Raw genomic sequence first — 247,288 nt, 5'->3', positions numbered from 1 at the left:
GTTCTACTCAGTCTAACTGCATGAACATGGTTCTAAAATGAGCTTAAGTGTGATCCTACAACTGCAATGAGGTTTATATTTTAGTTTTGCTATGATGATACAAGCACTTTTATTTCAATAATAAATGAAATTCTTGATAGTTCATGTGAACCCGTGACTCGGGCTTTAGATAAACCAACGTTCGGCCTCAAAAGAAGTGAATGAATCATCGTATTATCATCCCGTAGAAATATTTTAATCCATGTATAACCTTGGGAGCAGACGGAGAAGCATGCAGCGAATGGTAGAATAGAATGAATTACATCTGAAGTAATAGTGGACGTATTGATGTCTCACTCTGACTCATATCAGCACATCTGGTTCTAATGAAAAGTAATGAACCAGTCGGAGATCTTGAACCTGCACAGTGGCTTAATTACACAGAGATCAGCTGAAAACGTCTTCACCAAATTTCTCATTACAGGGACGTTGTTATTGTATAAAAGACAGACAGAAAAAGAAGAAAAATAGGAAGTAATTGAAACGGAAGGGAAATGAGGCTGCTGATGATCAGAGTCTATTATCTGCATCTTCTGACAGAATCAGTCCTCTCTGGCCTTGTGGAAATCATTTCCACTTTTGGTTTGTTCTCAGGTCTCATTTTGTTCAGACTATCCCACAGGTCCAACAACATGGACACTGATGGTGTTGTGGTCATTTTGAACAATATTTTTCAACAGTATTTTGTCATTTTGGTTCAATTTTAAGACATTTTGGAAGATTTTTTTGTCATTTTGGAGAGATCATTTTTATGTTTGACATTATTTTGTCATTATGGACAAACATAGAGCAATTTTGGACGACTTTTTTGTCATTTTCAATAAAACGTAAGTCATTTTGGGTGATATTTTGTCATTTTGGAAAAATTATTTTCATTTTGGATACATTTTGAGTCCTTTTGGATGTATTTTTTGTTGTTCTGGGCAGATTTAGACAGATTTTGAATCTTTTTGGACAAGTTTGAGCCATTCTGGATATTTTACAAAATTTTTTGACAATTTGAAAATTAATTTAGGTCATTTTGGAGTATTTTTGGAGACACATTTAGTCATTTTGGAAAAGTCTGAGTCAGTTTTGGACAAATATTGATATATTTTGGTCAATATTTGTCTCTTTGGACACATCTGAGTCATTCTGGGCAAATTTTGAGTCATTCTGGAAGGTTTGTTTCAGTTTTGACAAATATTAAGCTATTTTAGACCTTTTTTGTCATTTTGGATAATCCTTGAGTAATTTTGGTAAATTTTGAGTCTTTTTTTGATCATTTTGTACAGATTAGTTTCATTTTGGACAAATAACTGTCATTTTGAATGGTCTTTACATGATTATGGACAGATTTTTGGAAAACTTTTCAACTATTGTGGTTATTTATTTCATTTTTGACAATAGTAATATTGGACATTTTTGAGTAATTTGGGGCAAATATTGTGTGACTGTTTGTGTGAATCGTGGATGAATGTTTAGGTTTTTGGACATTTCTGAGTAGTTTTGTGAACTTCTGAGCCATTGTGGAAATTTTATGTTGGACATTTTTGAATAATCTTGGACAAATATTTGGTAATTTTGGGTGACATTAAGTCAATTTTGGACAAATACTGAGTCAATTTGAACACATTTTGAGACATTTTATTAGATTTTTTTTGTCATTTTAGAGAAATATTTAGTCATTTCTGACAGCTTTTTTTATTTTGGGCAAACTAAGTAATTTTTAATGATTTCTTTTTTATTTTGGACAACTTTTTAGTAATTTAGGTCATTTTAAACAAACTTTGAGACATTTAGGGACATTTTTTTGCAAATTTGGTCAGATTATTATCTGCTCTGTGGGAACACTGGCTGCAGTTAAGCTGAAAAGACGCCTATTATTTACCACAACATGTTGAGTCTCATGCTGAGTCTACGTTTTACAGAATTTTGAAGGTTTAGTGCAAATTATTTATTATGTGACATGTAGAATAAAGTAGATTTGATGAAATATCCCAAATTCAAGCCCAGATTTGACCTTTCTTCTCCTGTTTTTACAGTTTCTGGCTATGGAATGTGGTGAGATTTTGGTGATTTTTTTAGAGGTTAAAAAAATGATTTAGATTTAAGATGATTCAAGCACTTTTTATCAGTGAGTTTCATGTAGACTGTGGCTCTGTTTAAAGAACGACAAAGAATTAGCCATTAAATACGATTCAATATAGCCCAATCTCCATTTATACCTGCATCATGTCACTGTCATGTCGCATCAACAGACTCATTTGGTGCTTAAAACGCTGAAATCTGTCATTTATTGAACTTTATTCTTGCAGATTAGCTGGATTTTGTTAACCTTGTCCATGATTACTTTAAATTATTCCATTTGTCTTCGTGATTTTCAGCCAGTCAGTCAATGTTTCCTCCTCTCACGACCTCCAAATGCTTTCTGTCCATCTTCGTTCTCCCAGACTCCGTCGTCTTCACTTCTCCCATGCAGCCTCTTCCCGTTTTTCCTTTCAATTCCCGCTGAAGGTTATTTCTGCCTGCAGGCCTGTGGAAATGTCAGAAAGGCCCACTCCATTTTCGGCTTCGTAAATAACCATTTCCCGCCAGAGCAAACCCACTTTTTCCCGCTTCTGACCTGCCACCATCCCACCTGCTTCCTGAACACCTGAAAAATGAACCATAGCAGGATTTATTCAAACAACTGAGACACACGAGGGAAAAGCTCGGCTACGAGGCTTCAAATTAAACTTCACTGTTAATGTGGGAAGTTTATTTGAGCTGTAATTGAAGTAAAGTGTAGTTTTGTGGATTTTGTTGAGCTGAACTCACATTTTGTTCCTTAAAAATGCTGAAATTTTATCATATGTGCAAAAATTATGTGTAGAATTGTGCGTCTGATGTTTAAAGCAGGGTTTTCTTTGAGTAGGACGGAAGATTATAGACAAGAAAAGAGCATTATGTCTGAGCATTTGTTGACAAATCTTTAGTCAGTTTGGGCAAATATTGAATCATTTTGGTCCTTTTGTAAATCATTTTTGGACAAATATTTAGTCATTTTGGACACTTTTTGTCATTTTCAACAATCTGAGCAATTTCTCAAGGTTTTATTGTCATTTTTGGACAATTTTTAGTCTTTTTGAACACATTTTGAGTCATATCATACCCATTTAGATCAATTTTGTGCCCTTTTGGATGATTTTAGAGTCATTGTGAAAATTTTACATCATTTTGGACAATTTTGAATCTTCTTTTAAATTTCATTTTATTTTTGGGTGCATTTTAAACAAACTTCAAGCAGTTTTTTTAAAACGTTCTTTTGTCATTTTGGACAAATTTTGTGCCATACTGGACAACATTTGAGCCACTGTGAATCAGACTGGGTGATTTTGAGTCAATTTTTGACAAATCCTGAGTTGTTTTGGACAAATATTGAATAATTTTGGGCCAAATCTTAGGAAATTTGGAAAATTTTGAGTCAATTTTGGACAACCTTTGAGCAATTTTGGAAAATTTTAAGTCATTATGAACAAATTTTGAGTGTTAACAGGCAAATTTAAAATGCTTTTGGACAATGTTTGAGCCATTTTGAATATTTTCCATCATTTTAGACAATTTTGAGTCAGTTTTTGACAAATCTTGAATTATTTTTGGTAAATACTGAATCATTTCAGTCCTTATGTGTCATTTTAGACATTTTTTTAATCAATGTGGACAAATCTGTCATTTTGAACCAATTTTCTGTCAATTCTGGACAGATTTTGTGTTATATTGGACAATGTTTGAACCATTGTGAATATTTTCCATCAGATTGGGTAATTTTGAGTTAATTTTTGACAAATCCTGAGTTGTTTTGGACAAATATTGAGTAATTTTGGGCAACATTTAGGAAATTTGGATATTTCTGAGTCAATTTTGGACAAATACAGGGTCATTTTGGAAACTCTGAGTTATTTTGGACAATTTTGAGTCATTACAAAACAAATTTTGAGTGACGTCGGACAAATTTAGAGTCGTTTTGGGCAACGTTTGAGCAATTCTGAATATTTTCCATCATTTTGGGCAATTTTGAATCGGTTTTTGACAAATCTTGAGTTATTTTTGGTAAATAATGAATCATTTCAGTCATTATTTGTCATTCTGGACCATTTTTTAAAATCAATCTGGACAAATGTGTCATTTTGAACCATTTTCAGTCAATTCTGGATAAATTTTAGTCATTTGTGGATATAGTTTTCTTCATCTTCAGTTCAGGATTTCAAGTCTTCTCCACCTTAAAATAACTGAACAATTAAACACAGTTAATTAAAATATAGCTTTGATTGTAGAAAAAGTTGATTTCTTTAACTTATTATAGTTTGTTGGTTGACCATGATTTCATTAGAAGTTGTCATAACTTAAAGCCATTTGATGCAAACTGTTGCATTGAGCTATAACCTTGTTTCTTTGGAGTTTAGTTGATATTGGTGCAGTTTGCTTCATGCTACACTTGAGTTTATTACATTTAGTTGCAGAAGCAGATGAAACCTCCTGCATAAGATTTCCATTCTTCCACCAGAAGCTGCCGTCTGAACGTCTTTCTAAAACTGTCGCAGTGAACTGAAAGATGATGACTTGTCCAAATGCTGCTCAGTGAAAACGTCTTTTTTTTCTTTCTTTGTGCTGACGTGAGCGACGGAGGCCCTCCGTCAGGCTTTGATGTCTCTGCATTGTCTCTGGGAGCTGCAGGAAATTGAAAGTGAAGATCAGGAGAATGTTGGTGACGGCGAGGGGAGGTGGACGGCGTCACGGAAATGAAGCGACCCGGCGTGACCTGCGGCAGGACGTTCAGCGTTTGTTTTAGCTGCACAAAAGATCAAATAAGTCATTTTACGTCCGTGTAAGAAGATTCAGGGCACAAATCCGGGTCTAATATTCCTGCATCTCCCTCTCACATCCTCTGTTAATTCACAGACAAACACTGAAACCTTCAGAGAATCAAAAAAACCACACTAGTTCAGCTTTAAAACAGGTCCGTCCCCCGAGTGTTTCAGAGTGAAATTCTAATGGAAGCAGAGTTTGATGTGACTGGAAGCAGCTTGAACACTCTAAGTGCTTCTCTCATATGTGTCCTCGCGCTGATAAATTAGAATGCTCAAGTCGCAGAGCACAAAGTGGTTTTGGGCAAGGCTAAAAAGTCCATTTCTGCTCTTTTGTCAGCCCTGCTAAGTGGAATTAGCATTTTATTTCAACACCGCCGCTGCACAGTCTCTGAATGCATTAGAATATTTTAACCCAGTTGAAAGACTTGATTAATACAGTTTATTTGACCATTAAAAGCTGCAAATGCCAAAATTAAAAAAGTCACATATTTGTCCTCTCATTGTTACAGGTAATACATTTCTACATACTGTAAATCAAAAAAGGATGATTTGGCTGAATAAAAACATAGAAATAGACATGAAATTCTGAAGCCAAGGTGAAGAAAAAAGAAGTTATCAAGACAAAATTTATGAAGTTACTTCAACTTGAATTTAGTCTTTAAAAACGAACACAGAAGAAGAAAAAAATAGAGAATATTACGTAGATGCAATATTATTATGTCAACATTAAAATATTGCTTGTAACCTACATAGTTCTTCTAATTCAGTAAATTAGTTTTTTTTTTTTAAATCTTGAAACCAGGAGTTGCGGGGATAATAAAATGTTTTAAAATATTATTACAATGTTGGAAATTATTATTAAATAGTCAGTCAAATATAAACGTAAAGGACTATGTGTTAAAGTATTAATAAGATTTCAGAAAATCATCTTAAAAATGTCCCAAAACATGAATAAATGGAAATAGAACATCAGAAAGTACTAATAAATCTTTTTAAAAACATGAATAAGATGTCAGAAAATATTAGTAAATCTCAGAATATTAATTTGGTCAAGAAATATATGTAATATTTTGTAATGATAATATTATAATGGTGTTAAATGTTAGTTAAATGTCTGAAAATAATATTAAAATGTTGGAAAATATTAATAGAATTTCTAAAAAAAAATCAACAAAATGATCAAAAATATGATTGCCATGTTGTAAATTATAATAATTACATACAAAAACAATACTGCACAAAAAGCTATAACTATGTCTGACAGTATTGATAAAATAAAACACAAATATTAATATAATTTTAGAAAATATCAAAATGACAGAAAAATGTCAAAAAAATATTAATTTAAAAATGTGACTGTCTAAAAGTATTCATAAATCTTTTTAAAAATATTAATGAAATGTCTGAAAATATTTGTAAATATGTCAGAATTTTATTAATTTGTCCAAAAATATGAATAACATGTTGTAAAATAAATGTCAGTAAATATTAGTAAAATGTTTAAAAATATTAATAAAATGTTCAAAAATAATAATACAATGTCTTAAAAAATATTAATATTAAAAATAGTATTGAAGTCTAAGAAAAAAAATAAATATCAGGAATATATTAATAAAATGTCCACAAATATTATCTAAATGTCAGAAAATGATTTCTCTGTCCATAAATATTAGACATTTTTTTTGAATTAAAAATAATAATAATTTCAAATGTGTGTAAAAATAATATTAAAATGTTAGAAAATAATGATAGAATTTCTGAAAATATTTCAGCAAAAAAAAAATATCCCAAAAAGTTATGGCTATGTCTAAAATCATTAATTACATTTACAAAATATTAATTAAACTTTTACTTTTACTGTAAAACAGCAATAAAATGTCAATTACAAATTGTGAAAATGTTAAGAAATAATGCTAAAAAACATTGTTAAAACTCAGAAAATTCTGAATCTTTAATGAAATGTTTTTTTTTAAAAAAATGTGTTTGTCCAAAAATATTGACAACATTTTGTAAAACCGTTATCAAATGTCAGTAAATATTAGCAAAATGCTTCAAAATTAATTACAAAAAAATGCGGAAAATAATTAAAATGTCCAAAAATACAAAAATAATGTCTGAAAATGCGACATATCATGCAGCCCTAATATCTTTCTCATGTTCTCCTCTGTTTCCTTCTATAATATTCACACAGTTTCAGGCCACAGACGATGTTGTGCAGCAAACGTGGCTGATTTCGTCCACACATGTTAGGACGGAGTAGAAACAACAGGGAAATGATGCACACAAAAACATAATTGAACAGTCCAGATGTAAAATTACTCCTGGATCCATTCGGGCTAATTTACCTCGCTTTACTCTCCTCTTAACAATAGATATATTGAGTCAGCGCTGTCAGTCTGGCGCTGGCCTCCCGCTGCCTCTGAAAATGACTTTCAACAGCTTGATCGAATTAATTGGCTTGACTGTTGGGCGGAGGAGGACGGATGGACCATTAGCTATTGAAAGGGGAAGATTGGCAGGTGCGTTGTTTCTCTGCAGCCACACTGAAGGCTGCACAAAGACAGCAGGACAAAAGAATAGAGTTGGTTTTCTTTTTTTTTTTGCAGAATTGAGCCTGCTTTGTTTCCCCTGTCGCTGGCAGGAGTCAGATGTTTTGCTCCATCTTGTGAAGCATGACTCCCTTCTCTCCGGCAACACAAAACCTATCATTTGGACATTTGCGGGGAGACGGCAGAGCAGCAGCCTCACCAGAGACAGGAATAGACGTTTTGGAGGGAAGCGGTGGCAGCATGAAAAGTGTTCAGCGTCAGAAACATGCATTTTCTAGTAATACTTTGATTATTGCGATGAGAACGCCAAGAAAAGCCAAACAAGCGACAATAAGTGCAAAGATAATCACTGTTTCTTCTGTTTACGCAGGTTCCCGTGATAATAAAAGAGAACATCTAAGAGAATGTGGTCCTGCTGCTGTTTGGAGGGCAGGGCGGTGGCAGAGGTATGGAGCTTATTCTAATTGGATCTGTCAAAACTTAATATAGTGCCTCTATTAGGCAGAGCTGCAGTGCATGACCTGCAGCTCTCACAGCGTGATCAATGGCTCTATTTGTTAGGTCGCTGCTGCTGCTGCTCTTGTTTTTGTTGCCGGCAATGTTGACGGTGCTGATGATGACGGAACGCCTGTAAATACTTTTAACATCTAGACATAACAACGTCATCACTTCAAAGTTGAACACCAGCATGCTTGCTCATATGTAAAAATAAAAAGAAAATGCTTTAAATTCAAAATGTAAGGCCCAAAATAGCAACAAAAGTCAAACCTTTTATGTCTGGAAATGGTTATGTTGCTCTACGTTCCTCATTAAAACACTGTGCTTCACTGTCAGGACTATGCATTACCAGTATTTGGTATATTCACAGACATTCATGATGCATCTATCAGTATCATCTCCAACACCTTTTGCACTCATGCAGCCCCATATCATCACACTCCCACCTCCATGCTTCACTATCAGGACTATGCATTCACTGCGGTAGTCCTGGTCAGGTTCACATCAAACACGTTGGACTCCATCTGAGCCAAACAAATTTATCTTAATCTGACAAAGGAATATCAAATTATTCATCTGGATTCAAATCAAATGTTGTAGTTTTTTACTTGGTTCTTCTGTAGAAACTCTTGTGTGATTTTGTTCTTGGATGGTTCTCATGCTGGAATATTCCTCTTCTTCCAGCTTCTTCAGACTGGGAGTCATCTAGTCAGCCAGTATTTTGGTTTATCCAGACATTCATCTATAAATGGCATCTTGCAAACACCTTTTGCACTCATGCAGCCCCATATCATCACACTCCCACCTCTGTGCTTCACTGTCAGGACGATGTCCAAGTTCTGACCACACCAAACATGCTGGACTCCATCTGAGCTGAACTAATTTATCTTCATCTGACCAAAGAATGTTCTCCCAACATTCATCAGGGTTCTTTTCAAGTTTTTTTTCCCCCGCAAACTTTTATCTTACAGTTTTGTCCTGAAGACGAAGCAAGGGTTATTCTCAGATGACGTCTATCAAAGTTGATGTTCTGAAATGTCCTAACCTTCACAGAAACTCTAATTTCTATTACTAACCTCTGTACCTGAAGCAGCTGCCAGTCTGTTTTTCACAGTTAGATGGTGAAAGTAGTTCACTGTCTGTGGAGTCACTTTAGGAGGACGACCACTGAAGCCCTGATTAGTGGCACTATGGCTCCTTCTATATCTCCTGATTACTGCTGCAACTGTGTTTCAGGCTAATTTTTAGTTGATCTTGTATTGTTTCCCATCTTTGTTAAATCAAACTTTTCAGTTCCTCTGGCAATTCTTTTCAAAGTGGAGCCATGATGTAGACATGCAGACAGACAGTTTATAGGTTCAAAACTGAAAGAGTTTTGATGTTTAGAGCTCATTGTGTCACTGAAACTCTGATTTCCACTGATAATGCCTGTGCCAAATCTGAGCACTTGTTTCTTCCTACAGCTAGATTGTGGAAGTAGTTGAACGTCTGCAGCGTTCTTTTAAGAGAGTGAACATTGCAGCCATGATTAGTTTTACTGTGCCTCCTGTGTTTAACCCTCGTGTCGTCCTGCCGGTCAAAACTGACCCGTTTTAAAGTTTGAAAATGTGGGAAAAAATATATATTTTCACAGTGAAACTTCTGATGTCCACATTTTCAACATTTTTGGGAAATCTTTGAACATTTTTTGGTGGAAAAAAAGGAAATGTTAAAAATGTTTCTTAAGAACATTCACATAAAAATTCTACCAAAATCCAGCGAAATTCGCTGGATTTTGGTTGATTTTTTTGTGAATGTTTTTAATATTAGAAGTTTATATGTGTACTCACTGTAGATATTTTTAGGATTTTTTTTGGAAGATCTTTACTCATTTTTTGAAAATATTTACAAGAATTTTCTTGCCAAATTTGGGAATTTTTTTTTTTTTAAATAAAACTTTTAAGGGACACTTTTAAGAAATTATTGGGATTTTCTTCCTGAAGGTTTTGCAAATTTTCAGAAATTTTTTGCTGAATTTTTAGATTTTTTTTTCAGACAAGGAAACTATACTTTTTGGTGCTCGTAAATGAGGACAACAGGAGGGTTAAATGTATTTTTAGTTGATCTTCCTGTATCATTTTCAATCCTTGTTAAAGCAGATATTTCAGTTCCTCTGGCAATTATTTTCCACGTGGAGCCATGATGCAGACATAGACAGAAACAGCCAGTAGGTTCAAACTGAGAAAGTTCAACAGATCAATTCAAATACATCCATTATTAAAGACAATCTACAAACGTTCCTGTGGACATTTTCTCTTTTTCTGATATTTTCAGTTTTTAAACTACTCTCCAGTTACATTAAGTCACTCTGGAGATAAGAGGAAGCTCCAAAAGCATAAAAAGTATGATAAGTAAACCGGTTGGAGGTTTGCAGCAGCATATCCTCTCCTCCAACTGTCTCAAATGGAGAAAGGGATCAATACCTTGCTGTGCCAGAGTCTCATAACTCTGCAGAAATCTTTTTATGCTACATGAGCCTTCTATTTATCTGCGGCTCCACGGCTACAGAGGAACAAGGCCTCTTTTTCTCGCTCTGACTGGGCTTCGTGGGGATTTGGAGACGGTGTTTATCAAGCGGCGCTGCGATATTGTGGCTGCTGCTGCTGCTGTTGTCTCATTCTGTTCACATCAGATTTGTCCGAGTCGCCGCTGTGTCCTGGCAAGGTTAGGGATGATGAACGACTCCGCTTTGGCAGTTTTCCTCCTCCAGGACTTGCGCTGCTGCCGTTCCTCCTCTCACTTTCCTGCCTTCAACACAAACACGCTTCTTTACGCACACTTTCCTCTCCGACTGCATGTTTTTATTTCACATTTCCCTCTTTTTTTTTGTAAACCACGTGTGATTTCCTAAACACACTTGGCTGCTGCAGTTGTTTTGTCTCATTCTTTTGATTTTATTTGGACCACCAGAGCTGCGTATATGAGCTAAAGAGGGTTTCATGATCGATACCCAGAGCTCCGACCTCAGGGTTTGACTGTTTCAGGCAAATTTATTTGTGTGCGACTGTTTCAGAAAACACCATCGGCTTTGCTTCAAGGAAAACAAGCCATTCAGCTGTCTCACACACAACACTGTCGGGTTTATGCATCAAGCACGCAGCTATAATTAACAGTTACAGCGAGCAACTACAACAAACTGGAAAACAGTGTCTTGTCTGCAAAAAACATAAGTAAATTTGGCAGAAATTCACCATAACTTTTAAAAAATAGCAGAAGTTTCTACATCCAAAGTGAAGTCAGATGGCTTCCAAAAACATACCAGTTTACAGGCATGTTAGGTTTAGAAAAAAAAACAACTAAAAATCGCCAAAATGACACCATTTATCATAGCCAGAAACTGTAAAGACAGAAAAAAACACAGGATTTTCAGATGTCCTGCAGTCTTTAAACTATTCACGTGTGATCCATGGTTCATTGAGGAAAATTAATCAAATCTTAGCTTAATAATTGGTATATTTTGCCTAAATCCCTCTGTTCTACATTAAAAATGTGGCAAATATGAAATGATCAAATGCAATAATGAACCATTTCTTGCTTACTTACTTATTTTTAAGTAAAATTTGGAGTCATTCTGGAATAGTTTCAAGATATTTTGGACAAGTTTTGAGAAATTTTGAGGGAGATTTTTGTTATTTTGGTCAACATAAGTCATTTTGGAGTCAAATTGGACAAATATTGAGGCTTTTTTGAAGGAGTTTTTGTAATTTTGTGTATTTTTAAATTTATTTTGGACAATTTGAATCATTTTGAAATGTTTAAAGACATTTTATAACAAAGATTGAATGATTTTGGACACATTTTTAGACATTTAGAAGGAGTTTTGGGGCATGTTAAAAATCATTTTTGGACAATTAGGATAAAATTTTTTTTTTTTTAAATGCTACAAGCCATTTTGGTCTTTTTGAATGGATTTTGAAACCTTGTGAATTAGTTTGGGACATTTGGGGCCATTTTTAGCTCATTTTTGACATTTCAAATGATTTTGAAGAAGTTTTAGAAATTTTCAACAAATTCGGAGTCATTGTGGGAAATTTGAATAATTTTAGAGAAGTTTGAGAACATTTTGGACAAATTTTGAGTCATTTCAAAAAGATTTTGAGACATTTTGAATGTGATTTTATCATTTGGGGCAAAGTTTAAATCAATTTGGACCACTGGAATAATTTTGAGAAGTTTAAAGAGAATTTGAACAAATTTTGAGACATTTTGTGGAAATTTTGAAACAATTTGAAAGACTTCTGTGTCATTTTGGGAAATTTTTGAGTCACTTTGGACAATTTTTAATCATTTCGGAGAAGTGCTGAGACATTTTGGATGATGTTTAAAAATTTTGAACAAGTCGTTTAGGTATAAAAATATGAAAAATTGTGTTCTCATGTCAGATGTACCTGAATCCAGGTGATTTTATCTACATGGGATATTTTCTATCTCAGGCAATCATGTTTATTTTATTGTGAGAAGCCACAATTGTGATTGTGCAGCCCTACAACTGATGCTGCGTTCAAGTTTTGCAATAGAAACATCTCTCTCGTTCTTCATTCATTTTGCTATGCACATGTGGAGTTTGCATCTCAACAATGTATTTCTATATAAACCTCAGTGCATCTAAAAACCCATAAATCAAAGTAAATTATGTTTTATAAGACTTCTCTTGCAGATTATTAATGGTAAATGAGAACCATGTCAGTTCTATTTTAGTATCCAGCAGCAAATTAAGTTGTAGCAGGAAGTGTTTCAGTTAATTAGCCTCATGCAGCTTTAAATTCTACATCTACTTACACTGGAACTGGATCCTCCTCCAGTGATCAGCATAGAGGAGTAAATAAAAACAGTGTGCTGCCGTAAAAGTCCACAATAATCCTCAGCAGCCTGAATGAGTCGACTGAACGTGGATTAATAACAGGGATTACTGTGGCAGTCAATGACAGAACAATAGATTTATTTTAGTCCTAATGTACCAGCAGACCTACACATGTATATGTACAGTTACATAAATACTTCAGAAGCCTGTCGATAAGCTCTGCGCCTCCCAGACATTTTAATATGAGCTCTGACATTTACACTGCAGCTCTGACATGTTATATGGACTGAAACTGGTGGAACAGCTCAGCTGATTTATTATTTGGCCTTTGGTGGCCCGATATTTTGGACCAATTTTGAGACATTTAGAAGGACTTTTTGGGTTAACTTTTGCCAATTTCTGTGGAATTTTCATCAATTTCTGTGGAATTTTCGTCAAATGTTGAGTCATTTAGACAAAGTTTTGGGACAGTTCTTGAGAATTTCAGATAAATTATCAGAATTTTGAAGGAATTTCAATAATTTTCCATTTTTTAGTCATTTTGGAGATCTTTTGGTTGATTTTTGTTTAATTTCTAGACAAATGTTTGTCATTTTAGACACATTTTGCAAGATTTTGAAAGAATTTTGGGAAAATGCTTTAACTTAAATTGCAATCATTGAGATGTTTCAAGACATTTTGGAATGGTTTAGCATAATTTTGGATCAATTTCTAGCTAGTTAGGACAAATTGTGAGACATTTTAAAGGAGTTATCTGACAATTTTTGAGTCAGTTTGAAAAATTCGAATGATTTTTCAGAAGTTTCTAGACATTTTGGACCAATTATGAAGTACCTTTTTTGCCAATCTCTGTAATTTTGGCCTAATGTTGAATCATTTAGAGGCAGTTTGGGGGCATTTTGGAGAAATTTCAGATAAATTACAATAATTTAGAGGGAATTGTAATTATTTTTGACAATTTGAGTCATTTTGGGAGCTTTTTGAGTAATTTGGATTTGAAATGGTGCTTTATTGTCAGACTCACTTACATGTTGGAATAGTCTGCAGTCAATGCAGAGGACAGATTTATTTTAGTCCTAATGTACCAGCAGACCTACACATGTATATGTACAGTTATATAAATACTTCAGAAGCCTGTCGATAAGCTCTACGCCTCGCAAACATTTTAATATGAGCTCTGATATTTACTCTGCAGCTCTGACAGGATGTTTTATGGACTGAACTACCTGCAGGACTGAACTCATTAGGAGCTCATCCTCGAGTTTCTAACAATCGAGCAGCCAGGTCTGACACAAGGAAAGCAGAAGAGAAAGGAAGCAGACGGCGAGCAGCTTCTCTTTTATCTGCTCTGTGATAAAGCATGAAATAGGCTGTTTAACTGTGAGAGCTGCAGCAGAGATGCAGCCTTCAGTAATCACTTTCAAGTCCACAATTCCGGGCATCTGGGCGTCAGCAGGAACGAAGCAAGCATGTTAGGGAGGATTGTAAAATGTGAAGTATTTGTTTGATGCCCCAGACGAGGTCAAACAGGCAGACAGAGATGTCAAATCCAAACCTCACGAGTCCAAACATAGCCGAGGACTTGACATTCACTTTGAACTACAAATACTACAGACAATATACAGAACAACATACAGAGTCAGTGGAGGAAACATGATCCTCTGCTGTTGCTATGTGGATGGAGGATGGTTTCAGACCAGCAGAGAAGGGAAATGATAAGAAATCAGAATAAAAACTACAATTTTTAACCTTGTTTTGTTGATTGGAGTTTCATGTAACCTTTAAGCGACTAAATGAGTTCATTTATGTGCCACCGTGATATATTCAATCAGAAATGTGTAGCCTACCATGAAATTTTCAGACAACTTTTACTACTTTTCCAGTTTTTTTTTCTACAGGAATTTGGTGCATTGGTCTGTAAGAATAATTGAAACTTGTAGAGTCAACATATGTATATTTTTGAATTTTACAGGCTTTGCTTTTATTGTAACTTTCCATTTTTAATCATTAAATTTTGTTATTTTGCAGCGAAACAAATAAAAAAATCTATAGTTAACAGTCAAAAATAAATGTTTTTTTAAACAGCTTTTCATTTTGTTCTTTAAACAATTTAATGCTATTTTATACATTTTCCCCGTTTTGTGAAATTATAGGTAATAACTAGTAAAATCAGAGAAAAATATAAACATTACATAGAACATGTTCATTTCTTTTAAATTAAGAAAAAGCCAAAACTGTAAATAATGTGCACATCAAAAATCTGTATTTTTATAAACGGTAAGTCATTGCTTCTACATTATCTGACCAAAAGATTTCACTGTTTTGCTGTCTTAACATTAGCAACATACATTTGTGTTTTATAGATATGCTGTTGAAAATTTGAAAAACAAATTGTGTATAATTTACAAAATATTATTTTGTGTAATTTTATAGTCAAATACTGTAAAAAAACAAACTTACAGTACGTAACACTAAACATGAAGTTAATTTTTTTCTGCGATTCTACTAGATATGATCAGTAATTTAGCAAAAAAAGAGGGGGGGCAAGGAATCTGTAGAATAACTGAAAAAGTATCAACAATTCTTCAGTCTTTAATATTTTTAGTATCTGTAAAAAAATCTTCTGAGTTAAAAACTATTTTGTCTATATTACTGTTATCACATAAATTAATCATTTTTAATTGCTCATTTTTTAATATCAGCAAAAAAACCCCCATTTTTGTAACTTTATGATCAAATGTTGGAAACTAACAATTTATTTATTTGTAAAAACATAAAGATTTTTGATGTGGCGGTTACATTTTTTGCCCCTATTATTTGCTACTATTTATTAACATAAAACATGGGAAAGCTGCAGTAAGTTACATTTAAAAACTGATTAAACGTATTTTAACAGTGTGCGTGGACTTCTATCTAACAAGGAAAGCTGTAGTAAAGTACGACTGGGACTGATCCTGCTGAGAGTCTAAAGGCTTCATTCTGAGCTACAGAACCCAGATTCCACCAGCAGCCGACAGAACCAGACCTCAGAACAGTTTCCAGCTGACAGGATTTCCCAGAGGACGAGTTCGTCCTGGTGACCGACTCGCTGCTGCAGGAGATGTTCGAGTTTCCTGAACTGAATGCGTGACAACCACAGACACATAAAACACACAACACCATGGTGTGTTACAAACCGTTGACAGTGAGAGTCTATCGCTTTGTGTTTGACAATAACCCGACAGGTTCTACTTCTATCTGCAGCCTGGAAACTCACTCACACGGTCACAAATAAAGGTTGTCTAACATGTTTTTCTAAAGAGTAATTTACTTTTCTTTTATTGATTTTCCCTGGTATTTTAAATTATGGAAAATATCTAGTAAAATCACAGGAAAAACAAGTTTTATACACTTTAACTGTTGCAGTTTTACAAATTAGAATTTGGTCTTTTACAGTGTTTCTCATATATTTAAAAACAGCAAAAAATATTTTACAGATAATCGAGATATTTGAAAGGTGAATTGGGTATCAAAAAGACTAAGAAAAGGTAAATATTTCAGTTAAAAACCAGATCTAAAACCAGTTTAAAACACTTTTAAACTAGTTCAAGGCCCAAAACCAGTCCAAAACTCATGCAAAACTGATTACAAAACCAAGTTGAAAACTAAGTCCCAAACCAGTTTGAAATACTAGATGATTCTAAAACCAAGTCCGAACCAAGTCTTAAACAGTTCAGAACTAAGTCTAAAATCAAGTGCAAAACTAATCCAAAACCAGTTCAAAATTAAGTCTAAAATCAGTCTATAACCAATATAAAACCAATACATAATTAAGTACAAAATCCAGCGTAATACCAGTCTAAAACCAGTCCAAAACCAGTGTAAAATCAGTCTAAAATCAGTCTAAAACAAAATACAAAATCCAACCTAGCACAAAACTAGTCTAAAACCAGTCCAAAATCCAGCACAAAACTGGCCCCAAACCAGTCTAAAATCAGTCCAAAACAAAGAGCAAAACAAAGTTAAAAACCAGTCCAAAACCAGCCTAAAACCAGTCCAAAACTAGTCCAATACCTGTCCTAAACCAGCCCAAAACTGAGTCCAAAATCAAGTGCAAAACCAACATTTCAAAACAAAGTCAAAATCACTCTATAGTCGAGGTTTTTTGGGGGTTGAAACTACAAGCACAAAAAACACAACTAAACTAAGGATTCACACAAACATAAACTCACAGGGTTGAACCATTACAATGTGATTATGAAACACAGATAACAGAGAAATGAAGCTTTATGTTTTAAAAGGATGGACATTATGAAGCAGCAGCAGGAAGCTTGTTCTCTTGCATTGAGGCTAAAACCAGCTCAGAGCTTCTCCTTTTGCTTAAATGTGTGTTCGATGAAGGAAAGGGGAGAGAACAAGTTAATTTATCAACATTAGTAAGAGTTAAAGCAACACTCACCAAGTGTGAAGCAACAACGTGCCTGTTTCATCTTCTACTGAGCAAAATCCTGAAAACAGACTCGTTTCTTGATTTTTCATGGTCAATCAGCTGCAAAAGTTTGTCCTGTATTAGTCCCTCCTCAGAGGATCACCTGCCTCCTAATACCAGCAGCTGATTGGACAAATGAGCTGTCAATCACTCTTTAAAGGTGTCAACCATGATGGCAGCATTAAAGACTGGGGCTCTTAGTCTGAAAGACTAAATAGGGTTTACACTTGGTTTTGGACTGATTTTGAACTGCTTTTAGACCGTTTTTTGACCGTTTTTTGACTTGATTTTGCTCTTTGCCTTGGACTGATCTGAGACTGGTTTTGGACTTGAATTTGGATGGTTTTTAACTAGCTTTTCCCTCTGTTTTGGACTGGTTTATACTGGTTCTAAACTTGGCTTTGGTCTTGATTTTTAACTTGGTTTGGGTCCTTGTTCTGGACTGGGTTTTAGACTGGTTCTGGACTGGATTTGCACTTTGTTTTGAGCTGGTTTTAGACTGATTCTGGACTTAGTTTTGGGACTGCTCTGCTCCCACTCTGCTCCCAAACTCTGGAAGTCACTCCCACCGGACATTCGAAATATTGCCTCAGACAGAAAACAGAAAAACATCTTTCAGTAACACTGACAAGTTCTTACAAAAATTCCAACATTATTGCAAACATTGAATGCAACACATACCGTAACCTAGCAACTAACCCACAATGCCTTGCGTTGAGGAGACGCATTTGAAAAGTTAACATTAGCAGTTCTATACAGGCGAAAATAGCAGCATGTCTTTTTCTATCCTGAAACGACAAATCGGTGAGGAAAACCGTCGGTTTAATCCTGCGTGGACTGACAAGTATTTATTTATTTACCACCAAGTCCGAACGCCAAACCAATGCGTTTACTCTGCAACGAGTGCTTTGCAGCGCTGAAAGATTATAATGTCCGAAGACACCACGTTGGAAAAACATGCTGCGTTTCGGACAAACTTTCCCGAGGGATGTCATGAGAGAGCGGCTATAATTCAAAGTTTGACTGCATCTTACAACCGGAGCTGTACTACAATGAAGCGGACCTGCACAGCTCAGGAAAGGGCCACGAAAAAGAGGCCGTTCACAGACTCAGAAACTGTGAAGGACTGCATGTTGGCTGTCGTGGATGAAGTTTTAACGGACGGTAAAGTTAAGACGAGTGTGACATCTGCTAACAAACAGGTCTGACACGTCAAACATTCTCGCCACAGATGTCTTCCAGACATGGTAAGTGCAACAAAGCAGCGTGCTGTAGCAGACACTAAAGGTAGTTTTATGTATTTATGTGACTATTTTCTGGTCACTTATTAGAAGTTTAATATTTAAGAAAGACATTTTGTTTTGACAGTTATTTCACTTAGTTGCACTTTATTATGCACTTTGATGTCAGCTTTACTTCGTTTCAAAGGGATAGTAACTATCACTGTGCCTACTGTTTATTTTTTTGATTATATGCACTGAAGATGCGACTGTCTCAGATGAGACCAAATATGGACAGGGACAAACTCTGTTTTTTGTTATTTCAAAAGAAGAAAAATGTCTCAAGTTCTGAAAAGTTACTGTTAAGCAAGTTACTTTTTAATGCACGTTGAGGTGTGACCAAAACAAAAGATGGTGTTTCTAATCGGCACTTAGTTTTTATGTTCATATGCACCTTAACGTGCTTATATTTACCTATCAAAATGTGTTGAAGTTGTGTGTTTGAAATGTAAAATTTAAAGAAGCAGTATTTCAGCACAGGTTTAGTTTAAGTACTGCTCTTCTATTGTGTTTATGTCCTTTTGGACGTGGCAATACGTTAATAAACATCCAGTGTGTTTGTTATCTGTTTGTGTTTATTTTAAATGGTTAACTTTGCTCAGTGTCTGCTAAAAATGTCCGGCCCAGCTCATGTTCTTAGTCTGAAAATCCGGCCCTAGTCAATTTTTAATTGAATAGCCCTGCCATAGACTGTATATAATGGTATTTACGCAGCTAATCAACGTCATTAACAGGCGTCCTTATGTGCAGCCATCGTTGTTGTCATAGATATGAATGAGTAGATAGGACACGCCCCTTTGAGCTGCGTGCTACAGCGAGGCTAAGCTAGTGGGGGCGTTGATGTAGACAGCGTGAAAACGGAAACAAGAAGTATGCCAGCTCACTGTGCTGCATACAGTTATACACTACGTCGTACGATTGAGACAAGGAAACTTGGAATGACTTTTCATAGGTAAGAATAGTTTTTGGTTCTTTTTTCATTATGAAATCTTGTTGAGAGCTTCCAGTCTATGAGAGCTAACTAGTTAGCCACTAGCAAAACACTAAGGCGAGCTAGCAGCTTGACAAGCAAATACCAGACGATTAATAGTAGCTGTAGTATAGTTGTACAAGCAGTAGTAGTAATACTAAAAGTACAAGGAGTAGTGGTATAAAATAGCTGTTAGAGTCATAGAAGTAGTATCAGCATTTTTAAGAATATTACAAGTTGTAGTAGCAGTGCCAGTATCAGCAGCAGCAGTTCGTAAACCACCACTGCTACTAGTAGTAGTCACATTGCTATTACTACCACCAATACTACCAATAGTAGTTATAAAGCCTAACTCATATATATCCAGATTACCATCTATGTTCTTCCTCCAAACCCATTTTATGATTGGGATTACAGGCAATTCTTTAGGACTGCTCTCAAATAACTGAAATGTTACTAAACAAGGTTATACTTATCAAATTAAATAGCTCTGGTCTCCAGTATATTGGCGAATTCGGTTCTTTGTACTTAATTTATTAGCATGATTTCTTTTTTAATATGTTGTGTACAGACTTAATTACTTCTCTGTCTACTTTTCTTACTCCATGTAGGTTTCCCAGAGACTATGGGTTGAGGAGGAATTGGAAGTTTGTCGGCTTAGACCTGGTGTCATTCCATCAGTGTTAAACTTCCCGGCTCATCTTGGAAGAGTATGTGCCAGAAAGACCACAACCAAGCAGCCTTGAGATCTTAGACAGCGTCTCCCTCAGGTGGGTGTCAACGGTGTTCACAGTCAGGTCTGTGGTAATCCCGTCAAAAAACAAAACAGAAAAAAATCTAGATTATAAATCAACATGTAACCAAAGCACTCTGTGTATAACGCCATAGTATAGGATGTAGTTCAGAAAATGTCAAAGTATAGTATACTTTACTCAAGAATAACATAGTATGGCCTGTAGTTCATAGTATAGCATGTCGGCAAAAAACCCCATAGATTATTATGTGGTTCAAAAAGCGTAAAATGATAGGATGTTGCCTAAAATTGTCATGTATGGTATGTGGTTCAAAAAATGTCATAGTGCAGTATATTGTCAAAATAGTATGTTATTCAAGAAAACATCAGAGTATAATATGTCGTCTAAAAAATGTCATAGAATAATATTTATTTATTTATTTATTTTTTTTGTCTGCATTTGTTCTCATTGTTTAACTCCACAAAAGAGGTGTCAACATTGTATGAGATTGATGCATATTTTAGTCTTGCAGCCAAATATTTTAATATTTAGTGCATGTGTGTGACCATCACCGGCCCTCCCTGAAAGCTAAGCAGATATTCTTTATTAGAATTCCCTATGATGAGCCAGGGAGGGCAGTGCTACACCTCAGTGATGTGTGGGGGAAACAAAGACTGGACAGGACGAACAGGACGAACAGGATGAACAGGGATAGAAATTAACAGGCGGTGCTATTGCAATTAAAGGTTGTAAGGTGGTGTGTTATTCCCAACTACTAACTGCCCATCAATAAAACAGAAAGAAAAAAAAATAAATTAAAAAAAGAAAACCAACACAAAAGAAAAAGAGATTCAATAAATAAATAAACAAACAGTACTGAGCACCATAATTGTGGATGTCTTGACAGTATAGAATAGGATAGAATAGAATAGGCCAGAAGATGATACCAGTGAAGGAGAGAATGAGTTTAGGGTAGAGACTGTTGAGAGATTCTCAGCACATTCTGGTGGGTCCCATCATTCGCTGACAATGGGACTCGGCAGTAGCTGGCGAGACCTGATCAAACATGCAAGTGTGAAGGACCCCGAAGCCCAGAACAGCAATCACGGCAAGGCAGGGCCAAGCCAACAGGGCACCCCTCCCCCTGGGCCGTAGGAGCCACAGGGTGGCACCCCCAGAGAGCCACCGGGGCCACCGTGAACGACGCAGAATATTTCATTGCACAAGTAAAAGTATAGTAAGTTTTAAAACTGTTCAAATTCTTATAATATGTTGCTAAAAAATAACAAAAAAAACTTTAAAAAAAAAAAAAAAGGTCAGTACTATGTCAATTAAAAAAGCCTATAGTATAGTGTCGCCCAACAAACATCATAGTATAGCATGTTGCTCTAAAAATGTCAGAGTATAGCCTTTAGTCCACAGCTGTCAGTAGGTGAGGAGCAACACAAAAACAGTCCAAACGCTGGTTTCCAGAGGGTTAGACGTTTATTTATTTGAAAGAAGAAGTTTACAACAACACAACATGTGAGGGGGTTAAAAACAAATGGGTGTTAGTAAAATAAAAATAAATAAACAGAACTAAAAGTGAACTTCATGTTGACATTGATGGGCATTCCAACCAGGAACAAAGTAAAAGATAATCAATACGAAAAAAAACTCTTCCTGTTCACCTCTTAAAACCCAAAAACACACCGCAGTAGCATCCTAAACTACAACTACCAATGGGTTTCCTGTTTTCCTTTCTGAACAATTCAAAGGTCCCTCTCTATCTCCCCACACATCCACCAACCACTGGAACACATCTCCAAAGTTCTGCTGGGCCAGCTCAGCTTCCCCTCAGAAGAAGTTCCACCAGATGAAGGAGCCTTTTGAGAGGCAGCTGGCATCGTGATTGGACTGTACTTTGGTCTGTTCCAATCCAGCTTCAGCTCCAGAGACGGCAGGCGGGACAAGTCAACGGAGGCCGGGTGGACGAAGGCATGAAGCTGAGTACAATACAGAAAACAACAGAGGAGGAGTGCAGCAGCCCAGGGCCAGAACAAACAGAGTAGCATCATATGTCTCTTAGAAAACATCATAGTATAGCCTTTGGTATGAAAAAACGCCATAATATACATCATATATTGTACAAATAACAAGTCAAAGGAAAGAGACATCAACTGTAGAATTGTAGTAATTGTGGGCTGACTGATTTACTGATTATCAGTATTTTAATTTGTACTGATTTACGGTAATAAATACATTTAAAAATGGTGCTACTTTGGCTCTGAACCTTTATCTACCTGTGGTCACTCTGCCTTCTGGAGTGATTTGATTGGTTATATGTCACGAATAAAACTCTAACATCTGTAAACAAAAAAAAAATCATATGAACTAAGTTTTCTGTTAGTTTGTGTTCTTCTAAGTTTAACTCCAAGATTTTAAATACTTTCATTTACTGCAAATGAATATCTACTCCAAATGTCTCACTAATAATCATTATCAGCCTTAAAAACCCACAAAACATCCCTCTATACTCAACCACACTTAGTACAGTCCGGTTCCCCCTCTATAAATCTGCTTGGAATCTTCCACTTCCTGTTTGTCAAAGTGGCCTTCTACCTGGACAGGTTTTGTTGGAGCTCATGCAACAAACATTTTGGGTAACTGCACTTTAATATGGATGGATGACACTGAATTAGAGTCTGTATTAATGAGACTGAGTTAAGATGTGTAGCTCTGTCATTAAATAGGAAATTATTTCTCAAAGTCTGAAATGTTTGCTAGGTTAGTGTCCCACATGTTCTTTGGCTCAGCTAAAGCTAACTCTCTCCATATTCTGGATCTCTTGAGTTACTTGTTGTTAAAATATCTTGCTAGAGGTGCTGAAGCTCAGAAAGTCTGAGATGTTTGTTCAAAATAAGCTCATTCTCAAGTCTTACCTGAACTGTCCTCTTTTGTTTGAACTTTCCCTAAACTTAGGAGTTAATGACAGAGCAGCACATCCAGACTCAGTCTCATTTATGTAGAGATTAAACTTCAGTGTCATTCACTGATGTTAAAGTGCAGTTTTTCAAATGTTTGTTGCACATGCTCCCGACCAAACCAGTTCAGGTGGAAGACGATGTGAAGAGAAAGCTCCAGAGGATGAATATCACACATTTACGTTGGAAATAAATGTCCTTTAATTAGACATTGTCATGGAAAAGTTGGATTTCCCTTTAATGATGTTCAAATCTTTGTTGAGTGTTTTGTTGATGTTTGTTTCTAAATGTTTTTTGACACTTGGCCCCAAAGATTAAAACCTTTTACGGCTCACAAGCTGCAACAATTCACACATCATCAACTATCTTTCTGACTAAACTGAGATAAAAAGTGAAAAACTCTCTGATTCCTGCATCATGAATGTAAATCTTTTTGGTTTTTATGACAGTAAACTGAATATATTTGGGCTTGACATTTTATAAACCAAAGCAAGAAATGAATTACTGGAGAAAACGACAGATTAATGGACAAAGAAAATGTGTTTTCTAACATATATGGCTGAATTACTCCAACATTACAAGATACATACAATTTTAATTTAATTTTATTTATATAACGCCAGTTACAGGTCAAATTATCTCAAGATGCTTTATTTTTATATTTTTTTGTCATATTTAAAATATGACAAAATAAGAAATTCAAACCTCTTGACTAATCCAATTTATTATTTAGTTTTTAAGAGACTAAATAACAATTAAAACTTTCTCCACGAAAACTAATAAACGTGAGGTCAAATAGAAGGAACAGTTTTAAATACTGCAGTCCCACGATGACAAGAATAAAGTTTGTTAACAAGAACAAAATCTGCTGGTGGATTCTATTAAAATCCTAATAAATGATAAAAAAATGTGATACTAAAGGTTTGTGGTGCTAAAAATGTCAAAGTAAAGATATCAAGTTGAACATCTGGATGGAGGTTGATAAAAGTTGACCTCCCTTCATTTCTCTGGAGCCGACTCCATGGATTTTATGGATGGTGGTTAAAGACCTGCTCTTCTAGTGGTCTTCCTTCTAGTTGCTGTAAAAAGTCACACCATCCTGGCCGACTTCAACACCTCTTCATGACAACTTGTTCTGCCTCCGACCTCGTGGAAACTCCAGAAACTCGGGAAAACCCATGGAGACTCGAAGAACTCGTGGAGACTCGAAGAACTTGTCAGGCGGGGGAAGGTGTGGTGGGTGGTGGGGGGAGGTGGGGGCGTAGAGGGGGGAAGGACGCCACCCACCTCCCCGCCTACTCTCCGCCCTGACCCCACCCAGACTCCGCCTTGGCTCCGCCCGTGTGGTCACTTCAGGAACTACGATGTCAAAGGGACGACGAATTTATTTCTTTTTATCTGATCTGTAGCTCAGTGAGTTAAGGATTTGCCTATGGAGCTGCAGGTCGCTGGTTCAAGACCAGACCCTTCTTAAGTTTTATCAAAATACTGACAAAGACAAAGAAAGAAAGGTGCCAGTGGCGGGTCTTGAACCTGCGACCCTCCGCTCTGTAGTCTCTCCTCTTATCCCCCTGAGCTACTCGCTCAGATACTAATTCTTCTTTTTTTTGCGCATTTATCATCTATTTTTTGTCGTTTTCGAGTTTTTTTTTTAACTCGAGTCTTGACTCGACCGTTTTTCTCAGGAGGCTGGACTTCAGCCTTTGTGCTGGAGGGTTGAACCCTCAGTTCCAAGACTTTCCAAAGCCTCCACACCTCCCGAGTCCTCAGGACCTGAGCTTTCACACAGTCTGAGGGCTGAAATTTTCTAAGTTCCTGAGTAGTTCTCTGTTAGTTTGAACCTTCAGACAGTCCAAGGACTGATATCTTCTAAGTTCCTGAGTAGTTCTCTGTGAGTTTGAAGCTTCAGACAGTCTGAGGACTGAAAACCTAAAAGTTCTTGAGTAGTTCTCAGTTAGTTTGAACCTTTAGACAGTCTGAGGACTGAAGTTTTAAAAGTTTCTCAGTACGTCTCTGTTAGTTTGAACTTTCTAGTTAACAGAAGCCTTAAAACTTGTGACCATGAGTCTTGATTTCACATTTAGACCATCCATCTGAGTTCTTCTCAGACCTTGGTTTTTTTAGAAATCCTGAACAAACTTTGATTCTCTTCACTGAACAGTAAAGTTTGTGGAGATCAGAAGGTAACATTAGTTTGATCGATGCCTTCAACCTCCAGTAGACTTTATCTGGAAAGCAGTTTTCTGAAATGAGTTCTTAGTAAATCTGTCCACAATCAAACCAAGAACATAGAAAGAGGAAATGTTTGAAGAAACAACTTGATGTTTCCATTTCAGACTAGAAAACACTTTAACACCTTTATCTGTTTTTGCTCTTTTTGATCCTTTTTTTTGTCTCTTCTGTTTATTTTGATCTTCTAAAGTCTAACTGGTGCCCTTTCAAAGGTTTTATCTTTAGTCAGATTCTTGTTAAATGTTTAGTTTTGCTCTTTTCTCACCTTTTATTCTGTTCTAATGTCTGATCTGATTTTGAAATGTTTTGTCTTTTTAATGTTTAATTGTTGTTTTTTCAAATGTTTTATCGGCTTGTTTGAAAAATTTCCTTTTCTTTCCCAATCTTTAATTTTTTGATTAAATCTTTAAGGTTTTTCTTTTTAAATGTTTTACCACCTTCTAATGTTTAATTTTCTTTTTTAATACTTCATTGTATTTTCTGTTTAATTCCTATTTCAAGTTTTATTGTCTTTAAGATTTAATTTTCTAGTTAAACATTTAATATTTTAATTAAATGTTTTGACTTTTAAAGGTTTAATAATCTAATTAAATGTTTTGTATTTTTCTAAATGTGTAATATTCTTGTTTAATTGTATTTTTTAAATGTTTAATTATCTAAAATATTTCATCTTTAATGTTTAATATTTTTGTTTAAAAATTTTTGTTTAATTTCATAATTACAGGCTTTGTATCTTCTGTTTAATTATCTAATTAAATATTTTGTCTAATATAATTTAATTGTATTTAGTGTTTAATTTTCTTTTTAAAAGTTTTATTATATTAAGTGTTTTTTTCCTTTGATTTAATTGCTTTTTTACTGTAGTTTATTTCTTTAATCTTTTTTCTTTCAAGATTTTAACCCCAACATTAAAAATGAAACACACCCTTAAATCACAATGAAAATACTTCTGTTGTCACAATCATGAGTTAGTCAATTATTCAGTTTATCAATTCAACTTTATTTGTTTAGCACCTTTCACACAGATTACAAAACTAAACAAGCAAAGAGAAAAAAACTATGCTAAAACTATGATTAAAACTCAACAACAGACAAAAAAAGATTTAACATCGTAATAAAATATGTTGTGTCCAGGGGATGGAGGAAGTTTATTTAAGTCTTCTTGGGCTCACATGGTAAATCGTTGAAAATATAAACTTGATATTCAGTCTAAGGAAACTGCAGAGCGACAGAAGAACCAACAATATCTCCTGTTTTCTCCTTTAATGAGTCGACTCTTCTTGTGCTTTCAGACCAAAGAACTACAGACTCTTCACAACCTGCTCAAACTCTTGGTACAGGACCTCACCACACGGGTCAAGAAGGTTTCCATCTCATTTCTACTCTGAAGCTCACCTTCTCCTGCTCAAACTGCTGACAAATGTTTCTGCTGCTCTAAAGTCTGGTCTCCAGAACTTCCTAAAAACTCTCAAAGTCTCTTCTGCTGCAGGTTGCTTTGTAGAACTGTTCCAGAAAACCTCACTAAACCACATGGAGGGGCCTCAAGATAGTCGTCCAAATGAAACCGTACAAAAACCAAACTAACACAACCCAAACGCTAAAGTCTCCTGCAGCCTACCAGAGAACCTCTGAGAACAGAGAATCAGGACAGGAACTCTTACCTTCTGGACAACCAACGCTGGTTCTCAAACAAGAATACAGAATGTATCTGACCAAAAACCTCTGAAGACTCACTACAGCCAAGATAAAGACACAACTCAGGTGCATCAAATCCACTAATCACTGCACACATTAGCACCATGTGCCAACTGTGGCTAAAGAACCACATTTACCAAGACAACTATCCAGTACAAAGCCCTAAAACACACCAAGAAACACATTAAAGATGATTTTACTGCTGGAAGCTTCAAGCCAACGCCTAAAGAACAAACAAAAGCAATGGAGCCAAACCCGGTTCAGTGGTGAAGAGAAACAGAGGAAATGTTTGCCTGCAGCCACATAAACGAGGAAGACACTGAGGTGCTCAGGTGTTCCTGATAACACCAAGCAGCCACCTGGACAGCCAATAGGAACACAGCTTACTGGAAGTCCAGAGGGCTGGGTTAGTGAAGGAAATTTAGTTTAAAGTTGAAGCAGAAAGTTAACAAAGAAAGTTGAAAACCACCTTCTGATACCTGAAATCTCTGTGTTTTCACACAAAGAACACCTGAACATGTTAAACTGGTTCCATAGTAGAACCATCATTGTAAAAACGTCATAGTATGGTGTGTTGCTCAAAAAACATTAGGACCCGGCTGTCAGGGGACAAACATGTAAGAACCATGAGAACAGAGAGAACCCAACCAGTAGGTCACAGTTTATCATCCCCCAGTCATCTCCTGAAGTCCATATGGTGAGAGACATCAGTATCTGGTTGTTAATTTACCAGAGGATGCTTATAATCATGCTGATGTGGTCTGTACTCTACAGTATTTTAGTGACTCAATAAATGCCTAAGTTGTTTTTTTAAAATGCTTTTTAGTTTTTAATAAACATTTAACAGCCTATATGTAATCAATAAATGGCCTTTGCCTATCTTAAGAAAAACTCACTCAGAACTCTGATATGTTAACTGTACTAAATAAATCAATAAATACATGCATACACACATAAATAAGTTAATATATTAACTGTTAAGATAAGATTGAGATTTTTTTAAAAAAAGTTGTTTATGTTTTTGCAGAATCCAGTATTGCTCACTGGTTGGTCATTACATTTTGTTAGTTTGATTTCACTGTTTAAAATGATGCCACCTCTTTTCAGACAGAACCTGTGATAATAAAACAATACAAAATTTTTAGTTCCGTGTTAATAAAGCACTTAAAGCTTTAAGTATGGCTAAATGCTTTTTTCAAAATTAAATATATCACTCCTTAGGTGGTAGTGGCCCCAAGTTCAGTAAAGTTGGAAAGATATTCACAGATTCGGACTTCCAGCATCAATAACATTAGATATAGGTTGTCAAAACATAAACGGTGCCTCTTTCCCATTGTTGCAAGGCAGACAATGTGCTACAAGCCCAGTTTTATCAAAAGTAGCTGTCTTTCAAGCTACAGGAATAACATTGGTGTCTATGGAGTGAACAGGGTCCGTCTGCAATTTGCAAAACCGCTGCAACAGTAAAGAGAGACAAATATTCAATAACTTCACTCTTATACATTGTAGTGTCACTAAAATCACTGCAGCCTTCAACTGGCTCCTGTTGACAAAGTGTTTTAACAGAACTGTAAATGCTGTAATTTGATTCTTTTAATGAACCATGTAACTTGAATGGATGTGATGCTGGTGTGACCACAGTGCACACGTCTGATGTTGCTCACAGTGGTCCAAGGGACGCTCAGGGAGTTTGTGTGTTTGCTCAGACTCATGAAAAATTAGAGGGAATATTGGTCAGGACTACTTACTCTCTGTAGCTGCCTTGTTCTTTATGTATGGTTTTTATCTTTTTGTATGGTTTTTATCTTTTTGTATGGTTTTTATCTGTTTTGTTGCATGTGTTTTTACTGTAAAGTGACTTTGGGTGTCAAGAAAGGCGCTTACAAAAAAAATGTATTATCATTATTATTATTACTGGTTTTAGGCTGGGTTGGACTGGTCTTTGACTGGTTTGGACTTGTCTTAGATTGATTTTATGCTGGTTCTGAACTGAGTTTTGAACAAATTTTAGACTGGTTTTGGACTGGTTCTGAACTGGTTTTGTTTTAGATTTGGTTTTAGACTTGGTTTTGGGCCTCATTTTGTACTGATTTTAGACTGGTTTTGTGCTTTCTAGACTTGCTTTGTGATTTATTTTGAACTGGTTTTGCTTTTTGTTATGTACAGATTTTAGTCTTGGGTTTCATTTTGATAAAATGCTACATGCAGCTTTAGATTTTTGCTCTTTGTTTCTTAAATAAACATCTTACTAAAAGAAAGGGGATGCTAATGTTTCTGCCAGAACCTGCTGTAGCCTCCATACGCACCTCATGTAAATGTACCATCAATACCAATAGCAGCACTCTAGTGTGTGAGCAGCATCTTGTAAATCCACATACACTCACACATATACACAAACAGAGCGGCGTGTTGCATTATCATCCATCTGTCAGCCACTCCAAGCCGCTTTTATTCCAGGAGACACCTAATTGCAATTAAGATGCACGAAGTGTTGAGCTGCAAAGTGAAAGGAAGCAATCAGTGCTGATTATAGAGCCTGAGCTGATCACAGTCAACCACACTGTCAGGACTGTTTCCACTGATTCCCTCAATGGCTGCAGCTCTGTGCCAGATTTGAAAGGATTGTGTGACACCGTGAGGTTGACCTAATCGTATCTTTGCCCGTAGAAACACACAGAGATGTTTTATGGTTCAACAAGGAATCTGCCCAAACCGTCTGCCAGCCTGGAAATGAACAGTTTCCTCGCCAGTCGCCTTTTCTTTCATAATCTGGGTTTGTTTTGGAAATCGCTTATTACGGCTGCAGCAGAACGTCGGCATATTAAAGCTCGATTCATGTATGTAAACACAGCAGCTAAATGGAAGAACGGACGTCCAAATGTGTCCTTTGGGAATCTTTGGGTTGTGGAGAACAGCGGGGTCATTATGCAATAAAATGTATCTTTGAAGCCAGCGTGTTAAATGATCATTTGCAAGTCTAATAAATCATGTCCTCAGTGTGGAGTGTTTATGTGGAGTTAAATGAAGCTGAAATACTGAACTTCCACACTGACCCAGTGATGCAGAAGCAGCTCAGAGCAGCAGCAGAAACTCACTGAACAGTTCACTCATTTTACAGCCACAAACAGACCAGATCTGTTTGTTCATGTAATGATTCTACTAAAACATACGTCATCTGCCCCATGAATGCAAAGTGTATGTCACCACCAAAACCATTCCAAAACCAGTCCACAACCCATCTAAAATCAGTCCAAACCCAAGTCCATAATCAACACATAGCCAGTCCAAAATCAATCTGAAACCAGTCTAAAACCCAATTCCACAACCTTTCTAAAACCAAGTCCAAACCGTTCCCATCTCAACATGAAAACCAGTTCAAAACCAACCAAGTCCAATCCAACTAAGTACAAACTGGTCCAAAACTAAGTCCAAAATCAGCCTAAAACTTCTCTAAATTCAGTCCAAACCCAAGTCAAAACTAAGCTAAAACCAGAGCTAAAAAAATCAGTCCAAAACAAAAGGGAAAGCTAATTTTAAACCACATCCAAAACCAGTCCAAAAATTGTCTAACACCAATCCTCAACCAGTCCAAAACATGTCTAAAATCACTCCAAACCCCGAGTCCACAACCAGTGCAAAATCAGTTTTACCCCAAGTTTACAACCAGTCAATATCAAGTCAAAATTAGTCTAAAACCAGGTCAAACCCATTTCCAAAACCACTCAAAAACCTATGCCAAAACCTTTCTAAAACTAAGCCCCAGCCAGTTCAAAACAAGCCTTAAACCAGTGTTTCTCAAATAGTGGGGCGCGCCCCCCTAGGGGGGCGCAGAGGCATGCGGGGGGGGGGGGCGCGGGCGACTGGGAGGAAAAGGTCCTTCAACACGGAACTAATTAGCTGAACTATTGTTTTAACATCGGCCTGTTTTTCGCGACGTACAACAATACTGAAATTGTGCTGACCCATAGACTGTACATGCCATAGATATAAATAATAATAATAATAATAATGATCTTCTATATATATCTATGGTATATGCACTGACCGTTCAGACTCTGAAGTACAGACTCCTGAGAACGGCAGAACGCATCGTTAATGTGCAGTCAGAACACCAGCGTACTTGATCACGTCACATACTCGGCTCATCTCCGATTGTTTTTACCAGCAATGTCAAACATACGGCCTGTGGGCCCACCAGACGGTCCATTTCGGCCCGCGGGACGACTTTACAAATGATAAAAATTACAACATGAACTGTAAATTGTAAATCTGTAAAACTGTAAATTTAAAATAATTTCTAGAACTTGACAAGTTGTTCTGATCATGAAGTAAAATACTAGATTGTTCAGTTCCAGAAACCTGTGACTGAATGTTTTGTATTTTTGTAGATAAACTGTTATCTGGCAGTTACAATGCATGTGTGAATGATGAACTGAGGCATAACAGGCTACTGTTGAAACTGAACTTGTTTTCCTTAAGAAATTTCAGGTTCATAATATTTTGTAAAAAGATAGTTCATTAAATGTGAACATTTTCAGAATGTACTTTTTTTGAACTAAAACAAAGGGGAAAGTTGGAGTTGTGGTTATTTATAGGTTATTATGCTGTGATTTTACTGGTGGGGCCCACTGGAGATCAGATTGGATTTATGTGGTCCCTGGACTAAAATGAGTTTGACACCCCTGATCTTTACTGTGAAAAACAACAAAATGGAATCAGATAAAATAGCACAGCCCTGCATATTCATGTTTTCACAGATTTTTTATATTTTTATTTTTATTTATTTATATATATATATATATATATATATATATATATATATATATATATATACACGCACAAAGTTATTGGGGGGGCACGAAAGTTTTTTGTCCTCCGAAGGGGGGCCCGACAGAAAAAATTTGAGAACCACTGCCTTAAACCAAGTTCAAAACAATGCAAAACCAAGATTAAAACCAGTTGAAAACCAAGTCTACAACTGTCCTAATACCAATCCACAGCCTGTTTAAAACCAGTCCAAAACTAAGTGCAAAACCAGACTAAATCCAATCCAAAACCAAGATCAAGATCGGTCTAAAACCAATCTAGATCTAGCCCAAAATTGGTCCATATCCAATTCAAAACAAGTACAAAAAAAAGTCAAACACTAGCCCTAAACCAACCTACAACCAGTCCAAAAACATGGCCAATAACAGTCCAATCCAGTTCAAAATGAGGGCCAAACTAATCCAAAATCAGTCCAACACAAAGGACAAACCCAATTTAAAACCAGGCCCAAAGCTATTTCAAACCCTACAACCAGTTGAAGATCAGTCCAAAACCTGTCCATAACCAATTCAAAACCAGTCCAAAGTTATAAACTGTTCAGTCTAAAAGTATAAAATCATAGAAATACTGTGGAATCCTTCATTTTTTCTTTCTTTCTCTCTGCACGTATCTTTGCTTTAGAGCCTAAAAAAACACTTCACTGATATTTAGTGCTTCGCTTTAGGGTCCATCAGCAAATCTATCAACTGTGAGCAGGAAGTCAGAATCAGAATCAGAATCAGAATCAGAATGAGTTTTATTGCCATTGTTCATGAGGTTCACAAACGAGGAATTTGACTCGGTGCAATGCTGCTACATTAAACATTTAACAAATAGTAGAGATAAAAATAAAGATAAAAATAAAGATAAAGATAAAGTAAATACTATAATAAAAGCTAACAGCTACTATAATAAAAACTAACAACTAAGTACATTTGTCCTTCTTCATCCTCATTTTTACTTCATGTCTGTGGGTTAAGACTCACTTCTGTTACCTCAGAGTCACTGTACATCAGCAGCACTTTGCTTTCAGTTCAATCCTTGATTTATTCACGTTTATTGGAGGCAACAAAGGCAGAAGAAGATCCAGCAGCTGATGCATTGAGAACATCTGCTAACCAACACTGACACCTAGTGGATCAGAAAGGAAGAACAACCACAGAAGAGCTGCTAATCATTTCAGGAGTGTTTATTTCATTTCATATGTAGTTTAAAAATCTCATACATCAACATCAAACTTACACTCAAACATCAATAAAACTAAATATAATAAAGAGGAGGATGTAAAACTTCAATTAAAATCAGGCTTCTGTAAGCATGTGAATAATTACACACAATATCATCATAGTACATGTGCTCTTAGTACTGCATATTCTCTAAAAATGGCGTGTCAAAAATTCATAATTGTTAAAGTGCAATGCTGTAGCAGAGTTCATTTTCTGCCTCCTGCTTCTGTGCTTGACGTGAGATGCAGCCGACGCAGAAAAACATGCAAAGAGGCTCAGACCTTGGGCATAAACAAAGCTGTCATGCTAATTTCAAGCATGATCGATGCCTAATGGGTTTCAGCACGCTGCTCCCAGCGCAAACGTGGCCGAGCATGTGTGAAAAGGGATGGGGTTTTTTTGTGCTGAAAAGCTTGTATTTAAGCACCTCCAATAATAAAGTGATCCCCCACAGAGCTCTCCTCAGTCGAACAAGTCGGGGAAGTTTTCTTCGCAGTATTCTGTGAAGCTGAAGTCGTCGACAGTGAAAGGAATGTCCTTCCACTGCTTCACCGTCATCCTGCCGTCAGGCGTCTCCAGGGCAAAGTTCTTAATGGCTATGTTTGGTAGCAAGGCGCTCTTCTTGTACTTAATCTCATATCCCCAGTCCTGTGGAATGACATACGGGTCACAAAATGAAAAATCAATCAGTGCCTTCATTTAAAATAGTCACAATAAGACTTGCAAGTATAACTTCTGGGGGTGAAATGGAGAAACAATATTGGTGAACAGATCTCATGCATCAACCCAGTTTGCAGCATTTAGTGCTTGTTTGACGGTCTGTCAAATGCATTTTGGGTAAACTTTCAAAGGTCACGTCACTATGTGTGTTAGATGGTTGGTCAGAACAAGTTATAGACAATCAGAGGTGTTCTTCTCGACTAACATTTTGATACCAGAATCATCTTCTAGCCATGACTCCTTCTGTGGAAAAACTCATACAGATATTCTAACGCTCGCGAGTATACTTTCTGGTGAGAAAATGGACTATCAACATTGGTGTTTGTGTGTTTTTAAAATAGTTTGGACCAAATCACATTGGTCAAACCAGTTTGCAGAATTTGGTGCCTGTTTGAAAGCCTTTTAGATGCATTTTGGTTACATTTTCAAAGGTCACATCAGCTAGTAAACAAGTTATAGCAAACAAAGGTCTCATTTTCACCAACATTCACCAGGATCATCTTCTAGACACAATTCCTTCTGGGGCAAAATCATTTCTTATACAGATATTTAAACCCTCGTGAGTATATTTTCTGGTGCTAAAATGGACAAACAACATGGTGCTTGCATGTTTCATATCATTATTTGGATAATTCACATTTGTCAAACCACTTTGCAGCATATAGCGCTTTTTTTGAGTCTTTCAACTGCATTTGAGTAAACTTTTATGGGTCATATCAGAATGTGTGATAGGTGGCGGATCAAAACAAGTTATAGACAATATAGACCTTTGGTCTTATTCCCTACCAACATATTGATACTAGGATCATCTTTAAGACAAGATAATTCATGTACCATGTTGCAGTTGCCATTGTTGCAGATGATCCTGTGTCCAGGCTCCCAGTCTTCAAAATTCCTCTTCAGTACCACCTGAGCACCAAGTTTGTAGTGATTCCTGAGAATAAAGACAAGCAGTAAGTAGAGGTTTATTTTACCCTGGAGATACTTTTCAATGAGTTCTTTTAGCAGAAAGAGTTCGGCTCACTTAAACTCCGAATTGACGTTGACGTAGTGAGCGTTGTCGACAAGTTTCATGTCGTTGCCTGATGCCACTGGAGCAAAACAGTTTCGACACAATAGCTGGACCCTGGAAGCCGAGTAGCGACTCCTCTTTTCTGTTTTGCATCTTTCTGCAAATTTACTGCGAAGGGCTGCTTCTGTTTGAAGTTCTCCTATCTAGAGATAAAGAAGGAGAAAAGATGATGTCAGAGTATTTATAAAATTAGTCTCCCATCACCAGAAATATCTCCACAGTGTAGAATGGTCTGCTGCACCTCGTTATCAGTCTGTTACACTACCATTCAAAAGTTTGGGTTCACTTAGAAATGTCTTATTTTTGAAAGAAAAGCAGTTTTTCAATGGAGGTAACATTAAATTAATTGGAAATCCAGTCTAGACATTGTTAATGTGGTAAATGACTATTCTAGCTGGAAACAGCTGATTTTTAATGGAATATCTACATAGGGGTACAGAGGAACATTTCCAGCAACCATCACTCCTGTGTTCTAATGGTACTTTGTGTTAGCTAATGGTGTTGAAAGGCTAATTGATGATTAGAAAACCCTTGTGCAATTATGTTAGCATGTTATCATGGAAAACATGAAATTGTCTGGGTGACCCCAAACTTTTGAACGGTAGTGTACATTTGGAAAAAAAAACATGCACTGGCTTGTTTGTATTTCTTTAAACCAATCAGAACGTTCTTGTGTGGCACAAAGTAACAGTGTTCTTGCAAAATTGCAATGTGAGATTGCTTTAGTGGGACTTTTGGAGGCAGGGAAGCAAATATTGTCATTAAAAAGACTAATTCACCAGAAAAAAAAAAACAAGCAGGACTGTCAAATCTACAGACAAAAGTTTTAGCATGTTGTTGCCAGATGCTGCTGTTTCCTGCACTGAAAGGAATTTTGGAAATGGTAACAGTATGTAGCAAAGTCCCACCAAATCTAATATCAAGTCCAAATCAGCATATAAAAAATCAGTACAAAGCCAGTCCAAAACCAATGCTAAAACTAGTCCAAAACTAGCCCAAAACTAGTCCAAAACCAGTCTAAAACCAAGGGTAAAATTAGTCCAAAACTAGCCCAAAATTAGTCCAAAACCAGTCTAAAACCAAGTCTAAAATCAGTCTAGAATCTGTCCAAAACTACTCTAAAATTAGTCAGAATCTGACTAATAAAAGATTAACATAGCCATCGACGAAACCTATTAGTTTGTGGACTACTGTTGTGGAAAAATAGGACTAGTGGCATTTCCACACATTTCAGCGTTTATTTTAAATAGAATTTATCTTTTCTATGTGTGTAGCTTGTTGAAAATGTTGACAGAGATGAGACCAAGCCATGAGATACGGTGCAATATCACAACCCAAATAAATAAAGACAAGTTATTTTCATCAATAATTCTGAAAAATATAAATTGAGATCAAGATTCAAGGGAATGAGTAGATGATTTCAGACACAGGATTTCATAGACTTCTATACAATTTGATTTCTTTTGCAGCTACATCTGTCGCCCTCTGCTAGTTGTTAGATAGAATGCAGGTTTAAGTCACTATACGTTGGTGTTACTGTTCAGATCCGTCTTTTATGTATTTGTGTCTGGTTTCATCATGCGTTTGTGCATCAAATAGCCTCAGCAGTGAGACCAATGAATAAGGATGGTAAAGTATTTTTCCCTCACCTTTGTGCGGAACTCCTGGGGGCCCATTTTTTGGACTACATCGATGGCTTTTCCGGTCAGCTCCTCCAGATATTCGTTGATGCGCTCCCTGCGGACTTCTTTTCCTCCTTCCTGGGCAACAACCGAGTACTGGCTGTCTCTGGCTCGGGCTCGTCCACTGGCCTGCTGCTGGGCGATCTCATTGGTCAGCAGTCCGTAGCGAACCACCAGGTTGCATTCTGGGATGTCGAGGCCTTCTTCAGCCACGCTGGTGGATATCAGGAGGTTCAGAGAACCCTTCCGGAAATTTCGGATTGTGTCTGCTTGCTCGTTCTACAATAAAGGTTTGCAAAAAAAATAAATGTCAAGAGTAAAAGCAAATATTCATTGAGAAGTTGTTGTTGAATGGGAATGACTTAACCCTCCCATCCCCAAGTAATTTCTGTACATTTAATAATCCTGATGTTTTTTTTACTCATTGTTTGCTCATTTTTCACTGCAAGTCCTGCACCTCTGTAGAAACAGCACAAAAACTGATTTTATGCAGCTGATATAGTTGTAGTGCTGCAATTTTTTTTAAAAAGCAAAAACTAAAACTGCATTTCCTTCACTATTTATTTTACAAATATAAAAGAAAAATCTTGAATCAACAAGACATCCAATATTTTCCCAAATGTCAACCAGTCCAATAACAAAACCAAATCCAGCCTAATATCAACTCTAGACCTGCTGAAAAAAAAAGTCCAGTCCAGTTCAAAACAAAGTCTCAAATTGGTCTAAAACCAGTCCAAAATTAAGTCCAAAACCAGTTTCAAACCAGTCCACAACTACAAAATACCAAATAAAGTCTAAAGCCAGTATAAAACCACATCCAAATTAGTCTAAAACTAAGTGCCAAACCAGTCTCAAACCAGTACAAAAACCAAGTCTAAAATCAAGTCCAAAACCAATTTTAAAACCAAATCTAAGCCAAAGGCTAAACCAGTCCAAAATCAGGTCCATACCTGTCTAAAACCAGTCCAAAACTAAGTCTATTTAAAAACAATTTCAAACCAGTCCACAACCAAATCCCAATCAAGTCTAAAGCTAGTCTAAAACCAATATATAAACAAATCCAAAACCAGTACTAAACCACATCCACATTAGTCCAAAACTACATTCCAAATCAGTCTAAAACCAATGCAAAACCAAGTCTAAAACTAGTCTAAAACCATTCTAAACCAGCCAAAAATCTGGTCCAAATCTGTCTAAAACCAGTCCAAAACTAAGTCTAAAACCCAGTCTAAAGCCAGTCTAAAACCAGTATACAAACAAGTCCAAAACCAGTGTAAAACCACGTCCAAATTAATCTAAAACTACGTTTTAAATCAGTCTAAAACCAAATTTATTCAAAACCAGTTAAAAACAGTCTAAAGTCAAGTTCAAAACCAATATCAGTTTCAGAATCTGGTGCAAACTGTTATTTTTTGTCAAATTTTCAAAAGAAACCTGCAGATTAAAGAGATTTTGACAAGCTTTGAAGAAGCTTAAATTTGGGTGATTCTATCGATGGAACGATACCTCACGGATTACTAGTTCAAGAACCGTCAGAAAGTTGAACTACCTGTCAAACCTGTCTGTGGGTTTTGGAGCTCAGAGGGTTAAAGGTAACAGGTGAAGGTTGTATATCAACACACCTGAGTCATGTAGGTGATGCCGCTGCCAGCCCCAGTGAGGATCGCTGCCTTGATGCCAGCTTCCTGTAAGGCCCTGTTTTTGAGGACCCAGTCATTGAGGCAGTGGGTGCTTTTACGGGTTTTAGAGAAGAGGATTCCCCTGGACTGGACGTCCGGACCGAACTGCTTCAGCAGAGTGCTCTCAAGTTTGGCCATCTTTGGGTTCTCAAACCGAGCATCCATAGCGAGTTTCCTCAGCTCCACCTGGTTCTCTGCACAGCAAAGACAGCAAAGGTGAAAAAGCTGCATCGGAAATTGAACTCATGCAGCTAATAAACGTAAGAAATATCAGGATTCGCACCTTCGAAGAGCCCCACCAGGAAGAAGTCGGTTCCATCGATGGCGGCGCTGGATTTTGTGGTGTAGAAATCCTCCAGGGATCGATAAGCATCCATCATTCTCAGGGTGTCGTTGATCAGCAGGGCGTCGTTGTACTGTCGGAGGTGGATCGCACACTGAGCTAGCATCCTGTTGCTCTCTCTGACTCCTGATTGACGAAATATTGCACGCTAGCATTAGCATCGATTTCTTTAAACATTTGACCACCTTAATCCTCACAGAATCACAAAATCAAATGTGGTCATCACAGGATGAAAAGTGAGACCATGTTTTTACCTCGCTGCTCCAGAATCACCACATCTGCCTCGTATTCCTGAGTGCCACATTCTCTGAGCCTGACATCTGGAGGAAGGTTCATGAAGCCATGAATCATCTCCATCATCGACTTCACGTGCTCCCCGAACGGATCCTAAAGGAGAAAAGAATACAGTATTAGTCCTCATTAAATCTGAAAATTCTAGCCATGATAAAATACTTGTCCATCTGTGATTTCCATTGAGCCTAGCTGCGTGAACATGGGTATAAAAATATCCAGTGAATGTATAGTCCTGACAGTGAAGCAAGAATTATCACAGGAGCTGAAAAACCAGAAGGAATCAGAACAAACAACACTTTTTCCAAGTGTCTACAGGTGTTACTAACACTAGAAAATCATGGAGGCTCTACATATTATAGATATTTTATTATTTACATTTTTGATTTGTTTCCATACCTACTATTCACTGTGTAAACACAGCCTGCAGTTCAGCCAAAAAGTCCCTGAATATTTGTCATTTGACTGTTGGTTGCAGCTGATTTACTGTGTTTCTCAGTTGCGCCTACAAGTGCAAAATTTTTTTGTTTTTTACAGAATGTGATTACAGCAAATGGTTTATTTTTTGCAATTTTTACAAGAAACATGAGGAAAAAAAGCCTTTTTTTGTTGAAATATCACAAATTTCGGCATGACACAGAGGAATAATTTAAGTCACATGACTGTTTGTTGTAGCTGAGTCACTGTATTCATATTATTTATTTTACAAAAATTTAATTTAAAAAGTTTAATCAACATTAACAACATTTTTCCAAATACCCACAGGTGTTACCAATGCAGGAAAACTGTGTTTTTCACTCTACTCTGTTCTCTAGGAAGATGTTTCACCATGCTGAATGTATCTTCTAACAACTCGTGTTATTTTTGTCATTTTGTGTTTCGTTTTGGTAATTTTTGTCTCATTTTTCCTATTTTGTGTCTCCTTTTTGCAATATTGTGTCAACTTATTGTCATGTTGTCTCCACGTACTACACATATTTAACTATTTCCGTGTTTCCAGACTCTCCAGACTTTTTCTGTTTTACTCGGTTCATCAGCTGTAGAAAGATGCTTCACAATGCTGGATGTATCTTCCAACAACTTGCTCTTCTGTTGACTGTTTTTAAGCCATGTTGATTTTTGCTTTCATTCTCGACTTGGTCTAAACGCTGCCTGCAGTTCAGCTGAAAAGTCCCTGAATTTTTGCCAAGTCACTGTTTGTTGCAGCTGACACACAAAAGGTGTCATGGATTAGGAGAGGATTGAAGAATTTTTTGTTTTTTAGAGCAAACAGTTTTTTTTTTTGGCAAATTAATAAATGAGACATGCAGAATAAGCAGAAATACCATGAATTTCAGATTAGCTTTAGTTAAGTTTTCCAACAATCCAAGCTACATCTCAGATGAGTCGTTCAACGGTCATACAAATTGTTGTTTATTACAGAATCTGGAAAGCTTAAGAGGTTTATTTTTTGCAGAATTTTAAAATAAAGTCATTTTTGATCAGGTACTGTGAATCTGAAGATTCAAGTTTCTTTAGTCGAGTTTACTGACAGATGAGCATTTCAAGAACCCTCAGAAACTTGGCAATCTGGTGATTTTCTTCTGATAAATGAGGTAAACTGGAGGATTTCAAAACTGATTTTCAAACCTGGGTTCAGAGGGTTAAATTTTTTTTTTACCAGAATTCTTTTCTCCACAATGTCAAAGGTCTTGATGGGTCTGGGGACCTTCTGCTCCAGTTCAGGCGCAAAGTTTTTTGCTGAAACTATGGCCGAGTCCAAGTTGGCGCAAATCTGAAAGTCACAGATAAAAATGATGATGAAGATTAAGAGGCAGAACTATGGGAAGACATCTACAAAACTGAAAAACCGACCTGCAGGACGTGCTCCACAGCTTTATCCAGGATCTTCTCGCCTCCCGTCCCCGGAGACGCCGTCAATCCAAGGATCTGAGGCAGCGGTCGCTCGCCTTTCAGCTTCTTCTCCACGTAGCATCTCATCACTTTGTTGTAGACCGACTCCTTTTGGGTGTGGTGGCACTCGTCGATGATCAGCAGAGTGATATCTGGAGGGAAACATTCAGGCTCAGTTCTCTTTAACGTCATTGAGAAACAGACAAGTTGTACTTTTACTGACCTGAGAGCTCCACATGTTTTGCCTCCTCCGCGTGGATCAGAGCGTTGTATAAGATCTGAGCTGTGCAGATGACCACGTCTTTTTCCTGCATCACTATCCCGAAGAAATCCTTCTCCTCGCTCTCACCGCTAACCGGCATCACAGAGTATTTATTACCCAGGTGAGGCTGGAACTCTTTGCTGTAATGTTGGTCCACAAGGTGAACCTACACCAGAAAAGACATGAAAAACTCAACGCCAAAAAAATCTGTCTCTACTTTGTTTTTGATGTCTGTTTGGTGCTTTTTGATGATGCACCTTTTGCTACTAGTGTCACCCCTTCATTCCACTTCTCACGGTTATCCACAAATCTTTCATCTTTGTTATTTGTTACCGTCTGTCAGACCCCAATCCCCCACTCTTAACTTTTGGTGTCACAGCTTTTCCATTTGCAACTGTTTTCCAGATCTTTGGTTGAATTATTACACTTTGTTCTTTTTGTCTTACCCTCTATTGACCCTTGTGTTTACATACAGCCCCCTCTCTACCCTCAGACCCACTCTCTGATCATCTCTATAAAATGAGCACTCTCAAAATGCCGAGTCGGCTTACCTTCACAGACTCATGCTCTGTGTTGGTAAACCCACAGTATGCCGGAATGCCAATAAACACCCCGCTACAGCAAACTTCAAAGAACCAAGAGTGAAATTTCTTCAACATTTTTCACGTACCTTGTTCACCAGAACCACCACTTTGGCATTTTTCGTGGTCTCCAGGTGTTTTTTGGCCACGTACACTGCAGCACGAGTCTTTCCACCTCCAGTTGGCAGCCAAATAATAATATTTTCTCCCTTGACAGCCCTTTCAACCACTTCTTCCTGGTATGCAAACAGCTGAAACTCCGCCATCCTGCTCAGTAACACAGCAGAGTTGCACAGATACCTGTTTTAAATACAAGAAACAGACACCAGATTACACATTAAAATTTATTCATCAGTAAGACGAAAAAAACTGGTTGGATCAGCACAGAGCTGCATGCAGGAAACATGTAAATAAGCCACTTTGTAGGAAATGAGCCTTTAAACTCACCTCTCGGCAGTGAAAACAGATCAGTGTTGCGTTTCCAGCTTCTCCTCGTCCACTAACACCACACAGAGCAGAGGAGGGGTTTTAAACGCTGTTGTGATCAGCTGAGTGACGTGGAAACTGGAAAACGAAAGTAAAACTCAGCTGAACACAGAAAGAGGGACCAGTGAGGGGGGCTCTGGATGAACAGCAGCTAGAGGCCACTATCAGTGACAGGTTATTGGAAGTAAAGACTCTTTAATAACCACTTTTTCACAAAAAAAAACTAAAAACAAAACATGTCCAGACCCATATTTTCCTTTGTTCACCATTATAATTTCAATCCCATCTACAGTATGTCTGGAATCACTGTGTTTTTGAATGCTGAATTGTTTCCTGGGGGTCTGCATGCCCCCTGACTGGCCCCATCTGTTCTCCATTACATCAGGAAAGCAAAACCAACGAGTGCATTTCCTGTGGTTCTGTCACATTAACCTGTCAAACTGGATGCTTTGTGCCACCAGGTTAGTCTGCAACTTTACACTTTTAGTTGCAAGTCCTTGTTTTGCAGGACATTAATACAGTAAATCTCTGAGTGAAGGTATTCTAACAGAAAGTAATGAAAAGAAACATTTGAAATCTCTGCAGCAGCCAGGTACAGATAGAATCAGAAATAGTGTAAATATCAAGAAAATCAAAACACTAAAACCACTATGGACGCTGGTTCCGGTTGGGTTCCAGGGAGTTTGGAACACTTTGGGCCTACTAAAATGGAGTACCAATGGAGTACCCGAAGTCTTTTAAGTGATTAGGTTACAAGTAGGAGTTATGTCGAATAGTTTCTTGATTAATCGGCTACTTGTTTGGGTTATCAGATGTAAGAAATGGTAAGAAACATTGATTGGTGTTTCTCAAAACCTGTTATCGTCTCTTCATGGACACAGAGTCTTTATCATCTCTACATGGACAGTTGGGAGTCTTTATTATCTCATCGTAGATACCCGAGAGTCTATATTGTTTCTACTTGGACATTTTGGAGTCTACATCGACTCTATGATGACACCTTGGAGTCTCTATTGTCTATTTGTGGACACTTTGGGGTCTTTATTATCACTACATATACACACAAGTGTCTTTATTGTCTCTATATGGACACTTTGGAGTCTTTACCGTCTCTACATGGACACTAAGGTGTCTATATCATCAATATGGACACTTTGGAGTCTTTGTTATGTTTACATGGACACCTGGGACACTTGATTATGTTAACATGGGTATCGTAGAGTCTTTAAGTGGACACTTTGGAATCTTTAACATTCCTATCGGTGTCTTTATCGCCTATGTGGACACTCTGGAGTCTTTACTGTCTCTATGTGGACACCAGGAAGTATTTATTGTCTGCATGGACATCGTAGAGAGTTGATACCTTCTGTGCATCAACACTTTAGAGTCTTTATTGTCTCCACATGGACACTATGGGGTCTTTATCATCTCTACATGGACACTTTGGGGTCCTTATTGACTACATGGAAAGTCTCAATGTCTCAATGTAGATCCGCAAGAGTCCTCTATTTGTGGACACCAGAGAGTCTTTGTCGTCTACTTTAACACTATGGAGTCTTTATTATCTCTATGCAGACACACAAGGGTCTTTATTGTCTCTACTTGGACACTTTGGAGTCTTTACTGTCTTTAAGTGGACATAATGCACCTCTTGACAAGATGTTAGAAGCATCACTCAGCATTGATTCTGTGGTTTTTAGGTGGAGTTTTAAGACCGGTTAGGTTTTGCTGAGTGATTCTGAGAAACAAAACCAAAAGGGGGACCCTACTGAGGGAGGCTCTGGAGGTACAACAGCAAGTTTTTTCACTGATGCAGTGACAGACGAAGCCTGAAGTGAAACTTTTCCAAACAACATTATATTTATCCGATTCACAGTCGAGGCTGTGACTGAAAAGGAAATATCCACTACAAACTTTGCCAGGTTTTGCATCCACTGAGCCCTAAATGGGCCCCGCCTGTTTTCATTTTTGTTACTTGGGAAAGCAAAACCTAAAATCTGAGTTACAGGCAAGGATATTTTGGTAATAAGGGATGAATTTGGCTTCAAGCACCTTCTAATCTCCAGTCAAGGACAAGACACAAGTCTGCCTTTACCAATTTAACATCTTTTGAAAGTGTAAACAGACATTTTTCTCAGATTAAGGTTGTTTATAGTTCAAAATTATGTCTAGAATCAGATTTGTTTTTACTTTAAAGCTGGGTAGGAAGTTTTTTTTTTTGCCATTTTGGGGCAAAAGTCGAAGTCTTTCATAGCCTTTTATGATTCAAGTGTATATATGTAGATGAAGCTAAATCAAGGCAAGAAACCCACCTGAAGAACAATGTCTGTTTTCTTTTAAACTGTACCTATATTAAATATCAATGTACACAAGAAGTAAGCTTACTAAAACTGTACAATAAAATTAAATGTGAAATCTTGAAAAAGGACTCATTTTGATCAATACAATCAACACTTTGGGGTAAAATACATTTTGACAAATTTTGATTTCAAATGTCGATGCTGCTCATTTTAACTGCAACATACATGTCAGATAACGTACATAAATTGCCTTTCAAAATTATTTTAAAGTTTAGTTTTATCAGCCACAATTATTTGAACCCTGCTCAAATCTGACAGATCAAAATCCAACTTTTTTTTTTATCCTCGTTAACATGTCAACATGGTGTTTTTTTTATGTTCTGGAAGAAACATCATGAGTGAAATAAGCAGTTAGTCCCATAAGTGAATATTTCCACTTTTAAACTGCAGCATCTAAAACACATTCAGACTTCCAGTGTTTCATACATAACAAACCAAAAGAACAAAACCCGCAGGGTGGAGCTTTCTGTAATACTACATGATACACAAACATCCATTTTAAGGAGTTGAATCAACAACCAAAGGGGGAATTTACTGCGGAAAATCCTAGAAATCACTTAAATGATTCAAGTTCAGGCCTGTCTTGTTTTTGATCCAGTGCCACCAAGAATTTAAGTTTCTGGAAACCACCTGCACATCACAGAAGTGTTTATAAAAAAAAAACAACTTTATTGTCATGAACAGTATTACAGTAAATGGTATTTATACCGTAACTCAACAGTAGCCATCCTCAAACAGCTGGAAGGTTCACTCAGACTGACCTTCAGAGAGAATCTGAAATGCAGCATTAGGTAGATTGAGGGTGAACTACGCAAACTGACAAACCCTGAATAATGCGACACTGACATCACTTCAACAGTTCAAAGCTAGTCATGATTCAAGTACAAAATAAACAGACATCCACTCACAATCACACCCACACAAACCAACAAAACATTCAACAAGCAGGCTCAACCAGCACTGGACAGTAACTTCCAGGAACAAGTGGATGCATCTCAGGAAGCACTTTGACACTGACCGCTCAACAACAACAACATGTCCAATGAATGAACAAAAAAAGAAACATAATTACTATGTTTGTAAAAAAAATAATAATAATAATTATACCGACATAACGCCTGCTAAAAATTGGATGTTTTATTAATGCAAATTGTAAACTGTGTGCCATGCATCAACACCCACTACAGCTAGTGTGCGGTGAGATAAATAAAGTCTTTCCAAAAGCCAGAATCGGTCTGAGGACTGCTGGTTGGCTTCTAACCACCATGTTTGGGTCTTTGTCTGGTAAACATGGAAACACCACTAAAATGTGGCTGCACACAAAAAAAAACACTTAACTACATAGCATATGTGTGGAAGTGACAGTACGACAGAAGAAATCAGTGCCAACGCCTACAGTGTACAACAGACGTGAGTACATGCTTGTGCAATACCGCTAAAAATGTCAAATGATTTTAAAATCGATCACCTCGCAATCATTTTTAGTAATTTTCCATTATATTACCAGAATATTCCACAGACATTCATTGTGCTTCTATAAATGTCATCAGCACCTTTTGTACTCATGCAGCCCCCTATAATCACACTCCCAACTTTGTTCTTCCCTGTCAGGACTATGCATTCACTGTGGTAGTCCTGGTCAGGTTCACACCAAACATGCTGGACTCCATCTCAGTCAAACAAACTTATCTTGTTCATCTTGCAGGTTTGTACCCAACAAAAAGCAGGACTTTTCTTTTTCAGACGTTGTCCAAAGACTTTCAAGTTTTGGATGTCCTTTACACAATCTAGATTTCCACTGATAACTCCTGTGCCATCGCTTTTCCAGAGCTAGATTGTGAAAGTAGTCTGGGAATCATTTCAGGAGCAGGCTCTGATTAGTGGTACTATGGCTCCTTCTATGCCTCCTGATTACTGCTTCAGCTATGACTTTTAGTATCATTTTCCATCTCGGAAATCTTGTCTTGCAATCAGATTTTTCAATTCCACAGCTAATTCTTTTCTACGTGGAGCCATGATGCAGACATACAGATGACTAACAGGTCCAAAAACGTACAAAGTTCTGCTGTTCACAAACTAAGTGCCAAGTCTGAAGTAACGTTGCCAAAGTGTGCAATGTTGACACCCCCAAAGATCAAATGGACAAGGAGTGGGAAGAGTTTCAATAGGAGATACGGCAGGTGAACACAAAATCAGAGGCCATCGTGGCAGAGGAAGACGAGGAAGGGCGCCTTGAATGTCAGATTGAGGAGACTGATGAACAGAGTAAGTGTTACATGAGAGCAGAACTGCTGAGAGATGAGCGGTATGTGGTGAAAAGCAAGCCTCAAATGTCCCAGCTCATTTTGAACCATCTTCATGCAGTTAGGCCATTTGGAAATCACAGGTGTACTCACATATGTTCACATTTTTTACATTGATTTCTACTTTAAAGCCTGAATTTTCAACATGCTCTTTGAAAAGTATCCGTTTTTGTTTGTTCATCTGAGGAAATACTCTTTAGTTCAGCTTAGAAATAATGCAGTTATCGATGAAGTGATTCACTTTCAAATAATTTGTCATTCAAGTGATTTTGCACAGACGTGTACTCACTTCTGCTGTATACTATACAAGCTTGGTAGGAGTTATACCAAGTGTGACCTCATAGCAAAAGGTTTGTAATAAAACCCTGCCAGTGGAATGGTGCATAAACAGTATGTTACATTTTTATGCATAAATAACCATTACGTTGTCAACAAGAAAGCAACATTTGTGGAAATTATGGGAAAACTTTGACGTTCAGTCCATTACTAGCAGCTCCAACCAACGATTATCTGTGATGCTGTTTTCATAATCAGTCATTTGTTTGGAGTAAAGAAAAAGATAGCAGAAACCAATTTTTTTTCTTCTTGACCAACAATCAAAAGAACATCAAATAAATGATCACCAGAAAGCAAAATAGCAAGAGATGAAAACCTGCACTTCATAAACAAGTAACTGTTTTTGATTCTTTTCACACCGAATGACTGATTAAATAGCTTCTGCTCAGCAAACCTTTCACCGTCACGACATCACGCCTTCAGAACATTTATCTTCATACACATGAAAATGGCTGGATGTTCAAGTGTCCGTCAGTAATGGAAGGCAACGTGGCTTTAGGTCCCGAGGTCTGTTTAAATATACGTCGGCTTTAAGCTTGACAAAACTGGAATGAGCAACTGTCATTAAAAGCGACAAAACCGGACCAGTCATACTATAAATAAATGGAGGAAGGAGTAGTATTTGTTAAAACTTGGACCTGTAACTTTGGTACACTCCATGAAACGTGTATATGCGCATTATTCCCCCTCGGTGAGTAGTGGAAAAATGTCAGAGGACGCCATTTTGACATTTGTATCGCTCCACTGGTTCTGATGTTTTATTTTGAAGTCCAACATTTCCTATGATTTGTCTTTCATTTCCCCGTGATTTACTTCGTCATGGTGTTTGGCAGCTGTGAGAGTCATTTCTCGATCAGGCCTCCGTCTTTTAATTTGAAGTAGAAGAACTTCTCCAGGGTGTTGGCGGACTTGCAGTACTCGCTGTCTGGGGGGTTGTACTCACGACAGTTGGTGATGATCCGCTGCAGGTCGGCGATGAAAAGCTTCTTGGTCACGTAGTATCGGTTCTTCAGTCGCTCCGTCATGGTCTTCAGGTCTGTGGGGGAAATGAAAGGCATGTGATCTTTAAAAAATAAAAAAATATGCAAAAACACGCCGTTTATCTGAGCCAGAAACTGTGAAAACAGAAAGAATCATCTAATTTTCAACTGTCCAACAGTTCTTGAACTAATCGCGTGTAATCTGGAGGGTTGTCGTAAAAATAAGCAAATCCAAGTTTGCCATATTTAATTAAAATCACATTATTCTGCATGTTGCATTCAAAAATTTGCCTAAATGACACAGTTTAAGCTAAACAGATTATAATAAAAACACGTATTTTGTGTTCCTTGTTGCATTTTTATAATAACAAAGGGGATAGTGCAAACCTTTAAAGAATTAGTAAGAAAGTAAAAAATAGACCCAAATATACACAAGAAAAGCACTCAGAGAGCGCAGTACTCCACCAAGGCTGTTCACTCTCCCATATGGCATTGTCAGAAATGCAGAAAATGCAAAACACCCCTTCAATTTAATCAATTGTTCCTTGTATCATCTCTGACAGATAAGTCAGTAATTTCTGGGTGCCGGATATTTGGCCACAATTAATGACGAATATCCGAATATTTAGATCGTCCGAATTAACAATGGATAAGTCCCGGTAAGTCTGCAGTGGTCGATTCTTGCAATAATACAGAAATCTTTAACAAATCCGTGGATCCAAACTATAAACTGCATCACTGCCAAAATCTAATCACTTGGTCCTTGTGTCATTTCTGACCATACCTGAAAATTTCATCCAAATCTGTTCATATGTTTTTGAGTAATGTTGCGGACGGACAGACAGACAGACAGACAAACCAACGCCGATCTTCACATAACTCCGCCGCGTTCCTTGGTGGAGTTATGTGATGATTAGTACTAATAAGTACCAGTTCTATAAGTCACAGTACTGCACGTATCAGTGGTGATACAGATTCTTTCATGAACAGAAATACTGACTGATGTAATAATATATCACACAGATTTTCATCTATATTGCACAGATTTGTCCCCAAGTAGAAAAATAACAACACTGCACATATTCTAGTACATGTAGATTCAATATTACGAAGGGTTGTTAAATGTACAAAATAGTCATAATTCACAGATTGGAATTTGCTCATATCTATATGTTATACTCTGTGACGCAAAAATGAAGCCATTGCTGATTGAGCTGCAACGAACAACAGTGTGACTTTTCCGTTTAACTGCAGGCTGTGTGTTTATTGTTATTTATGTATCAAGTCAGTCTTTACATCAGCAAAACGAGGGTATTCAATTTAACAACTTTCCTATCTGGTAGTACCAGCCAAAAAGTCAATCTGCAGCCTGAAGTTAATCCACAACTGTGAGTTTTCAAAGTGTTATCAGAGAGATGTTTTTGCTCACCGATGGGGAAGCGAATGATCTCATAATAATCTGGAGCTTCTGATTTCTTCACCGGTTCCATAAAGGGCCAAGCGTCAGGATGAGTCTGATAAAGAAACACAACAAAGTCCTGTTTGGTCTCAGGTGTTTTTAGTTTTGTGATGTCTGTTTGTTTGCCACAGGTGAGCCTCACCTTTATCTGAGCCAGCAGGTTCTTCAGCATGTTGTAGAGAACATCAGGATCCTTCACCTCTTTGCTACAAAACACAAATAAAACAAATAAGTCAGACACTGACAACACTTAGATGCACTCCATACTAAAAACATACATTTTTTCATTGTAATCAGGTATTAGAATGTGCAGTGCTTCTGAATTACTTGGATTAGGTTAGGCTTTGTGTTTGATTCACAAAAATGTTTGTCTTTTATTGGTACAAAAGTCTGGGAAAACAAAGAAAGTGACATAAACTTTCTGATAATCCCGGAAGCTACTATCAAAGGTGAATGGATGTCAATTTTAGCATTACAGAGTAAGAGAACTCCACTAAAGGTTAAACATTCATTCCTCGTCTTTGTGGTGGCATTTAAGAATCTTGTTGGTTTACTTTGAAGTTTCGCTGTCAGAGTTATGAACCACAAGCAGTTTGTTTTTCTGCTCCTGTCACATTTTTCCTCACTGTGGCTCATTTTCCACTGCAGTAGAAAATCCTGCTCCTCTACAGAAACAGAACATGAATAGAAGTAGACAGAACTCGAATGTCTTTAGTACTGTATGACCCAGTAAGAATGACAGGAAAAAATCTAAGTTTTCTCGTAGATTTGTTTATTTTTAAAAAACTTGGAATAAACATGTATGACATTTTTCCACAATTGCAACCAACGCCGCAAACAACAGATGGTGACTCTACAAACTATAAAAAATTATTTAGAGGTATTTTCATTTTTAATTTGTTTCCACACGTCTCTTCTCTGTTCTGTGAAACACTGCCTGCCATTCAGCTGAAAAGTGCCCCAATTTTTGTCATATATGTGTCAAAATATATGAAGGGACTCACCCTTTGTCCTTGTTACTGGGTTTCCAGCCCGTCTCACCTGGACAGAATAAAAGACTTGTAAATGACATATACCTTTACCAATAATAATAATAATAATAACAACAACAACAACTATTTTTATATGTCCCCCTTTTTTAAAAAAAACGAGTTTATAAAGTGTCAAAAAGAAAAACTGAATTTTCAAGATAAATAAAATAAACACCACCACCAACTGATACAAATAACAATATATGTGTAAAAATGCCATAGTACGTTAAATGGAAAGCAAAAAGAAAAAAAATAGAATAAAAAAAAAAATAGACTAAATCTGTACAAACAATGATAACATTTAAAAAAGTGGGTTTTTTTTGGTTTTTTTTAAAAAGAAAGAAAGAAAAAAGTAAAATAAGTAATTTAAACGTCAGATTTTCCACACCTGACATTTTAAGTCATTTTTGGAGCGGTTTCAAGACATTTTAGATGAATTTCGAGTCATTTTGGACTACTATTTGGACTATTGCATTTTAAAAAAAGCCACATTAACACAAAGCATACTAAACGGAAAGCAAAAAGGAAAAAATTAAATAATAGAAACTAAAACTGTAAAACTTATGGAAAAATAGAAACAAGTCATTTGTCAGATTTACCTCATGTGACTTTGACATTTTGTACAATTTGTGAGTCATTTTTTTGACAAATTTTTGGCTTTTGTTTCACTTTGGACACATTTTAAGACATCTGGATGGAGATTTTGTCATTTTGGAGACATTTTAAGGCTTGCTGGATGAATTTTGAGTAAAAATAAAAAGCAGAAATGTCTGAAAACGCCATAGCACATTGAAAAGAGAGCAAAGAGATTTAAAAAAAAAAATATAGTGACTAAAACTGTAAAGATGAGGATGAAGTGAGAAAAATTGTAAAAAAAAAAAAAAAAAAACGCCAAAAAAAATAAAATAAAATAAAAGATGCAACACAGATGTTTTAATAAACAGTTGGATTTAAACTCACGTATTCCTGGAATACTCTCCACTGGGATCTGTCGGACTCCCTCCTTGAAGCAGGTGAGTCCTGGATAAACCTTCCTGATCTGACTCTGCTTCCTCTCAATCAGCTTCTTAATAATCTGCCGGGACGTTTCCAGATTTACACAGAATTAAAAATACATGAAACTCACAGGAATAAAAGAGTTCAATGAGAAGCCGCGGAGCTCGTCGTACCTCCTTCTGCCTCTTGATGATGTGCGACAGCTCGGTGTAGGGGATCCTCGGGTTCAGCTCGCACTCCATCAGCGTCGCTCCCTCGTAGTCTTTGATGTAGCCCAGGTAGCGACTCTTCGGCACTTTGATGTCTTTGGAAAAGCCCTGGGAAAAAAAAACTGAATTACCGAGAGGACGTGGGGGAGGTGGAGGACGGAGGAGAAGCCAACGCGAAGGTCTCACCTGCTTTTTGAAGTAGCCGATGGCGTATTCGTCGGCGTACGTCAAGAAATAGAGGATGTTGTGTTTGATGTGGTACTCCTTCAGGTGGTTCATCAGGTGGGTACCGTAGCCCTGAAAGAAGAAAACCAGAAAATATGAGAAATATGTTCGCTTTTTTGAATAACAGAAATCTAATTACTAGTCTGGTGTTTACGAATATTATTTATTTATATGTTAAAATGGGATGAATCAACATTTTAAGACTTAAAAAGAAGAAAATCCAAATTACAGGCTGCCCAGTATTTTGATAAGAATGCAGGAACTTTTATCTCATGACTTGAATTTCTGGATCAGTAACGAATTAATCTTTTACAGGGTAGAGTATTTACATGGAAAATACAAAATATCTTTTCAAAAAAGCAGAAAAATTACTTTTCTGGAGTGCAAAGCGAAGTAAAATATTAGATAATTGTTTAATTCAGAGGGCTTTTTTTTCCATCAACCATAGTTAAAATATGCACGTCATGTATTTACATTAACCTTAAATTGAAATTTTGTACAATGTTTGAGTCATTTTTAGAGAACATGTTGTCATTCTGGAGAAGTTTCAGAATGTTTTGGGCAACTGTCGAGTCGTTTTGGATAGTTTTGAGTAATTTTGGACAAACATGGGAGACGTACTAGAGAGGTTTATTGACATTTTGGGCATATTTTCATCATTTAATCCTCTGTGCACAGAGAAGCTTCTAGTCTCCATCAGTTACTGCACCCCAGACGGCTGAGAGACCAAAAATTACTTCATTAATTTCTACAAATACGGCATTTTAATATCATATTTATTTAATTTGACTTTATCTGTCACTTTGTACAGTTTTTGAGTCATTTATGGACAAATTTTTGTCAAGTTTCAGGACATTTTGGACAATTTTGAGCCACTTTGGGCAAATGTTAAATTGTTTGGTAGATTTCAAGACGTTCTGGACAAGTTTTGAGTCATTTTGGACTTCTACGAGTCAAATTTGGAGACATATTAGAGAGGTTTATTGAAATTTTGGGCAGGTTTTTGTGACGTAATCATCTGTGCACAGAGAAGCTTCTAGTCTCCATCAGCTACTGCACCTAAGACAGCAGAGAGCTCAAAAATTACTTTGAAAACAGCAAGATAAGGCATTGCAAAGTTACTTAATTTGACTTCGCTGTTTGTTGAAGTAAGAAATGGCGTACCTTAACTTGCTCGTTGGATGTGACGGCGCAGAAGACGATCTCCGTGAAGCCCTGAGTGGGAAACATCCTAAAACAGATGCCTCCAATGACGCGTCCATCTTTGATGAGGGCGAGGGTTTTGTGCTTGCTGCAAAAGAACCAAACGTGTCAGGAAGAGCTGGCAGGATGGGAATCGAACGTTGCGACATTAAAACATCCACTCACGGGTCAAACACCAGTCGTGTGATGTATTCTTTGGGCATTCGAGGTAACTGGTGGGAGAAGACGTTCTGCAGGCCGACCAGCCACATCAGGATCTTCTTGTTGGACTTCTGGGAAAGAGAGTTTCCGATGACGTGGAACTCGATGATGCCTCGTCTCTCCTCCAGCCTGGCCGTCTCATCGCGGGCAGCGTTTGGTGTCAGCAGATTTGTCTGGTAATAGAAATAAACTAAACTTTAACCTGAGATTAAAGCCATTTTCACACATAGAATATGAAAAATTACTGGTCCACGACATTCAGACATGAGCGATTTTTATGTTTCGCTACATTCTTTATGGCTTCATCCAGAAAAGATAAGTTTATTGCAGAAAGGGCCACAGAAAACATGAGATACCTGCAATCAAACACCAATAACTAAACAGTAAAATAAATCAGATCGGCCATGTTTTTTGTAGTCCAACCTGCCCACACAGCTTGACTGACCTCAGGTCCCAGCATGGCAGCAGGGTCGGTGATGGTCATCATGACCTCGTTAACCAGCTCCATCGGGATGTCGCCCATCACTCGGATCCGCTTGGCGTCCTCCAGCGTCAACACCTCGGGAAGTTTACGCTTTTCCCCTGAACACAGAGCGTCGTTTTGAGAACGAAGCAATAAAAAGACGTAACTCAGAGGGATCTTAGAACCAGTGTTGTCTGATTTAAGGTGCGTTCACACTTGGAGTTTGTTTCTCTTGGTCTGAGCCACTGCAGAAATTACACATTACGGTCCTGAGCGTCCACACTGGCAGCTTTAACACTGAACCAAAAGATACAAAACAAAAAGTACATGAAACAGGTTCCAAAAGTTACATTTTGGTGACCAAAACAAAGCTGTGTGTTGGGCTAAATGTGCTGTTTGGATTTATGCATAAATATGTTGGTATTTTTACCCACTGCAAACTCAAAAACAGCTTCTAAAATGTATGAAGGAGTTAAAACTACGACAGGAATTCCTGCTGAAATGGGCAACACAGCTTGTATGATGAGAATAACGAGGCATGCTTCAGTATTCTCTCCTGTTGTAATTCCATTGACTGTATGTATGTTCATGCTGGGTTCATATTTCACCTCAGCAGCATATAAAGGTGATGAAGGCTGATACCTGTGATGGGCTCCACACCTCCAGCGTCGATGCTGCCCAGAGACGAGCTGCTGCTCAGACATTTAGACAGAGCAGGAGAACCAGAAACGGAAGGAGGACTGATCACTGCGATAAACATAAAGGTTCACCTCATCAGAAATTATACAAAAGGACACTGACAAGAGAAAAAATGGCAATTATATTAACGACACAACCCTGATTCTGTACGACTGTCATATATGTGTGTATGTATGCATGTATATATGTATGTGTGTGTATATATATATATTTTTTTTTTTTTTGTCTTCTTCTTTACTGTTTCTGTCAATAATCTGTTTTCTACCCATTCAATCAGTTCCTTTGCATTCCAAAAACTCCTATGGGTATCAGTGAAATCTTGCATTTCTTTATACCTAAAATCTCATATAATTTGTAAGGTAATTATTTCACGTTCATTAAACTCTAGTTGCCTGTTACTTAATTGAAGTTTATAACATGTCTGGTCTGTAAAAACACAGAAATACTACTTGAGAATAGCCTGCTCATTTACAGTCACATATTCAAGTGACCTCAATGATTGGAGAGCAAAATGTAATGTTTAGAGCTCTATTAGCATCAGACTAGTATTTTCTTGAGGCCTTTTGCTATTTGTAATATTTGCAGAGGTTGTCTGTATTTTTAATAATTTAACAATCTGTGATGAGTGATTTGTCAAGTAAAAATTCCACCATAAATTGCCAAAAATATTTCATGAAGCACAAAAGTCCAAATTTAATATTGGTCCTCTTCTGGCTGGCTGTGAATTTGGGTCTTTTTTTTTTCTTTTTTTAAAAGTAAGTTGTTGGTTTTTTTTGTTTTCTTCTGCTTCTTTACTGGGTGTGAATTACGAAGGCTGTGCTAATGATTATAAATTAAAGTTAAGACAGAATTTTTGTCTCACCTGTCTGATGTCCCAGCTGGGTGCCATCGGAGGCTGGCATGGTGAAGTCGGCCTCCCATATCGGTGAATTCTCTCCATAGATTTCCTCCTCTAGCATTGACAAGAACCTGAAGACACAAAAGTAGAAATATAACCAACGCAGACAGATCTCCAAAAAGAGACTTATGCTACGCTAGCCCCACGTGATGCCGACATGTGCAATAACACTGTATAAATGTAGAATGATAAGCTTTTGTCACTTTTCAACTGTTTCAGGCATCTGTCCTTACTTGGGGAAATGTGTGAGGATCAGAGTTCGTTTTTCTGGCAGCAGTTTATCCTTTTCCACTCTGAACTTCTCCAGCAGCTGCCGTCGGGTCACCGTGAAGATGGACTTTAGCAGGTTGCGGCCGAACACATGAGTGGTTTCATATCGCGGCAGGCTGTCGTTGCTTTGAGGGACATGGCAATAACACAACCACCTAGTAGAAACAAGAAAAAACACTGATTACACAGAATGAATGCAGCATTTAGCACAGAAATCCAACAACCACTGACTGTATCTTTAAAAAGTGACTCAATTAATTCCATTCAAGTGTAACCAACTAGTTCTAGAAGTCACATAATTAGTAAAACAGTGACCATCTGAGGTTAGTGCATGCAGTTTAAAGACTAGAGTTCATCAGAAGACATGTGGAAACTTTGAAGTTAACTGGAAGAAGGTTCTTTGAATGGATGCTTCCACTTTGGTAGTGGAAGCATCATGACATGAAGCATGGTGGCATCATCATCATCATGAAGTGAAGCATGGTGGCAGCATCATCATCATCATCATGAAGTGAAGCATGGTGGCGGTATCATGATGTCGGGCTGATTCTCTGTAGCAATTAATTAATTGAAATTACAACAAATGCACACACCTGGTGTAGTCCACCTTGTATGCCGTTCCGTCGTCTTTCTGGGTGCGCTGCCGATACTGCGTTGGCGTCTCGAGCTTCCAGTAATTTAGGCACAACAGGAACATCTTTGACAGTTCGAACATGGTCTGCCTCTCCTTAGGTGCAAGGTGACTGAACTTGTACTGGACAAAATTCAAAACCCCCTTTGGAATAAAAAGATGGACAAGATCAGTAGAGAGTTTATGCTCATGACTTGTTTGCCAGAAGTGGTGGACAAAGATCAAGACAAGTAGAAAAGAAGTTTCAGGTTCACCTGCTCGATGTTGGGCTTTTCAAACGGTGGACTTCCCAGGGATCCCTCCACGACTGGCTGGCTCATCTGCAGGATGCATTTCCTCAGGAGCTGAGGGAAAGAAGGGGAAAAAAAGGATTGTCTTTGTTTTTTTACAGTGATTGTGGAACTAGGACAAAAACTTCATCAACATTGACTCTTGGTTGCTAGTTTATTATTATTATTATTATGTCTGTTATAAGCCCTATTTAGACCTGCACTTCCTTCCTTTAATCTGACAACATCTGAGCCTCCTGACCACTTTTTGTAGACTACAATCTTACCAAGTCAGACCAAGTAACATTTCACTTTCACTACTAATTGCATTCAGTCATAGTAAGAAATAAGGCATGCTTGATGTTGCGTGAAGTGATTTCAGGAGAGAATTTTCCACATTTCAGCACTACAATTGTCCTGTTGATCTACAATTTAACATCCATAGCAAGAAAACTTCACGGCAATGAAGCTGTTAATGAGACGTCCCAGTTATTAACATCATCTGGTTTCGACGAGGACTGAATGATTTCGGGAAAATACCTAATAGCGATTTTTCTGACAGATTTTGTGATCTAATTTTTTGAAGTGAAACTTTAGTTCTGTTGTCATTGTATAACAGAATTTAAACATTTGAAGGTTGCATTTGTACAGCGATCGACACAATCCTGCACTGCAACCTGTGCGATTTGCTAACTGAATTGTTCCAAACTGTCTTTTGAAATCAATTACGATAAGGCTATATTAATCATTTGGGGAAATTTGCTGCCAGTATAGTACAAACACGTGGGGAACATCAGCAGAAAATACAAAATAAACAAGAAATATATATAAGTAGTGTTAATATTGTACAGATTTTTCCATTTGTAGATGAACTGTTCAGACTTAGATTTGACAAAACATTAAGAGTTTATGCTGAGGTCGCCGCTTCTGGCTATTTGTAGGAGTTTTTCCTGAGTTAATTAATTACTGATAATTATAAATGATCCTGAGCAATGTATTCGGGTCATTCTGTGTCAGCTCAGTGAGATTAGGGGAGGTCAATTGCTTCTGAATGATATTAGGCATCTGAAACTGACCCCCCCCCCCTTTTTTTTTTTTTGTTGTAGCTGAAATTTCAATGTTTTCATAATTCTCCAAATATATTTGTCTTTTTGGTACATGGTGGGACACGTTCCATGCAATTCAATTCCCCTCTGTGACAATAAAGTTCACTTTAACAACATCAAAGTTATCAAAAACCCAGCTGTGTGTTTAGTTTCTTATTTAAGGATATGAGCTGATGGAATATTTCCATCACAACCTCCATGTTTATTCTACAGCTGGACTGAATTTACACTGTTTAGGAAATCATCAATAAATTAGGCTGTTATTTTAGGTTTAATCTTTGGTTTATTATTGCATTAATGTCTGTTTACTCTTGGAGGGATTATAAATATTGTGGTGTTTTTGTCTGAATAAAGTGACGGGTTCCCACCTTGAACAGGTAGAAGTACACCTGCTTGGTGTCGGTGTCCTCTTCTTTGTGCACAGACATGAACAGGTTCTCCACGTCCACCACCATCCCGAGCAGCCGGTTAATCTCCTCCTCAGACACGTTCTCCAGGTGGGACACATGATCAGCTGCACACAGGGGGATAAAAAACAAAACAAAACACAGGAATAGGGTCACACAGGTGAACTAAACAGCAGGTAGATGCTGAGGTCTGAGCTGCAGCAGGTTTGGAGCTAGTTGGTACCCAGAGCATGTCCACAGCTGCGGCAGGGCTCGCTCAGACTGGCCGCCTGCTGCTGCAGATCCATCCGAGTGGCCGATGGAGGGTTCGGGTTCTTCCATCCGTTACACTTGCAGGTGTCACTGGCCTGAAAATGAGCAAAATAAACCCCTTAAAGCTACTGTTTGGTAATAAATCAGTTAGCTACCTCACATTAAAGCACATCCGCTGTTATAATGTGGCTAACAGCAGTATTAGTGATGCGAACTAGCAAGCCAGTTGTAAAAGTTAACATCCAGCGTTACTTGTTTCTGATGCTAATGCTAACGCTAGCCGCTAACCGCTTTGTTGTGCTGAACTTTGGCTAGCCGTGCTAATGCTAAGCTACCTTGCATGCGGAGAAGACGCCAAGTTTCTCCAGCTTCTTCGCCCGCGGAAAAGCCCGGACTTGGGCTTTCTTCTGGCTCGCCCGCTGCTGCTGGCTCAGTCCGGGTCTGGACGGGTCGCTGTTGCCCGACCCGGAGCCCGTCGTGGCGGTGCTGGAGCCCGCCGACTGGGCTTGGAGTAGCCGGGGTTGTAAGGCCTGAGCCGCCGGGTCCGACATGTCCACGCTGCTGCTACTGCTGCTGCTGCTGCTGGAGCTCCGGTGCTGCCTTCACGGACAGTCGGTGGAATTAGATTTAAAGGGAATAGGAGTGGCTGTTTTGTTAAATTACAGATAAAATCTAGGAAACTTACAGGAGAAATAATTCTCAACTTATGCGTTCACCCCAAAAAACAAGTCAAAACAAATATTTAAAAATATATTTTAACATCAGAAATCTGGAATTTTCTGAAATAGTAATTCTGTTTTACACATAAAAAAAACAAACTCTATTTAGATCAACAAAAATTATCAATATTTTCCAGATATTTATTTGCCGGTATTTAAAAGTTATGTATATTGAGAACTGAAACATAGTAAAAATAAATAAATAAATGAAAAAGTCATTTGACCATTTTGTTAAATTACAGATATCTATAAAAAAAAAAAAAAAAAACACTGAAAAAACCTATTTAATCTTAACCCCAAAAAATCCGGTCAAAACTTGAAATAATGTCCAAGTCAAAAATTTTATTTTTACAAAGTAGTAATTGAATCTTTTACACATTAATTATTAATTAATGTAGTTAAATCACAAATATTATCAATATTTTACAGGTATTGATTTTTTTTAAAGTTATGTATATTGAGAACTGTAGAACAATAAATACTTTTACATATTTATTTTCCTGTTTTGTTAAATTACTGATAATACCTAGTAAAATCACTGGAAAGGTATTTTTTTTACATGTTGCACTTAAAAATCTGATCAAAATTTTAAATCACATCAAAAATGTACACTTTTACAAAGTAGTAATTTTCTCTTTTACACATGATTTTTTAGTAATGTATTGAAATCAGCAAATATCATTGTTTCTCAGATATTTTCTGGTATTTGAAAGAAAAAATATGTATATTAAGAACTGAAATTTGGTAAATATATTTTGAAACTGCTATTTTACAGATTTATTTTTGTTATATTACAAATCATCATTTCACTACATCATTTCTGAGCCTCAGAACTTCATCTGTCCAGCAGGTAGACTCAGGACATTTTAGGCTGAAAAACCCATCCGAGTTCTGATAAAAACTGACACCAGATCAGTTTTACATCCATCCAAGTGTCACAGCCTAAACACAAAATTCTTATTTAGCGTCATTTTTTTCTAGCCAGATTTGAGCATCAATATTAAGGGATGTATCCTAGTTTGAACAGTAAAAGTGCAGCAGTTTAACGTCTATGAGTGTCCTAGAAACAATCACTGGAACTCTGGATGCATTTCTGTTTTCAGATAATTCACCAGAGTAAACATTAAAGCTTGAAGATGAGCCTGGTACCATGATGTGAAGCACGGTGGTGGCAGCATCATGATGAAGAGAATAAGTCGAAGCAAACAGCCAAAGCTCCACAGAAATGGTTTAAAGACAACAAGGTGAAAGTTCTGGAGGCCCATTCAGACCTCAATTTAATTAGTGTCTGGACTTGAAAAGTTCTGTTCACTCGTGATCCCTGTGGAACCGGACAGAGTTTGATCAGTTTTATAAAGAAGAATGAGGTAAAATCTCAACAGGACCAATGCCGGAACTGCAGTCATCTAATAAATACTGACTGCAAGGGGGTAAATAATTACATGCTTTATATTTTTAATTATTTGACTTTACTGTGTTGAAACCTGCTTTCATTTTTATGTTTGTTGTAAATTCTTATCAAAAAAGCCAAATTGAATACCAAGATTCAAACAGGTGAAAACTTTTAGCGTCTTTTTTTCTCTGAATAGTGTTTGTAATGTTTCAGGATCCATTTGAACATGGCACTCTACATCTTTAAGCACCGTTCTCTTAATAAATTTCACTTTAACATACCAAGATAAGGTGAAATGATTAAACAGGCGTACAAAATGAGATACCTTCCCCTTGTTTATTCGTAAAATTACATTTTTCCTCCTCTACCCGCATCCCTACCCTCCCCGTTATCCTCCCACCAAACAGCAAAGACGGCTGTGCAGGTTCTGTTGTGCTAGTTGTTGACGCCAAAAGAAAATCCCTCCCTGATATGACGAGTAAAAATAAAGAGAGGACAGAAAAGGAAAAAAAAAGAAGCCGAGGAGAACATCTCAAATTCACAAAGATAATGAGACAGAACCAGTGCATTTAATACCATAGATCTCCAGAGAAAAAAAAATTAAGACATAAAAAAAAAAAGAAGAAAAAAAATAATAACATCACAACATAATTAAGGTTGACAGAAAAATCGTGTGGAGATTTGGGAAGTTTTAACAAGAACTACTGATCGATTATAAACTTGAAAAGTCTGTTACAAATACAGCGACATGTTTTCGATACATGATTTTGGTCGAGAAAACAGATCTTTGCCTTTTTTTTACACTGATGACTCATTACATTAATGCTAAAAATTACATATGGGTGACGATGTTAAAGTACTATTTACTGGATATGGTTTTGATAACATACTGTAAGATGGATGATCGTAAAACCTCAGAGTTTAGGCTTTAAAATCACACTGACCAGCCCGTGCCGAAAGAAATAACAATAGTGATAACAATAATAATGTAATAATTCAATCTACACAGCTCTACCAAGAAGGAAACATCTGTCCTGGTGGAAACCTTCATTCTTCTTCTTCTTTCCCACACAGAAAAGTGAAACGTGCACCTGGATTTAACAGTGCATTTGAAAGAGCGAGCTGGTTCTTTTTTAAATTCCTTCTTGTTGCATTAATCTTATTTTTTTTCCTCTACACAAATACAGACACAAAAGGTGAGCAAGTCAGCGCTATTTATTAAGTGCCATTGCTAATGACTGATCTTTTATTTTTTCCTTCTTCCCCCTAAAGGTGACGTCAAATGTCCATCATCAATAGGTCAGCGAGTCCCGGGGTTAAAATATGATTCTGCGAATGTGTTGAATTCTGGGTTTCCGATCCGTCCAGGCGTCGACTCGTTTGCCAAACAGTTAATTGGTGCTCGTATGGGTGGGGTTGTTGGTCCGGCCGGTCGGTTTGACGGCTGGCTGATATCTGGTCTGGTTGATCGGAGCAGCTGATTGGTGGTCGCCTTGTTAGTTCCCGCCCCCGCAGCACGGGCTGCTCCTGCTCTGCGGCGCCGCTTCCTGCAGGTCCACGCCGCCTCGGGCCCGGCCGCCGGTGCCGGCTGCACCCTGAGGCTCGTTCTTAGGAAGCTTCTTGGCTGTTATAGGGGGAAAAATGCAAAAAAAAGATTAATTTCTACCTGACAAATGAGCTGTAAACACCATTAAAACAAAATGAAGAAAATGTTTGTTTTCAAAACGTCAACAACTCAAAAGATATTAAATTCTGAATCTGGAACCAAGAATGCAAACTTTAAATGACACGTTTACAATTAGAAATTAAAAGTTATCTTAAAAATAAATATAAAAATAAAGTTTAACTGTCATTCCCGACTTTGGTTTGAAATAGCTGCATTTGTATATAATGTCGATAATCAATAATAATTGGAAACTTTTTTCATTTGTTTTTTTAATAGCAAAAATGGCAAACATTCTCTGGTTCTAGCTTCAAAAATGTGAGGATCTGCGGTATTTCTTCGTATTTTGGACCATTAATTGGATAAAATAAGGATTTTAATCATCAATATAGTTGGAAATTTAAGCAGTGGAAATAACATAAGATAAGCAATAGTAGAAAAACACGTCCAAAAAATGTATCTGGAAGAAAAGCATAAGTATGAAGTAGGAACTGTACTCAAAAAATAAACCTAACATGTAAGTATACAGTGTAATAAACAATAACAGAGGTAATTATTGCAGCTCTACATGAAAACAAAACCAATTTGTTATACATTTAGCCGTCAACTATTAAATTAGTCACTAATTATTTTGACAGTCAAGTCTTTGGTTTGAGTAGTTTTTTCTGATTTCAGCTTCTTAAATGTGAATATATTCTGGTTTATTTCCTCTTATAATAGGAAACTGAACCTCTTAGGACAAAACAAGACGTTTGTCATCTTTAGGAAACACAGACGGACATTTTATACTATTTTAAACATGTTATTTAGGAAAATAATGTAGTGAAAGCTAAGTAGTGAGACCATCATTAGTTGCAGCTTTTCCTCTGAGAAAAACTCACCTATGGCCATAAAAATCTCGTTGACATTCATTGCGGTCTTGGCTGAGGTTTCCATGAAGAGCAAACTGTTGTCATCTGCATATGTTTGTGCTTCCTGAGGACACAAATACAAGATTTATATGTATTTACACAGTTTAATAGCATAGAATGTAATTAGGGTTTGAGCACCAACGGTACGAGAGTTCTATTGGAATGCAAGGAATTATTGTTATACTGTCTGTCAATTAAGTACAGGGAGTCCTCAGTTTACGACGTCATTGACCTACGGCATTTCGTTGTTACGTCAGATACGTCAGAACTGGTCACATGGAACTAGTTGACGAGCGGGGTGGCTGAATACGTCATCACGCGGCGCTATAAGACGGCTTTTTTTACATTCACCGGTTGTACGCCACCTTGGATTGTGCTACATTCGCTAACTTTGTGGCCTTCATTATGGCTCCCAAGTGTAAGTCAGACTCTTCGAAGAAAAGGAAAGCCATCTCCATGAAAGTGAAATTAGATAGAATAAAACGCTGGGAACAGGGCTAAACACCGACAAGCATCGGTCAAGTTGTAAAAACAGTGCAACATATTGTAGCGACCCTCTGTGATGAATGAGTGAGACTTTATCTCTGGTCGTTTCTTGAACCTTCACACAGGCTACTGTGGGCCGAAGCCAACGCCAAAATAACTACAAAAACCCTATAACTTGGCTCCAGAATTAGCCGCTGTTCCCAGCTCTCTCTCGCTTGACACACACACTACTGCTGACTCTCAGCCAACCTGAGGTGAGCTAACGAAACACTAGTCACGTTCACTGACATTAGGTCAATCTCAAACTGAATAATAAACATTGAAACCTCAACAACATCAGTCCGTTACACTATTCTGTTATCTTCTTGTAAAATGATTCATACATCATGAAAGTTATTGGTATTCATGACTTTTTCAAAGAATTGATCATAAAGTGATGCACATAACGGTTTTGTTTACATTGTTGTCAGAGTTCAGACTTATGGCGAACATCGACTTACATAGGTCAGTAGGAACGCAACTCCGGCGTAAGTTGAGGACCCCTGTAATTGCCTTTTTAACCCCTAAACATAGTCAAAACACGTTAAAATTTGCATGCACATCCAAGCCATCCAAACTGCCGAAAAGTGTGATATTTTAGGGGAATTGCACATGTGTGGAAAAATGGCAGAGCTACAGAATTTGATAGGCACATGTAGCACATCATGGCGCACAAAAAAAGCCTCTTCCACACATACCCAGAACCCAACAGGAAGTTGGCCATTTTGAATTAAGCGTCAGATTTTTGGTGATTTTGGGTCATTTTTTGAAATTTTCAAGGGCAAACACCTCCTAGGGTCTAAGTCCAACAGACCTCAAATATAGCCTGCATATACAACAGACATTAGTGATCACAAGTTAGCAATATCTTTCACAAAAATCAAAGGCGTGGCCATAGTGTAATTTGGATGTTTGGCCAGGAAACAGGAAGTGCTGTCTAGCTGCCCTGTACATGCTCCAATCTGGCTGAAACTTTGCATGTATGATCGGAGTCCAGCCCTGATGACATCCCAAAGGCGATAACCATTCATAGTCGTAGTGTCACCTGGTAGACATGCTTGAGGATGCAATGCTGCTCGCAGCTTTAATAATGTACTTCTGTACAAGTCCCTGTTTACCTGGAAATCTACAGCTCTCTTGTTGGCCAGGTCGGCTTTGTTCCCTGCCAGTGCGATAACAATGTTGGGACTGGCTTGTCGCTGCAGCTCCTTCACCCAGTTCTTTGCACGTGTAAATGTGTCCTTTAAAAAAAGAAGAAGAAGAAAAGCATGATCACAAGACTTTTAAATGTCCCATCTGACTGTACAATATAAGAGCAAAGGGCTGCAGATGTCTGCTGGAGCCAGTAATGATCAACCCGGCTGGAAGACAAGGTCCACATAGATGACATAAGACTGGATGGAACTCACTGTGTTGGTGATATCATAAACCACGATGGCTGCCTGAGCTCCTCTGTAGTACATCGGCGCCAAGCTGTGATACCGTTCTTGTCCCGCGGTGTCCCAGATCTCAAACTTCACCGTTGTGTCGTCCAAACATACCGTCTGTGTGAGGAAGGCAGCTGAAAGTAAAGAAAATTATCAGACGGGTTAGGCTGAGATGATGCATTTAGAAAGAGGAAACTGATGATTTTTAATAGAGGTAAGAATTTTTTGTGCTCAAAATTAAAGACTGAACACCACAAAGTCACTGGAACCACAAAAAAAAGCAATTTAACTGAAAAAGATGTCACAATGAAACATTTAATTTCCGGTAAATTAGAAAATTATTGCAAATTTTAAGCCAAAGATCAGAAAAGAAATGTTTTAACCTTATGAACCCCCAAACCCACCAGTGGCTTTGAAAGGCAAGGCATTTAAAAAAAAAAAAAAAGACACTTAAAAATAAAGTTTAATAAATAATACAAAAATTGCCCTAATGTCACCATTGATCAACGTTAGAAACTGTGAAAATTTTGCACCTCTGGCAGTTCTTGAGCTAAGCATGTGTGACTTATGGTTCTATTGAGAAAATTAACCAAATTTAAGCTTAAAATGAAGATATTTCATCAAAATCGATTTATTCTTCACATCTCATTTAAAAAAAAAAAAAAAAACTGCCAAAAACTAACTATTGGCTCCAACTAGATTCTGGGAAAAACAAAAAATTCTGACATTCTCAGCACAACCGAGAAGCCACCATTGGTGACTCAGCTTTGACCAACAGTGATGTGACAAAAATTCTGAAAAGTAAATAACCTAAACCTAAAATCTGATAGTACACATCCTACTTAGAGAATTGCTAAAAACAAACCATTTTTTCTAACCATATTCTGTTAAAAAAAAAAAAAACTAAAAATTCTGCAATCCCCCGTGCAACCAAGAAGCCATTAGTGCCTCAGCTGTGATCAACAGTCATGTCATAAAAATTCAAAATGTATTCGGCTGAACTGCAGGCAGTGTAGAGAAGATACACACAGCCACAATTTCTTTTCCAATCTTGTACAGCTCTAGTTTTGTTGAACTTAAAGGAAGCAACGCTTCTTTTGTTTATTTCCTCAGTTGTACCTAAATTCACCATAAATCCAGCCACTGAAAAGCGCCTACACGGATGAAACCACAAATACATTCGTAACTCTTCTCATTTATAGCTGGCATCATTTTAATTATTCAAGTTATTATTCAATTATTTAGGAAGGTATGTTAAGCACAAAAATTACACCATTTGTCAGAGAAAGAACCTTTCCGATGTCACTTTTGCATTCATCAGGAAATTGAACCACAACTAACCTTCAAATCTGTGAACATTTCATCAACATCACTTTATTCTACTAGTATCGTTTAAAGATTTGCTTAAAGTAAACCACATGTACTAACCAGATACTGTAAAAAACTAAAAGTCTCTGCACCTCGCCACAACCAAAAAACCACCAGTGACTCAGCTCCAACCAACAGTCACTTGACAAAATTTCACGAACTTTATGGCTGAAAGTATGTAAACAAATAGTAAAATAAAATGAGCCATAGTGTGGGGAAAAAAAGCGAAACCAGTAAGTAGAAGTGACTAGAAACTGTTCAGAAAGTTAAAAGGCACAAAAATCTACCAGAAATAATGTATTTTTTGCTGCTGAAAACAACTCGATCTTTTCAGAAATGACTAGAAACACATTAAAAACAATGTCAGGAAGAGAAATGAAAATAAAACAAGCCTTCAAATGAGCATGAAGAAAATAATGTAGCTTGTAAAATGAGGCTAAACTGCATTAATGAGCCGCCAGTCACATGACAGAGGAAACTCACGCTGCACATAGTTTACAGCTTTGTAATCTTTTACCAGGCATGCAGCTGACCGCAAGTTCAGGAGGACATTAAAAACGCTGACTGGTTTTTCGTCTTTTCGTCGGCGTAAGCACCGAGCATCCTGTGCTGACATCCTACTGCCACATGTGAGCAACCACATACGTGAAGCTTGGAAAAACTCAGAGAGCAGAGAGGAAACGCAGAATAAAGATATTACTGTCGTCACAGCAGCGATTACACAACAGACTTCACCTTGTAATTTACCAGAGAGAGATTTAAAACGCTAGCAAATGTAAATAAGAAGGGAGTGCAGGCTGAAAATGCACAGCACAAGTGAGAAATAAGCTCCTGACAACAAAGGAACTTGAGTATAATGAACACTTTGTTGCCCTTTTCAAAGCAAATTTAGTGGCTGCAAAGCGAGAAGAATAAAACAACAAAAGTGAGCTTCAGATAGCAGAACAATTCTCCAGTTGTTTTTTTTCAGGGCTGCACATCAAATCTGCAAATTACGTTAAATATATCACACTAAAACTGTTGTTGTTACTTGATGCAAAAAGAAACCTTCTTGTTTTTCATTAAACTACAAAATAAGTCTTATTGACTCTGATTTAAGCTTCCTTGGACACACTGAGTGTATTTTTTTTATTTTACGAAAAGTCAAGAGTTTGTTGACATGCAGGCTGCACATGTGCACAACAAAATGAGTGAGAACCAGCAGATTATCACTGAAAAGTAGGATTTGGTTGCAAGAAACTAAATATTTCTGATCAAAAACAGCAACCCTTTCTGCAGAGTCTTGCATTTCTTGCCACCTTGAGGCAACAATTTGTTTGACCGTTAAAATCAGGAACATTGAGGCTGTTTTTTAATCACTTTTTGATTTGCAAAGCAGCTGCACACCCCTACAAAATCACTCTGATCAGTCCAGAATGATTAACTGTTTCACATTAATTAATTTACAATGTAAAGTTTTTTTCCCCCTTATTGTACAGCCCCAGTTTGGACAAACTCAAACTATTCTTTGCCACATATTTCTGTGATTCAATGTGGGATTTATGCAAGAAATGCTCTTTGATTAGTTAATCAGGGAACGCATGGCAGAGATTTTTAAACTGCATGGAAATTTAACATAAATCTAGCCACTGAAAAGCACGAAACCAACCGAACCGCTAATTTGTTGAGTCAACTCTTCTGACTTTAGGCTGGTCTTCTTTACATTTTCAGAAAGGCACCAAGATGACACAATTTTTCAGAGCCAGAACCAGAGACCAAACACGGTTTTGCGCTTGACTGAGATAATTTTTCTAAAGAGATACGTAGCTGTGATGCTATTCAGGTGAGCATGCAGATATAGTTCTAGAAATCCTCGATCACGCTCACCTCCGATGGTGCTCTCCTGGTACTCGTGGAACTGGCCTTTGACGAAGCGCAGCACCAGGCTGGACTTCCCCACCGCCGACTCTCCCAGCAGCACCAGCTTGAACTGGCAGATCTTGTTGCTCGCCGCCGTGCCGTTGGTCCGAGCTGGTCCGCCTCGCCCTGCCATGTCGCAGCGTTCAGAACAAAGAGGAAGGAAGGAGCCGGGGGAAGAGGACGAACGGTGAAGTTCTGGGTTGGGTTTGGTGCAGAGGGATGGAGGATGAGCTGGTTCTGGTCGGGCAGGTGGGATGGAAGAAGAGGCCTCACCAGTATTAGCTGGAAAACACACAATATTGACAGTTAAACTTCTGGAATCATGCTGCTCGACCATCTCTGGACTCCTTGAAACTTTGTCGTAAACTATGAATATTCAGAGTTGTACCTCTGAGATTAATCTATCAAACACTTTCCGTGATTTTTTAAAAAATTATTCGTCAACCCAGTTTTAGCACATTTTTCTGCACATACAGATTTGAGTCCGTTTGAACATCTCCAGTTATTAAAGCTTAAAAATGAAAAATATCCCCATATCACAAAAACATTTTGAGAACTATTATGAAACTCGAGAACTATGTTGTATTGATATTAGTATACGTTGCGAAACTGTTCATACCTGTTCAATATGCTGTGAGAAATTTGCTCTTTTTAAAATTTTTGTGACCAAGTATCTCATACCAAAAATAAAAAATATTCTGTATGTTTTGTTCATATTTTGATGAGTTGAGAGCATTGTGAGGGCTTTAACTAGTAAAAGGGCACCATAACAAAGACTTCTGCGAAGCTTAATGATTTCTAACCACCATACATGTATTCATTCATTATGTAAAGGCTTTTTGTTAATAGGTGCTCATTTTATGGTAGACAAGTTTAAAAAAAAACCCCACAAAAAATAGTAGCCGTCTATAAGAAAGATGAACGAACTCAGCACTGAAGCTGTTGTTTTAGCCCAAAATGACCACCAAACAATTGAATCACAATCAAAGTTGTTGACACCAAAACTGCATTAGCACTGCAATAAAGTACAATAAATATTTTTATGGTGTCTTATGTGGTCAGACTCAATCATGTTATAAACACAATAAATATGACTTTTAAGCTTGACCTTAAATTGCCATATCTGTGAGAAAAAAATTGCAATTTGTGCAAAACTTTGGTTTTTGCAGGTTTAAACTACTAAATGTATGAAGTCATGAAAAACAAATGCACATTTTTGCATAGAAATCAGCCTAAAGCTCTGTCCAAACAAAAGCTCAACACATTTGTTCCTGTGACTCATCTCCTCACAGATGTCCGGCCACAGTTTGAAGCCTCGACCAGGCAGAGCCGAGATCTTTGTGGTTTGTTTCCATGTAGCAACACCAAAACCACATAATAATCTCAATGTTTAACATGAACCACAAAGTCAGAAATAATTAGTGACAACACGAGAAACTTCCAGGAAAACGTCCAGGTGTTTTACTTTAGTGTAATGCCTCTTTTTGGGTTTGCATTTAATTCAAATTTGGTGGTGTTTTCCAGCAGAAAATAAGAACAGCCTTTACTTTTAAGATATTTCAAGGTCGAGTCAGGTGGTTAATCTGTTATGCTGGCATCACTACACAGAAAAAAAAAATGCAACAAACAGGGTTTGATGAGTGTCAAAGTAAACAGCAGGTGCCATTCTGACATATAGAAATACTTTGTTGAATCTACAGGTAATATTTCTTTTTTTTTTTTTTTTTTGTCTGCATTTGTTCTCATTGTTTAACTCCACAAAAGGGGAGTCAACATTATATGAGATTGATGCATATTTTAGTCTTGCAACCAAATATTTTAATATTTAGTGCATGTGTGTGACCATCACCGGCCCTCCCTGAAAGCTAAGTAGACCTTCTTTATTAGAATTCCCTATTATAAGCCAGGGAGGGCAGTGTTACACCTCAGTGATGTGTGGGGGAAACAAAGACTGGACAGGACGAACAGGACGAACAGGATGAACAGGGATAGAAAATAACAGGCGTTGCTATTGCAATTAAAGATTGTAAGGTGGTGTGTTATGCCCAACTACTAACTGTCCATCAATAGAAAAAAAAAAAATAAAAATTTGAAAAAAGAAAAGAAAACCAAACCAACACAAAAGAAAAAGAGATTCAATAATAAATGAACAAACGGTACTGAGCACCATAATTGTGTGTGTCTTGATAGTATAGAATAGAATAGAATAGGCCAGAAGAGGATGCTAGTGCGAGAGAGAATGAGTTTAGGGTAGAGACTGGAGAGATTCTCAGCACATTCTGGCGGGACCCATCATTTGCTGAAATGGGACTCGGCAGTAATAGGTAATATTTCTAAATACCTTGTTGAATCTACAGGTAATATTTCTAACATTTGTCCCTTTTTCTTACATTAAGATGCTTTCTTTTGCTGTTTTGGCAGTTGTGACACCACAGTGAGGAAAAATGTGCAAAAAAACCATCCAGAAAAACTGCATCTAACAGTCAAGAAGAACCTCAAACATAGAGGCCGAGTTGGAAACTCAAAGTCTGGTACAGATACACCACAATATACCAAGACACCAGCACTTAGTTCTGCACTTCGGCCTGCTGTGCATTACTGAAAACTTGCCTAATCCTTTTTTTTTGTTTTGTTTTTTTCACTTAGGCGATACACATGAGGTCAGCCAGCTTCTGCTTGGTCAAAAGACAGGAAACACAACTCGGCTCAAAAGCAGGAACTGAAGATTGCAGAAGACATTTTACTGCTGAGTACATTAAAAACCTTGCAAACAATGAACATGAAGCTCTGAAGTTAGAGGCTTCAGATACTTCGGTTGCATTTTGCCTCAGCTGGTTTCTGAGCTGTTAAATCTTTAACATGTGACTGGAGATCACAGCTTTGGACATGAAAGCCCAGAACTCGCATATATTACTTGACAGCGTTCATATGAACTCATTTCTGCTGCACACATCTACATGCAACATCACATTTTGCAGCATTACTTTAACTCTCCTGAACCCTGAGCAGTTTTTTCTTTGTTCCCGTCACATTTTTACCCACTGTGGACTCATTTTCCACTGCACTATAAAGGCTTTCACCTCTATGGAAACAGAACTACGAAGGAGAGACAACTCAGAGTAACAACGCCTTCAAAATAGTTGTATTTCTTCCTTATTTTTATAAAAATTAGAATTAAAGTTGGAAATAACATGTAAACACTTTTCACACAGGTCCTACCTATACTGGAAATAAACAATTGCTCTACAAAATGTAGATTTTTTTACTATTTACATTTTTCATTTCTTTCTATACTTGTCTTCTCTCATGCAATTTAAAATGTTAATATGCAATTATTAATTATTTGTTTGCCTTGGCAACTGGAAAACGTGCTCACACTGATTATGTAAGAAATACTGAATACTATTTATTAATTAATTGTCAGCTACTAAATTAACAAGCTGCTATTGTATTTTATAATAGCTTGAGTAATTGAGATACAAAAAATAGGCTTCTGAAATGAGACTATATTCTGGTTTCTTTTCTTGAGTTGTGCACAAACAAAGAGCTTATATAGACATTTTTCTATTTTATAAAGATTTTTTGCATACTTGATATATCAAAGTCATTCTGCATGCTGTATATATTTTACATTAGAGATTTTGTATGTTTTTGCACACTATATTGTATATTTCGCATGTTAAATATTATAAATATTTGCATTACTTTGCCATCTTTAGTGTGCTTTTGTGCTAGAAAAATTTTATGTTCAGTGTTATATGTCAGCTCTTGACTGTGATAGTAGCTGCTGTATTTTGTGCCGTTTTACAGACCAAACAACTGATTGATTAATGCAGAAAACTATCAATAGATTAATCCACAATCATTAGTTGCAGCCTTACGTAAGAGGAAACACAACGAGGGAAGGTTTCAGGTGGCCTACAGACTAAACAGATTATGTGTCCTGAGCTGGAGATGCGTTTTTGCTACCGACAGATGCTGTAGAATCTATTAATAGCAAAAGAAAAAACTGGTATCATATTCTTTACGCGCATTGATTTATGATGGAGTAACTGTTCAGTGCCATCGACGGCGCTGCAGAGGAAAGGTGGAATCGGACCTCCACATGTGAAGCAGCCTGCGACGGACGCTTTGATGGCACCCATGATGAAAACCTCGACGGGGAACTAGGTCAGAGAGGGAGACGGTGGTACGAGGGTCAGAGGAAGAGGAGGACCAGAAGCTGTGAAATATTCATCATGGCCTCCTGTACGCTCGGCTGCCAGCATGACATCCATACGACTGCAGCGCCAAAATATGACAATGCTGATGTACAGAAGGAGCTAAGACTGAAAATATCAACACAAGGGCAATAATAATTTGCAATATTAGCCAACGAAACAACTAAGCATTGCTGCCACCTTGGCTAGTTGGTTTAACTGTCTCCACTCCAAGTTGTCTCTGGGTGTTTTTGAGCATCTTAATGCGATGAATTATAATTAACTTACTGAAATATTTTTTAAAAATCTGGAATCAAATAATTTTTTGTTTTTTACAGAATCTGGTTACTACGAATGGCTGATTTTTGGTGATTTTTTTAAAATGAGGCATGTAGAATAAAGCAATTTTGATCAAATATGAATTTAATTTTAGATTTGGTTCAATTTTCTGAGAGAAGTGAGTCAAGGACCATTAAAAACTTGAAAATCACACGATTCCTTCCATTTTTAGTTTGCAACTCTAAAAAATGGTGTAATTTTGGTCATTTTTTAAAAAGATGATATATGTTTCAAACCTGCGAGTGGCTTTCTCGTGGTTCTGAACTAAAGTACTTCATAAAAATTAACAATAATGACAGATCGACCATAATTAAACATTTTATCATGATAATGGTAAATGCAAATTAACTGCTATAAATTATATATCACTTACTAAAATATTTTAATTTAATCTGGAATCAATGGGTGTTACCAAAAATGGAAATAAAACTGTGACTCTACGTACTGAAGGTATTTCACTACTTATATTTTTCCTATTTACTGTCTGCTCTGTTTAAACACTACCTGCACTTCAGCCAAAAGGTCAATTAATTTTTATCAATGGACGGTTGTCCAGAGTTGGCTCTTTAAAGCCTCACATTTGTACTGAAGATGACAGAATTTTTTTGTCTTTTACAGAATGTAGTTACTGCGAATGGTTGATTTTTGGCCATTTTTAAAATGAGACGAGTAGAATAAAGCGATTTTGATGAAGTATCATGCTTAGATGTGGTTAAATTTTCCAACAGATGAGTGAGTTGAGGATCATCAGAAGCGTGAAAATCACACAGTTCCTTCTGTGTTTAGTTTGTAGCTCTGATAAATAGTGTAATTTTGGTCATTTTAATAAAGGTATCTTTAAAGTGGGCTTAGTGGTTCAGACTCTCCTGGTCCTGATTAAAAATAACTCTTAAAAAATCATCAGTAATTAGATAGACTAGATTAGATTGACTGAAAATAAACATTTTATTGTGCTAATTTTGGTTTTCTGCGTAACGTATTGAAAACAGCCAATTCTCTCTCACTGAAGCCCAGATGTTTTGAACCATAAAGGTGGAAATCTGAACAGATTACAGTTAAGCATTATTTTGGATTCGAAAATGAAAGTAAAGTAAAATAAACCAGCATATAAGAGATCACTCAAACTACATTCTGCACAGGCACTGGACGTTAACCTGAAATGTATTTATTCTAAATGTTATTTGAATAGTTATTAGATTAACACACTTGCTGCTAACTAAATAACAAGTTTTGTGAGATAATATTAAATGTTTATATGCACAACACAAAGTGCGAAACATTTCAGTGGCATTTAAAAGAACACGTTGGTTATTAAAATAAGTGATTAACTGCTTCAAATGGCTCTCAAATAGACAAATATTTTTTCCCAACAATTGTTAAACTTTATGATTAGATTGTGAATGATTCTTCCTATTTTCTTAACGCCGTTCTACTTTTAGACTAGTCAAAATGTAAATTTCTGTTCTCTCCACTGGTAAAATTGTTGTTCTGAACATCCTCAGCGAATAATTGCTGTTATTCTATAAAAGTTAACACTACCATCTCTCAGTAAAATACTATTTTCTTCTGGCTTTATGAATAGAAGAAAAACAGAAATAAAAGTGAAATTACACCAAATTGTGCGTTAAAGACCTAACTAACACTCCTCACTAACAGATAAAAACTCAGTCAAACACTTGAAAATGTCCAACTAACTTAAGCAAAACGATAATTTCTCAGTTCCTGTTAACAGTTTGCTGAGCGCCTTTATGACTCCTACTTTCTAAATTAAGATCAATTTTAAAAGACTATCTCAGGGAAGTGTCAAAAACGTTCGTTTGCAGGAACTAAACTTGCAAATTTTAATTCAGTACTAAAGAGAGATTAAACAATGAACCGAGTCACCAACTATTTTTGACCAGTTTGAGTATGTCTGATTTATTTATTTTTTTTTTTTTTAAAAAGGCAAAATTCTCCTACTGTAGCTTCTTAAATCTGGATTTTTTTCTGGTTTCTTTCGTCACCAGTGACAAACCAAACATGTATCCATAAATAACACATATATGGATGTCATCTTGGTATTTGGGAAATATTTTGAAATGTTTTAACCATTTTATGATATTTATAAATAAACCATTGATGAATAGCCAATGATAATAATGATAGGTTTCATCTAGCATGAGTTTAGAAATCAAATTTTAGAAGAAAAAGATTTTAAAAATGCATTTTCCATTCCAGAAAATGTAAAATCATTTATTATTGGTTTGCTTAAACAACTGGACATCTTTACATTACCAATTAGAGACAAAAATACTAAAGCTGATAAGCTGTGAACTATTAAACTAACTGAAAACTATTGTGACAATCAAATTCAGTACATTTTTAAAAATAAAATTGCCTTTTGAGGTTCTCTAATGTAAATAGTTTCAGTTCTTTTCCCTCTTCAATGAAAATAAACAATATATTTGGCTTGTGGATAAAACAAGACATTTGAGGATGACATTTTGACATTTTTTCACCATTTTATCAAGAAAATAATCGACAGAGTTAGCTACACAGCCCTATAAAAACCCCACACAATTAGCAGTATACTATAACATGCAATGTAATCTGAACTCATCCAGTTTAAATAGTTGGCCGACAAGCTGTTGTCACGACAGAAATTTGAAGAAAAAGCAAGCACAGACTTGTGCAGTTGAGTTCATGTGAAGGGTGGGGTCCTGAAAGAACCGGTGGTATCTGATACAAGGGGCTGCATCATTCAAAATTCTGCTTTTGTCTCGTTTGAATAAATATAAATGCAAACATTCCCGTCTGGAAGCAGCAAACCGAGCATTCAAGGCCGACAAAACGACAACAAAGACACAAAACCCTTCCAGCTCTTGATCCGAGGCGGCTGCTTCGACAGTTTAACTTTCTAATAAAGACGGCGACAGCTTAGATGGGAAAGTGGTGACATAACAGGAAAAGCAAACAGGATATTCATCACTCGCTGAGATGAGCAGGCCAATAAGAAATCACTGGAGCTTCCTTTTCTTGTGAGTAAAAAGCTCAGTGACCAAACCAAAGATCACAGTTGGCTGGAGGCATGTCACCCAGTCAAACATGTCCAACTAACCAGTGACTCCAACATTTACCTTAAATACAAATATACAAAACATGTTTAGAATGTCACATAACTGCTTGTTTTTTGGTGCAATGTTTACCGTTTTTCCTGTGTCTAAATGCGGATTTTAAACAGAAAAAAAGGAAGTTGTTCTCTTACAAATAGTTCCTCTTTAAATTAAAAAGTGTAAACTGAAAAGTCTAAGTGCAAAATATAAGTTCCCACATTTTTACTGATTAGAAATTAAAGTAAAACCCTAAAATTCAACTATGGCCTCACATGTTACCAAAATAATTACTAAAATATGATTATAATAAAAAGAAAAATTAAAAATAAGCATAAACGAACACATTCAAAAATTCATGTATAAGTTTGTAGGGTGATAACTTTGAATCAGTTCAATCTTCTTAAATAATGTAGAATCCTATCTTTAATATTCAAATGAGTCAGGTTAATCTTCAGAATTATTAAAACTGTAGGTTCATTGCCTTTATATTTATTACAATTAGGTAAATTTGTGTTCTACATAAATTTTTGTAGGTTTCTACTCTGGTAAAATCACATTATAAATGAAACTGTAGGCTCTCAAACTCAATATTTATTTAGACGTGTTAGGTTAATTCAGGTTGCTTCAAATGTGGTGTTTAAATAACTGAGTTGAATCATAAAATGACAAGCTTCAATATTTCACAGTTCTTTCCTACACGTAAAAAAAAGGGGGGGTTGTACTTGATTGTAGTTCAACATCAACAGTTTAAACACACAAATTCAGTAGGGCTGTCAATTAAACTGTCAAATATATATTCTGGATAAACTGAGTAGTTGTTTGGTTTAAAAAATGTCAGAAAATAGTGGAAAATGTGGCCCAAGATGACGTCTTGAAAGGTCTTACGTATTTCCACGGCTTAAAAATATTCGGTTTACCGTCACAGAGAAGGTAAGTAACTTAAAAATATTCACATTTAAGAAACTAGAATGTGAGAATTTGAGACACATGCTATCTAAATAGCTGCAGGTTAAGAAAACAGTTTACAACTAATTGATTATTAATTACAGCTCTAATACTCAAACTATAATACATTGTATATGTATGCCTCATTGTAAGTTGTGTTGTTGCAACCCGCAACTTCACACAATGCTTAAACAGCCTGAGAAAGAAAAGTCAGACCCAAAACACAAATATTATGTGTACTAGTGGAGGATAAACTCACAGCCCTTCTTTCTTCAGGGCTGGTTTGTCAAGATGGGTGGCCACTTCGCAGAGACAAAGTCCAAACACCATAAACACAAAAAGTGCTGTCACAAAGGTCCAAGCTATGCCACCCTCGTTAAGCCATAAACAAAAAGCAACGAACATCTGCGAACAAATATGCCGTTAAAAATGCGAGGAAATGCGTGCAAGTAACGCGCAGAATTACAACACAAACGCTGTCAGCAGTCCTGGCACTGCTAAAAGTACGAGTCTGTTGGCATTTACTGGCCTGAGTGAGAAACTGTGAAACATAATCGCAATCACAGGCAAGCACCTGGTTTACAGCTGCAGGGCAAACGTGGATTCATGTGTGGCAAAAATGCAACCAACATTACAGCCATGAGAACATTACAAAGGAGCTTTCCTGTAAAGTATACCTACTTAAACCTGTAATGAATCTGCGACACAATTGTACACTCAAATATTTTCATTGTAGATTAATCTGTTTACCATTTTCTTTTATTAGTGATTTTTGGTCTATAAATGTAAAAAATAAGTTCATGATGTCATCTTTAAATGTCTTGATTTGTCCAAGAAGCAAGAAAATAATCACATTTAAGAAGCTGGAATCAGTTTAGACTTTTTTTCTTTAATAAACTTACTCAAACCGATTAAACCAATGTTATGATACTCAACGCGATCGCAGCTCTATTATTAAATACTTAACAGAATAACCAGAGGATTGCAAATTTCTAACCAATTAACTTCATAGTTGAGATTAGAGCTTTGCAGTAAAACGATATGTACCAGTGATAAACACTTCATCAACACCAATAGGGAAATTGATCGATAGTTATACTTAAATGCAGTAGATGCAAACCGCCATGAAAGCAGGGTTCATTTGCATGAACAAACCCAGATGTGCTAATGTTCTGGCTCATAACGGTCTACAATATCTCGTAATAATGGAGCCCCTTTGGCTTCCATGCAGGTGAGCTAAGGTGGGCTAGCTTGCAGCCACCTGGGCCTCTTTTCATCTCCATCCACGACAATAAAATCTTCAGGTGGAGGCTGCAGCCAGCGACGACCAGCTTGGATCCTGTATCCCGGACCACCTCAACCTAAGCAACATACTCCCACCTTTCTTTTCTGATCTTTATCTAAAATATGACACTATAAACTGTCAATGCGCTCCAGTATAGACTGAATATAAACTGTTTATCATGATAAACTTTTCTGCTTCATCACCTAGCTCTAGATAGGATCCAATTAAGCTACAACTATTATTCCAATTCTTAGACGTACATGTTTTCAGTGGCTTGTGGTTGCTTTTAATGGCTGATCTTACATGTTGCTATCCTGTTTTGCCTTGTTGTAGTGTTTTTAACCTATTTTATATTGCTTTACATGTTCATTTTACAAGTCCTGTCTTGCTTTTTGCATTTTACAACTTTACAGCACTTTGGTAGTCTCAGGTTGTTTTAAACGTGCTGTATATACAAATTTGATTTAAGTTAGTTTAAAGTCCTATCTGGATGCTTTAGCACCTAACTCGCTGGAGATGTTTGCTGCTTTATAAAACTGATCTATCACCTACCTAGCTAACAGCATTGTAGCTGTGTATGTTAGCTAAAAATGCATGATAGATGTCCATGTAAATGAGCTGCTATCATTAAGTTAGCCGACATAACACTGTCTTCTAAGTTGTACCAAGCAGTTGGCTAACAAAATGAACACCGGCTACACCACTTGAACTAATGACCTGACCGTTTGTTTAGCATTAGCACTAGCCTGCTACCGTAAAATGACATCTAAAAACTAACGCTGCGCCGCTGGAAAAGGGAAACTTGACTTGTGTTAGCATTAGCAACGTTAGCCGCTACAGCCAAGTGTCGAAAACGTCATTAGACAACTTTCCCTCAGTCGGCCGCTCCGTCGTCAGCTGTTGGACGTTTGACAAAGTCCGACACTCGGACTTATCACAGTGTCTGTTACCGGAGCGAAACGAAGCCAGTAGATTCTCTCAGACACTGGAGCTAACGGCTGTTTTTTGGGACATTTTCCGACTCTGTGGTCCCCCAGTGCTCGAAGCTTCTCAGTCTGATGGACATTTCGTCTCCGGCTCGGACTTGACGGAGCGAAATTAGCCAGAGGAGGTGAAACTACGGAGAAACAGCTTGACGACAAAATCACCAACGTTCCTTCAATGTTCCTCCTGGGCATCGTTTTTAATAATTTCAACTTGTTTGACTTACATTACTTTTTCTTCTTTCGCTGTGCTCATCGGCGGCTCTTCTCCTTCTCCTTCTTCTTCTTCTTCTTCTTGGGCTCTGGCCTTCCCTTCCGGTTAGAGATTTTTCCGGGAACCTCCCACTGTGTGTCACCGGCTGATGGACCAATGAGAGCAGAGTCTGCACACAGACTGACCAACGAGAGCGAAGCTTTGCTCACAGGACGGTCTGACCAATGAGAGCAGCGGAGACACGACATTCTGCTTGTCACATTCATATTGTATTGTATTGTATTGTATTATATTATGAATTACTACTTAATATTTATTTCAATAATTAAATATTATTTTGTGTTGTGTATTTATTTTCTCTTTTGTCTCTCTCATTTGTGGCAGACCTGAAATAAATCAAACAAATTTTTTTTTTTTTTTTTTTTTTAGCAGAAGAGGCAAATCTAGTCAGGACTTGTAGAACCGAAGTTGGTTCATTCCAACAATATCCAAGGAACTATTTAAGACAAAAGCCCGAAAATTTTAACTGATACTTTCCGTCATGCTATTCATTCAGGATATGAAATACTGAGTTGAAATATGAACAAAAATCATGAAAAGTACCAAGCTTTGAGCACATTAACAAAAAATAAAAATGCAGAAGTCAATTAGAGATATTTTCAGAACCAAAATAAAACTCAACAAATACTTTTTAATATATAATAGTAGATAACAAAAAGCTTTTTATTTTTTTAAACTTTCATAAATTACCAAGCAGGTATGACAAATTTCACCACAAAAGCAAAAACATTTGAATATAGTTTAAAAAAATGTTATCCTATTTTAGAAGCACAGGTTTTATTGTTAATTTAATATTTAAAAATGTTTAGAATGCCTCAATTTTTCCATTTTTTTATTGAAATTCAAGTAGTTCAAATCCAATGAATAGCTTGAAATTGTAAGTGGTGAACTGCTAGAGGTAAAAAATAAATAAATAAATAAAATAAAAAAGGTAAGGCTACCCAGAACTGAAAAATAATGTACATTTAACAATTATACAAAAAGGCCTTTTTCAGGGAACAAGAAATGGGTTAACAACTTAAAACTGTTCTGCAGCAGTGGAGGTTGATCAAGCCTTGAAAGCTTTTGCTACCAAATCCTACAGGTGTCCCAACTTTTCTTGATTACTTATTACGCATTATTTGAACAGTATTGTGTACTGTAGAAAGTGCTGTGTTGTTATAAAAATGGTGAGGAAAAGGCAATTAACAATAGAAGAGAGACAGACCATCATAACATAACAAATGTAGGTCTTTCCTACAGAAGAAGAAAGTCAAGGTGTCAGTGAGTACAGTTTTCTTCACCATCAAAAGGCACTCAGGAAGTAGGGGAAACTCTGACAGGAAGAGGTCTGGAAGACCCAAATCCACAACAGAATCAGAGACAAGTTCCTGAGAGTCAACAGCTTGATGATAGGTGGCTTCAAGAACATCTTAATAGTTGTCGTAGTAAGCAAGTCTCAGTTTCAACTGTGAAGAGAAGAGTTCGAGTTGCAGGTTTGACAGGTGGAGTTGCAGCAAGAAAGCCATTGTTAAGACATCAGAATGAGAAAAGAGATGTTAAGCTTGAAAACATGGAGTGCTCAGCATAGTCTCCAGACTTAAACCCCATGGAGCTGGTTTGGGATGAACTGGACAGAAGAGTGAAAGCAAAGCAACCTACAAGTGCAACACATTTATGGGAACTTCTGCAACAGAGCTGGGAAGAATTTTCTGAAGAATATTTGATTTTCATTGTAGAAAGAATGCCACAAATGTGTTCAGCTGTTATATCTGCCATCTGCCATCTGTTTTAAAAACAATATACTGGTGAGCACAGTATATCTCACATTATGTACTATCCCAATAGCATTTTTTTTGTAAAAAATTTACTGGATATAATGTAGTATTATATGTAATCTTATGCACCCCTCACACCCCTCAATTTAAAGGTGAATAATCATCACATTTAGGTTTTGTTCCTTTGTCCTCCGTGTGGTTAAATGTTGAATTTCCATGCAGTAACCACGTTTAACCACTGGGTGGCGCTACATAGCTGTAGATCAGAGTCAGATCTGGACTCACTGTTCATACAATTCATTTAATACAGCTTTGTATTTAACTAAATGCTCGCTGGCGCCGGTGTTGGTGTAATTTTGTTCTTCTTCACATAATTCTTACATTTTCAAACTGCAGAGTTGTAAACTGATTAAGTATAAATTGATTCAATTATCTTTAAACAAAAAAGTACAAATAATTTAAAGGCAAAACTTAATTGGCAGTTAATATGAATGTAGATTAAGGGATAATTTGAATTTGTGAGCTAAAATAACGAGGAAATGTATTTGTTTGACAAGATAAAGTGAGTCTGATCATCAGTAAAACAATTTATACAACTTGAGACAAAATGTTACCTTTAAAACTGGTTTATTCACATTTTTAAGGCAGCAAGTGAAGTTTAGTTTCTAAGTTTGACCCACTTTTTAATATCTTGATATGTACATAGAGTATGTGGCCGATACAAAATTGTTTGGACTCAAAAACAAATAAATGAATAAGCACAGTTTTCTCAAATTACAAAAAGAACAAAACTAAAAACAGAAACAAAACAAAACAAAAAAAAAACGAGTCCTTGTGGGTTTTGACACTCCAGCAATGCATCCTGGGAAGTCTGGATGTATTAGTTTAATTTCTTAAAAGCTGTCCTTCCATCCAATTTATCATTTGAAGTCAAAACTGTTCTAAATAGAATTAAAAATTTAAAAAAAATTAACCAGATATTAACAAGAAATAAGTAAAATCCACATATTTACATTGAGTAAACTACAAAAGATGAGTTGATTTGACTAATTTACTTAATGTTTTACAGTGCATGCATTTGAGGAAGTGGTAATAAGTGTGTAGAACCAATACTGCCTTCATTTTAGTATTATTTTGTTTTACTAATTGATTTTACAAGTTTTGTCTATTATATTTTGTCTGCCTGAACATCATTTCTTGCTCAATATCTGATAACTGCTTGTGTAAAATCTGTGCAATAATGACATCTCTATAATTAGTACTTGTGTTTATTTTTATTTTTGTACTGCATTCCTTCAATGTTTGCACCATCTTATGACACTGCAAATGTCCCCACTGTGGGATTAATAAAGGCTTATCTTAACACGTTGGTCAGTTCAGGTTGTTTTTAAATGTGCTGCATCGATAAATAAATTACCCAAACTTCACAAATGCTAAAATCATAATAAAAACATTAATGCAACTGTTTGCAAACTGTTTTATTTTTCCGTGGCTGCATCGTTTCTGTTTGTGCATTTTTATTAATTGGAATTTTTACACATGAACTCATCGTTTTCACACGATAACACAATCAGTGCTGCATCTCCTCCATGTCCAGAATGTTGCAGCCAGCAGATTCACGACTTTCTGTCCTGTTCTGATCCAGACTGACCCTAGAGTTCATTACCTGCTCCAGCGTTTGGTGAACCTGGCTGGACCCTACCGGTCTTCTGATGGAGCTCTGGCTGCAGACCGAGCTGTGGCCTCTGGAGGGCGACAGAGAGCTGAAGGCGGTGTGGTACTGAGGCAGACCCGTGGGGGTAACAGAGGAGTGGATGGGAGTCTGCTTCTGCTTGTAGGTTTGCTCAGAGCTCAACGGCGGAAGGGTTGAGTTAACCGTGGAGCACAAGGGGCGGGAGCTGCTCACGGTATGGACAGGTGAGTTGAAGATCACCTGAGGAGCCTGACAGACCGCCTGGAGGCTGCTGAAGGCCGAGCCGATGCCCAGCAGCGGCGGGCCTCCCTGGGGGATGTAAGGGGAGGTCTGGAAGGGTCCACAGGGGCTCTGGATCCGGCGGGATGAGGTTCCTTCTCTGTCCGAGCAGCACAGGTGCAAACAGGACGACATGGGGCTGGTGGAGGGCAGCAGCGAGGAGCTTCTGCAGCCCCACGAGGTCCTGGCCGGGTGGCTGATGGCCTCGTGGTGGGGGTGCAGCGTGGCGGAGATGTTCAGCGGGACACGAGGCTGCCAGCTGCTGGAGGTGGTGACGCTCGGGTCGGGGGCCATCTGCAGGCCGTAAGAGTACGAAGAAACCGGGGAAGAGTAGTGCAGCATCGCCATGTGGGGCTGCAGGAAGTGCATGATGTCATGCAGCTCCTTAGCCAGGTTGGACACTTCCTGGTTCAGGTTGTTCACCTGAGAAGAAACAGAAAAGGTGACGGCGGAACGATATGGATGTCATGAATCAGAATTTGGAAAAAATCCACCTGTCCCAAAACCCACTTTCATTAATGGTAGCTGTGGAGATTGTAGGCAGGACAAGTATTTGGGCACCATCCTGGATGACAAACTGACTTTTGAGGCCAACATGGACAACATCAGTATACCATCCATCCAATATCTATACACCGTTTAATCCTCATTAGGGTCACAGTCAGGCTGGAGTCTATCCCAGCTGACTGGGGCCAAGGCAGGGGACACCCTGGACAGATTACCAGTCTGTCACAGCGCTACATATACAGACAAACAATCACACTCACATTTAGAATAATCAGTTAACCTCAGTTAACCTTTTGGACTGTGGGAGGAAGCCAGAGAACCTGGAGAGAACCCACGCATACACAGGAAGAACATGCAAACTCCATGCAGAAAGATCCCAGGCAAGCCGGGACGCGAACCGGGGATCTTCTAGCTGCAAGGCGAAAGTGCTAACCACCACGCCACTGTGCAAAAATCAGCATAATAATATACTTTAGATTATGGGGATATTATTTACATGCATGCTGCCTCTACCTTATTGCAGCGGCTGGACTCTGGATGTCACAGTTCCTTACGCTTTATCACTAACTCTCCACTCCATACCCATCACCGTGTTCTGTATGATCTGATTTCCTGGCCTTCATTAACCCTCGTGTCGTCCTGCGGGTCAAAATTGACCCGTTTTAAAGTTTGAAAATGTGGAAAAAATATATATTTTCACAGGGAAACTTCTGATGTCCACATTTTCAACATTTTTGGGAAATCTCTGAACATTTTTTGGTGGAAAAAAATGTTAAAAATGTTTCTTAAGAACGTTCACAAAAAAAATATTTTTTTGTGAACGTTCTTAAAGAACATAGTTGAAGTTTCACTGATATATATGTAATCATTTTAGATATTTTAAGGATTTTTTGGAAGATTTTGACTCATTTTTTTGAAAATACTTACAAGAATTTTCTTGCCAAATTGGGGGTATTTTTTAAAAATAAAACTTTCAAGGGAAACTTTGAAGGAATTATTTGAATTTTCTTCCTGAGGGTTTTGCAAATTTTCCGAAATTTGGGGATTTTTTTTGCAGAATTTTTGGATTTTTTCCAGACAAGGAAACAATATTTTTTGATGCCCGTAAATGAGGACATCAGGAGGGTTACGCATAAGGAGACAGCAGCACTGGTGCATCTTTATTTGCAAAGCATTACTGGGCAAACCATCGTATTCAGGTACATTTCTTTCACCCATCAAGAACTTCTATGAGTCTCACTCTGCTAGATGGCTGCACTTACAGGTACCCAGGATTCACTGGGGGCTTGGCAGAGCAGTTTTCTCCCATAATGCACCTTGGTCATGGAACAACCTCCAAAACACTTTAAAGCTCAGCGATTCTCTCCTTAAATCAATTCAAAAACTTGCTAAAGGAAAATGTAATCCATGTGTGCCACTGCCTTTCCTGATCTGTTTTTTTTCTTTTTTCTTTGTTTGTTTTTGTTTGAATCCGTTTCAGTATTTCTTATTTGTTTAAGTATATCTGAATTGTCTTAATTGTTTCTTATTTACTGTGAATATTTTGCATTCTCTTACATTGACTTCCTGGTAAAATAAAGGTTGAATAAAATAAATAGATAAAAAATATATCTGCAAAAAAGCCAACCAGAGACTGTTTGTTTTAAGGAAGCTGAGGGATTTTATTGTTGACAGTTCGCTTTTAAAAATGTTTTACTCATCTTTTATTGAGTCAGTCTTGACTTTTGCAGTGATTTGCTGGCACAGGAACCTCTAATAAAAGCAGCTGGGGAGCACTGTCAAACTTTGCCAAAAAAATTCCCTGGCACTAGCCTGCAGCAGCTTGACAAATTTTTTTCAAACAAGAGCTATTCAGAGAGCAAAAGTCATCTTAGCCGACCCATATCACCCTCTGTATGCTGAGTTTCCACTTTTGCCTTCCGGAAAGAGGTATACCTTTAATAAGTGGGCCAAATCAAACAGATACCTCAGATCATTGTTCTCTCAGCTGTAGGGTTTCTGAATAAGCTTTAAGCTTGTGTCCTTGCACTCAAGGCTTCATATATGGTCATAATAACTCACCTGATGACATTTATTATTTATAGCTATGTGTCTATGCATTGTACTGGACTGTTTTATAGTATGAATTTCGTTGTCGACCACTGTTGCAAATCAAATTGCCCAAATTGGAACAATAAAGACTTTCTAATCTAATCTAATCTACTCAGACACCAGAAGGAAATCATCACTAATATCTCAAACAATTTCAGCTCGACCATCTCTGATTTGCCAGAAAATTTTATAGCACAGAATATGGACATTTATGAAGACATTTGTGACATTTTTTGCTTGATATTTAAAACACTTTGAAAGATAGAACTGAATTAAAAACCTGCAGTTCAGAGAGTTTGTCTGATATTGGATCTCACCTCTTTGTTCAGTTTGCTGATGTTCTGTCTCACTTCTTCTGTCTCCAGAAGCAGGTTGGCATTAACCTGTAGCCGATCTGAAAGAGGATGGAAAAGAGAAAAACAGCTGATTTAAGAGATATATGACATTTAATCTACCCTGAAATGGGTCAGGAGTGTTCAGATCTAACATTTTCCTGTTTCTACTCAACCTTGCACAGTTTATCTTTATCCCTCTGAACCACAAAACCTGCTGGTGGGTTTGAAAGACATGATATCTATCAAATATCAGAGTCAGAAACTGTAAAAAAGAAAAAAATCATTGGATTTTCACCTTTCTGGCAGTCCTTGAATGTAGCATGTGTGGTGTGCAGCGCCATCAGGAAAAATTATGAAAGTTCTAAGCTTGCTAATTTTTGTATCTTCTTGTGTCTTTGTACAGTTTATGCCAGTTATTTTTCATCTTCTTGTGTAATTTTTGCATCTTTTTGTGTCTTTGTGTCATTTTGACTATTTTTTGCATCTTCTTATGTAATTTTTGTTTTTTGTGTGTCATTTTTGTCTCTTTGTGTCATTCTAACTGTGTCCTACTGACAGAAGACATTTCTCAGTTTTCTATCTTCATAATTGTATTGTTTCCATAGAGGTCTTTATATTGATATATTTATATAGACATTTTTGAGTTATCTCTACACTGTTTTGCATCATTTTCATGTCTTTTTGTGTCTTTGTGTCTATTTTGCCTGTTATTTTTGTATCTTTATGCTTCACTTTTGCATTGTTTTATGTAATTTTTGTCCATTTGTTCCATTATAAATGCATCTTTTGTGTTTTTATGGGATTTAAAAAAAAATCTATTTGCATCTTTTTGTGCTATTGTTGCAGAGTTCTCTCTCTTTCTTCATAGTTGTTCTGTTTCCATAGTAGTGCAGGACTTTAGATTGCAGTTAAAAATGAACCACAGTGAGAAAAGAATGGGACACAGACAAAAAATGGCAAGAAACTCCTTGGAATTCAGTCTTGCAGAGACTTTACCTGTGACATTAGTCTTGGTCTCGCTCTGCTCTACATTAAACTGAAATGTGTCACTGTTGTCCTCAATTCCATCCACGACCCTAAAAGTTAGACAAAAGAGAGTTACACAGTTTTAAATAGATAGAAACAGGTTATTTTAATATTTCTGGGTGCAGCAGGTAGAATGCGTCACCTGGGGCTGAGGGTTAAGGGACTAACACAAGGTAAGGAAGGCATTAATAGTTTGGCAGGTCGATGGTCGGTGGTGATGCTCGGTAAAGGAGATGGAGAGAGTTCCTCCCCGATGAAAGTCTGAGGCGACGGACTGTGACCTCGGCCTCCCTGGACAGGTGATGGACACAGGTGCAGGGCGCCGATGTGCCGGAGCTCCTCCCCCAATAAGGTGCTGAGGTGAGGCTGGTGGACAGGGCTGCTCATCGCCTGCAGCAGAGGAACCCTCCTCTGCTGGGAGCTTTTCAGGTCATCATCTTGTTCTTCATCGTCGGCCTCGATGATGAAGGGTAGTTTGTGGTCCGAAACTTGACCCTGAGGGGAGGAGAGTCGGAAAAACTTGGTGAAGCCGGTTGCAAGGTTTTCTCTACGAGCGATTTTTGGGGAAATATACCCAAAATATCCCCATGAAGACATAGATAACAAGCATAGCATCAAACACAGCATCTACTCTGGTGGACAAAAGCTCCATTTTGGTCTCCTCAGACCAAAGAACCTTCTTTCAGTTGACTTCAGAGTCTCCACATGTCTTCTGGTGAACTCTAGTCCAGATTTAATATGAGCTTTTTTCAACAGAGTCTTTCTCTTTGTCTTCCATAAAGCCTTGACTGGTGAAGAACAGACACCAGTTGTCTTGGAGTGTTCTTTAGTCTTCATGGTGTAGTTCTATCCAGGAGTTCTGATCCACCAGTGACTGGACCTTCTAGATACACAAGTCTTGATACTACAATCACTGAGACACATTCACTGACCTCAGATCATCTTTATTTCACCAACTGTGGGAGTTATAGCAGCAACTGGCTGCACCTGAGTCGAATTACTCACTTTAAAGGGGTTAAATACTTATGTAGTCACTCATTTTATATTTTTAATAATGGGCATTACTTTGTGGAAATCTGTTTTTACTTTCGATAAATCAGCTGCTATTTTCCACCACAGTCCAGTAGGTAAACCAGACTAATACCTTACTTAGGTAATTATCTTCACACATACCTGAGACATCCTAGGAGTCCACGGAAACCTGGTCACACTCTGCAAGTATGGAAGTCAGAATTAGCAAGAGATTACAATCACATTGTGTATCTGGTGGTATGTATGGTGTCCAGTACTGGTATGTTTCTGTTAATGAGCAGCAACAGCCACTGTTCTGTGCTGGAATTATATTAAACTACATCATCCTATTTACCTCACTGCCCTCCCTCAGGTTGTAGGTGAGGTTGTGGTGGATGTCGGAGCTGAACCGCCTTCCATACTCTGGATAAAGACCCAGAACCTCCCTCAGAGCCCGGACACTGATGTGCTGCAGGTCACAGTAGGTCAATGCCTTCACATCGGCGTTGGTCTTTATCACCTGGTCGTGTTCTGGGAGGTCGGCTCCAATCAGGTCACCTTTACCTGCAGGAGTTAGTACGCAAACAGAGGAGTTAGTGACTAAAAGATAAAGAAACAAGCACGAGGTTGAGTGTTTCATCACTGACCCAGGATGGCCAGAACCATGCCGTCCTTCAGAACCTCCAGGGAACCCGAGCAGACGAAGTAGTTGGCCTGCAGGGCGTCTCCGTGGCGGATCAGGAATTCTCCCGGAGCGCAGAAGGAGGTTTTGATGTGCAGCGACAGCGAGCGCAGACACCCCCTGCTGGCTCGCTCGAACACCGGCAGCTGCAGGATGTCTTTGTTCAGGTGCATGGCGATGTCGGCTCGGAGCTCGTCGGGGAAGTCATGCAGCAGCTGAGAGAGGATGAGGATAAAAACAGGAAATCAACCAACATTTGCTAGTCAAATGCACATGCTGCACTGCAAAAAAAAAGAACATTGTACATTTTACTGTTATTTCACTTTTTTAAAAAAAAAGTTGAACATTAAAGCATGCCACCATTTATTTATTGTTTTTGGCACAATTGTTGCAGGATTTTTACAGGATTTGCTTTTATTATTACAGTGTACATTGCTCCAGGAGGTACAAATGGCCTCTTTTCTTTCTAAGTAGAACTTTAATCTCATTGTTATGATAATTCAGTTTGTCATGGGGTTTCTCACAGCCAGCATTGATGGGCTTTTTGATGCATTTAACAACTTAAAGATTCAGATAGTCTTGTCAAACATGGATAAAACCACATTTAAAAGAACTTAATGCAGCTCTAAACAGGCCTCTCTTTTCACATTCTTAATAAATGTTTTAACTCCGGACACTTATTTAGAAGTATTTGACTTCAATGTGCTGCTACCGTAAGAAGTCTGGTTTTAAAGGGTAACATTCTCACATGATGTGCCGACCGCTCAGCAAAAACAGACTCAATGTGCTAAAACCAGCTTGTTCTCACAAACAGGTGTCTGTCTGCTGCCGTCAATGCTGAATTCATTATCTCTAGATGGCGATGGTGAGGGTGTTAATGAGCATTCTCTCTATTTCAGCTCCAGCCCTTTTAATTACAGGGAACTTCTCCTGGATCGGCTCTGTCATTGTTTCTGAAATTCTATTTGCAACAAAGTGCCGCCTACTTATGGAAATGGAATAAGCCTCCAGAGAATCAGGAAGTGCCCCACATTTAATAACGTCATTTCTGAATTGAGATTTAAAGGCCTGCACAGAATGTACTTTTTCTTCTTCCTGAGGACGTTAACTGAAGCCCACGTAGTCTTCAGGTCATATACTTGTTGGTTATTTCTTAAATAGTGACAAATTTTGCCAGAAAAAAAGCCATCTTATTGGTGGAAAAACAGTACAACAGAAGTGAGAACACCTCTGTCTAACCTCATTTGAATGTGAAATGATTCAAAATCATCATTTCAGAATATTTTATCTTAACAACAATCTTAAACAAACACTTTAGAAAGATTATATTAAGAAGTCCGTTCAACAAAACTGAATAAACCTGTCATCTGTGAAACTGAACTGGGTACCCCTGTGATTTCCTATTAGTTTAACTGCATTAATATAGTTATAAAATTAGCTATGTGGAAAACAGAACTATGTAGTGAATGCATAGTCCTGACAGTGAAGCACTCCATGGTTCCATAAGTAAGAGAATTTTCAGAAGAGCTGAAAAATGTGATGGTAAGGCTTGAAAAAGATCCTGGAAAATCGACTAAAAATTAAATCAGTGGTAGCACAGCTGCAGCTGCAATCAGGAGGTATAGAAGAAGCCATAGTAGCACTAATCAGTGCTGCAGAGGTCGTCCTCCTCAAATGACTCCACAGACTGTGAACTACTTTCACTTTTCAGCTGTGAAAAACAGATTCACACTTGGCACAGGAGTTATTAATGGAAATCAGAGTATCTGTGAATCTCAGACTGTGTGAGGGACACTTCAGAACATCAACCTCTATGTACGGCATTGAAGAAGAACAAACTTGTTGCTGTTTGGCACTAAACTACAAAATGAGAATTTGCAACAAAAAAACTCATATGAGACCAAAAGAAGCTTGTTCAGCTCAGATGGAGTCTAGCATGTTTGGTGAAAACTTGATCAGTATCGAAACCACAGTTAGTGCATAGTCCTTTTTCAGTAGATTCAGTTGCAAGAATTTTCTATTGTGGGGCCTGTAATTTAATATAGTTAATCTCACATAGCAGCAAACACCCAGATGTCCTAGTTAGAAGTGATTCAACATAACCCCTGAATGAACTACAAGATTGCTGCTAACTGGTGATTTCTCACCCACCTCATTGGCGTTGATGCCGTTGTTGACTGACCAGGTTGCCTGAAAATACTCCAACATCCTCTGCTTCAGCTGCTGGGGAAGCCGATGCACTCGGATGAAGTCTTTAAGATCCTTCATTCTGGTGTGGTACAGCGACCGCCGCGAGTACATGCGCTGGATGATGGCGGTCACGTTACCGAAGACCACGGCATGCATCAGGGCTGGAGGAGGCAGAGGAAGCAATGCTGGGATGATCTCAGAACATTAATCTGAGGATAAATTCAATGATTTCACCTCTAAACTCACCGCCCATGAGCATGATGCAGATGGAGAAGATCTTTTCGGCGTCTGTGTTGGCGCAAACGTTGCCGAAGCCGACGCTGGTGAGGCTGCTGAGGGTGAAGTAGAGGGAGGCGATGTAGGCGCTGGGTATGGATGGTCCACCCATGGTGCTGTTGATGTACGGAGTCTCCAGACGCTTCCCTAGTTCCTGAAGCCAACCTGGGGGAAGAAGTTTATCCTATATAAGATCTTAGGTGACTAAACCTCTCTCATAAAATAATGGTTCAGAAGAAGGTTCTTCACAACGGCATCATCAGCAGGAGAGATCTTATATGTAGGGGATAGATCTTCACATGCTTCATGTGTTTCTTTAAAGTTCCTTCATTCTTGTTGGCATTATTTGGTTTGGTGACACATAACAGTTTGAACAGCAATGCTTTCCAGCTCTTTCTGGGGGATCCTGAGGTGTTCCCAGGCCAGATGAGATACATAATCCCTACGAGTTCTGGGTCTGCCCCGGGGTCTCCTCCTAGGCGGATGTGTGCTGAAAACCTCCAAAGGAAGCCTCCTCAGAGGCATCCGAATCAGATGACCAAACCACCTCAACTGGCTCCTTTCGACATAAAGGAGCAGCAGCTCTACTCCGAGCTCTCTCCAGATGTCTGAGCTCCTCACCCTATCTCTAAGGCTGAGCCCAGCCACCCCGCGGAGGAAGCTCATTTCAGCCGCTTGTATCCGTGATCTTGTTCTTTTGGTCTCTACTCAGAGCTTGTGACCATAGGTGAGGGTTGGGATGTAGATGGACTGGTAAATTTAGAGCTTCGCCTTGTGGCTCAGCTCCCTCTTCACCACAGCGGTTCAATATAATGCCTATTACTGCTGAAGCCGCACCAATCCTCCTGTCCATCTCACACTCCATTTTCCCATCACTCATGAACAAGATCCCGAGATTCTTCAACTCCTTCACTTTACTCCCACAAAATAAGACTTACATACACATACAAATTTCTTAAAATTTGTATTACTCAAATACAAATTCAATACTATAAATATTTTTCTCAAATGAGTGACAATGACCAGTAAAATAATTCTTGTTTGTGTAGTTTGCACAGCTTTATGTATTTTCCTGGCTTTAGAACATGTGTGTTTTCATTTTTTAGTTCAGTAGGTGACCCTGGACCTCCAACAGCTGATATAACGGCCGTCCTACTGGGTGATATAATGCTGATAAAGCGCATCAGTGCTGATTTAATGCAGCTGCTCTGTGATGTTCACTTCCTCTGGACCGGCTGAAGCTGAAGTAATGCTGCGGCGTTCAGGCGTGATCCGAGATGTTCACCGTTTCCCTGCTGCCGATAAAACAGACTCTAACGAACATCCTCTGGTTGATTAATGAGTGTTTCAACAGTGAAACTCACCGATGTCCCAGGTGATGGGGTCGCTGCTCTCTATCTCCTTGCGTCCGATGACGTACCAGACGCAGGCCATCCAGTGGGCCAGCAGGGCGAACACAGACATGAGCAGGGTCAGAACCACAGCGCTGTACTGGGAGTACCGGTCCAGTTTCTGCAGCAGACGCAGCAGGCGAAGCAGCCGGACCGTCTTCAGCAGGTGGACCAGAGACGTCTGGACAGAAAATACAACATACAGGACCAATTTAGACTTTTTTATTTATATGTAGGTTTAGTCCTCAAACAGATTTTTGTTATATATTTATCTAACCTGTTAGAAAATGCAATTTCACAGAGTTTTAACAGACTTTACATTTTATTTTCTTGTTTTTTTCAAACATAATTTCAAATACACATAGACTTACATCAATAAAATTACAAACCAAAAATTACATAATAATTATAATAAGAATGTGAATAGCTGTAAAAAAAAAAAAGAAAAAGAAAATGAGACATTAATAAAATATAAAAATATTGTTGATGTAGATTCTCAAATTTATTAGGATTTTACAAATCTTACTTTTTAAATAATAGATGAAAACATTAATTATAGGGTTAATACTGTGAATATATTTCTAAAATTATTGAATTAACAGAAAAAGAACTGGTTCTGTAATTTTACATATGTTTTATTTGTTAAATGAGAAATATCTTGTTGAAAAATACTGAAAAATGTTTGCAAAATTTGTTTTTTATGTGATAATAATTTGCTTTTTTTAAAAGCAATATTTATTTGTCTTATAGTTAGATTTTATTATTGTTTTTACACATGTAAACATACTTCATTAAACATATAATTGAGGCTAGAAGATTATAATTATTAATTATATAAAATTACAATATTTCTATCACTGGGTTATAATCTATTATTTGATGGTATTTTTGTCTCTGGTCTCTGGAGGAATCAAACCCTCACTGAAGTCTTGAAGTCTTGCAGTCAGAGGCTGGAAAGTGTAAAACAAAGGGACGTATTAAACTTCCAGATAAATAAAATAACAATCTCACCACGGTGATGTTGAAGGCATAGAGAAGGTCGAAGGGCAGCGCTGCGATCAGATCCACAAAGAACCAGGTGGTGCAGTAATGGAGGTAGATGGATCGAGCATCGTAGACCACCTGACCTGACTGACTGACGTAGGTGGTCCGGAAGTTCAGGATAATATCTGGGAGGAGCCAGAAAGTTAAAAAATAACAGAAAAATATCCTAAAAGAAAGTACAAGTATGAGCTCAGTTAAGTTAGATGATATAAGTAAAAATATGCTAATCTAAGTTAAATTAGGTTAAGATAGAATTAGATAAACTAAGCTATTAAGTTAATGATGAGATAAAATAAGTTAGATAAGTTAGATTAGTTAAGACAGATATAGTAAGTTAAGATACATTAAGTTAAGCCAAGGTAGATAAGTTAAATTAGATAAGTAACGGTACGCTAAGCTAAGTTAAATTAAGTTAAGATAGAATTAGACAAACTAAGTTAAGTTAAATTAGATGAACTAAGTTAAGCTCAGTTAGATTCATTAAGTGATGGTAAACTGAGCTAGGTTAAGACAGAATAAGACAAGTTAAATTAAGTTAGATAAATTAAGTTGTATTAGGCTAAGCTAAATTAAGTTAAGATAGAATTTGATAAACTAAGTTAAGTTAGATAAGATGAGTTAAGCTGAGTTAGATTAGTTAAGACAGATATAGTAAGTTAAGATGCACTAAGATAAGTCAAGGTAGAATAAGATAAGCGAAGTTAAATTAGATTAGTAACGGTATGCTAAGTTAAGATGCACTAAGATAAGTCAAGGTAGAATAAGATAAGCGAAGTTAAATTAGATTAGTAACGGTATGCTAAGCTAAGTTAAATTAAGATAGAATTAGACAAGCTAAGTTCAGTTAAGTTAGATAAACTAAGCTAAGTTAAATTACATAACTTAAGCAATGGTAAGCTAAGCTAAGTTAAATTAGGTTAATGTAGAATTAGATAAACTAAGTTAAGCTAGATAAAATAAGATAAGGCAAGTTATGCTAAGTTAGATTAGCTAAGTTATAGTAAACTAAGCTAATTTAAGATAAAATAAGATAGACTAAGTTTAGTGAAATAAGATAAAATAAGTTAAGATGAAACAAATGAAACTGAATTACGTTAAGGTAGCTTAAGTGAAGTTGAATTAAGATAAGATAACTTAAGTTAGATAAGTTCAGTTAGACTAGATAAATTAAGATTAGATTACATTAAGATGCATACATTTGGGTAAGTTAAATTAAGGGAATTCAGATTAAGATTAGGTTAAGTTAAATAAGATAAGATAGTATAGAATAAGAACAATAAGTGAAGATAACATTTTTTAAAAAGTTAGGGTAAGTCAAGTCAAATTAGGAAATTCTTTTGCTGGATACTGTTCAGAAAACAAAATAAATTACATATAATTAGAGACTAGGTACTTTACATCTGAAGAAATATTATAAAACAGGTGAATAGCTGACAGAAAATGAACACAGTAAAAACGTCTTTACATCAAGATACAACTAATTAAAATCGGCAAATCCTAAAAAAAAAAATGTTGTAGCAATAATTAATCTATGAATAACAGAAGGGAAAAAATTAAACAGTTGGCAATGGTGAGATAATGTCAGTCATTTACTTATTGTTTTACTTTAGGTTCTGCCAGTCTTTAGTTATTTTTGGAAACAGCTGCGCTCACCATCAGAAAACACATGGCTGAAATGGGAAAGCAGTATTTCTTCACTGCATTAATGATCCCTGCCAGTATATCTGACTTAATGTGTTTTTATGCACTGAAAATCTGAGCTCTCCTTCTGCAGAAACACTGAATGTACCGTAGATTGAATTTCAGTGATTCATGGACAGGAATTTGACCTGTACCATAAAAAAAAGAGTAGCATGTGTTAGCAGGTGAGCTAATTTCGTGTCACCGTCTGTCCCCAGACAAACTTGTTGAGAGGCATGAAGTCAGCGAGCGCTGAGACAGATGTGCTATCACACTTCTGTTGGAAAAAAAACTGGGACGAAGTGAGAGAAATCTAATTATGATTCATAACCTGGGGCAACAGAGACACCCTGAGTGGGCGAGAAAAGGTAGGAGGTAGCCGTGTGTTAGCCATTGCCAGGGAAACAACAGCTGCACAAATATAGCTGGCACTTAATTTAAACTTAACATTGTTGTCTTTTCATAACGCTGCTTGACATGCTTCGGCATAAAAGGTCAGCTGCTGTGCAATCAGCATCGAGGATGTTAGTTTAAAATTACAGAGCTGCAAGCCTCCAATTATCTTGGTGAAAATGTTAGATAACAGCCTCCTGCTGTCGGCAGAAAGATGTTTATCTGCTTGTTTAATTTGGTTTCGAGATTGTGAGGATACATCTCTGAAAATACACCCACGACTACAATAATCACATTACAATATTTAACAGAACAGATATGACAACCCTGTGCAATACCACTTAAATATCACTTCTACGTTGAACAGAAGCTATATATCTCATGTGAAATGAAAATCTAACAGTTTAGGTTTACTATATTAAGAGATGTTCTGCCGTTTTTCAGTTGTTCTTTGCTGGAGGATTTGTGTTGTTCTACTTTTCTCTTGAGAATTCCATTCTTCACTGTCAGGGCTATGCATTCACTGTGGTAGTCCTGTCCAGGTTCACAGCAAAAAAGTCGAACCCCATCTTATCCCAGTAAATTTATCTTGGTCTCATCTGCCTAAAGATTGCCAGATGAAACCACTGGATTCAAATTCCAGGTCATAGTTGTCACCTTTTTTCCCATGATTTTGGTCCGTAGATGGTTCTTTTGCTGGAATATTCCTCTTCTTCTAGTTTCTTATCAGACAGTATTTTGGTTTCTCTGTGGACATCCATCTATAAATGTCATCTCTCCAACACCTTTTCCACTCATGCAGCCCCATATCATCACACTTCTACCACCGTTCTTCACTGTCAGGACTATGCATTCACTGTGGTAGTCCTGGTCAGGTTCACAACAACATGCAAGACTCCATTTGAGCCCAACTAATGTATCTTGGTCTTGTCTGATCAAACAATGTGCTCTCAGTATCCATCTGGCTTCTTTCCATGACCTTTCGCAAAGTTCTGTGCTGCAGTATTGTACCAAAGCACAAGCAAAAGGGATTTCCTTGTCCTTCATCCATAGAGGTTGAGGTTCTGAAGTGTCCTTCACACTGTCTGAGCTTTACAGAAACTCTGATTTCCATTGACAACCCCTGTGCCTGAAGCAGCTGCTGTCAGACTCTAGAGGCAGATTGTTAAAATGGCACACTTTCTGTGGTGTGATTTTAGTAGGATGACTACTGCAGCTCTGATTAGTGGTACTATGGCTCCTTTTGTACCTCTTGATAACTGCTCCAACTGTGTATCACAGAGTTTTCGCTGATCTTTCTCTGTCTTTTTATATCTTTGTGAAGCGTCACAATCATACTTTTCAGCTCATTGTAGTTTTCCATGTGGGGCCAAGATGCAGGCAAACAAACAGACACAGCCCATAGGTCTAAAATTGAGAAGATTCTGGTGTATACAGTTCATTTTATAACTAAGTTCATGTGTTTAGGCTGACTTTATGTTGATTTATCTTTTTCAACTTTGCAAAGTCTCACAATCTGATTTTTAAATGCCAATGGCAATTATTTTCCATGTAGAGCCTCAATGTGCTTCACTGTCAGGGTTATGCATTCACTGCATAGGTCTGTTGCTCACATAGATAATTTTATAACAATGTTCATGCTGTTAAACTAATTGGAAATCACAGGTGTACTCAGTTTCAACATATTCTTTGTTAGGTATTTGGCTTACATGGTTCATAAGAGGAAGTAATGGACTGTTCAACTTGTAAATAAGTAGTAGTCGTAGTAATAGTTATTGAGTAGTGATGCACTTTTGAATCATTTGACGTAGACTCCCTTCCTCTGTATCCTGTATAGTGCTGCAAAAATGAGTTATCTTACTAAAGAGGTTAGATTAAAGCCTCCTACTCTCTGATGAAAGATGTTTACCTGCTTTTCAATTTAGTTTCAAGGTTATACAGCCACTGAAAACAGGCCTCATGACAGTGAAGTCTTTATTAAACCACTTACCGAGTATAAAGAGCATCTCCACTGCTATGTCGCTGCCAATGGTGCTTCTGCTGACAAGTGAGCGGCGGTCATTGGCCTCATCGTGGCTGACGAAGCAGACGTTGTAAGGCACCATGACGGCGACATAGAAGGTCGCCAGCAGGATCAACCAATCCCACAAGGCCTTGGAGACGCTATAGTGCAGCAGAATGAAACGTGACTTCTTCACAGCCGCCACCTTGTACTCGGGAAGGGATGGTTTCTGGAACACACTCTGAAAACATCACATGGACTCAAATCTCTGATGTGCTCGGTGACGTCCTGGTTTTAAAACAGTTGACACAGTTGGAGAGAGCTCAAGAGTTGCACGTTTTACATGTTTTTTCCATACCAAACAGCTTTAAATGAAGAGTTTTTTACTTGTCATATGCAGTATAAGGAAGGAAATGCAACGTGACTGCAAAAACAACAAGACATGATGAGACAAATATGCTTTAAGAATAGAAAATGTCATAAATAGTTAGAAGTAAATTGGCTTAGGTGTAACTCTACAAGGTGAGAGTGCTCAGTTCTTTTGTTGACTGCTAAAGTAAGTAAGTAAGTAAGTAAAGTTTATTTCTTAAGCGCTTCTCACAGATAAAAATCACAAAGTGCTTTACAATTAAATACTAGAAAATAAAACAAACAATAAAATACATTAAATATAAAAATAAATACAATAAAATACATATACAAGACAGGAGGAAGAAATTGTCAACCAAATGTTTTCCTGAACAGCAGTGTCTTCAAGCCCTTCTTAAAAGAGTCCACAGATTCAGCAAAACGGAGAGACATTGGTAAAGCATTCCACAAAGTTGGGGCCACAAACTGAAATGATCGCTCTCCTCGAGTTTTATAGTTAGTCTTAGGAACTTCAAGCAGATTCTGTCCAGCAGAACGAAGAGCACGACTAGGGGAGTATGGAGTCAACATCTCCAATATATAGTGAGGAGCCTGACCATGCAAGGCTCTGAAGGTGAGAACTAAAATCTTAAAATCAATCCTGAATTTCACAGGGAGCCAGTGTAACTCTGATAACAAGGGAGTGATGTGTGATCTCTTTGAGGTTCTTGTCAAAAGTCTTGCTGCTGAGTTTTGGACTAATTGCAATTTTCTAAAGACAGTCTGATTCAGACAAGCAAAAACAGAATTACAATAGTCCAGCCGCGAAGATATAAATGCATGAATGACTGTTTCTAAGTCTTTCCTGCACAGCATTTTCCGAATTTTAGAAATGTTTCTTAGATGGTAAAAGCAATTTCTGACAACCTGTTTGCAGTGTGTTTCAAAGGACATGGCCTGGTCAAACACAACCCCCAGGTTTCTGAGGCTGGGTTTGACAGTGGGGCCAAGTGAGCCAAGATGCTGCTTAATCAGTGCAATTTTATCATCAGGAGCAAAGATAAGTGTCTCTGTCTTATTTGAATTTATCTGCAAGCAGTTTGATGTAAGCCAGTCCTTGATAGCAGACACACACTCGAGAAACAATGTCAAACGGTGACATTCAGACTGAATTTTAAAAAAAACATCATGTGGGTTGGGGCGGCTCCCCGGAGAGCCTGCTGCCGCTGCTGGAAAAAATCCTAGAGGAAACACTGGTAAAAGCTGTTATTTTAACCCTCCTGTTGTCCTCCTTCATGGGCACCAAAAAATATTGCTTCCTTGTCTGACAAAATCCAAAAATTCAGCAAAAAAAATCTCTAAATTTCTGAAAATTTGCAAAACCTTCAGGAAGAAAATTCCAATAACTCCTTGAAAGTTTCCCTTAAAAGTTTTATTTAAAAAAAAAAAATCCCCAAATTTGGCAAGAAAATTCTTGTAAATATTTCAAAATTATTATTACTCAAAAAATGATTAAAAATCTTCGAAAAAATCCTAAAAATATCTAAAGTGATTACATATATATCAGTAAAACTTCTAATATTTTCTTAAAGAACATTCACACAAAAATCTACCAAATCCAATGATTTTCGCTGGATTTTGGTTATTTTTTGTTTTTAACATTTCTTTTTTTCCCACCAAAAAAATGTTCAAAGATTTCCCCAAAATGCTGAAAATGTGGACATCAGAAGTTTTACTGTGAAAATATTTTTTTTTCCACATTTTGAAACTTTAAAACAGGTCAATTTTGATCCGCAGGACGACACGAGGGTTAAGGATCAATAATACTAATACTCATGCATATTGGGCTGAATGATCTAGATCAAGTTTTTTTATGTGCAAAAAGACATAAAACGTTGTAGAAAGAGTGCAGAGTTACATCTGTGTTAATTTAAAGCAAGATGGGATTATTGTGTTCAAAAGATGTGCAACCTTAAGGCACAGAGATGAGTATTTAGGGGTTAAATGAACAACTGTAGAAGGTTTGCACTCACATCGGCCAGTTTCTTCTTCCCTCTCTTGGTAAACAGGCTGTTCAGGTGATGCAGGATCGTCCTGCCTCTTTCTTGAGCTTGAGAAAAGTGCGACTGGTTGGTTTTTCTGCTGCGGTGAGCAGCTTCAGACGCACCTGAGTGCAAAATCATTGTATTTACTAAACAACATCACATAAAAATCACATTTAACGTGACATTTTGAGTTTGAAACCGCCGGGATTCACCTTCTCCTGGAGCATAGTGGTGACTTTTCCCGTAGGAGTCACTGATGTCTTTGAAGGACAGCAGGAACAGAACCACCTCGCCTTTCTCATTTTTAATCGGTACAATATCCAGGAGGCACCAGAAGGGATTCCCTGGTTTTTAAAGAGAGAAAAGCCTCCTTAGATCAGGTTCTGGGCCAGATGTTTGACGTAGCAGCAGCTGCTCACCGTTCTTGCGGTAGAAGCAGACCTCCCCCTGGTACTCCTGCTGCCCCTCCAGAGCTTTGTCCACCTGCTGGATCACGGTGTCGCCGGTCTCGGCTCCGTGCAGGAAGCTGCAGGTGCAGGTTTTCTGCATCACCTCGGTCCGGACAAAGCCGGTCAGCTCGCAGAACCCGTCCGAGCAGTAGACGATGGGGTAACCATAGCGACCCTGAGCGTTTCCCAGCAGGAAGTTACTGTCTGAGAGGAAAATGAAAGGAAGTGAAGCTGAAAGACTGATTGATGCCTCCTGAGTTATTGCATATAAGATCAACCAAATCTGGAAAAATATCTCCTCAGAATCAGCTGATTCTTTATCTATGATAACTTTAGGATGTTTAGTGCAGCAAAGTTTTTCCTTCATACTGTGAATATTTTCAGAGTTACAGGCTGCTGAAGGACATAGAGGTTAAATATTAATGGACTTTTTCCATCATTTCTGAGCCTCAGAACTTCATCAGTACAGCAGAGACACTCATGACATTTTAGGATGAAAAACACATTTGAGTTCTGGTAAAAACTGACAGCAGATCAGTTTTACATCCATCCAGATGTCTCAAAACAATAAATCTGTTAGTTTTCTTTCATGTTTTAAAACTTTGACTATCAATATTACGGGATGTATCATAGTTTTAATGTCACAAAGAGACAAAACTGTCCCAAGAACATGTAAAATGATCAAAATCTCACACTAAATGACAAAAACAAGATGCAAAAGACTACAAACAAGAAGAACAAGACACAATGTACCTAAAGCTAGACAAAAAGCAAAAAAAAAAAGAAACACGACACAAAATGTCACAAAACAAGAAAAACGTGACACGAAACAGGAAAAGAGAGATGCAAAATGGCAAAAAATTAAAACAAAATGATCACAACTAGACAAAAAACTGTCCTAAAGACACAAAACAACACAAACCTGATGTAAAATGTCGTTTTTGTCATTTTGCGTCTCTGTCTTCCTCTTTTGTCTCTTGTTTTTCTTATTTTGTGTCACATTTTTGTTGTTTAATATGAAGTTTTAATTATTTTACATGTCTTTAGGACAGTTTTGTCTCTTTGTGACAAGAAACTATGATATATCCCATAATACTGATGCTCACAGTTGGTTTTAGAGACCCATGGATTTATGTGATGAATATGACGATGATGATATGATTTATTTGATCATTTTGTGTCTTGTTTTTCCTTTTGTGTGCGTGTTTTGTTATTTTGTTTCTGTATTTGTTGCTTTGTTTTCTTTGTAATTTTTTGTCTCCCTTCTGTCATTTTGCATCAGGTTTGTGTGAGACTTGGTTTTTGAACTGGTTTGAGACTGCTTTTGGAACACTTTGGAACTGTTTTTGGACTGGTTTTAGACTGGATTAAGACTGGTTTTAGACTGGTTTTAGACTGGTTTTAGACTGGTTTTAGGCTTGGTGTAGGATGGATTCTGAACTGCTTTTGGATTTGGTTTTGGAATGAATTTTGGGCTTGGCTTTAGGATGGCTGCTTTAAACATTGTTTTGGACTGCTCTCAGATTGGGTTTTTTGAAAGGTTTGAGGCTGGTTTGAGAATGCTTTGGGCCTGGTTTTTGACTTAGTTTGGGACAGGCTTTAGATTTGATTTTGGACTTGATGTCAGACTAGTTTTCAGCTGGTTTTAGATTTGGCTTTGGTTTTGTTTTACACTGGGTTTTTAATGTTTTTGGACTTGGTTGTGGACTTCGTTTTAAAGTGGTTTTAGGCTGGTTGTAGATTTGATGTTGAAGTGCTTTTGGACTTGGTTTTAAACTCTGCTTTGTAGTGACCTCGGACTTGGTTTTGGGATTGTTTTGAACTCTTTATGGATTTGATGCGGGGCTGGTTTTTGGCTGGTTTCAGGTTGGTTTGGGACTGCATTGGGACTAGTTTTGGTATGCTTTTGGAATGCATTTTGGGCTTGGTTTTAGACTTGGTATTGGAATAATTTTGAACTGGTTTTGGACTTGATATTAGATTAGTTTTGAGTCAATTCAGGGCTGATTTTAGATTTGGGCTTGGATTTGCTTTACACTAGGTTTTGGACTAGTTTTGGAGTCATTTTAAACTGGTCTGTGACTGCTTTTTGACTTAATTTTGGACTAGTTTCAGGCTTGGTTTTGGACTGGTTTTTACTTAGTTTTTGTACTTTGAGGGCCTACAACTGTGAAAATATTCACAGTATGAATGTAAGATATTGCACGGCTTCATTAAATGCTAAAGTTATTGTCCATAAAAACATCAGTCGAGTCTGATTCATCTTTCTTGGTTTCAATGGATTCATTTTGACAAGCTGAAATAAAGCCGCCTCCCTCATTTATTCAGCTGCCTGAGTGATTTTAAAGGATAAATCCTGAGTCCTCTCGGCTCTATTGTGAAGAGAAACCAGCAGCACACGTCTTTTCTTTTCTAATGTGTGTCTGCTTTCAGTCAGTTAGCTGTTCAATACTTGGACAAATAAACCGAGTCCATTGAACGCGTCGTCATTCATTCATTCGCTCTTTGAATGTTTGAATGTGAGCAAATTAAATTTAAAAGATTGTTTGCAGGGAAAACTCTCTCATGATGATGCCGAGCGGCCGGTTTCTAACGAGGCTTTGAGTTTGAGGCAGCAGAGTAAACACAGCAATGAAACCAGCTTCTATTCAGACCGAACGTTCACCTGATTGGCTTTAAACGAGTTTTCAACCCAGATATAATTAGTGGGCGTTAACGAAGCGCTTGCTCCGCCAGAAGAAAAAAAAAAAGATGTGCAATTAGTGATGTGTGGATACTTTCTAGCTGACATGAGTGTCTTCAGTTTAATCTCACATGAAGCTAAATTGGGATCCGTTCCACACTTGTGTTGCCATGGCGATGTGTGCAGCAGAAAAATAAAACATATGGTAATGCTTCCATTCGCTTCTCAGGGGTTACCAAGACACTGTGGCCTCTGAAAACACAGATAGTGGAGGAAGGACTCAAAGCATCTGGCCTGGTTCTGGTTCTTCAGGTTGAAGGTCTTCCATTAGCTGGTGGGCCAGAGTCAGTTCTGTCTGTATTGAAGCCAAACTGTCAGATTTCTGTCTAAATGGTTCTGATTCATGATTAAAGTTTCATCTTGGTGAATCCCCCCATCAGCTACTGGCTGTTTCCTCCCTCAGCCTGTTTCCATTTATTCAGTTTATTCTGTTAGAGAAAGAAAGAACCCAGCAAGCAGGAAACGTTGCAGACTGGTTTTAAGGTTAAGCCTGGTTTTGTATTAAGTTTTAGACTTGGTTTTAGACTTGATTTTAGACTGCTTTAGACTTGGTTTTATGCTTGTTTTGGACTGGTTTTGGATTTTGGGCTTGATCTTAGGATGGTTTTAAATGTTGCTATGGACTGGTCTCAGACTTGGTGTTGGACTTGTTGTTAGACTGATTTTGGACTGGTTTAAGGTTTGTTTGGGACCGGTTTTTTACTTACCTTTGGACTTGGATTCAGAGTTGGTTTTAGACTTGGTTTGGACAGATTTTAGACATGGTTTTAAACTAATTTGAAACTGTTTTTGGGCTGTTTTCCATTGTAATCATGGACTTATTTTACGCTTAGTTTTGGACTGGTCTTAGACTTGGTTTTGGGCTTGGTGTTAGACTGGTTTTATACAAGTTTTGTACAGATTTTAGGTTTGCTTTAGACCTGGTTTTAGACTTGGTTTTGGACTGGTTTTGTGTTTATTTGGGACTGATTTTCTACGTAGTTTTAGACTTTTTGATGTGATTTTTGATTGGACTTGATTTGGACTGGTTTTAGACCTAATTTTAAACTAGTTTAAAATTTGATTTTGGACTGGTTATGGACTTGGCTTAAAATTATTTTAAAAATGAACTTTGGACTGTTTTCAGTTGTAATTTTGGACTAATTTTAGACTTAGGTTTAGACTTGTTTTGGAGTTGTTTTGTACCTACTGTTAGACTTGGTTTTAGACTTTTCGACTTTGGTTTTTGACTGTTTTCAGATGTGATTTCTGGACTAGTTTTGTATTTAGTTCAAGACAGCTTTTGATGTAAAGCATTTTGAGTTGCAGTTACCATATGAACTGTGCTATGCAAATAAAGTTGTCACTATTATTGTTATTGTTGTTGCATAAAATGCATATGGAAACGTTATGAAGGTAAAAAAAAAATCTGAATGTGTAGAATAAAGTGATTTTGATAAAATATTACAAGTTTAAGCTCAGATTTGGTTATTTGTCCTGATGGAACTGCACGAGTAGTGAGGAAAGTTGAATATTCTGATGATTCTTTTGGTTTTCACCATTTCAGGCTCTGATAATTGGTATAATTTTATAAAGAAAATCTGCCTTTCAAACCCCTGTCAGGTTAATTCTGCCATTAGATGTCATTAATTTCCTACATTTTGCAGCCCTGACCTCAGACACTGCTGATTATTCGGCCCCTCATTCATTTCAGTGAGTCTCTCTGCTCTGGTAGAGGCTCATGTGGACGACACCTTCTTTTCTTTTCACCAGCGAGTCTTCAGAAGGTGTCGTTACACTGAAATCCCTTCAGACATTCGGTCGGCCCTTTCACCTCCCACTCAGCCGCTCAGTCGGTCGCCAACCTACACATCTGAATGCGTCCTGAAGTATTTGTGTCTGTGTGCGTGGAAGCAGCTCAGAAAACAGGATAATTTGTGAGGTTGTAGCACAACGTGACCCAAACAGTCGCCTTCACGCCTTCATCTGTAAAGAGAAAGTCTAGAACCTGCTGAAGCTCTGCAGCGAATCAGAAACAACCGGACGAAACAAGACGACCAGGAGAAACCGCTGCTGTCTGAAATCCTCTAATTTAATCATTTATCAGGATGTGTTCAAGTGCGTCTGTGATAAAAGACACACATGATGATTTAAATCTTGTCCTAACAACTGTGGAAAATGTTCAAAGTGGCTCATAAAGTGACTTTTTGTTGATAGAAGCTTAATTTAAGAGTTTCAACCAGATTCCAGACAACAATATGATTAATGCTTTCTGAAATAACTAAATTAATAAAAGTCGACCAAATTAATTGTTTGATTTGGTGTGCAATATTTCAGTTTCATGTGCAAGACTTCACTATCATGTGCAACATTTCATTATATTTGAAATAATTCAATATTATGAGCACTTTGTGCAATATTTTATCATGTGTAATATTTCATCTTCATGTGCAACATTTTATTTTATATTTCAATGTTTAAAATTCAGGTAAAAAATGTTTTTTTAATCTCTATATTTATTTTTTATTTTAATATTTATAATTCATGAGAAATATTTTATTTTTTATTTTAATATATCAATTTCATCTGCAATTACAATTATAATATTTAAAATTAATGTGCAAAAACAATTTTTTAATTTAATATGTAACATTCATGTGCAATATTTTATTTTTTATTTTAATATGTAAGATTCATGTACAATATTAAATTTTTATTTCAATATTAAAAATTCATGCACAATATTTAGTTTTTATTTCAATATTTCAATTTTATATGCAATAATTTTTGTTTTGATATGTAAAATGTATGGGTAGCATTTTTTTCAATATTTAAAATTCCTGTGCAATATTTTATTTTTAAAAAATAAATAATAAATAATAATTTAAAATTAATGCGCAAAAATATTTTTTAATTCAATATGTAGCATTCATGTGCAATATTTTATTTTTTATTTTAATATATAAAATTCATGTACAATATTATTTTTTATTTCAACATTTAAAATTCATGTGAATTTTTATCTCAATATTTAATTTTTAATTTTAGTGTTTAAAATTCATGCACATTGTTTTATTTTTTATTTCAATATTTCAGGTTCATATGCAATATTTTTTATTTTGATATATAAAATGTATGTACAGTATTTTTTCAATATTTAAAATTCCCATGCAATATTTAAATTTTATTTCAATATTTAAAATTCATGACAAACATTTAATTTTTATTTCCACTTCATATGCAGTATTAATTTTTTATTTCAATATTTGAAAATGTGTAAGATTTTAATTTAATGATAAATATTTCTTCTTAATGTGTAATACTTTAATTTCCTGTGCAATATAAATTTTACATACAGTATTTTGACTTTACGTGCAGTATATTAATTTGCAACATTTCAGTCAAATGTGCAATATTTCTATTTTTTCTGCAATATTTCTATTTTTTATGCGTGTTTTCAGCTAAATGTATTATATATCATTATCATGAGCAATATTACTTCACTATTTCAGTGTCACTGGCAGTTTTACTTCATATTTACTGGATTAATGTTTCATGGGAAAATTTTTATTATTTCATGTCCAGTAATACAATTTTATGTGTGATATTTCAATTCCATATGCAGTAATTTAGAACCACATGCAGTACTACTGTTTCATGTTCAATATTTCAATGTAAGGTGCAATAATTCAGTTGCATGTTCATGTTTTTTTTCTTTCCAGGGCAGCAATTCAGGTTCATGTGCTATGATTCAATTTCTATCATTAGCATGTGCAACATTTCTGTTTTATTTGCAAGAATATCATGGATTTTATGTCAAATAATTAAATTTCATGTGTAATATTTAAATTTTACACGCAATATTAAAATTTTGAATAAAGTAATCTGATAATATTTCATTATGTGAACTATGTCATTATTATGTACAACATTTAAAATTTATGTTTAATATTTCAAAATCATGTGTAATGTTAGTTTACAGTCTCAGAGTTACTGCATGTGTTACTTCTTACTTTTCTATTCTAGTCTTATTTGACCTCATTTGCTTTTATTTTCAATAATCTATTGCACTGATATCTTATAGTTTACTTTTTTAAATTTATCAGACTCTGCATGTATTGTTATTCCATGTCATTTTGTGTGTCATTTAGCACAAGAATTTAATAAAATACCATCTTATCTTGAAAAAATTCCCCTCAAATCATAGCAAATCAAGTTTAAAAATAGAGACAATGCCAAGATAGAGATAAATAAATGGAATAAAACAATTCATGGAAGATGATTAAGTGTTTGTCTTTGTGCGAAATCTGCAGCTGCATAAATAATCAATCTCCAGATTGGAAAAAATAAAACAAAACACATGAATATTACAAATATGCAACTGCTGTATTTTTGTAAGGCATTCTGACAAAATTTCCTGCAAAATTAAAAGCTAAAAGTGAGCACGACTTGTAGAGAGTTTAAATACGGTTGGTTTTTTAAATATTTATTGGTGGAATTCTGTAACTGCTGCATATTTTCACAATAATAAATAAGAAAATCTTTGATTGATCCCACTGTAGGGAAACTTGCAGTGCAAAAGTGTAGCAAAGATTAACATAAACTTGAAATACACATAAATAATAATGAAAATCATGCAGATTCTTCCGTGAGTAGAAAATACAGCATGTAACACTGAGCTGATGTGTTTCCAGCAGCAACAAAAATCCTGATTTTCTGTCCTGTGAGAGACGTCAAAGCAAATATTAAGGTCAGGAACAGACCAGCATCCTCTGCAATGTTTTGTTTCTGCAGCAAAATTAGAATCCTGAATCTTTTCAAGCTGACAAGAAAGATGTTAAATAGATGCAGATAGAGGTATTTTTCTGCTGGATTCCTAATTTCAACCTTCATTTCGCCGTCCAAGGGTTTAATTTACTCCTTTTCTGCCTGTTTGAAAGAAAATCCTCGACTGTAAAACGTGTGAATCTCAGCTCATCTCAGCTCATCTCAACCAGCGTCCACATATTCTGCAGCAGTTATTGGAGTTTATCGAGTCTGAACTGGGCTAGAGAAACACTGCAGGGCTGAAATGGAAGATCAGCAGCCTTCAAACTGACTCTAAACTATCCACAGGGACAAAATTTAATTGGTTTTAATGAGAATGTGAAAGAAACGCTGCTGGAAGTAAAGGAATGACACAAAAATCAACAAGTGTCAAGACATTTAAATTAGACTAATAAAAATAAATAAAAAAGTGAAAAACAGGAAGCAAAAAATATGTTAAATGTTAAATATGTTTAAAAACTGAAAATAATGACAAATATCTGCAAAATTATGCTATTTTTAGCTGATTTAAATACAGTAAAATAGTCGAACAATTAATTGGTATTTCTAAAAATACAGATTTTAAATGAAAACTTTATGTACCATTCATTCTTCATTACTTCATGTAAATTATTTTAAAAAATTAATTTAACTAAACAGGTGAAATCTGTAAAATAACAGCTAAAAACCATCATTTCCCATTTTCCAATTTTTTTTCCAAAAATAATGTCAAATATTTGAAATTGACAATATCATTTGTGGATTTAAATGCAACAAAGTGTTTAATGTTTTGAAAAGAAAAATTACTAATAATAAATTAATATTTTTCTGTGATTTTACAAGATATTTTCTGTAATTTAAACAAAACAGGTGAAATCTGAAAAATAACAGCTAAAAATATTATTTTCCATTTTTCAACTTTAATATAATTAATTTTTCTTTCAAAAAAATGTGTCAAATATATTAAATTAACAATCTTATTTGTGGATTTAAGAATAGTTAAAGAGCATACTATTATTTATTTAAGAATATTTTTTGTTTGCTTGTTTTTTGCATTTTTAAAATGTAGATTAATATTTTTGTTTTGGTGATTTTATTTGATATTTTCTGTAATTTCAAAAAACAGAGGGAAACTGTAAAATGGCAGTTTCAAGAATTATTTTCCATTTTTCAGCCCTAAATTTACAGTTTTTCTTTCAAATAAGAGAAAATGTCTGAATGAATATTTTTGCTGATTTTAATGTAGTAAACATAGTCCATTTGGTTTTAAGGGAAATTTGCAAAGTAACAGTTAAATATACATAATTTTCCGTATAATAATATTTGTAAAATAACCATTTTTAGACACAGATACAGTAAAAAAAAAAAAACATGAAAATTTGCAGTCAAATGTTGTAAAAGCAGATTTTTTTAAATATATAGATTTTTGATGTTATTTACAATTTTGACTTTTTTAGCGGTTAACATGTAAATTAATACTCTTTTCTGTGATTTTATTGCCTTTATTTTACCACTTATTATATGCAATTTGAACAAAATACACAAAATCTTTAACATAATAGTTACAAAATTTTATAAAAATTCTTAATGTGCATAATTTGTCTTTTAATAACAGCAAATACCTGTAAATTTACAATAAAACTGTAATTTAACAGTAAAAGAAAGGAGATTCTACATGGGATTTGGACATTATTTACAGTTTTGATCTTTATTTAAGGGTTTTTCCTGTGATTTTACTGAATATTATAAATAATTTAACAAAATAGGTCAAATCTATAAAATATGAGTAAATTAGGTTTTTTTTGTTGTTGTTTTTTAAAAAAATAATTCTAAACAGTTAAACATTCATTTTTACAGTCCAGTCTGTCCTGTTGATCCTAAACGACGCTTTGAGTCAAATCTGAATCTTTTTACTCACGAGTTCCGTCGAAGTGGTTTGCGATGGAGTCCAGGAAGGTGTTTTGTGGCGCCAGGAGACCTTTCATCACCGGCATCTTCTCCGAGTTACAGAAAAGCTGCTCTAGTTCCTCAGGAAGAAGCTCACAAAGAAGCACGACGGAGCTGCATCTTTCAGGTTCCTCTGCAGCCTCCGAGTCTCTGAGGAAAGTGTGATCGCTGCAACTCGTCTCTGTGATTCCTGCCTCTCTCCTCCCTCCTCTTTGCTCTGAACCATCCCCCTTTTTAGTCCACGTCTCCTGCTGCCTCACACAACTTAGCAGAAATATAATAGGTTCTCTTCTGTCGGAAGGAGACTGGCGATGCTGAGACGCTCTGAAGTTTTTCTTTTCATTAAACCTTCTATCGAGATCAGAGGTCAAGGTGATGAAATAAAGAACCGGACTGCTCTGTTCCTGCTTTTTCAGCATCACAGGAGGAAGTCAGCTCAAGAAAACTGACGATTCAATATGAGGAAATTCTAGATTTTGCACCAGATCAGCTTCAGAAGATGCAGATTTGAAAGGCGAGTTATGGTTTAAAGACCTAACTGAAAAAGGAAATGACGTCATTTATCAGAGGGAGAAACTCAGACTCCATCTTGTCACTGATTCTGAATCTCAATCTGCAAAATAAGCTCATATTTTAATGGCATTTTTACTCAGTTTTATTAGAAACTGAACAGACTATCTGCAGATATTTGTTCTTTTCATTTTTGTGACCACCTATTTAATATTAAAGTGTTCTACATGTCTAGTTTTCACTTTGCCAAAGAAAGTGGCGGAGTTATGTGACGATCAGCATACATTTGTCCTTCCGTCTGTTAATCTGTCTGTTTGAGGCTGTTTTGTGTCTTTTTTTGGTCATTTTGCACCACATTTTTGTCCTTTTGTGTGTCGTTTTGGTTGTTTTGCATTATGTTTTCTCGTATTGTGTGATTTTTTTGTGTCTCTTTAGAAGAGTTTGTCGCTTTTCCGTCATTTTGTCTGGCCTTCGTGCTTTTTTGTGTTCCTTCTGTCATTTTGTGTTTGTTTTATTACTCCGCCAAGGAATGTGGCAAAGTTATCTGTCCATCTGTCTGATAGAAACATTACTCAAAAACAGACAAACGGATTTGGATGAAATTTTCAGGGAAGGTCAGAAATGACACAAGGACCAAGTGATTAGATTTTAGCAGTGATGCGTCTTATAATCTGGATCCACGGATTTAAGAACTTTCCACTGAGATAGCGGCAACTATGACAACAATTGAACACTACGTCAGCTGCCTGCTGACGATCACATGATTGTGATCCTACTACACATCGACCGCTGCAGACTTATGAAGACTTATCGGTCAGAAATGATACAAGGAACAATTGATTAAACTGAGGGAGTGTTTCTGTCCCATCAATTCCCGTGGCTCACTACATATGTAGCTGACACTATTCAGTATCTGTACAGAACGTACACATGCATAATGCTTGTGCTCAGTGCAATGTCAGGGAATGAACAGTCTTGGAGGAGTACTGCGCTCTGAGTGCTTTTCTTTTTAATTGATGTGACAAGCCGTGAGCGTGTGTGAATACGTTTTTGCCAGGATGTGAAATTAACTTTTTAAGTCACTGACAGATATGTCCAAATGTGATTCATTCCGTAGTAAATTGGCATTTAGTGCCTTAAATCTACCAACAACTTCATGCTAAACCAGTATGTGGCTGCTGCTAATTTCCCATTGTGGTGTGTGAGCTTTTAGGTAAATGAGTTGGAGCCTGTTAAGGAATTAGTTTCGGAATAAATATTGTAAATTACAATGTTGAAACATGTTCTAAAAGCTGAAAAAAAACTGCATCGTTTTTGCAATTGTCACTGTGTCCTGCAATTTCATCGCAACAAATAGCTTAAAACACCGCAACTTTTTAGAAAAGCTGCTGCAAATTCAAGCATTTTAGGATGCAACAATCTGGAAAAACACAAAAATCCTGGAGAGACTGGCTTGAGCAGGAAGGGTTAAGGGCCTGACAGTCGCCACATCAGGGTTTGAACTTCTGACCTTCAGATCTCTAGTCTGGAAACTTAACCGTTGCACCACCACTGCCTCAAGTTTTATTTTTGTTCATATTCAACTCAGTCATAATCAGAAATTATTTGATCTACTTGTCAAATATTACAGATTCTAAATCAACGTCATGAGAAATTACAGTGAAACATTCAGGCTTTTATTTTAAATAGCTCCTCAGAACAGCCTCAAATTTGTGAGAAACACCTGCTGAAAGTGGGTCAATGAGTGATTTTTGAACTGTTTTTATCTTGGAAACTATTTGAAATGCCCAGCAAAATTTTCCCAGACGCCATTTCAAATATCTGTAATTTATCTTAAAAATATTTCAAGTAAATCTGCAGAATTACCCATGTGTAAATTACACAAAGAGATGTATTAAATCAAAACTCTGAATTAAAATTCAGCATCCTGGTGAGAAAAATCTGAAAAGTCCTTCAGATATTTCCAATCTGCAGCTCTAAACTGATTAAACTGAGGCAATAGAAGAAGAAAAAGTCTGAAAATCAGCAACGAAACAAAAAATAAATGACACTTGCCTGAACTAGGATCCAACAAAGATTCAGACAAATTGGTGGTTGAAGGAGATAAATCCAGTTCTGCTCACATGTCGAACAGGAAATTGATAAAAATCCATCTTCTTGCAGCCAAAAGTCACTCAGTTTATTTTTATACAACATAAATTTAAAGTAAAAATGACCAGAAACGTGAGGAATCTGCTCTTTTTTGCGACTCTCACTCAGTTTTTCCTTCATGCTGCTTCCATTCAGCTCACAGGTGTTTCTGATTTAACTCCTCCCTCTTTTCCAGGTAGAAATAAAAAGCTGTTCTGAGCATTTTATTTACAATTTCTGCTATTAAAAAAAAGATCCATTAGAGAACTATGAAAATCTGCCAGCAACTGAACAGATTTTCATTTTTTAAAAAATACTATGTTCAAAAACTGTAAAAAGATCATAATTTTAGGTTTACACATTCTAAAAGGAGAAATTATTATTTGTAAAGGAAGAGATAAATGTAAGTAAATTGATACCATTATTTACCACTGTTTAAAATCCTTAATATGCATCATTTTTCTTTGAAATAATAATAATAATAATAATAATAATAATAATAATAATAATAATAATAATAATAATAATAATAATAATAATAATAATAAATGTGTGTGTGTGTGTGTGTGTGTGTGTGTGTGTGTGTGTGTGTGTGTGTGTGTGTGTGTGTGTGTGTGTGTGTGTGTGTGTGTGTGTGTGTGTGTGTGTGTGTGTGTGTAAAATAACAGTTTAAAAGATTATTTGACATTTTTCAGTCCTTGATGGACATATTTCCTTAAAATGATTGAAAATGATGGAAAATCATGTCTTTTCTGATTTAAATGGAGTAAAAACAGATTTTCTTGTCAAACATTGTAAAGAAGAAATTATTTGCAGAAATATTTTTTACATGAACATTATTTACAGTTTTGTTCAGTTTTTTGCTGTTGTTTTTTTTTCAGTCACCATGTAAATTAACATTTTTTTTCTATGATCTGTAATTTCAAAAACAGGAAAATCTGCAAAGTAATAGTTAAAACATGACGTGTGTATTTCTTTTCTGTAGTTTTACTAGTTATCTCTAATGTAACGAAATATGGACAATCTGTACAACACCAGTTCATTTTTTAAAAATATTTTTGCTAAAATGCAGGCAGTGTTGACACAGAGGAGAAAAGTATTCCATACCCTCTATACTTTTTTCATATTTACAAATTACAAACGTAAGAAGCAAAATTCTGTTTAAAAAGAAAAAAAAATATCCACTCCTTGATGCAAACAAAAAACCATGAAGGACTCAGTTGTGATCAACAGACATTTAAAAACAATGTAGGTATTTTTTTGGCCGAACTGCAGGCAGCGTTTACACAGAGGAGACAGGAAAAAGGTATTCCATACCTTCCACACTTTTTCACATGTAAAAATACAAATTTGAGTCACAAAATTATGCAAAAAACAAAAGATTTTGTGGTTTTATTTACAGTTTTGATCTTTATTTAAGGGTTTTTCCTGTGATTTTACTGAATATTATAAATAATTTAACAAAATAGGTCAAATCTATAAAATATGAGTAAATTAGTTTTTTTTTGTTGTTGTTTTTTTAAAAAAAATAATTCTAAACAGTTAAACATTCATTTTTACAGTCCAGTCTGTCCTGTTGATCCTAAACGACGCTTTGAGTCAAATCTGAATCTTTTTACTCACGAGTTCCGTCGAAGTGGTTTGCGATGGAGTCCAGGAAGGTGTTTTGTGGCGCCAGGAGACCTTTCATCACCGGCATCTTCTCCGAGTTACAGAAAAGCTGCTCTAGTTCCTCAGGAAGAAGCTCACAAAGAAGCACGACGGAGCTGCATCTTTCAGGTTCCTCTGCAGCCTCCGAGTCTCTGAGGAAAGTGTGATCGCTGCAACTCGTCTCTGTGATTCCTGCCTCTCTCCTCCCTCCTCTTTGCTCTGAACCATCCCCCTTTTTAGTCCACGTCTCCTGCTGCCTCACACAACTTAGCAGAAATATAATAGGTTCTCTTCTGTCGGAAGGAGACTGGCGATGCTGAGACGCTCTGAAGTTTTTCTTTTCATTAAACCTATCGAGATCAGAGGTCAAGGTGATGAAATAAAGAACCGGACTGCTCTGTTCCTGCTTTTTCAGCATCACAGGAGGAAGTCAGCTCAAGAAAACTGACGATTCAATATGAGGAAATTCTAGATTTTGCACCAGATCAGCTTCAGAAGATGCAGATTTGAAAGGCGAGTTATGGTTTAAAGACCTAACTGAAAAAGGAAATGACGTCATTTATCAGAGGGAGAAACTCAGACTCCATCTTGTCACTGATTCTGAATCTCAATCTGCAAAATAAGCTCATATTTTAATGGCATTTTTACTCAGTTTTATTAGAAACTGAACAGACTATGCAGATATTTGTTCTTTTCATTTTTGTGACCACCTATTTAATATTAAAGTGTTCTACATGTCTAGTTTTCACTTTGCCAAAGAAAGTGGCGGAGTTATGTGACGATCAGCATACATTTGTCCTTCCGTCTGTTAATCTGTCTGTTTGAGGCTGTTTTGTGTCTTTTTTTGGTCATTTTGCACCACATTTTTGTCCTTTTGTGTGTCGTTTTGGTTGTTTTGCATTATGTTTTCTCGTATTGTGTGATTTTTTTGTGTCTCTTTAGAAGAGTTTGTCGCTTTTCCGTCATTTTGTCTGGACTTCGTGCTTTTTTGTGTTCCTTCTGTCATTTTGTGTTTGTTTTATTACTCCGCCAAGGAATGTGGCAAAGTTATCTGTCCATCTGTCTGATAGAAACATTACTCAAAAACAGACAAACGGATTTGGATGAAATTTTCAGGGAAGGTCAGAAATGACACAAGGACCAAGTGATTAGATTTTAGCAGTGATGCGTCTTATAATCTGGATCCACGGATTTAAGAACTTTCCACTGAGATAGCGGCAACTATGACAACAATTGAACACTACGTCAGCTGCCTGCTGACGATCACATGATTGTGATCCTACTACACATCGACCGCTGCAGACTTATGAAGACTTATCGGTCAGAAATGATACAAGGAACAATTGATTAAACTGAGGGAGTGTTTCTGTCCCATCAATTCCCGTGGCTCACTACATATGTAGCTGACACTATTCAGTATCTGTACAGAACGTACACATGCATAATGCTTGTGCTCAGTGCAATGTCAGGGAATGAACAGTCTTGGAGGAGTACTGCGCTCTGAGTGCTTTTCTTTTTAATTGATGTGACAAGCCGTGAGCGTGTGTGAATACGTTTTTGCCAGGATGTGAAATTAACTTTTTAAGTCACTGACAGATATGTCCAAATGTGATTCATTCCGTAGTAAATTGGCATTTAGTGCCTTAAATCTACCAACAACTTCATGCTAAACCAGTATGTGGCTGCTGCTAATTTCCCATTGTGGTGTGTGAGCTTTTAGGTAAATGAGTTGGAGCCTGTTAAGGAATTAGTTTCGGAATAAATATTGTAAATTACAATGTTGAAACATGTTCTAAAAGCTGAAAAAAAACTGCATCGTTTTTGCAATTGTCACTGTGTCCTGCAATTTCATCGCAACAAATAGCTTAAAACACCGCAACTTTTTAGAAAAGCTGCTGCAAATTCAAGCATTTTAGGATGCAACAATCTGGAAAAACACAAAAATCCTGGAGAGACTGGCTTGAGCAGGAAGGGTTAAGGGCCTGACAGTCGCCACATCAGGGTTTGAACCTCTGACCTTCAGATCTCTAGTCTGGAAACTTAACCGTTGCACCACCACTGCCTCAAGTTTTATTTTTGTTCATATTCAACTCAGTCATAATCAGAAATTATTTGATCTACTTGTCAAATATTACAGATTCTAAATCAATGTCATGAGAAATTACAGTGAAACATTCAGGCTTTTATTTTAAATAGCTCCTCAGAACAGCCTCAAATTTGTGAGAAACACCTGCTGAAAGTGGGTCAATGAGTGATTTTTGAACTGTTTTTATCTTGGAAACTATTTGAAATGCCCAGCTAAATTTTCCCAGACGCCATTTCAAATATCTGTAATTTATGCTAAAAATATTTCAAGTAAATCTGCAGAATTACCCATGTGTAAATTACACAAAGAGATGTATTAAATCAAAACTCTGAATTAAAATTCAGCATCCTGGTGAGAAAAATCTGAAAAGTCCTTCAGATATTTCCAATCTGCAGCTCTAAACTGATTAAACTGAGGCAATAGAAGAAGAAAAAGTCTGAAAATCAGCAACGAAACAAAAAATAAATGACACTTGCCTGAACTAGGATCCAACAAAGATTCAGACAAATTGGTGGTTGAAGGAGATAAATCCAGTTCTGCTCACATGTCGAACAGGAAATTGATAAAAATCCATCTTCTTGCAGCCAAAAGTCACTCAGTTTATTTTTATACAACATAAATTTAAAGTAAAAATGACCAGAAACGTGAGGAATCTGCTCTTTTTTGCGACTCTCACTCAGTTTTTCCTTCATGCTGCTTCCATTCAGCTCACAGGTGTTTCTGATTTAACTCCTCCCTCTTTTCCAGGTAGAAATAAAAAGCTGTTCTGAGCATTTTATTTACAATTTCTGCTATTAAAAAAAAGATCCATTAGAGAACTATGAAAATCTGCCAGCAACTGAACAGATTTTCATTTTTTAAAAAATACTATGTTCAAAAACTGTAAAAAGATCATAATTTTAGGTTTACACATTCTAAAAGGAGAAATTATTATTTGTAAAGGAAGAGATAAATGTAAGTAAATTGATACCATTATTTACCACTGTTTAAAATCCTTAATATGCATCATTTTTCTTTGAAATAATAATAATAATAATAATAATAATAATAATAATAATAATAATAATAATAATAATAATAATAATAATAATAATAATAATAATAATAATAATAATAATAATAATGATAATAATAATGATAATAATAATAATAATAATAATAATAATAATAATAATAATAATAATAATAATAATAATAAATGTGTGTGTGTGTGTGTGTGTGTGTGTGTGTGTGTGTGTGTGTGTGTGTGTGTGTGTGTGTGTGTGTGTAAAATAACAGTTTAAAAGATTATTTGACATTTTTCAGTCCTTGATGGACATATTTCCTTAAAATGATTGAAAATGATGGAAAATCATGTCTTTTCTGATTTAAATGGAGTAAAAACAGATTTTCTTGTCAAACATTGTAAAGAAGAAATTATTTGCAGAAATATTTTTTACATGAACATTATTTACAGTTTTGTTCAGTTTTTTGCTGTTGTTTTTTTTTCAGTCACCATGTAAATTAACATTTTTTTTCTGTGATCTGTAATTTCAAAAACAGGAAAATTTGCAAAGTAATACTTAAAACATGACGTGTGTATTTCTTTTCTGTAGTTTTACTAGTTATCTCTAATGTAACGAAATATGGACAATCTGTACAACACCAGTTCATTTTTTAAAAATATTTTTGCTAAAATGCAGGCAGTGTTGACACAGAGGAGAAAAGTATTCCATACCCTCTATACTTTTTTCATATTTACAAATTACAAACGTAAGAAGCAAAATTCTGTTTAAAAAGAAAAAAAAATATCCACTCCTTGATGCAAACAAAAAACCATGAAGGACTCAGTTGTGATCAACAGATATTTAAGAAAAAAATGTGGAATTTTTCAGCTGAACTTCAGGATGTGTTTACACAGAGGAGTAAAGTACTTTATACATTCCATACTTTTTCATACTTACAAATAAAAAATGTAAGCAGCAAAATTCTGTAAAAAGCAAAAAAATCTCCACAATTTCCTGCAAACAAAAAACCATGAGTGACTCAGATGTGATCAACAGTCGCATCACAAAAATTCTGCGAATATTCAGCTGAACTGTGTTAAAGTAGCCATGAATGAGTACAGACATGATGTCATCTTTAAGTGTTTTTTTTAATTACATCACAAATCCTTTTACATTTCTGTACATCATGAGAAATATTCTTAAAGTTCTCACACTCACAGTTCAAAGAAAAAACACTAAAATGTTTCTACATGAGTAAAAATTGTACATTTTGTGCATTAACGGTGAGATTTCTCTGCTGGAATCTAGATTTTCAGTCCCAGTGAAGTTGCTCTCAGACAGGTAAAGGTGTGCTGATGGGGGTTCTGCTCCGGTCCGCCCACTCCTCGGTTCTCCTCCCCACAGTGAGGATCCCGGCCGCCTGGTTCCTGGAGCCCTGCAGCAGCTGGTGGAGGCGGTTCTGCAGCCGGTGCTCGTCCTCGGCCCGCTTTCCCAGCGTCAGGATGCCGGCCGAGGCGTCTCTGCTCAGGGTTCCTGTGGTTCCGGAGCGACACAGCAGAACGTAGAGGCGACACGAGCGACCCGGCTGTCGGCAGCACTCGGACACGGTGTGGGCGTCGCAGGTCAGCTGGGACAGCAGCAGCATCAGGACCAGAACCAGGACCTTCTGCTCAGGGACAAAGATGAAGAGTTCAGAACATCCACTGGAGCAGCTTCAACAGAAATCACTATTTATCAGCTGGTCTGTTAAATCTGGCAGTAAGGATGTCAGAAAAACAAACAAACAAACAAACAAAACAGTCAAACGTGTCATTAGAAATCTTTTCTGATTTTATTGTTCATCATCTGTAATTTAACCAAATTTGGAAAATTTGTAAAATAACAGTTTAAGCAATTTACTGCCATAAAAAGTAGTAATAAAAGCTATATATACAAATTGTATTTAAAAAATATAAAAAGTAATTATAAAAATTATTTTAAAACTAAAAAATGTACCTACAATAACTATAACCATATATATATATATTTCAAAAAATGAAGTATCTCTAAAAGCTCTATTAAAAACTATAAACATGATACAAAAAATTATATAAAAATTATAACATTAATAATAAAAATATTTTTAAAAACTATTTAAAAAAATTTACAAAAACTGTATAAAAAATTATAAAAAGCAACTACAAAAATTATTTTAAAAACTAAAAAAGAAACTATAAAAACTAGATAAAATTTTTCCTTAAAAAAAAACTATAAAAAGTAATTATGAAACCCAAATGCAAAAACCATATAAATAACTATATAAAAAGTAAAAAAAAAAGTAAAAACAATAAAAACAATGATAAAAAGTAACTACAGAAACAAACTTTGTTTTAAACTATAAACGCAACTAGAAAAACTGTGTAAAAATTTTTTGAAAAAAACTGTACTGTAAAAACAAAGAGGATCCAAGTACACCAGAAAAAAAGAAAATAAAAATAAACAGTGGAATAATGTAACATTCAAAACAGCAAAAATTCTTCCTTTTTTCCTGTGATTTTACTATTTTTTTAAATCTGGAATTTAACAAAACAGGGAAAATGTCTAAAATATCAGTTTAAGGAATATTTTTGCCATTTTTCAACCTTGATATACATAAATTTTCTTTTATACAGCGGCAAATATCTGTAAAATATTGACTGTTTTAGCTTATTTAAATACATTTTTAGGAGATTTTAATAGTTACTTTTTTTGCAGTCAACATGTAGATTAATACTTTCTGTTATTTTACTTTTTAATTTCAGTAAATAAACAAAATCAGTAAAATAACAGTTTAATGCATCTTTTATATATTTTTATATTTCAACGTTGATATACATAATGTTTCTTTCAAATAAATATCCATAAAATATTGACAGTTTTAGCTGATTTAAATACATTTTCATCAGAGTCTAATATAGTTAACATACATTTTTGTGAAATAATGGAATATATATGTAAAATAACAAATATAATTGCTGGTTTAAATACAGCAAAACAGTGTAATTTTATAAACACTGTAAAAGAACAAATTATTATTGATAAAACGACACATTTCTGATTAGAAATTATCTGCAATTTGACAAAATAAATAAAATCTGTATAATATCTGTACAATAAATGAATCATTTTAAATTTGTAATATTTCTTTAAAATACTGGCAAACATATTACAGTATTGTGTTATTGTGTTTTGCAGTGTATGTAAGAATCAAGAAAGTGCCTTTCAGTCTGCTTGGGTGAAGCCAAAAGAAAATGAAAGTAAAAGAGGTCTCACCCTGTTGGGCGTTTCCATCCCAGCAGCGTTCTGGATGTTGGAGCTGAACCACATCATCTTCTGGATCCTGTAAAACTGGACTCCCAGATGGAGAAACAAGCTGCTTTTATAGCGTCCTGCTTCGTCCACACCTTCAGCCTCTGGACGTCATTCAGACCAAACACAAAACCACTAATTCTCTTGTCTTTTATTGTTGTCAGGCCATTAATTAGCTCCAGATCATCTCCGGGGCATCCTCAGGTATGTCTTTGTGGCCACATGCCCACGGTTTATTAAAAAATACCGTTACCATGAGTCTCAAGTCAATTAGCTAGTGTGTCCACAAGACATGACAAAGCACCAGCCAGCGATGGCCTTTCTCAGGGCTAATGACGAGCTAACAAAAGGCCATGTTAATGAGGTCTCTTGGGCTTTATTCTCTCCGCTAACACATCAGGAACAGTTTGTACTTCTTCTTACGCGTTTATCAGCATCGTACGAGGACACGACTGAGGATGATACTCAGTAAGAAAATCAGGATGAACTGTGTCCACGAAATCCTCGAAAACTTGCAAAATCTGGATAAAACTTCATTTTCTTACTATTTGTTGCCATCTAATGGACAACAAGAAGCACTGCTGTAAATCAAGATTCATAACAAAATAAATGGCCTGAATCCAGTTTATTGGGAAGTGATTTAAATTTAATAGGAAGGTCTTGTGCAATGTCATCTAAATTAATGCCATCACTTCTAAACTGAACAGCAGGTATTTTCAGTGATGCAAAATAAAAAAAAAAACCAACAGTTTAGATTGACGATATTACAAATTTAGACCGTACAGTAGGAACTAAATGCAACTAAAGTTACTAAACCTTTCACCATTAACCCTCGTGTCGTCCTGCAGGTCAGAATAGACCCGGTTAAAAGTTTGAAAATGTGGAAAAAAATATATTTTCACAGTGAAACTTCTGATTTTTGGGAAATCTTTGAACATTTTTGGTGGAAAAAAGAAATGTTAAAAATGTTTAAGAACATTCACAAAAAAATCTACCGAAATCCAGCGAAATTCGCTGGATGTTGGTTGATTTTTTGTGAATGTTCTTAAAGAAAATATTAGAAATTTTACTGATATATATGTGATCACTTTAGATGTTTTTAGGATTTTTTGGAAGATTTTTAGTCTTTTTTAAAAAAAATTTACAAGAATTTTCTTGCCACATTTGAGAGATTTAAAAAAAAATTGGAGGAAAACTTTTAAGGAATTATTGGAATTTTCTTCCTGAAGGTTTTGCAAATTTTCAGAAATTCGGCAAATTTTTTTGCTGAATTCTTGGATTTTTTCAGACAAGGAAACAATATTTTTTGGTGCCTGTAAATGAGGACAACAGGAGGGTTAATATGTGCTTTCGAAACAATGGTAATCATATAGAGCACATTATATAAAAACGATTGTCCAACATAAAATGTTCATTTTTCCTATGTATGGAAACTTATGGCCCACCTTGTAGTTTCATTGATAATTGATTTGGGGGCCTGTATTTTCAATATAGTCTTTCTAAATAATTTGTTTTTGATTGTTTGAAAGACGAAATACTCTACGGTTCGATTCCAAATCATTTGGCATTTAAGTGACATAGCCCAGGGGTTTACCTGCTTCTGTTGCACATCTCTTTATATCCCCATTTATAAGTTATTAAGGATCAATAAATGCGAGGAGGCGGGATAAACAATGAAGCCAGTTTTAATGGGCCACTTAAAGGAGCTCTTACAGAATCCACTTTAAAGTGAAACACATGTCAGGTTGTGGTTTTGACCGTCGTGTTGTGGCGTTAACTCTCCGTCCCACATGCACCAGCTGTCCTGATCAGCACCACAGAACACAACAGGTGTCAAATCACTGTATACGTGGAAGTAATGTTTAAAAAAAGAATATCCATAAAACTAACGACAATAATTATATCCGTAATATCTGAGAATTATTATTATAGCAATATATGTTCCCTTCGTACAATTTTACATACAGTTTACATCTATAGTCACTTGATTTTTATTATTTTTTTAATAACTGACAGCAGTATCGTGTTCCTGTCGATCTTCAGATGTTCCAGTTGTGATTGGCTGGTGAGCTCCACCGAGGGGAACCGAAACACCGACTCACGTGACGTCATACACAAAAAGCCCCGTTTATGGAGGAGGTCCAGTGAGGATGAAGAACTTAAACTCTAAGAAATGACTCTAGAAGATCTGACATCAGTGTGATGGAGCACATCGACAGCGGCGGTTTCTACTTTAGCTCTAAAAGCTCCCTGGTTTGTGCTGAAATGTGACTCCTACCGAGCTCGGCCTATCGCGGAGCTGCTCTACTGTCTGTGCACTTCAAATCAAAAAATGGCGTCCTCTTCGGAAATCAAAAGTCATGCCTAAGGAGTCTGTGAAAATGAAAAAAAAAGGCAGATTTGTGGCATTAAACTGCCAGTGTGAGGTAAAGCCTGTACCCACAGAGCAGAGTGCATCAACTCATGAACGCTTTTCTATGCAGACGACTGGTAGCAGCTGCTGCCTGTTAGCTTCTCACAGCAGGGTCGGATCCCAAAGAAACTCCAACCAGATCTCCTCAAAATCAGCTGATTCTTTGTCTGCAGTGACTTTAGTTTATTTACTGAAGCCTTGCAAAGTTTTACCTTCATACTGTGAATACTTTCTGAGTTACAGGGCCTTAAAGTACATAAAAGTCTGACATTTTGCGATTTTTAATGGACTTTTTCTCCATCATTTCTGAGCCTCATAACTTCATCAGTACAGCAGATAGACAAATGACATTTTCAGGGCTGAAAAACACTTAGAAAATTGCACACAGCATGAAAAATGAGACACAAAATGACAAAAATGGCAAACAAAATGACCACAATTAGAAAAAAATTCTCCCAAAGACTTAATAAAAAACATGAAATTGATGCAAAATGACAGAAGAGGAACAAAAAAATGAACAAAGATGAGAAAAAAAATAACAAAAACCAGACACAAAATAACAAAAATAAGATGCAAAATGGCCAAGTCCAGGTGTGACAGTCTAAACACTAAATTGTCTAGACCTTGTTCTGACCAACTACCCATCACACATGCTGATATGAGTTGAAAGTTTACCCAGAATGCACTTTCCCCCCCTAAACTTGTCCATAATGACGCACAAACTGTGTAAAATGACTCAAAATATGTCCAAAATAACTAAAACTCACCCAAAATGATCAGGCATGTCTCTTAAGTTGCTCAATTTTTGCCCAAAATGACAAAAATTCCTCCACAATGACGCAAAAATGATCAAAAAGTGTGTAAAAATGCTCCTTTCATTGCCTAGAACGTGTTCTGACCAACCACCCATCACACATGCTGATATGAGCCTTGAAAATCTACCCAGAATGCACTTTTTAGTGTTTAGATTGTGACACCTGGATGGATGCAAAACTGATTTGTCGTTTTGCATCTCGTTTTTCTTATTTTGTGTCTTTATGTAGTTTTGTGTCGTCTTCATCATTTTTTGTCTCTCTTCTGTCATTTTGCATCGGTTTTGTGTGTGTTTGGGACAGATTTTGCTGTTTTTGTAATTTTGCGGCTGTATTTTACTTGTTTTGTTTCCGTTTTTTTAAATCTTTTGTGACATTGTGTGTCTTGTTTTTGTTGTCAAGTATGATGTCTAGATAGCTTTAAATGCTTTATCTGTTTGTGACCTGAAACTATGACACATCCTTTAATACTGATGGTCAAAGTTGGTTGTAGAACAAATGAACAAAACTCAGATTCAGTGTTTGGACTGTGACACCTGGATGGATGTAAAACTGATCTGGCTGCTGTTTTTATCAGAATTTAAATGTATTTTTCATGTCATGTCTGTAAAATGTGATTCAGGATTTCATTCTACTGGAGTCGACTGATAATATTTGTATAATAAGAGGAATATTTGTAACTAAACTACTTGCAAGTCATAGAGACTTTAGGCATCATACTAGTTGACTATTTTTGCTGTAATTCATGCAGCCACCAGCAGATGTCAGTCAAGTTACATCTAACGCATGAAACTTAATTTTTATCAGCTGTGGTTGCAGCAAATCACTTCATGTAAACATGTTTTTACAAACTTTTCTCTTGCCACTGACATAGACAAAATGCTGCTGAATAAAAACCTGATTTAGTTTTCAGATTGTGACACCTGGAGTGGAGGGAAAACTGATGTATTTGGTGATTTTCTATCTTGTTTTTCTTATTTCGTGTCATGTTTTTGTTTTTTTGGTTCATCTTTGTCATTTTGTGCCTTCTTTCTGTCATTTTTAATCTGTTTTGTGTGTCTTTGGGACAGTTTTTTGTTTGTTGTGGTCATTTTGTTTGTCTTTTTTGTAATTTTGCATCTCTCTTTTCTCGTTTTGCATGTCGTTTTTCTTATTTTGTGTCTTGTTTGTTTTGTTTTTTTTGCTTTGTGATTATATTTAGGCATTTTCTGTCTTTGTTTTTCTTGTTTTCTGTCTCATTTCTGTCAATTAGTGAGTCGTTTTGAGTGCTTTATGCATCTTTGGGACACTTTCATCTCTTTGTGACATGATAAATCCCATAATATTGATGCTCATAGCTGTTTTTAAGAAAAAACCTGATTTAGTTTTCAGATTGTGACACCTGGATGGATGTGACACTGATCTGGTGTCAGTTTTTACCAGAACTCAAATGTGTTTTTCATTCTAAAATGTCATGAGTCTACCTGCTGCACTGATGAAGTTCTGAGTCTCAGAAAGTGAAAGTCAAATATTGACAGTATGAAGGTAAAACTTTGTGAGGATAAAGACTCCTGTGAGATGCTCTGATGGATCCTTCGTGGATCGACCCCTGGAGAAGACAGAAGCTATGTAAACTTTCCGGCTCAGACGGACCATTCTCTCCTACATCCGGTTTTCGATGCTGCTTCTAAATGTGTGGCTCAAAGTGTGACGTCTCTCTCAGACTCTCGTCTCGCTTCTGACCCTCCGAACTTTCCTCGCCATCATCATCCCCCTGATCCTCTCCGCCGCCTCCTCCAGCTCCTTCATCTTCTCCTCTTCGGTCGCCTTCTGGCTTCCGGCCTCCGGCTTCGGGTCGGGTTCTCTGCGGGTACAGGCGGCGGGTCAGCACGATCCCGCCGGATTATCGCCGACCAGATCCTTCTCGGGGATGCCGTCGAGGTTTCCCGGCGACCTCTGGACCTGGGGCTGCGGCATGGGTGGAGGCTGGGGGTAGGCGGGAGGTTTGGAGAGGGTTTGCAGCAGAGGAAGAGGAGACGGGAGCTGGGGATGAGGGTGGAGGTAAGCCTGAGGAGCGGTCTGGAACTGGTGCAGGACTGGGAGCTGCAGGTTGGGCTTGTTCTGCTGCTGCTGCTGCTGCTGCTGCTGCTGCTGCTGCTGCTGCTGGAGGATCTGTTGGGCCGGCTGGTGGTGATGGTGGTGGTGAAGCTGAGGAGATGCAGCTCCGTTCTTACTGAGGCCACAGGACTGAGCTGCACAGTGGATCTGACGCAGAGTGTCCAGAGCTTCACTCTTAGCGTGTTTCAGCAGGTCGGCCTGGCCCTGAAAAAACACAGAAATCAGAAATACTTTACTTTGGTGTTCACAGCTCATTCTATCAGCACCATTAAAACCATCATATTCCATTAACCCTCGTGTCGTCCCACAGGTCAAAATTGACCCGGTTTAAAATTTGAAAATGTGGAAAAAAGAAAATATTTTAACAGTGAAACTTCTGATGTCCACATTTTCAACATTTTTGGGAAATCTTTGAACATTTTTTGGTGGAAAAAAAGAAATGTTAAAAATGTTTCTTAAGAACATTCACATAAAAATCAACCAAAATCCAGCGAAATTCGCTGGATTTTGGTTGATTTTTATTTTAAACATTAGAAATTTTACTGATATATATATATATGTAATCACTTTAGATATTTTTACAATTTCTTTGGAAGATTTTTACTCATTTTTTGAAAATATTTACAAGAATTTTCTTGCCAAATTTGGGGGATTTTTTTAAATAAAACTTTTAAGGGAAACCTTTTAGGAATTATTGGAATTTTCTTCCTGAAGGTTTTGCAAATTTTCAGAAATTTGGGGAATTTTTTTGCTGAATTTTTGGATTTTTTTCAGACAAGGAAACAATATTTTTTGATGCCTATAAATGAGGACAACAGGAGGGTTAAAATCACTTTATTCTACATGTTTCAGTTAAAAATTCACCAAAAATAAACAGTTTGAAGTAACAACATTCTGTAAATAACTCAAAATTATGTTAAATTCGGTGCAGTCATGAGCGATGCAAAAATAACAAACACGGCTCAGAGTTTGTTTGTTTTCTCAGGTTTTAACCTACCTGTAATGAAAACAGGATCATATCAGCAGTATTTTTTGTCTCCTTACAATACAATACAATTTTTCTGTCATTTTGCATTAATGTTGCATCTTTTTTTGCATTTTGTGTCATTTTTGCATCTTTTTGTGTCATATTTCAACATGTCGTATCATTTCTGTCTGTTATTTTTGGAACTTCTGTGATATTATTGCATGTTTTTGTCTTTATGTGTTATTTTTTGCCCTGTTTTATATTTTTTGCATCATTTTTCTGCGCTATTCTTCAATCTTGTGCATCAGTCTTCTCAGGGTTTAACCTACATGTAACGCCAACAGTCAGCAGTATTTTTTGTCTCCTCGTATTATTTAATTTTTCTGTCTTTTTTCATTATTATTTTGCCTTTTTGTGCCATTTTTTTCATTTTTGAGCCCTTTTCATATTTTTTTGTATCATTTTTCTCTGCTATTCTTTAATCTTGAGCATAACTTTATCCATGTTGCAACTTTTCTCTCATATTTGCATCTTTCTGTGTCATGCTAACTGTGTTCTGGGTTTTTCTCCTTGCATTATTGTTACTTATTTAGTTTAATTTTTGCATTTATGTTGCATCTTTTTTTTGCTTTTTTTCATATGCTGTGTAATTTTTCTCTAATACAAAGTCTCAGGACTTTATATTGCAGTGAAAAATTAATCCACAGTGAGTAAAAATGTGCAACTTCTAGGTATTAGGGGGTTAATGTACTGTTTTATTTGCATTAGACAACACCATGAGTTCTATGTTACCTTTTTTTGACCTTGACTGTTTGGAAAAAGGGGGTTTTAATGTCAAAATGAGTGTTCAATCAAATATTAAATAGAAGATAGTTTCTCCTGACTGCATTAGCTACCACCACCCAGAAGGGGGCAGTATAAAGCCACTAAAGGAGGCCTCTGGTTGGCTGCCAGCTCTTTGTACTGCTGCTCTCAGCTGGCGAACAGTGCTGTCATATGGTGATAATATTACACTGGGTTTGTGCTCTTTATTTGAACATCCCAGAGATGAATCCAGGCCATATGTGGAGGAAGTGGTCGGGGCAGGTGTCCTGATCCGGGCCAGCCTGCCTCCTTAAGCTAGCTGTCACTGCCATGTGGAAATGTGGTGGACTTCTCTCCTCAGGCGGCTATTTTTGTGTGCAAGGGGCGCTTTTATTATTAGAAATGTCCAAAAACTTCACCACAAGCTGCCTTCCACTTGTACAACCTCTTCCCCCTCAGGCCTCCGTCATCATTCTGCTGTGTCCACTCCAACATCTGTATATTCCTGACCTGTGGACCGGTTAAACGGCGAAAAGGATAAAGGTGTAGTCGTCTGACATATTGCAATAAGAGCAAAGGTGGCGCCCGGATGATGCTTTTTTTACCTGAGCGAATCCGGCACGCAAACCAGGAGCATGAATAAGTCATGTGTTGGGGAAAAAATAAAGCTGAAATTATGTAAGTCATGACTCACCAGGCATAAAATAAGACAGCGAGGAGCTTGTCCTGCTACTGCCAGTGCCAAATCACGACGGCACTTGAGTGTGGATGCATTCAGGCCTACAGCAGGCCTAATGCTGTCCACGGGGCCCCAGAATCCCTCCACGACATTCTCATTAGATTCTAGTCCAGTGCCCATCCTGTTGATTAGAATTTTTTTTGAGAGGAATAAAGACAAAGAAAGGCTGCCTTCACTGGGTATTATTTCAGGGTTAGATAGCAAGCAGCCATGGCAAGACTGAGAGCTAATTTTTTTTCCAGTTGAACCATGATTTATGGATTTATAGTGAACAACAGAAGTGAGTACACCCCTGTAAAATATCACCTGAATGTCAAATAATTAGGGGGTTGTGCTGCTCTGTTGTCCTCATTTACGGCACCAAAAAATATTGTTCCCTTGTCTGAAAAAAAATCCAAAAATTCTGAAAAAAATTCCCCAAATTTGTAAAAATTTGCAAAATCTTCAGGAAGAAAATTCATTGAAAGTTTCCCTTAAAAGTTTTATTTTAAAAAAATCCCCAAATTTGGTAAGAAATAAAAATTTAAAAAACTAAAAAAAATAAAAATTGTAAATATTTTCAAAAAATGAATAAAAATCTTCCCAAAAAATCCTAAAAATATCTAAAGTGATTCCATAAATATCAGAAAAAGTTCTAATATTTTCTTTAAGAACATTCGGAAAAAAATTAACCAAAATCCAGCGAAATTTGCTGGATTTTAGTTGATTTTTTTTAAATATTTATTTTTTCCACCAAAAAAAATGTTCAAAATGTTCCAGAAATGATGAAAATGTGGAAGTTTTCACTGTGAATTTTTTTTTCGTCACATTTTCAAACTTTAAAACTGGCCAATTTGACCTGCAGGACGACACGAGGTTAAAGTACCCCTAAAGGTGTTAGACTGGATTCAAGTCAGGTGGCATACTTGTCAAGTTCACAGTTTTTGCTTGTTCTTTGAAAATCTTGTGTGATTTTGTACTTCGGATGGATTTCATGCTGGAATTTTGCTCTTCTTCAGCATTCTGCAGACTGGGAGTCATCAGCCAGTATTCTGGTTTATCCACAGACTTTCATCTATAAATGTCATCTGCACACACCTTTAGCACTCATGCAGCCTCAATCATCACACTCCCACCTCCGTGCTTCACTGTCAGGACTATACATTCACTGAGGTAGTTCTGGTCAGGTTCACACCAAACATGCTGGACTCCATCTGAGCTGAACTAATTTATCTTCATCTGACCAAAGAATGTGCTCCAATGTGCTGTTGTTCACAGCTAGATTGTGAAAGTAGTTCATTGTCTGTGGAGTCCTTTTAGGAGGACGACCACTGCAGCCCTGATTAGTGCTACTGTCGCTCCTTCTATATCTCCTGATTACTGCTCACATCGTCTTTCACTGATTTTTATTTGATCTTGCTGTATCTTTTTCCATCTTAAAGAAGTCTCACAATCATATTTTTCAGCTTTTCCAGTAATTCTTTTCCATGTGGAGCCATGGAGTGCTTCACTGTCAGAACTATGCATTCACTACACCGCTCATTGTATGATGATGCATTCAGTTTTTTTGCATTGCGTTTCTACTTTAGGGCCTGTATTTCCAAGTCTTTCAGCATTACTTGTTTTTCGATTGTTCACGACAGGAAACTGAGGCGACTCAAATAACAATACAATACAAAACACATCTATTCTGTTCATCTTCAAAGATCTGAAAAGGGGTCAGAGCTGCCTCAGAGAGCAGCTAATTACAGCAGAAACCACAACGGTGAGTGACTTGGAAAACAACAAGATGCATCTTTTTTTTGGCGTCCTGAAAGGGACCCTGCAATATGCTTGACATTTGCTTCAAACCCTCTCTTCCTGTCTCTCCGAATATGCGTTTCCCTTGACAGAAAGGTTCAGGCGGTGACAGAAAATGGGCAAATGCCCTCATCGGCGGTGACAGCTCCGGTCTGACGGAGGCTGCAGAGGGAGTCTGGGAGGTTTGAAAGAGGACACGACTCTCCATGTTCCATCCTCCACCAGCGAGCTCCCACTTCCTGCCTGCTGGGAGTCTGGAGGAGCTGACGGGTGGAAGAACCCAAGCGACCGCCAGCTTTAGCAAACACTGGTTCTCACCAACTGTTTGGTTACAGGTGAAGACCAGGAGGAGGAGGTTCAACAAGATGCCGTTATGCTGAGATTAAAAAACCAGGAGAGGCTTGTGTTTTCAGGATGAGGACGCCACCTGTTAAATACCGAAGCTTAATATAGATAATTCTGCCGCACAGCTTCTACTGCATCAGTGCAAAAGAAACAAACCTTCACAGCGACTTAAACGTCCCATTCTGCTTCCATTTTCAGGAGATTAATGAAAATGTCAAAATTTTTCAAGCAATAATCAGTTCTTTTGTATTTAAAGTAGCAAAAATATTATTTTACAGATATTTGCTATTGTATTAAGATAAATTATGTATGTATATTCAGGAATGAAAAATGGAAATAAATTTATTCAATTGTTCATTTACAGATGTTTTATTTTACAAAAATATACATACATATACATTTATAATGTATACTCATAAAATTACATTTTTAGCTGTATTTAAATCAACAAAAATCTAATTAATTTTCATATATTTACTGTTATTTGAAGATTTGTGTATATTGAGGATATTTTTAATTATTTTACAGATTTTTAAAATTCTTTTTTTTTTTACAAAAAATATATTTTGTTCTTTGACAATGCATAATCATAAAATATTTTTATAGTTTTTTTTTACTATATTAAAGTTTTTTTTTTTACTGAATTAAATCAATTATTTTCTTTCCAGACATTTACTATTATTTGATCAATTTGTATGTATTGAGGGTAATTTAATGTATTTTTTTAAGAAAAATTTGCATGTTGACTGTAGAATAAAGCTAAATCAAAATTTTTTAAAAATCTCCTTTTCTTTTTTACAATGTCTAACTCTAAACTTACACAGTTTTTAATATTGTATTTTAATCTGCAAAAAATACTATTATTTTATATATATTTGCCATTTTATGAAGAAAAATTATGTATATTAAGGATTGAAAAAATAGAAATAAATTTATTTAACTGCTATTTTACTGATTTTTATTTTTTTTAAAAATTCTTTGACAATGTCTGACCAAAAAATTAACTTTTTTTTACTGTATTTGAAAAATGGAAATAAATTTATGTAATTCCTTTTTTACAGATTTTTCCCATTTTTACTTTTTTTCTCTTTACAGTGTATAGTAGTAAAATTAAATATTTTTATTGTATTAAATAAATTATTTTCCAGATATTTACAGCTATGTGATTGAGTCGTATGTATTGAGGATAATTTAAGGTTTATTTTTTAGAGAAAAATTTACATCTTGACTGTGAAAAAAGCTAAATCCAAATTTTAAAAAATCACATGTTCTTTTTTTTTTTTTTTTTAACAGTGTGGAACCTTAAACTGGATTTGAATCAATGGTATCCCACAGTTTAACAGTTTTTTATGGCATCTTCCTGGCAGATATTCACCGTTATTTACTTTATTTTTATTTCCCAGAACACCTAAGACTAAAAAATTGATAATATTCTTCCTAAAAGATGCATAAAAAATGGTAAAGCTTGTACTAATGTCAAAATATCGAAAAGCTGTTCAAAAAATCTCAAACCTACTTCCAAACAGCTAATCTGGAGATGTCAATTTGGGAAGTTTTAATCACCATTATTCACTATTAATGAGCTCATCACAAACTAAAAGGACAAATCAATCAATTAATGCCAATAATTATCAGCTGTAGCTCTAATTTTCAGTTTCTGCTGTTCTCTCTGTTGGACACAAAAAGACAAAGCAGAATCAGGAAATCAAACATCCCGACACTGAAGCAAAAAGCAGACAGAGCTTCTTCACTCAATAATAAATGATTTCAGGCTGATAAAAGGGATAAAAATATCTGAGCAGCATGTGGAGGTTTTCCACTGTTACCAGCAGGATCCATCACATCGTGTCCCGTCCACACGAGCAAAGACATCAAACTGGAATCAACAGTAATTAATTAAGAGATTTAGGGATTAGAGGAGGGAAATACAATTAGCCAGAGAGCTGCTTTAAGATGTCGTGGAGTTTAATCTGAGCAGCGGGAAACATCCAGCTGGCTAAAGGCTCGAGTTCACATCAGGCAGAATTATTAGCTGCACACAAATACTTCTACTGCAGAAAAATAAAATAAAATAAAATAAAATAAATAGTAAAAAACTAATTTAAATAAATGGAAATTTTTAGCTGCACACAAATACCTGTACTGTAGAAAAATAAAATTAAAAAAAATAGATAAATGAATTTATGAATTAATGAATAAAATAAATAAAAAAATAAAAATGGAAATTTGGTGGTAAGGGGGTTAAAAAAACATATTAAAAATTCAGTATGCTCAAAATCTGAAAAACCTGTGAAAATAATGGGAAATATTTGTAAAATAATTTGATTTTTAACTAATTTAAATACAGTAAAACTGGAATTTTATGTAAAAGAACAAATTGTTATTTGTTGAATACAGATATTTAATTTTGATCTGGACATTATTTATAGTTTTGCTGGTTTTTGGTTTGTTTTTACCAGATATTGTCCATAATTTAACAAAAAAGGAAAAAAAAAATCCCAATATTTAATATACACAGAAAATATCTGTGAAATTCTTTTATTTATTTTATTTTCTGCTCATTTAAATAAAGAAGATGGTGTCATTTTACAGTCAAATTTGCAAAAATATAGATTTTTCATGTGGATGTTATTTAATTATAATTTCTGATTAATTTATTTGTTTTATTTTATTTCATCTTATGTATTTATTTATTTATTTACTGTGCATACTAGTTTTGTTCTTTTAAAAAAAATGTACTATCAACATGTAAATTAAGACTTTGTTGCTGGAATTTCAGTATTTTACTTTCTGTAACATGGAAAATCTGTAAAATAACTGATTAAAAAACCTTAAATCTTAATTTCTCTTTCAAACAACAGCAAATGTGTGTAAACTGATATATTAATTGCTGGTTTAAACACAGCAATGATGTGATTTTTGAAGTCAAAAGTTGTGAAACAGTGAATTACCATTTGTAAAAATATAAAGTTTTGATGTAGACATTATTTCAGTTTTGGCTTATAAATTATTTATTTTTCTGTGATTTTATTTATTATTATCTAGAATTAAACAAAGCAAGAAAATCCACTAAACAACATAAATTGCTTTTAAAAAAAAAAAGTTAAATATACAGCTAAAAATGTACATTTTTTCACAGTGTACAGAGGTCTTTTCTCTCACCTTCAGTACGGTGATGTTCCAGGCGTAGCTCTCCATCGCCTTCTGAAGTTTACGACCTTTCAGACCCTCCTTCGCTCCGATTCGATGCAGATCCTCGTGGAAGTCCAGACCTGGAACCAGACAGATATTAGAGGTAAATTACAGATAAAACACACAGCATCAGTCATCATTTTCTGCTCATCAGGGTATGTATGTATGAATTTAACAAAAAAACATCAGTTAATCAATACTGTAAAAATATTTTAAAATATATATATAATTCTGAGTTATAGCATGTATGTACGTATAATTGAATGTATGTGTGTGAAAAGAAAGAAAAGAAGAAAAATAAACACTAAAATCACAGAGGTACAATGTAGAATTACAATTATTACATATGGACTGTATTTTTACAGATAATCAGTGCTTATAGATGTTATGTACCGCTGAAAGCCTGTTAATTCATTAATTATTTCTCATTTTAGGCATTTATTTACTTGAAGTTAAATAGTGTAATATTGTATTCTAATATGTGAGCAATCATGACATATTTGCAAATGTATTTTTACAGTTTAAAAAAATTCTGTAAATAGTAAAAATTTGTTTTCATTCACAGTTACAGATTTATATTTTTATTGTACATTAAACAAATATGGGTCAGTATATAATTGAGGGACTTTTCTGTATCATAGTTGACATTTTTGCTGTTTTCAGGCCTAAAATCAACATGGCCGCCTATAACCAAACACCACATGGTATTTTTAGAGAAAGATTCTTCTAAATATTATATATACAATTGAGTAAAATTGAAAGTTATTTATGAAGATATTGTAGTAAACCTGTTTACATGCCATGAATCCACACTTGACTCACACACTACTTTATATTAAATAACTCAGAAAGCCTTGGAGTCTTGCCAGTCTTTTCTTCAGGAGGAAATGACATCATGTGGAGCAGGTCATGTGATCTGGAATTAACACACTTCCTTGAGAGGTGTTTTTGTAATGGGGAACTTTGCTGAAAATTATTTCTCAAACACAGATACAATTTGTTATTTTCCGTATAAAATTTGCTATATTGCCAAAAAAGAAATATCTGTCATGATTATCTCAACTTAATAAAAAGAACTAAATCAAAACAGTTTCTGAATCAGCTCATTTTATTATTGTTAAGCTAATTAGAAGGTGGTTGTTATTAAATTCAGACGGTTATTTAGTTGACATTTTAGTGATATCCAGTCATTTTTTATTAATAAACGATTGTTTCCATAATAAATAACTATAGAATTTGTAAATACGTGATCATAATGAACAAAAAAACAGTAGTTTTTTTTACTTTTAATAAAAACATATGCAAGATGTGTCCCATTCAAAAGCACCTCAATTAAATATTGACCCACATATATGTATATATACCAGTAAATGTAAACTTACAGTATCTCTGCATACTAGGTAACCACCACTGCTTCCAGTATAAAGGAATGTTCTTTTAATCATGATTTGAATATTTTAAATGTGCTCTTGTTGTTGCTTCTCGATTCTGCAGATTCAACTTTACAGTTTGTGCTTCAGTGGGCGAAACCGTCGGCTGCATCAGAAGCTCTAATTAATCTATCAGGCTTCATTTAGCCTCAGCAGACCAGAACTAATCCTCCTAAAGCCGTAAGTCTCCGTCTGTCTGTCCAGCATCACCGACCTGAAGCTTCATTTACTGCAGAGACGTCGAAGAAACACAGAAAGACGCTCAGAAAATACCACCGTCCCAAGTCGCTCGTTGTGGAAACCATAGATATAGAGCCTCAAGTTGTGAAGAAAAATCCTGAATTAAACTTTTTGTCTGAGATTTAGCTCTTCGGTTTTCTGAAAAACAACTCCAACTGCATCCTAAGTGACATTTTCCAAAGATCAAGACAACATGCATGTGTTTCTCTGTTCTGTAATGTTGTTTTATTAGATTTCACTGATCCAAGATTCATGTTGTTGGTCATAAAGTGCATCCTGACACATCTGAGTTTAGAAAACACAATGTAAAAAGAGGGAGAAAAATGTAATTAGAATTGTTTTATCTTATGTTTTGTTAATTGAAGGAGCACCCAGAATTTCTGTTGTTCCTGTTTAAAGAAAATCAGCTTCATGATTTTTAGGATTTTTTTTAATGCCTGTTAATATTTTTGTGTCATATTTGCATGTTCTTGCATCTTTGTTTCATTTCTGCCCTTAATTTTCTGCATTTAGGTGTAATTTTGTGATGTTTTTGCAACTTTTGTGTCATTTTTGTCCCTTTTGTGCACATTTTTCCTCACTGTGGTTAATTTTTCTAAATTCCTGCACTTCTATGGAAACAGAACAACAACAATGAAGGAGAAAAAAAATCTGAAATGTCTTCTGGTGAGTATGACACAGTAAAAATATCCCAAAAAGAGAAAAATTGCAAGAAAAAGAGGCAAAAATGATACAAAAGGTGCAAGAATAACGTGCAAAAGTGATACAAAGACATGAGAAAATGGAAAAATGACACAAAAAGATGCAAAATGGACAAAAAAGGTGCAAAAGTATCAGGCAAAAATGACACAAAAAGATGTTAAATTGACATAAAAAGTGTAAAAATAAACACACAAATGACACAAGAAAATGCAATAATGACACAAAAGATATTTTTTTTAATTAGACAGGTAGAAGTAAGCATTTTTTCTCCTCAGAACTGTAACTCACACATGATTAGTCCAACTACGGTTGGGAAGTTAAAATCTAACATTATTTTATATATATAAAACTTCTAGCTCTGACAAATTGTGTAATTTTTCAAATTAGACAGGTAGAACTAAGCGATTTTGATGAGATACTAAAACTTTAAGCTTAAATTTGTTAACTTTTTTCCTCAAAACTGCAACTCAAAGTCTGGGTACTATTGGGGAGTTAAATTCTGATTATTTTTTCTTGATCAATGGTGTAATTTTTGGTCGGTTTTTAGAAAGACGTAGAATAAAGGCTGATGAAATATTCCGATTTTAAGCTTGAATTTGGTTAATTTTCTGTTTAAAAGTACAACCCCTACATGATAAGACTGAGAAGTGTTAAAAAGCAGAAGGTGTGAGGATTTTTTTGGTTTTCACAGCTTCCAGCTCTGACAAATGGTGTAATTTTTGTGATTTTTAAAAAATCTAACATGCCTTTGAAACCCAGCAGCAGGTTTCGGGGTTCAGGGGGTTAAAGCTCCTAACAGCCACTGCAGAACGTTTGCGTTTCCGAGGCTGGGAGTTAACAGGGATTAGGGCTGATTTGATCTTGTAATCTGCTGCAGTTAATGATGCCGGCGCAGAGCTGAGTTTTGCAGGAACGCCGGGGAAGCTGAATCAGAGATGAAATTAGCTGCAGGCGGCTCGTCGCACCACATACAGCCTCTTCGAGCGTTTAATTTCACAATTATTAAACTTTTCCTTCCCCTAACAGCCGCACAGTTGCTGCTCCTTAGTGTCACTTAAACTGTGTGAAATCTGAGCTAATAAACAAAATGTGGCCCTGTGGCTCAGCGCGAACACACAGCGTCAGAAAACCTCACAGAAATGCAGACGAACACACACCTCTGCAAAGGTTTACCGCATCGAGCACTGAGGGTTTCTGCCCTTGTAATGAGTGCTGCTGCAGCACCTCTTATCCTGCACAGAAAATAAATATCAAAAAACTTAGCCACAGGCCTGATGCAGAGCGAGAAGGTGAGTAAATAATATGCAAACACAGGACAGGGTTTTCCAGCTGCAGAGGGAAACAATGACTGGACAAAGTCAAAGAAAGATCATCTGGATTTTCAGAGTAATGGCATTTGTCTTTTAATTTTGTCATCGTTTTGCAGTCTTTGTGCCAATTTTTTTGTCCCTTTTTTGGCACATTTTTCTCCACAGTGGGTTCACTAATGCAGCTCTATGGACAATCACAAACAACAGAGAGAGAAGAAAATGCAACAATGACACAAAAAGGTGCAAAACTGACTTAAAAGATGTAAAAATAACAAGCAGAAACAACACGAAGACATGAGAAAATTTAACAAAATGACAAAAAATGATACAAAATTGACATATAAAGTGCAACAGTAACAGGCAAAAATGACAAAGACACAAGAAAATGCAAAAATGACACAAAAGCATGCAAAATTGACACAAAAGATGCAACAATGACAGAAAAGACGAGCATGTCTGAAAGGGAAGAGAATTCAGAAATGTCTTCTGGGGAGAACAACAGTAAAAATGGCACAAAAAGTAAAAAATGGCATAAAAAGAGATGAACTATAAACGATACAAAAACACAAAAAAAATGCACAAACTCACACAAAAGGGGCGAAATAAAAGCCAAAAATGACACAAAGACATGAGAAAATTTAAAAACGACACAAAAAGATACAAAATTTGCAACAATAACAAGCAAAAATGACAAAAACACAAGAAAATTCTAAAAATTGACAAAAAGATGCAAAATTGACACAAAAGATGCAACAATGACAGAAAGGACGAGCATGTCTGAAAGGGAAGAGAATTCAGAAATGTCTTCTGGGGAGAACAACAGTAAAAATGGCACAAAGAGTGAAAAATGGCATAAAAAGAGATGCAAAAGTGACAAAAAAGGTGCAAAAATAACAACTATAAACGATACAAAAACACAAAAAAATGCACAAACTGACACAAAAGTTGCAAAAATAAAAGCCAAAAATGACACAAAGACATGAGAAAATTTAAAAATGACACAAAAAGATACAAAATTTGCAACAATAACAAGCAAAAATGACAAAAACACAAGAAAATTCAAAAAATTGACAAAAAGATGCAAAATTGACACAAAAGGTGTAAATTGCACCAAATTCTACAAAGATTACAAGCAAAAATGATTTTTAAAAAAATGCAAAAATGTGAGAAAAGGCAAGCATGGCTGGAAGGAGAGAGAATTCAGAAATGTCTTCTGGGGAGTATGACAGTAAAAATGTCACAGAAGAGGAAAATAACCAAAAAATGAAGCTAAAAAGCCAAAGGATTTTCATGGTAATGGAATCTACAGAGTGGCCTTAAACCAGAGAACGGAGAAGCCGAGGAAACGTTTGCTTGGATGGAGGCATCAATAAATCAGCAGAGGGAGGCAGTAGGTCCTAAACGCATACAGTGAGCCTGCACCTGTTCCTGCTCTAACATGGCAGGATGCTGATCTAAATTCAGACCCAACAGACCCTGAGATGCCGAGAAATACACCACGCTGTTGCAAAAACGGCTCAAATAATTCTGGAGATGTGAGTTTATCCTGCTAGATTTTAGTGTTTGTATAGACGCCATTTCAGCGGTATGTATCTAGAGAATACAGCAGAAGTGAGCAATGGATGCCAAATGATTCAAAATGACATCACCTCTCAATATCTGCACTATTTCTAAGTTGAACAGTCGACTAGTTGCTCTTATGAACAATTAAAACCACCTATTTCAGAAAGATTTTATCAGAAAGTCAGGCCTCAAAGCACCAAAAGTGAATCCACCTGTAATTCGTGCAACCAACATGACTACACCTGTGATTTCCAATCAGCCAAACTGTATGAACATGGTTCTAAAATGAGATTTGGACCACCAGAACTATGTAGTGAAAGCACAGTCCTGACAGTGAAGCAGTCCACGGCTCCACATTAAAGAACTGCTAGATGAATTTTTAGAAATCTGATTGTTAGGCTCCACAAAGATGGAAAAGGATACAAGGAAACCAACTAAATAAATGAACAACAGTTGCAGCGGTAATCAAGAGGTATAAAAGGAGCCATAGTACCACTAATCAGGGCTGCAGCGGTCGTCCTCCAAAACAAATAATTTTAGAGAGACCTTTTTGAAAAGTCAGGCCCTAAAGTAGACACTCAATGGAACAAAAGTGAATGGTAATAAAATGAGTTGTGATCACCAAACCATGTAGTGAATGCATAGTCCTGACAGTGAAACACTCCATGGCTCCACATGGAAAAGAATTGCCAGAGGAACTTATGTTAGACATCACAAAAATGGAAAAAGGTACATTAAGATCAGTTAAAAATCAGTGAAACACAGTGTCAGCAGTAATCAAGAGGCATAAAAGGCGCTATAACGCCACTAATCAGAGCTGCAGCGGCCGTCCTCCAAATTTAGAAAGACTTCTTTGAAAATTCAGGCCCCCAAAGTAGAAACTCAATGCAACTCAATGGTTTTATGCATAGTTCTGACAGTGAAGCATGGAGGTGGGAGTGTGATAAGGGGCTGCACGAATTTTGTGTTTCTTTGTGGTTGTTTTGTGTGTTTGTTGTCATTTTGGTATCTTTGTGGAAGTTTTGTTTCTATTTGTGGTCATTTTTGTGTCTTTGTGGTAGGTTTGTGGTCTTTTTGGTAGTTTTCTGCCTCATTGAGGTCATTTGTGTGTCTTCGTGGTTATTTGATGTATTTTTATTGCTGTTTTGTGTCTTTTTGTGGTTATTTTGTGTATCTTCATGGTTATTTCGTCTCCTTATGGTCATCTGTTTATCTTTGTGGTTGTGCAAAGGGTGTTGCAGAGATGACATTTAAAGATAATTTAATAAGAAATACTGGCTGACTAGATGAGTCCCAGTCTAGATTCCAACATGAGAACCATCCAAAGAACAAAATCACACGAGGGTTTCTACAGAACAACAAAGTGAAAACTGCGACCTGGACAAATATGTAGACTGACTTGAATCCACCAGCATATAAACAGCACTAAATGAATGAAACAGTGACACAAAAGTCCTGCATGATGTTTACGCTGAAATAAATCGTTAGTTAAGAAAACCCTTCTGGAAGCTGCTGAGGCGAGTTCAGAGAAGGAGTGGGAGTGGAGCTCTCCACACACTGATGAGATACGAGTGCAGACCCATCAGCCAGCGTACACGGTGTACACAGAAACCTCAGCGGGAGCATCTGGAGGTGGCCGACTGTGCATCCCAGCTGTTTTCCCGGTTCCCCCATTAGCGGTGTGTGTGATGGTGAGCCATCGATAGCGCCCGGGGGGGAATCATCCAGCGCCTCTCCATCCTCATCAACACGTCAGCTCCACTGGCCAAATTAAACTGATTAGCTGCGATAATGACTGGGCATAAACCGAACACAGGAAAGACGAGGAGGCGAGTAAGAACCATGGCAACCCAGCGTGCCAATCATTTCAGACTGGAAGCAACAAGGAGGTCAGTTTGCGCCGCTCGTTTCTGGACGGAGCTTTAATCGTGATTATGCTTTTAAAAGGAAAGGTTGCCGCTATTACTGCTGCTGCTCCGGCATTAAATCACATTATCGCGGCTGTGGACAGAAGGAGACCTTGTGCGGCTCTTTCTGTTGATCTTTAAGAGGTGCTCGAAACAGTCGAACCGCTTTTAACCCAACACCAAGTTCCTAAGGCGTTATTTATTTATCTTTTTTAGAAAATGACCAAAATGACACCATTTATCAGAGCCAGAAACTGTAAAAATGGGAAAAAATGTCTGATTTTCAACTTTCAAATGGCCCTCAAACCAACCATGTGCTGTGAAAATGAGCAAAATCTAACCTTAAAATCGTGATATTACATCAAAATCATTTTATTCTACAAGTCGTCTGTCAAAATTTGCCATAAATTAGTGCTTTACTCTAATCAGATTCTGTTGAGGACAAATAATTCGGTGCTCCTCTGTAATTGTGAAGCCATTAATGACTCAACAGTTACGTAACAAAAATTCTGAGAAATTCGGCTGAACTGCAGGAAGTGTTTCCACAGAGAGACTGAGAGGAAAATCAAAGCTACTGGATCAATAAAATAAATGCAGCATGGCTCAAAAACAGGAAACAGAGGAGCAAGTTGTTGGAAGATACATTCAACTTGGTGAAACATGAGCAGAGTCGTGTGAAAAGTGTGCAGCTGGAGGACAGAATTCTTAGTTTTTCATAGAATCGGCTTATTTTTGGAAACTTTTTGAATAACAAAGTTGATCAAATATCCTGAATTTAAGCTCACATTTGATTATTTTTACAAATTAAACTTCACGACATACATCATGCATTCAAGGACTGTTTCAAAGTTGAAAATCCAACAATTATTTCTGTTTTTGCAGTTTCTGGCTCTGATAAATGGCGTCATGTTGGTGATTTTTTTTAAAAAAACTTAACATGCATTTCATACCCGCTGGTTTGCTTTGGGGATCGGAGGGTAACATGCAGATTGAATGAATGAATGAATTATGGATTTCTCTGAGCACATCCCACTTTTAGCGGCTGTCAGGTCCCATCAGAGGCCTTGAACGAAGCTCAGATGAAGCGAACACACTCCATCATCCGACGCCGACATCTCGTCCTCTAATAGCACCTTCTTCCTGCTTCACGCATGCAGAGCCATTACGCCAAAATTATACCTTCAGCCTCTGGATCGATCAGCGGTGCAAAACCTTCAATTCAATGCAAATCCAGCATCCGCCTGCTGTCAGTAACCACGTGGTTTATGGGATGGCGTCTGGAGGATGCACTCAGTCAATCCATCAAGATAAATTCAAGCTTGTCCAGCCTCCACGAGGAACGCTGTGGGTTGATTTCTGCTTTCCAAAGGATAAAAAATGGCCAAATAAAACACTAAAACCGGGAAGAAGGGCGATATAGCAGGAGTCTGTGTGGCATTTCATTAGATCTCTGATTGCAAAATTAAATTGAAGCAGCTTATCTTGACTTACTCAGCCTTTCTGCTCACACATTCAGCACCATCAAGGTCAGGAACACTTTAGAGCTCGACGAATTGTTCTCCAGCAGCTCAGCGTTTCTTAAGAAACTTGACAGTTAACTCTGACATAAACAACAACAAAAAATCGCATGTATGTTTTTTTTTTCTGCAGATTCTGAGATTATTTTCAGTATCGCATCAAATGATTCAGAAGAACCGACTCTTTGTTTCTTATAAAAAACACTTAAATAACTCCAGACACTGTTAAAAAAGAACAAAGAAAAATCGATCCAAACAATCGTAAATTATTAAGATGTAATATACAATGTAATACACAAAATATACTATTAATACATATATATTCAGTACTGTATACATATCATTTTTCTTTGAAATAACAACAAACATCTGTAGCAAAAATAGAATTCTTGCTGATTTAGGTACACATTTTTGATGTGGATGTTCACAGTTTTGGCCTGTTTTTTAAGGGTTACCATGTAAATTTATAGTTTTTTCTTTGATTTTAGTTCATATTTGTAATTTAACATAACATGGAAAATCTGTAAGGTAACAATACCATTGGTCAAAAAACTAGTGAAAAACTGTTTTAAAAAATCAGACTAATACATGTGGAAAGTTGTATTGAGGTGTTGTGGAGCGTCATGTGAAGTTGCTCAGATCATTGACTCGATGACACCAGGAGGCGCCATTTCCCACTAAAGAAATAACAATAAGCAGTAAAGTAAATCAGCAAAAAGCACAAAATTACAACCTGGAATTCTGGAAATATTCATCGTATGAGGGTGAAACCTTGCATGGTGTCATTAATTTCACTAATGTTACTGTAAATAAAGCATCAGCTGATTCTGAGGGCGTCAGGTGGGATTTTTTTAATAGATTTTTCATGCTGTGACCCACTAAAATCTGCAGGCGTGGACGGATTGACGTGTTTGGTTTGGAAGGTGTTATGTTTGTCTGCAGCTGAGGCTCTTCTTTTTTAACACTTATATGAAAACCATAAAATGCCATGTTTTTTCAAGGATTACATGTTTATTCCTCGGGAAAAAAAAGCTTCAACTTGTTGCTTTCGAAGCCCTTTTAGGATTAATTCAGACCTGCTGGATAGAAAACAAAGCCACTGCACCGGCTTCCTAGCGACCGAGAGCAGCTGTGTGGAGGTTTAAGTTTGTCTTTGAAGCTTTGAAGCTGCCTCCAGATCTGTAATCGAAGCCCTGGAGTTCAACCTGCAACCCCTGAGCAGCTGCACAGCACGAAGCTTGGTTCTCAGCCTTACGTAAACGGAAAGATGCATGTATGTGGTGTTATTTTAGTCGATTCTGAGCTCATTCTTTCAGTCAGTATTGAGTGTTTCTGGTTTCAAAGTCAGCATCGTGCATTACTTTTATGCGAGCACACAGTATTTTAGATTTAAAAAACATTCTCTAAAAAAAAACACTTAAATAACTCCATACACTGTTAAATAAAATCTGTAAAAAAAATTGTCAAAATCTGGCAGAAAAAATAAAAAAAAAGTGAAATAGGATAACGTTCAAAAACTGTAAAAGATGTTTAAAATAATGGAAAATATCTGTAAAACAATTATATTTTTGGTCATTTAAAAACATTAAAATTTTACATTTTACAGTCACACACACACAAAACACAAAAGAACAAAATATTTGGAAAAAAATATTTACAGTTGAAAAATAGATAGCATTACAAATGATTTAGATTTTTCTAGAATAGAAAAAATGTTTTTAAAAAATGAAATAAAAATAAAAACAACAAGATGAAAATCTAGCAGCAAATGTGCCAGAAAAAAAATGTTAAAATTTTTAAAAGTTGTGGAAATAATTGCAAATATCTATTTTTTAAAAAAACTAGATTTTTGCTAATTGAAATACAGGAAAACAGTTTAATTTTACAGTCAAACACTGTAAAAGAACAAAATATTATATGAAAATATACAGATTTTGTTTTTTTCTTTACATAATTAAGGAAAAAGTACATCATAAAGAAAATAAACTAAAGCACGTTATTTTTAATTATTTATTAATGAGATATTTTTCTTTATTTTATTTTACTATATGATTTTTTTTATTATTTTATTGAGTTAGTCATATCTTTATATTTCCGCTCAGAAATAACAGATTTTTTTATTTGTTTTTTAAAGCAATCTAGGTAGTACAAATAGTTTATTTGCTAAATATTATAATTGAATGAAACAAGGAATAATCTGAATGATTTACCACCCTTTTCTATGTATATGTAATTCTTCTTTCATTTAACAGCAAATATCTGTAAAATAATGTTGTTTTTGCTGATTTAAATACAGTTAACAGTAAAACAAGACCAGTTTTCCCTCACTGTGGTTCATTTTTCACTGCAAGCTAAAGTCCTGCAGCTCTATGGAAACAGAACAACCATTTTTTTAACAGAATCTAATGAGAGCAAACAGCTTATTTTTGGTCATTTGTAAAATTCAGACATGCAGAATAAAGTGATTTTTGACGAAGTAGCACAATTTCAAGCTCAGTTTAGGTTAATTATCTAGACTTAACAGCACAACATAGATGAGTAGTTCTAGTTTTTCTTGAGCAGTTTTTTCTTTTACTTGTTTCTTCTTTGCTCAATGTAAACACTGCCTGCAGTTCAGCTCTAAACTCTGAATTTTTGCTACATGACTGTTGGTCGTAGCCGAGTCTCTCGTAGCTTCACGGTTGCGTTGAGGGTCACAGAATTTTTCTATTTTTACAAAATACAATGAGAGCAAACAGTTCATTTTTGGCAATTTTTAGCATTTTTTTAAAATAATGAGACATGTAGATTAAAGCGATTTTGATGAAATATCACAATATTGAGCTCAGTTTTGGTTAATTTTCATGATTAAACTGCATGAAACGGATGAGCAGATGAAGAAAAGTTGCAATTTTCCATTATTTTTTTCTGTTTAAACAGCACCTGGCTCCAAAAAGTGGTGATATACCAGTCAGGTTCTGGGGTTTAGAGGAATAAAATGGCCCCTAATCATACACAAAACACAGAAAAAGGTCTAAATCTGTAGGTTTGCTCAGTGAATGTGACGTGCAAACATGCAACATTTTAAACCCAGTATTCAAACTCTGAGAAACTCCGCAGAAGCAAATGAGGGAGTTTTAGAGCAGCATCATCTCTTGGTTTCTCTCATAATGATCTTATTATTATGGTTCATTTGGTCGGACCTCTTAAAAACACGCCGACAAAAACAAAACGCTTCTTTAATTCCGTCCTCCAGCTCAAAGCTTTTCATTTCCCCTCCAGTTCTCAGAGGATGCTGATGCTCTCTGGCCTCTTTTCTGCTGCATCCTTTTGTTCTGAGCGGCTCCGATTGTTTTCTCCGACATGATAACTGTGACTCACCGGCGTTAAAGACGCTGCAGGAGAGGATTCTTGGTTCTGTTCGCCTTGGAGGACGCGTAATGTGTTTGAAAAACCATCCGCACGTTCGCACGATTCATGTGGATGGGAAGAAACATTCGGCTCCTCAAATACATTCACCGTCTCGGGATGTTATTTTTAAAGAAATATGCCAGCAAGTGAGATCATTTGATTCACGTCACGGCGCTTTTAAAATGTCAGGAAATGAAAGAACCGACACAGCTTTCAGGAAAACAAGATAATAGCACAGCAAGTGTGTTCCGTATTGTAGTAAATATAGAGAACAGGAGGGGGTTTTGTGTTCATTATTCCACATACCTGCCCGTTGTGCTTGTGTGAGCTTGGAGTAAACCACATCAGCCGACTCAATCAGTGTTTTGCTGGTTTGGATCATCTAGGAAGACAAAGAGGACATGAAGTTAATTTGCAATTTGTCTCAACGCCATGCAGACATCCGGCTAAACAAAGAAGGCCGTGCTGTTGTAGTACCCAGCAGGACTGGGTATAATGTCATTTAAACGTCAAATGATTCAAAATTATATCTAATAGTGATTCTATCCATTCTAAGTCATCTGTGCTGATGCACATTGAAAAACTTCATCATTTACTTTATTCATTCATCTCTAATTCTGATGCCAGACTCAATCCAAATTATATTATTATTATTATTATTATTATTGTTCCTCTTCCTCAAACCTCTTGCAGACTGGGAGTCATCTTATCAATCAGTATTTTGGTTTATCCACAGACTTTCATCTATAAATATCATATCATTTTTTCCACATGGAGCCATGATGCAGACATAGATAAACACAGTCCACAGGTCCAGAACTGACAGAGTTCTGCTGTTCAGCTCATCCGAGAACCATGTCCATGCAGTTAGTTTAGTTTCTGTAGATTCACTTTTGTTGCATTTAGTTTCCACTTTGGGGCTTGATTTTTTTTTATTTAATATCGTGTTTGTTGTTGACTGTTAATAACTGAGAAGTGATACAATGTTGAATCATTTGACACTGAAATCATTTTGCACAGTGGTTTACTCACTTCTGCTGCTGCAAAAAGAGATAACAAACAGAGAAATAGTTCATACAGATAGCTGAGAGTCGTCTTTCACACCACTTTGTTAGCCCTGTTAGCTAGCCGTGGCTCATTCTGAAGTGTTTGTGCTGAACTCTCGGCTGCTGCTGTGTTTCCAGGCACAATAACAGTTCGGGCTTAACCCAATCAGGGCAAAATAGCTGTCATGTAAATGTCCTTATCAGATTACATTAATTGCGGTGAGATCCTAATCAGAGGAAGCAGATTCTTTTCAATTAATTGGGTGTGTAAACAACATTTCGTCTGTTGTGTAACCACGAGAGCGAGCGGAGATAAAATGCACGAGAAAAGCAGAACTGAAAGCTGCCTGTTGAAGTTTCGCAGGCTTTTAGAAAACAAACTAAGCTTTCAATTATTCATTATTTCATGCTAATCTGAAAACATCTACTGTAGCGTCTAACCTAATAGCAACATAAAACCATCTGCATAAGTGGAGCAATTTAGATTTCTGTCAGCGTTTTCTGTACTATGGCACTACTTGTACGTGCACAGTTGATTCTGGCTGACTGTAGAGACGGATCTCCACCTCTGATGCTGCATCTGACCGGCACTCGGTGTGGTTTGAGGCTTAAACGATGCCACAGTTCTGATGAGGAGCAGCTGCAGCAGCAACGCAGCATCAAGGAGGAGGCTAATGAAGTTTCACACTCCTGTGGGAGGCAGGAAGTCTCGGGCTAAATGTGCGTGCAACATGTGTGTGTGCATTTGCATGCCTCTTCTTGTTTTGATTCTATTATGAGAACTTGTCTTGCAAAGTGTGCTTATCGTGGAAGGTTCTTTCGCTAAGAGGATGGTTTGAAATTAAAAATATGAAGCAAAAAAATATGCAGAACCTTCAATGTCTCAATAGAACTGAAATTGAGACTAGTTTGTGCATGTCACAGTTGCAGTAAAAGCGAAAGCAGCTCAGGCGGTAAATATTTTTTATTAGTGAAAATGCAACCAACATGTTTTGGAGCTGCACCACATTCTGGTCTTGAAAGTAGCACAAACTGGTAAGAGATTCCAAACGGAAACTTTGCATGAACCTTCTGAACGTAGCTCCTGTCACATTTTTCCTCACTGTGGTTCATTTTTCACTGTACTATAAAGTCCTGGACCTCTACGGAAACAGAACAACCATGAAGAAGGAGAGAGAATTCAGGAATTTCTACTGCGCACAATGACGGCGTAAAAAAAAAAAAACGTACACAAAAGACACAAGAAACTGCAAAAATGACGCAAAAAGATGCAAACATAACTGACAAAATGTACACAAAGATGCAACTAGAAGCAAAAATGACAAAAGAAGACAAAAGGATGAAAAATTGATAAAAACATGTAAAAATAGCAAACAAAATAGACACAAAGACACAACATGAGGCAAAAATGGCACAAAAAGGCACAAGAAAATGCAAAAATGAGACAAAAAATATAAAAAGGTGTAGAAATTGCACAAAAATATTTAAAAATACGAGGCAAAAATAGACACAAAGGCACAACTATACACAAAAATGATACAAAAAGACAAAAAGATGCAAAATGGACACAAAGACACAACAAATGCAAAAATGACTTGAATATACAAAAAATGACAAAAACATGCAAAAAGAGCAGACAAGACAGACACAAAGACACAACAAGATGCAAAAATGACCAAAGAAGACATAAAGGGATGAAAAAATGGCACGAAAACATGCAAAATGGCAGACAAAATAGACACAAAGACACAACAAGATGCAAAAATGGCACAAAAATGACACAAAATATGCAAAAAGGAGCAGAAATTACACAAAAAGATCCAAAAATACGAGGCAAATAAACATAAAGGCACAACTACATGCAAAAATGATACAAGAAGACAAAAAGATGCAAAAATGACAAAAAAGATGCAAAAATAGGAGACAAAATAGACACAAAGACACAACTACATGCAAAACTTACACAAGTTGACAAAAAGATGCAAACTTGACACAAAAAGACGAAAAATAGCTGACAAAATAGACAAAAAGACACAACATGCCAAAAATACACAAAAGATGCAAAAAGATGTAGAGAGAATTTAAATTGTTGCTATAAATATAAAAATATGGCAATATAAAGTCCTGCACCTCTATGGAAAGAGAACAATCATGAAGAAGGAAAGGACATTTTCCATTTTTAACATTTCTCAAAGCACCTACTATCACTGCTGGAAAGAGAAATGTTGGCTCTTCATACTACAGATTTGTCACAACATGCATTTTTATTTTGGTTTCCATACTTTTCTCCTCTCTGCTCTGTGTATACAGTCTGCAGGAGGAAAGTCCCTGAATTTTCATCATATGACTGTTGATCACAGCTGAGTCACTAACGACTTGACGGTTGCGATAGGAAGTGCAGAATTTTTTGCTTTTTACAGAATCTGGCAAAAACAAACACTTTATTTTCAGTGAATTTTGAAATGAGACGCGGAATAATGTTTTTTTATTTAATTAAACATTAGCCAGTTTTGGCTAATTGTTACAAACCAAACTGGACGTCACACATTATTACAATATCATGATTAGTTCAAGGACAGTTGGAAAGGTTGAACATCGGATGATTCTTTCTGTTTTGACAGTTTTGACTCTGGTAAATGGTGTCATTTTGGCGATTTTTTTTAAAACAGCATGTCTTTCAAACTTGTTGGTGGTATCTGGGGTTCAAATAATCAATTAAGATGACATAATGATGATGTAAATACAAAGATACTATGTTTTGAGTCCATTTCACCATATATATATATATAGATAGTTGTAATCAACTGAAGCGTCTAACAAGCAGAATACAGCAAACCTCCACTGTGTGTCTGTGTGCAGTTACATGAAAATATTTAGGTAAATGTGTGTTTGTTTTGCACCGGTCTGACCTCTTGTTCAGCTCAGGGTCATTCATCAGAGCGACTGAGGACACACCAGTGTTCTGCAGTAAATGACCTGCTGTTGGCAATCATGAAGCAGCTACACGAATGTACACACACACACACACACACACACACACACACACACACACACTAATGTGAACACACAGCGTCCTCTGTTCTTGAGCAGAAACTCTGGCAACACGCCAGTCTGAGGGAACTGCCAAGACCAAAGCATCAGGACGAAGAAGTCTCAGCAGCAACATCACGAAGAGCGCAACGGTCACATTGAAGAAGATGTGAGGCAACGAAAATGAACTAAAACACTGCAACGGTTTTGCTGCTTCATACAATAAAAACTACACTTTTCTCATTTTCTGTGATTGATCTGTGATTGAAGAAATATACACTTTTGCCAGATATCTATTTGCATATTTGTTCAGAGGAACCACATGTGTCTTGGTGGCATCTCTCCATGATGCTGCCACCACCATGCTTCACATCATGATGCTGCCACCACCGTGCTTCACATCATGATGCTGCCACCACCATGCTTCACATCATGATGCTGCCACCACCATGCTTCACATCATGATGCTGCCACCACCATGCTTCACATCATGATGCTGCCACCACCATGCTTCACATCATGATGCTGCCACCACCGTGCTTCACAGTGGGGTTGGTGTGTTTGTGATGATGTTCAGTGTTTGGCGTCCTCCAAACATAGTGTGTAGTTTGACGAACAAAAAGCTCCATTTTAGTCTCTTCAGACCAAAGAACCTTCTTCTAGTTAACTTCTGGGTCTCCACATGTTTTCTGGTCCAGATCCAATATGAGCTTTTTTTTAGTGTCTTTCTGTTTGTCTCCCATTGTCACCATTGGCCTCCCTCACTAGTCTCTTTCTAGTAGCTCCTTCAGAGGAGTCATAGGTGTCTTGGTGGCCTCCCTCACTAGTCTCTTTCTAGTAGCTCCTTCAGAGGAGTCATAGGTGTCTTGGTGGCCTCCCTCACTAGTCTCTTTCTAGTAACTCCTTCAGAGGAGTCATAGGTGTCTTGGTGGCCTCCCTCACTAGTCTCTTTCTTGCTCGGTCTCTCAGTTTTTGAGGACGTCCTGCTCTAGTCAGATTTACTCATGTTCCATATTCCTTCCATTTCTTAATGATGGATTTAACTGGACTTCAAGAGATATTTAATAACTTGGAAATGTTTTTGTATCATCTCCTGACTGATGCTTTTCAACAACCTTTTCTCAGAGTTTCTTGGAATGTTCTTTAGTCTTCATGGTGTAGTTCTATCCAGGAGTACTGATCCACCAGTGACTGGACCTTCCAGATACAGGAGTCTTTATACTACAATCACTGAGACACATTCACTGACCTCAGATCATCTTTATTTCACTAACTGTGGGAGTTCTGGCACCAACTGGCTGCACCTGTGTTCAATTAGTCACTTTATGCAATCACTTATTCTTTAGTTTTAATTAATTGCCATTAATTCCTAGAAATCTCCATTTTGACATGAAAGAGTCAAAGAAAGCCAAACTAAATGGACCATGACTCGCTGTACTGCAGGTAGACTGAATGTTTGTCGTCCTCTAAAAGTCATAAAATCTGACATTCTGTTTTCTGCTTTCCAGCTTGTCCCCAGAAAACTTTTTTTTTTTTTGTGGACTGGAGCGTGAGAGTCGCCCTGACAGCCTCCTGCGAAGCCTCATAAAACCTGAAGCAGCTTCGTCTACGTGGAGCTGCAGCTTCGGTCCGGATGTCTTCTGCAGGATGCTGTTGACCTGAACGGCGCTGGACGACCTCCACGAAGCATCGCGAGGGAGGAGAACCAGCGGGTGATAACTAATTACAGACAGAGTCCTCCAGCTTCCCCCTTTGGGCCGAGCCAATGTCAAGTGGTGAAAAATGCAGTGTCCTTGTCGGAGAGGAGGTCCAGGACGTGTGAAATTACACTACGAGTCGCTGCAGCTTGACAGTCTGACTGGTCAATTAGGAGGTTTGTGAAACTCATCCAGCTGTGGGAATCAAACGCTGGCATTAAGCGAGGCAGCAAGATAACAATCTGCTTTGTTTTTTTTTGTTTTTTTTGTCAGCACAGCACACACAAAGATCTGCACAGAGCCGGAAACGCTGCTTATTGCATCATCCCAGGGCAGCGTTTGTTATCACACTTAACTGCTTGAGTGCTTTGACATTTTATCTTTACCTGAGGTAGATATTTAGTCGGATGTTACACAGTATAATAAGTGTGGTACTACCTCACATGAACACAGTGTAAGAAGCATCTAAGTGTCTAAGAGAAGAGAATACATGACTGTGAGTATGTGTGTGTATTTTGGGTATTTTCTCTCATGTAAAACGAAACAGTTTAGATTTACTATGTTAACGACAGCAATACAGAGATAAAAAATCTTTTATTTTTTCATATGTCCAACTTTATTTTTGATGACAGGGTCAGATTTCTGCGCAGACATTCTGTCATCCTTCATTGTTTTCAGCTGTTCGTTGCTGGAGGGGTTGTGTTGCTCTACCTTCCTCTTCAGAATACTGTGGTTCACTGCCAGGACTATGCATTCAAGTCGATCGACATACTTGTCCAGGTCGTAGTTTTTCGTTGTTTTCTTCTTTAGAAACTATTCTGCAGACTGGGGGTCATCTTATCAGACAGCATTTTGGTTTATCCACAGACATTCATCTATAAATGTAATCTCCCCGACACCTTTGGCCCTCATGCTGCCCCACATCATCACACTCCCACCTCCGTTCTTCACTGTCAGGACTATGCATTCACTGTGGTAGTCCTGGTCAGATTCACACCAAACATGCTGGACTCCATCTGAGCTGAACAAACTCACCTTGGTCTTGTCTGACTAAAGAATGTTCTCCCCAACATTCATCAGACTTCTTTTCACATTATTTAGCAAAGTTTCATTTTGCAGTTTTGCTTCAAACCGCAAGCAAAGGTATTTTATTTGAATGCCGTCAATAGAGGTTGATGTTATACAATGTTGGTCACGCTGTCTTAGCTGTCACAGAAACTTTAATTTTCATGAATAACCACTGTGCCATGTCTAAAAAACGTTTTTCACAGTCAGATTGTGAAAGTACTTCATTGTCTGTGAAGTAATTTTAAAAGGATAGCCACTGCAGCCCTGATTAGTGGTACCATGGCTCCTTCTATATCTCCTGCTACAACTGTGTTTCCATTGATTTCTAATCAATCTCTCGGAATCCATTTCCATCTTTGTAAAATCTCACAATCAGATTTGGCAATTCTTTTCCATGTGGAGTCATGGAGTGCGTCAGTGTCAGGACTATGCATTCACTACATACACTATCAGTCAAAAGTTTGGACACACCTTCTCATTTAATGGTTTTTGACCCATGCCATCCCATCCAATTTGCGTTTAGTTGGACCATCATTTATTTTTCAACAGGACAATGACCCCAAACACACCTCCAGGCTGTATAAGGGCTATTTGACCAAGAAGGAGAGTGATGGAGTGCTGCGTTAGATGACCTGACCTCCACAGTCACCTGACCTAAACCCAATCCAGATGGTTTGGGATGAGATGGATTGCAGAGTGAAGACAAAAGGACCAACAAGGGCTCAGCATCTCTGGAACTCCTTCAAGACTGTTGGAAAACCATTTTAGGTGACTACCTCATGAAGATCATGGAGAGAATGCCAAGAGTGTGCAGAGCAGTAATCAAAGGGTGGTAATTTTGAAGAATCTAAAATATAAAACATGTTTTGACTTATTTCACACTTTTTTGTTCACTACATAATTCTATGTGTGTTCATTCATAGTTTTGATGCCTTCAGTGAGAATCTACAATGGAAATAGTCATGAAAATAAAGAAAAACCATTAAATGAGAAGGTGTGTCCAAATTTTTGACTGGCAGTGTTGTTCCAGTATTCACAGCGTAATTTAGAACCATGTACATGCAGTTACGCTGTGATTCCGCTGATTTGTAGTTGATCTTCCAAAGTTCTCCTCCTTTTTTGTAAAGTCTCACAGGTTCCACTGGCATTCCTGTGCTTCACTGTCGGGATTATGCATTCACTGCATAGCTCTGATGTCACGGCTCACTTTAAAACCATGTATTCACTTTTGTTGCTTTGAGTTTCTACTTTCTGGCCTGAATTTTCAAACAAGTCTTGAATGAATACTATAATGCTGAACAATTTGTGATTCAGGTGATACAGTGTTGCATCCTGTACGTTCTGCTGCAGTATTAACATATCTGTGTGGCAGTTTACCATGTCGTAGGCGTTGAGGACTTTGCGCAGCAGCTCTGGTACTGGACCCTGAGCCTCCATGGTCGGGTACGTCTCGCTCAGGTCCACCGTCACCCTGAGCGATCGCTCGCTGTTCATCAGCCACGTCGACACCGTCAGGATGCACTGCTTCATGTTGGCTGCAGGCGTTAGTCCACACAGCTCCTTAAAGGACACCATGGCATTCTAGGGAGAAAACAGGAAAAACAGGAAATATAGGAGTGAAAATGACTGATTCTGTATGTAATATTTATTTAAAAGACGGGTTTTCTCTAATGCAGTACAGTCCCTGTTCCTATGCACTAATTCCAAGATGTTCTGCTCAGCATAATAAATGAAAAGCAAGTGTTAAATGCAATGCTATAAATAAATCAATGCACATAAATATTCTGCATGTGTCTTCCTCTGTGTCCTTGTACGTCCTTGCGCTCTGAATTGCTCCCACTACAATACATTTCGTTTACAGCGAAGCCAACCGGAGCGACGTCAGATGTGTTTAACTAAAGCATGTTCCTGCAGAGATGTTGCACTCCGCAAATGAAATGATTGAGGTCATAATGGGATGAAAAACACTGCAACCACTTCCTCGTGACCTTGGGTGAGGAGATTTGATGAGGGGAATCGTGATACTCCCGTCTGACCAGAAACCAGATAAGACATCAGCAGCGAGTGTTTGTCTCGGCTGCAGTAAAATTATCCATTTCCTGCTCATTCAACAGAGGATGTGAAGCCAAACTGCAGCCTGGAGGTGCTAAATATTCAGCCACTCATCCATCTTACTTTCTCTTTTCTCACCTTTTCTTTAATTGTTATTCTACCCAAGTCTGTCTGTCTTTGTGCAAATATCAGGCTTGATAAACAATCAAATGTGAAGTAAATACCACACAGACCACTGAAAGTTTGAGCTGCTCGATACAGGAAGATATCTCATAGAGTACCAAGAGTAAATCTTATTTTTCATCAGAGCCAGATGTGGCTCAGTTAGCAGGACCTCCTCTCCACATGTTGAAGTGTCCTTGAGCAAGACATTGGGCCTCATAACTGTTTAAAAAATAACAAGCAAAAATGACACAAAGACAAAAAAAAATGCAAAAATTAAACAAAAAGAAGCAAAAAAAACAGTCAAAGTAGACAAAAAGTCACAATGAGATGCAAAAATGCACTAAAAGGTACAAAAAGTTGTAATAATGACACAAAAACTTCCTCTCCACAAGTGTCCTTGAACAAGACATTGGACCTCATGTGGGTTTAAAAAATAACAAGCAAAAATGAAACAAGAAGATGCAAAAATAACAATCAAAAGAGACAAAAAAATATCTGGCAAAAGACAATGAGACACAAGATGCAAAAAATACTTAACATGACAAAAAGATGTAAATATGACACAAAAAGATGCAACAATTACACAAAAGATGCAGAAAAATGCAAAAATAACAGTCAAAAATGGCACAAAGAAACAAGAAAAATCAAAAGTGACACAATAGATGCAAAAACTGCACAAAAAGATGCAAAAATAACAGTCAAAATAGACAAGACACAATGAGATAAAAAAATGTGATAAAAGGTACAAAAAGTTGCAAAAATGACACAAAAACCTCCTCTCCACGTGTTGAAGAGTCCTTGAGGTAAACATTGAACCTCAATGTGACCAAAAATCTGTGAAGTCCGACTAAACACTTCCATCAGTTCACATTTAGCAGGTTTTTCTGTGTGTTTCTGACCAGCCAATGTAGATAAAATCCCTTTTTCCAGGTAAATCTGACATTAAAACATCTTATTTCCATATTTTCAAGGTGATTTTTAGTCTCTCAGCTGCGTGAGCTGCTGCAGTAACTGATGGAGACTAGAAGCTTCTCTGTGCACAGCCAACTAGCTAGATTCTACTGATCTATTTGAGGCATTTAGGGAACGTCTGTTATTTGCAGCTTCAGAAAACAACTTCCTTTACTTTCTCCGCCTCTAAACTACTGAGTTTTTATTTATTTTATTGGCATATTAATGCTTAATAAAGAATATTTACACAACACTGATCTAACGAACACGTTTTGCATCACTTTGTGTAATTTTTGCCTGTTATTTTATTTTACTTTTCAGTGGCATTATTGCATTTTTTGTGCATTTTTTCACTGTTATCTTGTATTTTTGCATCTTGTCTTTTTTCATTCTATCTGTGACATTTTTTCTTGTTAGTTTTTGCATCTTCGGTGTCTTTTTTTCATCTTTATAACATGACTCTTTTTTAACATTTTAGTTTTTCTCTCTCCTTTCTCATGGTTGCAGGATTTTATATATTATATTTTCGTGTATTTCTGTAATTTTTGCCTGTTATTTTTGCATTTTTTGGTGCATTCTTTGCATCTTTTACCATCTGTTATTTTGCAGCTTCTTGTGTCTTTGTGTCAGTATCTTTGAATCCTTTTGTGCAATTTTTGCATATTCTTTTGACTTTGTGTCATTTTTGCATCTTTTTGTGTCATTTTTGCATCTTTTTGTGTCATTTTTGCATCATTTTGCATCTTTTCTGGCATTTCTGAGTATTTTTTTGCATCCTTGTTGCACCTTCTTGTGTCTTCATGTCACGTTTGCCTGTTATTTTTGCATTATTGCTGTAATTTTTAGCATCTTGTTGTGTCTTTGTGTCTATTTTGCCTGTTATTTTTGCATCTTTTTGTGGCATTTTTGCATGTTCTGCACAATTTTTGAGTGTTTTTAGCAACTTTCTTTTGCATCCTTGTCGCACCTTTTTGTCTTCATGTCACTTTTACATCTTTGCTGTTATTTCTGCATCTGTTTGTGTCTCTTTGGAACAATATAACTGTGTCATACTGCACAGAGGACACTTCTGGGTTGTCTCTCCTCCTTCAATGTTGCTCTGTTTCCATAGAGGTGCAGGACTTTATATTGGCAAATATGTGAGAAGAGTAAACAAATGGCCAGAATCTGCTTGATGAGACGATGTGGGGATAATAAATGCAGCTCATTCCCATGTCTTTTGGTTTTGTCCTGCACAGTTTTAGGGAAATATTCATTTATTATCCCATTCTGGGCTATAAAACATCTGAGTCATGTAAACTCCTCTACTGTGGTTATGTAACAGGAGATGTTGTGTGAAGACAAGACAGATTTTTGTTTTAAATTCAGCTGGCAGCTTGTAAAAGCACCATCACAAAGACATTTCTGCTGTCCTCTTTTCTTGTCTGGGATCTGTTTTTAATGAATAAGCAATAAAGTTAAAAGAAGAGAAAACGCTCCTCAAGTCGTGAGTAAACTGATATTTATTGGCAGCTCTGCTCAACAGCAGTTTGTCCACCTAAATTGTGTTTCAAGTGAAGTGCTCTCAGAGCTTCATTGGCACTTAAGCAACGGTTCAATTTGCTTTCCAGAGTTTCTGAACGTCTTCAACATCTCTGCAGCTCTGGAGCCTCTAATAGGAGCTCATTCTTTCTGGGAACATCAGGATTTAACCCACTGAACACCAGACAGTTTCCTCCTGTCACATATTTCTTTACTGTGCTTCATTTTTCACTGCAATCTAAAGCCCTGCAGCTCTATGGAAACAGAACAACCATGAAGAAGGAGAGAGAACTCAGTAATGTCTTCTGTGGAGAATGACACAGTTAGCACGTTCCAAAGAGACAAGAAAAGATGCAAAAATGATACAAGAAACGCAAAAATAAATGGCAAAAGTGACATGAAGACTCAAGAAGATGCAACAATGACTTATGTGCAAAAACTGCACATAAATAAATGCAAAAATGCTACAAAAAGGCAAAAAAAGATGCAAAAATGACACATAGACACAATAAAATGCAAAAAATGACACAAGAAGATGCAAAAACAAGATACAAAATAGTTAAAAGGACACAAAAATGCAGAAAATAACTGGCAATAAGCAAAAATGACACTAGAGATGCAAAAATTACCCCAAAAGGTAAAGAAACAACAGGCAAAAATGACACAAGAAGATGCAAAATGACACAAAAAGGACAGTAAAAATCACACAAAACAATGTAAAAACTGCACAAGTGATGACAAATAATAACATGTACAAATAATATAAAGGCACAAGAAAATTTAAAAAATGACACTAAACACACAAAAAGACGCAAAAATGACACAAAAATGGGCAAAAATAGCTGTCAAAAGAGAAAATAAGGTGCAAAAATTATATAAAATGACAAAAGGATTCAAAAATTACACAAAAAGATGCAGAAATGACAGGCAAAACTGACAGAAAAAGATGGTAAAAAAATGCAAAGAATACACAAAAAATGCAAAAACAGGCAAAAAATACACAAGTACACAAGAAGATGCAAAAATAACAGTCAAAATAAGCAGAAGGACACAATAATATGCAAAAATGAGATAAAATACAGAAAAAGTTGCAGAAATTACACAAAAATTGCAACCAAAAAAGAGCCAGCAAAGAAAATAAGACTCATGAAGAAATAATTACATAAAATGCCACAGAAAGACGCAGGCAAACAAGACAAAAAGATGCAAAAATGAAATAAAAGACACAAAAAATTGCCTTTTTTAAAATTTTGTTTATTTTTGTTTTTTGATTTAACTTGATGTCACTCATGATCATTTCTGTGACCTTCAGAAAGTTGAAAATGTGATTCTGGTTCTACAGTTTCAGGCTCTGATAAATGATGCCTTTATTTTGGAATTTTCTTTCAAGCACAACCTGAATATTAGCTGGAAAGTCCCTGAATTTCAAAAACTGTTGGCGACAGATGAGTCACTCGTGGCTCCACATGAAGTTTGTTGTTTTCTACACGACCTAGTTTACACAAAAGGCTTATTTTTGGCTATATTTTTAAACGAGACGTTAAAAAGAAGTGATTTTGATGAAAATAGACAAGTTTAAGCTTATTTTTGGCTGTTTCTCCAAACAGTAGTGCACAAATTACATGATACGTCCTCAGGAAAAGTCTCATGATTCATTGAAAGTTGAATGAACAAATGTTATCCTGTACATTAGAGATACTTTCCTGCTTTCATTTTTAATATTTTCTGTGTAGTGTGACAAATATAATGTCCCAAATCATAAAAAAGATAAACTAAAGTTGAGTTTCTTTGGTTATTTATTGTCCCAAAAAAATCCATACTTTTCCCAGAATTTTTGGACTGTTGGTCAATCCTGGCTTCCTAGTTGCAGCTGGAAGTGGAAATTTTTTGTTTTTTTCAACAATCTGGTTTCTGTAAATGGCTAATTTCTGGGTAATTTTTGAAACTGTTGCAAGTCATTCTGTTTTTTGCCGTTTTTGTCTCTGATAAATGGTGTGTTGAAGCAGCGACTAGCAGTCTGTGCTGAAGTGCAACAACCCGGGAGGCTTCTGATGAGAAACATGGAGGAAACACGAGTCAGATAGGAGAGCATGAGACTGAATATGAGATGAGAGAAGCCAGGAGGGTGTTTAGAGAGAACAATCAAATGTCTGCCTCTAAACTGCAGATGTCTTCCCATGAATACTGGTTAAACCGCAGGGAAACTCTCAACCTGTACAGAGATATGATTAAAAAAAAAAAAAAAAAGCCACCAATATACTGTTAAAAGCAACCATCTCCTAAAGAAACTATAATTTATTTGAGTTTAAACACATTTTCTAGTCTTAATTTTACATGAAAAACATGTATTTTCTGACATTTTAAGGCTTATTAAAGGATATTTCTATGTAGAAAAATGTCTACTATAAAATAATAATAATAATAATAATAATAATAATAATAATAATAATAATAATAATAATAATAATAATAATAATAATAATATAATTAGGCAGATGCTTTTCTTTCTCTCTCATGGTTAAAAAATGTTAAACAACAAAAACTAAAAGTACTGTGAAAGTAACTGTAATAATATTATAAAAATACTGTAATATAAGGGAAAGCCACCATCTCCTGAAGTAGCTTTCTTTGAGCTTAAACACATTTTCTAGCCTTAACTGCACATGAGAAAACATGTATTTTCTGACATTTTAAAGTTTATTAAAGGATATTCATATGTAGAAAAAATGCATACTATGTAGTAATAATAATAATAATAATAATAATAATAATAATAATAATAATAATAATAATAATAATAATAATAATAATAATAATAATAATAATAATGAGACACTTTTCTTTCTCTCTCATGGTTTAAAAAAAATTTAAAAACGTAAAAACATATTTTCTAACCTTAATTTCACATGAGAAAATATGTATTTTCTGACATTTTAAGTTTTATTAAAGGATATTCATATGTAGAAAAAATGCCAACATAATAACAATAATAATAATAATAATAATCACAATAATAACAATAATAATAATAATAATAATAATAATAATAATAACAATTGGATAGATGCTTTTCTTTCTCTCATGGTTTAAAAAATGTAAAAAAAAAACAAAAAACATAAAAACAAAAACTACTGTAAAAGTAACTGTAACAATATTGAAAAATACTGTAAAATAAGGGAAATCAACCATCTGCCTACTATATAAGAATATAATAATAACAACAACAATAATAATAATAATAATAATAATAATAATAATAATAATAATAATAATAATAATAATAATAATAATGATTAGATGCTTTTCGTTCTCTCTCATGGTTTAAAATAATGTCAAAAACCATAAAAACAAAAAGTACTGTAAAAGTAACTGTACTAGTATTGTAAAAATACTGTCATTTTCCAATATTAATTTACATTTTTAATCCTCTTTTTACATGACATTATCTGATTTTTTTTTTTTTTTGGGCATTGTAACGCCTAATAAAGAATATTTACACAATACTGATTTAACACATTTTACATCATTTTGTGTCATTTGTCATGTTTTGCAGGAAGGCGTTTAGAGCGAACAAGCTGGTGTTGGTGTTAAACTGCACCTTCCTGCAGACACCGAGCAGCTCTGGATTTCAACCCACTCAGTCCACTTATTAGCATTCATTACGCTCTGTGTTTGGGGAACGTTTCTGCGATAACTGTTGCGTAATAAAAGTCACAGTGTTCCCGAGCCGCCGTGTTACCAAACCCCAACGAGAGGCTTGTGTTTTTAATTAGTCCCTTCCCCCCACTTTACTCCTCTTCCAACATTCCCCGAACCGGAGCTCCGGTTACAACGCCGCTTTTGTTCGTGTTTGTTTCTATCTCCGCATCTACTCTTTCTTCTGCACACACTTTGCAGCAAAATTTAAAAAGAGAGAGAGAGAAACTCCCGGCTGGACGCCCTCCTCCGGCTCCATCAACATTTCATAAGGCTGGCGGGCGGCGGCGCTCCAGAAAAGGAGTCCAGCAGAAACAAACGATCTGCTGCCTGGATTCACATGTGAGGCGCTGCAGACGATCAGATCTTCAGCAGTCAAATGCACCGTTCTTTCCTTTGTCCTTGAAAGCAGACCACCTGGAAGCTTTGGTGTTTGGGGATAAAAGGAGGCCTGAAAGAGCTTAGCTAGGTGAGATAATGTCTCTGAGGGCATGAGCGTACGTGCACTGCTTCACCTGGAGTTTAACTGAGTTCACAAGATACTTCCTCTCAAGTAACGATGTACAGTTTACTGGTGAAGAGAGCAATATTAATTAGATGAATGTCAGATTTGTGCCACCATAAGGTATTTGCATCACTTCTAAATCAAACAGTCAAGTATTTGCCCGTGTGTACAATTAAAAAGTAGGGTTTTTTAAAATATTTTTTTTCAATATTTCGTATGTCCACCATTATTTCTGATGAAATTTCTGCAGATATGTTCTGTTATTCTTCAGTCAGTCTTATTCCGATATCGTTGTGCTTCACTATCAGGAAAATGCATTTACTGGGGCAGTCCTCGCAAGATGCTGTAGTGGTTGTGTTGCTCTACCTTTTTCTTTGCAATATTGTGCTTCACTGTCAGGACTATGCATTCACTGTGGAGTCGACACAGGCGACATATTCAGATTCACTTTGCTGTTTTGATTCTACTCTTGGGCCTGAATTTCAATACTGTCTTTCTAAAGCTGTTTTTTAAAAGACAAAAAACTTGCTCAACTTAGAAATAATGCAAATAATGAGAGGCGATTTTGAATTATTTGACATTGAAGTCAACGTATTTCCTTCTGTTCTATACTGTACCTTGGTTTCCAGTCAGTAGATCAGTGGTCATGAAGCTTCCAGTCCTGTTGACACCAAACCCCCCACAGCTGCTCTCTCCAGCAGCTTCATACACGTCCCTTGTTTCTACCTTTAAAAGGTGAAGGCCTTATTCTAGAAAGCACACCTTAATTTATCCCCTTTACAGCGTCCCTCTCAACTTCACCTCTTTCATTTATTTCATCAACTTTTATCTCTGTACTTCAAAAAGGGTGGATTTACATTTCAAACCGGAGTTAAAACGAGGCCCGACGAGCGGTTAGCAGCGCCACCGTTGTTTGATCAGGCTAACACAGACACACATTCAATCAGCTGCCGACATCTTTCATGTAGGCCTACAGATTAGATCCCGAAGCCGTTTGTTATGAGACATGAATCATGGCGGCAGAACAGATTAGGGTCTCAGCCGCGACACATGGTGCGAACGTGATTATTTCCATATTTAGCGTTAGTTAGTTGATTGGAGTTTTGACAGAAAAGTGAAGATGTGGGATCAGTCTGTGCCAGGTCCAGCTCTCGGTTCATCATTTCTCACGCTGGCTGACACCGAAGCAAAGATTATCAGGACCTAATCGTGCCCATTTTTAGATTATCTCAAAAAGCAGCACTGTGATTTTGCCAGGAAACATCAATCTTTCATCAGGTGGTGAAGCGCTTTTTCTGCTTTTTGGCAGCATTGTTTGGTTAATTGCTTGTGTTGTCGCTTTCATTCCCAGTGATTTCCACATTATTTGATGATGCTACAACTTCCAGCATCACAAAAATCTATTTCATCTGCGCAGCACAAACATACTTCTCTCTGTTTTGGCTTCATGCAGAGAAAAATTATGCAGCTTTTTTCAGAACACGCCTACTTCCACAACTGAAAAATGCATGAAGGCATGCCACAGGATCTCTAATCACATCTCTGCTTATTTGGTTTGGTCTGTCTTTTGTTTGCTGAAACATTAGGCAGCTTGGTATTTATGACCTGGATAAAAAGGTAGGGAAGGTTTTGTAGCTTTTGGAGAATAACACAAGAGCCTGTGGTATTTTATATCTTATTATGCAAGAAATCAACATTAAATATTAGATTTTTTAAATCATCCCAATCTCAGAGTCTGCCAGCAGATTTTGAAGGCATTTGATCTTTTAAAAAAACACCAAAACTACATCATTTGTCAGAGTCAGAAACTGTAAAAACAGAAAAATTTGTGAGATTTTGAACTTTCCAACAGCCCTTAAACTACTCATATACGATCAGCCACAATAACTGTGATATTTCATCAGAAAACTCTCTTTTTTTATTATTTTTTGTTGTTTTGGTAAGAAAAATCTGCAATTTGCACCATTTGTCAGAGCCAGAAACTGTAAAAACAGAAACAAAAGTCAAATTTTTCAGCTTTCCAATAGTTCTTTAAGTACACAAATGTGATTCACATTCTGTCTAAAAAAACATAAAACTGGTGTTTTTGCATCTTTTTGCTTCATTTTTGCATCCTCTTTTTGCCTTGGTTTCAGTTTTGTTTGTTATTTCGGCAACTTATGTGTCACCTTTGCATGTTTATGCATCTTTAGTGTCATTTTTGCACCTTTACAACATTCTAACCATATCATACTACAAAGAACACATTTCTGAGTTCTCTCTCCTTCTTCATGGTTGTTCTGTTTCATAGAGGTGCAGAGCTTTATATTGTGGTGAAAAATGAACCACAGCGAGTAAAAATGCCACAGGAGCAAAGAAACACCCAGAAACTTTAGACTTTAGAAGCACGATATAAATAAATTGCATTTCTCTGTTAATTTTTTATCAGTTTTCACAGTTGAAACAAAGTGCCATAATTTTTTCGCCTGAACGGAGCATCATTGATTTTCTTTTCTTCGAAACCCGTCAGAGGAGACAAGAGGCTGCCTCTCTAAACTAACAGCATGTAAACAGCTCAGTGTTGTACAGTCATTTGCAGACCGAACAAGCGAGATACGCTTCGGTATCGCCAGCCTGCAGTCGTCACATGCCAAACAATAAAACGCACTGAGAGGCTTCTGCTGCTGGTCATCGGCCAAACAGGCTCCATGGTTACAGATCTCCATTCACTGGTCTCGAGGAGTTTTAAAGAGGTTCGCTGAGAGCCTAGCAACCCGGCGCTACCCTCTGGACAGTAACTGTCCCTCATCAGTGATTACACTATTCATAAAGCTCATAATTGTACAGCAATGTCACTTTATTACTGTCTGCAGCATTAATAGATTGCAATTAGCGAAGAGCCTCCGTCCACAACAGCAAGTTTAATCAGAAACACTTGCATCAGTTTGGAGTTACTGAGGCAGAAAAATGGAAAATGATTCGATGCTTGGTCATGGTTTAAATTAAAATGAGATTAAAGATAACTGGAAAGACATTTTGAGGCCAATATCCTCTCATATATTGTTTAAAAAAGTGATTTGCACCAGAATATATTGGGTTTTTTTATATGCAAAAGTTTCATCAAGTTTCTAAGGATCTTTCTAATGACAGATACTGTCTTTTTAGGGCTGATACTAATTTGAGGAAGTAAGAAATTCTGGTATATTGGTCGATATTCTTTATACAAACAAATACTAAAATACTAAAATACTAAACAAATACTCCCAGAGAAATTGTTTTCCCGGGGACAATAACTACAGTTTTAGGCTGTGAAAACCTGTAAAATAGCACTTTAAATATTATTTACTATTTCTCACTCCTTAATATATATATATCTCTTTTCTTTCAAATAACAGCAAATATCTGCAAATTCATATTTTTGGATGATTTAAATACATTACCAATTGTAAAAAAAAAAAAAACAAAAACAATATTTGAAGTTTATTATTATTATTTAAAGTTCAAGCTTGTTTTTCTGTGATTTTACTGTAAAAATATGTAAAATAACAGTAAATTGTTTAAAAACATTAATTTTTTCCAGTGTAGTATCTTACCTGTACGTTCTCTCTGAGGTCCGTTGCCTCCCTGAGTGGCTGAGTTGACGCCCTGAAGAGTTCGTCCACCACTTTGATCCCGGTGGTCTTGGTGGTGGTGTACTCTCGAGCCTTCCTGCCCTTCCTGACCGACAGACCCCTCTTATGGGCCTTCCCTCCGCCCCGCCGGTTGGTGATGGTGATGTGAACGAACAGGGTGGTATTGGGAAGGAACTCTCCGGTCAGGGACTGCAGTGGGACATGTCTATAGCCTGGCTGTAGGCACTCGAATGGGATGGTGTACTGGCCGATGAACTCGTCTCCAATGTAGTCGTCGTCCAGAACCACAAAGCGCAGCACTGCCAGTTCCGGTAAATTTATCTGGAATTCAAAAGTCTCATCAAAAATAGGGTTGTCACCGTTCTGGGACACGGTTTTGGTTCGTTGCTCAGCGCAGTCAGCTGGTATGCCGTGGATCTCCACGTATATGTAGGGCTCCACAACATCGCCCTTTGCTGCAGAACCTCGAGGTTTGGGCAGATTCTGGCCACTGATGACCTTGATGTGGAGAAGCTGTGCAGAGACTCCTGGCAGGGAGTCCCGAGCGTTGGCACTAAAGTACGACACCTCCTCCCTCATGATGGCTGGCCGTAGGACATACCCACAGTTACCGTTTTGCCGGAACCAGCCGAGGTTTAGGTCCATCATCAGACCAGGTGTCTGGTAGTTCATGGCCACAATCTGGCAGCCACACTTCCAGAAGTCCTGCGGGTTCATGTTGCTGGCATCGATCCTCATTGGCGTTGGGTATATCCTGGAGAGGAAGCGCTTGTTGTAGCAAACAAACTCCTCTGGGAATTCATTGGCAAATCTGTTTGCATCCACCTCATTGAGGGAACATATCTCCCAGTATTTCTGCTCCCTCTTTGAGATGTCAAAATCCCTGAACTGGACCGACTTGCAAAGAGAAACGAGATCCGAAAGCTCCCTGCACAGTCGGAGTCTCTTACAGCCCAGCCCGTTCAGCTGGTCCTTCTCGTCGGCTCCAACTCTTCTGGACATCTCCAGACCTTCCTCCTCATCCGTCACATCCCCCTCAGCATCAGTGCAGTTGGGCGGCAGCTTCTTGCCCTTGAGGAGGATTTTACCTTTGAGTTTTTCCGGAGAGGGCAGGTAGTTGTCCTCCTTGTTGGGGGAAACGACATGCAGTTTGTCGCCAAGAATCTTCTTCATGTGCTGTGCCATGACCCTCTGCTGGGGGATGCAGCAGTGGGTCACCAGGCAGAGGATCAGGGGATACTCGGAGCTCTCAAAAGCATACTGGTTTATGATGTCCAGAACTTTAGAGAAAGCTAGCTGCGAGGCGACAGAGCTGCCAACATACACCACCGGCTCATTATCGGGTCCATCCCAGACTATGATCTCGATGCTACGACAGCCCATCCTCAGAGCTCGGATGTAGCTGCTGATGTCCGACGAGCCCCAGAAGTGGTCTTCCAGGAGGGAGGCGTTATGCGACGAGTTGATGTAGTAATGCGAGAGCGGCTGGGTCATATCCTGGCAAACACGCTTGTGCTGCGGGTCGAAGATGTGGCATTCGGAGGACAGGAGGTAGTGCGTGAAGCCGTCGATGGAGAGGTAGCCCCTTTCTCGGCCTTCGGCAGATGGCTCGAACTTCTGAACAATCTCCCTGCACATGTCCTCCGTTACAGCCTCCACACCCTGCTCCACATCCACGAACAGCATCAGATCCTTATTGTCCAGATACTCCTTGTTGCTGGAAAACTGCACCAGCAGGAAGAAGATCTCAGGCCGAGTGCAGAGCTCGCAGTAGGCCTCAACGAAGGTGTCCATGTTGATCGCCTCCCCGTACTGGTCTTTGGCTTTCTGGAGCTCCTTGAACTTCAGCTCTATCCTCGCCTCTTTCATTCCTGGATTGAGCCCCTTTATTATCTGGGTGGCTCTGAACAGATCTATGTGCCCTTCCTTGTCCATATCTGCCAGCTCAAATACGGAGCCAATCCAGGAAGTTCGTAAGCTGGGTTGGCTCGGTTCAACCATGTCGACGGTGTGGCGACCATAAGACACCAGATACCTCAGTCCCATCACCCAGGTACTGACCACATCCGCTGTGCTGGCGACCAAATCCAAGGACTCATAGTTATCTCCATAGATGATCGAGAATGCACACTCATCTGGGAACTGATCTGAGAGGCCATTGCTGCGCAGAACAGGAGTTTTCTTTCCTAATCGGACCTCCTTGATGCTCTTGATTTCCAGTTTGGCCTTCTCGGAATCCTTCTTGGACGGTTCCCAGCGGAGCCAGTGCATGTCCGGATCCAGCAGGAAGTAGCGGTTGTACATGCGCGAGTTGGAGCGGACCTTCTTCATCTCGCAGCCCTCCATCATGAAGGCCATGCAGGCGGCCGTGCTGTTGATCTTGCGGTCGCTGGGCATCGAGCTGAAGGAAACCGTCTTCTTCCTCACCTGCCTCTGCTTAGATCCATCCTGGAAAGAGAACAGGGTCAGGAAAGAGAGAGTTTTTTTTGGTTACACTTTGCATTTGAACTCAAGAAACAGCAGTGAATACAAGTGTCAATTGCATCTGGAGAGTCAATCAGGTTCAAACCAAAATCACAATAATGCAAGTAGAAAATCACAAAGGATGTAATTTCCCACAAATATTATGAAGCACAACTGGGTGTAACTCTCTAAACCCCAAAACGTGCTGGCATGTTATGTTTTTTTTTTTAAATCACCAAATTGACACTATTTATTGGCCAGAAACTGCAAAAACCATAAAAAATTGTAACTTTTCAACGATTCTTGAACTGAACTAATACGCAGCCTGCAGTTCAGCCAAATAGCTTTTAAATTTCTGTCACGTAACTGTTTGTCACAGCTGGTCAGTAACTGCCTCATGCTTGCACACAAGAACACAGAATTTTTAGTTTTTTAAAGAATCAGGATGCTGCAACATTTTATTTTTGGTGATTTTTTTAATGTAACATCCAGGTCCAATTTTAGTTTTTTTTTTTTTTTTTTAAATTTTTGCCGGATTTTGAAATGAGGCATAGAATAACACAATCTTGAGGAAATACCGCAATTTTAAGCTTAGAGTTAATTTAATAATGTTCATTCTCAGGTGAGTATTTCAAGGACCATCGGGACTTTCAAAATCCAACATTTTTTTGTTTTTATAGTTTCTGGTTCTGACAAATGGTGTAATTTTGGCAATTTTGCAAAACAACGTGCCTTTCAAACCTGTCCGAGGGTAAAATCTCCACCTCGTTTTTTAATAACTCTGCTCAGATTGTTTCTTGCACAACTTCATCTGAGGGCAGAATATGTCCTGGTATTTTCCTCTGAGACAAATCCTAAACTACTGTATACAGCGTGAGGTCTGTTTCTGTTTAAAACAGGGCAGTTTGCTGTAATGATGGGGTATAAAACTGCAGATATGATTTCCAGCCTGGCTCGAGTCACAACGGTTTCCTTTCGCAAACAACTTTAAGAGCTTTAAAATCGGTTTCGTGTTGCCTCTTAACTGCTAATGAGATTTACTGATTAAATATTCATCCTGTGGGCAACCTTTCATAAATTCGCCTCTTGCCAGCTGATGTTTGCTGCTGCTCTGAGGTGACTGGTTTTCTCTTTTCTGTTGTGGAAAGGAAGTCAAACTCCAAACTCCACCTGCAGTGACACGGCTGAACTTCTGCATCTTTCAGGTCTGTTTTAGCCTCGCTGGCAGAAAGCAGACGGCGCTGCCCTATTTCCACTCAGGGCTGCGGTACGCTAGATAGCCTGAATGCAGATGGCCTGATTTAGGACTTGGAAAATGGGCTTGTTGAATAATGCATAGTGCAGAGAACAGTGCATTAAAATCAAGTCTAAACCGATCTACAAACTACTGATAAAAAGTGTCGGCACAAAGGCTTTGTTGAAAGAAGACACAGTAATTTTACTGAAGTGACACTTCAGCAGTGATGTTTGATTACAACCAAAGTATCCTAATCTCAGTTTTCTCTTTATCTATTTTGCTTTCCAGAAATAAATCCTGTGCCGCTGGGCTTCCCCTTATTTTCCACCCAGATCAGCGACTGTCCAGCGGATCTGATGGATCTTCCTGAGCGACGTCCAGCTGCAGCGAAGAAACACCTCCGGACCATCCGTCTTCCAGCCGACAGCCGGAGGCAGATGACGCCTGGCAGCTCATCGCGATTAATGAGCACCGTTTGACGGCGAGCTGATGAAATGATGCGATCATCGCTCTCCAGTTTTGTCCTTGTTTTACGACCTTTATCTCCTTTCCCGACACGCAAGCATTTAATATCCAAATTTCAAAAGGTGGACCTCTTCCGAGCTGCACAATAGAAGATTTCAGTAGCGATTCAGATCATTCTTTAATCTTCTGAACACCAAAATACATCAGCAGGTATAAAAAGGCATGTTATCTTTTTTAAAAATGCCCAAGTGGCACAATTAATCATTGCTGCAAACAAAAACAAGAAGGGTTGTTGGAATTTCCACCTTCCAACAGTCCTTGAACTTGGCCTTTCACCAAATCACTTTATTCCAAATGAATAATTAAAAAAATTGATAAAAGTAAACCATCTACATGAGTAAGATTCTATAAAGAACTCAAAATTTTGCACTTCTTGGTGCAACTGCACAGCCGTTATAGTGAGTCAGCTGCAACCAACAGTTGTGACAAAAAATTCTTGTACTTTTAGGCTGAAGTGCAGGGAAAAAATTGCATGTGAAGGTTTGAAAGGCATGTTATCTTTACAAAATCTGCAAAGTTACATTAGGTTTCCCATTTTTCTATGGTCCTTGAACTACACATCTTGGCAACCTTGACTAAAATTACATTTAAAATAATGACATTTCATCAAAATCTCCTAATTCTATGTGTCTCATTCAAAGCTGTTGGAATTTCAACAGTCCTTGAACTACTCCTGTGTGACATATATAAGTTCAAAATAATACCATTTCACCAAATCACTTCATTCTACAAGGAAATTTTTTTAAAAAATCCAGAAGTAAACTGTTTACTCAAGTAAGATTCTGTAAAAAACAAAAAATTTTGCGCTTCTTCATGCAACTGCACAGCTATTAGTGAGTCAGCTGCAACCAACAGGAACATGGCAAAAATACTGGTACTTTCAGGCTGAACTGCAGGCAAAAATTCAAATAGTAAAATATCTATTGTATGTAGAGGTTTGGAAGGCATGTTATCTTTAGAAAATCTGTAAAATTACATTAGGTTTAAAACCTTTCTGTGGTCCTTGAACTACATATCTAGGACACACTGTTCTGTTGGCACCTTGACCAAATTTACTTTTAAAATAACGGCATTTCATCAAAATCTTCTCATTTAAAAAATTGCAAAAAGTAAACTGTTTGTCTAGTAAGATTCTGTAAAAAAAACTAAAAACTTTGCACTTCTTGGTGCAGCCGTAAACCCATTAGTGATTCAGCTGCAACCAAGAATCACATGACAAAAATTGAGAAACTTTTCAGCTGAACTGCAGGCTGTGTTTAAACAGAGCAGAGAGTGGAAACTAATAAAACATGCAAGTAGTAAAATATTGATAGCACCCATTTTTCCAGTGTTTGTAACACCTGTGGGCACTTAGACTGCAGGTTTTTTTTCAATTTAAATAAGCAAAGAAATTAAAATTTTCACTTATGATTTACCGCATTATAACTACACAGAAAACATTTCTGGGTTCTCTCTACTTTTAATCATGGTTGTTCTGTTTTCATAGAGGTGCAGGACTTCATACTGCAGTGAATGTAAAGAAAAATGTCTATAAAAAGCTGAGAAAATGCTCAGGGTTCAGAGGGTTAAAGCAGATAAAATGGTGGATATTCCAGTCGGTGATCTTTGGACAGATGTTCGGCTGTGGCCTAAAGATGTCTGGACCACCCAGGTCAGGACTGTTGCCCACTCTGAGCTAAAACAGAGCTATTCAAGCATTTACTTTCTCCCCCTCCAGAAACACTCGCATGCAATTGTTGTGAGAGCGACTGCCAAGACCCACAAGCACATGGCGATGCATGAAGCGCTGCCAAGATGCTGCTGCTGCTGGTTCAGCTGAGGGAAAATACGACTCCAGGTCCAACCAGACCTCAGAACTGATGCTACAGCTGCACCATATATCAGCATCAAACATGTGCAAAAGTCAAGCGAGGCAAATCAACTCAAACACATCAGGCTACAACTGCTTTGGCTGCTCGATACAAAGAAATAAACTTACATGGTTCACTAATCTACATGTTCTCCAATAGATTTAGGATTTTTTTACAGTTTATATAACGGTTTGTTGACATGTAGGCTCCACATTTGCAGCAAAATGAGTGAGAGACACTGAAAAGGACCATTTGGTTGCAAAAAAGGAACTGCAACGGCACCGTTAATATTAATCATGATCCAGGCTTCCAACGAACGTGATCAACTGTGATATTGATGTTTAAAATCAGCTTAGGTAAATCTGACCTTAAAATCCACTATTTAACTCGTCAAACTAATTTTCGGTCTCAGAGCAGCTCGAGATCAAACTAAGTGGAGACTAGAAGGTTCTCTATGCAAAGCCAACTAGCGACCTTCTACTGTAGCCTGAAATGACAAAAATTAATCAAACCATCTCCAAAAACTTTTTCAAGTTTCCCCAAAATGACAAGAAAATCCATCCAAAACAATTCCAAAATTGTCGATTCTGACAAAATGAAATAAACCAGATTTTAAAAGGCCTTATTTCACTTGTTTCAAACTAACTTTCATCTGTCTGAGCTGCTGCAGTAACTGAGTGGAGAATAGAGGCCTCTCTGTGCACAGCCGACTACCTAGCTTCCACTGTAGCCTGAAATTACAAAGAAATTGTCCAAAACTCATCAATCAAACAAAGCAATCTGTCCAAAATCACTCAAGATTTTTTCAAAATTATGCAAAATCTGATCTGTAATAATGTGGAACTATTCCAAAAATTACTTGAACCTGGTGAAAAATGACATACAACTTGTCAAAATTAACTCAGGATTTATTTATATTATTTTGTATGTCTGAGCTGCTACAGTAACTGAGTGGAGACTGGAAGTTTCTCTGTGTACAGCTGAGTAGCTAGCTTCTGTTTTAGCCTGAAATGACAAAAACTAAAAGAACAGACCCAAAATGACTTCAAATTTCTCCAAAATGACAAGAAAATTCGCCAATTGAGCAAATGTTGATTTTAACTAATAAAGTTAAATGAAATAAACCATCTTAATTCATTCTTTTCAAACTAACTTACGACTGTCTGGGCTGCTACATGGCAGTGACGTCTCCAGAATTGCATCATATATCTTTAAAAGAATGTGTGACGTGCTGCGTTACACTTTATTCTGCACGTCTCATTTAAAAATTAACCAAAAATAAATATTTTGATTCAACTTGATTTTGTAAAAAAAAATAATAAAAAAATTAGAAAATCAGTTTGTTTTGTTTCAGCTTTAGTGACTCAACTGTAACCAACAGTAAAGTGAGAAAGTTCATAAACTTTTCGGCTGAACTGCAGGCAGTGTTTGCACAAAGTGGACAGGACTGATAGGAGTGTGGAAACAAATTAAAAATGTGAATTATTAGATATTTATAGTATATGGAGCCACCATTTTATTTTTCAGTATTTAGTAGTAGCACCCATCAACACTTGTTGCACACGTTGATTCCATTTTTCCCACATTTAATCTAAAAAATTCAACTTTTTTTTTTTTGTTAATATTAGAACATTTAAAACCAGCTTCAGGTTACATGGGTTCCATGTAATAAAAAAGAAAATTCTGCCATAAAAGCAGCATCAATCTGTCCTTGTTAGAGAGCATTTCTGTTTTTGTGTTGGAAGTGTTTTGTTTTTTTTCTTTGCTGGTCGTTAAAACTCGTCCTGATGCAGGAGCTGATTCCTGCGTCGTCCTCTGAAGGGCAGCAGTTTGTCACAGTGTCGTCGCCTCTGATGCACAACTGAACTCCAGGGACGCAATTAATGCGACGGGCTGTGAGCGCTCAGGTAGCGACAGCAGCTGTCAGGTTAGTGGTGACGCTTCATCCCCACTGAATAGAGACCGACAAACAATAATCCTCACACTGGTGGAAATATGGCTTTTCATTTTTACCTTCAATTAATTATTTAAATGTCTTTTATTTTTATTTTTTTTAATTTTAATTATTATATTTTTTAATAAAATAATTTGTAGACTTTTTACTGTATTTTTAAAAAAATTTCTTACTTCTGTCTTTTTCTACTGTTTCAATCAGTTTTAATCGCTCAATTTGTGCAACTTTTCAGCTTTTCTGTTCTGTTTTTGCTGTATTTACTTTTTATTAATTTTATTTATTTTGTCTTTTAATGTCGTTTTTTAATTTGAATTTTAAAATTGTTTTGAAGTATTTTTTAATAAAATAGTTTAATTTGTAGTATTTTAACTGTATTTTTTGAAAATTTCTTATGTCTGTCTTTCTCTATTATTTCACTCAATCATTTTTAATTACTCTGCTCAATTTGTTGAATTTATCAGCTTTTCTGTTCCGCTTTTGCTATATTTAATTTTATTAATTCTATTTAATTTGATCTTTTACATGTTTTCTAACTGTGAAGCACTTGAAATAATTTCATGCTCGATGCTAAATAAATAATACTAAATAGAAATAGAAATAATTTGATCGCTTAAATAGTCTCTGTGTATCAAAGTTACATACTCAGAAGTTCCCTGATTGATTAAATATCACAAATTTAAGGTTAGATGTGGTTAATTTTCTCGGTATAGCGCCATGCCGCAGATGTTTATTTCAAGAATCATGATTTTTGCTTTCTGTTTTTACAGTTTTTGATAAATGGTACAATTTTAGTGACTTTCTGGCTGAATTGCAGGTTGTGTTTACACAAAGCAGAGGAGACAAATTAAAAATGCAAATAGAAGCAGAAATAGAATTTTTTTTTTGGTTGAGTGCTAATAACGCACATGGGAACTTTTTATAAGAAAAAATGGCCCAAATTAAATCTTATCAGAGACAGAACCTGCAAAAACTAAAAAATAATGTCAGAATTTCAACCAATCATGTGTGACATGCAGATCTACACTAAATTTCACATGTGCTATTTAATAATCTGCCTGGTTAATTCGCAATGGTTGCAAGATTCTGTAAAAAAAAATTAAAATGTTGCAATCCTTGTTGCAACTTTTAGGTAAGACATGTAGACAAAGTGTACAATTGCACGCCACACATGATTGGTTCTGACTTTTTTATTTTTATTTTACAGGTTCTGTCTCTGATAAATGGTGTAATTTCAGATTTTTTTTAAAGACTTTTTTTCCCCCAAGTTCTCACGTGTTATCTTCACTAGACAAAAACATGCTATAGATATTTTACTATTTACATTTTTTAATTTCTCATTGCTCTGTCTGATTGCACTTAGCTGAAAACTCCAGGATTTTTTGTCATGTGACTGTTGGTCACAGCTGAGTCAAAATTGGCTTCACAGTTGCATCAAACATCACAGCATTTTTTTATTTTTACAGAATCTTGCTACTCCAAATTGGTTGTTTTTAAATGGTACATTTAGAATAAAGTGTAGAACAGCACATCACACATGATTGGTTCAAAGACTGTAACAAAGGTTGAAAATCCAACTTTTTTTAATCTTTTATTTTACAGGTTCTGTCTCTGATAAATGGTGGAATTTTAGATTTTTTAAAAAAGACAATTTAAGTTCTGATATGTTATCTTTACTAGACAACATGCTATAGATATTTTGCTATTAACATTTTTAATTTGTCACCTCTGCTCTGTCTGATTGCACTTAGCTGAAAACTCCAGGATTTTTTGTCATGTGACTGTTGGTCACAGCTGAGTCAGAAATGGTTTCACATTTGCATCAAACATCACAGATTTTTTGTTTTTTTACAGATTCTTCTTACTGAAAACCGTTTATTTTTGGCAATTTTTTCAATGGCACATGTAGACTAAAGTTTAGGACAGCACATCACACGATTCATTTCAAAATCTGATGTTTTTTCAGTTTTTACAGTTTCTCTCTCTGATTAATGTGACATTTTGGTGCTTTTTCTGTGTTCCTCGATGCTCAAACCTCCAGCATTCCTCCTCCTCCTCACATCTCCACCATATCTGAGCTCTAAAACGGGCTGGAAGAAGTACCGGCCGCTTCGCCCACGGAGCCACTGTGAGGTTTGTGAGTCGAGGCGACTGGGGGATTGTGGGTAACGAAGGCAGAACAAACCTCCTGATGAAGTGAGTCACAGTTTGCTTCATGTGAGCTGAAGGATCAGAGGATCAGCGTCGACACACGGAAGACTAGCTTCAGCTAAACAGCTTCAAGTAGCAAACTGAGGCGTAAAACCCACATTGATGCGTGTCCACTAGGGGGCGCTGTGGCTGTTTGACCTGTTTTAACTATTTTATTTTATTTATGTTGCACGCTTTTATTAATATTTGCCCAATTTGTTTTCGGTATTCCCCTAATTTGATGTTTGTTTCACCCTGTAAATTTGTTTGCAAAATAAACAAATAAGGAAATAAAGCTAATTTTTTGTTGTTTTATTTGTTGGTTTAATATGGAGAATTTTTTTGTTTTGTTTTGTTTCTTTCATTCTTCGGTTGTTGGTTTAAACAGAAAAATTAAAAAAAATAGGCCAGTTTTCCGCTTTAAATCAATAATAATAATAATGTTTCTGTTTCTTTATGGAAAACAAGCTATAGTTAATTTTTTCCAGCTACTAAAAAATGTTTTTTGATTAATTAATTTATTTATTTTGCTTGTTTGTTTTAAAACAGAAAAAAAGGAGTATAGGAAAGTTTTTTAAAAAGCTTTGTTTCCACTTTTGTTTTAAAATAAAGATATGATCTAATAAAATATGATGTAAAATGGCGAAAAAAATTTGTTGTAATTTATTTTTTGTTTATTTTAATTACAAAAAATACCATATTTTATAGGAAATGTGTATTTTCTGTTATTTTGCTTTTTTTGTGTTTTATTTATTATTATTTTTTGTTGCATCAGAATCTGTTAAAATTACTATTAAGATACACATGATTTCATGTAAAATGCACATGAAAATGTATTTTATTATCTATTTTTTATTATTTTATTTTAATTGTGGAAAACTGGAGTATTTTTTATGAGATGACTTTTCTGTTATTTTACTATTTTTTGTTTGCTTTTTGTATTTTTGCTGCATCAAATGTTGTTATATTACTATAATAATTTAAACCTAATTTAAATCATGATTTTTATTCCAATAATTGTGCAGCTCTACAATCCATGATGGAAAATGAGAAAAATTCCAGTTTTCTTTTTTCTTGTTTGAAATATTGTGCAGCTTTTACTACGTTAGTTTGTGCAATAATTTCTATTGAACTCTCTGCAACAACAGAAACTTTTTAGATTTTAGATGGGCAAAATAGACAAAAATGCCACCTTTAATGGAATAAAAAGCATAATTTTCTCTGTTTCTGAGCAAAAACAGCACCATTCCCTGCAGATGAACCACATTTTAGGAATCCAAGAACTCTGGTTTTCACCTCGAAGGACCTCGTAGCAGCCGGAGGTCAGTGAAGTCGCCATCAGAGCTTCAGAGACATTTATTGAAAGTGACGTCTGAATCTGCTGCACAGAAACTCACCGAGGCTCTAACAGAGTCATGGAAGTGAGAAACAAAGAGCTGGATGGAAGCAGCCGCCGACAGAAACGCAGAAAGAAAAGCCTTTCAATGAGATCAATGTTAAACTTTGTTTGTTTAGATGTTTTGGCGACGCTGTGAAGCCTCAATGCCAATAAAGCAAATGAAATCTAATTGGAAAATTAAATCCTGACAGGAGGGAGGAGACAAAGATCGACCGATAAACACAATGACAGGAACGTTCTGCCATTACACTGTAAAAAAAAACTATGTATGGAAATGTACATTTTTACTTCAAGAATTAAGGAGAATGTAAGAATTTTTTTTGCCTTTTTCAATAAAATCAGCAGTAAACAAACTGGTATTTAAAGGGTTAAAATAGTGAAAATAAATGAAAATGTTATTTTTATGATCAGGAGTGACGTTGGTTAAAAAAATCTAATTCAGTAAAGTTGAAAATAATATTTAATTTTTTTTTTTTGATGAGGACATTTTTGTCCTTTCAGAGTTTGGTGTTATTTTTTTAAAAAATTATCTCTGAAGGTTAAATACATGCAACTGTTATGGGAATAAAAATTTTTTGCAAATTGTAAGTTTTTTTTTTTACGTTAAAACATGTTAAAATAGAAACACAAACGTAAAGAAATTTTGCAAATATTTCCTTTTTGAATAGATGAAATGGTTAAATTCCAGTTGAATACTATAGACTTGATAAAAAAAATTAGACACTATTTGTAATTTTTGCAATTTTACTGAAGTTAACTTTTTGTATTATTCTAAAAATAGATTGATAAATAAATACTACAACTGTAAATAATGTCCACATAAAAATCAAAATTTTTATAAATAGTAATGTGGATTTTTAAAATGTGTGACTGTGAAATGACACTACTTTCACTGTATTTAAATTCATCAAAAATAGTGTAATATTATTATTGTACAGATATTTGCCATTTCTTTTCTTTTACCTCATCTGTTTTTATTTATTTTTATTTGCTTTTTACAGCTTTTGTCATTTCTTACAGTTGTCTTTGTTGCCAGATTTATTTTTAAAATATTTCTATACATTTATTTAACATGTAAATATTCTTCATTAAACATCACAAAGTCCAAAAATGCACATGAGCTCATGTAAAAGGGCTAGAAAATGTATTTTTATGATGCAGAATTACTGTATCTTAAGAAGCGGTTATTTTTAGGTCCCCATTTGCCAGAATATTTCCTCTTTGTTATGGTTTCTTTGCATATTTTAACAGTGTAATCTGTCATAAAGCATGTTGGATCTGAGAGCAGATTTTGTAAACGGGCGTCTGCTGGATGGAGGGAGGAGGAACCTGTCAGCGTTCGTCACTTTAATCTGTCATGTGGGCGACAGTTTAAATTCTCTCTGCAGCTCATTGTGCAGAATATAATGTGTGAACGGGGAGAAAATTCAAGGTCTGAAAGGAAACCAGGATCTGAAACGGTGCCGGAGACGCTAACATTTGGGAAAAAAGTAGAAAAACTCCCAAAAACAGACCAAAGAGTCTGACTAATGACCAAGAGGTCGATGGCATCGAGCTGAGGACGCTGCAGAGGGTTTAAAAGTCGCTTCTTTACACTCCTGATTCCAGTCGTCATAAATCATCACTGAGCCTCTGAATCCACCAGTGGCTGCTTCCATCAGCTGCAGCACCGCTGGGGCCAATTATCTGCTGCAGGTGTGTTCATAGCGTGTTCCTGTGTTGTAGCGTGTTCATAGCATGCTCCTGTGTTCATAGCATGTTCCTGTGTTTATAGCATGCTCCTGTGTTCATAGCATGTTCATGTGTTCATAGCATGTTCCTGTGTTGTAGCATGTTCATAGTATGCTCCTGTGTTCATACCATGTTCATAGCATGTTCCTGTGTTCATAGCATGTTCCTGTGTTCATAGCATGCTCCTGTGTTCATAGCATGTTCCTGTGTTTATAGCGTGCTCCTGTGTTCATAGCATGTTCCTGTGTTTATAGCGTGCTCCTGTGTTCATAGCATGTTCATGTGTTCATAGCATGTTCCTGTGTTTATAGCGTGCTCATGTGTTTATAGCACTTTAATGTGTTCATAGCATGTTCCTGTGTTTATAGCGTGCTCATGTGTTTATAGCGCTTTAATGTGTTTATAGCGTGTTCCTGTGTTGTAGTGTGTTTATAGAATGTTTCTGTGTTTACAGTGTGTTCATGTGTTGAAAGTGTGTTCCTGTGTTGTAGCATATTCATAGCATGTTTCTGTGTTTATAGCATGTTTCTGTGTTCATAGCATGTTATTGTGCTCATAGCATGTTCCCGTGTTTTTAGCATGTTCATGTGTTGTAGCAGGTTCATGTGTTTACAGCATGTTCCTTTGTTTATAGTGTGTTCATGTGTTTATAGCATGTTCCTGTGTTGTAGCATGTTCATAGCATGTTTCTGTGCTCATAGCATGTTCACGTGTTTATAGCATGTTCACATGTTGTTGCAAGTTCATGTGTTTATAGTATGTTCCTGTATTTATAGCGTGGTGCCCATTATTAGCTGCATTTGTGTTTATAGCATGTTCCTTTGTTTACAGCGTGTTCATGAATTTATAGTATGTTCATGTGTTTATAGTGTGTTCCTGTGTTTTAGCATGTTGCTGTGTTTTACCGTGTTTTTGTTTTAGCATGTTCCTGCACGTTAAGCCTAAAATCATGTTTTTTAAAATCACTTCATTACACGTGTCGAGTTTAAAAATGTGCAAAAAATAAACCGTTTGCACCAACAAGATTATGCAAAAAGTGAAAAATTCTGCACTTTGTAACGCAACCATGAAGCTATGAGTAACTTTTGTACAACCAAGAGTCAAATTGTAAAAATTCAGAGACTTCTCGAATGAAATACAGGCTGTGGTTAGACACAGCAAACAAACTGTAATCGTAGGAAGTAAAATATTAGAGATAGATATGTGAGTTTTGCATTTTGTGGCAATATTATTGTTTATTCTCTTCACATCTTTTTAATTTTTTTTCTGTCCTTGTTTGATTTTTCTCTGCTATTTTTGCATCTTTTGTGTCACATGTGCATCTTGTCATATTTACATCTATTTGTGTTGCTATTTTTGAATCTTTTTGGGTTATTTTTTGCATATTACTATTTATTTCTTGACAATATTAGTGTGTAATACTGCACAGGAGTCTAATCATGGTTGTTCTCTTTCCTCCAAAGTGTATATTGAGGTGAAAAATGAACCACAGTCAGGAAAATGTGACCAAAAACACTCAGAAACAGCCACTTGAACTTTAACCGGCTTAATTAAGCAGCTGTAAAGCGTAAATAAAGGTATTTCAATGAAGTTTTGTGTCGGAATTTGTGTCATTCTGAATTTTGACACCAAGATTTTCAATTCTACTGCAAATATATGTTGCCTTCTTAAATATTTTTGATGACTAATAGGTTGTAGCGGTACTGAGAAAGCCAATCAGTTCCCGTCTTCTTGCTCCCGCTGTGTGATAATAACAGAACGATCCTGTCCGTGGTGTTGGGGAACTATTTGATTCTTGTTCAGAGGCTTTTTAATCAGTGACTGACTGTCGGAGCGTCGTGGCCTCGATCACCCGACCAACAGAACAGAACAGAATGTGCCCAAATTACAGCTTCAACTCTCAGCGGAGCAGCACAAATATCCAGAAGCTGAGGAGGAAACACTGAGATAACCTCATTCAAACAGATCCGCTGTTCTCTGATCACTAAAAGCACATGAAGGACAACCGAGGGCTGCAGACTGTCGGCTTTGTTTCCGTTCATCAGATAATTTTTTCAGCTTCTGTGCATGAAACACACTGAAAAGAGCTGATCTCAGGTAGAAATCTGACATTGTTTGCCCTGCAGCACTTAATAACATGAGTAAGAACGGCTGAACAATTTCGGGAACATATCTAATTGCAATTTTTCTGATAGATATCACAATTTGATAGGTTGTCTAACTTTTTAAAGACTTAAAGTGTGACTGTGATACAAAGAGGACCCCAGAACTCATCAGCAGGTTTTAAGGGCATGTTATCCTTAGAAAAAAAGAAAAAATTGCCATAATTACGTAATTTATCAGAGGTATAAAATCTAAAAACAGAAAAAAAAATCCTCGAACTTTCCCCTTTCCCACGGTCCTTGAACTACTCATTTGTGACAAGCAGTTCCTTCAAGAAAATTCACCAAATATAAGCTTTAAATTGTGATTTTTCATCAAAATGACTTTATTCTTAAAGTCATATTTAGAAATTAACTTCTTAAAGAAACTGCAAACTTCTATTATTATTATTATTATTATTATTATTATTATTATTATTATTATTATTATTATTATTATTATTATTATTATTATCATCAGTATTATTAAGGAATTCTCTCTATATCTTTATGTCGCTTTATGTACATTTGCATCTTTTGAGGAATTTTTGCATTTTTTGTGTCATTTTTGCATCTTTTTATGCCTATTTTGCATATTTTTGTATTTTTTATTGACTTTTTTGCATCTTTGTGACAACATTCCTGTGTCGTACTGCAGAGGAGACATTTCTGACTTCTCTACATCTTTTCACATCTTCTTTGTCATTTTTGCATCTTTTTATGTCTTTTTGTGTAACTTTTGCCTGTTATCTGATGCATGTTTTGGGCATTTTCTGCATCTTATTGACAGTATCACTGTGTCATACTGCACAGCTCTACATCTTTGGGTGTCCTTCTGTAATTGTTGCCAGTTATTTTTGCTTCTTTTGGGTCATTTTTGCCTGTTATTTCTGCATTTGTTCTGGCATTTTTTTTGCATTTTTGTCATCACTGCTCAGGAGACATTTCTCTAGCGAGTCCTCGCTACATCTTTTTGGATGTTTTTGTATTATTTTTGTCATTTTTTGTGCCATTTTTACATCGTTTTGTGCCATTTCTACATCATTTTGTGTCATTTTTGCACCTCTGTGACATTACTGTCATACTGCAGAGGAGACATTTCTTTCTTTCTCTCTGCATCTTTTTGCATCTTTTGTGTCATTTTTGCACCATTTTTATCTTTTAGAATAATTTCTGCCTGTTTTTTTGCATCTTTTTATCTCATTTTTTAATCTTTGTACACTACTACTGTGTCGTACTGGACAGAAGACATTTCTGAGTTGTCTCTCCTTGCAGGACTTTATATCTGCATGTTGTTGTGAGTTAAACGCTGATTAACCTTTACAGCGCGCATAAGCAACGCAGTGCCAGTCAATGGAGGGTTCCATACTAACAAACTGCCGCTGTGCTGCTGGATGTCTATCAGAAGTGTTTAATTCCCCCCCAGGTGGTCACTGCACACTTTAATTAAACTGTGTGGAAGCTTTGCTCTCATTACATTCATTGCTTCTCTGTTTTCTCTTCTCCCCAAATGCCTTTTCAGCCACAGGCTCCGGATCTGTTTGCCAAAGATGTGGACGATGTTTGTTGGACTCGGTGAAAGGCCGATAGTCCACTCCGTCTGTTGACACCTGCTTTTTTCTGCTGCTCGTCTTTTCACTCTGTAATTACTGTTTGATCTCACACTTCCGCTCTGAATCCCCTCAAGTCATTAATTCTACTGTCTCACTGTCCACATACATGAAAAACCAACCAGAAATTCAAACCTCAGGATCAGCTGAGCCTGTATCTGCACTAACTTTAACTTTTTCTGTGCATTCATATTACTAATATTTTACTTTCACGCAGTTTCAAAAGACTTTTTCCATAATTTCTGAGCCTCAGAACTTCATCAGTACAGCAGATAGACACATGACATTTAGGATGAACAACATATTTGAGTTCTGGTAAAAAACTGAAACCAGATCAGTTTTATATCCATCCAGGTGTCACAGTCTGAACACTAAATCTGTTTTTTTCTTTATAGCCAACCATGAGCATCAATATTATGGGATATATAAAAGGAAAACGTCACACTAAACAACAAAAATGAGACATGAAATTACTAAAAACAAGAAAAACAAGACACAAAATTCCTACACCTAGACACAAAGCACAAAAAACACCCAAAAACAAGACACAAAACAAGAAAAATGAGAGACTGAGAAACATAATCACACAAAACAAGACAAGTTGCATCAGTTTTGTGTTGTTTTATGTCTTTGGGACAGTTTTTTGTCACTGTTGTCAAGTTGCTTTTGTCATTTTATGTCTCTTTTGACATTTTTAGTCTTGTTTGTCTTTATTTTTTTGTTTTGCTTTGTGTCTACATTTAGGCATTTTGTATCTTGTTTTTCCAATATTGATGCCAGTCCTTATAGAGAAAATGAACAAAAAACAGATGTTTAGTGTTTAGACTGTGCTACCTGGATGGATGTAAAACTGATCTGATTTTTACCAGAACTCAAACGTGTTTGTCATCCTGAAAATGTCATCAGTCTCTCTGCTGATATACTGATGAAATTCTGAGGCTCAGAAATGATGAAATAAGTCCATCAAACTGTGTTAAATTTTATAATATGAAAGTAAAACTTTAACTTTAAACATTAAATACACTAAAGTCACAGTAGATGAAGAATCAGCTGATTCTGAGGAGGATTTCTGTCCAGATTTGTGTGATTTTACACAGACTGACCCATGTTTCTTTCATGCAGCGCCGATGCAAAGATCAGACCGACGCTGGGAAACATTAAGGTCACTGTGGAGCTGCTCTGGGAAAAGATCTACCACTTCCTCAATAATCTCTGACAGAAGCAGCTGTCTTCAACCTGCTGCCGATGAATCGTCTGCCGGAGCCTCGGGCGCAACCAAAAGGGGAAGCCGGAGGAATTCTACAAACACACAGCGGATGTCAGAAGTCAGCTTTTCTCTTCTGGTTCTCGTCAGAATGCAGGAAGTGAGAGTGTTGCAGGAGCTGTCGAGTGCAGAGCTGCTGAACGTGGAGGAATTCTGCACAGGCCCTGAACATGTGCACTAAAGTCTGTGCTGCAAAAGTAGAAGCTAATTAACGACAAATGTTATGCTGCAAGTCCAGATGCAGTGAAAAAAAATGAGATGCAGCACAAAGATACAACCACGCTCCTGTTTTTCACTCATTTAGCTGCACATGTGGAGGTCAACAAACTCTGACTTTAAAATAAAGTTTAAAAAAAACTCAGGGCATATCAAGTTTTGATTAGTTTTGGACAACTTTTGTCATTTCCGGCTACGTTATAAGCCGCTAATCGGCTGTGCACAGAAAAGCTTCTAGTCTCCACTTAGTTACTGCAGCAGCTCACAGCTGTGAGACCAAAAATTAGTTTAGAAAAGAGTTTTGAGCTATTTTGGACAACAAATGAACCGTGTTAAAGAAGTTTTAAGTCATCTTGAGCCACGTATTGAAACATTTTGTTGGAAGGTTCAAGACACTTTGGAGGAGTTTTGTTTCAAGTTGGACAATTTTGAGTTCGGAGAAGTCATTTGTAGGTTTTCTGATTTATCCTGAACCCCATTATTTTATCTCCTTACACTGTTTTCTGTGAGTGGAGCAAAAAAAACAAGTCTGTGCATGTTGTTAAAATGCATTGTTTTCAAACACAACAATGTGAGCAGCAAAAGAAGCTGTCGCTTGTTGTGTTTCAGTTACTACAGACTGTGCTGCCTCAGTTTCAAGTCCGAGCGTGACGGTTTGTTAAGTTCTAACGAGGCTACGAGTTTCCCGAAGCTGACTGCCGGCCTGGTTTCCTCCATCCTTCAGCCCGGCGGAGCAAGCAGGAGTAACCTTGACTGCCGTCTGCATTGCAGCGAACTTCCTGCTGCCGCCACCAGAGAGCCGAGCTGCTGCAGAGCTGCTATTCCCCGAGCAGGACGAAGCGTCCTCTGAAAGACGCACCGGAGCCCGTCCTCCGTTCTGCTGCCAGATGCCAGAGGTCCCACACACCTACACCTGCCTCCGTCCAAACGCCCACAGCGCTTCAGGAGGAGGCTGGAGGTTCAGCTGAGTGGGAGGCCTGAGTGGGCAGCAGCTTACTACAGCCTCACACTGCTGCCGGTTCCACCGTCGCCGCTCGGCAAAAAGGAGAAATGAGACTCGGAGCAGCTTTGATCAATGATGCATTTTCTTTCTGACACATTCCAACGCCTGCGTCCGCGAAGCCCACTCAGCTCTATAAATAATCCCCGAGAGCCTGATCCTTGGCTGGACGCCTTCCGTCTCGTCGAGAGGCTGCAAACCCACTGATCCAGGGCCAGTGGAAGAATAAAAATAAAAAGCATCTACACCTGCTTGTCTCTGATCTTTTTGTTTGTCATTCGGCATCACACTGAGCTGGTGAAACAGTACTGAAAGCACGCAGTGAAGGTTTTACATTACCTCTATAAAATGTCATCAGATTTCCATTTAATATTTAGTAGTGCGGCTGCACAAAACTGGAAAAAAAACTGATGCAATATCTAGTTTCTCTGCAATATATACTGGAGAAATTCAGGAACTTTCACCAAATGATTTGAATAACGGTTGGATATTTTATTTATGTGTTTATTCATTCATTCTAAAAGATTCTGCTTTTATTTATTTTATGTGGACATCGTTAACATTTTTAGCCTGTTTTTTTTTAAGTTGATGTATTAATTAATACTTCTTTTCTTATTATTTACCATTTTTCAGTCCTTAATATACATAATTTTCTTTCAGGAAATGGCAAATATCTGGAAATTAAAGATTTTTTTGTCAGATTTAATTTATTTTAATGGACAAAAAACTGAAAAGAACAAAAAATTATTTGAAAAAATACTTTCTTAAAACTTCTTTTATGGATTATATAAAAACTAATACAGTGATTTTTTTATCAGATACTAACATTAATTGAACTAAACAGGGAAAATCTGCAAAAAAAAAAATTGCTACAAAAAAATTTCAACTATTAATGCAAATCTTTCAAATAACAAGACAAAGCTGGAAAACAATCATTGTTTTCTGATTTAAATACAGTAAAAACATAGCACTATTATCTCCAAGTCTTGGAAAAGAACAAATTATTATTGGGATAAACACCGTTTTGTTTTGTTTACACAGTTAACATGTAAATTATTGCCATTTTTTGTGCTTTTACTAGATATTATCTGTTATTCAGCAAAACAACAACAGGAAAAATCTGCAACATGTAAATATATAATATTATTATAATACATATTTATATAATTACGATATAAACATATGTTAAAAATACAGTAAATATCTGTACAATCTGATTTAAATGCAGGATAACCTTAGACAAGAACAAATTACAATTTGGAAAAATTTAGATTTGTTTTTATAGTTAACATAAAACCATTTTGTGATTCTACTAGATATTATCTGCAATTTGGCAAAACAACAACAGGGAAAATCTGCAGTAAATATATAAATAAATACATATAGATTATACTATAAATATATTATATTATCATAATATATATTTATTTCATTACTATATAAATATATTATAATACAGTAAATACTTGTAAAATCTGATTTAAATACAAGATAGAAAATTCAGGGTTTTTTTGGAAAATGGAAAATCTGTAAGAAAAAAGTAAACTGCCTTTAAAAACACAGTTTAAAAGATTCATTTTGTGTATTTTCATGAGTGTTTTTGCTGAAACAAAGGCTCTTATTGTCTCCTGCACCCTCAGCACTGAACGCTGACACCAAGTCAGAGCTGCAAATGGACCAACGTCAGCTTCAGCAGCTTTTTCCTGTCGGCAGCGCAGACGAATGTAGGACACGAGAGGAATGGAGAGTGTAAATGCACAGCGGTTCCATGTGCTCTGGATGAAGGTGACCTCTGTGTGGAAGACGGGTCGGACTGCAGCAGGAGGATCCGGCCGGTACCAGACGGAAAGAGGGAAACCGGGGAATCTTCAGGAGGGAGGACGGCCCTCGGCATGCAGAGGGAAGAACTATTTTTAGTTTGGGAGTCAGGATTCCCTGAGAGAGCAGCAAACAGCAGGAGGGGAGGTGGATACCAGCCTCGATACCAGCTGACCCACATTCAGATGGAGATGTTCTGCTGCTAAAGGTCACGAGAAGGTGACAAGAACAGCTATCTGCACCTTCCTCTTCCTTATTGCTGATGCTAAATTGTTATTCTTGGCACATTAGGGGATGCAGCCGGCCCCAAACAATCAACACATCGTATACAATCTTATGCAATGTGATCCTCAGGAGGTCTGCCCAGTTTATGGGATGGAATTTAATCTGCCGAGTGTCTCAGCAACAGTTCTCTGTGGACGGACGAGACCAGCGTCTCAATGTGTTTAAAAAACAACAGGAAAACGTCATGATTTCACTAAATAATGTAGTTTATGTCTCTCTGTGTTTATAGGAGAAGCACATGTGAACAGATGAAACTCACTCAGGTGCACATAAAAGGTTTATCTGAATAAAAAAATGTCCAGACAGCTCCAATGGAGCTCAGGATTCAGAGAAGCTTTAACTCTCTGAAGCCCAAAACCTGTTAAAAGGTTTAAAAAGGAATGCTGTCTGAAAAAATAAAACTAAAAAATCACCAAAATTACACCATTTATCAGAGCCAGAAACTGTAAAAACTGAAAAAATCTGCAAATTTTCAACTTTCCAGTGGTCCTTGAACTAATCATGCGTTGCTTTGGTTAGTTGTTGAAAAATTCAGTAAATCTAAGCTTAAAATTGCTTTATTGTGTATGCCTCAATTAAATTTCACCTGCAAGTTTAAAAAAGGAATGTTATCTTAAGTTGAAAATCACCAGAATTACACCATTTATCAGAACCAGAAACTGTAAAAACTGAAAAAATCTGCAAATTTTCAACTTTCCAATGGTATTTGAACTGATCATTTGTGACAACGGCTACTTTTTTGAAAAATTAAGCAAATCTAACCTTAAATCATGATATCTCATCACAGAATACACACCCATACACATCATATGTGTGTGTGTGTATAAATAAATAAATATATATATATATATATACACACACACGATGTGTATATATATGTGTATATATATATATATATATATATATATATATATATACACTGAGAATTTCTATATAAAATAATATGAATAACCTATAAAAAAACCTTAAAAACTGTGAACTGTGACAGGACTAATATTTCAGATTTATTCAATTACTTGAATTGGGACATTCAACTTTAATATTAAAGAACGCATTTTTAAAAATTAATCTAATTCATTAATTTAATCAATTACTATATAAAAGATATACAAGATTTTTGTATAAGTTTACATATTACATTTTTTTTAAATTTCTATAATAATTCTGAAAAAACTAACTCAATTTCATTCTTTTTTTCTTTAAGAAGATGGACATTTCTATTTTTTTTTTAAATAGATTGAATTGTTAAATAGAATTTTAATATTGTAAAGATATTTCTAAAATCAGATCCAATTAGTGACAAAAGAAGTGTTGGTTCTTTTACATACGTGTGGCACTTAATCTGACATATTTCACATCTTTTCTACTGTGCATTGAGGAGACAGATTGGTATTCATTCAGTATTAGAGAGAAAAGCTCCCCAGAAAATGAATCAGTACATCCTGGTTCATGTATGAAATCTAGTTTTTAGCTTTTAAACGCCTCACACTGTGATGCACATCTCGACTGCAAACACTCCCACACAATCTGCAAAAAACAAACTGGATCAAAGGGAGGAAGCTTCATGAGCGCGTGAAGCATCGTTCTGGTATCGTCTCTTCATGTGGTCGACTTTACGGCTCCCAGCAGATCAGAGAACCTGAGCCAGCAGAAGCTTCCGGCAGCAGAACCACATCAGTGTTTAAAGGGAGGACCTTCCTGGACTCTGTCATTACTGCTCTCTGTGGGGAGCTGCAGCCCGGTTCCTGAAAAGCTGCCTGCAAACACTTCACCGCTTCATTACTCCCAAAATATTCATGTCGAATCTCCTCAGACAAGCAGAGCAGCACAATGCAGCAGCTATAAAAAGCTTTACCCCCCTCAGAGATTTGAGCTTTTAATGCTTTTCAACACTCAATCACAGCCGATTTAATTTGGCTTCTTTGATGAGAATTTACAATAAAAGACTGAAAACAGATCAGTATTAGGTAGATGCACCTTTGGCTGCAGTTCCATCATTGATCCTGTTGGTCTCAATCAGTCTGAACATCTGGACGCTGAAATTTGACCTCATTCTTCTTTATAAAACTGTTCAAACTTTGTTAGGTTCCACAGGGATCATGAGTGAACAGAACTTTTCAAGTCCACACACTAATCCTCAGTTGGATTGAGGTCTGGACTCTGACTCAGCCTCCAGAACTTTCACCTTGTTGTCTTTAAACCATTTCTGTGGAGCTTCAGATGTTTGTTTGGACTCATTGTCTGGATGGAAAACAAATCTTCTCCAAGTCTCAGTTCTCTTCAGACTGCATCAGGTTGTCCTCCAGGATTTCTCTAGACTTTGCTGCATTCATTTACCCTCTACCTTTACAAGCCTTCCAGGACCTGCTGCTGAGAAACATCATGATGCTGCCACCTCCATGCTTCATATCATGATGCTGCCACCACCGTGCTTCTTCACAGTGTGTCCTCCAAACAAAGTATCTAGTCTGATTGCCATAAAGTTCCATTCTGGTCTCCTCAGACCAAAGAACCTTCTTCCAGGTGACTTCAGAGTCTCCACATGTCTTCTGGTGAACTCTAGTCCAGATTTTATTTGAGCTTTTTCCAACAGAGTCTTTCTCTTTGTCTCCCATAAAGCTTTGACTGGTGAAGAACAGACAACAGTTGTTGTATGAACAGTCTCTCCCATCTCAGCTGCTGAAGCTTGGAACTCCTTCAGAGGAGTCATAGGTGTCTTGGTGGCCTCCCTCACTAGTCTCTTTCTTGCTCGTTCACTTGTCCTGCTTTAGCCAGATTTACACGAGCCATGTTCTTTCCATTTCTTAATTATGGATTTAACTGCCATTTTTTTGTAAATTTGTAAATTCTGAGCAGCCATGCAAAGAAAAGACTATTGCTGGAGGCCACCAAGACACCTATGACTCTTCTGAAGAAGTTAAAAGCTTTGTTCATTTCATATTTTTGACATGAAACAGTCTATTTTTACAGTAAATTCCTCTTCAAAAAAGCCAAATTAATGTGACCATGATTCAATGTTAAAAAGGAACACAACAGGAAAACTTCCAAGGGACAAAAGTACTTTTAATAGTCACTGCAAACAAACACTGAGGCCCCATTTTGGAGGTAAAAACTGCACCTGAAAGCACTGCATCAGTCTCCAAGGACAACAAAGGCATTTGAGGGGCATTTTGCTTAATTATGGAGGGTGAACAAAGTACAGTACGTCCTTCAGAAAGGGAAACTAAAACTCCCAGTGTGGAGTGGCTGCTTTCACATACCAGGCTGCAGTGAGTGGGTGTTACAAGGGCAAAGAGAGGGGAAGCAGGGTCGTCGCAGCTGTCGAGGGCTTCGGGGGGGAGAAAAATACGACGCTAAGCTCGGCTAATTCAAATAAACAATTCCCCCCTGCAGTGACAAATCCTGCTCAGCGACGGCTTTGAATAAAGTCTCTGCACTTAAAGGGGGAGTTTGCTTTCTTTGAAGTTGTACGAGCAGTCAATGCAACACCTGCAGTAGTCTGTGGTTCAGACACCTAAAAGCATCATTATCGCTTTCAGCTGAATGGAGCTGCAGCGATAAGTCGGCGTAATTGATGAGGTCAAAGCTGAAAATCCACCAACGTCATCATTTGTAACTTAAAGTCATTCTAAAAAATGCTTTGTTGTTGCGACATTAGTTGTTTTAGGCTCCACAATTAGTCAGCGACTAGAACTTTAGAGAAGTTTCCAAAAGTTGTTGCCTGTGTTTTTGTGACATGTTTGTGTCTTTGCATGTTGGTGCATCTTTGAGGTGGTGTTCCGTCTTTTTGTGGTAGTTTATTGCACCATAGTGTGCTTTTGCATCTTGTGCAGGCATATTTTTATGGTCTTTGTGGTAGTTTTTTTGGAGCCGTCTTTGCGTGTTTCTGCATCTGTGTGGTGGTATTTTGACATTTTGTGGCCCTTTCTGGCTCTTAGTAGTTGTTTTTTGCATCTTTGTGGCAGTTTTCTGGGTCTCTGCGGTTGTTTTTTGTGTTTTTGCATGTTGGCGCATCTTTGAGGCGGTGTTACGTCTTTTTGTGGTTGTTTATTGCATCTTAGTGTGTTTTTGCATCTTTTTATGGTATTTTTGGTTTCTTTGTGGCAGATTTTTGTCTATCTTTGTGTGTTTCTGCATCTGTGTGGTGGTATTTTGACATTTTATGGCCATTTCTGGCTCTTAGTAGTTGTTTTTTTGCATCTTTGTGGCAGTTTTTTTTGTCTGCCTTTGTGTGTTTCTGCTTCTTTGTGGGGCCATTTAGTCTTTTTTTAAAAAATCATTTTCAGTTCTTTGTAGTAGTTTTTTGCATCATCATGGCAGTTTTTTTTGTCCATCTTTGCGTGTTTCTGCATCTGTGTGGTAGCATTTTGACTTTTTGTGGCCATTTCTGGCTCTTAGTAGTTGTTTTTTGCATCTTTGTGGTAGGTTTTTGTGTCTCTGTGGTTGTTTTTTGTGTCTTTGCATGTTGCTCCATCTTTGCGGTGGTGTTTTTGTGGTCATTTTTGGTTCTTTGTGGCTGTTTTTTATGTTGTTGCATGTTTCTACATCTTTTAGGTAGTTTTTTGCATCTCGGTGTGTTTTCGCATCTTTGTGGTAGCATATTTTTGTGGTCTTTCTCAGTTTCCAGTACTTGTTTTTGTCTCTTTGTGGTTGTTTTTTGGCATCTTATATTTGTGGTAGTTTTTATTGTCTGCCTTTGCATGTTTCTGATTTTTTGTGGTGGCATTTTATCTTCTTTGATCTTTTTCAGTTCTTTGTGGAAGTTTTTTACACCTTTGTGATCATACATTTTATCTGTTTATGTTTTTTGTGTGTTTCTGTATGCACTTTTTTGGTCATTCTTGGTTCTTAGTAATAGTTTTATTGTATCTGTGTGGTTGTTTTTGCATCTTTCTCCTCCAGTTTTTTCTCTTTATGGTTGTTTTCTTACATGCTTGTAGCTGTTATGTGTTAAAACAGCAAAGTCTCACAAAAGCCTAAACAAACTAATCAACAGAGGCAGCAGTAAACCAGTAACTACTGTTTTCTGCAAAGTCAAATTACTGATTTCCTCAATGGAGTTCTGGTGGTTTTTGAAGAGAGCAACATTAAAGCTCCAATTCCCATCAGACAGCACTAAAAATATTATAAATATTCTAAATATAATGCACACATTTGAACCAATATTGATTCTTGTAGCTGGTTTTCTATTAAGTGGCTAATATTTTTTTCCTTGGCGACCCGTCCACAGCAGGTCATGGCTTTTCTTTGATCCTGGTCCTCATGTCTGTTGTCCTAAACCTGTGATCTACTGCAGGTAACACACTTCAGACACTTCAAATAAACCCAACTTTTCCCTTTAACAATGGGAGAACCTAGAAAGCCTTCTGCCCCCGAGAGAAAATTACATCCACTTAAACGCATGTAAGCGAATGGAATTCCCCGTGTGAGCTTGAAAAATCAATACTCGAAAGTGGAAAAGGTTTGGGGGGTCGACAGTCTCCCAGCGAAATGACAAATCTTCTCCAGCTTCATGAACTCAGCACTATTTCCGTCCTATTGGCATTTCTTTTCCTCATCTGCCGGATGCTGCAGCTCAACCTGACAGTCATCCGTCTTGTGTTTTTGTTATTTCCCTCGTCTACTTACCAGAAGCTGCTTTGTCTGAGCTCGTTGTGGTTTAACATGCTGCATCCTGAGCAAGCTGCCTGATTTACTGCACTCATTAAGGTGCAGGTTTAGAGCGCAGGAGGGATTTAACGGTACTACAGCGCTGCAGCAATCATAAGTCCATTCATTCATGGTCGCAGAGGCCGATGTGAGGAGAAAGTCAAACATCTTCCATCTCCGCTTTATCTCCTCTTACCTCTCTGCTGCCTTGTTGCAGCACGAGGGCATCTGAAGGACAGTCGGACGTAATGCAAACGCTCTAATCTGATCAAACATAAGGGAGACGGGAAAAACAGAGCAGCCACATAATCCTGGAAGATTGTCATCAGCGAGCAAACATCACGTTTAACCCTCTGAACCCCAAAACTGGTTGGAAAGGTGTGTTGTCTTTTTTTAAAATCTGTAAAATTACACCACTTCTGCTCCTTGAACATATGAAACACATCAAAGGTTACAGTCGTGAAGTTTCAACATGTCTCATTTTAAAAAATTGCCCAAAATGAACCGTTTGCACGAACCAAATTCTGCAAAAAAATAAAAATTCTGTGGTTTTGTGGTAAAACTGTGAAGCAGTGACTGACTCAACTGGACCGACAGTCACAACACAAAAAATAATTAAATTGTTGTTTAGTTGTTTGTTTGTGTTTTGCTTTATTCGTTGTTTTAAGCATCGTTTTTGTGTTTCTTTTTTGTCTCGCTTGTGTTGTTCGTCTATTTTTTGTTGCTTTGTTTTTCACTTTTGTCATTTTTTATCCTTTTTGTGTAATTTTTTGTCTTGTTTTTGTTGTTTTGTGTCTTTTTTGTCTCGCTTGTGTCGTTTGTCTCATTTTGTTCCCCGCTTTTGTTGTTTTGTGTCTCATTTTTGTGATATTTTGTCTTTTTTGTCTGTCTTTTGTCGTTTTGATCATAAAGTGAAATACTATACGGCTCGTTGTTTTATGCCTCATTTTTGTTGTTTTGTATCTTGTTTTTGTCGTTTTGTTTTTCGCTTTATTCGTTGTTTTGAGGATCGTTTTTGTCGTTTTGTGTTTTTTCATCTCACTTGGGTCATTTGTCCGTTTTTTTGTCGCTTTGTAACCTTTTTGTCTTTTTTTTGCTTTGTTTCGTGTCGTTTGTCTCATTTTGTTGCTCGCTTTTGTTGTTTTGTGTCTCATTTTTGTGATGTTTTGTCTTTTTTGTCTGCATTTTTTGTTGTGATCATAAAGTAAAATACTATGTAGCTCATTGTTTTGTTGTTTTGTGTGTCATTTTTGTTGTTTTGCATCTTGTTTTGCTGTTTTGTGTTTCCTTTTTGGTCTGGTTTTGTGTTTCCTTTCTGGTCTCGCTAAAGTAAAATACTATACTGATTGGTTGCAGATACTTGTGACTAAATATTTTGTGTCATTGTAGAAACACTCTGATCTTTAAGTTGTAATGTGAAACTGAACTTATTTTTCTTAAGAAATTTCAGGTTGTTCATGATGTTTTGTAAAAAGATAATTCTTTGAACGTGAACATTTACAAAACGTACTTTTTTGCACTAGAACAAAGGAAAAATTTGGAGTTATTTATATGTTACTATGCTGTGATTTTATTGGTCTGGCCCACTTGAGATCAAATTGGGCTGAATGTGGCCCCTGAACTAAAATGACTTTGACACCCATGGTCTAACACATTCTATTTTTTTCCAATGCTTTATGGTATTCTGTGTCATACTTTGTGTCACACATTTCTAGCTGTGGTTGTGCTGTTTCCGCAGAGGTGCACATTTTTATTTTGCAGTGAAAAAAGTGAATAAAATGTGACAGAAGCAAAGGAAAAAACACACCCAGAAACTGCTTTGGGTTCAGAATGAAGACAGCGAAAAGGAGACGCTGGGATTTATTCTCACTTTCATGGATCAAAGGAGACAAAAATACGATAGAGGCTACATTTCCTTCATTGTTTTAGCTGTTTGCTGCTAGAAAAACACTCATTCACAGCTCTGGATCATATTGATCGAGCATCAGCGGCTTCCTGTGCATCCATCTCATGCAGATTTTACTTCCACGCCGCTGTCAATCAAAACGCAGTTGACCACATTGGAACCCAGATTACAATCGACTGCCAATTTCTGGTGCACGAGTAATTGAAATTCATCAGCGCTGACCTTTTGTTTGGGGGAGCTCGGCAGAACTGCAGCGAACATTTTATTTTATTCACAAACCTGCCAGTGACAGATAACAGGGAAACTATTAGCGGGAAAAGGACCAAATACAGGCAGTTCTCTCTCCTGTTTTTAAATCTGCATATTGTCAAAGCATTAATTAAATGACAAAATCAGAAATGGAGGAAGATTCTGACGTGATTTATTCTGATATGATAATGCGGGGGCTGGAAACGTTTGAATTATGGCTTATTTCAAACAGAATTTCAGCAAGATACAACACTCAGGATGTTAAGATTGAGTTTGGGGAGCCTTTGCATCTTTTTAAACTCACTGAAATCAGATTGATGCGTATAAAACTGGCCACGAAGGAAATCAAAGACATTAAAGAGTGGCCTGAACAACGTCTCTGCATCACGAGACGAGAGGAGCTTTCAGAGAAAAGGCGTTTTTGTTGTTTCTTTCCTGAAGAAGCTTAGCCCACTGACCTTCATACAACTATTGAGTGCTCCAGCTTAAGAGCTTACATGTTCTGTGCACAATAAGAAGCCTGCAAACCACCCACATCCTTCTCAAATATTGTGAAACTGAACTCAGCAACTTTTATGGAAGGTTTTTTCTGCTCAGAGGTTTAACGTCAGCCAGATCATACAACAATGATGGATTGTTAAACTGTTTGTCTTCGGAAACAAATTCTGAGATTTAATAGAGAAATACTTTTAGAATAAACATGCATAACTAATAATAACAACTAATAATATTAATGTTGGCTCTCTTATATTCATCACATAAATGTCAAATGATTCGAAATTGAATCTTCTCTCAATAATTGCATTATTTCTAATTTAAAATGCATAATATTTCCTCTTATTAACAATCATAAACAAATACTTAAGTAAGACTATATTCAAAATTCAAGCCCCAAAGTAGAAAATCAAAAAAAAAGTGAGTCCACCTGTGATTTCCAATGAGTCTAACTGCATAAACATGGCTCTAAAATGAGCTTTGAACAGCAAAATTCTCAAAAGTTCTGGCAGTGAAGCACTCCAATGGCTCCATGTGGAAAAGAATTACCAGAGGAACTCAAAATGTGACTGCGAGACTTCACAAAGATGGAAATGGATGCAGGAAGATCAACTAAAAATCAGCAGAAACACAGTTGCAGTAGTGATTAGGAGGTATAGAAGGAGACGTAGTGCCACTAATCAGAGCTGCAGTGGTTGTACTCCTGAAATGACTCTACTTTCACAGTCTAGCCATGAAAAACAGATGCTTCAGAGTTGACACAGGGGTTATCAGTGGAAATCAGAGTTTCTGTGGCAGTGCAAAGAACACTTCAGAACGTCAACCTCCATGGACGGACGCACAAGAAAGCCCCTGATTCCTATTTGAGACAAAACTGCAAGAAAACATTTTGCTAAAGGACATTAAAATAAGCCAGATGAATACTGAGAGCACATTGTTTGGTTTTCCATCCATCCATCATCTATAACACTGCATAATCCTCATGGAGTCTATCCCAGTTGACCTGCAAGGTGACAGTGCTAGCAACCGTTCCACAGTGCTGCCCACCTGACCAGGACGACCACAGTCAATGCACAGTCCTGACAGGGAAGTACGGTGGTGGGAGAAGAAAACAATCCGGAAACTACAACCTGGACAAGTCTGTCACCTGACTTGAATCCAATAACACACTTTTAGGGTATTTTACAGAGAAAGGCAGAGGCTAAGACCACCACAGTGAATGAATCGTCCTGACACTGAAGCACAAAGGTGACGATATGGGGCTGCATGAGTGCAAAAAGTATTTGAGAAATTAGATGTATAGAAGAATGTATGTGGATTAGCAAAAATACTGGCTGACAAGATGACTCCTAGTCTGCAGAAGCTTGAAGAAAATGAGTAACATGTCAAATTTGACATTTTTTATGCAGATGAGACCAAGATAAATTTGTCCAGGACCACCAGAGTGAATGCATAGTCCTCAGTGAAGCACGGAGGTGGTAGTGTGATAACATGAGGCTGCATGAGTGGAAAAGGTGTTGGTGACATTTATATCTGCACCATGAATGTCTGTGGATAAACCAAAATACTGTCTGATAAGAAACTTGAAGAAGGGAAAGATTCCAGCATGAGAACCATCCAAAACACAAAATCACACAAAGGTTTCTACGGAAGAACAAAGTGAAAACTACGATCTGGACAAACATGTGGCTTAACTAGAATATAATTAAACATTTTGATGGTATTTTAAACAGAAAGGCAGAGCAACACGGTGAGAGAGACTGAAGAATGACAGAGCATATCTCCATAAATGTATATCCTGGATGCTGAAGAGCTTTCAGTCCTTCGTCAAAGATAAAAATAGACATGTCAAGTAGTGAAAAAGTAAAAGATTTGAGTCTCCTACTGTGGGTTCTATATTTTTAACGCAGTAAATAATCCATTTTTTACTTTCATTTTGACTCTCTGTCTACTGTGTTGCTCTTCTTATGATGATCTTTCACTGATGACAACTGGATTTGTTGTCTTGTACGGTTCCACAGCTGCTTCTGGGAAAAACACCACGATTCCAAGTGTTACATAAAGCTTGTTTACTTTGCAGCGTTGTCGTGCAAACCCTATATATACCTTTCTATGGCATCTTTGTTCACTGCAGAACTCGTACAAAGGAAGCTATAGATCAAATCAAACCACATAACTTTGCAGCTGGAAGTAAAGCAGCTTCATCATGAGCCATCATTCTGTGTATCATATACATAATGGTATGTTTACATGTTCATTCAGCATCCCCCCCTGTAATTCATTAACTGGAAATGTAGACAGAAAGGAGGTTAATAGAGTGGCCTGGTTGCCTAGCAACTCAGTGATGTCGTTCTTTTTTTGTTTTTTTTAATTTACACTCAAAGAAGGGCAATGACTCAAGGGCCAACAGGAGGACCACTTTGATGTGACACAAAAGGACAAGGAGAGTCTGGAAATATGGAAGCATACAGTTAAAAACAATCCCTTATGAACTCCATGCTTCGCCAACATGTCGTTAATTATGTGCATGATAGACATTTAACCTTTATGTAACCAGTTTAAACTGTAACTGGGATTAAAATCTGCAAGAATGTGTGAAATGCACCACATGTAGGTGGTGAATTTTGGCATTTACAGCTTGAAAGTGTCAAAGTAGCAGCTGTAAAATGTTGATTTTTGAGGATATTTGATTGTAAAAGGTGACAGGCAGCCAGGAAGAGATGCATCTGAGACAGAAGCTCTCCGAGTACATCCAGTTCCTGAGCGATGCAGAGGTGGTCTGAAGGACGACTTTCTCGGCGTGTACTGCCAGAGCAACGAGGAAAACAATGGACACAGCAAAAAAAAATGAGTCATCCTGTTTCAACTCTGCCCGAACAGTGTGAAAAATCCAAAGAGGGATCGATACGTACGTTGAGGGGAGGGAAGGTGGGCGAAGCTGTGGGTGTTTGCTTAGCAGAGTGGCTAATTCTGTTGGTGTCAAAGGGCACAAAGAGAACAGAGATGGAAGCAGAGACACTGAGGGAAAAAAAGAACATAAAAATCACACTTTTTTCCCTCGTTCTCCATGTTCTCAACAGTTTGTCAGGATTCGCCGCAGATTGCAAACACTTTGGCCTGCACGAAACTGGAAAAGACTGGCGGAACTGTGAGATTTTGCTTTTCTGCTCTGTGAAAAAATACAGAAATTATTAGCAGATGAACTGAATGACTATTAGGAAAGAGTTGGGATGTTTTTATAGGGGAGTGTATCTGTATTTAAATCAAACATGCACTGCTTTCACTTCTATGTCATGCTATATACCTGCAAAATAAGACTTAATATAGAGACTTCAAAGCATCTTTGAAAGGTTAAATATACATAAAAATGAATATGAAACACCTCGATAGACAATCTACCGTTTACAGATGTTCCCTAAACGTCTCACATGCAGGCTGCAGTAGAAGCTAGTTAGTCAGCTGTACGCAGAGAAGCTTCTAGTCTCCATCAGTTACTGCAGCAACTCAGACAGATGTAAGACCAAAAGAATTGTTTGAAATGAGTTTAAAAAGAATGAAATAATGAAATAAGGTTTCAGTAAGTTTCAAGACATTTTGGAGACATTTGAATTTGAAATAAGATGTTCTCGTTACACATTTGTCTCAAATCAAGTGAACTTATCCACACTGGCTGTTCTCAGTGAGGGGAGCATTTGAACTCTCAATATCACAGTTGTTCACGTTTATTAATTGAATATTCCATTGACCGTGCAGCCCTACAGCTGCATGTCAACAAATTCTGTGTCTTTTAGAAAAAGGTAAACAAAAAAAACGCAGTGCATCCATGAACTAGTGACAGGAAATGAGAAAAGTGTTCTTTTGCAGAAGAAGCTGCAGCTCGATGTGTTTGACGTCGACGCTGAAACGATAAATCGCTCGGCTCGGCTTGTTCTTTCTCTCGCTGCTGCATTAGCGAGGATGCAGTGATGGAGAGCTGCCTTTAAAACGAGCTCGATGGCTGCAAGAAGCTGCCATTAAGTGCAACTCAGCCTCCCTCCGACTCTGTTCTCTGGAAGTGCTGAGTCAGCACGAAGCCCGACCGACCCGACTCGGCAAAACATCCCATCAGCCAGCGAGGAACATTTTAAACCTCTTAAACTCCACTCCGGCTGTCTGGTAGCTTCTTCTTCTTCATCCCCCGTCCCTCCTAAACCAACATCACCTCCAACATGTCCTGCTTTCTGTCCATCTGCCAGCTAATCTCCAGCTTTCATCTTCTGCTTTTTTGTAACGTGAAGAGAAAACATTTTCCAGCGACACATCCTCTTTCGCTTTCTGTCACGCTATGAAACCAGACAAGGGTCCAAAAATACATCTGGAATGAAAACAAAGAGCTCACATGACGGTTTAGACTCGACTCGGTGCCACAAATTCAAACAAACCCTCAATTTTAGAAGTCCTGGTTCACTGCACGCTGTAAAAGAAGTTAATCTAAAATGACTTACTGCCTTTCAGCACTTGTTAATGTTGTTTCAAGCCAGAAGAAAACCCACTGGTCAAATAAAAATTCACTATTAATCCAATAATTTGGAGCTTAAGAGTAAATTCAAGGCAAAATTCTACATTTTCAAACTGTAAAAAATGACTGTTTCACTGTAATATTCTGAACAGTTCTTTGTCACTTTACTGATTTTATTTTTTGTATGTTAAATTAAAGATAATAGTTTGTAAAATCACACACAAAAATAAATTAATAGGTTGAAATGGTTGAAAAAAATGAAAATAAGATTTTTTTGATCTCTGTTATTTTTAGTAATTGTTGTTGGACCATAAATTTACACCATTTTTATTTTATTTAAATCGGCCAAAATATTATTTTTTCATTTCTGTGGCATTTTTGAAAGAAAAAATATGTATACTGAGGACTGAAAAATGGTATATAATGTTTTAAACTGTTAATTTACAGGTTTTGAATAACAAATAACTTGTAAAATCTCCCAAAAATATTATGAATTATTTACATGTTAATTGTGGAGAAACAAAGGTCAAAATTGCAAAAAATGTCACATAAAAAGCTGTATTTTTGCAGATTTTTTTTTTATTCTTAGCTATTCATTGTTTCACATTTGACCATAAAACGACAGTATTTTTACTGCATTTAAATCTGGAAAAATATTTCCATTTTTCAAATATTTGCCATTATTTGAGAGAAAAAAAAATACACTGAGGACTGACAAATGGTACAAAATATTTTAAAATGTTAATTTCACAGATTTTTTTCAAATTACAGACAATATCTATTGAAATCATAGAAAATAAAACGAGTTGACGTTGTATTTAAAATGAATAAATAAATAAAACTGTAACATTTGCATCAAAACTCTGTATTTTTATAAACTGGAATTTATTCTTTTATTTTATATCATAAAATAGCGTTTTACTGTATATAAATTAGCAGAAAATAGTATTATTTTACAATTATTTGTCATTATTTAAAAGTAGAAATTATGTATATAAATAATTGAAAAATACTATATGTATATTTTTAGCTGTTATTTTCTATTTTCTGTTTTGTTAATTACAGAAAAAAATAGTAAATCACTGAAAATAAACAGATTTAATTAATATTAATTAACATTTTAATTGAAAAAAGACAGGCCAAAACAGTCAAAAATATCAAATATCTGTCAAAATACAGATGTATTTTTACAAATCTGCTAATATTATTAGAACTTTATAGATATTAGTTGTTATTTTCAGGGTTTTTTGTTTTGTTTTAGAACATTATCATTATTTTTAACGTATTTTTTTAGGCAGAGTTTCACCACTTTTTAAATACTTTTAGAAGACTTTTTCAGACCTCTAGTGTTTTCATATGACAGCATTCATCTGGTAAAGTTTTAGTGGCTTTTGTGCCGTTTTTAACTAAAAATAAATGACTGCATTCATCTTTGCTGGTTTATTTTCCAGCCCAGATCTTACTGCTGATAGTTCAAACCACTGCAGGCTGATTGGTGCAGATGTGCTTTAATCAGCAGGATGAGTTTTGACGGATGACTAAGGTGGAAAATCAGCAGCGAGGTGGCAGGAATAAATGTGAAACTGATGAGAACATCGACACACAACCAGAGCCATGAAATTATGTCTCCTTCGTCAGGAATCTGCCAACGTGACCGAAACCAGGATGTGGAGTTTCTCGTTGATATGCAGGAAGTGCTGCTCTTCTACCTGCAGGTTTCACCGAGGCAGTCGCTTTCACACCACGACGACGTAAAAATAGAAAAATAACACAAAAAACATAATAAACTGTGGCTTTTAAAGCACAACACACTAGGATTTATTGAGGAAACGTTACAAAGGCGATCATAAAGTATGAAGTAAATAAAGTATTGCTTGATGAGTGAACAGAGCAGGATTTTGAAGTGTTGCAGGAGCACTGGGAGCAGAGTATCTAACGAGGCACGAGGACTTTGATGGGGATGCTGGCCAGATTTTAGATTACTGAGAATGTCAGATTTACTTCATTTTATTAGTCAAAAACCGTCATTTTTGACAAACTTGTGTAATTTTCAAGATATTTGGACAACAGATGGGTCATGTTGAAGAAGTTTTAGACATTTTGAAGATGTTTGGAGTCATTTTGGGAAATCTTTCAGTCTTTTTTGACACGTACTGAATCATTTTGGTGGAAATTTGAAGACATTTTGTAATTTTTTTTGTTATTTTGGACAAGTTTATGTCATTTTGGACACACGAATAAGTTTCACGATGTTTTAAAGATGTTTTGTGTCTTTTTGGACACATATTGAATAATTCTGGAGTAACATACAGGAGCACTGGGAGCAGATTATTATTTCCTGTTGTGTTAAATTGTGGATTATGTCCAGTAAAACAGGAACAAATGGACTAATTTACATAATAAAAAAGCCCAAAACTGTAAATTATGTCTATGTGTATTATTTAGAAACAGTAATTCACTCTTGTTGAAAGGTTTTCCCTGTTTTCCTACTGGATTTTTAATATTTTTTGTTTATTTTGCCCTGTTGTGGACGTCTGTAGATCCTTCTCTCTGGGACATTCATCACTTCAAGGCCTTGGTTCAGTCAATAACACAGTTCCACAGCGAGATCCTCCATTTGGATTTATTTCCAGCCAACAGCTCCATGGATTTGTGTCTTTGTCTTGTCACGGCGAGAAGCAAACAGAAACATGACGGCAGTAACTTATAGCGGCATCGTCGCTGCTGAAATCGATCCTGAGGAGGAGCTGAAACGTGATGCTGAGGAGCAGCACAAGGACGAAGCATGAATCCCGTTAAAGCTGCCAGAGGAGTGAATGTGACGCTCAGCTCCAGCTCCACCGTTTGATCAGCCGACTGTAATCTGATTACTGCACAGTCACTGATAATCTAACGGCAGCCTCAAGGTTTAACCCACCAGACAGACGTCCTTCTACTTTGTCTTCTTCCTTTTTCTTTCATTTTTGCTTCACCTTTCCTCCAATTTCCTTAATGTTTCCTTCATTTTCCATTACTTTGTTCCTTCATTTCTTCTCCTGTTTCCTTCATTGTTTCCTCCTTTCTATCGTCCCCTTTCCTTTATTTTTACTCCCTTTATTCTTAATTTTTTCTTCATTTATTACTCCTATTCCTTCATTTCTTCTTCCCTTTTCCTTTATTTTTTCATTTTTCCCTTTATTTTTTCTTCCTTTGCACATCCCATTTCCTTAATTTTTACTATTTTTTCCTTCCTTTTCCGTATTTTTCCTAATTTTTCTCCTTCATTTTTTACTCCCTTTTCCTGTATTTTTTCCTCCATTATTTCTTACTTTTCTCTCCCCTTTTGTTTTATTATTTCTTCCATTTTCAGCCCCTTTTCTTAATTTTTTCCTTCATGTTTCCTCCTTTTTCCTTTATTTTTTCCTACCTTGTCCTTGCCTTTTTTCTTCCATTTTCCCCTTTCCTTTATTTTCTTTAATTCCCTTTTTCTTTAATTTTTTTCCCTTCATTTTCCCTCATTTTTTCCTTTTTTCCTTCATGTTCTTTCTTTTTTGTCCATTTTCCCTTATTTTTATTCTTTTTATCTTTTTTAACTTCATCTTGCCTTCATTTTTACCTCCTATTCTTTTATTTTGTCCTTATTTTTTCTAACTTTTTGACGCTTTCCATTAATTATTTTCCTTCATTTTCTTTTATTTTTTGTTCCTTTTTCCTGCTTTTTCCTCCATTTTCCTAAATTTTTCTTTAAATTTTTCCTTCATTATATCCTCCATTGTCTGTAATATTTGCTTCCTTTTTTCAACATTTTTCCTTCATTTTTTCCCCTCAATTTTCCTTCATTTTTTGCATCCTTTTTACATCACATTTCCTTTATTTTTACTCTTTTTAATTTTTTTCTGTAATTCTTCCTCCTTTTCCTCCATTATTTCCTCCTTTCATTTCCTCCTCTTCTTCATTCTTCTTCTTTGTCTTTTTCCTCCTTCTTCTTCTTCACATCCCTCTCTGTTATAAATATCGTCTCTGCCAGCATTTTTTCCACATTGAACTCCTCAAGGTTTCCATCTACACCAGAGCATTCTGCATTTTCATTCTTCATCCAACAAACTAGTTTGTTTTCCTCGTTTCTGAATCATCAAAATACCTTCTAGATCTGCACGACTAAACTGAAATAAACTGGAAAAAAACTCACACTGTGATATTTTGTTTTCCAGCAATTTGAAAAATAGAAAGAATTTCAAGCAGATGACTCAACATTTGGAAAGAATGAATCACTCTGGAGTGTTTGGGGTGATTTTTGTAGGAAAAAATGCATCTGTATAGAAAATAGGAAATTCTTTTAAAACCATCGGAACTTTTCTCATGTGGTGGAAAAACATCAAAATCATTTTTCTGCTTTCAGATCTGACTTTGCACTCGTCATACAGTCAAAAAATGCAAAACTGAACTTCATCCTTTCTGTGGCTGAAACATCTTCATATAAATGATTAAAGCTGCAGGATAATGGACAAAAATTATGATTAGAGACTAAATAAATCAATTTCACTTACACATTTACACAGAGCTTTCTTTTTCTAAATAAACTCTGCTTTCACTTTCCTGTTGTGCTAAATTCCTACTAGTGTACGACTCTGCATTAAAATAAGACTTAAAAATAAACTTCATCTGACTTAAAAAGCATCTCGAGGCTGAATATAGATTAAATTGAACTCAAAACATCTCAAGAACTGAAGATCTGGTCATTAATAGACACTATGATTTAGAAACTAGCTGATCAGCTGTGCACAGAGAAGCTTCTAGTCTCCACTCAATTACTGCAGTGCAGCAATTTCACAAAATTTTGTGTCGTTTTGGACAAGTTTCAAGTAATTTTGGATTAATTTTACATCATTTTAGACAAGTTTTCATTAGTTTGGAGAAGTTTTTGTCATTTCAAGCTACAGTAGAAGCTAACTAGTCTGCTGTGCACAAAGAACCTTCTAGTCTCCATCAGTTACTACAAAAAGTGAAATAAGGTGTTTTAATGTCAGATTTACTTTATTTAACATTGATTTTGGGGCATTTTTTGAGTCATTTTGGAAACATTTTGAATTATTCTGGATAAATGTGATTTTTTTGAAGACGTTTCAAGACGTTTTAGAAATTTTTTAAGTTAATTTGAGTACTTTTTGCATCATTTTGGACAAACATTGAGTCAGTTTGAAGATGTTAGATGAAGCTGGGGTCATTTTTGCATATGATTTTTTAAATCACTTCGGCTCATTTTTGAGTAATTCCAGAGAAGTTTCAAGTCATTTTGGATAAATTTTGAGTTATTTTGGAGATTTTCAAGACCTCACACACACGCTTATCATTGTAAGGAAGCTTCAAGTCATTTTGGAAAGTTAATAGGTCGTTTTGGAAAAGTTCAAAACATTTTGAAGAAGTTTGGTCAATTTAGACAAATTTTGGCTAATTTTGGAAAAACTTCCGATGTTCTGAATGAGCTTTGAGTCATCTGAGCAAATTTTGAGAAATTTGACACATTTTTTCCAATTTTGCACATTTTTTTGCCTCATTTTGGAGATGTTTCAATCCATTTTGGACCAATTTTTTATAATTTCAGACAAAGGTTGAGTCAGTTTAAAGATGTTGGATGAAGCCGAGGTCATTTTGTATAGTTTTTAAATCATTTGGACTCATTTTAGAGTCATTTCAGAGACATTTTAGACCTTTTTTTTCATCATTTTGGACCAATGTCAAGCCATTATGGACAGGTTTTTGTCATTTTAGCACAATTTTTGACTTATTTTGAAGAAGCTTTAAGAAACTTTTTTTTGTCATTTTAGACAAAAGTTGACTCGAAGTATCGAGTAATTCCGGATGAAGGGTTAGGGTTTAAGACATTTTGGACGAGTTTTGATTCATACTACACAGGTTTTTGGCATATTGCTAAAGTTTTGACTAATTTTTTAGAAGCTTCAAGACATTTCAGAGAAATATCTTTCATTTTGGACCAATGTTGACCTACAAAAAAAGCTTAGTATTTTTTATGATTTTGGGCAAATTTTGACATATTTTGGAGAAGTTTCAATATATTTTAGATTAATTTCTTTTCATTTAGACAAATCTGAGCCACTGTGAAAAAGAGTTTTAGCATTTTGCACAAGTTTTTTTTTTGACTCATTCTTGGTGAAGTTTCAAGACCATTTTAATGATTTTTTTTTTTATTGCAACAAGAGTGCCAAAAAAGACGGTGGAATACTGTAATATTTTTGTAAAAGTGAAAATAACTACAAACATATGCAAAACAATGATATTTTGACTGATTAAAAGAGGTAAAATTCTGATTTGGAACTTTAGGACAGTCCCTGAACTGGCAATTGTTTTTAATGAGATGTAGAATAAAGTCATTTTGATAAAATAACCTTAATTTAAGCTTAGATTTGTTTTTTGGTGTTTTTTTTGATAAGGCTACATATTATGCATAGTTAGTTCAAAGACTGTCAGAAAGTTGAAAATCTGTGGATTTTTTTTTTTTTTTGGTATAATTTCTAGGACATACATGGTCTTATCTTGGTGATTTTTAACTAATATCATGTTTTTAAAATCTAAACAAAGTGCTCTGGGGTCCAGATAAATAACAGTTTCACCTGAGAGGCTTTAAGATCAGTTTTATTTGGGATCACTGATGAGCTCTGAATGAGTTTAGTTTGGATTCTCGTGTTTATTTTCATCTCCTGCTGCGTTTCAGTGACCTTAATTCTCCTGATTACCAAACAGACTTTCCTCTGAGCTTTTCACACGATCAAACAATCGAACAGCCAGAGTTAAACGATCACAGATCAACCCGGATTCTGGATGAAGGTTCGGTTTCAGCGATATCTGGGTCACCGACTGACCTGCACTGATTGATATCCCACTTTATGCAACAGCATTAAAACGGTGCTCGAATAAAAAGAGCATCTCAGCAGCAGGAGCCAAAGGGCCGAGGCGGTAATTAAATTGGCTTTTCCTCATTAACTACTAATTGCATGTGGGTTTTTTTAGCTTTTAATTAATTTCCTGCCAAATGTACATTGTTTTTTTTCATTGTTTTTGTTTTCTACTGCAGATTCTGGTCCCAAAATTTTCTCTTATAGACGCAGTTGAGCCGAAAACATTCAATTATTTGAGTTTACAGTGACTTTTTATGGTTTCTTGTGGCATTTCTACATCTTTTTCCTACATTTCTACTAAAAATGCTTTTTCTACAATGATTTATACCTCTTGAAATTATCTCAAAATGTTGAAAAAATGAAGCTTTTTCAAACTTTTCCACAGGTTCCAGAGCATATAAACAGCTGATGCAGTCGTTTTCTCAGCAGTAACTTACAAGAGCTCAGCAAGGACGTTTGGTTCATTTAGAAGTTGTGTTTCAGGAGTTATTAAGTGCAGAAAGCCAGTTAGTGATTAAAAGAACTGTGTGATTTGTTAGTTTGCAAATAAAGGCTTCGTTACTGATTACTGACAATAACTTTGGACAAAACCTTTTATTACTAACGTCTTCAACACAAAGTCGTTTAGTCTTTCGTCATTTGGTCAAATGAAAAATCACAATAAATCTGAATTTAGGAGCTTAAAATAATTTTTTTTAATTTGTTTTTTTAAATAATGTTTGACGGTGAATTTACACCAGCTTTACTGTATTAAAACAACAAAATATATTTTTTATAGATTTGTCTTTTTTTAGCAAACCTTGTTGTTGAAGGTTATTTTTTCCTATTTTGTTTAACTACAGATACTTAATAAAACATCTGAAAATTTTATTTTTGTAAATAGTAATTTGCACTTTTACAATGAGCTCAAAAATTATTTTACAGATATTTTCTGTAATTTGAACAATTTTTTTTTACAGCTTTTGAAGGTGACAATGTTCCACATTTTAAATTTTTTTTCTTTACATACTTTTTCCTGGCACCTTTCTATTAGATTTCCACAATTTTAAAGTTTTTTCTTTTCTTTTTTTTTTTTAATATGTGGTCTTTTAAGTTGCATTACAGCAACGTTTCTTTTGCACAGACCAACAGCCGTCTGTTCATTGTTGATTTTCTGGTAATCATGTCCACATAGCGTAGCTCTTGCATGACCTTTTAATGTCAGGAACATCAGAGGTCAGAGTGTCCTTGAACACACCGCCAGAAAACAGTCTCAGGTCAACACAACAGAAACAGAACTGACAGAAATATGAAGCCAACATGATGCCTGTGATGAATTTATAATCTGTACGAGGCACAAACTGCAGCTATCCATGTTAGAGTTTGCATTAAAATGTTAAACTACACTAAGTTTGAGTCAAATATTTGGTGAAACATGTAAAACTGGGTTCTGGTGGTTGAACTGCAGGGACTCTGCAGTTCTGTGACCGTCGTCGACCCTTTTCTGACTCATTTCTGCTCTCAGCTGGAGCTGCAGAGGCAGAAATAAACATGGGGTGGTGGAAATCACTTTCAGTTCAGCTCCACCCGACGTCAACCGTCACAGCTTGTTGCTCTTATGCAAAGATGATCCGGTTGAAGAGGCAGCGGCAGCCTGAGGAGGACAGAGGTTTCATTTACCTTTTACACGAAGCACCAATAATGCAGGGCGGATATTTAGGTTTTCTGGGACATATATATAAAATTCACATTTGTTGTCTCATGTAGCAACAACATTTGGTCAAGGAATGCTTCAAAAATACCACAGAAATCGAAAAAAAATCCTCAAAATACCACAAAAATGTGACGGAATTCAAATGAAATACTGCAAAATGCCTCACATGCAAGCTACAGTAGAAGAGAGACAGCTACACAGAGAAGCTTCTAGTCTCCATTCAGTTACTGCAGCAGATCAGACAGCTGAGAGACTAAAAATTACAAGTTTGGATTAGATTTGGACAGTTTTTTTGTCATTTGAGAGAATTTCTGCTCATTTTTGAGTAATTTTGGACAATTTTTGAATACGTTTAGAGAAGTTTCAAGACATTGGGGAGAAGCTTTATCAAATTTAGGACTAGTTTGGTCACCATGGACATGTTTGGAGATATTTTAAAGAGGTTTCTAGACATTGTGGACAATTTCTGAGTCATTTTGATGGAGCCTCATATGCAAACTCACTGCTCAAACTCGCTAGTTGACTTTTTACAGAGAAGCTTCTATTCTCCCCTTAGTTACTGCAGCAGATCAGACAGCTGAGAGACCAAAAAATACAAGTTTTGATTAGATTTGGACAGTTTTTGTCATTTGGGAGAATTTTTGAATCATTTTTGAGTAATTTTGGACCAAAAAATCAAATTCAAAGCCATTTTGGACAAGCTTTATGTCATTTTAAACTAGCTCTGAGTCATTTTTGGAATAAGTTTACATCCAGTAGATCAGTAGAAGCTTCTATTCTCCCCTTAGTTACTGCAGCAGCTGTGAGATCAAAAATTTAAAGAATGAAATCAGGCGTTCTGATGTCAGATTTATCTAAGTTAACATCACAAGTTTCCATCTACATGGCCTTATTCCTACGAGTGCACAGTTGATGGTGTTCATTTAGTTGTAAGAAGCAAAAATTATGATTATTATTTCATTAGTTGTCGAGCCCTACAGCTGAAGTTTTGTTTATTTTTTAAAAACCAAATCTTCTTTTTTTTATGTCAACAAACTCTACATCTTTCAAATAAAGTTTAAAAAAACTCAATTTACTCCAATTTAAGGCTTCTTTTATGGTCTTCACTTGTAGATTAGTGATGTGAAATGAAAACTGTGTGACTTTTCTGTTTGTATCAAGCAGCAAATTGAGTTAAGCATGATGTGTTTGAGTAATTTGCTTTGTTTCACATCACAATGTCGCTGCCGAAATGATACATCGTGCATTAAGCCTGCTTTTTAACTAGCAGCTGGATTATTTGCATCCTTGCGATCTAATTTTCATTTTGCTCTTTTAACAGATAAGATGACAGTTCTTTGATGGATTCAGGGTGTTTTTAGCAACTTAGAAAAGCTCCAAAATAGAAAATCTGAACTTTCTTTTCACCACAAATTTACATTTTCCTTTCCGGAAAAAACAACATCAATGGATTCCCTCTCGGTTGTTTTTCCAGCTCGCTGCATGAGATCACATTTCACGCTGCAAAGTCCGGATCTGTCTCTCTCTCAGGATCTCGAAACACAAAAAAAATCCACATAAAATCCTTCAGTTCACGAGTCACAGCGAAGCCCAATGTGTTCCCGCTTCACGCACAAACCGTGTCCTCCCCGAGAAAACACAAATATACAAACCAAAGCCTGAGAAGACAGAAAACTGCCGGAGACCCCTGAACCTCCACATACAATACTGCACACATACTGCACACAGAGCTTTTCCTCTCACTGAAAACACACTCGCAGAATGAAAATGAGGATTTCGGTGAAGCCCTGAAGGAGAAACAGTCAGTCTGCATGATCTGTTCAAACCTCGAAACCCCAAAACTCACCGACAGGTTTGAAAAGCAATGTTATCTTTGAAGAAAAATGCCAAAATTATTGCATTTATCAGAGACAGAAAGCGGAAAAACTAGAAATAATTGTTGGATTTTCAGCTTTGCAACAGTTTCATTTGATAAATTCAACAAAACTAAGAATAAAATCCTGATATTTAACAAAAATCAATGTATTGTACATCTCAAATAAATTGTATTTTTAAAATATAAATTTTAAAAAGCCTAAGTTAAAAAATTTATCAGAGGAAAAAGCAGTAAAAACAGAAAAAAAATGTTCAATTTTCAACTTTGACAGTCTTTGAACTGCTCATCTGTGTTGTGCAGTTCAGTCGGGAAAATTAATTAAATCCAAGCTTAAAATCATAATATTTTATCAAAATAGCTTTATTCTACATGTCTCATTTAAAAGTCTACCAAAACTAAACCATTTGCAGTCACCAGATTCTGTAAAAAACAAAAACTTCTGGACTTCTTCATGCAACCATGAAGCCATTAATGACTCAGCTGTCACAAAACACTCATGTGACAAAAAATCAGGAACTACTAAAAACATTTTTGGACAAGACAGTTTTTTTTGTTTGTTTTTACAAAAACTGACCAAACCTAGACTGTGTACAATATTTAAATATGACGGCTCTGCATGCTATTGTTGTTATTATTATGTTATTCCAGTCATTTTTGAGTCATTTTTGGAAGCATTTGCACCGTCTTTGACATATTTTTATCATTCTGGACATTTTTTCAGTCATTGTTGAGAAATTTCGAGTCTCTTTAAATACACTGCTCATCAGCTCTGCATTTTTTTCTACATCTGCATTCACTTAAAAAGTCATTTAATTTTTGTTATGTGACTGTTGGTCACATTCTAGTCACCAAAGTCTTTTCAGTTTTGTCGAGGAGTGCAGAATTTTTTGTTTTTTACAGAATGTTGTCACTGCAAATGCTTTAGATTCTGTGGAGCTTTATGTAAACTGAATTATGCAGAAACTGAAAACAAGTCTCAGAGACCCGTCAGCTGCTCTGCGATCGGTTTCCTTTTCCTGCCAAGTCTGCAACCGTCAGCTGACTCTGTTATGAAACGAAGGCCGTCGGCGTGAAGCAACTCTTTCTGGCTCTCGGGAAGGTTTTCCTGGACACTTTGTGCTGCTGGTTCTGGTCTGTATTCGCCGCTGTGGTTGGATGTGCGACAGACGTTGCCCCGGTTTCACAGATGGCAGGAGACGAGGACGTCTGTGGCTGGAAGCAGCCGTTTGATTTGCTGATTGATCCTTTCTGTGTCTCCGGATCTGAAAATCATTTAGGTTGAGCTCTTTTCATTCATGCACCTCGACCGCTTTTTAATTTCCCGTTAACAGCAGCTGCCCACACGTTAGCAGAAACACGGTGATGAGCCATTCTTAAACCAGATACTCCTACACAAGCTGGAAATAAATCCACCTCACAAGTTGATTTTCACTTTTCAGTCTTTTAAAGATGTCATCTGACCTGCTGTTATTTGCCCCCAGGGCTATTTTTCTGCAGGTTACAGTGCAAGTTCAGACACGCGACTCAAACATTCCACCGATGCCATAAATTCACATTATTAGCAGTTTCTGTGCAGCGTCTGTTTGTTTTTCTGCAGCTTTCAATTTCTTACTCATTTTTCCTCACTGGGCTTCATGTTTCTCTGCAGCATAAAGTCCTGCAGCTCTACAGAAACACAACAACCATGAAGGAGAGAGAACTCACAAATGTCTTCTATACTATTGTTGTCACAAACATACAAAAATGACACAAAAAGGTAGAAAAATAGCAGAGAAAAATGACAGAAGAATGCAAAAAATGCAAAAAAGTGCACAAAAAGACTATCAAAAATAATTTACAAAAGCAAAAGAATTAGAAAGAATGAGCAAAATTATACAAAATCTGTCCATAGTAACATGAAACTTGGCCAAAGTGATATTAAATTATCCAAATTAAATTAAGAATTGTCCAAAATTAAATGAAACCTGTCCAAAATGACTGTTCAAAATGAAATTTTCGAGTCATTTTGGGCAAGTTTGTTTGTCATTTTGTACAATTTCTAACAAATGGCGAAAATGACACTTGAAGACAAAAAAAATGCAAAAATTACACAAAAAGAGTTTTAAAAAATCATTTTAAAAGAGCGAAATAAGTAGAAAATATGACTAAAATCACCCACAATCTGTCCACAGTAACATGAAATTTGTCCAAAGTAACACTAAATTGTCCAAATTGATTTAAGAATTGTCCAAAATTACTTGAAACTTGTCAAAAATGCTCAAAATTTGTTCAAAATGAAATTTTGGAGTCACTTTGGGCAAGATTTTTGTCCTTTTGCATCATTTCTAACACAGACAAATAGAGAAGACAATGACACACAAAGACACAAAGATGCAAAAATCAGTCCATAGTATCATTAATCTGTTCAAATTAAATGAGGAATTGTTCTCAAAATTTGCTCAAAATGGAATTTTCAAGTCATTTTGGACAATTTCTAACACAGAATGACAAATAGAGAAAATGACACTTAAAAAGACACAAAAAAATGTAAAAATTATACAAAAAAATTTTAAAAATATTTTAAGAAAGCAAAAGAAGTAGAAAACATGAATAAAATTACACTATATATGTCCACAGTACCACAGTTCAGTATCTTCAATATTCCAGCATGCTAACATTAGTTTAGCACAATCTCAAGCTTCGATTTGTCTAATTTTCCTGACTGAATCGCACATCACATATGAGTAGTTCAAGGACTGTCATAAAGATGAAAATTCACAGAATTTTCCTGTTTTTACAGTTTCTAACTCTAATAAAAGCTGTAATTTTGGCAATTTTTTAAATGACTACATTCCTTTCAGCCCCATCAGCAGGTCTTTGTTGTTGGGCGGATGGTTCATAAACCGTCAGTAGCTGTAATGTTTCATAAAGCAGCTGCACAAACAACACAAATCCTCAGAGATGCATGATTTCCTGGAGCAGCTGCACCTGTTGGCTCATTGCTCAGAAGACAAACCGACATCTAACAGAAAATCTGCATCATTCGTGTCTCTGGGAGGTTTAAAGTTCTGTTTGGAGGTTTCTTATAGTTTCTTTATTTGCAGGTCAGAGTTTTTGGGTTTTTTGTTTTTCTTATTATTTTCTTCCTCTTTCGGGTTCTCTGACTCGAGAACAGCCCACCGCAAACCACATTTTATTTCCAACTCTCATAATCGTGGCTTCGATCTTTCTGTTATACAAACACGCTGAAGGCTGAACAACACAAAGAGTTTCTTTTTCTTCCAGTGTTTGAGGCGTAAACAGCTGAGCAGACCGCAGTGTGACGAGTTCACTGGTGTTATTATCATCATCAGTTTGCAGCTTTAATACAAAAATATCATAGAACTGGGTGTGAAACCTCAAGACTTTGGCTCAGAAACTGACTGAAGCTCAGAAGGTTCAGTTTGTCGTCTTGATGAGTTTAAATATTCAAAAAAAAACTTATTTCTGCGTCAGGTTTCAGTGTTTTGTCAAGTGGATGTGAAGTCACGTTTTCCCAGTGTTACTTGTAAATTGTTAAATGTGTTAATTTAAGCTTTTTCCAATGTTTTCTTCAGCATATAAGCCGCCTCAAATGAACTCAAAAGCTCATTTTTTTCTCTTTTTATGATTTACAGCATATTTTGTTGTCTTTTTGTGTCATTTTTGTCTATTAATTTTGCAGATTTTGTAACATTTTTGCATCTTTTTGTGTCATTTTTTTGCATGTTGTAATGTTAATGTATTTTTGTTCCAATTTTGGCCTGTTATTTTTGCCTTTTTTATTGTCATTTATTGATCTTTGTGATACTACTGCATCATTCTGCATCTGAGACATTTCTGAGTCCTCTCTACATCTTTTTCGGTATTTTTCTACATTTTATTTTGTCGTTATGTCTTTTGTCTGTTATTTTGCATATTTTTGTGTCATTTTTGAAAATCTTCGTGACATTTTAACTGTCATCCTTGACAGGAGACATTTCTTAGTTCTCTCTGCATATTTTTGTGTCATTTTTGCATTTTCCATGTCTCTGTATCTTTTTTCTGTTATTTTTGCATTGTTTGTGACCTTTTACATCTTTTTGTCACTTTTGCAGCTTTTTTTCATCGTTTTATGTCATTTTTGCATCTTTTGTGCAATGCTTTGCATCTTGTAGTTTATATAACTTTCGGTTGCATTTTTGTCTGTTATTTTTGCATTTTTAGTGTTATTTTTGCATCTTTTCTTGTCTCTTTGGAACAGGCTGTGTCATTCTGCACAGTAGACATTTCTGAGTTCTCTCTCCTTCTTCATGGTTGTGTCGTTTCCAAAGAGCTGCATGACTTCAGATTGCAGTGAAAAATGAGCTCACAGTGAGTTAAAACAGGAGCAGAAAACGCCCACAAACTGCTGCCTGGAGTTCAGAGGGTTAAAGTGCACTGAACTGATCGATACGTTGTATCGCTCTCCCTGCAGAGGAATGTTTTCTGGAAACAAACGGTGCAGATGTAAGATGACGTGCTGCCTGTTGACAGATAAATATGCATTTATGAGGCTGAACGAGTCCAGACGGCTCCACATGTCAGCGACGGTTCTCAGGCTGCAGAGCACTTCAGCAGCTAATAATAGCCGCGGTGTGCTAACGCCAGCTCTGGCAAGTCTTCATGCAAATCCAGCCAGAAGGTCAGACGGTCAGAAGTTGCATCACTTCCCTCCTGCAGCAGATCTCCGGTCTGATCTGCCGTTATTGAGTTTACTCTCATCTTCTATTGTTCTCTCAGGAACTGTTTAAATCTGCACCATTTACAAATACCACTGGGTCAAAAATGACTCCATTAGAACATTATTTTTCCACAGAGTGAATCATGTCTACAGACGATTCTGGTATCTTCTGTGTAAAATGATGCTTTCATTGTCTAAAACCTGTTCTGACCAACCATCCATCACACATGCTGATATGAGCCTTGAAAGTTTACCCAGAATGCACCTTTTAAACTTCTCTCCAGATTTAAGTAGAATTCGTCAAAAATTTTTGAAAATGATTTAAAAACTTAAAAGCTACATAAAAGTTGCCCAAATTCACATAAAATCATCCCATTTTTTAAAAAAAGGCTTGAAATATCTCTAAAATTACTCAGTATTGTTCAAAATGTCATTTAAATCATCCAAAAGTACTTGAACTTTGTTTAATAACTCGAAAGCCGTCCAAAATTACTTTAAAATTTCTTCAAAATGACACAATAATTAACCCAAATTACCAAAATGTGTCCAAAATCTGTCCAAGTGGATTCAAAATGAAAGAAAAATTGGTGAAAATGAGTTTTTATTTTGCTATAACCTGTTCTGATCAACCACCTATCACACACACTGATATCAAACGCTAAAAATATTCCCATGTAACACAATAAATTGCAAATTGTTGGGCTGTTGCACAGATTTCAAGCTGCTTATCGTGAATTTTTATTATATGACTCTTGGACACAGCTGAATGACTAAAAGCTTCACAGCTGCATTGAGAACCACAGAAGTTTTTTGGTTTTTACGCAATCTGGTTACTGCAAAATGCTTATTTTTGGCTTTTTTTTTTTTTTTTAAATGAGACACGCAGAATTAAGTGATTTTGATGAACTATCCGAGTCAGTACTCTTCAGTGTGTACAGCTACCTTCCTTTTCTGTTGTACATCATATTAACAGCACAAAATCCTGTTAGGTGGAAGTGCCATGAAGAGTATGGTCATGTGTAGCAGTTTCCGCAGACATATTACCGTGTCCATCCATCAAACTCCTGTTCTCAGAGCACAGATGAACCTGGGGAACATCCAGCCTGACATATGTGGACATCAGTCATCTTTACAACAGCCTCCTGAAGGGACCAGAACATTCTGCAAGACGCCAAGACATCTTCAGATAACACCAACGTCCTGTCCAGAATATTTCACCCTCTGTCTGCAGCACACAGCAGGAGTGAGTACAGTGTCCCAATGTGTAAAATCACTTAAATATCAAATGACTCAATATTGCATCACCTCTCAATAAATTGAACAACAGACAATTTCCGCATAAACAATCAAGAACAAACTTTTTAGAAAGGCTACATTTAAAACTTTGGCCCTAAAGAAGAAACTCAATGCAACAAAACTGAATCAAGCTATGATAAATTAAAAGAAACCACCTGTGTTCTGATGCATGAACATGAACAGTGAATGCATAGTCCTGACAGTGAAGCACGGAGGTGGTAGTGTGACGATATGATTTAAATCCACTTTGGGGTGTTTGAAAGCGAAACTTTGTTCATCATCGCTGCTGCATACGTTTCTCAGGGATCATCAAGATAAGAGATCACCCCAAACATCCCCTGCTGGTGTCCAATCAGATCAATTGTTCTTGTTTCAAAGAACTCTCTTTGTCTGGGCAGCAGTCTGACACTTGTGTAATTGAGGCTCTAGCTCAAGTCATTATCCTTAAAGGGAACAGAGAAAGGATTCGGAGACGACGTTGGACAGAAAGTCCCTCATGGAGAAGGATGTCCACAAGGACGAGACAAACTCTGCTTTAAAGTGTTTGTAAAGAAGTGAAAGTCAAACATGAATCCTTGTCAGAGCTGTAAAAACTGTTGGTCTAATTTAGTGTTTGCTAATTTGCATTTGTGCTTTGAGACTGTAGCTGCTGGTAAAAAAAAGCAAAACTAAAATCATCCAACCAACACATTTGTTCAGATTTAGTCGTTGGAGACAAGATGCTCCAATAAACACATTCAACCCTACACTGTAAAAAAAAAAATAACAGAAAAATTACTCATTTATATGTTAACCATAAGAATAGGTCAAAACTGTAAATATTGTGTTGTTTATAAATGGTAATTGCTCTTTTATAATGTATAATTTTGTAATATATGATTACACAGTTCCTCAATTGTTTTAATGTACTTAAAACAGCAAAAAAAAAAGTTTTACAAATTTTTTTGCTGTCAATAAAAGAAAAATGATATATAACAAAAAACTCAACAATTTTAACAGTTCTTTTACTGATTTTTCATATTTGGTTAAATCATAGATGATATCCAGTAAAATTTAAAAAAATAGTAATAATGATAATTTACAGGTTAAAGTGTAAATATATTTTTTATTAAAAAAATTTCATTCTTTTACATTTGACCATTACAATTTCAGTTTGCAGCATTTAAAGAAGCAAAAATAGATTATTTTACACTTATCTGCCATAATTTAATTTAATAAAATTACACAAATAGAAGGATTAGATTCACAAATTTGCTGTTAAAAAAATTAAATCTGAATTAATTTTTTTTTTTCTGCAGTTTATCTAATGGTAAAGCCTTCCACAGATTTCTTGTGTTTTTGGCGCTTTAATCTATGAAGCTCGGCTCATTTTTCATGAGGTGAGTTTTACTGTGTTCATCAAAAAAATGCTAGAAATCCTTGAAATAAGTCAAACAATAACAGAAAGTGAACCCAAATCTGAGCTCTTTGGTGTTTCTTTTATAAAACTCTTGATTCGGAGCTGCAGATTCAAACACAAAGACGCCTGTTTAGCATGTTTGTGTTTTTGTTGCTTTGACGAAACCAACCGGTGATGATTCAGCAGACGTCCGTAATCTTCACATCTTCAACGCGCTGCAGATCTGTTTTCCAAAAATATCAGCGCCGCTGCAGCAGACGTGGGAATTACCGTTTGAAATCCCCACAAGAGACGTCGCTTCAACTTCTGCTATCTCGGCCCGTGTTCCATTACTTTAAATTAAATCTGCAGAGGAAGCTCTGATTCCACGTAAAGCCTGTGATATGAGCAGTGATGCGTGGACGGGCTCTTACTCCACCATCATCACCATCATCATCATCATCTCATCCCACTAGCTGTAATCAGAGTTATTAGTTCGAGGCGTCCTCAGCCTGCAGAGGATCATCCAAACCTCCCGTCAGGGAAACTAAATATCCAGGAGGGCAGAAATTTAAGATGTCGACACGTCAAGGATTCCTGTAGCAACGTTTCAATCAGGTTTTAAATTATACCAGATAAATACAAACCAGAAACTCTACTTCTACGTGTGCATCGGGTTTTTTTTACAGTTAAAACCTACTTCGGGTGACTTCAACCATCTGAACCCCAAAACCTGCTGAGATTTGAAAAGCTCATTATCTTTTTAACCCTTTGATGCACAACATGGGCCAAGGGATATCCATTTTCCATTGAATATGGGTCACTTTTGACCCATGTTGTGCATCAAAGGGTTAAAAAATGCCCAAATTACATCATTTATCAGAGCCAGAAACTGTACAGTGTTTTAAAAACACAAAGAATTATCATTTTTTTTATTTTCTGAGAGTCCAGGAGTGTTCCATCGGAAAGTAAACCAAATCTAACTTTAAAATCATCCTGATATTTCATCAAAGCCACTTTAATCTACATGCCTTACATTAAAATTTGCCCAAAAATACGTTCTTAGCTTGAACTAGATTCTGTCAAAAATGAAAAATGCTGCACTTCATGATAAGCATGAAGCCATTAGTGACTTTGCTGCAACCAACAAACTCGAATTCAGGGACTTTTCAGTTCAACTGCAGGTAGTGTTTTCACCATTTTTTTTTCAAGTATATGCTCAAAAATATAACCAGAAAAACAAAATGCCGCAACTTTATATGCTTCAGATTTACAAGACAAGAATCCGGCAGGAATAAGTCGAGGAACATTCAGATTAAACATCATAACTGTGACCTGATCGATCTGCTCAGCTTCAACACCAGGCAGGCCGTCTGTCCGTCCGTCGAGTCTCTGGACTATTTTAGCTGTTATCAGGACCAGAGGCGGTCAAACGCCGGACTGTGTTTTCTATTTATATCCTCAGTGAGTGGAAGCAGCATCTGATTATCCGTCATCACTTTGCTCACCACAGAAAAGATTCACCAAAATGACATCTCGTGTTTCCTGTTGGAAAATAATCAGTCTTTTCAGGAAACATGAACAGTTTCACAACCTCTAAAACACAAGACACCACATTTAGCTGACCTACTTATAAAAAAGAAAACTTCCCAAGAGCAAAACTTAGATATCTTGTCTGTCCTTTGAACCTCGATTCCTGGATGATGTATCTGAAGAAATTCATTGCAATAAAATGTTCAACTTCAGCCAATATAGATAAATATTCAACATTTTATTGACATGCTTTAATAAAAGCCTCTACAGAATAAAGTGGTGTTTCAGTAATACATAGACAGCTTTGTATTGAGTTTAAAGCTGAATTACTGGTTAAATTTGACTATTTATTGAGGTCGTAATTTTAGCGCTAAAAACACACAAATGAGTGAATTTACACAAAAAAAGTTAAAATAAATACTAAACAAAGAAACTTATGGTAAATCTCAGCAAAATAATTTCAAGAGGTGTTTTTCCAATGGAATATTAGCTTAAAAAAAAAAAAAACTAAACAGGATGGAAAACCTACCAAGAAAACCAAACAGTTTTGCTTTATTGCATGATTAAACCTACCTGTATACTTAACAAAAATTAAAAATTCTAAATAAAATAATTATTCTGTTGGTGTTTCTTAAAAATAAGTCATTAAAAATGATCAATAATCCTTCTTATTGACTGAAATTAAACATGATGATGTTTCTCGGATGTTTCTCCTGCCTCCAGGTGAAACTGGCCAACATTTTATTGATCAATTTTCATATCGTTATTGACGTGCCTATCCTTATTAATCCTCCAGACCTGGTAATCAATGATGGATTAATGGATATTCTGTCACTGGGAGTCCAGAGGTGATGCAAGAACAGCCGACAGCTCTGTGATCTTATTGATCTCTATTCCCAATGGAGAGGAGCTGCACCATTTAAGTCGTAAAAAAAAAATAATGCTTTTTTAAACATTTTTAGGCCAAACTGGAAATAAATCTGTATTTTTTACAAATAATAATGTGTACTTTTACAGCTTTGACCGTAAAGTTTTGTTGTTTTTAATATTATACAAATGTGAATTTACAGATTTTTACAGATATTAGCCAGATTTTGAAACAAAAGTTATATATATTAAGGATAGAATATGCTAAATTAGGTTTTTAACTGTTATTTTAAATATTTTTCTAGTTTGACTTAATTACACTGATAATAGATGTAAAATCTGAGGGGGGAAAGTGTTAATTTACATCTTTTTAAAAAGAAAACACTGCAAATAATATACAAATTAAAAATCTGTATCTTAACTGTATGATTTACAAATCAGTATTGTACAAAAATGTTGAAAAAAATCACAGAAATGAAAGTATTACTTTATATGTCAAATGTGCACAAAAATCAAAAGACAAAATTGGCAAAACTGTTTTGTTAAATTAGAGATAATATCTATTACATAATATATAAAATCCACACTGTAAAAATGATAACAAAATAATACATTAATTAATAAATAAACCTAAATATTTTTTTAAAAGTGGCCAAACCCATAAATAATGTCCACATAAAAAAATCTGTATTTTCACAAATAGTAATTAATTAAAATACTTTGAATGTTTGACTGTAAGGTTACACTGATTTATTACATTTATTCAGCAAAAAAACGCATCATTATTTTACAGCTATGTGTAAGTATGTATTTACAGTACGTTTTCTGCCTTTTTTTAACATTGTAAATCCATCCTTATTTTGAATTATTTGACACTATAAGCTGCTTTTTGTCTTGCAGATCTGCATCTTAAACGTGCTTCCAATCCTCCAGAGTGCAGAGACAGAGCGGGGGAAAGCAGAAAGCGATGACGAACGCCTGGGATGTTGGGATGCAGCGCTGTCATCCTGCGTCTTGGTGAGATGCTGCTTCACTCATTGTGCTGGCTGTCAGCTGCCTGCAGCCTGCAGCCTGCTGCCTGCAGCCTGCAGCCTGCAGCCGGCCGCCGGTCGGCCTCGCAGCTGTCCACAGTCCAGCATTACATAACCGGCTGCATCACAAACCCCCTCCTCCGGACACTCTGCAGTCTCTGCCGTCGCCCCGCCGAGGAAACCACAAGAGGACAAAGTTGGGACACCGGACAGACATGCAAACTCGACTCTTCATCCACGATTTGCATGTGGAGGGCCGAGCTAATGAGGCGATCGTTCGTTTGCTTCCTGATTCCCGTCGACCCTTAACCTTCTGAAGCTGCACTCAAACACGCTGATGCTGCTGAAGTGTTGCTGGTTGTACTGGAGACGTGCATGAACCAATGACCCACTTTACCATCATACGAACAGCGTGTTCCACGTCCAAACCATTATGTGCTGCCTCTCGTCACATTTGTCCATACTATGGATTCGTTCTTCACTGCAGTATAAAGTCCTACACCTCTATGGAATCAAAACAACACTGGCTAAAAGACATTAGAAAAAAAAACGGAGGCTCTACGTACTATAGATAATTAAATATTTACATAAATATAAATATTTATAGCCTCTGTTCATCAGCTGTAGGAAAGATGTTTCACCAAGCTGACTGTATCTTTGATCAGATTGCTCCTCTGTATACCATTTTAAAACCATGCCACATTTATCATACTTCTCCATTATGTTAGAGGATCGACATCATGAATGTGACATGGTTCAAAAATGGTATACAGAGGAGCAAGTCGTTGGAAGATACATCCAGCATGGTGAAACATCTTTCAATGTTACAAAGATGTTTCACCATGCTGAATGCATCTACTAACAACTTGCTGCCAACATGCTGTGCTGGACACCGTTTTTGAGCCATGACACATTTATTTTGTTGATCCACCAAGTTAGAATCCGCCATGCTGGATGTGTCTACCAACAACTTGCTCCTCTGTATACCATTTCTGAACCATGCCACATATATATTCTTGATCTTCTACGTTAGAAAGATGTTTCACCATGCTGAATGTATCTTCCAACAACTTGCTCCACTGTATACCATTTTTGAGCCATGCCACATGTATTTTATTGATCCAGGATGTACTAAACATGTTTCAACAAGATCGATGTAGCTTCCAACAATTTGCTGACAACCTGCTTCTCTGTACACTTTTTTAAGCACTGTCGCATGCATTTTATTGATTCAGATTGTTAGAAAGGTGTTTCACCATGCTGGATGTATCTTCGATCAACTTGCCGACAACCTCTGTATACTATTTTTGAGCTATGCTGCATTTATTTTACTTATCCACTCAAGTTGAAAGATGTTTCACCATGTTGAATGTATCTTCCAACAAGTTTCTCCTCTGTATACCATTCATGAACCATGCCACATTTATTTTATTGATCCAGATGGTTAGAAAGATGTTTCATTCAGCTGTACATTCAGCATGACTGAATGTACAGCATCTTTCAACAACTTGCTGACAATCTACTCTGTATCCTGTTTTTGAGCCATGCCGCATGTAAAAAAGTAAAAGCTCTGTGATTGCACATTCTTAAATATGAATATTAAATGGATTATTTTCTCCTCTATGACAGTAAACTGAATATCTTTGGGTTGTGGGTAAAACAAGACTTTCGATGAAGACCAGGCTTTTGATGTCTAAACTTTATGGTTTTGATCTTTTGGTGTGTTCATATGAAGGTTTTTGATGTTTTAGGGTGTTAAAATTGAGGGTTAGGACATTTTGGTGTCTTAATATTCAGGTTTTTGGCATTTTGGTGTGTGAAAATCTCAGTTTTTGAGGTTTTGTTGAATTAAATCTAGGTTTTAATACTGTTGAGCTAAATGCCAAGGTTTTGACATTTTGGTATCTATAAATCTAGACTTCTGACATTTAGTTGAGTTAATATCCAGATTTTTTAACTTTTGGTGTGTTAACATCAAGGTTCTTGACCTTTCAGTGTGTTAATATTCAGGTTTACACAAATTTTTGAGTTAATAGCCACGTTTTTGATAGTTTGGTGTGTCAATATCCAAGTTTTTAACTTTTCTTGACCATTTTATAGACCAAACAGTGAATTAATGAATCCAGGAAGTAATCAACAGATAAATCAACAATGAAAACAATCAGAAGTTGCAGCCTTGCATCCAAACACTGGGTTCCATCAGTTTTGGGTTACATTAATGCCAACGAAATGCAGTTGGTGAAATATTAGAAGTGAAAGCACCTTGAGATTAACAATTAGTGCTACAGCAGAAGAAGACGGAGACACAAACGGTGGAAAATATGACTTAAATATGACATTTCTGTTGAATGGAAGCAAGTCTCATGATAATGAAGAATAGTCACAATCGATTATTGATAGTTTCTTATCAATCACACTTCATCTGCAGTATCCCCTCCAGCTCTACTGCCATGTTTGGCTCTTTAGCTTCAAAAGAGGTGGACTGACTGCTGAGGTTAAGACCTCTGACCCACATTAGATCTCCCACAGAGTGAAAGAAAAAGCAACAAAGAAGTGAACTTTTCTGTGGCTCCTACTGAGGATATTGAACCGGCAACAGAAAGTTCATGCGTGTGTACATGAGTGTTTCTCCAACAGCCACAGGGAATCCAGTAATGGGGGGGTAACAAAGAAACAGCCGGTGTTTAGTCAGTTGCTAAGCACACTGGGTCTGATATGACAGAATGCAACTCTCCAGTGAGTCCCACCTACGCAACACTTCCACCAAGGACCCCATGATGCAGTCTGTCATGCTAACACGCTACATGCTAGCTAGTAAAAACAAAGCGGCTCTGGAAGGATAATGTGGGGCGACATTAAATAACGAGGAAACCAGCCTTCCTGCCTCGGCTGGTTGGTGGAAGACCAGTTAATTAACCTCCAGTAATGGGAGCACTAATTAGGGCTGGGCAGCCATTAAAAATATTATCACACCATCTATTACTGAAGGAGCTATATGGAGAAAGAAAGACGGCCAGAGAACATTTTATAGAGAGGAAGCAGTTTCAAATCATGTGTTCCAGCAAGACTTGCTTTCACTTCTGCTATGTTCAGAGTGCAAATATCCTGAAACTCTAACAAACAAAGTCCAACCAAGACAGCATCAAAAACAAACTGTTACACCCTAATCTGAAGCGAAACTGTCAAAAAAACACAACAGATCAGTCTCAGGAAGCAGAAAGCACCTGCAATGTTTCTGGAAACATTTCTGAGCGGCAACATCCACACAAAGTTCTTTCATTTTGTGTAATTCTAAGTATTTGGATTTGTCATAGTTTTATTGCTGTGTTGCATTAAAACTCAGAATTATGCCCTTTGTGCACTTTTGCGCTGAACGTCTACAGAAAGCTGAACAACTAAAAGCAGTTTAAGTTTCCACTTAAACTTTGCAGAACCCTGAAAGTCTCTGAACTCCAAAAGATAAAGTTTTGGCTCAGTTTGCATCAATTGTTCTGGTAAAATTATATTCAACCAACAAACTACATCTAGTTGGTGGAATTAGTTTTTGCCCTACAATCAAATTTATTTTTGAAAATTCAGGTTATCAAGTCAAATTTATGGAGTTAATTTTAGTTAAGTTGAACTTAACTTTAGTTTAATTTCAACTAATTTGCATTTAAATTATGCACAATACTAAGTTGATGCAACAATATTATGCCAACATGACCCAGTAATCAGGCTGATTTCATTAAGTTAGCTCAACTTAAATTTTGTTTTAGTTCAACTAATTTGCGTTTAAATTACACATAATATAAAGTTGATGCAACGTTGTTATTTATATTATATTTAATATTTGCAACTTAAAAGGTTGATCTAAATCAGTGAATCAGACTCTACAAATAATTGTTTAGGCTCAACAACACAAAAATAAATAAACGCAGTGTTTTGTATTACTATTTTTGAGTTAAGAAAACTTCTAATGAAAATATGTTCAGTCAACTAACTATACTGAGTTAAAGGAATTACTCTGATCTCTCAGCTATTTAACAATTAGTATTTCAAATATTTAAGAACTTGAAATCCTGAACTCAAGGTGAACAAAAATCAAGTTATTAAGCTGGTTGTATTAAGTTACCTCAACTTGCACTTAGTTTTAGTTAAACTAATGTAATATATTGAGTTTAAATTACACATAATATTAGGTTGATGCAACTAATGTTTGCAACTTAAACAGTTTATCTTAATCAGACTAAATATAAATATTTAGGCTTAACAAAAAAGAAATAACAGTTTGCATCAGTATTTTTGAGTTAAGACAACTTCTAATGAAATTATGTTCAACCAACCAACTACGTTGAGTTGGAGGAATTATTCAGTTTATTACATAATATAATTAAAGGTATTTTAAATGACCAATTACTTAACATTTGCTAGCATAAACTCAAGTATTTAGGACTTGAAATCCTGAACTCAAGGTGAAGAAAAATTACGTTAAGCTAACTTAAGTTATTAAGTTAGCTTAACTTGAATTTAAGTTTAGTTCAACTGACACAAATATTTGAGTTGAAATTACACATATTAGGTTGATACAACTACTGTTTGCAACTGTAAAGGTTTACCTAAATCAGCAAATTTGACTCTAAATACAAATGTTTAGGCTCAACAAAAATTACATATTAGTTTGCATGAATCATTTTGAGTTTAAGACAACTTCTAACAAAATAATATTCAACCAACTTATTATGTTGGAGTTGGAGGAATTACTCAGATCTCTATAAACAATGGTATTTAAAATGACTTAACAACTGGTAGCTTAAACACACGTTTTTACGGACTTGAAATCCTGACCTCAAGGTGAAAAAAAGCTATCAAGCTGATTTTATTTAGTTCAACTTGAGCTTAGTTTTAGTTCAAGTAATTTAATAATTTGAGTTTAAATTACACATAATATTTGGTTGATGCAACTCCGGTTTACAATTTAAACGGTTTCTCTGAATCAGCAAAATTGGACTCTACACATAAAAATGACTGCAGATGTTCCGGTTCAATAAAAAGAAAGAATAGTTTGCATCAGTATTATTGAGTTCAGACAACTACTAATAAGATCATGTGCAACCAACTAACTATATTAACTCGAAGGAATTACTCTGATCTCTGCAATCAAGTTTACAATCTTGACCTCAAGGTGAAGAAAATCAAGTTATCAAGCTGATTTTATTGTTTCCTCAACTTGAATTGAGTTCCAGTTCAAACAACCCAAATATTTGAGCTAAAATTACACATTTTAGGTTGCTGCAACTTATTTTTGCAACTAGAAGGTCAATCTAGCCAGTAATTTGGATATTTGAATAATTTTTCCTGAGGAAGTGTTGGTATGTCCCTAGAATGACTTCCAGAGAAGATCTCTTGTTAAACAGGCAGCTCCTGACCAGACTCTCCTTGTGTCACCTTGAGAATCGGAACCAGAACAACCACCAACCTTCATGATGCCGCAAGGTGCGTTTCCAGCCGCCTGGATCCTCTCCGCCGAATTGTCGCGGCTGCCACTCCCGATCCGCGGGCTGCCGAGCTCCTTGTACCGTCCGTTGGTGTAAATTCCCTCGGCCCCGTAGCCGTGGGCAGCGGCCGACACCTCCAAGTACGTCCGGGTGCCGGCGGGCGGCAGCACGGCCGCGTCTCCGGTGATCCCCGCCACGGTGGTCGCGCCTTGGGCTGGAGGGGCGCCGATGGCAGGATCCAGAAAATGTCCCGCATCCGAAGCGTGAACCCCTGCCATGATCCGCCGGTGTTACAGCAAAGCCCTCCCCTCCGCAGCGGCGAAGCAACCCATGTTCTCAACGTCCGGGGCGGCTCTTCTTCTTCACCGGATCACCGCCGTGGCTCCATGCTCGGAGCGCCGCTGGTCCCAGAGAAACGCCGAGCAGACGGTGAAGCCCGTACCGACTCCTCGGCGCAGCTTCCCGGAGGCGTGTGCTCAGAGATACCGGAGACCGGAGGTTCTGCTGCGGTGCTCCCCGCTCACAGCTCACTGCGTGTCCGCCTGGTGGTGCTCAGAGACCCGCTACGCCGCTCCGGACTCTCCGCTGCGCGCATCGCCGCGTCCTCAACACTTTTGCAGCGACAGACCGGAGCTTCCCCCGCTGCACGCATCCGCGGGACAAATTCAAGACTGCCAGGGCGCAGCCGCATTAAAGCACACGGGGCGCGTGCACGGGAGAGCGTGCACGTACAACTGAACCCGGAGTGTCGCGCGTTCAATCACAGTTTCACTCTTTAGGCGTGTGCGCGTAAATGCGCCCAAAACAACCCGCGTTTGTCACAACACCATGAACCTCTTCACACTTCAGGTTGTGTAGTTTCATTCTGGAGAACATCAAGATCATATTTTCATGTAAAGAACCGAAGTGCTGCTAACTTCTGTAACTCACTCAAACTCCACATTAATCTGGCTGCAGCTGCTCCACTAGAGGGGGCTCATTAAAGAGTGAAGAAAAGTTTGGAAAATTAAAGAATAGAAAACAATGTGGGGCTGCACATTGGCGTAGTGGTTAGCACTTTCGCCTTGCAGCGAGAAGATCCCTGGTTCGCGTCCCGGCTTTCCCGGGATCTTTCTGCATGGAGTTTGCATGTTCTCCCTGTGCATGCGTGGGTTTTCTCCGGGTACTCCGGCTTCCTCCCACAGTCCAAAATATGCTGAGGTTAATTGATTACTCTAAATTGCCCGTAGGTGTGAATGTGAGAGTGATTGTTTGTCTATATATGTAGCCCTGCGACAGACTGGCGACCTGTCTAGGGTGTCCCCTGCCTTCACCTGAGTCAGCTGGGATAGACTCCACCCCCCACCCCCACCATCCCCCCGCGACCCTAATGAGGATTAAGCGGTGTATAGATAATGGATGGATGGATGGAAAACAATGTAGCTCAACATCTGTTTGTGTTTGTGTTGAGACACAGCGTGCATTTATTCACACTTGAACTAAAATCACTTTATTTGCAAAAATGACTCCAAACCACCAGAGAGCAAAAAATATCCCTCAAACTCCAGAACTTTCACCTTGTTGTCTTTAAACTATTTCTGTGGAACTTTGGCTGTTTGCTTTGGCTCACTGTCTGGGCGGAAAACAAATCTTCTCCAAGTCTCAGTTCTCTTCAGACTGCATCAGGTTGTCCTCCAGGATGTCTCTAGACTTTGCTGCATTCATTTTACCCTCTACGTTTACAAGCCTTCAGGACCTGCTGCTGAGAAACATGATGCTGCCACCACCGTGCTTCACATCATGATGCTGCCACCACCATGCTTCACAGTGGGGATGGTGTGTTTGTGATGATGTTCAGTGTTTGGTGTCCTCCAAACATAGCATCAACTTCAACTGCTATGAAGCTCCATTCTGGTCTCCTCAGACCAAAGAACCTTCTTCCAGTTGACTTCAGAGTCTCCACATGTCTTCTGGTGAACTCTAGTCCAGATTTGAATTTTTTTAAACAGTGCCTTTCTCTTTGTCTCCCATAAAGCTTTGACTGGTGAAGAACAGACAACAGTTGTTGTATGAACAGTCTCTCCCATCTCAGCTGCTGAAGCTTGGAACTCCTTCAGAGGAGTCATAGGTGTCTTGGTGGCCTCCCTCACTAATCTCTTTCTTGCTCAGTTTTTGAGGACGTCCTGCTCTAGTCAGATTTACTCATGTTCCATATTCCTTCCATTTCTTAATGATGGATTTAACTGGACTCTAAGAGATATTCAGTAACTTGAACATTTTCTTGTATCATCCTCACTGTTGCTTTTCAACAACCTTTTCTCAGAGTTTCTTGGAGTGTTCTTTAGTCTTCATGGTGTAGTTCTATCCAGGAGTCTGATCCACCAGTGACTGGACCTTCCAGATACAGGAGTCTTTATACTACAATCACTGAGACACATTCACTGACCTCAGATCATCTTTATTTCACTTTAACTGTGGGACTTCTAGCACCAGCTGACTGCACCTGTGTTCAATTAGTCACTTTAAAGGGGTCTAATATTTAAATATCACAGTCTCTGACTGATAAATGATGAACAGCTATAAAAAGTGAACTTGAACATGAAGTTATAGTGAACAACAATTTGTTAACACATGATGACCTCTGCTGGCCAATGTTGACAACACTGTTTGGGAAGAAGCACAACACAACTAAATAATGTCAAACCATTTTCATTAAAAAATATTTCACCTTCTTTATCTATTTTTATCAATCCACTGAAACAGTAACAGCTGAAAGTAAAATTGTATGAAATTAGAAATGTGAATTGATCCATAAGGATAAAAATAGGTCCATATTTAGATTATTCTGGATATAAAGACAACAAAACATCAAAAATCAGGAAATTAATGGATCAAAGTGTTAAAAACTCAGATTTTAAGACACTAAAGTGTTAAATACCCAAACATTAATGCATCTAAATGTCAATAATCTGCATTTGAACACAATAAAATGTCAAGAACGTGGCTATTAATTCAACAAAGTGTCAAAACCTAGATATTAAGGCACATAAAACAGTGAAAAAAACATGGATCTTAATGCACTAACACACCCAAAACCTGGCCATTAACACACCAAAATGTTAAAATTATGAGTGCACTAAAACTGGATATCTGGATAAATCTGGATATTAGTGGGTAAAAAAAATCAGATTTTAAGACACTAAAGTGTTAAATACACAAACATTAATGCACCAAAATGTCCAGAATTTGGATTTTAAGACATGGATATTAAATCAACGAAGGATCAAAATTGGGACATTAATGCACATAAAACATAAAAACATGGATCTTAATGCACTAACACACCTAAAACCTGGATATTAACACACCAAAATGTCAACAGCCTCAATAGTAATGCACTAAAACATTAAAAATCTGGAATTTAAGACATTAAGATGTCAAACCTCCAACTATGAGCTCAAGAAAGAGTCAAAACCTACAAATTAGGACACCACAACCTCAAAAACCTGAATATTAATGGATCAAAGTGTTAAAAGATTTTCTGACACCAAAGTGTAAATACCCAAACATTAATGCAATGTCCAAAAAATCTGTATTTTAATACTGCAAAATGTATAAAAACGTGGCTATTAACTTAACAGTGTCGCAACCTACACATTAATGCACATAAAACATCAAAACATGAATATTAATGCATGAAAACACCAAAAACCTGGATGTTAACACATCAAAATGTCAAAAATCTCATTATTAATACACCAACACATCCAAAATCTGGATTTTAAGACAGTAACATGTTAAACCTCCAACTATTAACTAAAGAAAAGAATCAAAACTTACATATTAGAACACTAAAACATAAAAAACCTCAACATTAATGTACCAAAGTGTCAAAAACCTGGATATTAAGACTCCAAAACATCAAAAGCTTTGATATTAAAGCACCAACAGTTACAGTTTCAGACCTTCTCTGTTTATTTTATGTTTTCTTCTTCAGCTGCTGTCGGATGCTGACTAAAACTTAACAGTGTTAACTTGCTGACTCCAGTTTGTTAAGATAAATGTCAGCATCCATTCCTGTTCCTAACTCAGTTACAAAGGCGACTCTGCTCTTTATTTCCTCATTGTCATGGTGAATCATAATATCAGAGCTTCATTGATTTAGTTATTCTCAGAGTTGATTCAACAAACTCTGATCAGTTGCTCCGAAACCAAAACTTTATCCATGAGGTTCTGACACTTTGTGGAGTTGAGATCAAGGTTGTTGGTGTTTAGTGCATAAAGATCTCATTATTTGATGTCTTATGTGTGTTAATATCTTGTTTTGGATGCTTAGTTGAGTTTATAGGCAAGTTTTTGACACTTCTGTGTTTTGATGTCCAGGTTCTTGCCGTTTCAGTGTGGTAATATCCAGGATCCGGGTGTTTTGAGGTCTTAAGATCTAGGTTTTGATATTTTGTTGAATAAATATCCAGGTTGTTGACATCTTTTTGTCTTAAAATCCAGATTTTTCATGTTTTGGTGCGTTACTGTTGAGGTTTTTGACACTTTGGTGTCTAAATATCCAGACTTTGGCTATTTTCACTGTGTTAATATCCAGTTTTTTTGGCATTTTGGTGCATTAAGATCTTGTTTTTTATGTTGTATGTGCATTAATGTCTTGGTTTTGACACTTTGTAGAGTTATTAGCCAAGTTTTGACTTTTTAGCGTCGTAAAGTCCATATGTTTTTTTACATTTTGCTATGATAATATCCAGTTTTTTGCATTGTAGTGTGTTATTATCGAGATATTTGATCTTGTGGTGTGCTAGTGCCACTTTCTTTGGAGATTTTAGTGCTTTAAGATCCGGGTTTTTGATGTTTTGGTGTCTTAATTGAGATTGAAATTTTTGACATTTTGGTGCATTAAGATCTTATTTTTTTATGTTTTATGTCCATTAATGTCTAGATTTTGACATTTTGTTGAGTAGATAGCAACATTTTTGACATTTTTGTGTCTTAAAATCCAGATTTTTGACATTGTGGTTTTGCAATATCCAGGTTTTCACATTTTAGTATGTAAACACTAAGGTTTTTCATGTTTAAGTGCATCAGTATCCAGGTTTTGATCTTTTGGTGTCTTCAAATGAATTTTTTTGACATTTTGTTGAGCTAAAAGTCAAGTTTCTGACAATTAATATGCAGGTTCTGATATTTCAGCTAGATACAGATTTTTTTTTTAATCTATAGGTATGTAAGTATCCAAGTCTGTTAATGTGTTAATATCCATTTTGAGCAATTTGGTTTCTTAAAAGTAACACATTTGACATTTTTGTGCATTGAAATTGAGGTTTTTGACATTTGATGGCTTCATATTCCGGTTTACAAGACTTTGGTGCATTAATATCTAGGTTTTTGATGTTTCTGAGCATCGGTTTCAAGGTTCTAGGCATCTTTAGTGTGTTAATATTTAAGGTTTGACACTTAGTTGAATTATTATTCATGTTTTTAATGTTTTGGTGTCTTAATATTCTAAACTTGATTATGATATGAAGACACCATCATAACTTTTGTGTGTTCTAATGTGCAGAAATACGTACATCATTTGCAGGCGATGATTATTTTACTGTTCATGATAAAATAAAAAGCCTGCAGACTGTACAGGGAAATGTTGAACAATAATAAGTTACCACATGGTGACCTCTGCTGGTCATTGTTGACAACACTATTTGTGAAGCCGCTCGATGATGCTGGCAAGTGAGCAAGATTCAAAAATGGTAAAATCACAAACCCAGAGTCAGACGAGGAAAATCAAGCAGGTAACAGGCAGGTGATGTAAACAGGTGGATATTCTAGCAAAACAGACAAACTGGCAAAGAAGGATGAAGAGACAAAACAATTTATACACACAGAACTGACTGAGGGAATATAACGCAGGTGAAACTAATTAGGTCAATCAAAAGAGGAGGGGAAATAAGCAAGGGAAGGAAAACAAAAATAGGAATCAAAGAACAAAGTTAATGTCAAAAGCGTAGACATTAAGATATCAAAATGACCAAAACCTGCATATTAAGCCTCCAAACCATCAAAAACCTGGATATGAATGGAAAAGTGCTTTAAAAAAACTCTGACTTTAAGACACCAGAGTGTTTAATACCCAAACACGGATGTAAAATGTCAAAAACTTGACTATTATCTTAACAAAGTGTCAAAATCTGCACATTGATGGACGTAAAAAAATAAAAATAAAAAAATAACAGCAAAAAGTAAAAAAAAACTCATAAATAATGTCAAACCCCAAATATTAACTAAACAAAGAGTCAAAACCTACATATCAGGACAACAAAAAATCAAAAACCTGGACATTAATGAAAAACGTTGTGTCAATAATGTAGAAATTAAGACTAAAGTGCTAAAAAAAAATTACAACATCGAAGTATTAAATACCCAAACATCAATGCAATGTCAAAAATCTGTATTTTAACATCGTAAATGTCAAAACTTTGACTCCTGACTTAAAGAGTCAAGATCTCCACACTGATGCACATAAAACGTCAAAAAACTTGGACATTAACAAATCAAAATGCCAAAAGAAGATGTCAAAACCCCCAGCTATTAATTCAACAAACTGTCAAAACCTAGATATAAGGACAACAAAACATCAAAAACCTGGACATTAATGGATCAGTGTTAAACACTTGAAGATTAATGCACCTAAGTGTTAAAATTCAGATATTAAGGCACAAAAGTGTCAAAAACCTACATATTAGGACACAAAAACATCAAAAACCTAGACATTAATGGATGAAAGTGCTAAAGATTTTATGACTCCAAAGTGGTAAATACCCAAACATTAATGCAATTTCAAAAATATGGATTTTAAGACACCAAATTGTCAAACACTTAGCTATTTAGTCAACAAAATGTCAAAACCTGGACATTAATGCACAAAAACACAGAAAATCTGGATATTAACACATCAACATGTATGTATTTTGGATTGGCAATAATCTAGATTTTAACACATCAAGATGTCAAACCCCCAACGATGAGCTCAACAAAGAGTCACACCCTACATATTAGGACACCAAAACATCAAAAACCCGGACATTAATGGATCAAAGTGTTAAAAACTCAGGTATGAAGACGCTAAAGTGTCAAAAACATGGACATTAATGCACCAAAGTGTCAATAGTATAGATATTAAGAGACCAAAACACCAAAAAGCAGGATTTTAAAGGATCAAAGTGCTACATTTTTTTACAATACCAAAGTGTTAAGTACCCAAACATTAATTCAATGTCAAAAATCTATATTTTAAGACAGCAAAAATATCAACAAAGTGTCAAAACCTGGACATTAATGCACTAAAACACAGAAAACCTCGATGTTAACACATCAAAATGCCTGCAAAAAAAAAAAAATATATCAATGCACCAAAACATCAAAAAATCTGGATTTTTAGATATTAAGATGTTAAACCCCCAGCTATTAACAAAACAAATTGTCAAATCCTGGATAATAGGACACTTGAACATCAAAAACCTGGACATTAATGGATCAAAGTGTCAAACACCTGAACATTAATGGATGAAGGTGTCTGCAAGACTAAGATATGCATCAGTCTCATACATTGTTGACACCTCTTTTGTGGAGTTAAACAATGAGAACAAATGCAGACAAAAAAAAATAAAATAATGGATGGTGTCAAAAATCTGGATATTAGGACAACAAAACATCAAAAACCTGGATATTTATGGATTAAAGTGTCAAACACCTGGACATAAATTGATCAAAGTGATAAATGCTCAGATACTAAGACATAAAAATGTCAAAAACCTGGATATTAGGACACCAAAACATCAAAAACGTGGATATTAATGCAGTCTGCAGGCTTTAATATGACTGTTGAATGCGTTGATGTAATGACGAGAAATTGCCACAAGATGTCAGTAAAAGCTCATTCATAGCCTTATTTTAATACTGTGTATCCTCAGTGTGTAAATATTACATCTTCAGAGACTTCAGAGATCAATTGATGAAGTTGTTTTCTTTCCTGAGCTGGATCCTGTCTGACGTCTGACACTAATAAAACTCTGTAACATCTGTGGACCAGCTGCTGCTCTTCATCTCATGAAGCCTCTCAGGGAGCTTCATGGTCAGTGGGAGTCGATGTTCCTGATATTTAACTGACATTTACCCAGAGCCTCGGGAGACTCTGATCAGTTGCAGAGTCGACAACATATTGCTCCAAGTCTGAAAGATGCTCCAAGAAACAAGTCAGTAAAGTTTGTTTTGAACCAGTGAGGCTTTTCACTGTTCTTTAGAGAACAGAACAGAACAGAATATCCTTTATTAGTCCCACAAGGGGAAATTTGCAATGTCACCGCAGCAAAGTGACGGTAAGAAAAATCAAGAGAACACATCTATAAATTAAAGACATAAGATATATACAATATATATACAATATAAATAAGAAAAAATGTGAAAAAAACACACACCAGGATACTAAAAACACAAAATTTAAGAATACATACACAAATGAATTGTACATTTAGGTCTGTGGTGTGAATGAGGTGCAGCTGTGAGTCTAACTTGACTTAATAAACATCTTTGCTTTGTAAAATATTCATGAACAGATAACAAAAGTGATACATTTTGGGGGCTGATTTGCAGCAAAGACTCACGTTTGTTTCTGTTGGTTACACAATCTGGTGAAAATGAGTTTTTAGTTTTTAACATTTTTTTTTTAACATTTATCAAGTTGGTCAGGTGAATTTTGTATTTTATCCAATTTTTTTTTTTAAATCCCATAAAACTAAAGTAAAAAATCAGGCAGCCAGGATGCCAGAAGAAGTAAAATAAATAAATAAGAAAAGTTTAAAAATGATGGAATATGGTAGTATTTAAGGACTTGGGGGGGGGGGGGGGGGGGGGGGATACGCAAAAAACAACACCTGCAAAAAACTGAAATATATTCATATTTAAGCTGACTTAAATACAATAAAACAATGTGATTTTACAGTCAAATGTTATAAAAGAACATTTTTGATGTGGATGATGTTTACAGTTTTGGCCTTTTTATTTAGGGTCCGAGCACCAACGGTGCGAAGACCCTATTGGAATGCAAGGAATTATTATTATTATTATTATTATTGTTATTATTATTATTATTATTATTCTTTGTGCGACGGGAAATCGCCATTTTTGGTGGCCTTATCATACCCCAAAACGCGTGAAACTTGGCATGCTCATCAGGACTGGCGAAAAATTTGATATTTTATGGGAGTTGCGCATGTGTGTGGCAAAATGGCTCCATAGCGCCCCCTGGAAAATTGAAAATTTGGTCATTAGGCCAACTTGCGCGATGTTTCATGTACAGCTACAAAATTTTGTATGCATATTCAGCACATCAGGAAACCCAAAAAAGTCAATCATGACCACGCCCTAACACCAACAGGAAGTCGGCCATCTTGAATTAGCTGTAAATTTTTCAAAATTAATAACTCATCGGGGATAAGTCCGACAGACGTCAAATTTGGCCAATATATGCAAACACGCGACCTGATGAAAAAGTATCAAAATGTTCATTTCATTTCAAAGGGCGTGGCCATGGCGACTCCCAAAAAAATGGATCCTTCGCCATGAAACAGGAAGTGGTGTCTAACTCAGCTGTACATGCTCCAATCTGCCTGAAATTTGACATGTGTGATCAATGTCCAGCCCTGACAATATCCATGTGGTTATATACATTCACAGTCATAGCGCCACCTTGTGGTAGCAGGAAATTGACATTTTTCACACTTTGATGTACTATTCTTAGCACGTTGATCAGATTCACCTCAAATGTGGTGACATAAGCCTGAACACATTGATGATGATTCCCAAAGAAAATGGTGACTCGTCGTCAAGGGGCGTGTCTGTGGCGGCGCGGCGAATTTCGATTTCTCGCCATAAAAATTGAATTATTAATATCTCAGCTGGAAATGATCCAATCCGGACCAAACTTGATGTGATGGACACCAGTCCGGTTCTGAACACATCCACATTCATAAATTTAGAAATACTCATAGCGCCACCTATTGGCAACAGGAAGAAATTGTCATTACATTTGCACGTGCCATTGCCTGATACTTTGTCATATGATTCTGAAAATTGGTCAGGTGAGTGACCACACATTGACGATGGCACAGTGTGAAGATTTTGACGATTCATAAAACGCTGTTGCCGTGGCAACGTATCGTTGCCGGAATAAACAAAGTACTTTTTGACAGGTTAAAAATGCTCAAATGCTCGCCAAAATTACCACACATATCTGGACCGGCAACCCATTTCAGATTTTAGGGAAACTGCACATGTGTTTGGCAAAATGGCTCCATAGCGCCACCTGGAAAATTTCAAACATTTACTACGGCCAGTACCAAAACCCAACAGGAAGTCGGCCATTTTGAATTATATGTCATACGTTTTGACATTTTGGGTCATTTTTGTACATTTTCAAAAGCTATAAACTCACATAGGGTAACACCGAGAGAGCTGAAATTCGGCCAGGATGTAGTCCAGGTATGGGTGATCAAAAGTTATCAAAATGCTCACCTTAAGTCTGAGGGCGTGGCCATGGCGGCCTCGTGAATTTTGATGCTTCGCCATGAAACATCAACTGCTGTGTAACTGCCCTAAACATGCTCCAATCTGCCTCAAACTTTACAGGTGTGATCAGAGTCCAGTCCTGATCACATCCATAGGCCGACATAAACTCTCGGTCGCAGCGCCACCTGGTGGATGGAAGGAAATGCTCTATAACTAGCCTGGACATGGTCCGATCTGCCTGAAATTTTACGTGTGATCAGAGTCTGACCCTGATCATATCCATAGGCCAATATACACTCTCGGTCGCAGCGCCACCTGGTGGATGGACAGGAAAAGCTCTAGAAGTAGCCTGAATATGCTCCAATCTGCCTGAAATTTTGCACGTGTGATCAGAGTCCAGGCCTCATCGCATCCATAGGCCGACATGCACTCTCGGTCGCAGCGCCACCTGGTGGATGTGCGTGGATTCGCCGACGAGCAAGGATGCGAGGACCCGTCCAACGCTGCTTGCAGCTTTAGTTTACTTTTTGATCGCAACAACTTGTCAAGATATGGAAATGATTTTAATTTGATATTCATTTCCACGTGTAGTAATCCTGACACCACAGCACACAAACTAAACAGGAACTATTAAGGAAGAAGTTTCGGTTATCTCCCTGCCTTGTAAATGGAGAAAATTTATTTTTAAAAAATGCATAAAAGTTTTCTTGCTGCATGAACTGAGGCTGCTGACTGACCTTATATTGCACAATGTTCAATGTCTTTAAATATTTTCACAGTAAGGATTCATCTGTCGATCTATCTATACCTGAAACCTGATCCTCTGTATATAGTCTTCTACATGTTTGTTTTTTTTTTTTTTTTAAGAATAAAGTCATCTGTATATAATGCTATGGGCAATTTTTGCACCGTTTTTTTCTTATTTATTCTTGCACTGCCTTTATACTCTTATACTTTCTCCTTTCCTAAGGAAGAAGTTTCGGTTATTTCCCCAGTTATGTTTGAAATGTAACATTATTTCTTCAGCTCAGTGCATCAGTGATCATATTGGTTTAGTGGTTGGAAGTCAATAAAACATTAGCGTCAGTCAAATTGAATGCGTCAGTGGATGGAAGTGGTGGTTGCCTTGTGCTGCTCTTCACTTCACTGCAGCTCCATGGCTCCATCTGCTGGACGGACAGAAGTGCAGCAGCTGATGGCAGCTTCTTTGACCTCACGCTGCTGTCAGACCCACAGATTAGGGTTTATTTCAGATATATATAATAGAAAATAGTAATTAAAAAATAAGCTGATGTTGTATTTTTGCAGCAGTGAGTTTTACAGGGTTAAGAGCAACCAGTCAAAGGTTATTACTGAGGATTTTAAACAAAAACATTCAGGCAAACAGTTAACATCATAGGGTGCCTGACATGTTTGTTTTTTTTCCGGGTCGATACAGATTTTTTTGGTAATCAAGGAGATCAATAACCAAGATTTGGAATCACTACACATTTGCAGGAAAAATAAAGTTTTTGAACAGCACATAAAGTTAAGTTAAAATTAAAATAATCACGAGTTGCAGCCTTTGCTTATTTATGTTTTACATGCTGAAGTTGTCCTTCAGTGTTTCACTGATCAGATTGTGCTGTGGGCAGGACAAAGATCAGAGGGAGGCAGCTGCAGCAGACCCAAAGTAGTTTCACATTCATTTATCTGATCAGATTTCAGGGGGCTTTTTTTTTTTTTTTTTTTTTTTTAAGAAATGGGACCAATAATTGAAAACATGCTAAATATCAGATGGGATCATTGGTGTCACAGGACATCTGCAGACACAGGTCAAAGATTACAAGGAGTTTATTTAACGAATGAAACTAAAACCAACACAGAAAGGATAACTAAACCAAGGTGAAAACAAAAAGGGGAAACCAGACTAATTGTAGGAGAAAGGTTCTGGTTTCAAAGTCTGTGGTCTGGCAGAGAGCGGAAGAATGAAGAACCGGGCCTTCGTGGATTAAGGTGATTGAGAACAGGTGAATCAACCCCCACACCTGTGAGAGAGATGGATGGATGGATGGATGGATGGATGGATGGATGGATAGATGGATGGATGGATGGATGGATGGATGGATGGATGGATGGATGGATGGATGGATAGATAGGTAGGGAGGTAGATGGACCATAGATGGATGGATAGGTAGATCCTGCAGTGGGGAAATTTTCAGTGTGGCAGTAGCAGATAGGAAAAAAAGTAAAAAAAAAAAAAAAAAGCAGCACTCAGTGCACAGATATAAATAGATGCTTTCTCCTTAGAGAAGAAATAGAAATGCTTGTAAAAAAAAAAAAAACCTTGTGAAATTGCACATATTGACTTATTTACATTTTATTGCAGTTACTTCATGGGTGATCTGAACTACTGGGAGCAGGCTTGATTGAACACAGTCTGACTGCTGCAGGAAGGAAGGACGTCCTTCAAACATCGTGGGTGAAGCAGTCTGTCCCTGAAGGAGCTGCCGGTGATGGTCCTGTTTCCTGCAGGGGGTGGGAGATGTCCTCCATGATAGACAACAGCTTTGTCATCATCCTCCTGTCTACCACCAGCCCAGGACAGAGCTTGCTTTCTTAACCAGTTTCTTTAGTCTCTTCCTGTCTGCAGCCGTGATGCTGCTGCTCCACCAGACCAGTCCATACAGGATGGCTGATACCACCACACAACCATAAAAGGTCCTCAGAATTGCTCCCTGCACCCCGAAGGACCTCAGTTTCCTGAGCAGGTGAAGTCTGTTCTGACCTTTCTTACACCGTGCGTTGGTGTTCTATCGCTAGACATGTTTGAATGTCTTTATCAATAAATGCTCAAACATATGTTGAGTGTCAGCTCAGCTCTTTGTTCCATACATGTAAATGTTCCTATGTGATTAGTGTCTTGCAGTCAGAGTGTAAAGAATTGAAGCTGTCAGAGGCTTTCTGTGGTGAAGAGGCTGCAGGACATCAGCTGCTCCAACAGGTGACGGCTTTGTTCTTTGGCTCCAACAAGAAGCAGCAATAAATCAGCATGAGCTGCAGCTTATCCACCTCATAGAGTGTATAATAAAGAAACCAAGAGGTTTTAGTTGATAGCTGTCGCTAGCAGTGTGTTGTTCAGGTTGTGAGGAGAAGTAAAAAGCTTACAGCACCTGGTATTCCCAGGTAGTCTCCCATCCAAATACTAACCAGGCCCAACCCTGCTTAGCTTTGCAGATCAGATGAGATCAGGTGTATTCAGTCTCAGAAACAAACCTCACATGATTCAGATCTCCACTCACACCTTTTATTTGTCATTTGGTTGCGCCAGTAATAATTGATAGCATTATTTAAGCAAAGTTAGAGCAACATCTTGTAGGACAGGTGGTGTAGAGGTAAGTTTTTTGCCTTCCCGGTACCTTAGTACCTTTATTATCTTCACTTCCTTAATACTTTTGTGTACCATCATTTACGAAAACTAACAGCTACACCCAGTAGGAAGGATAGTGCAGTGGTAAGTTATCTGCCTCTCATCCAGGAGGTCCTTGGTTTGAATCCAACTCAAGGCTCTTTTTACACTTTTTACACATCCACCCTGCAAGAAAGAGCGCTATCGGAGGTCCTTCATTCCATTTGCTATAAGACTTTACAACATCAGCATCACTGGCTGATGTTAACATAAACTGGACTATATCATTACCACCCCAAACCATAAAATCTGCACTGACATTCTTGCACTGCACATCTCTGCACTTTTAAACTTTATTTTTATTTTTATTTTTTCTGTTAAGCCACTTTACCCTCATCTGTCACCCTTGTATATATTGTAAATATTATTACTATTGTTGTATTATTATTTTATTCTTATCACTATGTCTACTGTTACATAAGCTGCTGTAACAATGTAAATTTCCCCTGGAGTGGGGAGAAATAAAGAACTTTATCTTATCTTATCTCTTATCTTATCTTACACTTTGGCTGCATGACAACCTCTTGCAACCATCATTACAACAAACTCCACCAAGGACCTTGTGTGACAGATAGCTCACACAGAGGGTGTGTGTCTGTCATGTGGACGGTCACGGTTCGAATCCCCGCTGGGAACCTTGTGGAGGGTGATAGTGGAGTGGAGTGTGACCGGACTGGATCCGGGAAAAAGGAAAATCAGGAGATTTACCCATAAGCAAGGCACGAAGGCACGAAGGCACGAAGGCACGAAGGCACGAAGGCACGAAGGCACGAAGGCACGAAGGCACGAAGGCACGAAGGCACGAAGGCACGAAGGCACGAAGGCACGAAGGCACGAAGGCACGAAGGCACGAAGGCACGAAGGCACGAAGGCACGAAGGCACGAAGGCACGAAGGCACGAAGGCACGAAGGCACGAAGGCACGAAGGCACGAAGGCACGAAGGCACGAAGGCACGAAGGCACGAAGGCACGAAGGCACGAAGGCACGAAGGCACGAAGGCACGAAGGCACGAAGGCACGAAGGCACGAAGGCACGAAGGCACGAAGGCACGAAGGCACGAAGGCACGAAGGCACGAAGGCACGAAGGCACGAAGGCACGAAGGCACGAAGGCACGAAGGCACGAAGGCACGAAGGCACGAAGGCACGAAGGCACGAAGGCACGAAGGCACCTTTCCTTCAAGAAGATTTTTGGCAAATTTTGCCCAAATGTAAAAAAAAAAGCTTGAGCAGGGTGGGGGATCAAACCTGCACTCTCCAGGTTCCAAACCACCATCACTACCTCTGGACTACCAGTCCTACATACCCAAATACAGGCTTTTCTTCTATTTGTCAAGGCGGTGACATCAACACTGAAAGAAAAAAAAAACAATCCACAAAATCAAAAAAAGAAGATAATCTACCTACAACTTTTAAAGAACACGCTAAAAAACACAATACTAAAAAGTCACACTCTTCTCCTCATCACTCATTTTTACATTTTAACACAATTTCAAAGCCACACAAATCACATTCTTCATGTCAAATCACTTCTCTTCACTACAAATGGGAGAGAACAGCAAACAAATAAAATACAACTTATGGCTTAAATATCTTCAAAATCTCTTTGCTATTCCTCTACATTCAAATTCCTCAACACCACTCAACAATCACCTGCAGGATCTCTTACTTCTTTCTTAGCTCTGACAAAACATCTTCAAGACTCTGAGAAGACAACTCATTTTCAACACATTTGCTGCTTCGTCTAAGTGTCCACACACATCTCCAGTCATCCACAGGCCTCACCACTGATCAGCTGCACAAACTTACATGTTAAACTTCTCCAAAGATAAAATACAGGCCCTTCTGTCTGATCACAACTTTTACTGGTGGCTCATATTTCAAGTTCATTTCCTTGCAAAGTCTTTATTTTGGATTAAAGTGGGATCTGTGACCAGGCAGATCACTTGTTTATTCTTAGCATTTGGATTTCACTGACATTCCTGTCATGTAGAAAAATAGAAATATCTTTGCATTGATTCAGCTAAACTAACTGCAGACACTGAGAGGCGTAAAGTTCAACAAATGCTGTTTTTATTTACTTCACTGGTGACATCAGTAGATGCTTGCAGTGAAACCACCACTGCAAATATTTATGCATTTAAGTATTACAACTGAAAACTCCCTACAAACGTCCACTTCTAACACCACAAACATTGTCCAGAGGAAATGATATTAGCTGAACATAAAAACATGTAAAACAGCTCTGATGCTTTCATCCTGAGCTCCACTCAAACATTTCACTGTGCAGCAGCTCAGCAGTTTGTTTAAGAAAAGCATTTAGGTTCAATCTGTGAAGCCCAAAACCCACCAGCTTTGAAAAATGACACCATTTACCAGAGTCACAAACTGTAAAAACAGAAGGAATTGTTGGATTTTCTATGTGAATGTGTCGCCTCTCTAGTTAACTCACCCGGTTACGTCTCCATCCTGACGCTGCTCTGCTGGACCGGAGCTTCTGGACCAGCCGGGTGGACCTTCCTTCACAGATCTTCCCGGTGGGAGTGATTCTGAGTCGGCCTTGGTTGACTGCAAACTCCTTAAAATGGACACATGAGAGGAAATCGTGGACAAATCGATACAACAGCTTGTTCGGTTTGTCCTGTTCTTAAATGGGTAGAAAACTGCTGAGAGCTCTCAGTTCAATTCAATTTTCAATTCAATTTTATTTATATAGCGCCAATTACAGTCAAATTGTCTCGAGACGCTTTACAGAACCCATATGCCTGACCCCCAGAGCAAGCCAAAAGGCGACAGTGGCAAGGAAAACACCCTTTTAACAGGGAAAAAAACCTCGAGCAGAACCCGGCTCTAATGTGGGGGGAACCATCTGCCTGCTGGCCGGGCGGGTTGAGAGGGACAGAAGAGGTAGAAAGGTAGAGATAGAGGGATAGAGATAGAGATAGAGGGGTAGAGATAGAGAGGTGGGGGGTGGGACACAAGGACCATAAAACACAGCCACACATCTGAAGCATCCAGCGTCCAGCTCTGGGACCAGGGACACTCGGAGAAAGGACACAGAAAGAAACAGAGTGAATGTAATGCAATAATGGTATATGTAGTAAATACATAGGTAGTTAGAGAAGGGCTCAGTGCATCAAGAGAGGTTCCCCAGCAGTCTAGGCCTATAGCAGCATAACTAGGGGCAGAACTAAGGGACGTCAAGAGGGGAAGTCAGTTGTGCAAATGAAAACACAAGCATACCCCGTCAGGGTCCCCCAGTCAGCCCTAACTATAAGCTTTGTTGAAAAGGAAGGTTTTAAGCCTGGTCTTAAAAATAGAGAGGGTGTCCGCCTCCCGAACCCAAACTGGGAGCTGGTTCCACAGGAGAGGCGCCTGGTAAATGAAGGCTCTGCCTCCCATTCTACTTTTAGAGATTCTAGGAACAACAAGTAAGCCTGCAGTCTGAGAGCGAAGAGTTCTGCTAGGATAATATGGTACTATCAGGTCTTTAAGATATGATGGAGATTGGTTGTTAAGAGCTTTATATGTCAGAAGAAGGATTTTGAATTCTATTCTAGATTTAACAGGAAGCCAATGAAGAGAATCCAATATAGGAGAAATATGATCTCTCTTGCTAACTCCCGTCAGTACTCTGGCTGCAGCATTTTGGATCAGCTGTAGATATTTCAGAGAGCTATTGGGACAACCTGATAATAAGGAATTACAGTAGTCAAGCCTAGAAGTAACAAATGCATGGACTAGTTTTTCTGCATCACTCTGAGACAGGATGTTCCTGATTTTCACAGTATTTCTCAGGTGGAAAAAGGAAGTCCTACAGATTTGTTTTATGTGCGAGTTAAAGGACATGTCCTGGTCAAAGATAACACCGAGGTTCCTCACAGTAGTACTGGAGGCCAATGTAATGCCATCCAGAGTAGCTATATGCTTTGAAAGCAATTCTCTAAGATGTTTGGGGCCAAATACAATGACTTCAGTCTTGTCTGAATTTAGTAGTAAGAAATTATAGGTCATCCAGGTCTTTATGTCCTTAAGACAATCTTGCAGTCTAGCTAGCTGATTAGTTTCATTTGGCTTCATAGATAAATACAATTGAGTGTCGTCAGCATAACAATGGAAATTAATACAGTGCTTCCTAATAATGTTGCCTAAGGGAAGCATGTATAATGTGAACAGTATTGGTCCTAAGACAGAACCCTGAGGAACTCCATGATTAACCCTAGTATGCTCAGAAGAGTCATTGTTGACATGCACAAACTGGAACCTGTCTGATAAGTAGGATTTAAACCAGTCCAGTGCTGTCCCTTTAATGCCAATAGAATGTTCTAGTCGCTGTAATAAAAGTTTGTGGTCGACTGTATCGAATGCTGCACTAAGGTCCAATAAAATAAGTATAGAGACCAGTCCATTATCTGACGCTATGAGAAGGTCATTAGTAACTTTCACCAGAGCTGTTTCTGTGCTATGATGCACTCTGAAGCCTGACTGAAACTCTTCAAACAAGCTATTCCTTTGTAAATGTTCACATAATTGATTTGCAACTGTTCTTTCCAGAATTTTGGAGAGAAATGGGAGGTTGGAAACTGGTCTATAGTTGGCTAAAACATCTGGATCTAGAGTGGGCTTTTTAAGTAAAGGTTTGATTACAGCAACCTTAAAAGCCTGTGGTACATAACCTGTTACTAGAGAGAGATTAATCAGATCTAACATTGAGGAATCAGCTCTGACAGAGTGTTGCTCTGACTCCATGTGTGACTGAGGCTGGAGTGAACAGAGCTGCTGCTGCTCAGATGCAGCTTCTTATTAGCACAACAGACGCTGCGTTCACTACGTCTGTGGGTGTGGAGCTGATAAAGAGGATCTTCACCACTGACCTGAGCTGCTGCCACACGGTGAGACGTCCAACAGAGTCACTGAGCAGCTGATGATGAAGAAGATGAAGGCTTCAGGAGGAGGTGGAGGAGGAGAAGCTGCAGGGCCACATGAGACACTGAAGAGACAAACCAGAAATGATTCACACACTAGACATGAAGAAAAGAAAACATCAGAGAGTGTAAAATACAAGAATGAGTCCTGAACATCACAGGTGTAACCCGTAGAGCTACATGAGCACACATGTTCTGGTCTTGAAAACGTGTATTAATCCAATAGAAAGTCTAGGGGTAGGGTTAGGGTTGGAGAGGAAGGTCCTTACAGTTGTAATGAAAAAAATAGGGTAATTAATATTACACATAAATATTTTTAATGTTAATACTAAGCAGCCGAATATTCTGAGAAATTAATCCGTGGTTTTTCCTTCAGCCGTTGTAGATCTAGATAACCTAAAGGTACAGTGCAACCACAACGGCTGAAGGAAAAACCCCAACTTTATTCTAAGAATTTTTTGGCTAGTGTGACTTAATATTAAATTATGAAAAAATGTATAATTTTATATCCATGTTTTTGGTACATTGCTACTGTCAGGACCTTCCTCTGTAACCCGAACCCTACCCCTAGACTTTCTATTGGATTGATACACCTTTGCTGACAGCCAACATGTGTGATCATATAGCTCTGCGGGTTAAGCCACTGATGCATGTAGTTGGTCCTCAATGCTGAGGCCCTGGTTCGATTCCCGCTCGCAACCCTGTGCTATATTAGTTGTTCTCATTCTTATTTCTACCCCATTGTCTGGCTGTCTCTCACTACGCCTATCCATCAATTAACTGCAAAAGACTACAACACTTATTTACAAATTTCCTGTTTATTTATTAAATACAATTCTTTAATTTCTTACATCTTTTTTCCCCCCATACTTTATAATAGTTTAATTGTCTTAACTTTTTCCCATTTATTTAATTGCTTCTTTTTTATGTATTTTCTTTCTTTAATCTTCTTCTTCTTTCTAGAATTTAACACCAACCTTCAATTTTGGGTCATTTTTAGACATTTTGAAAAGCTATCAACTCAAACAGGGTAACACCGACAGATATGAAATTCAGCCAGGATGTACTCCAGGCATGGGTGATCAAAAGTTATCAAAATGCTCCACAAAAGTCTGAGGGCGTGGCCATGGCAGGCTCCCAAACTTTGATGCTTCGACATGACACATCAACTGCTGTGTAACTGCCCTAAACATACTCTAATCTGCCTCAAACTTTACATGTATGATCAGAGTCCCGCCCTGATGACATTCACATGCTGAAATACAGCCACAGCCATAGCGCCACCTGGTGGATAGAAGGAAAAGCTCTATAACTAGCCTGGACATGGTCCGATCTGCCTGAAATGTTATATGTGTCATCAGAGTGCGGACGTGATCACATCCATAGGCCAATATACACTCTCGGTCGCAGCGCCACCTGGTGGACGTGCGTGGATTCGACGACGAGCATGGATGCGAGGACCCGTCCAATGCTGCTTGCAGCTTTAATTTTACTTTTATTTTTTTTTTACAGGCAACATGTGAATTAACTTTCCAGATGTAAAATAATAAATTATTATTAGGACATTTTGTTTGTTTTGCTGAATTAAGCAATAATAAATGAATTAATAAATAGTTTTTTGCCAAATGTAAAAGATTAAATTACCACTAGGACATTTTTAAATATTTTTACTGAATTAAGCAGAAATAAATGAATAAATAAATAGCTTTTTTTTTGCCAAATGTAAAAGATTAAATTACCATTAGGATATTTTTATTATTTTTACTGAATTAAGCAGT

The 247,288-nt window shown here is 36.9% G+C and overlaps 6 protein-coding genes and 1 long non-coding RNA gene across 8 annotated transcripts; 1 reads left to right on the top strand and 6 right to left on the bottom strand.

Moving 5' to 3' along the window:
* Window positions 1-17,784: 17,784 nt before the first annotated feature.
* LOC129347491 (uncharacterized) lies at window positions 17,785-22,465 on the top strand. 2 transcript variants are annotated; one of them, XR_008599627.1, is made up of 3 exons: window positions 17,785-18,470; window positions 20,085-20,243; window positions 21,965-22,465. It is a non-coding gene; the product is annotated as an uncharacterized LOC129347491 (long non-coding RNA). The 2 variants fall into 2 exon arrangements; XR_008599626.1 differs by lacking the exon at window positions 17,785-18,470 and adding an exon at window positions 18,504-19,455.
* A 10,612-nt stretch (window positions 22,466-33,077) lies between these two features.
* On the bottom strand, window positions 33,078-44,339 carry dhx58 (DEXH (Asp-Glu-X-His) box polypeptide 58). The gene is made up of 12 exons (XM_023294065.3): window positions 42,100-44,339; window positions 41,742-41,952; window positions 41,033-41,237; window positions 40,771-40,961; window positions 40,577-40,690; window positions 38,880-39,012; window positions 38,566-38,751; window positions 38,226-38,476; window positions 36,571-36,882; window positions 34,874-35,064; window positions 34,684-34,783; window positions 33,078-33,777 (listed from the first exon to the last, which is right to left on the bottom strand). The coding sequence occupies exons 2-12, from the start codon at window positions 41,916-41,918 to the stop codon at window positions 33,592-33,594; spliced, it is 2,046 nt and encodes a 681-aa protein (XP_023149833.2). The 5' UTR covers window positions 41,919-41,952; window positions 42,100-44,339; the 3' UTR covers window positions 33,078-33,591.
* Window positions 44,340-45,152: 813 nt separating this feature from the next.
* Window positions 45,153-59,039, bottom strand: kat2a (K(lysine) acetyltransferase 2A). The gene is made up of 18 exons (XM_023294071.3): window positions 58,772-59,039; window positions 58,408-58,531; window positions 58,146-58,291; window positions 56,657-56,746; window positions 56,365-56,546; window positions 55,735-55,926; window positions 55,466-55,572; window positions 54,547-54,651; window positions 53,887-54,023; window positions 53,406-53,614; window positions 53,202-53,328; window positions 51,999-52,109; window positions 51,777-51,920; window positions 51,568-51,682; window positions 50,581-50,617; window positions 49,719-49,782; window positions 49,547-49,631; window positions 45,153-48,173 (listed from the first exon to the last, which is right to left on the bottom strand). Exons 1-18 carry the CDS (start codon window positions 58,985-58,987, stop codon window positions 47,980-47,982), a joined length of 2,385 nt encoding a protein of 794 aa, XP_023149839.1. The 5' UTR covers window positions 58,988-59,039; the 3' UTR covers window positions 45,153-47,979.
* Window positions 59,040-60,870: 1,831 nt separating this feature from the next.
* On the bottom strand, window positions 60,871-79,558 carry rab5c (RAB5C, member RAS oncogene family). Its single transcript, XM_023294068.3, has 6 exons — window positions 79,412-79,558; window positions 68,309-68,623; window positions 65,057-65,208; window positions 64,766-64,888; window positions 63,093-63,186; window positions 60,871-62,172 (listed from the first exon to the last, which is right to left on the bottom strand). The coding sequence occupies exons 2-6, from the start codon at window positions 68,472-68,474 to the stop codon at window positions 62,045-62,047; spliced, it is 663 nt and encodes a 220-aa protein (XP_023149836.1). The 5' UTR covers window positions 68,475-68,623; window positions 79,412-79,558; the 3' UTR covers window positions 60,871-62,044.
* A 2,194-nt stretch (window positions 79,559-81,752) lies between these two features.
* On the bottom strand, window positions 81,753-110,458 carry kcnh4a (potassium voltage-gated channel, subfamily H (eag-related), member 4a). Its single transcript, XM_035940895.2, has 16 exons — window positions 110,104-110,458; window positions 100,628-100,861; window positions 100,421-100,552; window positions 100,197-100,330; window positions 97,804-98,056; window positions 93,708-93,865; window positions 92,670-92,877; window positions 91,276-91,470; window positions 90,991-91,190; window positions 88,805-89,054; window positions 88,513-88,721; window positions 88,320-88,358; window positions 87,289-87,641; window positions 87,117-87,196; window positions 86,103-86,179; window positions 81,753-83,610 (listed from the first exon to the last, which is right to left on the bottom strand). Exons 1-16 carry the CDS (start codon window positions 110,177-110,179, stop codon window positions 82,786-82,788), a joined length of 3,423 nt encoding a protein of 1,140 aa, XP_035796788.2. The 5' UTR covers window positions 110,180-110,458; the 3' UTR covers window positions 81,753-82,785.
* Window positions 110,459-118,623: 8,165 nt separating this feature from the next.
* On the bottom strand, window positions 118,624-122,333 carry hcrt (hypocretin (orexin) neuropeptide precursor). Its single transcript, XM_023294070.3, has 2 exons — window positions 120,786-122,333; window positions 118,624-119,160 (listed from the first exon to the last, which is right to left on the bottom strand). Exons 1-2 carry the CDS (start codon window positions 120,840-120,842, stop codon window positions 118,828-118,830), a joined length of 390 nt encoding a protein of 129 aa, XP_023149838.1. The 5' UTR covers window positions 120,843-122,333; the 3' UTR covers window positions 118,624-118,827.
* Window positions 122,334-122,490: 157 nt separating this feature from the next.
* On the bottom strand, window positions 122,491-227,403 carry plcl5 (phospholipase C like 5). Its single transcript, XM_023288587.3, has 6 exons — window positions 226,572-227,403; window positions 165,332-167,818; window positions 154,247-154,450; window positions 146,335-146,410; window positions 133,940-134,049; window positions 122,491-126,347 (listed from the first exon to the last, which is right to left on the bottom strand). The coding sequence occupies exons 1-6, from the start codon at window positions 226,866-226,868 to the stop codon at window positions 125,910-125,912; spliced, it is 3,612 nt and encodes a 1,203-aa protein (XP_023144355.2). The 5' UTR covers window positions 226,869-227,403; the 3' UTR covers window positions 122,491-125,909.
* Window positions 227,404-247,288: the final 19,885 nt, after the last annotated feature.

The sequence above is a fragment of the Amphiprion ocellaris genome, chromosome 19, assembly GCF_022539595.1.
Source record: "Amphiprion ocellaris isolate individual 3 ecotype Okinawa chromosome 19, ASM2253959v1, whole genome shotgun sequence".
NCBI lineage: Eukaryota > Metazoa > Chordata > Actinopteri > Pomacentridae > Amphiprion > Amphiprion ocellaris.
Note: the sequence above shows the minus strand (reverse complement) of the source record. Positions and strands in the feature narration are given on the sequence as shown.

Coding starts and splice junctions, on each gene's coding strand:
- dhx58 (XM_023294065.3), bottom strand. CDS start 41,918: ATGGCGGAGTTTCAGCTGTTTGCATACCAGGAAGAAGTGGTTGAAAGG. Junction 40,691..40,770: donor CTGTGGAGCACGTCCTGCAG/GTCGGTTTTTCA, acceptor TGTGACTTTCAG/ATTTGCGCCAACTTGGACTC. Junction 35,065..36,570: donor CCCAGGAGTTCCGCACAAAG/GTGAGGGAAAAA, acceptor CTTTATCTCTAG/ATAGGAGAACTTCAAACAGA.
- kat2a (XM_023294071.3), bottom strand. CDS start 58,987: ATGTCGGACCCGGCGGCTCAGGCCTTACAACCCCGGCTACTCCAAGCC. Junction 55,573..55,734: donor ATCCTCACACATTTCCCCAA/GTAAGGACAGAT, acceptor TTGTGTCTTCAG/GTTCTTGTCAATGCTAGAGG. Junction 49,783..50,580: donor CCCAGTAACAAGGACAAAGG/GTGAGTCCCTTC, acceptor TGTGTTTTGTAG/CAAAGAGGTGAAGGATCCTG.
- rab5c (XM_023294068.3), bottom strand. CDS start 68,474: ATGGCAGGGCGAGGCGGACCAGCTCGGACCAACGGCACGGCGGCGAGC. Junction 65,209..68,308: donor CCAGGAGAGCACCATCGGAG/GTGAGCGTGATC, acceptor CTTTACTTTCAG/CTGCCTTCCTCACACAGACG. Junction 62,173..63,092: donor CGAGATTTTTATGGCCATAG/GTGAGTTTTTCT, acceptor CCCCTATAACAG/CCAAGAAGCTTCCTAAGAAC.
- kcnh4a (XM_035940895.2), bottom strand. CDS start 110,179: ATGCCGGTGATGAAAGGTCTCCTGGCGCCACAAAACACCTTCCTGGAC. Junction 98,057..100,196: donor GGAAGAAGAAACTGGCCGAT/GTGAGTGCAAAC, acceptor TGATGTTTTCAG/AGTGTGTTCCAGAAACCATC. Junction 87,642..88,319: donor GGACTCCTAGGATGTCTCAG/GTATGTGTGAAG, acceptor TCCTCCCCTCAG/GGTCAAGTTTCGGACCACAA.
- hcrt (XM_023294070.3), bottom strand. CDS start 120,842: ATGATGTGGTTCAGCTCCAACATCCAGAACGCTGCTGGGATGGAAACG. Junction 119,161..120,785: donor GGATGGAAACGCCCAACAGG/GTGAGACCTCTT, acceptor GTCCCTGAGCAG/AAGGTCCTGGTTCTGGTCCT.
- plcl5 (XM_023288587.3), bottom strand. CDS start 226,868: ATGGCAGGGGTTCACGCTTCGGATGCGGGACATTTTCTGGATCCTGCC. Junction 154,451..165,331: donor ACCTCAGAGAGAACGTACAG/GTAAGATACTAC, acceptor TTTTCTCCCTAG/AATGCCATGGTGTCCTTTAA. Junction 126,348..133,939: donor GGAACATCACCGTACTGAAG/GTGAGAGAAAAG, acceptor GTGTTTTTTCAG/GGCCAGGCCGACCTGCTGAA.